This window comes from Budorcas taxicolor, chromosome 10 (genome assembly GCF_023091745.1).
Source record: "Budorcas taxicolor isolate Tak-1 chromosome 10, Takin1.1, whole genome shotgun sequence".
Lineage (NCBI taxonomy): Eukaryota > Metazoa > Chordata > Mammalia > Artiodactyla > Bovidae > Budorcas > Budorcas taxicolor.
In genome coordinates this window covers 66,751,868-67,040,225 of record NC_068919.1, presented here as the reverse complement: position 1 = coordinate 67,040,225, position 288,358 = coordinate 66,751,868, and the positions used below count along the sequence as shown (strand labels likewise).

The 288,358-nt window shown below is 41.1% G+C and overlaps 1 protein-coding gene across 1 annotated transcript; it reads right to left on the bottom strand.

Moving 5' to 3' along the window:
* Nucleotides 1–91,595: 91,595 nt before the first annotated feature.
* PELI2 (pellino E3 ubiquitin protein ligase family member 2) lies at nt 91,596–277,257 on the bottom strand. Its single transcript, XM_052646986.1, has 6 exons — nt 277,153–277,257; nt 224,384–224,513; nt 112,611–112,712; nt 105,471–105,668; nt 103,752–103,940; nt 91,596–92,162 (listed from the first exon to the last, which is right to left on the bottom strand). Exons 1-6 carry the CDS (start codon nt 277,227–277,229, stop codon nt 91,596–91,598), a joined length of 1,263 nt encoding a protein of 420 aa, XP_052502946.1. The 5' UTR covers nt 277,230–277,257.
* Nucleotides 277,258–288,358: the final 11,101 nt, after the last annotated feature.

The window sequence follows — 288,358 nt, the reverse complement described above, 5'->3', positions numbered from 1 at the left end:
TGACAATGTCCAGTGAAAGAAAGCAAACTGTTTATCCATTGTCGTTCTGTCTCTTTTTTTGTTAATTTTATTTAAGAAGACATGAAGAAGATGAATCATTTTCAGGCAACCCTCTGTGTAGCTAAGGATACTATGTTTTTTTAAAATTATTGAAATATAGTTGATTTACAGTGTAGTGGTAGTTCAGGTATACAACAAAGTAATTCACTTATATATATTATATATATTTTTGGATTCATTTCCATTGTAGTTTATTACATGATATTGAGTATAATTCCCTGTGCTATACTGTAGGTCCTTGTTGTTTTTCTATTTTATACATAATACTGTGTATCTGTTAATCCCGAACTCTTAATATATCCTCCCCACCCTGCCTTTCTCCTTTGGTAACCATGGTTTGTTTTCTGTCTGTGAGTCTATTTCTGTTCTATAAATAAGTTTATTTGTATCACTTTTTTTTGGATTCCACATATAAATGATATCATGTGACATTTATCTTTCTCTCTTCACTTAGCATAATAATGTACTAGGTCCATCCATGTTGCTCCAAATAAGAATGAAAAATACCCAGTAAACCTCATATCCCATCTCTTTAGCCAGGACTGGATCATATGCCCACCTCTAGCCCAATCACTGGCAAGAGAAAGGAAATGACATTGGTCCAGACTAATCCTGATTTATCCCCTGAGGAAGCATGAACACTTCAACCAACTAAGGCTCTATCAACAGGGAAAAAGGGAAAGTAGTGGTCCTTGGGCAGGCAACTCATGGTATCTTTTCTGTCTGCGAAGGAGACAGGCCACATACATGGCTCATAGAAGCTGTGGAAAGAAATTTGGCACTATATGCCAAGACTCTTAAAAGTGTCCTTACAATTGGGCATAGTAATTCCATTTCTATGAACAAAGCCCATGGAAAGTGTGCCTAAATACAGATAAAGTATTATGCTCAAAGATTTTCACTGTAGCACCCTTTATAACAGAATAAAGAAAGAAGAACAAAATCAAATGTAAGGGTCCCCAAATAAAGAAACAATTATATCATTACAGTTACAAACCTATGACTGACTACTTCCTAGCATTTAAAAATGATGTTTACAAAGTTTTGAAGAACATGAGAAGATGCTCATATTATGGTGTTAAATGGGAAAAGCAAATAGCAGATTGTATATCTAATATAACTCTATCTATATAAAGTATTCACAGCAACTATCCCCTCAAATCTACTATGTGCTAGTGACCTACACACAACCTCTAATCCCAACAACTCTGAAATGTAAGTGTTCTTACGCTCCTTTGACAACCAAGGTAACCGAGACTCAGAGATGTTTAGCAGGTTTCTCAGAATCACTCAGCTAGTAAAAAGGTAGGACAGGGATTCGAGTCTGAGTCTCTCTGACTGAATCATGGCTTCACAATTTAGGAGCAATTCTCTTTCTTTCACCCTTTTTTCTGTTCTCTCTTCTCCATTGTGGGTGAATAAAGTATTCATGAGTTTAGCTACATAAATAAGCCATGCTTCAGAGGTATAGATAGACACCCCAATATTCAGTGAAGTGGAATAGAATAAGGACAATGGGAAATGGGGGTGGTGCTTGTGGCAGAAAGACAGAAGTAAGACAGTAAGGAGAAAGAGAGGATGGGATGACAGTATTGAGAACCAGGAAGTAGCTGTTTACAAAACCAACCAGCATTCTTTGATTTCCTTTTTAATTGAATTGTTTTCCTACTGCCTCATTCAGTACAGAGGCCTTCGGTCATGGGTGGTGATGGTGGTGTTAGTCACTAAGTCGTGTCTGACTCTTGTGACCCCCATGGACTGTGGCCCAACAGGCGCCTCTGTCCTTAGGATTTCCTACAGAATATTGGAGGGGCTTGCCAGTTTCTTCCCCAAAGGATCTTCCTGACCCAGGGCTCAAACCCTCATCTCCTGCATTGCAGGCAGATTCTTTATTGCTGAGCTACCTGGGAAGTCCTTGTCACGGATGGTTTACACCAACTCACCAAGAGCCTGTTTCAGTCTCCAGATGCTTCTTTAGATGTTGGTTGCTGTTCAGTCTCAGTCATGTCCAACTCTTTGCTACCCCAGGGACTGCAGCATGCCAGACTCCCTTGTCCTTCACCATCTCCTGGAGTTTGCTCAAACGCAAGCCCGTTGAGTTGGTGATGCCATCCAACCATCTCATCCTCTGTCATCCCCTTCTCCTCCTGCCTTCAATCTTTCCTAGCATCAGGGTCTTTTCCAATGAGTCAGTTCTTCGCATCAGGTGGCAATAGTATTGGAGCTTCAGCTTCAGCTTCAGTCCTTCCAATGAATATTCAGGGTTGATTTCCTTTAGGATTGACTGGTTTGATCTCCTTGCAGTCCAAGGGACTCTCAAGTCTTTTCCAACACCACAGTTGGAGTGCCAGCACCACAGTTAGATGTTGGATCCTTGTCTCATTCAGTTAGAAATTCCTCCTACCATGGCTGGCCAAGTCAGGCGGGGATGGTGCACATGTGATCCCAGGGATAAAGGTATTGATAAATCTGTGAAATATGGGGCTGGGGAGTCAATACACTGGAGATCACACATTATTGCCCTTAGAACCACACTCCCAGCCCCAAGCTGGGTGGTACACATACAGCTAATAAATGAAAATTATTGAATTAAGAAGGGGAACAAAAGGAGAGACAATCCTCTGGACATCTGGTTCTGTTGTTTTTCACATCCGTGCTGTCTCTGCTAACCCGTTTCTACATTGGAACCCCATTATGCACATTGGCCAAAGACACAATCTGTTGCAGCAAAATTGATCTAAATGTAGGCCAACTTTTTTTCAGCATTTATCCAATGACCAAGAGGACTCTCAATCAGGCCTCACTGCTGTATTTTTGCTACCACTTCCATATTGGAGTTGAAAGCCCTGTTGTCGCAGTGTGAGGGTTATAGAATGATTAGCATCCCCAGGTCCCTTGGCTCCCTTGTTTGTTTGAAAAACGCAAGAATAAAACAACCATGCAAGAATAATGAGCATCACGTCTGATTTCAGAAAGCCTATTAAGGTAACAAATCAGAAATGTCTCCAATAAAAATTGCTGGCGATAAGAAGCATGCAAAGACTGGCTCTTTTGGAGAGAAGAATGTATGCTGCTGTAGGGTTTTGTTTTGTTTTTAATGCTGAGGTTTCTAATGGTAGATTTTCCCTGTCATTTAATGTTCTCAGAATTATTTAGTATATCTGATGTTTTGCATCAAACAATGCATATAAAATGGAAAGAGAAGAAATTCTTGTGCTGCAGAATCATCCCATTGGACACCTTTACATGATAACGTCATGTGCAGATTTCCCTTCAGTCCTGAGCAGGCAGCATGCCACCCTGAGAGCCTGGGTCCTTTCCTTGAGAGCACTTTATGTCCAAAGCCCTTCACAATCATCAACCCAGACATCATGAGAAGTGGCACAACGGCTTTGGGGCTACCTCCTGTAAGTCCAAGGGCTTCCCAGGTGGCTCAGTGGGTAAAGAATCTGCCTGTAGTGTAGGAGAGGCAGGAGACCCAGGTTCAATCCTTGGGTTGGGAAGATCCCCTGGTGGAGGGCCTGGCAACTCACTCCAGTATTCTTGCCTGTAGAATCCCTCAGACAGAAGAACCTGGTGGGCTACAGCAAATGGGATAGCAGAGTCGGACACAACTGAAACAGCTGAGCACACAGCACCTACAAGTCCAAAGGAACATTCGTTGGCACTGGGCAAAGTGAGATTATTTCTGAGCTCCAAATTCTAGAGATGTCCATATTTTTGATGCAAGGTGGTGACTAGAAGGGCTGGAAGCAGATCAGGGCAGAGAATAAACACAAACCAGGTTTGAGGGACTTGTCAAAGGAGAAAAGGGGAGGTCAGCTCTGCCTTCAGATCCAAGGGCCATGTTTAGGGCCAGGAACAGGATAAAGGGTAAAAGGTAAAGAGTTACTGGGTAATCACTGTGGTGGAGCAGGAGAGGAGGGAAAATGGAAGCAGGAATCCTAGGGTTCAGGGCTAGTGTTCCTAATATCTTTCTTACCATATTCAGCTCAGTGGGAGTGAGTCTTGCTGATTTAAAAGCCCCATATTCTGGAAGGAAACTTTGAAAATTATGTACAAAAGGTCCTGGACTGGATACTCAGCACAGATAGTGTTCCAGAGAAGACTGCAATGGCTACTCTCATTCAGAAGTTGTCATATTTAACTTTATACTTCTAGTCTCCCTGATACCACTCTGAAATAAAAATATGTTAAGTAAATGAGCTTGGGTAATAGAAGAGAGCTTTAAGGAGCATGTTTAGGACTTGAGTTGAATAAATATTCTATCAACTCTTACCTAGGTTAATTGTCCCCATCATTGACATTTTTGATGTTTCTGCTTCAGAAAGTTATGTGAGCATAAATAATCACATCCTTTCTGTGCTATAGACTGAGAGTGAATGGAATTACCAGGTGTGCAATTTGAGAGCCAGGGTCAGTCCTCAACGGGTAGAGGCCAGAGAACCACCCCTTTCCCCCAGTATTTCTATCCCTATGGGATCTGTTAAAAAGGATCACTGAGGGCTGTCTTGACAACACACAGGGTTAAGAGACATGTACAGAGAAGGGAAGAAAGGCTGTAAGTCAGGGAGGAGAGGCTTTATATTCCCATCTTCTACAGTCAGCCCCAAAGAAGCCTGCTATTGTTATTCCAGTTTCCCTCTCTCCACTCTTACCTTTGAGAAGCATTTATCTTTGTCAGCCAAATCTGGCATTTTTGATATTGGATCAGAAGTAATAGGAAAAGCCCAGAGAGTTAGAACTAATCTTAGCCACTTGTATCTTTGGGCCTCGGTTTCCTCACCTGTAAATAGGGAAGCATAGATAGGGCCAATGTTTCTAAATTACATTCTCTAGGAACTTAATTAAAAATATCCAGGAAAAAGTATCACAAGTCAAACATATTCTGGAAACAATGAGTTAAACATATTTAGACCAGCTTGTTATCTCAAGGGCTCCTGAGGGTCTTTGAAATTTAGTCAATGTAACTTGGGAATTTCACATTAGTGTTTCCCAGAGTTGTCTGATTGTCGTTATGGGCTAAATTGTGTCTTTCTTCAAGTTTATGTGTTGAAATCCTAACCCTCAGTACCTCAGAATGTGACTGTATTTTGAGATAAGCTCCTTAAAGAGTTTAAGTTAAAATGAGGTCATTAGGGTGGGCCCTAATCCAATTTGTCTGATATGTTTAAAAGAAGAGGCAATTAGTATTTGTCTTCCTCTGTATGATTTCACTTACATGTGGAATCTAAAAAATAAAACAATGAACAAATGTAACAGAACAGAAACAGGGTTGTAGATACAGAAAAAAAACCAGTGGTTGTCAGAGGATGGGACGGCTGTGGGGAAGGAAAGAAATAGATGAGGGGAGGTTAAGAGGTAGAAACTTCCAGTTGCAAAATAAATGAATCATGGGTATGAAATGTACAGTGTGGGCAATGTAGTCAATAAAAATGTAATATCTTTATATGGTAAGATATTGTAACTTGACTTGTTGTGGTGATCATTTTGAAATGTATAGAAAAATCAAATCACTGTTTCATGTAACAGGAACTAACATACTTTTGAGGGTCAGTTATGCATCAGAAACAAACAAACCCATAGACAAAGAGCTCCAACTTGTGGTTACCAGAGATGGAGGTTAGGGGGTGGGGGGAGAGGAAATTGGATGAAAGTGGTCAAAAGTTACAAACTTCCAGTTATTAAATAAGAAAGTATTACACTAGGGATGTAATGCACAACACTGTTGTACATTATATATGAAAGTTATTAAGAAAGTAAATACTCAGAGTTCTCATAAGGAAATTGTTTTATTTTCCTTTAATTTTGTATCTATATGAGATGATCAGTTCAGTTCAGTCGCTCAGTCATGTCTGACTCTTTGCAACCCCATGAATCGCAGCATGCCAGGCCTCTCTGTCCATCACCAACTCCCGGAGTTCACTCAAACTCACGTCCATCGAGTCGGTGATGCCATCCAGCCATCTCATCCTCTGTTGTCTCCTTCTCCTCCTGCCCCCAATCCCTCCCAGCATCAGAGTCTTTTCCAATGAGTCAACTCTTCTCATGAGGTGGCCAAAGTACTGGAGGTTCAGCTTTAGCATCATTCCTTCCAAAGAAATCCCAGGGTTGATCTCCTTCAGAATGGACTGGTTGGATCTCCTTGCAGTCCAAGGGACTCTCAAGAGTCTTCTCCAACACCACAGTTTGAAAGCATCAATTCTTCAGTGCTCAGCCTTCTTCATGGTCCAACTCTCACATCCATACATGACCACAGGAAAAACCATAGCCTTGACTAGACGGACCTTAGTCGGCAAAGTAATGTCTCTGCTTTTGAATATACTATCTAGGTTGGTCATAACTTCTCTTCCAAGAGGTAAGCGCCTTTTAATTTCATTGCTGCAGTCACCATCTGCAGTGATTTTGGAGCCCAAAAAATAAAGTCTGACACTGTTTCCACTGTTTCCCCATCTATTTCCCATGAAGTGATGGGACCGGATGCCATGATCTTTGTTTTCTGAATGTTGAGCTTTAAGCCAACTTTTTCACTCTCCACTTTCACTTTCATCAAGAGGCTTTTTAGCTCCTCTTCACTTTCTGCCATAAGGGTGGTGTCATCTGCATATCTGAGGTTATTGATATTTCTCCCGGCAATCTTGATTCCAGCTGTGTTTCTTCCAGTCCAGCGTTTCTCATGATGTACTCTGCATAGAAGTTAAATAAGCAGGGTGACAATATACAGCCTTGACGTACTCCTTTTCCTATTTGGAACCAGTCTGTTGTTCCATGTCCAGTCCTAACTGTTGCTTCCTGACCTGCATACAGATTTCTCAAGAGGCAGGTCAGGTGGTCTGGTATTCTCATCTCTTTCAGAATTTTCCACAGTTTATTGTAATCCACACAGTCAAAGGCTCTGGCATAGTCAATAAAGCAGAAATAGATGTTTTTCTGGAACTCTCTTGCTTTTTCCATGATCCAGCAGATGTTGGCAATTTGATCTCTGGTTCCTCTGCCTTTTCTAAAACCAGCTTGAACATCAGGAAGTTTTTGCGGTTCATGTATTGTTGAAGCCTGGCTTGGAGAATTTTGAGCATTACTTTACTAATGTGAGATGAGTGCAGTTGTGCAGTAGTTTGATCATTCTTTGGCATTGCCTTTCTTTGGGATTGGAATGAAAACTGACCTTTTCCAGTCCTGTGGCCACTGCTGAGTTTTCCGAATTTGCTGGCATATTGAGGTCAACACTTTCACAGCATCATCTTTCAGGATTTGAAACAGCTGAACTGGAATTCCATCACCTCCACTAGCTTTGTTCGTAGTGATGCTTTCTAAGGCCCACTTGTCTTCACATTCCAGGATGTCTGGCTCTAGATGAGTGATCACACCATCGTGATCATCTGGGTTGTGAAGATCGTTTTTGTACAGTTCTTCTGTGTGTTCTTGCCACCTCTTCTTAATATGAGATGATAGAAGTTTACTAAATTTATTGTGATCATCATTTCATGATGTATATAAGTCAGATCATTATGCTGAGCACCTTAAACTTGTACAGTATGTGTACAAGACAATTATATAGCAATTAAACTGAAAAAAAAATGGAAGAAGAAAAAGATGAGGCAGTTAGGACACAGACACAGAGAGAGAAGACGATGTGAAAGACATGGGGTGAAGATGGGTGTCCACAAATCCAGGAGAGAGATCTCCTTGACACAAGAATCCAACCCTACTGATACCTTAGTGTTGAATGTCTAGTCTCTAGTGATAAAAATAAATGTTCATCCTTTAGGGCACCCAGTCTACGGTGTTTTGTTTTTGTAGCTCTAAAACCTAATACAGTTGTGGAATCCTTTCTACAGAAGATCTCTCTTCTGAATAGGGTTTCTTAGTTTATACTTTGGGTAAATCCTGAGCTAAATGTTCAGTAAGTTTTTTTTTTTTTCCTCCAGCTCTAAAAGGCCATGATTTATTAAAAAATCATGTCCATCGATGTAGGCCATCATGTAATTGATCTATTAAGAGAATGTATTTTCCGAGAGGTCAGAAAAGTTAGGGATTGGTGTTGCCTGAGTTCGTAGTTGGGCTTCATGAAGCTGGCAGAGAAGAGGGCTTGGAAGGAAAGGTAGGCAGGGAGGGCTACAGGGGATTCTGGCAAGTCAATCCTTCTCCCAGAGAAGTTGAATTCACTTGTCTTTGCAGAGGCCAGAATGCGCATGTGCAATTTGTTGTTGTTGTTGTTGTTGTTAACCCTAGTCATGAGCACCAGAGCTTTTCCTTGGACAGTGGCTATCAGGGAAAGGAGGACTATATCATATATATATATATATATCTTAAAGGCTTGGGAGTTTTGCCACCAAGACCTTCATCTACAGGTGAGCAATGAATGAGACATTTCAGATGCTGCAGAACACAGATGGTTGAATGTTCTTTTTTTTTTTTTTTTTTTAAAAGAGAAACTTGAATTCCCTTACCTTCTCTCTGTGGGAGCTTTCTTCATTCTTTGAAAATTCACTGCAGGAATATGGGAGACTTGGGAACACTGGAATTTCTAGGTCCAGAATCAAACCTTCACAGGATGACTGACGAAAATGGATTACAGTGACTTATTCCCTGTGGTACATCAGAGCTTCGCATCGGCGGATCTAAAGAATGGGAAATATACAAGGAAACAGAACCAAATCAGGGTGGACTTTGACATGTGCTGCTCGATGCACTTCCTACTGGTGTTTCTTTCCCTTTCCTTGAGGCGACACCACAAGGAAAGATAAGCCAGTTTCCAGATGTCTGTCCCAGAGTTAGTTTTCACTTACTGAAATAACTTCTTATCAAAAGGAATTTTTTTAAAAGCATGTTTTATGTAGTTTCTCAGTTGGAAAATCTGGCCAGATAATCAGACAGAGTTACTCTCCTCATTGGCTGTGTGGAAAGATCTTGTTTCCAGCATCCTGAGGGCCTCACTGAGCCTAACAGCACATCATAAACTCTACCGTCCTACGCTGGTTTGTCCTTAAGAAGGACAGAAACTCCATAACAACATTAACACAGAAACTGGGAGCAAAGCCCCGTGGCCGAGACTCACCCAACCAGATTGCACTGCTATTTTTATCCCCCAAGCTGAGTGTATTGACAGAATACAGAATTACTTTTGTGATTAAACGTGGCCAAAAACCTTGTGAGTGTTAATCTCTGGAAATCTGTTACAAACTGGATGGCAAGCACCAGCAAACTGCTATTTTTTACATCTAAAAATAATTCTTGGTGCTCTTGTGTGTAAGTAATGTGGCAGGAAGGAAAAGAAATTTTAATTTAATTGGATTGAGCAGTTCAATTTTTAGCAGTCAATTCCTAAATATAATGGTAGGTATGGTTCTCTGGAAGCCCCCAGATAAAGAGAAGGTCAGGTGCTGAGAGGATGAACGCAGCAGTTCTTTGCATTTGCACATCTTAGTCAGTCTGGCCCAGAGAGCATGGCTCTGAAATCACAAGTCCTCCAGTTCTACTGGTTTTGAGAATTTATGGGATTGTGATGAGAAAAGGATCAGATGTGAGCAAAAAGGTGATGGAGGATTCACTGACCAGGTACCACTGTTGAACTACTGATGAATGTATGAACCATGCAAAGCCAGTATTGGCTCTGTTTCCCCTGATTTCCTTTGGAATCCTTTTGGTTCCTGTTTCCCCTGAATCCTTTTGGTTCTGTCACAGAAGGTTATGGTGTTTCCAATCAGGGTTTATGTGGAGGGGCTGGTGCCAAACCAACTAGGGCATGGTCATCTTCAGACCCAGTGAGACAGCCCAATCCTTCAGCCATCCAAACCCAGGCCCTTCAAAGGCCTTTTAGAACAGTCACTCCAGAGCTCAGTCCTATATCCACTCTTCATTCCCTGTCCACTTCCAGAAGCCCAGCCACATGTGGGCTCAGTTTCCTTCTGGCTTGGGTCAAGACCATAAACACTCGCAGGACTACTTATGTCTTCCTCCTCCCTCTTTTACCATATCCAGTATGCCTGGTCCATAGTCCTGGGTCTCAGTTCTATTCCTATCATACTTCAGTTCTATGCCTGCATTTCCCTTCCAGGTTGGGACCAGAAAATCTGCCTAAATTTTGCTAGCCTTCTCTCTCCAGAGCTGGGAACCATCTTCTCATTCCATCTTGCATCAGGAATCCTGCTCAGTCTGGATAGACTGGATATGTTGGGGTCTAAGGATGAGGACCTCCACGGCCAGAACCTTCTGACGCTAGGCTTTATCTGTCAGATCACACCTGTAGGAAAGCAGTATCCTTCCAGGACAGCACAGTAGTGAAAGCATGGACTTTACAGTTATCCTGCCTTTCATGTATTGAGTGTATTTTAGGGCTTCTAACTACTTGACAAGGGCAAGTTTTCCTTTATAGAGTTCCAGCTAATAATTACATAAAGAATAGTGGGATTAGAAATTATGCTTTGGAACACTCTATGAAACAATGGGTTTCTTCTAGGCAATGATCAATGTTCACTGAAAGCATTAAGTAAAATTTTGATGAAGAGTTTTATAATGGATGGATCAAGTTGACAATACCTGATTTGACTGATCAATCTTAAAGGCATTAATGGAAAGACAGCCAGACATTATCAGCCTTCTGATGCTATTTAGTGGGAAGTTCATAGCCCCACCTATGTGGTGTCCTTTAAGAAAATTGAACCTGAATCTAATCAAACCTTTTGTTGTAAACACCAGTTTACAAAATTACGGGGAGGAGAGGAAAATGTTAAATGATATCATGTGGACTCATCAGATCTAGATTGCGGGGTTCTACCACAGGGTGAATGACCCAGTTCCTTAAAACAAACAGACAATAAAGACAAACAAACAAAAACCCAAGGGTTAACTGTTACAGATTTAAAATGGCTTAAGACCATATCAACCAAATGGAACATATGGGTGAAAATGCTTTGTAAATGGCCAAGTTGTTAAACATTAGATATTAATATTATGACTGTTGCCCTATCTCTCAGCTCCAGATCCTCAAGTCTGGTAAATCCATTATCAAAATAAACTTCAAAACCTGTATACTTTATTTGCCAAAGCTTGTGTCTGGAATATTTGAAGGACTTCAGACAAATGAGGAAAACACAATTTCCTAAATGGGCAAAGAGAAACCATGGCAGACAGGTGATATAATACCTAGCGTGAATCATTAAGCAATGGCAAAACTAATCAGATTGTAAGATCTAAACCTTCCCGTATTTTTAAAAACCTTCTGGTCACAGAAAGATTTAGCTTGAGCATGTATACATACCCATATGTACTCACTTTAAACAGTATGACAATGTTATATGCTTATATATGTACACACATATGTCGACAAAATTTACTAACATATGTTCATATATACACATACCTTGAAGCAATGAATAGATAACAAATCTTTTCATTTTTCTCTCTCCTAACTAAAAGCTCTCATAGTAAAACACTGACTATGGGACACTCACGGGAAATAAATTCATCTGGATACATGAAGAGTTCAAAACAAATCAAGATTTTATCTCTTCAGTTGCCACTTTTAGTCTTTGTCTTTCTGAACAGTAACCTTTCTAAAATATGCTTCATCATTTCCTGCGTCTTGAAAAGAAAATTCCAAATACCTCCTTGGTACCGTAGGGCTGTCATTAGGAACATGATTATGCTAGGAAATAATATATGCACAGGAATATAGGTGCTGGCTGTTTTCCAATATGTGGTATGAGCTCAGTCCCCTGGGCTCTTTAGATTCTTATTTTTACATTTTATAGCATTTATTTCTATTTTTGTGTTTCCACGTGTGTCTGTAGTAGCTACTTTCTAATCCCTTCTGATTGCTGCTTCCAATCTGTTTTACAACCAGCTAATCAAACTCATTGATTTGTGGACAAAATAAGAGTGGAGGGGCTCTGCTGAGTGCCTAAGAGATTCTTCTGTAGGTAAAGTGCATGACCTTGAGCATCTGGACTTTGTGAACATTATTTTACTGCTAAGACGCCTTTTTTTTTTGTTGCCTATCAATTTCTTAACTCTGTTTCACATGAGTGAGAGAGTCTGCCAAAAAAGTGATTGTTCAGAAACACAAGATAAAAATGTATCCTTGGAGTGTACTTGAGTTGGAGGTTTCCATTAACTCCTTTTAGGAAAAACAGGACTTATTTCCACAGAAAGTGAATACCGCTTTTCTTAAGTTCACAATGAACCTCTATCACACCATCATACTGAAACCCAAACTCAGATTATAAATTACCTTTTTTAAAAAGACATATTTATCTTCCTGAGATCTTAATAAATTCATTGTACCTACTAAGACCCCTGACAAATGGAAGTTTATAGTAACTATATTTAGAACTCTTTCACAAACAAATACCTGGCAGTCATATGAGCATTTAATACTCTTGAATGCTTTCCTGATTAAAGAGAATTTTCCGGACCCAGCTGGAGTGATGCTCAGATATAGTTAGGGTAGGCCTGTGAAATTGATTTTTATGAAGTACCAGATTGAAGTGTACTAGTCTAGCCCTCTTGGCCTGTATGAATCTCACTCTCTCATTCTCTCCTTCCTCCAATGTATGAATCAACTTAGGTCCCCAGTGTCATTACCACATAATGTCCTCAATGCCACACACTTTCAATTAGATCTTGGGTGCCCTCCATTCATCCAAACTGGATAAATAGTTTAAGTGCTTGGAAATAACCAGAATTCTTCAGGTCCTCCCCATAATATCCACTAGTGATTTCTGCTTCATCAGACTGCAGTGATCATCCCAATTACAATAGGCTGACCTTGTTTCTTCAAATCTGAAGTGGATTTCAGATTGACTTTCGTGTGTGCATGGAGCAATGGACATCTGGCTTAAGAGCACCGGATAGGTAATCCCAAGGCTTTTCTGAGCTCAGCAGTTCAAATGCACATCGAATCACAACCACACTACTGCAGAAATGAAGTATTTCCCTCTAAAATGAGATGCCCATTAGCACATCCTCATAGCACTCTTACTTCTCCATGAGACTGGAGAGAGCACAGGAGGAAGCTCAGCTGATTTTAATAATACCAATATCCCTTTTTTTAAATGACATTTTTAATTGAAGTATAGTTGATTTAAAATGTTTTGGGTGTATGGCAAAGTGATTAGTTATATATATACACACACATATATATTTTTCAGGCTTCCCTGGTGACTCCGATGGTAAAGAATCTGCCTGCAATGTGGGAGACCTGGATTTGATCCCTCAATTGGGAAGATCCCCTGGAGGAGGGCATGGCAACCCACTCCAGTATTCTGTCCTGGAGAATCCCCATGGACAGGGGAGCCTGGCAGGCTACAGTCCATAGGGTCACAAAGAGTTGGACATGATTGAGTGACTAAGTGCAGCACATTATATATTTTTCAGATTCTTTTCTATTATAGATTATTACAGATGTTGAATATAGTTCCCTGTGCTATACAGTAGGTTCTTGTTTATTTTATGTATCCCCTTCCTCCAAATTCCTTTTAATTATGGTGAAATCTAGCTGCTATGCAGCTTCCCAGCTGGCAGAGTGGTAAAGAATCTGCCTGCCAATGCAGGAGATGCAAGAGATGTAGCTTTGATCCCTGGGTCGTAAAGATTCCCTGGAGGAGAAAATGGCAACCCATTCCAATATTCTTGCTTGGAAAATTCCACAGAAAGAACATGGTGGGCTAAACAGTCCATGGGAGTTGCAAAGTCAAACACAACTTAGTGACTAAACAACAACAACTAGCTGCTATTAATATTTGAGTCAAACTGATGTATAATAGCCGCCATTCACAAGTTCTTTTTCTTAAAAGGACAAATATCTATATGGCAACAAACTGTTTCTGACCTGGGAAAATAAGAATTCTCAAAGCATATATTTTGTATCATTTGCTTGCCTCTAGGATATTTTGCTTTTACTCATATTTTAATGAAGTATCAGTGGGGATGGGTTATGGAAATATGAAAAGCACAAAAGTATCCTGTCTTCAGGATCAAGAGTATTCTCATTATTTCAATTTTAAAAAGAATTTGCAGCCTACTCACCTGTCTGCATATATCATACAAAGTTCATTGAATTTACTTTTTAAGATCTATAGAAAACTCAGATCTGGTAGAGTGATTTTGGGAGGTTTGAGTTACCTCGTTCAGAGCATCTTGGTTAACGAAAAGTTTGACCTCAGAAGAACCAATAGGCATAGTCCTGACCCACTGATTCTGAAAGCATATATTCTTTTATTGACAGACTAGTCTTAGGACTACTTTTGAATATTAAGGACTGAACGGTCTATATTAGTATGATCTGACTTTAGGTCGACAACAAGAAACAATAAAGTGTGGTGAAGTCTAAGGCCTTAGATTCTGATACACCAAGGTTCAGATCCAGCTCTGCCATTCAATGTTGAGTGACCACTGATCACTTTGATACTTAACTTCGTTATTTGCTTCACCTATAAAATGAAGATGATAAATAGTATACATGAGTTTAATGCAGAAAAACACTCCAGCTATTTGAAGAAGAAATGGATCTAATACAGAGAAATAGTGCCCCCCAAATTGTAGGATGGACTGGAGCAGTGGAATCACAGGAGCCACAAATGGGCCATAGACTTTACAAGCATCCACCATTGCTGAGCTCTAGAGGCCACAAAGTTGCTGTTGCTGGGGCCACCGCTGCATCTCACCCAGACAAAACTGGTAACCAGATACTGAAGTGTGGGATTCTCTGGGGCAAACACTCTCAGCCATCCAACTTTACTTGACTAGCATTAACAATAGCAAGCAAATAGTCACCACTTCACTTTCACCTTCCAAATCTGGGGCCATTGCCTCTCACAGGTTCTTGCATTCAGAACCCTAGCTTCGAGGGAGTCTAGGAAAGTAGTTTTTAGATCTCCCAAACGGAGTAGCCATCATAGTCAACAAAAGCATCTGAAATGCAGTACTTGGATGCAATCTCAATGGATGGAATCTCAATGCATGAGTTTGAGTAAACTCTGGGAGTCGGCGATGGACAGGGAGGCCTGGTGTGCCACAGTCCATGGGGTCGCAAAGAGTTGGACATGACTGAACTGAAATGACTGAACTGAACCAGCAATACAGGAAGGTACCTAGAAAGAAATATGAATGATGCTAAATGGCAACAGACCACATCCTAACGTAGGACACCGACCTCCTCAGGCTGTTACCAAGATTACATGAGACCATATGGGTGAAACACTTAGGACAGTGTCTGCAATATAAAGAGTATACAAAACTTATATGGCTGTTTGTATTTATGTGGTTATTTTACTGTTGAAATTGAGATACCAGCTGGGCATTGAATGCCCCTTACTACACAGTTCTTCCCTAAAAGCAGGGACAATTTTCCAGCTCAGTTCATAGGTGTCCAAGGGTCTGTCTCAAATTTTTCTCATTCTCTCCTGGCCCCAACCTTCCTCAGGCTTTCCCCAGTTCCCGGTTTTACCCTATCTTTATCACTCAACATACCCTCACCTGAACAGGTATTGTCTTGTTCTTTACCAACGGAGTTCAAATTATTAGCAACCAACCAGAGAAACAAATGAAAACCAATCCTTCTTTCTTCTGGTCAAGAGAGCTTAATCTTCAAACATTTTCAGGGTAAGGGGAAATATTCACTTTCCATCTATCTAATGCAGAAAAGAAGAGGGAGAAAAATAAAATAGTTACTTATCTGTATTGAAAAAGGCAGAAAGGTTGCATCCTGACAAATCTCAAATTGTTAAGTATTTCCAAGGTTTCAAAATCAGAATTTTAACCATATTTTGCTCTCTTAAGATTGTAAGGCCCCGGGATCATCAAGAGTTCAGATGATATATCCCAATTCAAGACAGTAAATTGTTCATACATGATTTCCTTCTTGCTTGCTCATGATTTGATTGGCATGACAGAAGTGAACAAAAATAAAATTATGATGGTACTAAAAACAGTAAAAGTATCATTAGCAGATCAGAAAATTTTTAAATAAATTTAAATAAATTTCAAAATAAACTTCCTGAAGAGAAAATCAGTGGGGATTGTGTGGACAGATAGATTGGAGCAGCAGAAGTGAAATCTGGGATCTGCACAGAAGAAGGCCTGCCAGGGAGGACAGTCGGAAAGTTGTCCCGGCGGAGTAGGGAGCTGTCGTTTTGTGTTTGTTTCTTTTTGCCAGAGCCAGGCCTTGGCATCTGCCTCCTCCCTTCTCTCCTCTTGGCCAGAACAGAGACCTGCAGGAAGTGATGGGAGGTCCTCTTGGAAAGAGACATGGCAGGAGGCAGAGGGACCCCGAGGGTACTCTAGATCGCCACAACACAGGAAGAAAGAGATGAAAGCTCTGTCTACAGGGAAACACACAGATCTTCTCACATCTCCAGCACAGGCATAAAGTCTGCTTTGTCTTGGTGATTGTGGAGATGTTCTCTATCCATGCTTCCTAAATGGAGGTGGTTTGTTCACATGACCTCTCCATTTTCATGGAATCCATAGTCAGCCCTACCACAGTGTGAGAAGCCAGAGAGCAGACAGTCATACAAAGGGTCCCTGTACACTAACATGGCCCTTCAAAGGTCATCAGACATTAGAGGAAAACCAACAGCATGGATTCAGAGGAAATATTAAAGTTAAAAAAATAAAAAGAAGGAAGTTGAAAAGGAAATAGGGAAGGAGAGGAAGGGGAAGGGGAAACAAAGACCTATTCTGGAGAAGACAGACACAGACACTAAACAAGAATATGCTGCTATGAAAAAGGAGCAATGATAGAACAAAGATATTTTTAGAAATGAAACATTATTACTAAAATAAAATGATTTATTAGAAAGTGTGGAAGGATATCACCTTCCAAATACACAAAGAAATGTAAAATATGAGAGAAAATAATAAACATGGCAGATTAATCTAGGAGCTCCAGCTTTCTATTCATAAGAGTTTTAAGAAATATATGACAGAAAATTAGGGGGATAATTATTTTTGAAAATAATACAAGAAAATTTTCCAGAGCTGAAGGTTTTGGAGAATTTTATTCCATCAGAAACACTGCCACTTGGACCAACTGAGACAGAGAGAGGATGACATGAATGTTGTCAGACACCCATATTGTAACCTTCAGGATCTTGTGATTTTACATTGCTGTTATTTCTGTGATCGCCTTAAATACAGGTTTTATATTTTGCCTTTTAAACTCAAATAAGACAGTTTAGATACACCCAATGTTGTGAGTTTTATTCCTGGGACCCTAAAAATCACCTGCCTTTCTCAGGGATACTATTGACTTAAAGGATGCTTTCCAAAGGCTGATGTCATCTCCACAGTTTACACACCAATCATCTGTGCCTGCCCCATGGTTTACTTCTTTTTCTAGTTGGAGGAAGGGTTCCCTTCAGATCCGTACCTATTTACCTAAATCTAAGTGAAACCAGCTCTTGCCTTCAACATTGGGTGACCTGACCTGTAACCAATTCCAAATCTCTCTAGATCTTCCAAATCTCACTTAATCTTTTGGCTTCCCTGTGTCCCTTCAGAGAAGTATTTCAGGGTTTAGACTGAGAGATAGCTGAGAAAAAACACCCTGCATCCCAGCTGATTCTGAACCTCTGTTCCATCACAGGATTCAGGCATTCTAATCTCTCTACTGAGTTGTAAATTTCCTGCCAACTAGGTTGCTTAATTAATCCTTACCTACTCTCAACCCCCAACTACAAAAATAAATTAAGCCCCAGAGATGCTGAATGAGTATCCAAAATGTGCAACAAATTTCCAAACATAAAAATAAAGCCAGTCCAGCGATGCTGACTCCCAGGCCCACATTCTTCTTAATGGCTGTTACATCACAAGGCCAGTAAAGAGTTTTGGCACTTCGGGAGCCAACGTGCTGGCTTTTCAGCCATCTGAACCTCGCACTTACTGCCGCCTGCAGTTAATGCATCAGGTTCTTTCAGGTCTCAGCCTGGAATAATCTTTTTTTTTTATTTATTTAATATATTTGGCTATGCTGAGTCTTCACCACAGTGCTGGACCCTCCCGTTGTGGCGGCTTCTCTTCCTGTGATGCACAGGCTCCAGGTGCTCAGGGTTCAGCTGTTGTAACTCGTGGACTCTATGTGGGCTCAGTAGGTGTGCACTGGCTTAGTTGCTCCACAGCATGTGGAATCTTCCTGGACCGAGGACTGAACTTGTGTCCCCTGCGTGGGCAGGCGGATTCTTAACCACTGGACCACCAGAGAAGCCCCCAATAATCTTTTTTTAAATCAAAATGTAAAGGGTTACGTTGCAAGAGCCTGAGACCCAGAGCTGCGATACTGATGGCCGGGAGGATGCTATACCCAATGCCCTTTGCTCAGCAGGGCATGCTGGCTAAGGGCTTAGACTCTGGGCAGGCAGCCTTGAGTTAAAATCTTGCCTCCTATTTTTAAGCTGTAAGATTTGGGGCGAATCACCTAGCTTCCATGAGCCTCCTTTTCCCCATCTGTAAAATAGAGGTTAGTAATAGCATCTATTTCATAAATTTTTAAAATGAGCATTAAATGGAATGATGTTTTTGTATGCATATAAAGTAGCTGGCATATATTCAAACTGAATGTCAGCTCTCAATATCAAAATGTTATTTTTGTTGTTATTACAAGCGACATACTGATTAATCAGATTGACTAAATCACCCAGGAGAGAGAAGTGAATGCATAAGCTCCTATTAGAAAGAGGGAGAGTTAAATCCAAAAATTGATCCCTTCAAGGAGGAAAGCACCTCAATGCAGATGGTTTGGAAAGAGCGCTTTGTCATTTGGATCACACCCAACTTTCCTTTCCATAATCACAGTGACTTTGCATGGGTCGTAACAAGGACAAGCCAAATCAAAATTGAGAAATACCAAGTCTAGCAAAAGCCAGGGGAGATAACTCATCGCACTGAACGCCCTCTCAGGGGTTAGCCACCCTGGGGGCAGAGCAAACACCACAGCAGCTCCCCAAGCAGCTATTTTTATTTTGTGTTTTGAGCATCTGACTCAAGCTGGGTTAAAGTGTTCATTTTCTCACTTGGAAAGTTTTCAAAACACCAAAAGGATTAGGTCAAGAGGGAAATATACCCACTCCAGCCAAATCTTTTACAGTGGTCAAAAAAAAAAAAAAAAGAAGCCAGCAAAAAATTTAATCACAAATCTGCTTCAGGCAATACATGGACCCATTCAGGGGAAGTTGTCATTTGTTTATCAGTAGCAAACAGCAGCTTCTAGCAACCAACAGCATCTGCCACCCTGCAAAAGGACATCTTTCCATTTTCATGAAGAGTAATGAAAAATTTTAAGGCAAAGCAAATGACAAAATATTTGCTGCATTTGTCTGCCTTTTGGCTGTTTTTACCGTGCCAGGCACATGCCTTCCAGACTTCCCAGACAACATCTTATTTTTTAGCCAAGTCTTGCTTTGCAGCCAAGGCACAAGTCTTGTCATTTACATTTTATAGACAGAGATGCTGAGACCCTAAAGCTCAAGTCAGGTGAACAGAGTGGGGCTAGGCAGAGCCAGAAGCTGCATCACAGGTGACTTATAACCACCCCAAGTCCCAAGGGAGAGACAGTGGCCAACAAGGAAACAGGAAAGCACATCAATTCAATGAATGCCAACTTGGGGCAGGACAAAGTCGTATATGTGGTGACCTAGAAAAATATAGAGCTTAATGGATGCTTTCTTCCCCAGTGGAAAAACTTGACATATAATGCTCATAGCATGATCTGTACAAATTGTGTTTTCTCAGCTAAAAATAAAGCATGAGAGCCTATGTTTATTGGTGCAGGTTACTCCCCATAAGGGTTTCCCTGGTGGCTCAGATGGTAAAGAATCTGCCTGCAATGCAGGAGACCTGGGTTCAATCCCTGGGTCTGGAAGATCCCCTGGAGAGGGGATGGTAAACCACTCTACTATTCTTGCCTGGAGAATCCTATGTACAGAAAAGCCTGGCAGGCTACAGTCCATAGGGTCACAAAGAGTCAGACACGACTGAGCGACTAACATACACACACTGCCCATAATTCCTTTTTCACATGTTAAGAATCTGGGTAATATTTTCTACACATTTCTGCCAGGATATGGAAGGGTTTGTGTGTTTCTTTTTTCCCCATCTAGAATTACTATAATTATTTTGCTAAAATACCAGAACCTCATTAATTCATTGATCTTATACCAAGTTCCTGCTATAAGGCACAGGCCTGGGAACGTGGGGACACAGATAAATGAATCTTAGTTCCTGCCATCAAGGGATTCAGAGTCTGTAAGGGGAAACAGACATGGAAACAAGTAGGCAGATTTGTAAAGAAATATCCTGGGAGTTGTGGGCCAGGAAAGGCTTTCCTCTCTCTTGGGCACCCTGAGTTGTTTCATTTTGCCCTCTCCTCTCTGTCCTGCCCTCTCTGCCCAGGTCCCCTTTGGTACTGGTATTTCTTTTAACATTTTCTCGTTGCACTTCAGATCAAACCCTCCAATATCCCTTAAGATACTATTTCAGGCACAGAATACAGGTTTGTGCATATAATACAGATTTTTCCAGATGTCTTGCTTATAAGCAGTGCTTTCATAGAGTAAACCATTCCTAATTCTTTAAAGCTAAGCAACATTAAAGTCATTATTTTTCCTGGAACACATTCCAAAGATTATGATCTATGAAGAACACCAAAATGAGAATGGATCCCTAGGTTTGTTTTGTTGCTAATTTTTATTCGTCTGATTTGTGGAGTTGATAGGTAAGCCAATGCCCTCCTCATCTCTGGACTGAAGATGTGCTGACAGCTCCATCCATCAAGCAAGTTGTCAGAGCACAATGCTTCACAGAGGTTGTTAAACAGAGGTCCAGCTGGCTAACACTTCCAGGAGATGAGAAAGAAGAAAGTTAATCTTCTTTCATAACCTGGCAGAGAAATGGATATGGCAGTAAAATCTTTAGTCACAGGTATTAGAATTTAAAGACAAATCTCAAACATATGTCTGTATTTCTGCTTCTTTTATCATCCTGGAATCAATCCCTGCTGGAAACACACTGATAAATAATCAGCCAACAATAGTGATATCACTGAAATATGGATCCATCTTCATTAACAAACTTAAAGACTATTTGTATCTATAACTGTGGGGCAGAGCAGATAAAGGAGATGTAATTCCATTTGCACAGCTTTACTCGTCCACTGAGGAGCTGGACTGCAGCTGGATGCCTTTAACAATTAGGGAAGGACGGTGGCCATTTACACAGTCACATGAACAGTTTGATTGGTGATCATTTTACTGTGCCTTGAAGATGTTTAAGCACAGGAAAAACATCGAGACATATCCTAGCAGCTAGGTTTCATATATGTTTTTCCTTTTTTTCCAACACCTTCAACATCTCTGAACAGTTTTAGACCTTTCTGAGTTTTAAATCATTGAAGTTCCTCAAGGACAAAGAGAAGTTCCATAAGGGCATGAGAGAGACTCACAAAACTCTTCTGAAGTCTAGTTCAGGGAGACAGCTTACCTGAACAGCCTCCTTTGTTTGAAATCTTGGCCCAGAGAACAGCTTCTAGAATGGAGTCAATGCAAGAATAATACTAAATGGCCCCCGGCCGGCAGGTGGAACTGCAGTCCTTGGCAATTTGTGCTTCGCGGGTATTCTCTAATGATGACCTTTGTTCATTGCTCTAACCAAAAGGATTATCATTCCCTTTGTCTTCACTGTCCTCCTTTGACTTTGCTGAGTCATTCCCTGCTGTGTCATGGAACTCTGTGCTGCAGCAGGAGACTAAAATGTAGCTCTGAGTCCTTTGTGGCGGGCTGGCAGGTTACTTCATCTAGGGCAGGCTGTCATACCCCAAACCACAGTAGGAGTGGCGGGGGGGAATCTATTGTCTGTTCACGGGGCTAGTCCAGATCTGAGGGTGGTGTAGTTAAGAGTAGACTTCAGCCTCTCGAAGTGTTTGAGGGCTGTGAACTGCAGCCCCTGCCTTCTCCTGGTCGAGAAAGACTCCAGGTGTCCGTATTCCATCTCCGAGTGCATCCTCCTCCCCAGCAAAGACCCCAAGTCTGCATACTGTATCTTGAAGTGCACCTCCCCACACTCCCCAAGAAAAGCCTCCACATGTTTATATTGCGTCTCCTCCCCTCCCTCCCCAAAGCTCCAGGTGTCCACGTTGCTTCAGAGTGACAGTCGTGGCACCCTTCTGTGATCTACCTGTTAGAGCTCAGAAAGAGAAGAAGGTAACTCTCCATCTCACACCTGCGCCCAGACTAATGATGTGGAGAGGAAGGAACTCCCAAAAGAATGGACCACACTCTCCCCAAAGGCAAGCATCCTCTTCTAAAGAGAACCTCTACTGCAGTCTATGTCAGGGTGAGGTAGTGGTTGAAAAAGTGATACATTTTTACACCTCCCTCCTGCTAAAGAGGAATTATCCTAAAGAGAACTTCTTGTTGCTAAGATGGGGCATTGGGTTGATTCAGGTGGGAGAATGCTACTTGGTAGGGGAGGGCCCCTAAATTATTCTACCCAATAATAGGAGGGAAGAGACTAACAAAAACTGGTGGAGGGGTGGGAGAACAGGGCAGAGAAGGAGATGACTAAGGTGGAGATCTTGATGAAGTTTTGCTGTGCTGTATGTGAGGTAATCTCTCTTCCATCTTGACATGAAACGCCTGTAAAATCAACATTACCAAATACTGCCTTTGCAGTTTTATTGAAGATGGAGGAGTGGAATCTGCAGAAGGGCTCTGTCTTTGAGAAAGTGCCTATGAGTAATCCAGGACCACCAAACAGGCTAAGCCTGAGCTGGACAGAATAGTACAATTAACAAAGGGTGAGGAATGCCACTTGCGTCCCTTGTTGCAGTGGCCAATGGCCAAAGTAATTTTCAGGCGACAGGGACACTGTCAGATGAGAGACACCACAAAGCTCCTGGAGAAATGACCTCTCTCAACCACCTCTGCTACTCTGCCAGTGATCTGAGAGCAGAAGACGCTCTCAGGCTTAAAGCAACGTTTCACAGAAAGTGTTTGTCTTTATCAAGACAGTTTATTAGCTCTAAGAGCTTCTCTGGTGGCTCAGTGGGAAAGAATCCACGTGCAATGCAGGAGGCATGGGTTCGATCCCTGAGGTGGGAAGGTCCCCTGGAGAGGGAAGTGGCAAACCACTCCAGTATTCTTGCCTGGAAAATCCCATGGACAGAGGAGCCTGGCAGCCTATAGTACATGGGGTTGCTAGGAGTCAGACATAACTTAGCAACTAAACAACAAAAATTATTAATAGCTCTAAGTGTGACTCAACTCAGATATTTGCTTAGTGGCTCTCTAAGTGTGGACCCTATATCATAACATCAGAATCACTAGGGAACTTGACAGAAGTTCCAATTCTCAGGCCTCACTCAGATCTACTGATTAGACACTTGGGTGGTAGGTCCCAGTGACTTGGTTAAGCGGGTTCTCTGGGTGATTCCAGTACCCCTGACAAGTGAGAACTCCTTATACAAAGATTCTCAATGTTTGGTCTCACGTGGACCCCCAGTGGAGCTCGTCAAATACAGAATCACAGAGTTGATGGCACAGACACCAGGGATGTGACTGTAGGTCTGAGGACAGCCTGGCACCCTAGGTTTAACAAGCTGTACAGATGGTTTGGATGCCTACCCAAGTCTGAGAACCACTAGCATAATGGGCTCCCGGAGGAGAAAATGGCAATCCACACCAATATTCTTGCCTGGGAAATTCCATGGAGGGAGGAGCCTGGCGGGCTACAGTCCATGGGGTCGCACAGAGTTGGACAGGACTGAGAGGCTGAGCAGCACAATGGGCTAAGAAGGAATTGAGCCCTATAGTCTGAAATCACAAGCCAATGTTGCTGTCAGATCAAACAACTGATAAGTTACTAGGAAACAATCAAGGCCCTCCAGGTTAGGTGCAGGAGCTTAGTTAATGTTTTTTTATTAATATAGGATGCCCCACAGCCCATGGAAGGTGGAAACTTTGGAAATCACACACAGGGAAGAATTCTTCATCCACCAACCCAAAGCTCCACCCAAGAAAGCTTGAGAAGCTTTGGGATGAGGGAGGGCCCCATGAGTGACCCAGAGACTCACTCGTGTTTCTCAGGCAAGAGCTATGGTACAAGTTGTCCCATCCAGATAGGGCCAGACACTGTGTTTCTCCACGCAGGATCCAGAAGTCAATTGCTCAAAGAGGAGTCCTCAGAATCACCTTGGAGCTTTCGTTAAACCAGTGCAGTTTCCCATTCCTGGGCCCCACCCAGTCTGCTGAATCGATTTGTGGAATTGGGGACCAAGAATTTAAATTCTTAATAAGTATTTTGGGTGTCTCTTGTGCACATTCAAGTTTAAGAACCACCGATCCCCTAGTCTAGAAAAATCAGTATAAAAAGTCTGGTTAGCATCAATTATATTTTAGTAAAAGGCATGGAGAAATCAGTAAAGTTCTAGGATCTAAGGTTGTGTGACCTGGGTGGAATAGCAAAGTGGATCCTTGTTTCATGTTCCCACCTTGGGAAGCACAAAGGGTCATTGGCTGCAGGTGAGGTCACTTATGAATTGCTGGTTTCCATGTGTAGGCCATGCACTTAAAGTTTGAGATAGGTACTATACAGTACTCTTAAGTATATTCAACTTAATATAGCTTTGTGGTAAGAGTGCTTGTCTGGTATTTAAAATATTGCCAACAGTGCTGAGAATGGAAGAAATTGTCTAGCCAGCAATATACCATAAAATTTCCTGGGGAATTTGCTCTGATATAGCTCTAAATATAAGATTTCCCATAAGATTAATTTTCTCATTTCTCATTCTTTTTGTTAATTCCATTTTTCTTGTGATGTCTAGTTGAGAAACCTCTTGCATAATTAAAAAGAGGTCAACAATTGCATATTTTGGGAACAGCAAGGAAGAGGTAGAATTAGGGAAGCTGCGAGATCTGCCTTCCATTCTGCAGAGGGTGTGAGAGGAAGAGGACTCAGGAAGGTGAACCTGTCCCAGGGAGGCTGCAGGAGTGGCTAATGGGAGAAACTGACAAAGCATTTCCATGTTATTCCCTCAGGGTCCTTCAATTGTGCTGGGCATTCCACAGTTTAAATTTCTATCATGATTGACACTATCATAACAGGCGGTGTTCTAATATATTGTCTGTCCATATCCAAGGTTTCAGAAGTAACCATACACCTTATATATATTGTTTCCCCTAAATATTTGCATTTCTACTTCTAGAGTGTAGACATGTAATGTCTTTTTAAAAACCTATTCCCCCAAGCGCAGCTTCGTTAGAAGTCAGCTGGCCTTCTGACTAGCATTTCAGACTCTGATTATTACACCAAAATCCATTAAGCACATAAAATCTCTTATTGGAACCTCCAATTAAACCTCAAGTCTCATAAAAGAGAATGGAGTGATTAGAGGAAAGTGATCTAACACTGTGCCAAGTGTCAGGAATACTAATGCTGGGGATTTATGCAGTGCCTTTTGTCCAAAGAACTAAAAGAATTTCCTAACCTCTGTCTAGTGGGGTAGGTTTTGATTCCTATTTTGTTCATTAGTTGACCTTGCCTATGTCTAAGTTTCTCTACTTGTAAAATCTGGGTAAGGAAAACTGCCTACCCCAACACCCAGAGATGATGGAGTAAATATTTTACATAGTGTCAGGGGACAGTCATTGTTGCCCCAGTAGAAACCAAGGTATGGCTGTTCCTTTATCTTTAAGCACCTAGATCTTGTAGTGCATTCAGGGGAACCATTTAGGCCTAATAAGGTATTGGTCAGCAGTTGTGCCCAGCAGGGCAATAGTCCTCACATTTAACTGTGTCTAAGCATTACTTTGCCAACAAAGGTCCGTCTAGTCAAGGCTATGGTTTTTCCTGTGGTCATGTATGGATGTGAGAGTTGGACTGTGAAGAAGGCTGAGTGCTGAAGAATTGATGCTTTTGAACTGTGGTGTTGGAGAAGACTCTTGAGAGTCCCTTGGACTGCAAGGAGATCCAACCAGTCCATTCTGAAGGAGATCAGCCCTGGGATTTCTTTGGAAGGAATGATGCTAAAGCTGAAACTCCAGTACTTTGGCCACCTCATGTGAAGAGTTGACTCATTGGAAAAGACTCTGATGCTGGGAGGGATTGGGAGCAGGAGGTAAAGGGGACGACAGAGGATGAGATGGCTGGATGGCATCATGGACTTGATGGATGTGAGTTTGGGTGAGCTCCAGGAGTTGGTGATGGACAGGGAGGCCTGGCGTGCTGCAATTCATGGGGTTGCAAAGAGTCAGACATGACTGAGCGACTGAACTGACTTACTGAACTGAAGAACCACCTAGAGATCCTGTTTAAAATGCAGATGCTAGGGACCTGCCTTCAGAGATTTTTATTTAATGGTTTTGGATTGGGCTGAAGAAATGAATTCATCCAGAAATTATGTGTGCTGCTGCTGATGCTAAATCACTTCAGTCATGTCCGACTCTGTGCAACCCCATAGACTGCAGCCCACCAGGCTCCCCCGTCCCTTCTCCAGGCAAGAACACTGGAGTGGGTTGCCATTTCCTTCTCCAATGCATGAAAGTGAAAAGTGAAAGTGAAGTCGCTCAGTCATATCCGACCCTCAGCGATCTGATGGACTGCAGCCTTCCAGGCTCCTCCGTCCATGGGATTAATTCATCCAGAAATTATGTGTGCTAGATACTGTTAAACACACAAGGGGAGTGAAGGAACAGACAGACAGAAACCTGCTCTTGGTGGATCTGCGTTTGTGACAGGCCTCCAGATGATGCTGAGATTGACACTCTCCCAAAGGCCACACCTTGAGCAGCAGCACATCTCAACTGGAGACAAGTCTCGTTTCTGCCATACTGATCGAAATTTAACACATTTCCAAACTCTGATTCTTTTTCTCCACTGGTACCTACTCCTTGATCATAATCTTCTAGAATCTTTTTATTTAGGAACAGTAGGCCCTTTTGGACATTCTCAGCAAGCTTGCGAGTTATAAGTTTGTTGCTTAGAACTTAGTATCACACATCATTTGCACTGATTTCTCAAGGGATCACCTTAGAATCAACATCTTTAAGCAGAATCAGGAAACATGATTGTTCCAGGGACTTTGGTGACAGGAATGATCACAGATATGTCTGATTTGACCTCCTAGGGTCAGAAGACAAATTGATTTTGTCTCGTTCCAACCTAACCTAGGGGCTTCCCTGGTGGCTCAGACAGTAAAAATCTGCCCGCAATGCGAGAGACACAGGTTTGATCCCTAGATCAGGAAGATCCCCTGGAGAAGGGACTACCGACTCCAGTATTCTTGTCTGGAGAATCCCAAGGACAGAGGAGCCTAGCGGGCTATGGTTCATGGGGTCGCAAAGAGTTGGACATGACTGAGCTACTGACACTTTCAACACTTTTTTTCAACCTAACCTAAGAGTTTACCTTGAAAAGAAATTAGTCTTGGGCTGGACTTACTCCAAGTCATTTCATTTTCATTTCTATGTTATAGAATTTTGAAATGGGAAAAATTAGCTTTTATTAATGACCCACACTTCCTCTGGAATGAAGGCTCCGTTCTGGAATGCAGTTGATTAATTTCTCTAAGTCCTTTGATGCATCAATACTAAAGATGTATTGGCTTCTTAGCTGACCCAGACCAACAGAGCAAATGAAGCACAGATGGCATGGCACTGCACTTAAAAAAATACTCTTTTTATGTGCAAATCTACCTTTAAAAATATCTGTTAAGAAGCAGAGCTGAAGTATAAAACATTCATTTCACTCTAGCAAACTTCAAGTGCCCAAAGCTGAGAACAAATGATTCAGTGAGTAAACTAAAGATAGACCAAAGCAACAAGGGCAAATAAGACTTAAAGTTAGTGAAGAAAATGAAGAACTGAAAAATATCTAATAGGTTTCAGGTTCACTGAAATGTATCCAGGGAGATTTCTGAAGTAATATTTCATTTAGCTCATATTTTATCTGTTACTTATGTCCTGCTTCCTTCCCCAAAGGATTTGGTCTGCCTTTCTCCCCCCTCCTTACCTGGTGTAAGATAACATTGTAAAGGAAAAGCTGACATGATCGTCTTCATCTTCCCCCTCTTCTTAAGTTGTTCAATCACTTAGGAATTTCAGACAGGATAAGGAAAGCACATTACTTATCCACTAATAAGTTTTCCAACATCTAGTATAATCTCTGTCATTTTAATAGCTAATTTTTGTTCATCTTAGAGGCCTTCCCCAGCTCCCCAAAACTATGAGTCTTTGGGTATATATTATGTTTGTAATTGATGGCACAGGTAAATGCCTTGCTTTATTCCCATTTTTAAAAAATTAACTGCAAAACTTTTAAAAACAAGTCCACAATTGTGGGAAATGATTTTTCTTTTCCAAGTCCTTCAGGTCTCATCTCCTTGCACACATGTTTTACATGTACCTATGCAACTGTTTCACTCATATTATAAATATTTTTTCATTGTTACATATTTTAACTTTAAAAGTTACCATTTTTAATGGTGACATAATAGTCCAGAGAGTTGTTCTTTCCTTATAACACAGGAAAAAGAAGGGAGATGTTTGAGCAGATGGCCATGACATAGTTCGGGAAATGAACTACACCACTGTTATTTATAGCGTCCTACAGTATTAATATTCCAGGGACAGAAGTTTCATATCAAAGAGCTTATTTACTGGGAGGGTTTATTTATCAGACATGCAGAAGACGAGAGCAGTCTTGGTCTCAATTTTGTTTCGAAACCCTTCTTTATTCATTTCCTGTATTAAGATCCTTCAACAGACAAGTTCTGCAAAAAGTAGAGAGAACAGCGGAAATGAAGCAACTCACCCCTGCCTTCTGCACAGTGGCTGGGAGGTGAGGGTTTGGTGCCCTCTGACACCCTAACACAGACACACCCCACTTCAGGGAAGCCACAGTGTAGAGAGCACAGCATGCAAGGCAGCAGAGAGTCGTGATTATGAGTGAGTCCGCTGCAGCCAGACTTTGTTCTTGTGTTTGTGGACGTGAAACATTTTCATCCATAAAAATGAGGACATATTACTAGCGCTTAACTGCCTAGAATTGTTGTGGGGATTATATAAAGAACAGGGCTGGGCACATGGTAAACATCATGTCAGTGTTCATTATTATCATTACTTTTCCACTCACTTTTGAAGGAGAGCAGAGCAGAGATCAAAGTGCCAGGTCACTAACTGGGCAGCCGCCACATCAAGAATAGTAAAGGGCAAACTATCCAGGGCAACCCTGGCACCTTTTTCTTGAATCAAGTTGTTTTACAAGAATTTTAACCCAGAGGTAATAGCTAAGACTTTGTGTGTACATTTTAAACTCAGAATTAAAGAAAAATCCTGGAAATTTAGCCTTAGTTTCAACTTCACACACTTTGTCTGAACAAAGACAGCATTTAGTTGGTTCAAGACTCTCACATCACCTTTACTAGCTGCCATTTATTCATTACCTACTATGTGCCAAGATTCTATCAGCACTTCACATATCTAGTATTCCCAACAATCTTAAGGGATAGTGTTGTTGTTGTCCCATTTTACAGATGTTGGAACTTGTGGCCAGAAAGATAAAGTGATTTGCCTAAAGCCAGTGGACTCAGGCTTCCCTGGTGGCTCAGACGGTAAAGCGTCTGCCTACAATGTGGGAGACCCAGGTTTGATCCCTGGGCCGGGAAGATCCTCTGGAGAAGGAAATGGCAACCCACTCCAGTACTCTCGTCTGGAAAATCCCATGGACAGAGGAGCCTGGTAGGCTACAGTCTATGGGGTCGCAAAGAGTCGGACACGACTGAGTGACTTCACTTCTCTTCAGTGGACTCAGAATTTGGAATTTAAATTCAGTTCTGCATAATTCCATTTATTCTTTTTTCAGTGCACCCAATCCTGTGCATTGTGATATGTACACAAGGCTGACGAGTCCAGGGGGGTGCTGGTGTTGCTGAGTAAGTAAACTGGTTAATGCCCACAGTTGCTCTGCTGAACTTTCAATCTTCCCACACATCCTAGGCTCAATGCCAGCCCTAAAAATCTCCCTCCATCTCCCCACACCCACACTTGCATTTCAGACTCAGCATCTCTGCTCCTGACCCTGGCCTGCAAGGGATCCTCCATCCTGCTAATGAGAAGAGTTCTGTGTAGTTGACATAGAGATAATCAGATCAAGCCTGCTGGCTCTGGTCCTACCTGTCTATCACCCCCCACCTGCCCCGTTCTCACATCTGGTGACCTTCTGTCTCACCTATATCTCGGCAGCCCACTCTTCTCTCTTCTTGTTGAAGAGCAGGCTTTGTGGTAGCAAAAGAGCATGATAGAGAGCCCCTCCTCTCATTTCTCCTTAATCCCTAGCTGGCATTGGGTACACAGATCCCTGATTACACTCACTGAAGTGAGAATACACAGACCAATCACGGGGTGAAAGATAGGAGAAGGTGAAATGAGAGATAGGCAGATGACTCATACTGAGTTGCTTTCTGGAACTTCAGGCATAAGAGGCTCTCACTCAATGCCCATGCTAAGGTCACAGGCTTAGTGTGAACTGCCATTAGGAGCTGAATTGTGTCCTCTCTAAATTCATGAAGTCCTAACCCCCAGGACCTCAGAATGTGACCTTATTTGGATACAGGGTCATCACAGATGTAACTAGTTAAGAGGAGATCACACAGGAGTAGCCTAATTTGATGACTAGTCCCAGGTGGTTCAGGGGTAAAGACTCTGCCTGCTAATATAGGAGACACAGGTTCAATTCCTGGGTCAGAAAGATCCCCTGGAGAAGGAAACGGCAACCCACTCCAGTATTCTTGCCTGGGAAATCCAATGGACAGAGGAGCCTGGTGGGCTACAGTCCATAGGATCGCAAAGAGTCGGACTGAGTGACTGAGCAGGCGGCAACATGCAGCACGACCTCTGAAAAGGGGGAATTTGGACCCAGATGTGCTTTAGATCACCACGTGACAGTGACAGTAGAGATCAGGATGAGGCGGCTACAAGTCAGGGACCAAAGGTCGCCAGCAAACCACAAGAAACTAGGAGAGAGGCCTGGCACGGAGCTGTCCGCATGGCCCTGAGAAGGAGCCAACTGTGCCGACAGCTGGATTTGGACTTCTAGCCTCCAGGACTGTGCGGAAATAAATTTCAGTCATATGAGTCCCCCAGTTTGTAGGACTTGTTATGGCAGCCCTAGGAAACTACTAAGCCAGAGACTGAAGGAGTTATCTGAAAGCTATGCAAACCCCATTGATGGGTCAGGTGGGTGCTCTTGGAGTCAAGGTTGTGGGAGCACTGCCTGAACAGGCTACAGGTGTGGTTCACAGACAGCCCCCGCCCTTCTCTGAGGCTCTCTGGAGACAGTTCTAGGCTAAGACTAACTCACCCTCGCCAGATGCCACAGGCCCTCTCTGGTACCTGCCTGTGGGGATGGAAGATGTTAGATTTTAATTAAGCACAGTGTTATCGCCACTGTAGGGATACTTTACGACTTTCATGCACCTTTGGCACTTTGGTTAGCGTGAGCTCCTTCCTCCATTAAAAAAAAAAAAAAAAAAGATAAAATATTTGTCAGCGTAGGGACTTCCCTGGCAGTCCAGTGGTTAAGACTTCACTCTCCAACACAAGGGGTGTAGGTTCAATCCCTGGCCAAGGAGTTAAGATACCACATGCATCATGGCCAAAAAAATTAAAACATAACACAGAAGCAGTGTTGTAACAAATTCAATAAAGACTTTAAAAAAATATCCACACCAAAAAATCTTTAAAAAATTTTTTGACAACTTCAGTGGTGTAAAGACAATTATAATCTATGCTGGATCCATCATTCTTTATTCCTTCCAACTATATTCATTTGCTTCATATTTTAAAAGAAATTATAATTGAAACATTTATCTTGGCCTAAAACTATTAGGAGCCCCCAACACTTAGTCCCTGTTGGATAACTCAGTTCTTCTCCATGGATAAAATGAATGAGCCATTGGGAAATCAAAACCTCCTTTCATTGGAAGATGCTGCCATCAAGAAATGACCTTGGAGAGATCTGTGGACAAGTGTGTTATGTCTAAGCAATTTCTCCATTCTTTAAAAGTTATGCAGTCACTGCCCAGGCTGCATTTCTGTGTCAATAAGTCCACAGTTTGTCTTACACTTTTCCTTTACCTCCAGATGAACCAAAAAATAAATACTCTCAGGTATAGACAGAGAGCTATGCTACATATTAGCTGCCACCACCTGCAAGTGTGGGACCATAAATCCACAGCCCCCCTCCACCGAGGCAGCCATTGTAGGCTGTCAGAACCATACATAAAACATGCCCTCTGCACTGTTTTATTGGCCTTCCTGATTTACTGTACGTACAGTCTCCAAGTTAAACACCAACAGAAGCACCTGAAAATATATTCTCCTGCAGCCCCTGTCTGAAAACCGCATTGCCCAAATAATGTCTGCCCATTCATCATTTCCTTCCTAATACCTGAGTGTCATTCTGGGAATTCATCCCTACAGCAGAGCCCCATGAAATCTGTGATCACAGAGAAGGGGAGGCAGATCTCCAGAGTGAAGGCCCAAGCATTCTAAAAGTGAGCATGTTTCAAAAATGAGACTAAGCAATTGGAACAGTTGGTATCTGACTCCCCTTCAGTGGGGCTTTTACTGACTTCTCTTAATGTAATATCTGAATCTATCTTTCTTTAATGCATACCTCCTAGCAATAGGAGCAGTGATAACAAATTGAAAAATAAACTCACACTAAATAGTTCTTCCTGGAGACCATTAGGGAATGTCTGTGTTTATGCAGAATTCCAATTAGTCTCTGTGGAGGACCCAGGGGCACTGGCTTCTAGGCAGTGATGATCCACTGGAACATAAGTATCAGGAGGCAGAACGCAATCCCCAGACACAGGTTATCAGTATGAGAACGGGAGGGCCAGAGTGGAAGTGCTGCGGTGTTGCAGGCTGATCTGGGTTTGAACATCAGCTTTGCAACAACTACATGCTGACACCTTGGAGTACCCAATTCCTTATCTACAAAATGAAGATAATGCCAATGGGGTTGCAAAAGAGTTCAACACGACTTAGTGACTAAACAACAACAATTGCCCTACATGGCTCCTTGCAAGGGATATAACCTTGGGGTCCCATCACCCCACAGTCTCCTCTCCTCTCCCTCATCTTTAAATGTTTGGAGCCTGCCATCAGTGATTGAAAACTCTTCTTCCACCTTCCTGGCACCTTCTACAATGCCTTCTGGGCACTGGACTCAGTGTGTCTGTTTCTGCCTCCCTGACATTTAGGTTGGAGAAGGATGCTTGAGAGGCTCTTTGGACCAAGTTCAACAACAGCCAGGCTGTCTTTTGCAACCCCATGGACTATAGCCTGCCAGGCTCCTCTATCCATGGGATTTCCCAGGCAACAATACTGGAGTAAGTTGCCATTTCCTTCTCCAGGCGATCTTCCCCATGCAGGGACTGAACCCATGTCTCCTGCATTGCAGGCAGATTCTTTACCACTGAGTCACCAGGAAAGACCATAGGGCAATTAAAGGAGTATTAATAATAATGATGATCATCCAAGGAACTCTTCCCAAGGGCCAAACACTGGATGACCTCATAATCCTCATAAAAATTCAATTTCCACCCCCTCCTTGATTTTGTTTAGGTAGCTTCCTATCCAGGGCCAGCTTCATGGATGTGACCTGTGCAGTCACACAGGGCTTCATGCTCAGAGGGCTCCATGCTTGGTTACATGCTCTGCTATCACTGTCTGCACATTCTTAGTAGTTGTATTTTGAATTTGTGGCTTGTAAGTGAAGTCTGATGGGACAGTGGGAAGTGGAGCGTGCATGTGAGCAGCGGAGATGCAACATTATACACTACCCTATTCACAACTTCTGTGATTAAGGGTAATTCTGTCCTTCGTGGTGGTGAATGGTTCAGGCTAGGTATGCCACTCAAATCAGATCAATGAGAAGGTTTCTAGGGGCTTCTGGAAAAGTTCTGTCTCCTGCTTCCAGAACTGTCTCTCTCTGTTCCATCTTCTGCAAGAATAAGGATGAAGCCCATGTGCAAAGCAAGGCAGCATTAAGGGAATCACATAAAAACAGAGCTAGATCTTCTGGGCTAACCAACCTCATATTGGCTCTCCCTGTGGACTTCCAGGAATGTGAACCAACAAGTCTATTGATGCTAAATCCAGTTTCAGATGGATTTCCTGTAACTGGATTCTGGAAGCATACCGATAGTTATCTTCTGACTGAGTGGACACATGTGTACAGCAGTGAAGAAGCAGAAGTCACCCCTGGCATTGGACCCGCGGACGAAAACCTCACGGGTCTTAAGGGAGGGGGTGATCTGATGGGTGAAGAGTAGGGAAGAGGCCATCCTGGAAGGAAGGGGCACCAGGGTATATCCAAGGGCATGAGGCAAACACAAGGGAACTGAGAGGGACACAGTTCCCTCAGTTGCAATGATTCATACAGGGACAGTGGGTACCATGGAGTAGCTGCTCTGGATTTTTGAGGGTCCAGGGTTTTATTGAGGTGCTGCAGACCCTGTGGTAGAGAACAGTTCATAAATGCCTGGGTGGTCTGTGCAGTCTATGGTCATGCAATCATGGTAAAATCTTCAGCACTACTTTCCTATCACCTCATTTGGTCAAGCAAAGGCACTTGAACAAAGCATTAATAGCTCAGTTTTGGTATCCAACCATCTGGACTTGAAACCCTACTAATAGTATCTCCTGGACAGGTTATTCTATCATTCTGTGAGAAATGAAGGCAGGTAGTATCTACCTCTCCCTTTTTTATGAGGATTATGAGGTCATCCAGTGTTTGGCACTTGGCAAGAGTTCCTTGTATGATCATCATTATTATTAATACTCCTTTAATTGCCTTATGGTCTTTCCTGGTGTCTCAGTGGTAAAGAATCTGCCTGCAATGCAGGAGACATGGGTTCAGTCCCTGGATGGGGAAGATCGCCTGGAGAAGGAAATGGCAACTTACTCCAGTATTGTTGCCTGGGAAATCCCGTGGATAGAGGAGCCTGGCAGGCTATAGTCCATGGGGTTGCAAAAGAGTTCAACACAACTTAGTGACTATACAACAACAATTGCCCTACATGGCTTCTTGCAAGGGATATAACCTTGGGGTCCCATCACCCCACAGGCTCCTCTCCTCTCCCTCATCTTTAAATGTTTGGAGCCTGCCATCAGTGATTGAAAACTCCTCTTCCACCTTCCTGGCACCTTCTACAATGCCTTCTGGGCACTGGACTCAGTGTGTCTGTTTCTGCCTCCCTGACATTTAGGTTGGAGAAGGATGCTTGAGAGGCTCTTTGGACCAAGTTCAACAACAGCCAGGCAACCTCGCTGGCTATACCCAGTCATCAAGGGAATGTCCTGAGTGACCTGAGTCCTGGCCCACTTTGAATTTAGAGAAGAAAAGCAAAAATTTACACAAGAAATGCCTATTTGACTGACTTTGCTTGATTTATAAGACTTTCTCAAATGAATAAAACATATTTCCCCCATGCTGTAGTCGTTGCTCTGTTGCTGAGTTGTGTCCGACTCTGCTGCCCCATGAGCTACAGCACATCAGGCTTCCCTGTCCTTCACTATCTGCCAGAGTTTATTCAGACTCATGACCATTGAGTCAATGATGCTAACCATCTCATCCTCTGCCACCCCATTATCCTCTTGCCCTTAATTTTTCCCAGCATCAGAGTCTTTTCCAGTGAGTCAGCTCTTTGCATCAGGTGGCTAAAGTCTTGGATCTTCAGCTTGAGCATCAGTCCTTCCAGTGAATATTCAGGGTTGATTTCCTTTAGGATTTACTGGTTAGATCTCCTTGCAGTCTAAGAGATTTTCAAGAGTCTTTTCCAGTACCACAATTCTAAAGCATCATTTCTTCAGTTCTCAGTCTTATCTATGATCCAACTCTCACATCTATCTGTACATGACCACTGGAAAAACCATAGCTTTGACCATATGGACCTTTGTTGGCAAAATGATATCTCTGCTTTTTAATACACTGTCTAGGTTTGTCATTGCTTTTCTTCCAAGGAGCAAGAATCTTTTAATTTCATGGCTGTAGTTACCATCTGCAGTTATTTTGGAGCCCAAGAAAATAAAATCTGTCACTGCTTCCACCTTTTCCCCATCTATTTGCCATGAATTGATGGGACTGGATGCCATGATCTTCGTTTTTTGAATGTTGAGTTTTTTTTTTTTTTAATTTTACTTTATTTTACTTTACAATACTGTATTGGTTTTGCCATACATCAACATGAATCCGCCATGGTTGTACATGAGTTCCCAATTCTGAACCCCCCTCCCACCTCCTTTAAACCAGCTCTTTTGCTCTCCTCATTCACACTCTTTTGTGGAATGCTGCCCAATTTGGTTATCTGCTCTCCTAGAGTGTACCTGGCCAGAATTTTGTGGGTTTTTTTTTCACTGGGTTACAGGAATCAGACATGACCCTATTGGGTACTGCATATTTTCTTTAGTTTATTCATTTATCAGATATTTATTTAATATGAATTACATGTCAGGTACAATTGGTGAACTGCTTTATAGTTATCTTCATTCTATATATTATGTATGATATAACTGATGATGTTACCTGAATCATATATATTCTTTTGTATTTTCAAATACGTAGAATAAAACTTAAGAGGAAATATGCAATTTAAGCCACAAACTACCCTTAAAAATATTCCTTCAAAACTTCAGCCTAGGATAGGACTGTTAGAAATTCAGCTGATTTCTGGCCTCTGGATTACTATAATCCTTCTGAGGTTGATGTAGGAATGTAGTTGCACTCAACACATCATTACTACTAATATTTACAGCTTGCTTTCTAAAAGTAAACAAATCGGGCAAAATCAGAAAAATTCAATGCCACTATGTTCCAAATTTTCCATGAATCTTTTTTATCATGACATGATGATAAAAACAAATAAAAATTCATGGATATAGTTCAATACCAAAAGATGATTTTGAATCTAACATATACATAGTTTTCAAAATTCTTTTTTAATGAATATGCAAAATTAATCATGCTCTATGTCTGGGCACAAAAATCCTGTATGTTATCAATTATTTGAAACACACAGTACACATAGCCAACAAACACACAGAACCTGCCAATGTTTTTGGTAAGATTATGGGGATGGGGAGAGATTGCTTGCCGCTGTTATGTTAATTAAAGGGCAAAATGACTCATCTACCACAGCATCTCTGTCAGGCTACCAGGCCTTTTTCTGCTTGGCTCTGAGTTGATGTGGAGTTAGAAAGCTGATGCCTGGTCTCTGGCTCCAGTCAGTTTCCATGTAGAGCAGATCTTGAAGAGGAAGTTCTGGCAGGCTGAATTGCAGCTTCTCATCTGGCTGATTCTCCACCACGTGTAGGTTTGGATGGGGATGCACGGGATTGCCTTCTCCCACATAGACGTGGGTAAGGTTGGGGGTCAGGACCAGGGTGGACTGGAGTCTGTAGAGGCAGTCCGTTAACAAGAGTGAACAGGGCTGAGCAGGGAGGCAGAGCTGGGGAGGAGGGGGCATTTTGAACTCCCATTGCTGTTGTCTCGCTTCGTTCTGCATAATTTGCTGTAGCATTAACACCATATAAGATGCAGCATAGCCACCAATACTGTCAGGTTTGCTTGCAAGATTTGAGTGGAGTTTGGGCTAAGTATCTGTTTGGTACATTTCTGAGGGCCAAAAATCAGACATGATTTATAAACCCTTTCTGATAATTTCTGAGACATAGATCATAACATAGATTGAACATACGTTACAAAAAGTGATGCTTCTCATGCATCCAGTCTTTACTTATGAGAAAGTGATACCTTTGTCACTTTCCTATGGGCTTATGTTCCCTAATGGTGGTGACAATCATTCTGTCAACTGATGCAACTCAAAGATGAAGATGAACACAAAAATAGAAAAAAATTCTAAATGCATTATGTTTGTTTCCATGATTAAACCATTAATGTGTATCAAAAGTCTTTGATAAAGTAAATATCCCATTGTGTTTCAAAGTCAGTGAAAACCATGTTATCCTTCTTTTTGTTTTTCCTGTTCCACTTTCTGGATGTGCTAAAAGCAATCAATTGCTAGGAAGACAGTTAAACTTAAAGAGGGAAGATTCATCAAGCACCTGTTGTGTTGTGGCCATAGTTCTCTAACCATAGTGCCTCTTGGTCACAAACATTGCCTCCTGACACTGGAGGCCAATAGAGTTATTTTTCCTTCTAGCCCTGATGATGGGATGAATTGACAATCACCTTCTTGCATCCTTCCACTGCCCCCTCCACCATGACTACTCCAAAGGGATATAACAGTTTCTTCTCAAGAGGTACATAGAGAAAGCTCCACTCACCCAGGAATGGATAGATAGAAAAACAACCATGGTCAACTAAATGATTTCTCTAAAAAGAGCAGTTCAGTTCAGTTCAGTCGCTCAGTCATGTCCAACTCTTTGCGACCCCATGGACTGCAGCATGCCAGGCCTCTCTGTTCATCACCAACTCCTGGAGATTACTCAAACTCATGTCCATTGAGTCAGTGATGCCATCCAGTCATCTCATCCCCTGTTGTCCCCTTCTCCTCCCGCCTTCAATCTCTCCCCAGCATCAGGGTCTTTTCAAATGAGTCAGTTCTTCACATCAGGTAGCCAAAGTATTGGAGTTTCAGCTTCAACATCAGTCCTTCCAATGAATATTCAGGACTGATTTCCTTTAGAATGGACTGGTTGGATCTCCTTGCTGAGGTCGAACCAGCCAACTAAAGAGGCTCTTTAGTTCTTCTTTGCTTTCTGCCATAAGGGTGGTGTCATCTGCATATCTGAGGTTATTGATGTTTCTCCCAGCAATCTTTATTCCAGCTTGTGCTTCATCCAGTCCAGAGTTTCTCATGATGGTCTCTGCATATAAGTTAAATAAGCAGGGTGACAACATACAGCCTTGATATACTCCTTTCCTGATGTGGAAGCAGTCTGTTGTTCCATGTCCAGTTCTAACTGTTGCTTCCTGACCTGCATACAGATTTCTCAAGAGGTAGGTCAGATGGTCTGGTATTCCCATCTCTTGAAGAATTTTCCAGTTTGTTGTGGTCCATACAGTCAAAGGCTTTGGCATAGTCAATAAAGCAGAAATAGATGTTTTTCTGGAACTCTGTTGCTTTTTTGATAGTCCAACAGATGTTGGCAACTTGATCTCTGGTTCCTCTGCCTTTTCTAAGTCCAGCTTGGACGTCTGGAAGTTTACGATTCACAGTTTCATGAACTGAAAGAGACATCAGAGCTCGGAGTCAAAAAAGAGTCATGTGGTGGGGCCTAGTCTATCAGAAGGGAAAGACTGCATTCATGTCCATGGAGGAAACTGTCTTTGAGATGAAATTAGGCTGCTCACTTTAAGAAAAAAAGTAATGTTCATTTGTTTTCCTTAGCTGCAACTCCCTTAGGTGGAAAGCTGGTCTAGGATTGGAGTGTCCTATTGCATTGATGTTTTGGACTCATCGCCATTTTCCTTCAGAGCTTGCAAAACCCAAGAAAAGGAAGCACCAACAAAGACTGTTGAGATGCCAAGGCATTGACTCAAGCTGCAAGTCAGAGGAAGGTGTTGAAAGCCTACTCCTCTTTCAGAGGAGGGGTATAGATTTCTCAGGGAAGAGGATAGGCTGCTTGGAGGGGTGATGTCAGGGTTGGAGGAGGTGTTAGGACCAAAGAGCAGAGAGGAGTGAGGGACTCTACCTAGAGAAACAAGAGTCACGAGGGTCTTTGTTTAGGTGGTTCTTCTCATTTGTGCCACAAGAGGACAGCTAAGTGAGTTGCCATTGTTGGTTGTGCCTCCTTCCACCAAAGCATCTCTACCTCCCAGTTATTACCACCCCAACCTATTTTTGGATGTAGACAGTGAAACATATACCAGCATCCTAGAGGTCCCTGGGATAAAATGTCCAGAAAGTAGAGACATGATGATGCAACTTCTTTATTGTTTCTGCAGATTAGTGAAGATTCTTTTAATAGTGACTTATGTGACCAAAAATGTATTCACCTTAACCAGCAAATAACATGGCAACCCAAGATGTTATGAAATTCTTCTTCTTGAATTTCTTTGAAATAAAAATCTTATAAAACAATCCAAACTGAAAGGTGTGAAGGCACATGGAAAACTTGAATCAAGAGCTCACAGTAGAGGACTTCCCTGGTAGTCCAGCGGTTAAGAATCTGCCTGTCAATGCAGGAGACACGGGTTCGATCCCTGGTCTGGGAGGATCCCACATATTGAGGGGCAACTGCCTGTGCACCCCAACTACTGAGCCCACATACTGCAACTACTAAAGGCCTCAAGCTGTAGAGCCCATGCTCTGCAATAAGAGAAGCCACTGCAATGAGAAGCCGATACACTGCAACTAGAGAAAGCCTGCATGCAGCAGTGAAGACCCGGAACAGCCACAATTAAATAAATAATGTTTTTTTAAAAAGAGCTCACAGCAGAGAAAGTTCAAAGTAAGATGTAAGAGTGTGATGAGAACACACAAGCCCAGCACGGTAAGGAGGCCAGGATGCTCAGTCCTTTTATACTAGAATCATCGTAAAGATGTAAACAATGAGGATGAAAATTCACTGAGTGCTTACAAAGTACCAGGCACTATCCTAAGTGCTTTCTGTGTAATAACTCATTTAACGAGCAAATGTTTGCCGATAAAGTCCAAACAGAAGAAGAAAATTCCTAATGTTTCCCTCAAAACACATACTCAAGTTTAAGGTCTTCTTAAAGACCTTATCCCAGGTCTTCTTCCTGATACAGTTCATTATTCATTAAGTATTGATAGCATCCTTAGATGACAAGCAAGCAGACACCAATATGACAAGACCAACTTTACTAGATTTTCCTAATGATGAGTTTCCCATCAGAGGTACCTGGTATTTCAGACTGTTACAGAAGTGGGTACCAGTCTTTTTGTTGTAAAGATTCTGGTTGAAATAAGACCCAGTCTTCTGAGCAACATAAATTGAAGCAGCATTAGCTAAATAAGTAAACTATCTTTTAATCAAAATTAATTTAACTACCATTTTCTGTTTATAATTCATTAATTTTTAAAATGTGTTATTATACAAAACATACAAGTCATTAATCAAAATCCCTATAATCAAATTAGACTCTGTGAGTCTGGAAACTTTAACATAATGTATAGGGGTTGGCATGGTAATGCAGGAAGTTGTAATTATGTACCTTCCAGGGCAAAGACCTAGAAAGGAGAAGACAAACAATTTGTGGGAGGTACTAGCACCAAAAATCAAGTTAATCTGTGACTTAAACCCTCTGTAATTATGTTTGCCAGCAATTCACCATGTGGGGGGAAAATGGATAGCAAGAAGACATAAAGATCATATTTCAAAGCTCCCTATAATTGCCAATTTCACTCTATTCCACTCTTTAAAATTGCCATTTCCTATTCTGGGCAGAGTAGGAAGGGGGAAGAGAACGCAGGGAGATAATGGTGTCATAAAATGATGAGCTTGAAGGAGAAAGTGGAATCACTGCTTCTGAATGGCAGGAAGCAGGTGCTTCCCTCAGGGGAAGGATTCTATCTAATCCGGGCCTTAGAACCTACCCTCCACTCAGTGTAAAGGGCCAATTATCAAGCTAGAACAACACAGAAGTCACAGGCACCAAACCCACAATCTGCATGTATACCTCCCTTCCCGATCATGGAGGACTGGAATTTATCAGGCACTTAGTTCTTACAATCCTCCAGGGCAGCTGATCATATATTGGAGGTCATAGGGCTGACCATCGACTCTCATCCTCCTGGCTTTTGTGAAGCAGGGCATAATTAATGAAAACTTTTTAGTCTGTTTGTATAATTCTTCACTATCTCTCTTGCCTTATTCAAACTCCACTGAATCAGCTTCTCTGAGACAGTCTCTCCCCAGCCCCACCACCACATCAGTCCCACTTTCTCTGTTTAAAATGAAAACTGATGGATTTAAAAATCTAGTTACTGGGCAAATAACTTGCCTGATGTGGACAGGAAATGTAAACAATAACCACAATAACCTCGAGGACATTACCAATGGCAGGGGATGTAAAGTACTTCGCTTTTAAAACTCCAAAAGGTTAGCAACAGTGGAATCAATTGCATGACTGTAGTCAATAGTGCTGGTCCTGTGTTATGTTATTTGCAGCAGAGGCAACTCCTCCCCTCTTTGGGGACATTGGGGAAGGGGCTGTTTCCCAAAGTCAGTGACTTTAGAATTGGGACAAGAATAGGGGCCAAAGAAGCATTCTCTTCTTAGATGATGCTAAGTGTGTGTGTCTAGAACGCAGTTACAGATAACATATTGGTGAATAAAGTAAATGGTTTCTTAGTTACCAAGACAATTCCAGTTTTCACTGGAGTTACACTGGAGGTAATTTCACTTATTAGGAGCTGAATCACAAGAAGAATTCGTTCACATCTTAACTCTGTCCTGGGACGTTGTTTATGAAACAACTAATAGGGACTGGGGAGGGACCTCACTGCTAAGTTAGGTGGCCACACTCGAGTCCAGGGGTTTGGGACAGTCTACTTATCAACACAAACCAGCTGCCATGTGCTAATAAGCCACAGTGGTAATGAAAAGCTGTGCCGTCGTATAAATGGCGTTTGTCAGCTGCTATAATGTTGCATGGAGAGGACATCCAGGCTTCTTTGCTTGTAAGGGATCCCTTTGCATCCTGGTTTCCACGGAGCTACCTCTAGTCCCCTCTTGACCGCATTCACCAGGGGAAAACACTTGACTGAAATTAGCCTGATAATGTGTGATGGCTACACAGCTTTCTGAATGTGCTTAATGCCACTAAATTTCACACTTAAAAACGGCTTTTTAAAGTAGTAAGGAACTAGTTTGCCAGTGCAGGAGACATAAGAGACGCGGGTTCGATCCCTGAGCTGGAAAGATCCTCTGGAAGAGGGCATGGTAACCCACTCCAGTATTCCTGTCTGGAGAATCCTATGGACAGAGGAGCCTGGTGGGCTACAGTCCATAGGGTTGCAAAGAGTCAGGCACAACTGAAGCGACTAAGCACACACACATATATATTTGTGTGTGTGTGTATACTGCATAAGATATATGTATATATGAGTGTGTATGAGAGAGAGAACAAGTTATGTAGTATGGTGGTAGAATTTCCTAAGCAGACGTGAATGTGGGTAGCATTTGCGGTGTTTGGCTTCAGCATCTGAAATCTCCTCTGCTCTGGAGGGATCTCAAGATGGAAGATGAAGGCTGGCAAGGGTTCTCCCCACCTGCTCTCTAGTGGTCAAGGAATAGAACAGGTGTTAAACTATCCAGTAGAATGTTCACACCCAGAACTTTAAGTCTTGAGGGAGGGCCCTAACGATAGTCCCTACATATATATGTGTAAATATTTATGTGTGTATATATATGCGTGCATGCTAAGTTGCTTCAGTTGTGTCTGACTCCTTGCAACCCTACAGACTGCCGCCTGCCAGGCTCCCCTGTCCATAGGATTCTCCAGACCTGGTTCTGCCAGATCTGCCATGGAGTTGAGTGGAGGGCTGGTGAGCGACAGGGTGGCACTGCCAGTGCTGCATCCTAAACCAACTGAGGACCGCTAGATTGTCTCTTGTCTCTTTTGGTTCCTGCCCCTTTTCCTGGTTTCTCCAGCCCTCCTGTTAATACTGCACTAAAATCCTTCTAGTAAATTCCTTTTCTGCTTAAGTTACCTTGTGTTAATTTCTGTAGTTTGCAATTTTTAGTGATAAGACAAGAAGAAAAATTCCATTTCTTTCATATTCTAAAGTAATAGTTGAAGTCAAAGTCAAATGAGAATTCAATTTTTTTAACTGAGAATCTTTTTTAAATTTAATTTTATTTTGGCTATTGAAGTATAATTGATATAAAAATTGTGAGATATTTAAAGTGTATATCCATCAGAGTCATTTGATACACATATTCTATTGTTGAAAGGATTCCCCTCATAAGGTTAATCAACACATCCATACTTCAAATATTTATCTTTGTATTTTTCTATTTTTTGGTGAGAAAGTGCTCATCTGTTAGCAAGTTTCAGTGGCACAGTAGTATTTATCAACTATAGTCACTATATTTTACATTAGATCCTCAGACCTTATTCATCTTAAAGCTGAAAGTCTGTACCCTTGTATCTCTCCCTATTCCCCCATTCCCAGCCTGTGACAACCACTCTTGTACTCTGTTTTTATAAGTTGGACTTTTGTTTTTCAGATTGCACACACAAGCCAGAGAAGGCAATGGCAACCCACTCCAGCGTTCTTGCCTGGAGAATCCCAGGGATGGCGGAGCCTGGTAGGCTGCCGTCTCTGGGGTTGCACAGAGTCGGACATGACTGAAGCGACTTAGCAGCAGCAGCAGCAGCATGAAAGCTCATAGATGTTGTCACAAGTGGCAGGATTCATTTTTGTCAGGGCTGAGTAATATTCCATTATATATATGGGGGGTGTGTGTTAGGGATTTGTTCAGTCCCTAAGTTGTGTCCTTGTGTCTGACTCTTTGTGATCTGATGGACTGCAGCACACAAGGCTTCCCAGTCCTTCACTATCTCCCAGAGTTTGCTCAAATTCATGTCCATTAAGTCATTGATACTATCTAACCATCTCATCATCTGGCACCTCCTTCTCCTCCTTCCCTCAATCTTTCTCAGCATCAGGGTCTTTTCTAATGAGTCATCTCTTTGCATCAGGTGGCCAAAGTATTGGAACTTCAGCTTCAGCATCAATCCTTCCAATGAATATTCAGAGTTGATTTCCTTTAGGATTGACTGGTTTAATCTCCTTGCAGTCCAGTGGACTCTTTAGAGTCTTCTCCAGCACCATAATTCAAAAATGTCAGTTCTTTGGTGCTCAGCCTTCTTTATCATCCAGCTCTTGCATCTGTACATGACTACTGGAAAAACCACAGCTTTGACTATATGGACCTTTGTCAGCAAAGTGATGTCTCTGCTTTTAATTATGCTGTCTAGGCTTGTCATAGCTTTTCTTCCAAGGAGCAAGTGTCTTTTGATTTCATGGCTGCAGTCACTGTCCACAGTGATTCTGGATCCCAAGAAAAGAAAATCTGTCACTGCTTCCACTTTCCCCCCTTCTATTTGCCATGAAGTGATGGGACTGGATGCCATGATCTTTGTTTTTTGAATGTTGTGTTTCAAGAAGCTTTTTCACTCTCCTCTTTCACCCTCAACAAGAGACTCTCTAGTTCCCCTTCACTTTCTGCTATTAGAGTGGTATCATCTGCACATCTGAGGTTGTTGATATTTCTCCTAGAAATCTTGATTCCAGCTTGTGATTCATCCAGCACAGCATTTTGCATGACATATTCTGCACAGAAGTTAAGCAGGGTGACAATAATGAGCCTTGTTGTAGTCTTTTCCCAATTTTGAACCAGTCAGTTGTTGCATGTCTGGTTTTAAGTGTTGCTTCTTGACTTGCATACAAGGTGGTCTGGTGTTCCCATCTCTTGAAGAATTTTTCACAGTTTGTTGTGATCCACACAATCAAAGACTTTAGTGTAGTCAGTGAAGCAGAAGTAGATGTTTTTCTGGAATTCTCTTGCTTTCTCTATGAGCCAATGAATATCAGCAATTTGATCTCTGGTTCCTCTACTTTTTCTAAACCCAGTTTGTACATCTGGAAGTTCTTGGTTCACTTAGTGCTGAAGGCTAGCTTGAAGGATTTTGAGCATAACCTTACTAGAATGTGAAATGAGCATAAATGTACAGTAGTTTGAGCATTCTTCAGCATTGTTCTTCTTTGGAACTAGAATGAAAAATGACCTTTTCCAGTGTGGATAGATAGATATAGATATGCCTACACATAAATATGGGCTTCCCAGTTGGCACTTGTACTAAAGAACCAGTCTGCCAATGCAGGAGACATAACGGACACGTGTTCAATCACTGGGTAGGGAAGATCATCTAGAGGAGGGCATGGCAACCCATTCCAGTATTTTTGCCTGGAGAATCCCATGGACAGAAGAGCCTGGTGGGCTATAGTCCATAGGGTCACAAAGAGTCAGACACAACTATAGCAACTTAGCACGCATGTTCAGTTCAGTTCAGTTCAGTCACTCAGTCATGTCCAACCCTTTGTGACTTCATGAATTGCAGCATGCCAGGCCTCCCTGTCCATCGCCAACTCCCGGAGTTCACTCAAACTCACATCCATCGAGTCCGTGATGCCATCCAGCCATCTCATCCTCTGTCATCCCCTTCTCCTCCTGCCCCCAAATCCCTCCCAGCATCAGAGTCTTTTCCAATGAGTCAACTCTTCACATGAGATGGCCAAAGTACTGGAGTTTCAGCTTTAGCATCATTCCTTTCAAAGAACACCCAGGACTGATCTCCTTTAGGATGGACTGGTTGGATCTCCTTGCAGTCCAAGGGACTCTGAAGAGTCTTCTCCAACACCACAGTTCAAAAGCACCAATTCTTCAGTGCTCAGCTTTCTTCACAGTCCAACTCTCATATCCATACATGACGCATACATAAATATAATGCATATATATATATATATATATATATATATATACAGACAGAGAGAGACATAGATATATCACATCTTTATCCACGCATCTGTTGATACAACACTTCTGTTACTTCCATGTCTTGACTACTGTGAATAATGCTGCCATGAATATGGAAATGCAGATATCTCTTCTAGATCCTGACTTCAGTTGTTTCAGATATATGCCAAGAAATGAAATTGCTGGGTCATATAATTGTTCTATTTTAACTTTTTTAGGAATTTTCATACTGTTTTCCACAGTGGCTACATCAATTTACATTCCCAACAATAGTGCATAAGGATTTCCTTTTCTCCACATTCTCATTAACACATGGTATTTATTGTCTTTTTCATAACAGCCATTTTTAACAGGTATAAGGTGGTATCTTACTGTGGTTTTGATTTGCATTTCTCTATGATAAATGATGTTGAGCATCTTTTTATGTGTCTGTTGGCTATCTGTAAGTCTTCTTGGGAAAAAGTCTATTCAGGTCGTCAGCCCATTTTCAAATTAGATTGTTTGGGTTTTGACTTTTGAGTTGTATGCATTCTCTCTAAATTTTGGATATTAACTCCTTATATATGATTTTCAAATAAATTTTCCAATTCTGTAAGTTGCCTTTTCATTTTGTTGATGGTTTCAGGTGAGAATTTTAGCTAAACCTATGGCCACAAGTCGTCTTCTGTTGTCACAAAACCATTCCACCCAGCCAATTTTCAGTCAAACAGGGGTTCAGATGATTAAGAAATAGTTTTTCTATTCTGTCACAAAGCACAAATTCCCTGGAAGACTGGTAGGATTGATTTCATGTGCTCTGGGTTTTTGTTAGCTGCCTCTAAGGTTGCCGTTGTGCATGTGTGTTCAGTTGTGTCCATCTCTTTGTGGTCCTATGGGCTGCAGCCTGCCAGGCTCCTCTGTCCATGGGATTTCCTAAGCAAGAATATTGGAGTGGGTTGCCACTTCCTTCTCCAGAGGATCTTCCTGACCCAGGGATTAAACCCAGGTTTCCTGCATTGCAGATAATCTCCTGCATTACAGGGAGATTCTTAACTAACTGAGCCACCAGGGAATAGAAAAGAGAAAACAAATGGAAATTAGGAATGTGAATGACTCGAAGGTGAGCCTGTTACTCTCTGAGATGTTTAAAAACATCTACCAAGGTAGAAATAATCATGTCTGTGTGTAACAGGGGTGGTGGTTTTCTTTCCTTTTGGAAAGATTCTGAACATCAGGGTGTTATAACTGGTTTCCTTGCTTTATTTTCTCTCTACCTGACTATTCTACTGAAGAAATTTTGTGGGCTATCGAGAGAAAGGGGAAAAATGTCATACCACTGTGGAGCAGGTTGTTGATGAGCCAAAGCAGAGGACTAGCATTTAGAAAGATACAGTGTTTACCAAAGTAAAACAAATTTTACTGACAAGCCAGTTAGATTCTGGTAAGAGTTGAAACTGTCTTCTGTCACAATGTCACATTTTGGTTTTCAGTGACAATTTTATGGGCTTTCAGAAATTAAAATAACAGAAAAATATCAATAATTATATGAATGCCAAAATAGATGTTAGGGTTGTTTGATATTCTTGTAATAGTTTAAGTCCTTTGGGTAATCGGATTAAATCACATGAAAAGTAACTCCAGAGCTAAAAGCTAGTGTCATTCCAGGAAAGAGACCAGCATAAGCACACAAATTAATTCCTGGGTAAACCGGAGAGACAGGAGGTAAGGCTTTGATCCAAGACGTAAGATTTTCAAATCATCTCCCAGTTCAATTAAAGAGCTATCTCCTGAAGGGAATCACTGGAAACCGGGGTAGACCTTGTGCTCCTTCCATTACCACTAAGTGTCCCAGAGAAGAAAACATGCTCTTGAAGTTGCTAACCTGCCAAGTGAGAAAAAGCTCCCTGTGGGGAGGGTGCGGATAAACTGACACTCACTGCGAAGGAGTTTGCTGTTTTCTCCCCTTCGTGACCTTGGCAAATGACTTCAGCACCTTTGAGCAGGGCACTGCCTTTCTGGATGCTGTGAAAATGGCTGTTGTGTCTGTGGACCATGCAGAGGTGCCACGAGGCTTAGTTTATTAGTTAATGTTTGTGTGGCACTCCGCAGCTCTGGATGAAAGGTGTTACAGAAATGCAAAGCAGCAATATATTACCTAAACATTTGCCTCCTCAAATAGCTCTCTAGAAAGTCTTCATTGCTTCAGCAAAAACGATTCCTCCCAAAATGGATAATTCTGTCCAGGTCTTCCTTGGTCTATAAATTGTTTCCTCCTCCTTTCAGTACACAGACAGCATCTCTGTGCAGGATACACTCTGGTGGCTGCATTTTCCATCCTGTCCTTGGAATGTTCATTGCTGATGCTGCTTCCTTGTGTGTGTGTGTGTGCCCTGCAGTTTCTCACAGGTCCAGCTTTTCCTCACCATGGCTGCCCTCTTCATTCTTTATTCCAAAGAGCCATTATAATTAGGCTTTTATTTTGATGCTTAATTTTACACATGGGCATGTAACCTCTAACCCAAGGGCTGGTGTTTGAAAATTTGGCAGTAAAATCAAGAAAAACTACTTAAAAGCTCTCAAAAATAAAAGAAAATACAAAAAAAGATTGGTCCAAGTTTGAACATGTTTTGGTGAGATTAACTGTTGAATTGTGAAAGATTACATTGGAGATTATTTCTGCTAAAATTAATTCTGTCCATAATTTTAAAACACTGCCAAGTATCCTGCAGCAAATGGATATTTATTTCCATAGAATTCCATAGTTCTTATATATATATATACACTTAGATTTTGTTGTTGTTGTTTAGTCACGAAGTCATGTCTGACTCTTTTGCAACCCCATAGACTGTAGCCCACCAGGCTCCTCTGTCCATGGGATTTCTGAGGCAAAAATACTGGAATGGGTTGCCATTCCCAGGGGATCTTACCAGACCCAGGGATTGAACCCACGTCTCCTGCTTGGAAGTCAGATTCTTTACCACTGAGCCACCTGGGAAGCCCATACTTAGATTTAGGTAACTTCTTTTCAAATGCAACTAGAGATAAAATGAGTAATAAATTATATCAACCTACTGTATTCAAAGGTTTTCCTCTTCCCACATTTTTACTTCAATTTTGAGAGTATTTTTCCTTTTTCACATGCTATTCCTCAGTTCTGTTGTTTGTAGTTATGGGAATGTCCTAAAGTGTTTCTGGGATTTGTTTTAATCAGGTATAAAAAGATGACAGACACAGAGGCAATTGACTTGAAAGAAGAGTTTATTACAGTTCCCAAGAGGAAAGGGAACGCTATGACCACCAGGGGAAGCACCCGAGTCATTCGGGCAGCAGGAGTAACAGAAAAGCACAGCCTGGGCCTCTACTGTGGTCTCTGCAGCAAGGGATGGGCGAGGCAGGGTTGGCAAGGTTGAGCGGGTTAGGACTGGACAGGCTCTGGGCTATGAGGATGCTCTTTAGTTGTCCATTCCCAGGCCCCAGGGTGATATGAAGCAGGGAAAATATTGGCTTGCTGTGTGAGCATTTGATAAAGGAGGTGGTTGGGGACATGCCCTTTGGATTGGTTGATTTGTATATGAAAGTTGTGCTCACAGACAAGGTGTTTGTTATCTCAAAGAATTAGCTAGCTCTGGAAGGGTGGTCTCTCCCCGGGTTCTCAAAGCCCCCAAGATGTCACAACATCATAAAATATAGACAATGAAAAACTTGGTAACACAGGGGGATCTTCTCCGAAATCCTCCAAGAAAATCTTCAAAATAAGTAAGTTTGGCCACACAGATCTCTCACTATTTACTTAGTGATAAAATACACGCATTAGAAAGAAGAAAATTTGTGAAAATAATCATGAAAATAGCTATCACTGATGAAAGCTTACTATGTCTAGCAATTAGTGAAATACTACATACACTGTCATTTGAAGTATTCAACTAAGAATGCTAAAATGAGGAAGAAAAGATTAAGTTACCTTCCTGCTCTTATTTATTTGTTGTACTGTAGTGAAGTATCTCAGTGCCAGGTTTGTGAGAGGCTGCTCCAGGGAGGGCTTTGAAAGAGGCAAATCAGCATTTTCTTCTTAACACAGATGAGTCAGCCTCTCAGCACTCATCTGTGGTGTTGTAAAGCTGCTCACTAAGTGCCTAACCTGCCATGTTGGTCATTTGAATTAATTCTAGCATTGTTTGGGAGCTCAGTTCTGACACATGGCTCTAATTGAAAATTTCTCCATCTATAATGTCCTCGATTTGTGGATAAGTGTTCTTAGAGTGGCATCATAGAGGCAGTTATCACCTGGCGTATGGGCCACTATTCTCTAGACCATACCCATGAGTGGTATTGTTTTGTCTGCTGCTGCTGCTGCTAAGTCGCGTCAGTCGTGTCCTACTCTGTGCGACCCCATAGACAGCAGCCCACCAGGCTCCCCCGTCCCTGGGATTCTCCAGGCAAGAACACTGAAGTGGGTTGCCATTTCCTTCTCCAAAGCATGAAAGTGAAAAGTGAAACTGAAGTCTCTCAGTCATGTCCAACTCTTAGTGATCCCATGGACTGCAGCCTACCAGGCTCCTCCATCCATGGGATTTTCCAGGCAAGAGTACTGGAGTGGGTCACCAGTGCCTTCTCGGTGTTTTGTCTGAACAAGAATGCAACCTTGGAATCTCTCAAGATAACATTCTAGGAATTCATAACCTATTTTCCTAGGTTACATGAGATATAAGGCATATCTAATGTATTTGCCATCTCTATATGAAAGAATGAGGATCTTGTCTCTATCTACAGTTACAATTAAATCTTAGAATTGTTGATTGAAAGATAATCAATAACATTGTTTATGGATTTAAAAGTTAAAGATGTAATTTGATCTTTATGTATTTATAATGGATCTTTATCTTAGGAAATGTGCAATGTTGGCTCCTGTTAACTTAGCCCATTTCCCAGATGGCTTTAGGTGGGCATCTATTACTTGGCTTTGATATCAGGACAACTCTCTCCCACAGGGAATCAATTGATTCCCTGGGTGTGGTAAGGTTTGGCTGGCACTGCAGCGGCCAGTTTTACACTCTGTTGTTCTTCAACCCCAACCTCCCTATGTTTCTCCCCTGGCTTTATAGGGGAAGGCACTTGATTCTGGCTGGACACCACCATCCTGGCATCTATAGTGACTGGTTGTAGGTTGAACCAATCACAGTCCTTCTTCAGACTCTGATGCTTTAGCATCAGGGGAGACTGTCTGCTGGAGTTGATAGGCCAGGAGGGTATAAGTAAGGGGCTGGTGGTGGTCAACTTCCCATCATGTGGAAGACACCTTGTAAGGTCAACCTAGAGGTGGAGAGAGACAGAGGCCTTGAATCTAGCTGTTTCTGAGGTCACTGCTGGGATGCCAGGTATACTGTTTAAACTTCCGAGGTAAGAGCCAATAAATTAATTTTTTGTCCCCTTAGGCTAGTTTGAACTTGCAACCAACAAAACTCTAATTAATACAAAAATGTCTTCAAAATGTTAAAGAGATATTTTTACTTGATAGTGCTATTTTCTAGTGTTCCAACTGTTGAACAATTGCTTAATAGTGAAGAGATAGATGATTTGTATAACTTTTACTGAGCTTACTATGTGTGAGATGTGCACTTTCTACTTAATCATTTAATTCTCATAAAATCATTTGAGGTGGGTATTGCTAGCATTATTACACAGAGACAGAAACTGGGGCACTGAATAGTCCAGAAACTTGGTGAAAATTACTGAGCCTAGAAGTGGAAGCGCTGGGATTTGAACCAGGCAGACTGGTTCTAGTCTGTGTTTTTTAGCCACCGCACTGATACTTAGAGCCTGGATCTGTCCCTTCACTGGGAAGGTTTTTTCGTAACAGAAGAGAACAAGGCACAATTCTTACCTCCTTTCTATGCCTCATATGCTTCTCTGGTCCCTGAGTGCTGTTCTAACCTTCAAAGGTGAACAAGAAACCCTAGTTATTCTTTATATGAGAATCACTGCCCTTTAGACTTGAAAAGAACACTTCAGAAGAAATGCTACTCATGAGCTTCAGTCTAAATTGACACAATACTTCTCCTTAAAAAATGCCCATCTTATCATAAGTATATAAGTCTATTGAAAGATATACCATCTTTAAACCAATGATGGATTAAACTCAAAATACACAGGTGAACCACAGTATACACTATAGGATAAATATATCTAAGAAAGCCAAATATTGTGAGATGAGAAAAGTTAATCCTACTGCTCAGGGATTGGAATCAAAAGCAGGAAAGTCTGCTGTGCTTCAGTGGGTAAAGTCACAAAGTTTTCATTTTCGTTGATAAGTAGGGAAGATTCTCCTTGAAGCTCAAATTCTCTCTGCCCTCTGTCCCAGTCCCCGGTAGAATTGTCAAATCCCTCTTTTGGCTCCTAGTTAGTTGATTACCTGCTGAAATCCTGCAATTGCCACAGCTGTTGCTATTTTAGCTCCTTGAATTTTTGAGCACCAGTGCATCTTCCTCGCATCTGCTTTGGCTGTTGCTTTTGAAATGAGCAGTAGCATGGGGGTGGTGGGGGATGCAGTTCAAACAGCTCTGTGGGGCTCAAGGCAGCTAAGAAAAGGAGCAAATCTTTACTTGGTGATTGGAACAGTAGCAACATTAAATGTGTCTATCTTTTTCTGAGGAATGCCAAGTATTTAATATTTTAAAAAAGAGTCCTGACTCATCACCCAAAAGCATAAGGACATACACTAAAAATAGTGGCATGACTCTGCAGAGGGGGTGACAGTGGGATTTGCTTTTCAAATAGAGGGGTAATCTTTGGAGAGAGGACAATTACCTTCTCTCTAAAGGACCCTGTCAGCCCAGGAAACTCTTCCTTCCAGGTGATTGCTAGGTGAATAGAGGAGCTGGAGGGCAGGGAGGGAGGGGGATATGGATTTGATGGGAGGTGGTACCATTTCTCCTCACTTTTCTTAATGGAAATCAGCATCCACTCTGGTGTCCTTAAGGTCTAGATCCAACTGACTTTAGTCAAGGAGCAAGCCCATCAACTTCTTTACAAGTCCTCAATTCAATGTGGGCTTTGATTTGGGAAAAGCTAGTCTCCATGGACAGAGGAGCCTGGCGGGCTATAGCCTGGTGGGCCGTGGATCACAAAGAGTCAGACATTACTGAGCAACTGAGCATGCACACACACACATATTCTCCATGTTTGCCTGGTTTTGTCTAACCTTCTGCTGCCACAGGCTTAGAGGAAGGCCAACTGCTGAGAAGGTTCACTAAGTACAATAAGATGGCTTCTGCAGAGACAGATGTTTGGGATCTTGACATGCCCCACAGCTGGGCTCACTGGCTCTTTATTCAGAAGAAACCAGCTGAAGCACCTACAGTGAAACTGCATCTCTCCTGCTCTGAGCATCCAAGACCAGACCATCTCTCTGTTTCTATGCATAATGGCTCCTTCAGAAGACAGGGAGAGGATGGTTCTCTCCACCAAATGAATTCTGGTCAACTTCAAGTGAGTCGACACACTCCGTTAAAATAAAGCTGATTTAACAAATCATTGCTGAATGGCATATTTAAAGTAGAATCATCAAAAGTTATGTGTTAACATTTTTATAAGAAACGGTAAAAGGAGGGGAAAAAATGGTTTATTTGGGTTGTGTTGGTCAAATCTTGAGGGGCACTAACTTTCTGAGAAGAGAAGAACTTTCAGAGCCCTGAAACAGAAACTGGATACACAAAAGCTACATGGTTGACCTCGGTTCCTGCCCTGCGGTTTCACATCCAAGTGTGGAACTTCCCCTATGTAAGCTGCTGTGCTCTAACGGAGGATGACTAGAAACGCCACATAAAATAGAACTGATTTAAAATTTGTCTTAAAATACCTAATAGGGCTGCTGATGCCCATGCATCACAATTAGACGGGTCTGTATTTTGGTGGGGCTTCTCTTGGAGAAGGGAATGGCAACCCACTCCAGTATTCTTGCCTGGAGAATCCCATGGACGGAGGAGCCTGGCAGGCTACAGTCCATAGAGTCGCAAACAGTCAGACACAACTGAGCAACTAACTCTCTCTCTCCCTGGTGGCTCAGTGTTATAAGAATCTGCCTGCCTATGCAGGAGATGCAGATCAGATCCCTGGGTTGGGAAAATCCCCTGGAGAAGGGAATGGCAACCCACTCCAGTATTCCTTCCTGGAAAATCCCATGGACAGAGGCGCCTGGCAGGCTACAGTTCATGGAGAACAAAAGAGTCAGACATGACCTAGCAACTAAGCAACAATAACATTTTGAGGAGGGTAGAATCACAGATAGGAGAGCTGTTGATTGGCAGCTCCTGTTAATCTGGGACCTCTCAGATTTCGGATATAGGGTAAAAGCCTGAGAATCTGATCTTTGGACAGAGAACTGCTACTGGAGGTGGAGAAAACAGCTGAGCTCTTAACAGTCTTGCAGGGTTGGAAAGAATATTAACAGGGTAGGAAGTAGCTGCGAGCGTTAGCATGCTATGGGCACCTTTCATTGTGTTTCATAGAAGGAATGGAGAATAGTGGTCAATCCTGTAAGAAGGTTAGATAAGAGCTTTTTAAGAAAGAGTTGTTCAGGATAAGGAACAGCTTTTCTTAGCTAAAGGGGGAGTATTCCAGAGAATTAAAATAAGTGATATTTCAACAATTAGACAAGTTAAACTTGTGAAACTATGGCTGATTATTAGTCAAATCCATCTCACCTGATTTCACTAATCAAAGTTTTAAGACTTGGATGTCTTCCAAGCTGCTTGTAGCCTAAACAATAAGATAGTTGCATGAGTTTTCCAGGAACTTGGCCTCAGCTGTATCTAGTTTGAATTCAGCTGGTTAAGACTGGATAGGACCACCAACCCTCCAAGTGGACATGTGTGAGTGTCCACTTGGTGACCTTTTGACTTCAGAGGGCCAAAAACTCCACCCCCAGATCATGCCAAGTGCCTCCACGTTTGAAGCTACATAGGCGTGTAGGTAGTTACGCCTGCGCAGAACCACAATTACAAACCTTCCAACTCTTTCCCCACACCACTCACGCCCCCGACAGTCCCTCTCACCACTCATACTCACAGGACTCAGAATATTCTGTTGCTCTTTCCCCCAAATTCTCAGAACCCTGGCCTTCAGGAAGGTGAGCCAGAAGCTTGTTCTGTCTTCATGCTTGGTTGCCTTGCAAATTAAAACCTTTTTGCTGCAAACCTCAGCTTCTCAGCATTTTGACTTCGGGCATCAGGCAGAATGAATTCAGTCCAGTCACATTACCTTCAGGTATTGATTAAACTTTTTTCCCAAAGAATGAAAATGAAATATATATAGGTAACACCAGTACATGTACTATAATATATACATGTAATATATCCATAGTAACATAGGATAGTTATATAGGACACATGTAATATATTCATGGTCATAATTTCTTTTAATATATTTAACATAAATGATATTTCTGCTATGCTCAAAACAGGCTTTCTGAAGTTTAAAGTTTTTCTCTACTGTCCTCATTTACGAGTTTAGGAAGAAAAGAAATGGCTTGATAGGTAAAATCTGATCCTGTTTGGATTATTGGAAGCTCCAAATTAATGCATTGCAAGTTGTACTGTACTATGTGGCACGTTAGACCACTTTCAGACTCAGATTTATGAAGAGTGGAGTTAATAATGTGCGTATGATATGCACAGAATGCCACCAATATTCTCATGAATATGGGAGTGGAATTCTTTTAAATTCAGACCTGTGACAAGAATGCAGTTCAGGCCTATCCACTTGGTGTCTGCCTACACTTGGATATTGTGCAAGGCTGTTTCGTTGTTAAGTCGTGGCTGACTCCTTGTGACCTCATGGACTGTAGCCCACCAGGTTCTTCTGTTCATGGGATTTTCCAGGCAAGAGTACTGAAGTGGGTTACCATTTCCTTCTTCAGGGAATCTTCCCAACCCAGGGACTGAACCTGTGTGTGCGGCATTAGCAGGAGGATTCTTTACCACTGAGCCACCTGGGAAGCCCCATCGTGCAAGGTACCATACTATAAATGTTTTTGTATTACTCTAAAAGGTGATTTTTGTCTGGCATGAATATTTAAAAGAATAGATATCGTTGTTAGTGATTTAACTTTGAAAAGATTTTCTATTTCTGTTTCAAGCTGCTGCTTTGTATTGATTAGTATTAAGATTGAAGGTGTGTTGTGACTCTTTTTTCCCCAGCCCAACACACAGTAACTGATAAGGCTGATATAAGATTATAACTACTCTTGATAATCCTAGATTTCAGATTTTTTCTTATTTGTGTAATTTTGTCAATTTAAGCTAACAAAATGTATACCACTAAAATATTGCTTTTGTCTGGAGACTCTTCAGCAAGTAGTGTTGGAAGAAGTTGGACAGCCTCGTGTAACTCAGTGAAGTTAGAACACACTCTCATTCCTTGCACACACCCATCCTGAAAATGCCTTGAAGTCTTAAATATAAGACAGGACACTGTAAAACTTCTAGAAGAGAACATAGGCAAAACGTAACTCTCCAACATAAATCATGCCAATGTTTTCTTAGGTCAGTCTCCCAAGGCAATAGAAATAAAAGCAAAAATAAGCAAATGGGATCTCATCAAGCTTACAAGTTTTTGCACAGCAAAGGAAGCCATACACAGAATGAAAAGATAGCGTACAGACTGGGAGGAAATATTTGCAAATAATGTGACTGACAGGGCTTAATTTCCAAAATATACAAACAACTCATACAACTCAATAACACCATGAACAAAGAATGTAATAAAAAAAATGGGCAGAAGACCTAAATAGACATGTCTACAAAGAAGACACACAGATGGCCAACAGGCATATTAAAAACGCTCAACATCTGTAATTATTGTTATTTAGTCAATGAGTCATGATTGACTTTTTTGCAACCCCATGGACTGTAGCCCACCAGGCTCCTCTGTCCATGGGATTTCCCAGGCAAGAATACTGGAGTGAGTTGCCATTTCCTTCTCCAGGTGATCTTCCCAACTCACATTCTTGCATTGGCAGGTGGATTCTTTAATTAGAGAAATGCAAATCAATGAGATGTCACCCCACACTGGTCAGAATGGCCAACATTAAAGTCTCCAATACCAAATGCTGAAAAGGGTGTGGAGAAAAAGAAACCCTCCTACATGGTTGGTGGCAATATAAATTGGTGCAGGCACTATGGAAAACATTACGGAGGGTTCCTAAACTAAAAGAGTTATATGATCCCCCAATCCCATTCCTGGGCATATATTTGAAAAAAGAAACTCCATTTTGAAAAGATACATGCACCCTGATGTTCAATAGCCAAGACACAGAAGTAAACTAAATGCCCATCGACAGATGAATGGATAAAAATGATGTGGTATATATACACAATGGATACTACTTAGTCATAAAAATTTGGTAGGGTAAATAGTAGAATTTCCTTCTGTTTCAATTTTCAGAATTTCTTTCTATTTTAAGGCTGAATAATATTTCATTGTATGTATATACCACATTTTCTTTATCCAATCATCTGTCAACAGACATTTGGGTTGTTTCCTCACTTAGCTATTGTGAATAGTGCTGCAATGAAGATGTAAGGGCTAATATCTCTTCAAGATCCTGATTTCAATTCTTTGGATATATATTGAGAAGTGGGGTTGCTGAATAATAAAGAAGTTCTATTTTTAACTTTTTTTGAGCAGCTTTCATGCTGCTTTCCATGGAGGCTATACCATTTTGCATTCCCACTAACAGTGCGCAGGGCTCCTACATCTACACATCCATGCTAACACTTGTCTTTGTGGTTTTTATTTTTAAAGCCATTCTAACAAGTATGAGATGATATCTCATTGTGGTTTTTATTTGAATTTCCCTGATGATAAGTGATACAGAGCATTTTTTTCACATACTTGTTGGTCATTTGTGTATCTTCTTTGAAGATGTATCTATTTAAGGCTTCATTCTATTTTAAAAGATTGGGTTATTAGGGTTTTTCGTTTGTTGTATTGTATGAGGTATTTATATACTTTGGAGATTAACACCTCATCAGATATATGGTTTACAAATATTTTCTCTCATTCCATACGTTGCCTTTTCTGGCTGTTAATAGTTTCTTTTGCTATGTAGAAGCTTTTTATTTTTTTTAAATTTATTTTTCTTTAATTTTTATTTTTACTTTATTTTACTTTACAATACTGTATTGGTTTCACCATACATTGACATGAATCCACCACGGGTGTACATGTGATCCCAAACATGAACCTCCCTCCCACCTCCCTCCCCACAACATCCCTCTGGGTCATCCCCATGCACCAGCCCCAAGCATGCTGTATCTGCATCAGACATAGACTGGTGATTCGATTCTTACATGATAGTATACATGTTTCAATGCCTTTCTCCCAAATCATCCCACCCTCTCCCTCTCCCTCTGAGTCCAAAAGTCCGCTATACACATCTGTGTTTTTTTTTTTTTTGCTGTCTTGCATACAGGGTCATCATTGCCATCTTTCTAAATTCCATATATATGTGTTAGTATACTGTTTTGATGTTTTTCTTTCTGGCTTACTTCACTCTGTATAATCGGCTCCAGTTTCATCCATCTCATTAGAACTGATTCAAATGTATTCTTTTTAATGGCTGAGTAATACTCCATTGTGTATATGTACCACAGCTTTCTTATCCATTCATCTGCTGATGGACATCTAGGTTGTTTCCATGTCCTGGCTATTATAAACAGTGCTGCGATGAACATTGGGGTACATGTGTCTCTTTCAATTCTGGTTTCCTCGGTGTGTATGCCCAGCAGTGGGATTGCTGGGTCTTATGGCAATTCTATTTGCAATTTTTAAAGGAATCTCCACACTGTTTTCCATAGTGGTTGCACTAGTTTGCATTCCCACCAACAGTGTAGGAGGGTTCCCTTTTCTCCACACCCTCTCCAGCATTTATTGCTTGCAGATTTTTGGATCGAAGCCATTCTGACTGGTGTGAAGTGGTACCTCATTGTGGTTTCGATTTGCATTTCTCTGATAATGAGTGATGTTGAGCATCTTTTCATGTGTTTGTTAGCCATCCGAATGTCTTCTTTGGAGAAATGTCTATTTAGTTCTTTGGCCCATTTTTTGATTGGGTCATTTATTTTTCTGGAATTGAGTTTCATAAGTTGCTTGTATATTTTTGAGATTAGTTGTTTGTCAGTTGTTTCATTTGCTATTATTTTCTCCCATTCAGAAGGCTGTCTTTTCACCTTGCTTATAGTTTCCTTTGTTGTGCAGAAACTTTTAATTTTAATTAGATCCCATTTGTTTATTTTTGCTTTTATTTCCAGTATTCTGGGAGGTGGATCATAGAGGATCCTGCTGTGATTTATGTCGAAGAGTGTTTTGCCTATGTTCTCCTCTAGAAGTTTTATAGTTTCTGGTCTTACATTTAGATCTTTAATCCATTTTGAGTTTATTTTCGTGTGCAGAGTTAGAAACTGATCTAATTTCATTCTTTTACAAGTGGTTGACCAGTTTTCCCAGCACCACTTGTTAAAGAGATTGTCTTTACTCCATTGTATATTCTTGCCTCCTTTGTCAAGAAGGCAAGAAGCTTTTTAGTTTGATGTAGTCTCACTTGTTTATTTTTGGTTTTGTTCCATGTGCTTTTGGTATCTGTCATATCCATGAAATCATTACCAATACCAATGTCATAAAGATATTCCCCTATGTGTTCTTCTAGGACTATTACCTTTTCAGATTTCTTATCTTTAGCTCATTTAGAGTTGATTTTTACAGACGGTGTGAAATACAGATCCAACTTCATTCTGTAACATGTGGATATCCCATTTTCCCAATACCAAATAGTGGGAGAGACTCTTCTTTCCCTATTGTGTATTCTTGGCACTCTTGGTGAAATTGGTTGATTATACAAGCACAGATTTATTTGTGGGCTCTCTATTCTGTTCTATTTGGTTTATATGTCTGTTTATGCCAGTACCACACTTTTTAAAAATTGCAGTATTGTTGACTGTGCTGTATTGTTTTGATTACTGTTATCTTTGTAATATGTCTTGAAATCAAAGTGTGATACCTTCTAGTTTTGTTCTTTTTAGAATTGATTTGGATATTTGTGATTCTTTGTGATTTCAAATGAATTGTAGAATTGCTTTTTCTATTCTGTTAAAAAAAAATCTTTAGAATTTTGATAGGGGTTATGTTGAATCTGTCTATTGCTTTGGATGGAATGAACATTTTAACAATATTAAGTCTTCCAATTGATGAAAATGGGAAGTTTTTCCATTTGTTTATTTCTAAATTTCTGTTATCAGTATTTTAATTTTCAGTATATAAATATTTTGCCTCAGTTTATCCCTAAGTATTTTCTTTGTTTTAGTGCTACTGTGAATGGCATTGTTTTCCTAAATTCCTTTTCAGATAATTCACTGTTGGTGTATAGAAGTGCAACTGCTTTTTGTATGTTGACTTTTGTATCCTGCAAATTTACTGATTTCATTGATTATAATTATTTTCAATGGAATCTTGGTGTTTTCTACATATAAGACCACATTGTGTATGAACAGGGATGATTTTACTTCTTTGTTTCCAATTTGGATGATTTTTATTTCTTGTCTAATTACTCTGGGTGGAACTTCCAGTACCATGTTAAATAGAAATGGTGCGTGGACACCCTTGACTTGTTCTGACTGTTAGAGGAAACTTGCAGTTATACACCATGGAATGTTAGCTGTATGCTTTTCATTTACAGCCTTTATAATGTTGAGATATTTACCTTTCATTCCTACTTTATTGAGGGTTTTTATTGTGAATGAATGTTAAATTTGATCACATCAGTTTTTTTTGCATCTATTGAGACAATCATGCAATTTAAAATTTTTTAATTGAAGTATAATTTACAATGCTGTCTTTCAAATAAGGGTATAGCAAGTGATTCTGTTATATATGACATATATACATACATATATTTTTCAGATTCTTTCCCATGATAAGTTATTACAAGATATTGAATTCCCTCTGCTATACAGTAGGCCCTTGTGGCTTACCTATTTTATTACAGTAGAATGTATATGTTAATCTAAACTCCTAATTTATCTACCCCTCATCCACTTGGGTAGCCATAAGTTTGTTTTCTATATTTATGAGTCCATTTCTATTCTGTAATTTGATTTGTATTATTTTTTAGATTCCACAATAAGTGATATCATATATTTGTCTTTCTCTCTTACTTCACTTAATATGGTAATCTCTAGGTTTATTCATGTTGCTGTAAATAGCATTATTTCATACTTTTTAATGGTTGGTTGTATTGTGTGTATATATATATCACATCTTTATTCACTCATCTGTCAATGGGCATTTAGGTTGCTTCTATGTCTTAACTATTGCAAATAGTCCTGCTATGAACACTGGGCTGCATGTATCTTTAAACTATAGTTTTGTATATATGCCCAAGAGTGGGATTGTTGCACTATATGAAAAACTCTACTTTTAGTTTTTTAAAGTGCCTCCACACTGTTTTCCATCATGGCTGCATCAATTTACATTGCTACCAACAGTATAGGAGGTTTCCTTTTTCTTCACACCCTCTCCAGCATTTATTGCTTGTAGACTTTTAAATGATTGCCATTCTGAGGAGAAACCTCATTGTAGTATTGATTTTCATTTCTCTAGTCATGTTTGTTTGTTTTGATATTAAAGCTGTGTGAGTTGTTTGTATATTTTGAACGTTAATCACTTGTTGGTGTGTTTTGTTTGCAATTGTTTGCATTGTTTGCAATTATTTTCACCCACTCTGTGCATTGTCTTTTCATTTTGTTTATGATTTCTTTTGCTGTGCCAAAGCTTTTGAGCTTAGTGAAGTCCCATTTGTTTATTTTTTTAATATCCATTATTCTAGGAACAGATGCCAAAAGAGTACTGCTACAATTTATGTCAAAAGTTTTCTGCCTGTTTTCTTCTAGGAGTTTTATAGTATCCCGTCTTATTTTTAGGTCTTTAATCCCATTTTGAGGTTGTTTGTGTGTATGTGTGTGGTGGTAGAGAATGTCTTTATTTCCTTCTTTACATTTAGCTGTCCGGTTTTCTTGGCACCACTTATTGAAGAAACTGTCTTTTCTCCACTGTATATTCTTAACTCCTTGTCATAGATTAATTGACCATGAGTGGGTGAACTTATTTCTGGGTTTTCCATCCTATTCCATTGATCTATTTGTGTGCTTTTGTGCCAGTACCATCCTGTTTTGATTACTCTATTTGTAATATGATCCAAAGTCAGGGAGCATGGTTCCTGCAGCTTCAATCATCTTTCTCAAGATTGTTTTACTTGTTCACGTTTTTGTGTGTGTTTTAATGCAAATATTATATTAAAAATTTTGTGTTACTTCTGTGAAAAATGCCATTGCTAATCTGATAGGGATCGCACTGAATCTGAAGATGGTTTTGGGTAGTGTGATCATTTTAACAATATTGAGTCTTCCAGTCCAAGTATGTGGTATATCATTCCATCTGTTTGTATCATCTTCCATTTCTTTCACCAGTATCTTGCAATTTTTGGAGTATAAGTCTTTTGCCACCTTGGGTATATTCATTGCTAGGTATTTTATTCCTTTTGATGATGGTAAATGGGACTGTACCTTAAATTTATCTTTCTGATCTTTCATTGTTAGTGTATGGAAATACAACAGATTTCTGTATTCTAATTTTATAACCAACAGCTTGGCCAAATTAATCAATGAGCTCTAGTAGTTTTCTGGTTAACATCTTTAGGATTTTCTATGTAGAGACTCATGTCATCAACAATGATGGTTTTACCTCTTCCCAATTTGAATTTCTTATTTTTCTTCTCTGATTACCATGGCTAGGACTGCCAAAACTATGTTGAATAGAAGTGGCCAAAGTAGACATCCCTGTCCTCTTCCTGATCTTAGAGGGAATGCTTTATGCTTTCCTCTTTTCACTGTTGAGTGCGGTTAGCTTTTATTTATTATATATCATCTTTATTATGTTGAGGTATGTTCCTTCTATGCTCACTCTCTGAAGAATTTTTAGCAAAAATGGATGTTGAATTTTATAAAAAGATTTTTCTGTATCTTCTGTGATGATCATAAGGCTTTTTTATTCTTCAATTTGTTGATGTGATACATCACACTGCCTGACTTGAAAATATTGAAAAATCCTTGCATCTCTGGGATAAATTCCACTTGATCATAGTCAATGATCCTTTTAATTTGTTGTTGGAGTAGATTTACTAGTGTTTTGTTCTGAATTTTTCCATCTATATTCATGAATGATATTGGCCTGTAATTTTCTTTTTCTGTGTGTGATATCTTTGGTTTTGTATCAGGGTGATGGTGGCCTCAGAGAATGAGTTCAAAGTGTTTTTTCCTCTGCAATTTTTGGAATAGTTTTAGATGGATAGGTATTAGCTCTTAATTGTTTGGTAGAATTCACCAGTGAAACACCTGTTCCTGGATTTTTGCTTGTTGGAAGTTTTTTAATTACTGACTTGTTTTCTGCACTAGAAATTGGTCTGTTCATTTTTTGTATTTCTTCCTTGTTCAGTCTTGGGAGAGTATACATTTCTAAGAATATGTCCATTTCTCATAAGTTGTCCATTTTGTTGGCATATAGCTACTTGTCTCTTATGATCCTTTTTATTTCTGTGGTGTCAGTTGTAACATCTCCTTTTTCATTTCTAATTGTATTGACCTGGGCCCTCTCCCTTTTTTCTTTTTGATGAGTCTGGCTAAAGGTGTATCAATTTTGTTGATCTTTTCAAAGGACCAGTTTTTAGTTTTATTGATATTTTCTATTATTTTCTTTGTCTCTATTTATTTCTGCTCTGATCTTTATAATTGTAGTGGTTTTGTTGCTAAGTCATGTCTGGCACTTGCGACCCCATGGACTGTAGCCTGCAGCCTGCCAGGCTCCTCTGTCCACGTGATTCTCCAGGTGGGAATACTGGAGTGGGTTGCCATTTCCTTCTCCAGGGGATCTTCCTGACCCAGGAGTCAAACCTGAGTCTTCTGCATTGCAGGCAGATTCTTTACTGACTGAGCTACAAGAGAACTTTCCTTCTAGTGACTTTGGATTTTATTTGTTTTTTTCTCCACTTGCTTTAGATGTAAAGTTAAGTTGGTTATTTGAGTTTTTTAATTTTTTCCTGAGGTAAGATTTTATTGCTATAAACTTCCTTCTTAGAACTGCTTTTGCTGTATCCCATAGTTTTTGGATCATCATGCTTTTGTTGTCATTTGTGTCTAGGTATTTTTTAAATTTCCTCTTTGATTACTTCAGCGATTCTTTGGCTGTTTAGTAGCATATTGTTTAACCTCCACATGTGTGTGTTTTTACAGCTTTTTTTTCCTTGTAGTTGATTTAGAATCTTATTGGTGTTGTGGTCAGAAAAGGTGCTTGATATAATTTTGATTTTGTTAATTGATGTTCCCCCTTTGACCCAGCATGTGATCTGTCCTGGACAGTGTTTCATGTGTACTTAGAAAGAACGTGCATCTTGCTGCTGTTGGATAGAATACTCTATTAATGTTCATTTAGTCCATCTAGTTTAATCTGTTATTTAAAGCCAGTGTTTCCTGACTGATTTTCTGTCTGGATGATCTTGGTGAAAGTAGGGTGTTAAATCTCTCCAATATTAATGGTGTTACTCTTAACTTCTTTTTATGGTTGTTAGTATTTGCCTTATATTGCTATATTGAGGTGCCCCTATGTTGGGTACATATGTATTTACAATTGTTATATCTTCTTCTTGGATTGAACCCTTGATCATTATGTACTGTGCTTCTTTGTCTCCTTTAACAGTCTTTGCTTTAAAGTCTATTTTGTCTTATGTAAGTGTTGGTACTCCAGTTTTCTTTTGATTTCCATTTGCATGGAATATCTTTCTCCATCACTTCAGTTTCAGTCTGTATATGTCCCTAGATCTGAGGTAGATCTATATATATGGATCTTGTTTTTTGTATCCATTCAGGCAATCTGTGTGTTTAGGTTGAAGCATTTATTCCATTTATGTTTAAGGTAATTATCAATATCTATGTTCTTATTGTCATTTTGTTAATTGTTTTGGATTTATTTTTGTAGGCTTTTTTTTTCCCTTCCACTCTTGTTCTCTTTTGTGATTTGATAACTAATTTTACTTTTGTGTTTACTTGCCTTTTTCTTTTTCGTGTGTGTGAATTTTCACTTTGTGGTTACCATGAGGTTTTGATATTGCAGTCTGTATTTCAACAAGACTACTTGTTGCTGGTCTTTTAATTTAAAATGCACTTCTAGTACCCCACATTTGCACTCTCCTGTATTCACATCACAGCTGCTGATTTTGATATCATATTTGTATGTGGACGATTTTCAACCTTTACTTTGTTTGCCTTTAACAGTGAGCTTTTACTTTCATAATTTTCTTGTATAGTTGTGGTCTTTTTTCTTCCACCTTTAGTATTTGTTGCAAAGCTGGTCTGGTGATGGTGAATTTGCTGAGCTTTTGCTTGTCTGTAAAGCTTTTGGTTTCTCCATTGAATCTGAATGAGAGCCTTGCTGGGTAGGCTATTCCTGTTTTAGGTTTCTCCCTTTCATCAGTTTAAATATATCATGCAGACCATTATACTCTGCAGTTTCTGCTGGAAAATCAAATTATAACCTTATGGAAGACTCCTTGTGTGTTATTTGTTGTCTTTGCCTGTTGCTTTTAATATTTTCTCTTTTTAAAAAATTTTTGTCAGTTTGACTACTATGTGTCTAGGCACTTTCCTCCTTAGGTTTATCATGCCTGGGACTCTCTGTTCCTCCTTAACAGGTGACTGTTTCCTTTCCATTGTTAGAGAAGTTTTCAGCGCTGTTTCTTCAAATGTTTTCTCGAGTCTTTTCTCTCTTTTCCATCAGTCAGTCGGTTTAGTTGCTCAGTCATGTCTGACTCTTTGCGACCCCATGGACTGCAAGCATGCCAAGCCTCCCTGTTCATCATCAACTCCCAGAGTTTACTCAAACTCATGTCCATTGAGTCAGTGATGCCATCCAACCATCTCATCCTCTGTTGTCCCCTTCTCCTCCCACCTTCAATCCTTCCCAGCATCAGGGTCTTTTCAAATGAGTCAATTCTTTGCATCAGGTGGCCAAACTATTGGAGTTTCAGCTTCAGCATCAGTCCTTCCAATGAATATTCAAGACTGATTTCCTTTAGGATGGACTGGTTGGATCCCCTTGCTGTCCAAGGGATTCTCAAGAGTCTTCTCCAACACCATAGTTCAAATCATCAATTCTTTGGCACTCAGCTTTCTTTATAGTGCAACTCTCACATCCATACATGACTACTGGAAAAACCATAGCTTTGACTAGACAGACCTTTGTCAGCAAAGTAATGTCTCTGCTTCTTAATATGCTGTCTAGGTTGGTCATAACTCTTCTCCATCTGAGACCCCTATAATGAGAATGTTGGTGTATTTACTTTTGTCCCAGATGTCTCTTAGACTGTTCTCTTTTTTTAAATATTCTGTTCCATGACAGTTATTTCCACCATTCTGTCTTCCAGGTAGCTTATACATTCTTCTGCCTCATTTATTCTGCAACTGATTCATTCTAGTATATTTTTCATTCCAGACATTATATCATTCACCTCTTTTTGTTGTTCTTCAGTTCTTCTGGGTTAAACATTTCTTAAATCTTTTCAGTGTGTGCCTCCATTCTTTTTCTGAGATCTTGGATCATCTTTGCTATTATTACTCTGAATACTTTTTTTGGGTAGCTTGCCTATCTCCACTTTACTTAGTTGTTCTTCTGGGGTTTTATCTTGTTCCTTTGTCTGGGACGTATTCTTTAGGCATCTCATTTTGTGTAATTTTTTTGTGATTGCAGTTTCCATTCCGCAGGCTGCAAGGTTGTAGTTTTTCTTGCTTCTGTTCTCTGCCCCCTGGTGAATGAGGCTGATCTAAGAAGCTTGCACAGGCTTCCTGGTGGGAAAGACTTGTTCCTGACCACTCATGTGTCGAGATGGGTCTTGTACCTCTGGTGGGTAGGACTGTGTCAAAGGGTGTGTTTAGTAGGAAACTGTGGGCTCAGAAAGACTTCAGGCTTCCTAGCTGCTGCTGGGTGGGGTTGTGTTCCCTCCTTGTTGGTTGTTTGGCCTGAGGCATCCCAGCACTGGAGCCTACAGGCTGTTGGGTGGGGCTAGGTCTTGGTGGCTTCTAGGAGGACTCACACCAATGAGTACTCCCCAGAACTGCCACCCCCACTGTCTTTGTCCATGCAGTGAGCCACACCACCCCCCACATCTGCAGGAGACTCTCTAATACCAACAGTTTAGTCTGGTGCAGTCTCCTATGAGGTCACTGCTTCCTCCCCTGAGTCCTGAAGTGCACAAGACCTTGTATGCATCCTCTGACAGTGGAGTTTCTGTTTCCTGCAGTGCTGTGGAATTCCTGAGATCAAACCTTCAAAACCAGGTGTTCTGGGTGCCCCTCCCATTGCCACACCCCTAGGCTGGGGAGCCTGATGTGGGGTTTAGGCTCCTGTGGGAGAACTTCTGTGGTATAAATATTTTCAGTTTGTGAGTTGCCCATCTGGCAGGTATGGGATTTGATTTTATTGCTATTACAACCCTCCTACCATATCACTGTGGCTTCTTTTTCTTTGTCTTTGGATGTAGGATATATTTTTTGGTAGGTTCTGAAATTGTTTACCTCAGATTGGGACTCAAACCCACATAACCAGAACTTGAACCTGGCCAAAACCCTACTTAGGACTTGAACCCACGTGGCTTGGACTCAAAACCCAGTTTGGAACTCAAACCCACCAGGACTCGAACCCAACCAAAATCCAGTTTATGATTCTAAACCCACATGGTTGGGACTCAAACCCAGCCAAAACCCAGTTTGGGCCTCTAACCCACATGGCTGGGACTTGAACCAAGCTAAAACCTACAATACCTGGTTTCAGGATCTAATTAAGCTCAGGCTCTTGATGTCTCATTGTAGAAAGAATTCAGTGAGAGACAAAGTGATAGGTAAGAAGTAAATGTATTCAGACTCGGAGAGAAACACACTCCATAGACAGAGTGTGGGCCATCACAGAGCGTGAGTTCAGGGACCTTGAAAATGTGACGTGGTTAGCTTTTATGGGCTGGGTAATTCATAGGCTAATGAATGGGAAGATTATTCTAACTATTTTGGGGAAAGGGTGGAGATTTCCAGGAATTGGGTCACCAAACACTTTTTGATGGTACCTAGGGACTGTCATGGCACCTCTGGGTGTGTCATTTAGCTTACTGATTGAGGATCAAGGTCTAATCAAAGTTGACTTGTCTGCCATCTTGGACCCATCTGATTCTAATTGGTTTATGTTATATCCTTAGACTATGTCATTCTTTCAAAAGTTGTGCCCTTCTCCCTTCTCTCCTGCTTCAGTTCTAGTATTTTCTCGGGTCCATGGTTGTTCAGCAGTTAGTTGTGATTTTGTTGTTTTCATGAGAAGAGGTGGCTGTCCTTACACTCCTCCATCTTGTCTCCACTCTCTCCATTTTGAATTTGTTTTTATAGATGTCTCTTTCCCTTTTCTTCCTTTATCCTCTTCTCTTGAGATTTGGTGACTATCTTTAGTGTTATATTTGGATTCTTTTTCCTTTTTAGTTTATCTATTAGAGACTTTTGTTTTATGGTTACTATGATATTTTTGTATAGGAGTCACCATTTATTTGTGCTTGGTTTCAGTTGCTTATCTCTCTCTTTTTTGGCTGTTTTGGGTCTTTGTTGCTTTGAGCAGGCTTTCTCTAGCTGTGGTGAGCAGGGGCTGCTCTATATTGCAGTGCACAGGCTTCTTATTGTGGTGGCTTCTTGTTGCAGAACACAGCTCTAGGGCATGTGGGCTTCAGTCATTGCAACACACAGACTTAGTAGTTGCAGCTCACGGGCCCTCGAGCATGAGAGTTTTAGCAGTTTATAGCACATGGACTCTGCAGTTGCTGCTCACAGGCTCTAGAGCTTAGGCTCAGTAGTTATGGGCACACAAGCTTAGTTGCTCCACAGCATGTGGAATCTTCCCAGATCAAAGATCAAACCAGTGTCCCTTGCGCTGGAAGGAGGATTCTTATCCACTGTGCCACCAGGGAAGCCCTTCCGTTGCTTATCTCTTAATTTCAGATACATTTTAGATATGCTGCATGTGTATCTCCCCCCACCATGACTGTTTCTGATCCTATGTTTTACATCTAATTGTTTTATGTATCTCTTAACTGCTTATTGTGACTACAAATGATTTTACTACTTTTTGTCTTTTAACTCCCTACTTGCTGTGCCTGGATGATTTCCCACCTTTACTGTATGTTTGCCTTTACCAATGAGCTTTTTCATTTTGTTATTTTCTTGTTTCCAGTTGTGGTTTTTCCTTTTCCACCTAAAGAGGTTATCTTAGCCTTTGTTGTAAAGCTGGTTTGGTGGTCCTGAAATCTTTTAGCTTTTACTTGTCTGTAAAGCTTTTGATTTCTCCATAAAATCTAAATGAGAGCCTTCTGGGTAGAGTATTCTTGGTTGTAGGTTTTTCTCTTTCATCATTTTAAGTATATCATGCCATTCCCTTTTGGTCTGCAGAGTTTCTGCTGAAAACTCAGCTGATGGACTTATGGGAATTCCTTTGTAGGCTATTTGTTGCATTCCCCCTGTTGCATTTAATATTCTCTTTATCTTTAAAAAAATTTTTATCGGCATATACTTGACTTACAATGTTGGCTTTCAGGTTTACAGCAAAGTGAATCAGATTATACATATGTAATATATGTAGCCTCTAATTCTTTTTCAGATTCTCTTCCCATATCAATTATTACAGAATACTGAGGAAAGTTCCCTCTTCTGTAGTGTGTATATGTTAATCCCAAACTCCTAATTTACCACTTCACCCCATGTTTCTCCTTTGGTAACTGTAAGTTTGATTTTGAGATCTGTGAGTCTGTTTCTGGTTTGTAAATAAGTTCATCTGTATCATTTTTATTAGTTTCTACATACACGTGATATCATACAATATTTGTCTTTCTCAGACTTATTTCATTTACTGTGATAAACTCCATGTCCATCCATGTTGCTGCAAATGGCTTCATTTTGTTCTTTTTAATGACTGAGTGGTATTCCACATCTTCTCTATTCATTTATCTGTTGACGGACATTTAGGTTGCTTCCATGTCTTGGCTATTGTAAATGGTGCTCCAATGAACACTGGATCTTGTGTGTCTTTTCTAATTAGAGTTTTCATCTTTTCTGGACATCTGGCCAGGAGTGCGATTGTTGGATCACATGGTAACTCTATTTTTAGTTTTTTTAGGAACCTTCATACTGTTCTCCATAGTACAATAGTTGTATTAATTTATTATTCCCACCAGCAATGTAGGAGGGTTTCTTTTGCTCCACAACTTTTGTCATTTTGATTACAATGTGTTGTAGTGTATTCCTGTGTAGGACTGTCTGTGCTTCCTGGACTTGGGTGACTATTTCCTTCCCCAGGTTAGGGAAGTTTTCAGCTATTATCTCTTCAAATATTTTCTCAGGCCCAGTCTTTCTGTCTCTTCTCCTTTTGGGATTCCTTTAATGCAATACTCAATTGTATTAGCATACTCAATGTCTCAGTAGTTTCTTAAACTCCCCTCATTTATTTTCATTCTTTCATCCTGTTTGTTTTTTTTTCTGTTTCACAGCGTGATGTCCATTACTGTATCTTCCAGCTCATGATCCTTTCTTCTGCCTCATTTATTCCACTATTCTTTCTAATGTATTTTTCTTTTCAGTTATTGTATTCTTTGTATGGTTTTTCTTTATATTTTCTATTTCTTTGATTAAAAGTTCTCATTTCTAACTCTGTCACCTATTTTCCTCCTTTATTCTTTGATCATCTTTATGATCATTACTCTAAATTCTTTTTAGGGTAGATTGCCTGTCTCCACATCACTTAGTTCTTCCTCTGGGGTTTTATCTTGTTCCTTCACCTGAGACATAGTCCTCTGTCACCTCATTTTGTCTAAATTGCTATTTGTCTTTTTATGTATGTGGTAGGTTGGTTATGTTTCTCAACTTAGGAGCAGTGGCCCTCAATAGGAGCTATCCCATGCATCCCAGCAGTGTACTCCCCACTTGTCACCCAAGGTTAGGGGCCAGCTGGTCCCAGGGTGGTGTCTGGCGTGTATTTGCAGACTTGATCTGTAGGCTGAGGACCTGCTCTTCTTTTCCAGTTGTTCAGTCATGTACAACTCTTTGCAACCCATGGACAGCAGCACACAAGTATTCCCTGTCCTTCACTATCTCAGTGGACATGAGTTTGCTCAAACTCATGTCCACTGAGTCAGTAATACCATCCAAACATCTCATTCTCAGTCTCCCCCTTCTCCTCCTGCCCTTAATCTTTCCCAGCATCAGGGTCTTCACCAATGAGTTGGCTGTTTGCATCAGGTGGCCAAAATATTGGAACTTCAGAATCAGTCCTTCCAATGAATATTCAGGGTTGATTTCCTTTGGGACTGACTGGTTTGATCTTCTTGCAGTCCAAGGGATTCTCAAGAGTCTCTCCAGCAACACAGTTCAAAAGCATCAAATATTCGGTGCTCAGCTTTGTTTACGGTCAAACTGTCAATCCGTACATGACTACTGGAAAAACTGTAGCTTTCACTATACAGACCTTTGTCAGCAAAGTGATGTCTACTGTTTAATACGTTGTCTAAGTTGGTCATAGCTTTTCTTGCAAGCAGCAAGTGTCTTTTAATTTCATGGCTACGGTCACCATCTGCAGTGATTTTGGAGTCCCCATAAATAAAGTCTGTCACTGTTTCCATTGTTCCCCCGTCTATTTTCCATGAAGTGATGGGACCAGATGCCATGATCTTAGCTTTTGGAATGCTGAGCATCACTATGAACAAAGCTAGGGGAAATGATGGAATTCCAGCTGAGGTATTTCAAATCCTAAAAGATGATACTGTTAAAGTGCTACACTCAATATGCCAGCAAATTTGGAAAATTCAGCAGTAGCCACAGGACTGGAAAAGGTCAGTTTTCTTTTCAATGCCAAAGAAGGGAAATGCCAAAGAATGTTCAAACTACCACACAATTCCACACATTTCACATGCTAGCAAAGTTTTAAGCCAAGCTTTTCGCTATCCTCTTTCAACTTCATCAAGAGGCTCTTAGTTTCCTCTTTGCTTTCTGCAATTAGGATGGTGTCATCTGCATATCTGAGGTTATTGAGATTTTTCCCAGTAATCTTGATTCCAGCTTGTGCTTCATCTAGCCTGGCATTTTGCATGATGTACTCTGCATATAAGTTAAATAAGCAAGGTGACAATATACACCCTTGACGAACTCCTTTTCCTGTTTGGAACCAGTCTGTTCTTCCATCTTCAGTTCTAACTGTTGCTTCTTGACCTGCATACAGTTTTCATTGGAGGCAGGTCAGGTGGTCTGGTATTCCCATCTCTCAAAGAATTTTTCACAGTTTGTTGTGATCCACACAGTCAAAGGGTTTAGTATAGTTAATGAAGTAGAAGTAGATATTGTTCTGGAATTCTCTTGCTTTTTTGATGATCCAGTGGATGTTGGCAATTTGATCTCTGGTTCCTCTGCCTTTTCTAAAACCAGCTTGTACATCTGGAAGTTCTCAGTTCACAAACTGTTGTAGCCTAGCTTGGAGGATTTTGAGCATGACTTTACTAGCATGTGAAATGCATGGAATAGTGTGGTAGTTTGAACATTCTTTGGCATTTCCCTTCTTTGGCACTGAAATGAAAACTGACCTTTTCCAGTCCTGTGGCTACTGCTGAATTTTTCAAATTTGCTGGCATATTGAGTGTAGCACTTTAACAGCATCATCTTTCAGGATTTGAAGTAGCTCAACTGGAATTCCATCATCTCCCCTAGCTTTGTTCATAGTGATGCTTCCTAAGGCCCACTTGACTTTAAATTCCAGGATGTCTGGCTCTAGGTGAGTGATCATACCATTATGATTATCCAGGTTATTAAGATCATTTTTGTATAGTTCTGTGTATTCTTGCCACTTCTTCTTAATATCTTCTGCTTCTCTTAGGTCCATACAGTTTCTGTCTTTATTGTGCCCATCTTTGCATGAATTGTTCCCTTGATAGCACTAATTTTCTTGAAGAGATCTCTAGTCTTTTCCATTCTATTGTTTTCCTCTATTTCTTTGCACTGATCACTGAGGAAGGCTTTCTTATCTCTCCTTGCAGCTCTCTCCTTCTCTCTTTTTGGAACTCTGCATTCAAATGGGTATATCTTTCCTTTTCTCATTTGCCTTTTGCTTCTCTTCTTTTCTCAGCTTTTGTAAGGCCTCCTTGGACAACCATTTAACCTTTTTGCATTTGACTGTCTGGTGATGTCCACGTGTAGAGTTGTCTCTTGTGTTCTTGGAAGAGGGTGTTTGCTATGACCAATGGATTGTCTTGGCAAAACTGTTAGCCTTTGCCCCACTTCATTTTGTACTCCAGGGCTAAACTTGCCTGTCATTCCAGGTATTTCTTGACTTCCCACTTTTGCATTTCAGTTCCCTATGATGAAAAGTGTATCTTTTGGAGTGTTAGTTCTAGAGGTCTTGCAGGTCTTCATAGATATTCAACTTCAGCTTCTTCAGCATTAGTGGTTGGGGCACAGACTTGGGTTACTGTCATGTTGAATGGTTTGCCTTGGAAATGAACAGAGACCATTCTGTCGTTTTTGATATTGTACCTACGTACTGTATTTCAGACTCTTTTGTTGACTATGAGGGCTACTTCATTTCTTCGAAGGGATTCTTGCCCACAGTAGTAAATATAATGGTCTTCTGAATTAAATTTGCCCATTTTGGTCCATTTTAGTTTACTGATTTCTAAAATGTCGATGTTCACTCTTGCCATCTCCTGTTTGACCACATCCAATTTGGCCTGATTCATGGACCTAACATTCCAGGTTCCCATGTAATATTGTTCTTTACAGCATTGGACTTTAATTTCACCACCAGACATATCTGCAACTGGGCATCGTTTCTGCTTTGGCTTAGCCTCTTCATTCTTTCTGGAGCTGTTTCTCCACTTTTCACCAATAGCATATTTTACCCCTACTGACCTAGGGGGCTCATGTTTTGTGTCAAATCTTTTTGCCTTTTCATACTCTTTGTGGGGTTCTCAAGGCAATAATGCTGAAGTGGTTTGCCATTCCCTACTCCAGTAGACCACATTCTGTCAGAACTCTCCACTGTGACCCATCCATCTTGGGTGGCACTGCACGGCATGGCTCATAGTTTGAGTTACACAGGGCTGTGATCCATGTTATCATTTTGGTTAGTTTTCTGTAGTTGTCTTGTTGTTGGTACCTGCCCCCTGGTGGGTGAGGCTGGTCTAGAGGTTTGTGCTGGCTTCCTGATGGGAGGTGTCAGTGCCTGCCTATTGGAGATTAGAGCTGGCTGTTGGGCCTTTGGTTAGCAGGGCCATGTCTAGAGGTGGCTGTGGGCTCAGGAAATCTTTAGACAGCCTGTCTAATGATGGATGGGCCTCTGTCCATGCCCACTTTGCTTTTTGTCCCAAGGCATCCCAGTAGTGCAGTCCATAAGCCATTAGGTGCGGCAAGGGCTTAGTGCCAAATTGTCAGCCTCCATGAGAGCTCATATAGATCAATGCTTAATGATATATCTGCCACCCGTGTCTATATCCCCAGTGTGACACCTGTTTCTCACCTCCCCAGGAGACCCTCCAAGACCAGCAGATATGTCTAACCCAGCTCCCTATCAAATTTTCGCTTTTGTTTTTCATCAGGGTGCATGAGATTTTGTGTGCACCATTTAAGAATGAAGCCTTTATTTCCCCCACTCCTATGGCCTCTTTTAATGAAGCCCACTGGCTTTTGAAGCCAAATGCTCTGGGATCTCCTTTTCCAGGTGCCAGGCCTGTAGGCCAGGGAGCCTAACGTGGGGTTCAGTACTCTCACCACTGTGGGAGAATCTCTGTAATACAATTATCCTCTAGTTGGTGGTTGCACACCCTGAGGGTATGGGATTTGATTATATCACAAGTCTGTCTCTCCTACCAGTCTTGTGGTTCTTTCTTTCTTTGTTTAGTTGTAGATGATCTTTTCTGGTAGGTTTCAGTCTTTTTCAATGATTGTTGTTCTGCAGATTATTATTTTGATGTGTTCATTAGAGGAGTTAAGCTTAGGGTTCTACTCTGCCATCTTGGCCATTTCCAATCATGCAATTTTTATCCTTTATTCTCATTGTGATATATCACATTAATCAATTTTCATGTTTTGAGTCATCCTTGTAACTCAGGGATAAATCTCACTTGGTTATGGCATAAGATCCTTTGCTAGTATTGAGAATTTTTGCATCTATATTCATTAGAGATATTGGCTTATAGTTTTTGTTTCTTGTAAAGTCTTCATCTAACTTTGTTGTTAAAGTAATGCTAACTTCATAAAATGAGTTTGAAAGGGTTCCTTCCTCCTTTCCAACCTTGAGCGGAGTTTGAAATGATTGGCACTATTTTTTCTTCACATGTTTGGTAGAATTTACCAGGGAAGCTGTTTGATCCTGAATTTTCTTTGGGAGATTTTCTATTACTGAGTAAATCTCCATAGTGGTTATGGGTCTGTTGGTTTCTGTTTCTTCATGATTTGCTTTTGCTAGGTCCCATATTGTTGTTGTTCAGTTGCTGAGTCATGTCTGACTCTACAACCCCATTGACTGCAGCACACTAGCTCCTCTGTCCCCCAGTATCTCCTAGAGTTATTTCAAATTCATGTCCATTGAGTTGGGAATGCTGTCTAACCATCTCATCCTCTGCCTCCTCTTCTTCTTTTGCCTTCAGTTTTTCCCAGCATCAGAGTTTTTCCCAATAAGTAGGTTCTCTGCGTCAGGTGGCCAAAGTATTGGAGCTTCAGCTTAAGCATCAGTGCTTCCAATGAATATTCAGGGTTGGTTTCCTTTAGGATTGACTGGTTTAATCTCCTTGCAGTCCAGGGGACTCTCAAGAGTCTTCTCCAGCACTACATTCAAAAGCATCACTTTTTTAGTGCTCAGCCTTATTTATGATCCAGCTCTTATATTTGTACATGACTACTGGAAAAACCACAGCTTTGGCTAAATGAACATTTGTGGGCAAAGTGATGTCTCTGGTTTTTAATATGCTGTCTAGGCTTGTCATAGCTTTTCCTCCAAGGAGCAAGCATCTTTTAATTTCATGGCTTCTATCATCGTCTACAATGATTTTGGAACCCAAGAAAATAAATCTGTCATTGTTTCCATTTTCCCCTTCTATTTACCATGAAGTGATTGATGGGACTGGATACCATGATCTTAGTTTTTTGAATGTTGAGTTTCAAGCCAGCTTTTTCTACTCTCCTCTTTCACCTTCATCAAGAGGCTCTTGAGTTCCTCTCCACTTCCTGCCATTAGAGTGGTATTCTCTCCATATCAGAGGTTTGTTGATATTTCTCCTGGCAATCTTGATTCCAGCTTGTGATTCATCCAGAATGGCATTTCACATGGTGTACTCGGCATATGTTAAACAGGGCAACAATATACAGCCTTGTCATACCCCTTTCCCAGTTTTGAACCAGTTAGTTGTTCCATGTCTGGTTCTAATCATTGCTCCTTGACCCACACAGGCTTCTCAGGAGACAGGTAAGGTCCTGTATACTATGAATTTATTCATTTCTTCTAATTTATCCAGTTTGTTAGTGGATAATTGTTCATAGTAGTCTATTGTCCTTTTTATTTCTGTTACATATCTCTTCTTTCATTTCTGATTTTATTTTTTATTTTTTTTAGTCTAGCTTAAGAGTTTGTAAATTGTTTTGTCTTTTCAAAAAGCCAACTTGTTTCCTATTTAAAATTTTTTTAAATTTTATTTCTGCTCTTCCTAATTTTGAGCTCAATTTGTTCTCTGATTCTTTGAGGTATAAAATTAGGTTGTTTATTTGAAATCTTTCTTTTAATGTACGCACTTACTGTTAAGGATTTCATAATATGTAAATGTTGATATGTTGACATTTCATTTTCATTTGCCCCAAGACATTTTCTAATTTATTTTTTAATTTTCCCTTTGACACACTGGTTGCTCAAATGTGTGCTGTTGCACTTCCACTTTTTTTTTTTTGGTGAAGTTTACTGTTTCCCATACATTGTCATTTCCTAGTTTTATTCCATTATAGCAGGAAAAGATACTTAGTTTAATTATCAGTCTCTTAAATTTGTTGAGACTTGTTTTGTGATCTGACATGTGATCAATTTTTATTCTAATTTCATCATCTCTTATGTGAAAACAGGCAGAGATTAAGTCAGTTGCCTGAGATTACACAATTAATTAGAGGTCACACAGTTACCAGGAAGTAATACCTAACTCAATGCTCTTCCCACTGACCACACTGGCTTTTTTTTTTTTTTAGTTGTGTTGATTAGACTCAATTAATCACTGAATCCTTCATTTTCTAAAGCAAACTTCATCCTACAAATTTAGAAATATAAGCAAACTGTGAAATACATTTTAAGAACCTAACTGCTATCATTTGGTTCAGATAAATGAGTTCTCATTCAGTGGAAATGTTGGTGGGCTGGAGGGACTTGAAATTTTGCTAGTTTATTGGATTTAGTAGTATAGTTAGTAGTGTTTTAAATGTTCTTACTCTACAAGAAACTAACAGGAGAACAAATCAAAGATCCTAAGGCAACACAGAGTGGTAATCCATCTTGCTGTCCATTCAATCCATGAGGTACACTATTCCAAGTGAATAAACTAATTCTAATAAACAGACTGAGACTCTGAGACTATCAAATATAAATGCATTTAAAGTTAGGAAACATCTAAAAGAGTGCCACATAATTGTCAATAGTCACAAGTATATATATAGTACATACACACAAGTAAATATGTAGTCACAAGTATATTTGCTAAATAATTCTTTTCGTAAAGTAATATCATTGTGTGGTCACCAGCATAAAAACTATTAAAATATTTAAGTCAGAGCAGTGCATAAGCAACAATAGTGTATTTATTTAAAGATTAGGGTTTAGAACCACATGGATAATAATGGCCAGTATTGGGCTCATGCTCACTTGTTTCATTTAAAATAAGTTATCTTGAGAATGTGTGATAATGGGTCCATAATGGCTAAAGCCTAACAATTAAAGCTTTCCTCAAGAATTTAAAATACATTATAGGAGAAAAAAATGGAGGTCTGTTAAATATGAACTGTACTAGACTGTTTGTCAAGGTTATAGAGCCTTCTTTGGAGAACAATTTCTAAGATTTTTAAGTTCTAAAGATGACACACTAAGAAATATAAACAAATGAGGTTTAGCTGCTCACTGTTTGAAAGCCAGTGCTTGAGAAACCAGTGTTGGTTGGAAAGGAACGGTTGCTTTATTTAGGAGGTTGGCAGCTTGTGAAGAAAGTGGACTTGTGTCCAAAAACCAGTTCCAAAGATTCTGCTTGACCATGACAGTCTTAGAAGAAAGGGAAAGTTAATTTTCATTAACCATTTGAGGGAAGGCATCAGTCTTCATCATCTCCCACCTTGTGCAGATTTTCTTCTTATTAACCAACTGGTGGTGACATAACAGAGCAGTGTTCAAAGAATTTTGTGCTCAGCCTGAAGTTATCAACCTCCACCTAGTTGTAGGGTGGGGAGGGGGTTTGGGGGGGGTGGAGGGGGGAGGTGGGGATGCTTAGTTCCTACAGGACACTTAGTTCCTACAGGAGAACTCAAAGATATTATTATGTATACACCCTGATGCTGAGAAAGATTGAAGGCAGGACAAGGGGATGACAGAGGATGAGATGGTTGGATGGCATCACTGACTCAATGGACGTAAGTTTGAGTAAACTTTAGGAGTTGGCAATGGACAGGGAGGCCTGGTGTACTGCAGTCCATGGGGTCTCAAAGAGTCAGACACGACTGAGCGATTAAACTGAACTGAACTCTACAGTACAGTAGTACCTTGTTATTTTTCCATGTTCTTAGAAATGCAATAGCTTGCATCTTCATCTGCTAATCACAAATTCCCAGTCTTCCCACCCCTACCCTCTTGGCAACCACAAGCCTGCTTTCTATGTCTGTGAGTCGGTATCTGTTTCATAAATAAGTTCATTTGTATCATATTTTAGATTCCACATATAAGTGATATTTATGGATAATCTTCAGGCCCATCCTTGCATTACTGTTTCTTGATTTTTACTCCTTTGTTTCTGCATTCTCTTGCTTCCCTGATTAGCAACAGTGTGAACCTGCCCTTTGGAACTCAGGGAAAGTCAATGAAAGGAATGAAGCCTGTTTCCTACAAAAAATAAACTGGGAGCATGAAAAGTATTCATATCTGGGAGGGTACCGTAGGGTCCTGTCAGGCTTCACTTGCAAGGGAGCAATATATTGTGAACCACTATTGTTTATTGAGCAATTACGTACCATAGTGCCTATACTATGTTACCTTTACATCTCCACGGAGTTGAAACCTATTACCACTTCTGTTTTATAGATGAGGAAATACTTGTCTGTTTAATGCAATGGATCTAAACAGCAGAACATTTACAGAATATATGCAGAAGTCAAACTCTGGGTTAAAACAGGCTCCCTTCCAAGTTTTATTAGAAATATATCACTAAGTGATAGGAACCATAAATCTGTGAAATGTGCTGTGATGATATCCAGTTTACTGATCCAGGCAAGTTTCATCACGTTAAATAACAATTGTGAAAACTCAGCAAGTTCCCAAAATTATTTTTAACTCTTAACTCCCTGAAACTAATTTGAGCATTTTGGGAGCTTTTTTTCCTTGTAACATAGAAATGGTTTAAGTATGTATTAAATCAGTCCTAAAGGAGAAGGAACAAAAGTTTAGAAAAGAAGCAGTGAAGTTGAGTAAGGTCCAGTCATGTGATAGAAAGTGGAAGTTAGAATCACACGGTAGGAAGAACACTTGACTGGTCAGGCCGTTCATTCCCATCTCTATGTGGGTCCATACACCTCAAGTTCCTATGAAACTTGGTTGGGAGAACTGCCGGGGGCCAGCGTGAGGAACTCCGCCCATGGCAAAGGTCATGAGGAAGGAGGCTTGCCATACCCAAAGGTGTGATCAAGCCTCAGGAAACCCCCTGTTCCCGAGCATCTAACCCCAAAACCAGAGTCTGTTTTATGCTCTCACCTACAGCTCTGACTTTACAGGGGGCTCTCCCCCATAACCGTTTCTCTCGGAGGAGTAAACATGCAGCTCCAAGGCAATAAAAATTCCTGGGCGTGACAAGGGTGTTTCAGCTTACGGACTCCTCTGAAGGTTATCTAGCCCGCCTGTATAGGTTCGTCCAGCCACATGTGATTGTTTACAGCCTCCCAACCTGAGAGGCACGAGATGTTTTAGACTTACTAAAGGCAAATTCTCTTGGGGAGTTGGAAATTATTAGTATAGTGGGTTGGTTAGGAATTATATTGGTGAAGGGTTTTTCATTTGTTGTGCCAATAATTGCTGCTAATTCCCTACCCTGGGTGTGACAAGGGTGTTTCAGGTCAAACCTCTCTGCTGACAGACTAGCTTGTGTGACAGGATTATCCATACTCCTGCCACTACGCACATGATTGTTTACTACCTCTCAACCATAAACAGCACAGAGAGTTTTGGAGTATTTTGAGAGTCTTAATTAGCATAGGGCTTTTTCTTCTTGTTGAGTCAATGATTGCCGCCAGGCCTCCATATCCTTAGGCACCTGGGAATATATTAATCAATGTATTTGGACTATAGAAAAGGAAATATAGTAGTTTATAAGGTTAGCAATACTAGACTTTTTGAGTTAATGGATTTTCTCTTTTGTATTAGATCACTGTGCTTTGTTATAAATCACTGTGTCCTTGCTATGTAAAAATGTAACTTTATTACTATCTTAAGACTAAATAGATCTTAAGGGGAACATTGGTGAAAGGATTTTCATTTGTTGGGCTGATGTTTGCTGCTAAATCTCCATATTCCCTGCCCTTATAATGAATATAACTAACATATAGGAGAAATAAGTATTAACCTTTAAGCATATAGGAGAAATAAGTATTAACCTTTAAGATTAATCATGTTAACCTTGGGTTAAATAAGTTCCTTTCTTGATTGTAACTCACTACACCCTCACCCTATAGGAATGTAACTTTATTTGGAGGGTGGTGCCTGGTTTAAGAAAAAACACCCTTGGAAGAAATAAGTTTTTTGGTTATCTGAAAGAAAGGATCATAAAATGTCAGCAGGTCTCACTCATGGCCAGAAGATGATGTAATATCCCTAAGACCTTTTTTTATACATTTATGTGAAGCACCTGATTTTGATAAAGGTCAGGACTGCTGACCCCCACGTGACTCTGTATTCATCCCTATGTGTAACAAAAGGTATATAAGCAAACCCAAAACTAAAGAAATCGGATCAGTTTCTGGAAAGACTGATACCCCCATGTCGTTCTTTCTTGCTCCTCGTTTTTCTGGCTGAATCCCCATCTGGAGCATGGATGCTATTCCACGTAATCCAAGTTATTCAGCCTCTTTTTCTCCACTAATCTTCCTACTACACTATCCGTTTCTAATCTCTCTCTATATCTGTAATTAAATATGTGTTTTTCCAAGGACGCCGACGCCGTCCCCACCTTCGAATTCCCTGGATCCACCAGGGCTGGACCCCGGCAGAGACCCAAATCCACAGAGTGGAATTAGTTATTTTGACCACAGAGGCATACAATCAACACAGTCATTTAGCTGAAGAATTTCTCAAAGCATGGAACGTGGATTACCTGCAGTCTTCTCAGTCACCTAGGTTGTCAAATGTAAATTCCTGGAGAGACTGAGAACTGGAATATCAGCCTCTGTTGATGGAACTAAGGAATCTGCATTATAAGCAACATTTCTTGGCACGCTGATGTTATCTTAAGTTTAAACACGGAATTAGGCAAAAAAGAAAGTCCATGATAGCTTTTTAATAAGAATGGCCTTGAGATTCAACTAGAACATGTTTAAAAGATAAAAGAAGTAAGCAATGCTTAAGACTAGTCTCTTTGGGCATTCCAGTGCAAGTCCCACAATTGGCAATGGGTGTTCAGGGGGCCACAACAGTTTGAACATGGCTTTCTCAGGCTTACAGCTTTGGCAGCCATAACCATTGTGGTCTTATTTTGCCAGTCTTGGGCACATTTTGTGTCTCTGGGAAGGAGAACTTTCTTCTGGAGCTGTTTACTGAGAAACCCACTACAGAACATATGTTTCCCTCTGTTCCCAAAACCTATTTCCTAATTTACATTAAAAAGTTCTTGTAATCAAATAACTAAGAGTAAGACTGAAATTGAAGTCACAATTAAAATTTATCTAAGTTTAGAAAAGATAAGCCTCTAAATATTAAGTGTTTTTCTCTGGGTGGTGGGATTATCAAGTTCATACTTAGTAGGTTTTTTTGTTTGTTTTTTTTTACAGTGGACTCTGTTGGCTTTTATTTTGGTTATAAAAGTTTTTGCTTTGAAAGAAAGTCAATTCTGAGTTCTCAGAATAGCATTCTATTCTTTAAAACAGCATTCTATTCATTCAGAAATAGTGTTCTATTTTTTCATCCTGAGAGCAAAAACAGACAGTCCTTAAGAATATGATGCTCTCTTGTAATCTTTTAAGTAGGCTTATGTGTATATTCTCTTTAGCTAATGACCAGTGGAAGCAAGATAGAAAGAAATGATCTATGTTGTAAGACTTTGGAAAACATCTCAAGATAGGCAAAAATTTGAGGATCTTGAATATTTTTATCTCAATGACTAAGAAAGTATGTGGTACTATATTTTAATTTTATTGACATATAGTTGACTTATAGTGTGTTAATTACTGCTGTACAGCAAAACGGTTGTTACACACACACACACACAGAGTAGGACCTTGTTGTTTATCCATTCTATATGTAATGGTGTCCATCTGCTAATCACAAACTCCCAATCCATCCCTCCCCCTTGGCGACCATAAGTCTGTTCTCTATGTCTGTGAGTCTGTTTTTGTTTCATAGATAAGTTCATCTGTGTCATATTTTAGATTCCCATATGAGTAATATCATATAATATTTGTCTTTCTGACTTACCTCACTTAGTATGATAATATCTAGGTCCATCCTTGTTGCTACAAATGGCATTATTTCATTTTTTTTAATGGCCAAGTGGCATTCCATTGTGTGTATATATACGCATATATATAGCATATCTTCTTTATCCATTCATCTGTTGATGAACATTTAGTTTGCTTTCATGTCTTGGCTGTTGTGGTTATTGTGCTTCTAGGGACATTGGGGTGCATGTATCTTTTTGAATTAGAGTTTGGTCTGGATATATGTCCAGGAGTGGGATTACTGGATTATATGGCAACTCTATAAGAAACCTCTATACTGTTTTCCATAGTGGCTGCACCAATGTACACTCCTACCAGTAGTGCAGGAGGGTTCCCTTTCCTCCACAGCCTCCCCAGCACTTATTTGTACATTTTAAAATTATGGTTATTTTGACTGATGTGAGGTGGTATCTCAATGACTTCCATTTCTCTAATATTTAGTAATTCTGAACAGATGCCTTTTGGACATCTGCATGTCTTTGGAGAAATGTCTATTTAGGTCTTCTGCCCATTTTTTGATTGTTTTTTGTTGTTGTTGTTGTTGAGTTGTAGGAGCTATTTGTATATTTTGGAAATGAACTCCTTGTCATTGCATTATTTACAAATGTTTTCTCCCAGTCTTCAGGTTGTCTTTACCTTTTATTTATGGTTTCCTTTGCTATATGGCTACTATAGTCAATTCTAGGAATCACATTTTTCTAACATCTCTGAATTAAGTATTTATCTTTTAAAAATTAGCTTTGACATATAATTCACATATCATAAGTCATCCCTTAAAAGTATAAAACTCAGTTGCTTTTTGTATATTCAGAGTTGTGCAACTGTGGTCACTACTGTTACCACACACAAGTTCGTGTGCCTGATGCACAGTGAGCCAAACAAACCAAAACATCAGAATCCAGAGCAGAGACAGTTCTGCTGCAGGACCATGCAAGGACAGTGTGGCTCATGATAAAAGAAAACTAAACTCCTGAGTTCTCTGGTGGTTTCTGGGGACAAGATTTTACAGGCATAATTTCAGGTGAGTGCTGCAGGGTGTGATTAGTTGGTAGAGAGGTAACAAGGTGGTGCTCCAGGAATCTGGGCTCAGCCATAAGTTACCATCCTCTATCCAGGTGGGGGATAGAGGATAGTTCCCTTAGTCCCCAGCTAAGTAGTGCGGGCCTTAGTTCCTGCAGAAGAACTCAAAGATATGTTGTTGTGTCTATTCCTTGAGAAGGAACCAGGACCCTGCCATGTTACTGCACTACTGATTCTTGACTGCTCTTTGTTTCTGCATCCCCTCCCTTTTCTGATTAGCAACAGTCCGAATTCACCCTTTGGAACTCAGGGCAGGCTGAACAAAGCCTGTTTCCTACAAACTATAAACTGGGACATGAAAAGAAAGGATCTATACCCCGGATAGCCCACAAGATCCTGGCTTGGTTTCACAATTCTCTTTGGTACACGCTAGGAATGAAAATAGGGCTTCCCTGATAGCTCAGTTGGGAAAAAATCCTCCTGCAATACAGGAGACCCCAGTTCGATTCCTGGGTTGGGAAGATCCGCTGGAGAAGGGATAGGCTACCCACTCCAGTATTCTTGGGCTTCCCTTGTGGTTCAGCTGGTAAATAATCCACCTGCAATGCAGGAAACCTGGGTTTGATCCCTGGGTTGGGAAGATCCCCTGGAGAAGGGAAAGGCTACCCACTCCAGTATTCTGGCCTGGAGTATTCCATGGACTATATAGGGGGATTCCATGGGGGTCACCAAGAGCTGGACACGACTGAGTCACTTTCACTTTTCTGGAGTGAAAATGCTGGGTCACAGGGTAACTGTCTATTTTACATTTTGAGGAGCTATATACTATTAGCTCCAAAGTGGCTGCTGTGTGAGTGCTTAAGTCGCTCATTCATGTTCAACTCTTTGCAAAACCATGGACTATAGCCCGCCAGACTCCTTTGTTCATGGGATTCTCTAGGCCAGAATACTGGAGTGGGTAGCCATTCCCTTCCCCAGGAGATCTTTCCAACCCAGGGATCAAACCCTAGTCTCCTGCATTGCAGGCGGATTCTTTACCATCTGAGCCACCAGGTACCATTTTATAATTCTACCAACAGTGCATGAAAATTCCAATTTTTCAACACATTCTGAACACCTGTTACTGTCTTTCTGATTTTAGCTATTGTTACCAAATCCAAGCTTGGTCTGTTTGCCGCATGACAGGCAAATAATCAGGAGATGAGGTATTGAGGCAACGAACAGAAAGAACAATGACTTTATTTGAAAAGCTGGGCATCTGAGAAGATGGCAGACAAGTGTTTCTAGTCTTATCCGGGTCTGGATGCTAGCATCTTTTGTAGAACAGAGAGAGGGACAAGGTGAGGAAGTAAAAAATGCCATAAGCCTTGCAGAATATCTCCTGGATTAGCCAGCAGCGAGGAGGGGCTGGGATAACTTTTTTCTGCAACCTTTCACAAGTGGGCAGGGTCAGAATGTCTCCCGGTGAGCTGAACAAAGCACTTTAGTTAAACTTTCAGGCTGAGAGGCAGGTCATTATGTATGCTTACAGCTTATAGACAGCAGCCTTTCAGTGGTTATAGTAACAAAAACGATGGAGAGCAAAGGTTAAAGTAAAGCGGATCTAACAAGGAGTCAGATTCTGTTCTTCCCTTGCTACTCTCACAGTGGGTTTGAAGTGGTATTTTTCTGGTTTTTCACTTGCGTTTCTCTGTACCTAATGTTCCTGGTAATCTGTACGTGCTTATTGGTCATTTGTGTATCTTTTTTGGAAAAATACCTATTCAAATCTTTTGACCATTTTTAAACTGGGCCATCTGTCCTTTTCTTGATGAGTTATGAGATCTCCAAGTATTCTGGATACTATTTCCTTATTAGATATGATTTCCAAATATTTTCTTCCATTGTATGGGTTGTCTTTTTACTTTTGACAAAGTATAAAGGACAGTGTCCTTTGAAACACAAAATAGTTTTGAAGTCCAATTTATTTTCTTTTGTTGCTTGGGTTTTGATGTTTAAGAACTCATTGACTAAGGTCACAAAGGTTTACTCTTCTACAGTTTTTGCTCTGTCCATTTTGAGTTAATTTTTGTATACTGTGTGAGGAAGGGGTCCAACTTCATTCTTTTGCATGTGAATATCTAGTTATCCCAGCTCCATCTGTTAAATACTCTTCCTTCCCCACTAAATTGTTCTCATACTCTTGTAAAATGGAATGCATCTCACAACTGTAACTGGCTATGTTTTTCTATAACACATGGCATTTTAGATTTACTAAAGTGTTAGAATACTTAATCCTGAAATAAATGCCTATATAAATGTGTATTTTGGGGAGGGGATGAAAAATCTATTTCCTTCAACAATACTAAGACTCCTTAAATATCAATGTGGTGAGGAAAAAAAAACTGTCATAAAGATGTTTTGTTATGAAAAGACATACTAGTTTCTTGGAGGCTTACACATAATGCTATGCTGTTAAAAAGTAAATGAAGATTATCAAAAAGGTACCAATGTGACTCTAGTGACCATGCAGAAAATCCATTAATTCTACAAGCCAAGTTAAATTCTCCTGAAAGTTAGATTTGACTGTGATGTAATACCACAAATATAAACACCAATGGAATTTTTCAAATAATAAAATTGAGATTTTCAGAATCTAGATTTAAATAGGTATTGTGCAGAATATAAAACAATGATCAGCTCAACTGTTTGGGATCAACCTGAAAGTCTGAAAAACGCAGAAGTCAAGTCTACTTTTCTATCTACTTCCTACTGAACGGTCTGATGAAGACAATGACTCACAAAGATACCGAGATCCATTTAATAGTTTTTGAAGATTTTTTCCTGTAAAATGGCTTGTATTTCCACAGATACAATAGTGAAGAAATAAACTTTTCAATTTGACATGAAATATAAAAGAACAGTTTTACAAATATATCCATAAAATTTAACTGCTCATAACACTATACATGGTAAATATGACCACCCTCTTAGCTTCTAGACTATTTAATACAGAGAAACAATCTGTCATCTCAGCTAAAAAGAAACAACTTCCCTTTCATCGAGCTTTTGTTTGTTTAGAAACAGTTAAGTAGAACTGGAAAAATATTTGCTTTTCCCTACCTTCCTCTAGGGATTCTGCATAAGGGTGAAAACTTGAGAGGATATTAGTTCTACTAAAAAGAAATACTGAACCTTCTGTTTTACTGCTTCAATAATGCTTACATTCTTTTAAAAAGGTTCTGGAGTTGTCTTACTGGTCTTTGACTGGGTCATAAAGAAATGATAAAAGAGCCATGCTCTCCTTCTAGCACTCAAGGAGGAACTTCATACCCTCTGCCCATGAAGGCTAAACCGTGGGGATGTAAGAGCTACAGCCAAAGGAACAGAGCTGGATCCGGCTTAAAATCAAGATTCTGTCGTTTGTCTATCAGGAATTCCACTGTTACAAGGCAGGACTGCATGAAGCTGACAAGCGTTTTTTAGCCAGCATTAACAAAGTTGTGATCACATATCCTTTCAATCCAAAGAACAGAATGGATTTAAAAAGGAACATTGATCAAAATCATAGAACTGCGAGTAACAACTCTGTAACCTATGTTACACTTAAATTAAGAAGGAGAAAACATGCTCCTTTTTAAACTCTCAAAAAGTGCCCAAATAACAATACTGAGCTCCCAAACAGCAGGGGTTGAAAAAAAATTTTTTTTAATGTAAGCAAAAATAAAGCACTGAAGCTTTATGAAGAAAAGAGTTCTCCTCAACTTTGCTAATATAGTAGATGTAATAACTTAAAAATAATTTCCCTACTGATCCTGGAAATAAAATCTACTACAATCATGTGTATGCCAGTTCCTGGCATATTTCTGCATCCAGATTCATTAGTCTCCTTAATGGAGCCCATCATTTTTCCAATGGCTTTCTCCTTTCTTTAAACCCTAACCCTGAAATTCTATAACCAGTTATGTCACGTGGCTTCCCTGAGGCACAAAGGTACCAAACTCTATAATTAACTATCGAGGAATGATAAATATGCTATTTATATTAAAAGATTTTCATTCTTTTGGGCTACAGTTAGAAAAAAAAAACACAGAAAGCATAATACTTATTCTGCCATGTGAACTGTAGCCCTTCTTGCAAAAAGCGAAACCAAATAAGGAAAATGTAGAGTTGCAGCATGCATGACCTGGCAGCACCAATTAGTGATAATAAAAAAAAAATTCCAGGCTAGAAAAATATTCAGGGTTGTATCCCATTAACTCTGAACTCTTTTTTTTCTTTTTCTTCTTCTTTTTTGGTAATAAACTGGCATAAACAATTGGGGGGTGGAAAACTATGGGAATACATCACTGGGTTTTTTCTGGAAATGTAGTCACAAAAGGCATTTTGGTCAGGCTGAGATCAAGATAACTGGTCTGCAATTTCCTATGTATACACCTGGGAAGTGGGATTTGTCCTTGAATGTGATGTCAAGCAAGACATAATAACAGGCATGACCTCTGAGAAGTTACCTTTTCTGAACTATATGACTCTACTCTGAGCTAGAGTTCTTTATTCTCACAAATGAAATTGCTCTCAAATATAGGGGGTAGGGGGAGTCTCATTAATCAACGTTAGAAGATCTTACTGGAAGCGGCCAAGATGAGCCTGGCTTCCTTCTACAGAGGTGCGACCTGGATGTGGTTCCCCAGGCAGGGGAAAGGGAATCTCACTTGGAAGTCAGAAGAAAAACTGTGGCACTAACAGGGTGGGTCACTGTTACCCCTTCCAAGAGCTTGGAATTTCTTACCCAAGCTTACTAAAAGTCAAAGCTTTCAAGTTGGAACATAACTATGGCTGCATGTAGAAGTACTACACTTTAACTACTACAGTCCTTGAAACAGAAAATTATATCTGATGGTAACTTTTTGGAAAAAAGTTTTTGATAGTCTTGCATCTAGAAAGGCTAGATATTACCTATTTATCTTACAAGATGCTTTTTAGGGTATCAAGACTCCTCAAATCACCTTCTTCATATGGCAAGAAAAGGGACTGTGTGCTCCCTGCATCATTTTGTGGAGCCTAAAGCGGCACTGATTGCACTTGTAAAAGCTAACCATGGGAGACTCTGGGTATGTCAAAAGGCATTCGATATTCTGGGCAATTTCATTTTTTTCTTTCGTTCTCTGTCTGCAGGTTGAGCAAGCTATACAGAATACAGGAAGCTATCAATAAGAGGACTGTTGTTGGATTTTCACAGCACTTAAAAATTACCAAAACAAAACCACCTCATCAAACAATAATCTCCACTAGGAAGTAAAGCTATTTGAAAACTTAAAGGCTGAACTTTTTATATATTAAATCAACTTAAGCAGCAGCAATCAAGATGAATAGATCTTATCATGTTAAGGAAAAGGGCTTTCAAAATGGGTTAGAACAAATGAAAATAGGCAAAATATTTGCTAGCAGGCAAACCATGGAAAAATCCAATTAGAACAGGAATACAGTATATTAGAATCATATAAATTATATATCTTTACAAAGGTTAAAAAATTGCGGCACGAATCTGCAATGGTCAATTTAAGATGTTAATTTAAACATAGTTGCTCCATGTGGCAGGAATCTTTCATCCCAGCCAGCTCTGGCAGGGGCATGTCCTGAAGGATCTTTGCTTCATGGGAATGGTGATACACTGGTACGGAGCACAGAGAACGAACATCCAAGAATTATTATTCAAAAATGAAATGAAACTAACAGAGAGGGCTGGTGGAGCTCATATGAAATTCTGATTTAATTATTCCTCAGTAAACACTCATTTGCTCTCTTGAAATCAGGAATTTCAAATGCTCTCTGCAGATGTACCACTTGGTGTTGTGTATCTAATGATTACATTTAAATTTAGTTTGATTTGCAAACATTTTCAAAACTTACAGGGCTCTGTAAGCTGCAGTGGAAGGCGACAGATGGCAGAAGGGGAGTGAACAAAACTGACTGCATCGTTGTAATACATTGTTTTTAAGTTCACAGAATTTTGGCTTTCTTAAGAAAAACTTAGGAAACCCCAACAAGTGGTTTTAAAGAGTAAAACCTTATTTCTAATCACTCTTCAATTATTCAGTAAGCAAATGAACTTGGTATTATATAACCTGGGCCATGTTTCCTGCTGCAGTAATCACCCTCATTTAATGAATGTTTAATAAGAGTTGTTACATTTTAATCAACCAAATAGTTCTACCCATGCAAGATGAGTGTCAGGGACACAGACCACGGCAGATCAAAAATAACAAAAGGCAGACCAAAAAGTTATAGAAAATTCGTTTGAAATGCCAAGGGATTTGATGGATGTGTGTATAAAGTAATTAAATTCCACTGAAGTTAAAAATAATAATAATAATAATGACAACATATTCCCTCGCCTCAAAAGAAAAATTTAAAAAGCCCCAGATTTCAAAACAACCACCTGTACTTAAGGCCTTCTGTCCCCAACATCATCTTACAGAGCCACCCTTTTGGCATCTAGTCAGATTCTAATCTGTATTAAGTATTTCCAGACATGGCATGACTAAAATCTACACCAGGCAGCACCGAAGGTTGCAATTAAGAGCCAACAACTTTTGAATACATTTCTTCTGGAGTTTTAAAACAGGATTTAAACTCCTGTCCCAGTTTACCAAAGAAACCCCAAGGCTGAAATGAAAGCATGGCATTTTAAATCCAATTGTTACAAAGGTATTACGGTTTAATCAAGCACACTTCAATGATGATGCTGCTGTCGTAAGCATGCAACACACCACTGTTACGGTCAATGCCTGGCATGTTTCATCACCGTGCCCCTCTTTCTTCCCAGCTTCAGGACCCCCCTCCCCCTAATAAACGGCATTATAAAAAGGTAAAATCTAGAGTTAGTGGCAAAATCTTCACAGTAACTTGTTAATAAAGTCGTTGATGGCTCTTGAGGGCATCAATCAACTGGACCTTGGAAAATCAATTTGATGCAGTTCTGTTCCCCAAGCAGCTGTGTGGCACAGAAAGGGCAGGCGGCATGAAAGGCGTGAGTTCCGTGAGGCAGCGGGATCTGAGACCAATATTTCGCAGACTTCTCTGAGCACACGTGTCCACAAGGGGTGAAAGCGTGAGTGGGCGGTCCCGCGTCTACGTAAAAGCCCGCCTCGCAGCCAAGCCAGAGCGGCACGTAGGGGCCCACTGTCCTGCACATGGGACACTCCCTCTCGTTGGCCTCCGTGTCGCTGCGATGGCCCCAGTTGTGGTAGCCGTGTACGTGGCCGCAGCTGAGATACGCCCAGGGCTGCTTTTCCTCCACCACCTCTTTTCTGTTGATGCTGGGGAAGGCTAAGGTGTTGAGCCCCACTGGACACTGCGGCCGCGCCGCATTGATCTCCTGCCGCAGGGCTTCGATGTGCTTCTGGGTTGGGGTGTGAAAGAGGCCATCTGCCGTCCTCCAGAGCAGGGTGGCCCCGCACAGGTCGATGAGGGAGCCATCCTGCAGGATGTTGGTCTCAGTTTCCACCTACAAGTTTGACAGACATGTCTTTTTAAAGCAAAAATTGGCAGATCTCGCTAGTGTTCTTTCCTCTTAAAGATCAGCTATGAAATAAAAAATGGGGCAGTTATCCCACGGCCTCCTTGAAAACTAGGGGAGTAACTGGCCCCTCTGAGTCTCCCTTTCCTCATCTGAACATTGACTATAAATCATATATGTGATACACATAAAGGCCCAGGCTTGAATACACTAACTTTTACAAGTTCAATTAATGGAGTGGTTTATTTTTCTTTTTCAAAAAAATTATTTTAATTGGAGGATAATTACTGTGGTTGTAATTGTAATGGTTATTTTAACAAACTTCACAAATCTCCTTAGATTTTTATTTTTCCTCCTCAACAGAACAACACCTCCTTGGTCTCATAAGGCATAGGCGATGTCCAACCAGTTCATCTGGTGAAGACTTATGCTGATTTCGACCATAGTCAATTCAGAAGACCCTTGGTGGGCCTTGCAATAAATACTGCACTGCTGCCAGTGATTCCTGGTGACCTTTAGCTTCACGCGATCTATCATTTATCCTGCAATTCTAAGGTTTGAAGCAGAGACATTTACTGTGAGCTTGAGAACATCATTTAAAAGACTGGCAGTGCTACCAAGTGCTCACAAGACTGATTAACAGTTACACATGGGCCACAGAAACCTCATCCCTGCCTCCGTGTGCCACCTGCGCTCTATGGATGCACTCAGGTGAACTGCCCTCTGGCACGTGCATGAGTCCCCTCTGCCTAGAATTCTCCATCCAGCTAGTCTACCTCAGGGCCTGGCAAACTCCCACTCAACATTCAAGGCTTACTTGGATGGCACTTTGCCTAGAAGTTGTCCTTTAATAATGAAAGCAGTCCTTCTCTAATAAAGTATCAAATACTAGTAGTTAGAAAAAGGTAAAATCCCAACAAAATGATAGATCTTAATATCTTACAGGAAAAACACAGAGACAGGTTTTCAATAGCCTTTAAGTTGCTGAATCTCTCTCCTCACTCCACCGCTCCCCTGAATACCTCCTGATCTCCTCCCTTCTTGCTAGATGTCAGGAGTCTCCCTTCTCTCTTGACAACACATAATTCTCAGGGGAGGTTTCATCTCTGCATCAAACTGGGTAAGAAGAACACTGCTGTGGTAATAAATTGGAGTTTGGGTCACATTTTTTTCCCCCCTTATGATAACTTTTTATTCATTGCTTTTTGTTTATATCAGTGATACATACATATATATCTATTTAAAATTATTTTTAATTGAAGGATAATTGATTTACAGTTTGTATTGGTTTCTGCCAAACATCAACATTAATCAGCCATAGGTATATCTATGTCCCCTCCCTCTTGAGCATCCCTCCCAAAATTCTTTTCCCATTTAGGTTATTACAGAATATTGAGCAGAGTTCCCTGTGCTATACAGTAGGTCCTTCTTGGTTCAGTTCAGTTCAGTCACTCAGTCGTGACCGACTCTTTGCGACCCCATGAATCGCAGCATGCCGGGCCTCCATGTCCATCACCTTGTTGGTTAATCTATTTTAAATATAGTAGTGTGTTTATGTTAATCCCAAATTTCCAATTTGTCCCTCTCCCTAACTTTCCCATTTGGTAACCACAGGCTTGTTTTCCACTTCTGTGAGTTTTTTTGTTTTGTAAGTAAGGGCATTTGTATCACTTTTTAAAAGATTCCTCATGTAATAGAATATCATGATATTTGTCTTTCTCTTCTTACTTCAGTTAGTATGATAATCTCCAGGTCTATACATCTTGCAATGAAATGAGGTTATTTCATTCTTTTTAAGAACTAAGTAATATTTCATGACACTGCTGACAAATCAGCTGTTTCTGCAGAGGTTCAAGGGAAAGGCCTTTTGAGAAGTTTGCAAGTTTCTTTTGTATATCTACAAAAGCTTTATTCACTCTGTTAACTTTTTCATCATTCACAATGTTTATCTTCTTATGATTAGTGGCAACTGGTTTTGCTTTATTTTTAACCTTAAAGCTTTTTTGGCTGGCTATGTGGAATACATTCCTAGACTTCTGCCCTATTAGTTTGTTCTTGGCCATGGTCTCTCACCAGACCTCCAATACCCTTGTGCAGTTGGCTCAAGTTCCAGGCGACACCATCTCAAACCACAGCTTCTTTATCCATTCATCTGTTGACATTTAAATTGTTTCCATGTCTTGGCTATTGTAAACAGTGCTGCAGTGAACACTGGGGTATATGTATCCTTCCAAATCATGAATTTTTCTAGATGTATGCCCAGAAGTAGAATTGTTGAATCACATGGTAACTCTGTTAGATTTTCACCTGGAGAATCCCATGGATGGAAGAGCCTGGTGGGCTACAGTTCATGGTCGCAAAGAGTCAGACATGACTAAGGGACTAACTAACACTTTCATTTTCACATTATCAACACTGTAGGAGAGTTCCTTCCCTTTTCTCTACATCCTCTCCAGCATGTACTGTTTGTAGATTTTTTGATGGCCATTCTGACTGGTCTCAGGTGACATCTCATTTTGGTTTTGATTTTCATTTCTCTAATAATTAGCGATGGTAAACATCTTTTCATGTGCCTTCTTTGGAGCAATGTCTGTTTTTTATTTTTTATTTTTTTGATATTGAGTTGCATGAGCCGTTTGTAAATTTTGAAGATTAATTCCTTGTGGGGTGCATCATTTACAAATATTTTCTCGCATTCTATGGATTGTGTCTTCATTTGTTTATGGTTTTCTTTGCTGTGTAAAAGCTTCTGAGTTTAGTTAGATACCATTTATTTATTTTTGTTTTTATTTTCATTATTCTAGGAGACAGGGCCAAAAAAAATATTGCTATGATTTTTGTCCATGTTCTGCCTATGTTTTCCTGCAAGGGTTTTGTACTTTTAGGTCTTTAACCCATTTTGAATTTATTTTGTGTATGGTATTAAAGAATGTTCTAATTTCATTATTTTACATGTAGCTGTTCAATTCTCCCAAAACAATTTATAAAAGAGAATGTTTTTCCTCCATCATATAGTTTTGTCTCCTTTGATATAGATTAATTGACCATAGGTGCCTAAGATTATTTCTGGACCTTCTATCTTGTTTCATTGATGTATGTTTCTGTTTTTGCACCAGTACCATACTGTTCTGATGACTGTACTTTTGTAGTATAGTCTGAAGATGGGGAAACTGATTCCTCCAGCTCTGTACTTCTTTCTCAAGATTGCTTTGACTATTTAGGGTTTTTTGTGTTTCCATAAAGATTTCTAGTTCTATGACAAATGCCATAGGTAATTTGACAGAGATTGCATTAAATCTGTAGATTGCCTTGGCTAGTATGGCCATTTTCATAATATTGATTCTTTTAATCCAAGAACATGATATATTTTTCCATCTGTCTGCATCATCTTTGTTTTCTTTCATCAGTGTCTTATGGTTTTCAGAATATAGGTTTTTGCTTCCTTAGGTAGATTTATTCTTAGGTATTTTATTCTTTTTGATGTGATGATAAATGGAATTGTTTTAATTTCTATTTCTAATCTTTTGTTGTTAGTGTATAGAAATGCAACAGCTTTCTATGCATCAATTTTGTATCCTACAACTTTACAAATTCACTGATGAGCTCTAGTAGTTTTCTGGTAGCATCTTAGGATGCTAAGGATTTGCTATGTACAGAATCACGTCCTCTTCAAACAGTGACAGTTTTACTTTTTTTACAGTTTGGATTCCATTTATTTATTTATTCTTTGATTGCTGTGGCTAGGACTTCCAAAATTATGCTGAATAGAAGTAGTGAGAGTGGACCTCCTTGTCTTATTCCTGATCTTAGAGGAAATACTTTCAGCTTTTCATTGTTGAGTGTGATGTTAGCTGTGGGTTTGTCATATATCACCTTTATTACGTTGAGATATGTTCCTTCTGTGGTCACTCTCTGAAGCATTTTTATCCAAAATGGATGTTGACTATTATGAAAAGTTTTTTCTGCATCTTTTGAGATGATCATATGATTTATATTCTTCAGTTTGTTGATGTGGTATATCACACTGACTGATTTGTTGATACTGAAAAATTCTTGCATCCCTGATATAAATCCCACTTGATCATAGTGTATGATCCTTTTACTGTATTGTTGGAGTAGGTTTGCTAGTGTTTTGTTCAGGATTTTTGCCTCTGTATTGATTATATTTGCCTATGGTTTTCTTTTTGCATGTATGATATCTATCTGGTTTTGGAATCAGGGTAATAGTGGCCCCAGAGGATGAATTCAGAAGTGTTCCTTCCTCTGCAATTTTTTGGAGTAGTTTCAAAAGGATAAGTATTAACTCATCTCTAAATGCTTGGTAGAATTCACCTGTGAAGCCATCTGGTCCTGGACTTTTGCTTCTTGGAAGTTTTAAAATTACTGACTCAATTTTTGCACTGGTAATTGGTCTGTTCATTTTTTTCTATTTTTCCCTGGTTTAGTTTTTGGGAGAGTGTACCTTTTAAAGAACTTGTCCATTTCTTCTAGGTTATCCATTTTGTTGGCATATAGTTGCATGTAGTAGTCTCTTATGATCCTTTGTATTTCTGTGATATGGTGGTAATTTCTCCGTTTTCATTTGTAATTTTAATAATTTGGGCCCTCTCCCCTTTTTCTCTCTTTTTTTTTAAAAATTGTCTACAATTGCTTTACAATACTGTGTTAGTTTCTGTTGTACAAGGATGTGAATCATTTATATGTGATATATATATATCCTGTCCCCTTGGACCTTCCTTCCACTCCCTCTTATTTCACCCACCTATGTCATCACAGAGCAACAAGCTGAGCTTCCTGTGCTATACAGCAGCTTCCCACTAGCTATCTGTTCTATACATGGTAGTGTATATATGTCATTACTAATCTTTGAATTTGTCAAACCCTCCTCTTCAGCCCCCTGCATCCACATGTGTGTTCTCTACGTCTGTGCCTCTATTCCTGCCCTGCTAATGGGTTCACCTGTACCATTTTTCTAAATTCCACACATATGCATTAATATACAATATTTTTCTGACTTCACTCTGTATGACAGACTCTAGGTCCATCCACATCTCTACAAATGACCCAACTTCATTCCTTTTTATGGCTAAGTAATAATCCATTGCATATATGTACCATGTCTTCTTTATCCATTCATCTGTTGATGGACATTTAGGTTGCTTCCATGTCCTGGCTGTTGTAAACAGTGCTGCAATGAACACTAGGGTACTTGTATCTTTTCGAATTATGGTTTTCTCAGGGTGAATGCCCAGTGGTGGGATTACTGGATCATATGACAAACTATTTTTAGTTTTTTAAGGAACCTCCATATTGTTCTCCATAATGGCTGTATCAATTTACATTCCTACCAACACTGCAAGAGGGTTCTCTTTTCTCCACACTCTCTCTAGTATTTATTATTTGTAGATTTTTTTTGATGGCTATTCTGACCAGTGTGAGGTGATACCTCATTGTAGTTTTGATTTCCATTTCTCTAATAATTAGTGATGTTGAGCATCTTTCCATCAGCCTCCTGGCCATTCGTATGTCATCTTTGAGGAAATGTCGATCTAGGTCTTCCCATTTTTTGATTGGGTTGTTTTTGTTTTGATATTAAGCTGCATGAGCTGTTTATTTTGGAGACTAATCCTCCAAGGCAACTGTCTTTGTCAGTTGCTCCATTTGCAAATATTTTCTCCCATTCTGAGGGTTATCTTTTCATCTTGTTTATCATTTCCTTTGCTGTCCACAAGCTTTAAAGTTTAATTAGGTCCTATTTGTTTATTTTAAATTTTTATTATAGGAGGTAGGTAAAAAAGATCTTTCTGTGATTTATATCAAAGAGTGTTTTTCCTATATTTTCCTCTGTGTTTTTTTATAGTGTCTGATCTAACATTTAGGTCTTTAATTCACTTTGAGTTTATTTTTGAATATGGTGTTAAAGAATGTTCTAATTTCATTATTTTACATGTAGCTGTCTGGTTTTCCCAGGACTAATTTATTGAAGAGATTATTTTCCATTGTATATTCTTACCTCCTTTGTCATAGATTGCGTGACACAAGTTTGTGAGTTTATCTTTGGGTTTCTGTCTTGTACCATTGATCTATATTTGTTTTTGTGCCAGTATCATATTGTCTTGATTACTGTAGCTTTATAGGATAGTCTGAAGTCAGGGAGCTTGATTTTTCCAGTTTCACTTTTCTTTCTCAAGATTACTTTGGCTATTCAGGGTCTTTTGAGTTTCTATGCAAATTGTAAATTTTGGGGGGTTCTAATTCTGTTAAAAATGCCATTGGTAACTTAATAGGGATTGCACTGAATCTGTAGATTGCTTTGGGTGGTAGAGCCATTTTCACAATATTGATTCTTTTAATCCAAGAACATGGTGTATCCCTCCATCGGTTTGTGTCATCTTTGGTTTCTTTCATCAGTGCTTTATTGTTTTCGAGGAGAGTCTTTTGCCTTCTTAGTAGGTTTATTTCTAGGTATTTTATTCTTTTGTTGCAGTGGTTATAGCATTGTTTCCTTAAATTCTTGTTGTGATCTTTCATTGTTAATGTATAGGAATGCAATGTTTCTATGTATTAATTTTGTGCCCTGCAACTTTACCAAATTCACTGATGAGCTCAAGCAGTTTTCAGATGCATCATTAAGATTTTCTGTGTACAGTTATCATGTCATTTGCAAACAGTGACAGTTTTACTTCTTTCCCAATTTGTATTCCTTTTATTTCTATTTCTTCTCTGATTGCTGTGGCTAGGACTTCCAAAACTGTGGAATAACAGTGGTGAGAGTGGATGCCTTGTCTAAGTTCTAGAGCCAGAGGAAATGGTTTCATTTTTCACCATTGAGAATGATGTTTGCTGTGGGTTTGTTGTATATGGGGTTTATTATGTTGAGGTTTGTTGTTGTTCAACCGCTAAGTCATGTCCAACTCTTTATGACCCCATGGACTGTAATATGCTCCATTGAATCAGTGATGCTGTCTACATCTCATCCTCTGCTGCCTTCAATCTTTTCTTTTGCCTTCAATCTTTCCCAGCATCAGTCTTTTCCAATGAGCTGGCTTCTCATGTCAGGTGGCCAAAATATTGGAGTTTTAGCATCAGTCCTTGCAATGAATATTTAGGGTTGATTTCCTTTAGGACTGATTGGTTTGATCTCCTTGCTGTCCAAGAGACTCTCAAGAGTCTCTTGATCTCTTGGTTATTTAGTACTGTTTAACCTCCATGTGTTTGTGTTTTTTACAGTTTTCTTTTTCTTGTGATTGATTTCTAATCTCATAGCATTGTGACTAGAAAAGATGCTTGATATGATTTCAATTTTCTTACATTTACCAAGGCTTGATTTGTGATCAAAGGTGGGATCTCTCTTAGAGAATGTTCCATGTTCATTCTATTACTTGAGAAGAAAGTCTATTCTGCTTTTAGGTGGAATTTCCTATAAATATCTATCTAGTGTGGATTACTGTGTCATTTAAAGTTTTTATTTCTTTATTTTCTGTCTGGATCTGTCCATTGGTATAAATATGGTGTTGATGTCCCCTACTATTATTGTGTTACTGTTGATTTACCCTTTTATGGCTGTTAGCATTTGCTTTATGTATTGTGGTGCTTCTATATTGGGAATATAAATATTTATAATTGTTATATCTTCTTAGATCGATCCCCTGATTATTATGTAGTGATCTTCCTTGTGTCTTATAAAGTCATTATTTTAAAGTCTATTTTATCTGTTGAGTATTGCTCCAGCTTTCTTTTTCTATCTCTTCACTTTAAGTCTGCATGTGTCCTAGGTCTGAGGTGGGTTTCTTGTAGACAACATAACATATATACAGGTCTTGTTTTTGTACCCATTCAGCCAGTCTGTGTCTTTTGGTTAGATACATTTAAATCCATTTACATTCAATGGATATGGTAAATATCAATATTTTGTCTTTAATTTTTGTCAATTTGATTACTATGTATCTTGGCATGTCGCTCTGGGTTTATTCTACCTGGGACTCCTGTCCTTCTTGGACTTAGGTGACTGTTTCCTTTCCCATGATGGGGAAGTTTTCAGCTACTATCTCTTCAAATATTTTCTCAAGTCCTTTCTCTTCTCCATCTGGGACCCCTATGATGTGAATGTTGGTGCATTTAATTTTGTCCTGGAGGTCTCTTAGACTGTCCTCATTTCTTTTTATTCTGTCCCACAGCAGTGATTTCTACCATTCTGTCTTCCTGCTCATTCATTTTTCTGCTTCAGTTATTCTACTGATTCCTTCTATTGTATTGTATTGTTCTTCTGTTTTAGGCAGAAGAACAAACATTTCTTCTTTGTCAAACATTTCTTTTATCTTCTTAGTGTGTGCTTCCATTCTTTTTCTGAGATCCCTGGATCATCTTTACTATCATTACTCTGAACTGTTTCTGGGTAGATCTCCACTTCACTTAGTTGTTCTTCTAGGGTTTTATCTGTTCCTTTGTCTGGGGTATATTCCTCCCTCTGGCATCTCATTTTGTGTAGCTTTCTGTGTTTGCAGTGTCTATTCTGAAAGATGCAAGGTTGTAGTTCTTGTTTCTGCTATCTACCCCCTGGTGAATAAGGCTGGTCTTAGAGGCTTATGCAGGCTTCCTAGTGAGAGGGACTGCTTCCTGGCCACTGCTGGGTGGAGCTGGATTTTATCCCTCTGGTGGACAGGGTCATGTCAAGGGATATGTTGAGCAGGCAGCTTTGTGTTCAGGAGACTTTAAGCAGCCTGTCTCCTACTGAGGAGGGCTGTGATCCTACCCTGCTGGTTGTTTGGCATCCCAGCAATGGAGACTACAGGTTGTTGGGTGGGGCTAGGTTTTCATGAAAAAATGGTGGCCTCCAGGAGGGCTCATGCCAATGAGTACTCCTCAGAATACCACTGCCAGTGTCGTTGTCCCCACAGTGAGCCACAGCTGCTCCCTACACAGGAAATCTTTTGATACCAGCAGGTAGGTCTAGTCAGGCCCCTAAGTGGTCATTGTTCCCCACCCCCGGCCCACTGCTCCCAGGGGCCTGACATGCACAAGACCTTGTGTATGCCCTCCAAGAATGGACATTCTGTTCCCCCAGTCCTGTGATCAAAGCCCACTGGCCTTCAAAGCCAGATGCTCTGGGGACTCCTCCTCCTGTTGCCAGAACCCCAGGCTGGGGAGCCTAATGTGTGGCTCAGAAGTCTCACTCTTATGGGAGAACCTGTGCAATATAATTATTTTTCTAGTTTGTGGGACATCTACCCAGTGGGTATTGGATTTGATTTTATTACTACTGTGTCCCTTCTACCACTCCACTGGGGCTTCTTCCCTTTTCACTGGATGTAGGATATCTTTTGTGGTAGGTTCTGGTGGGTTGTTTTTGTTATTGTTGTTGATGACTGTTTGTTTAACAGTTCATTGTGATTTTCACTTTTCATACAAAGAGATGAGCTCATATTCTTCTACTCTATCATCTTGTCTCAACCCCCTCAGCCAGGTTGAACAACCTTTTTTCTTCCTGCATGGCAGTTCTTGGTAAATAATGTAACTTTTGAGTCTATGGTCTCTTATTTTCCACATATTCTTGACTCCTATGTCTGGGATAGGTGTCCCTCTGAGAGACTCCTGTGCCTTCCAGTACTTTCTTATGACTGTGCTGATCACAAAATATGCTAATGATTTGTGGCCTCACCTGTAATGTTTTCCAGACTCCACAATTTGAGGGCAGAGCCCGGGGCATCCTGGTCATTATCAGATTCCCAGCCCTTAGCTCCTGCTTAGTCATGGCAACCAATTAGGGACTGGGTATAGCACTGCTCCATTCTTACTCAGTTCTCATAGTGATTCTAAAGGGTATGTACCGGTATTATTCCAGTTACATGGATATGAGGCCAAGTATAAAGAGGTCAAGTCACCACTTCACAACTGTAGAGCTAAGTGGTAGATCAGGACCTGGAACTATGGCTTGACTTCAGAACTATTAATATGCAGTAACTGCTCAAACAGCAGCATGCTTTCCCTCTTAGTCATTATTTTTACATGCTCTTTCTATCTTTGAACAAAATACATGAATGAGAATTGGCAAGAAACTTATCCTGTGATGATGTGCCCTCCTGGACACCAGTGTATGCTTTCTATCTGCCCAGGGTGGTGCCAATCAAGTGTGATTCTCTACAAGATGGTACTGAGTAGAAGCCAGGAGTTCAAACTTAAACTCAGGCCCTCCTTGATTTAAAATCCCATTTGCTGCCACCTCCTAACTCTGTGACTGGGCAATATTCAACCTCTCTATGCTACACCTTCCTCATCCATAAAACGGGGATAATTCCACTTCCCTGACAAGGCTGGTGTGCAGATTAACATTTCTGAGACATTAGCTCATTTAATGCAGTGTCTGCACCCAGCAAACATACACTGCTTACTTACTGTTGCTGTTATAATGATCAGTAACTCATTTGACCATCCTAACCCAGTTTTGTGTAGAATTATCCTATGATCAAAACTTTTTTTGAAAAACAGATTTTACATCCTCTTTCCTATTTACAATCTCTTGAAACATATTTCAGCAAAGTTTATTGAATTTGTTTAGCTTTCATAGAAAGTGTTTTTCATTTTTAGTCATAATGCTCCAAGATTGGGATTTTATCACAAAAGGCAGAAGCTATACCTGCAGCTGAATAATGGTGTAAGCAAGTAATAAAAATAACTATCCCCTAAAAACAAACATCCAGTAGAGAATAGCAAACCAGCTTTGTAAAATCCCCCATCTTCTTTTTTCTATCTTAAAAATATCATCTTTCTCTGTGAACTAGATCACATCCTCTATTATTTATATTATTATTTCCCAGGTAGTTTGAAAGAAAACACTTGTTCTCTCTTGCTCTAGTTTCTACCCAACAATTAATTAAAAGTACTGGAGTAGAAAATTTACTAAGAAACTTTTAGTGCTGTACCACACAGCCATGGCAGTATGAGAAACCCCAAACTTACTATTTAAGGTATTAAAATGATTCTCCATAGAAGAAAGGGTTAAAAACCCAACAGATTTAGGATAAGCAGTAATATTTATAGAAAAAATATTAACATGCCAAGTCAATGTACTATATGAACTATTTCAAGTAAAACAGTAACTATGACTTTGAACTATATAAGGAACTATAATTTCTTATGAACAAGAAAAAAAAAGCTAACTTAATTATCTTTTTTGTCTGCAAAAAGCCTAGTAAATAATTCTGTAATTCATAATTTTCACTAATTAGTTTTTAGACTGCTCAGGATTTTTCCAAATTAGTGAAGTTTTACACTAAAAATAAGTTCATTTTCTTAAAGTGAATTTAAACAGAATTCTATGGTGAAGTAAAGCGATAGAATTATGCTTTTAATGTTGTTAGGAACAAAAGGTAATTTTCTTCCACTATTGGAAAAGCTTAATCATGACAGTGAATAAGGCCATTTCCTTCTTATTTTCGGAGAAAATTCCGATTCTCCTGGGTCAATGGAACACAACCCTAAGACCTAGACAAAGATTCTGAATTTCAGGGGAGAAAAATGACAGTGTTCAACTTATGTGTTTGTAGTTTCATGCATTTTTTTTGTGTGAAGTGCACTTACCAGCTTTCCCCTTTGCTGAGCAGACCTGGTCTCCCTCAAGGTATACACGTCTCCACAGACAGAGATCTCACGCCAGACACCGGGCTGGGACTCCTCAGTGAAGCCACCTCTCGGATGCATCACCAGGACGCCATTGGTCGTGAGCCCATCCATGTGGCCGTCGGGGTTTTTCCACTTTGCTGCCTTTTCCTGGAAAGCATCCCACAGAAAAGATGATGTTCAACACAAAAAGGTTATAGAATCTCTCCAAAATATTGGGTAAGGGCAGAGGGGAGGAAAGTGAGCAATTTTCATTCTCTGTTTAAAGCTAATAATCAGAAGGATAAAATACGCAATTAGTCTGAGAAAATGAAAGAAGTGTAAGAATAGATGAATGATTTATCACTGGAGACAGATATTTATCTTGGGCTTTTACAAAAGAAAATCTGATGTCTGGGCCTCTACCTCAGAGATTCTTTTTCAAACCACATTCCTCCCACCCCCACAACCCCACCAACCCCAGGTGATTTCAGGAATCCAGTACGTATTCTTCAGTTCTGTTTGTGCAGTGCTTTCATCCTATTATCTAATAATCTTTTGTATGAACTCATTATCACGTAAGTACTAGAAGGAAGTGAAAATTTTTCATTCAACAAAATTTCAAAATACATCAGGCCAACAGGTTGTGGCCACTATGTTTTGTTTTCATAAGGATCAGTGTTTATATCATCAAAGGTGGAAGGTGCAAGCAACTGGAAATAATGGAAGACTGGACACCCGGCCATTCTTTCTTGGGGACAGAGCCAGCTACTGTTCACAGGACTCGGGTAAATCTGATTAAGGCAAGCCACTTATGACTGGTTTAGGGGTGCACATGTGACTGAGTTCTGACCAATGAGACCTGAGTGAGTCTTCTGGGAAGCTTCCTGTAAAGATTTCTTTGCTCTTTAAAGAGACCAGGAAGAAATACGGCCCTTCTTCAGCGAGTTGTCATGCTGCAGGGAGGGTGTGGAAGTACGGGAGCCATCTCACCCACACCAGGACCTCGTCTGAGGAAAGCAGTGTGACCAGAGGGCAAGATGGAATAAATCTGGCTCCCCTGACATTACACTGGATCAACCAATCTTGCAGCTGGCCTTCCTGGGCATTTCTTGTAATATGGGATGACCCTTTTTTATTACCATTTAGGTCATTTTAAGAGAGCTTTTTCTCCCCTGAAAAAATACCTTGATTCAAAAAGGGACTATATTAAAACTAGATATTCACTACAACTGTGGGTTTTTTATTTACATGGACAGTCTATGAAGAGAGATATTTTTAGTCTTGTTTTAGTTTTGTTCTTTGTGATATCACGTCTGTAACTCCCAATATGGAACAAAGTAAACACTAACAAATTTTTGAATGAATAAATGAACAACATTTTTTTTGAACCCCAATTATCTAGATCTGATCATTTGTTTTTCTTTCTGAAATAAATCCCCTTAAATCTACCATAAATACATTATATGTGGTAATATACATACTTTTAAGAAGTCACTCTACATTTTATAGTTAATGGTCATTACTTGTTATATTTGCCATATTTTCAGATTTTTAGTAAGTTTTTCACGAAAACAAAAATTTCAAAATCTAAAACCAGAAGCATTTTGTAAGGCAAATATTCTGGCCACAATTAAATGTTACATATGTGATGATAATGGGTGTTTTTCTAGAAACAATGTACTGATTAATAGTACTTACTCCAAGAAATATGTTTTTGGAAGAGTCGAATCCAGCTGCAAATATTCGTGCTGTGTAAGGTTCGTTCCTGTCACAGACTATCCTGCAGGCAAACCTAGATATGGTGCTCTGTGTAATCTGCGCTTCATCATTGTTCTGACTGCCAGAAATTGTGTCTGTAACGACGAAGTCGATAGGGCTTTCTGTTGATCTGCCCACCTAAATAAATCAAATTATACTCATGATCCACTCATATCCAAAAATATGTCACCATATTCATTACATGAAATAAGTGTTCAGGATCCTTTAATATTCATTATCTCTACTAGGAAGGTTAGAATAAAAAATCTCAAGTCTGTTCCTTCTCTTGTTTAAGGGAGATGTTATGGTAACCAACCACCAGATTTTAAATGTTAAGAAAAAAGCTCCATTTTCTATTCTGGAAGAAAATACATCTCACCCCAAACAGGTGTATGATCAGGTAGAAACATAATTTATTACTGTCATAGAAAATCATTCCTTTTTCCCCTCTTGTATTTTCAAGTGAAAAAAAACAAAAAACAAAAAAACAAGATTTTAAAGGCAGCCAGGAAACTAAAGCCCTATTTCCCCTATTCTTGCCAGGCTCCAGACTCCAGGGCCTGGTTTTTTATGCTAAGTGAATCCACCTGTGACTCATGGCCCAGTGCAGAGCCCTACCCCAGACTTAAGAGACCCAGCGCCTATTTCCCTTCCTCAGTGTGAGTGAGAATGGTGTAAAACGCTATACAAGTCAGCCCAAAGCTTGAGATAGTCATATGAAAGGTTTAAAAATGCTGGTCATAACAGTTCAATTTTGAATTTTTAAAGAATTATCCTGGCAAAAATATCCTGGTAAAAAGCTGACAATAATATTTTATTGGCTTACTTCCTTGGTAAGTTTAAATGCTGCCAGAAAGAATATATTTCATTAGCATGATCTTAAGAGTTCCAACAAAGCTTTTTCATATTCACTAAATCCAAATAAGACAGGTACTGCTGTGTCCTGGGAAATATTTGTTACAGGTAAGGAAGTCCTCATGACAAAATACTAAATTGTTTGTGTAATGATGTTCTATGACTCTCTAACTAGGAAACAGTAATAAATGTTATATATGCCAAAGATATGTCTTAAAATAATTAATATGTAAACAATATCTTGTTAAACATGATATTAATGTTCTCTCCTAACAGCAGTGACTCTGATTCTGAAGCTGTCAGTGGAAGGAACACACAGAGCTCCAAGGTACATATGTATATAAGGCCCCCAAATTCAATTTCCTAGGTATCTTTATCCTGATCTCAAAATTCTACCTAAAGCATAAGCATTGTGAAGAAGAGGCAACAGACATCTATTTTCTCTTATTATTTTTTTAAACATGCTTAATTTCTTGTCCTATTAAAATGTTCCTGGAATAAACTAAACCACCAGGTTCACTGAAACTTAAATAGATGCATGTATCCTAAACATATGGATTTCAGGTTTAGAAAACATACACCTTTTTACAAAGTGCAACATAAAATTTAGGTTATAAGCGTTACGATTCATCTTTCTAAAGCTGCAGAATCTTCCCTCTGCTAGGTTCACTGAAAAGCTGGATGTGTAACTCAGAAGCTCTACTGATTCAAGACTGCTCTGATTTTTTTCAGGCTTTTTTTTTTTAAACTACCCTCCTTAGCTACTTTCAAGTATATAATACAGTATTATTAACTATGATTATCATGCTGTATATTATATACCCAGAACTTACCCATCTCACAGCTGGAAGCCTGCAGTATTTGACCAGCATCTCCCAATTCTGCACCCCCTGTAACTACCATTCTAATTTCCGTTTTTATAATTCTGAATTTTTTTTTGTATTTTACATATAAGTGATATTAAACAACATTTGTCTTGCTGTTTAATTTCACTTTAGTTTTTTTAATTAGAAAAGTAACAGATACACTGCAAAATATTTAACAAATATAGGGAAAGTACACAGGAGACTATGCCAAACTCAGGAACAAATCGGTCCTGAACCTCTATTCCATTGAAGCTCAGGAGTAAAATGTGAAAAGTTCTAAAATTGCCATCACACAAACCCCTGAGCTCTCACAAAGATACAGGCCATGACCTAATTTCTGTCACCTCCGTGGAAGAGGGCAAAGATTTCTCACGCTCTGTTAAAAGCTCAAAGCTAAAACCACACTCCAGCAGAATGTCACACAACTGTTCCTTGTCTACAGAGATTACTCTCTTCAAGAAAGGCCACCCCCCATGTATTAAATTAATGTCTTGATGAATTAACTGAAATTGCCTCTAAAACATGACATTTTATTCCAACTGGAACATACTGCTAGGATCAATTATTTCAAGTCAGAATACTTACTCAAGTGGTCATTTAATATTTGTTTATCAGTTTCCTTCCACTTAAATCTAACTTGTAGAGTGTTAGTATATTTCTATACTTTAGGACACAAACCTCATGTTGCCAGAGGTGGGGGGACGAGGTCACTTTCCTAATGAAAACTCACCCAATGTGGAAGACTTGGAGCCTGTCCTTTCTCTGACTGTTGGAGCAATTCTACATTATTTTAAGGTTAGTCATGTGGACCAGCCATGATGTATTTGAATTCCGTCTGATATTCATATAGTAGGCACAGGGAGAATTTTTCTCCCTGCTGCTGACTGCCAGACACACACAGAATCATATGGCACTTTCAATTGTGTATGCATATGAGAAAAGTTTGTTTGCCTGGTTGTCAAAGTCAGTATGGGTAGAACGGTATAGAAACACCTGAAAGGGCCTCCTTCATCTTCTCTAAACAAATCAGTCCTACCTGTGCCCCTGCATCTGTTAACCTTATTTTGTCACTTCCCTTCTATTACTAGGATGAGCTATTGCTGCTCCTATCCAGTCAGCCGTCAAACATTCTGGAGCTTCTCAAATTACAGGGACTGTGAGGCAAAGGACTAGTTTTTTTGGGTTTGCTTTTAAAATTTCAAGCTGTCGCTTAATATCTTTTCAAAATATAACAAAAATCAGTATTAGAAAAATGATCATCTGCTTCGATGTTTCAGGAATGTCAAACCGCTATTACAAGTTTCCAAATGCATTCCTTCTCTACTTCCTCACTCACCTCATCCTGGATGTTTTGCTGCTTGGCTAAGCAGCCTGAATATCACTGTTCTAGACTAGTCTCTCATCTTTAAAAATGCTTTCCTTTGTCAGAAAGCAATTCTCAAACTAGAGCTCCATTTCTCTGATTCATTCTACTGGTGATACTCCTGAAAAACTTGTCACTAGTTACTACCTCTGTTTCCCTCCTCCTCCTGTAACCCACTCCTGAGCCTCTCCATCATCATGCTCTCAGCAGGCCTGGCTCCACTGAAACCCTGCTTGCTGACGTTTCCAGGACTTACACTCAGCATGTCCTGGTACATCTGTACCTAGTATTAAGTTGATGAAACCCTTCCAGGCTAGCTGGTAAACAGTCCCTTTCTCTTTCTGTTCTCTCCCCAGGTTATCTCATCAAATTCCATTTACTAGCCCCAAAGTCCTGGTATCTCTCTTTGCTTCAGACTAGCACATATGATCTCCATGTGGATGTCTAATAAGCATCTCAAATATGACATGTTTCCAGCAGAACCTGGATCCTCTTCAAGCCCTAGTCTCTCATCTTTTAAAATGCTTTCCTTTGTTGGAAAGCAATTCTCAAACTAGAGCTCCATTTCTCTGATTCATTCTACTGGTGATACTTCCTGAAAAACTTGTTCCCCATGTCAGTGACTGGCACCTAGTTTGCTCAAGCTAAAAATCAATACCCACGAGCCACCCTTGATTCTTCAATTTCTCCACACTCACGTTAAACCTCGTGTAAATTCTATCAACTCTTCCTCCAAACACATCATCAGTCCTCCCACATTTCCCCACCCTAGCTCTAGCTGCCATCAGCTCGTTGTTGGTTTGCATCACCTCAGCCTCCAATCTTTCTCCCTGTTTTCACACTTGCCTCCTACATTCTTCTCTGGACAGTCCTTGGAGATATCTTAACCAAGTGGAAGTAGAATTTTATCTCTTCCTTGTTAAAAAAAAATCCTCCAACAGTTTCCCCAAAACTTCTAGAATAAAACCCAAACTCTTTACTTGGCCTAAAAGCCCCTTACCCTCTTGGCCTCTGCCTACCTCTCTGAGTTCATCTCACACCACTTTCTTCCTCCTCCACTCTGCTGTGGGGCCTTGGCACTGCTATAGTGCTTGCTTCTCTGTGTCTGTTTTTCTACTCCAGAATGTAGGTTCCAGGAGAGGGGAGCCTTAGCTGTCTACCTCCAGTGACTAGATGAGGAGCTGACACATAGTAGGTGCTCAAGAAATAAAACTCATCAATGGAAGGTTATGACAGCTTGAACCTGGTGAGCCACATACACAAACATGCACACACATGTACAACGTTTTAGGAGATAATTTTGAAACAGTCCAACATTTTTTTCAACTACATAGATGCTAATGAAATGTGACCATCTAGAACTACTATAAACCAACTAAAAAACAAAAAACCCCATCAGAACACAAGCCTTGCAGCACTTAGGTGTGAAGCATATGAAACTTAGAAACCAGAGGGGGAAATGACCGTTAACACTGGTTTCAGGACCTGGTCAGTTTCCTTATCGCCAGGATCAGAATGAATATGGCATCACTGCTTTCCCTTTCAGGGGCTCTGTCAGACACTTCATCACTGCCTTTGATTCCTTTTCTAAACTGTATTCTTTATATTCTACTTTCTCAATACCTATGCTCACTTCTTGTTCCCTTTACTTACCCTTATTCTAGAAAATAATGACTAAGATCTTATTCTGACTATATTAACATATTTTATCAGTCTTACCTAATTTCTTAAATTTAGATCTAGGTTTGACTTTTTCAGACAATAATATTTCTGACTTCTGAGCCTATTATCTGACTCCACTATTGGAAATGAAGCAAAAGGCCCTTTCTTGATTCATTCTGATGTTCTGCTTTTAAATGCTCAGTTAACCTACAAATCATTCCAATGGGTAGTGGCTAAAATCAGCAGCCCTCAGCAACAAGGTCCATACTTGAGAAATATGAATGCCGCAGTGCTTTTGCTCAGTGATTTCTTTCAATGGTAGAATTTAGACACATAAACTTGTTAAAAGGGGGAAAAAATTAAAAACAAGCTTGATTTTTTTAGGGCCTTCTAAGAGCTGCTTAATTCTACTCAGGTTAATCTGACATTAATCTCCAGTATGTCCAGTTAGTCTGCAAAAGGTATGAGATTATTTCAGTAAAAAGAAATGAGTTATGTTTTCTTAATAAATCTATAATTTTTTGCTGAATTACCATGCCTTATTTAAAGCGGTTGAGTAGGTATTATGTAGAGACTGGAGAACTGAGGAGACTTAAATCTGGGTTCTGCCACCAATGCCATTTTTGCCCAATTAAGGTTAAGTTCTTTCTTTTCAAAGACACAAATTTCTCAGTTATAAAATTAAAAGGGTAGTATAGTAAAATTTGGTATTTTTCAGTTGGACCAACCCAGTTGGTCCATGAACCTCTGACGGTCTTCAAGACCTTTTCAATGGCCCAGGTCCTTGAAGCCAAAATTGGTTTTATAATAATATGAAGATGCTGACATTTGCTCTTTTGGTGACAAAGCAATGATGTGCTTTAGTAGGAATCAATGAACAATCCACTCAAAAAGCAGGCAGAGGACCTAAATAGACATGTCTCCAAATAAGTCATACAGATGGCCAAGAGGCACATGAAAAGATGTTCAACATTGCTAATTATTAGGTAAATATAAATCATTTATCTACCCCGAGATATCTCACGCCAGTCAAAATAGCTATCATCAAAAAATCCATGAACAATAAATGCTGGAGAGGGCAAGGAGAAAAGGGAAACCTCCAATATTGTTGGTGGGAATGCAAATTGTATAGCCACTATGGAGAAGAGTATGGGAGTTCCTTAAAAAACTAAAAACAGAGCTACTATGTGACCCTGCAGTCCCACTCCTGGGTGTATATCCAGAGGAAAACGTGGTCTGAAAGGATACATGCACCCCAATGTTCACTGCAGCACTGATTACAACAGATATGGAAGGAACTTAAATGTCTAGCAACAAAGAACTGGATAAAGAAGATGTAGTACATATATACAATGGAATATTGCTCAGCCATTAAGAAGAATGAAATAATGCCATTTGCAGCAACAGGGATGGACCTGGAGATTGTCATACTGAGTGAAGTAAGCCAGGCAGAGAAATAAAAATACCGTATGATATTGGTTATATGTGGAATCTAAAAAAAATGATACAAATGAACTTGTTAACAAATAAGACTTAAAGAACAAACTTATGGTTACTAAGGGGGAAGGATGGGAGGGGAATGGATAGTTAACAGAGTTTGGGATCAACATGTACACACTGCTCTATTTAAAATGGATAACCAACAAGGACCCACTGTATAGCACAGGGAACTGTCTTCAATGTTATGAGGCAGCCTGGATGGGAGGGGAATTTGGGGGAGAAAAGATGTATATATATACAAATGTGCTTAGTTGCTCAACTGTGTCTGACTCTTTGCAACCCCATGGACTGTAGCCCACCAGGCTCCTCTGTCCATGGGGATTCTCCAGGAAAGAATACTGGAGTGGGTTGCCATGCCCTCCTCCAGGGAATCTTCCCAACCCAGGAATCAAACCCAGGTTTCCTGCATTGCAGGTGGATTCCTTACCATCTGAGCCACCAGGGAAGCCCATGTATATGTATATGTATATGTATATGTATATGTATATGTATATGTATGAATGAGTCCCTTTGCTGTCCACATGAAACTATCACAACATTGTTAATTGGCTATAATTCAATACAGCTGGTTCTAAAAGTCTCTGTTCTTGTTTTTAGAGTCTCTCTTTATTGCACTGAGATCTGAGAATGTAGTCTTTATAATTTCTTTTTGCAATTTTAGAACTGTTTTCTTAGTCTTTTGAAAACCAAACAGGAATAATTTTAATATTATCTTCACCTTTTCCCCTTGGACATCACCAAACACTACTGTGCCAGGAGTTCTGACTATGTTTCAAAATGAAGGATTGAAGGAAAAATGTGGTAAAAATTTCCATGAAAAAAGAAAGATGTTACCTGAAACATATCCGTATCTTTATCATGTGTGTACTCAACCACCACAGTCTGATTTCTTGACAGAGTGTACGATATACTGTGTTGACCTTTGCAGCTGATAGCCTGATAGTGAAAGAAAAATATATAAAAATTCATTAAAATTTCAACAACTTATCAAATTCTGCTTAGAGTTTAAGAGACATCACTCTATCAGCAAAACCCAGCACAAGCTAGTGGTTTCCTAAAGACCAGAGCCTGATCCTGCTATGCCCTGAATTACAGAAGAGTCCACATTGACAAGACTGGATTTACCAAATATTCATCCCTAATAGGAACAATATTTTACTTAAGTCAAATCAAAGTAAACTTACTAGTTTCCAAGCCCTGATTTAATCACAGCCCTAGAAAAACATACACTTTCTCCATGTCACCTTAACTCAGTAATAGAATTTTTCAGACTAACATGATTTAAAATTTCTTAATTTCACAATGAAACAGGTAACTCAATAACATTTTGTAATGGTACTTTTCCTACATGATAGGGATTATAATGAGAGTAAAACAATTGCTGGAAAAAAGTAAATATTCTATTAAAACTTCCATATAATAATGTACTATTTTAGCCAATGATAATTATACTCTGATCTACATCTTACTTCAATCTTGTATAAGCAGTTGCTTAATCCAGATAGTTTTTGAGTTAATAAAAAACATAGCTAAGTTAGTTTCATATAAGTTTCATCACCTCTATTTTCAGACTAGACTAAACATAATAGTCTTTGGTTTAGTGAATCTAGAAACCAATAATACAATATTATTCTTTTTTCCTCCATAATGATATATTTTACTATATCTTAAGTTGTGGTCACATAGTTTTAAATTTCCAAATTAACAAAAGAAGTTTATTTAAATTCTACTCCAGATTATTTCAAATACACTGTCCATTCCACTTTAACCTAATTTATCTTCATTTCTAATGTTTTACATTAAATATAATAAATAAAACTTTAATAAGCCTATCTAGTAAACATTAACTGAATGATCACTGTATGAAGGCCAAGAAAGACTAAACATTTGGAAGTAGCTAGACATATATAGAGCACATTAATGATAATATACTCTGAACATTTACATTTAACTAATACAATTGCTTATAGTAATAAATAGTATAAGATTACAAATCAGCTTTGAAGTTAGCCTGGTTAACCTCATGGTTATTTAATCAGCTGCCCTCAAGAACGTCATCATTGAATTGATGTTTTGTTGTACATGCGTCATAAAGATAATGCAAGTATTAGAAATAATAATTTATACATTTAATATTATTAGGGATCTAAAAAAATACTTTTTAGATTACTCAACTCCAGTAATAAATCTTAAATTTTCATTGCTCAAAGTCACATGAAATCAGTGGTTATTGATATGTGACATTTTTTCAAAATCAAATTAATAAAGAACTATTTCCAATTAAGATAAATGGATGTTTATAGTTAATTGAAAAAACCCACTTAAAATATTTTACTAAGCTCAGAGTTACAAAACTGATAACCAGGGAGTGATTATTTATACACTTATTATAACTTATTTTAGGATTCCTTAAAAAGTATCTATTCATTTAAGTTTTCCATTTATAAGTACATCAACTCAACTTTTTTGGCACATATGTTACACAAAATAACTGTAGTTTGCAAATTATCTGCAAAAGAAGGAGTTTACAAATGCCAGAACAGAACGCCTTTTAAAAAGTTGGACGTTTTTGTACGAGTAGCCTGGAAGTGAAGCTTCTCATGCTTGAAACATCTTGCCTTGAAATCGGTCTGAAGTTTGTATTCTATTCCTTAAAATGCTGTAGTTTTAACATTTAAACATTTCTTACAAGTTTGCTGGGAAATCAATGCCCAGGAAGACCTGCTGTGCTCACCCCATGACTTAGTGCAGCTTCTGGGCTACTCTGGGAAGTCCTGAAAATAGGCATTTTATAGGCCCTAAGTTGCTTCTGGGCCCAGTTCTTCTAGAGTGTTTTATTCTAAAACTACTCTTGCGACCCAGACTATCATAAGAGAGAATAAGGCTATTTATAGGGAGCTTGAGCCCAGTGCCACTCCTGGAAACAGACCAAAACCAGGGGAACCAAAGATCTGGACCAGCCCCTGCCCGAGGAGACCCTGAGGCTTTAAATGCTGATTCAGGACACCTTGAATGATGAGTCCATTTAAAGACAAACTACAATTTCAGACTTCCTCCAGTTTCCCAAATGTGGCTATCAATGTGGATCACCAGTCTTAGGAAAGGGGAATGCTTTGAGCATAGCAAAACACATTTTCTGAGACTATTTAATTAAGAAAGTTTTAAACAAGAGCTCCATTTTGGGAGTCTCTGGATTTAGGGAAGATGGAGAAGTGGGAAAAGGGATCCTACAAGCAGAACAAGTCCCAGAAGGTGATGAACTCCCCACTGTGGAGGAGATGGCTGAGGAACTTCAGATCCCTGTGACCTACCTAAATCATTTCCTGTCTGGCAGGGGTCTCCTTCTGTGAGTGATAAGTGGGGAGGGGAGGCCTTTCCTGCAAAGAGCCCCACCCAATAGGCTGCACCTATAGTGGGGAGAAGCATGGAGATACGTTAGCCAGGACTTAAGTCCTGGAGAAATAAGTTGGAGATTTAAGCCAGGACTGAGGTTTGGAGCAAAAGGGGGCAGTCAAAACCCAGGCCACCTCTGGGCACCAGTGGGCCCCCCAGAAATAATGGAGAGCGTCCACTTGCCTTTGATGCCATGAATCAGGGCTCACATGATTTGGTCTGTGCATTTAAGTCTAGAGTTGGGCCAGACTTGGGGGTTTAAGGGAAGGCAAGAGCAGAGTTTAATAAACCTGGCATTAGTTTTTGCTTTCTCTCTGCATATGAGGCATTAAACTTTTCTGGGGTTAGAAAAGTATCATTTTCTCAGCAGTAATTTTAAGATATGGCTCTCAGAAAGACAGTTTCTAGAAAGTTACAGATTCACTGACTTGAATCAATCATTTCCGGTAATTTGGAAATAAACATTTTCCCCAAGACACTGAATTGCTTTGAGATCTATTTTTGAAATATCAGAAAGGAGAGTAGGTAAGGCTGGCCTTCTCTTGGCACTCAACAGAATTCAGTACAAACACAGTTATTGTAATAGAAATTGATTTCACTATACTCATTCAAATACAGGGACCAAGATCTTTAAAATGGTAAGGGGAACCAGCCTAACCAACCTGCCTGGCAGACAATACTGATCTGCCATAGTCACTTTTCTATTGTGATGGGGAAGCAAGGTGGCTGACACCGTGTCGGGTTACTATCAGTACCTCAAAGACAGGTCTGGTGGCCTGTGGTCTCCAGCCCCAGCACTGTGAGCATGGGAGGCATTCAAGGAAGGTCAGATGAGTGAATGAACTGCTACAGATTCAAGATGGCACTTGCAGTGTCTTTCCTTGGGTCTTCTCCACCTCTCCTTTACCTTTCACTGACGGTAAAGTGTCTGCCTGCAGTGCAGGAGACCTGGGTTCGATCCCTGGGTAGGGAAGATCCCCTGGAGAAGGAAATGGCAACCCACTCCAGTACTCTTGCCTGGAAAATTCCATGGACTGAGGAGCCTGGTAGGCTACAGTCCATGGGATCGCAAAGAGTCTGACACTACTGAGCGACTTCAGTTTTCAGCAAAGGTACTGACACTCTTAGCTCAAATTTATTATGTGAGAATTTTTTCAGGTTAAAAAATATCACAATTTGACAATTAAAGATTGGACAATTACAGATCCAGAGAATAAAGGATTCCAACTTTATCCAGCTTAGGAAGCTATACACTGCTCAGATGCCCAAACCATGGCCCTTCCTGAGTCAGAACTCTTTCCTCCCAGCTGAAGACCTTTACTTCTTGGGTTTGCTCTACTAGTGTCACAGGCTTGGCTCAGCTGAGTTATCCACTGACTTCCAGGCAACAGCTACAGTTGGTTTTCCTGGTTCAACCCCAACTAAATGACAGAGTCCTCCAAGCCTCCAGACTTTACAAAAAAGTTAAAAAAAAAAACAAAAAACAAAAAACAAACACCAAGGTTCACAATGTCTACAGGACTGTCTTCCTCTTATAAGCCCCTATACACATATATGGTGGTTTAGTCACTATGTCATGTCTGACTCTTGCAACCCCACAGACTGTAGCCCGCCAGGCTCCTCCGTCCATGGGGTTCTCCAGGCAAGAATACTGGAGTGGGTTGCCATTTCCTTCTACTGGGGATCTTCCTGACCTGGGGATTGAACCCAGGTCTCCTGCACTGCAGGCGGTTTCTTTACTGACTGAGCTACCAGGGAAGCCCCATATACAAGCCTTTATAAGGCACTTATAAAGATAAGTGGTGTTGGAGAAGACTCTTGAGAGTCCGTGGACTGCAAGGAGATCCAACAAGTCCATCCTAAAGGAGATCAGTCCTGGGTGTTCACTGGAAGGACTGATATTGAAACTGAAACTTCAATACTTTGGCCACCTGATGCGAAGAGCTGACTCATTGGAAAAGACCCTGATGCTGGGAAGGATTGAGGGCAGGAGGAGAAGGGGACGGCAGAGGATGAGATGGTTGCATGGTATCACCGACTCAATGGAGATGAGTTTGAGTAGACTCCGGGAATTGGTGATGGACAGGGAGGCCTGGTGTGTTGCAGTCCATGGGGTCACGAAGAGTCGGGCACGACTGAATGACTAAACTGAACTGAATAAAGATATGTAATATGTAATAATATCAGAAAGGCAGTTCTACAAGATGCCTGACGAGATGGATTCATGTATTCATGAAAGCTAAAAAGCTTTCAATTTTTTAAAGTATAAGGGAAATAATCTAATCTTTAATAAGAAGCAGTGGGACTGGTGTTCAATCACAAAGGAAAAGGGAGAAAGCCCAAAGAGAAACTAACTGGTTTCTAGAAAATACTAATTTATTAGCGTTACAATTTAGCCCATTTAATTCAAGCCTTATAAAGCTTCTAAGTGAGACTTTATCAACTGTGTAGGGAGAGAAAAGGATATTCATCACGGAGGCAGACATTGTTGGTTACCTACCTAATGCCTTTCACCCTGCTAGCTGAGCTGGCTGCTTACAAAAAAGCCTGAAAATGAAAAGACCAGCTCTTCCAGTCTCCTCTAAAGCTAGCACATGGAAAGGTGACCCAATCCTGACCAATGGGACTTGTGAGAAATCTGGTGTGGAGTTCCTGGGTTGGGAGACATCAAGAGAGAATTCTTTCCTTTTTCTGATAATAGAAGAAATGAACAATGATTAAGGGATGGCTGGAGCTGAGATGGCCATCACTCAACATGAAACGAAGTCCAAAAGACTCAGAGAAGCAAGCTGAGCCTTGACATCTTTGAGCTGAGCCAAATCTGAAACGTATCTGCCCCAGACTACTGCTGTGAGAAAAATGAAGGGCTTTAGGGTGCTTTCGGTTGGGTATTTTGTTACTTGTAGTGTAAAGCATCATTATATTGTTTAGCCCAAACTTTGTCTCCTCCTGGGTTTCCTAATTCAGTCAATAGAGTAACCATATTCCAACCAATCATGCTTAAAACCTTCATGTTGGGACTTCCCTAGTGGTTCAGTGGTTAAGAATCTGCCTTGCAATGTAGGGAATGCAGTTTCGATCTCTGGCTGGGGAACTAAGATCCCATGTGCTGTGGAACAACTAAGCCCACGTGCCACAAGAGTCCCTGTACCACAATGAAAGATCCTGTGCGTTGCACCTAAGACTCGACGCAACTAATAAATAATAAAAAAATAAAAGTCTTTTATGTCACCTCTCAGCCCTCTCTTGCCACTGTTGTCCATATTATTACTGTCACTGGAGAAGGAAACGGCAACCCACTTCAGTGTTCTTGCCTGGGAAATCCCATGGACAGAGGAGCCTGGCAGGCTACAGTCCACAGGGTCACAAAGAGTCAGACATGACTTAGAGACTAAACAATAACAAATTACCCTCATACTTAAAATTTAACTGTGAGTCAAAGGCAAGCTCACTGATTTTACTGCATGAAGGCACAGATCAAATACAAAGCAGAACAAACAACGTGCAACATTTCACTTTTTCTCCTCAAATACAAAGTAGCTGTTGGGCAACCAGTAATTACAAAACTGATTTATTCCCCAAAGGAGTTTTACAACCATCTCCTTTATAGCCCATAACTTTCTGCTTTGGAGATTGGTGGTATAATCTAATCCATTTTCCCTTGAATCTGGGCTGCCCGTAGTAACTTACTTGACCAATGTAATGCAGCAGAAATGACAGATGACACTTGGAGGCTTGTAGCTTCCCCTTGCTGCCCTCTAACACTTGCTCTTGGCATTCTAAGCCACCATAGAAGACACCTAACTCCCCGGAGGCCACCACACTAGAGGAAGTCCAAGCTATGAGGAGAGTCCTGGAGACTGAAATGCCACATGATGGGAGAGAGGCCATGGAGAAGCAAGACCCAGACATGTGAGTGAAGGACCCACCCTAGAAATGGACCCTCCAGTACCAGTTGTCCCAGCACTTGCCTCGATCAGACACTGCTCACAGGAGCCCTTCCTAAATTCCTGACCCACAAAATTAGGAACAAAATCAAATGGTTTTCGCTAAGCCACCAAGTGTTGCAGTAGTTAGCTATACAACTAATGACAGCTGAGCCAATCCGTTTTCATGGCCTGCTGGGACAAGAGCATCTTTTCTGTCTTATGTGACTTCTCACATAAGGCATCAAGGTGATTTGTGTGTCCCAGCGCATGGGGCAGGTATAGATAAGCACAGTGCCTTTACAGAGAACAGGGGTTGTGTTTCTGATGGCACCTTCAAAGGCTCCTGAATGCATATTAAGAGGTTGTTTGTGGCTATAACAAATATATATTTTTACTGTGATAATCTTCAGTTATCAGGTTAAAAGAAAGTGAGAGTCACACTGCACACAACACCATCACCCAGACGTCTGCGGGTGTCACTGTGGAAGTTATGATGTCCAACTCTGGCAAATCACACGTATTATGTACACAATGGGGCATGTTTTACTCAACCAGAGTCAGCCTTATTCAAGGGAATGTGATGTGATTTGTGTGTATGTGTGTGTGTGAATCTGGGTTTCCAGTGAAGTGAAATTCTCTTTCTTCAAATCCACAGCATACTTCTATTGCTGTATCTCAGAACCAAACGACCCAAGGGTTCGACAATCCCCCTTGTTGAGACGTCCAGGATGCCGACTACTACAGAACTGATTACTGCTCTTTCGCCACACAGCATCAGACTAAATCCAATGAGTGTGTTTTCGAAAGCAGCAGCCGCCTCTATAGTTTCTCTTCTTGTGAACAGATAGAATTAGTGTTGTTCTTGCCTGCCAAAGTAGAGGACCAGACACCAGGTGTGGCTTAGGCATTAAAGGAACCTTTTCCAGATAAATCTCAAGTTTTCCTAGAGCTGCTCTGAAGAGGTCTGCACCATGTGTCTGAACTTGGTGACATTCTGTGATGCTGTTCACCACACCCTGTCTTTCAGTTTCTAGAGAAACATCTCGCAAAGAAGTTAGAGATGCTCTAACAACCCATCAGATGGGGACGAGCCTAAAAATGTCCTGAACAGTCTACTCATGGAGCCAGAGACCCGTTGGTCTTCTGGGTCCCACCAAGAAACGTAACAAGAGCTTGTGTTCTCTACAGCCTTCTAGACGATGTCCATGACTCGGCACTCTTTAATAAGGTGCAGTAGATTGAGTACAGGCTCCCCAGCCATGTTTTAGGCAAGTTTATTTTAAGCTACTTTAACTGTTCATTCTAATTTGTACATTAATATTTCAGCCCATTGTACAATTCAAATACATAACTATGCAAAACTATTATTGCAGAAAGGAGCTGATAAAATGGGAAATGACTACATTGACCTTTCTCAGCCATTCTGGTTATAAACACAAACCTTCTGTGATAGGGTGGACTGCTATAGAAACAACATTTTAATTGACATGGAAAAACTTAATAATGGAATCTGTTATGGGGTAGGACTGAACTGGGCCAATGAATGTAACCTTCTTTGTTCAAAAACACCTTCTGATATTTAGAGCAGAAAAGCGCACATTTATGAGCAGATGAATGAGTCTGCTGTGAGCTCTGTAGCATATTGGAAATAACTGATGAATGACTGTACTACCCAGAGCATCGTGTCCACTGTGCGATGCTGGGGCAGTATAGGCGGGGGGTGGGTACTAGAGGGTACCAGCACATATGGGCACAGTGTAGCTGCCCTATAGGTCTCTGGCATTGCTTTGCCTCATTGCAACATCCACTGATAATCCAGCACATGCCTGAACATGGGGCAAAAGGGAATATTTACGCCAGATGGCTGTCTCAATATGACTACTTGGTTTATCCTGCTGAGCTTCCAAGTTTACATGTACTTTGAAAAGTGAGAGCGTTAGTCGCTTAGTCATGTCCGACTCTTTGCAACCCAACCCCATGGACCGTAGCCCATCAGGCTCCTCTGTCCATGGGATTTTCTAGGCAAGAACAGTGGCGTGGGTAGCCATTCCCTTCTCTAGGGAATCTTTAGGAAAGAACAATAAGACCATCTGTGGACACTGCAGAGATCAGTGGCCAGTGGATTCGGATGTTGAGGAAAAAGCCACACTCTGGGCCCCAGATCTAGATCCTACTTTTGTCACTCACCCACTGTAACCATTTCACAGAAGTCATCTGTTATTACCTTTATAATTTATCAACAGAATGGGTCAATGTCAGCAGCATTCACAACACTGTATTCAAAGCAGAGGGAATGATGTACAGCATGGCACTGTCTCTCCTCAAATACAAACCTGTACTCGGAGCCATCACTTCCCTGTGGTCCGTAACACAAGCTTTAGAGATTACTGTTCTGTTTAGCTTAGCTTTAAATATATGTTAGCTATTGACTGTATTAATTAGAGATAATCCTGGTTTGAAAAACATGTTTTTCCAGAACTAATGACTTTTATGTCAAGCTGACAAGTATAATTAGGCAATAAATCGTCAATCAGTCTGGTTCAGATTGCTGCGGGGAAGATGAGATCTCTGCCATCCTTGTCAATTTATGTATAAAATATGCATGAGTACTATTTCTAAAGAGAGGAGGTGGCTAAAGGGAATTCATAATTTATTTCTGCATAAATACACTCTTTAAAATGTTCTATCTTTTCAAGGAGCCATATTTCAAATGAGTGCCCAAACCACGGCTACAATTAGAAAGTCACAAAATGCCTACTTGGATTTCATCAAAATCAACAGTGTTTCATAAAATCAATCAATCAAAATGATAAGCCTAGTTGTTAGAGGCAATGGCGTTGAACTTGGCAGTGGGCCACACCCACGCCCATCTGGGATTGGCTCACTGAGCTATTCCACAAACCTTGGCAGAGAACCTAGTGCATGCACAGGGCTGGGGCAGACGCGGTCAATCAATCCAGCAAACACAGATGCCAGAGAGGATGTCTGAGCGGAAACGTGTTTCTAACTTGGAGTCACTCCTAATTACACTGAAGCTGGATTTGCTCACGGGACCAATCACAGGAGATGACCTGATACAGTTCAGAGAGTATGACACACTGAGGGCTGTGGTTGGAGAGCTGGGCAGGAACACGCTGATGTGCCTTGTAGCGATCTGTTCCCAGGAACTCGTACACCGCTTACACTGATGGAAAGAAAACCTCCTTGAGGGCAGGAACTCCTGTCTTTTTGAATCAGTCTTTGATTCAGGCAGAATACTGCATGGCTAAAAAGTACAGATCAGGAGGCTTTCCTACTTCACTGATGACCGGCTGTGGGACCCTAGGCAGGTTACTTAAATGCTCCGTGCCTCAGTTTTGTCATCTTACAAGTGCTGGCCCTGGGTCCAGGAAGGTTAGAGCTATCTCAGGGCAAAAATGCTTTAGCGACTTTTGTATCTTCCTGGTTTACCACCAAGTGCTGAACGAGGGACAGGTTCAGATCCGAGCCTGTATAAACCTATTAGGCTATCCTAATGTGCAGTCCCCTGTTTCCATTATTCTTTCTCCTGTCTTTTGGAAAATAGTGATGATGTGTCATTTTCCCACAGAGGACACACATCTAGACACATGAACAGGTTACATTACCAATCACAGGTGTGCACTAGTCACCATTAGTGACGGTCTGTTTCTAACGGTGACTTTGAAAAGGCAGACTTTTCAAAGACATCACCCCACACTGGCTGCATGGCAGCACCCACAAAGCAGGAGAGGACGAGGGAGGGGTACAGTCCTGATAGCGCAAGGCAGAACTCTGGAGCTTCCCCCATCTCAAGGCCCACACAACAGATGTCAGAGCCGCTGACTACTTAGGTAGTGACGACCACTGTGGTCCCTGGAGAAGGATGGAGGGGGTGGGGGTCACACCCATCTGGTAGGAGACAGAGAAACTGACTTCTAACAAATACATTCACCAGAACAGCAGTTTGTTTTCTCTGAAACGTTACATGTGAGTAAGAAGGGATATAGGAAGAAAAGATGAAGATGCAATGGATTTTAAATGCCATGTATTTCAGTGAAAATGAAAACACCAATGAGATACCTCTTTGTTGTACACCTTAAAACTAGAAGAAGAGAGAAACCTAACCGTGGTCTCTCATAACAGGAGATGGTAAACTTTATGGAGACATATTTAGTCAGTCAATGGACAATGCATTAAAAGATGGGTGTGAATTTGTCTACTGCAACACCTAATTTACTTATCTGACTATTTAAGTATCTGCATACATAAGAGCTACCTGTCACAGGAGACAAAGCTAATTGAAAGAATGAACTCTAATAAATATGAATTATAAATAACTGTAAAACGACTAGGCTGAAAAAGTGAAATTCATTGTTCAATAATTCCATTTATATACTTTTCATAAATGATGCATTTACTGGGTAAAACAAAGTATATCTTTTGTTTCCAAAGATATACAGGTATCTACCATAAACTATGTGTTACAGGGAGCCACCAGTAAATGCAAGGTCTAATTTGTTGCCATAAGCAGGCAAACTTCCCAGTGCTATAAATTGAATATGACATAAATTGATTTTATACTAAGATATCCAAAGACCTACCATAAAATTATTTTAATATGTAGGCCAGTTTATCAGTTGTCAAAATGATCCCTTGAGTACTGAAGAATAAAAAGACTAAAATTTACCCTTGCCTCAAAATAAAATATAAAACTCTATTGATTATCTATAGTGAAAAAAGCAAAAGCTCTCATTTAAAAGACATTAAAAAAAAATGAAAAGTTGGGGGGGCGGTAGTTCAATTTTTTCCTTCATTTTACTTGGGATTTTATTTTTAAGGCCTGGCCTTGAAAATTTGGCCTTAAAATTTGTCCATCTGCTGAAGAATCTCATTTTCTTCACAGAATAAAACCAGTTGAATAAGGCCACATCACAGTTATGTAGAAATATGAAAATATTTACTCTCAAAAGACAACATTTATCTTGGCAGCTGATATTTTCAATATGTTCAGCCTGCTGGAATGATGCAGGTTGTGATCCTATTACACAAAACTTTGAGCAAGACAATGACTTAAGTACAAGGAAACATACATGTACCTAACATGTATACCTGCCCCCACGCAAGCCATTCATACATGCTTTGGATGTTCCTCCTCAAGCCTCAATCAACTGAACTTCTTAGAAGGGCCTCTGTTATCTATGTGTCCTTGGGCCACATTCTGAATCTATTTCTTAACCTGTAAAGTACAATATCTGCATTGAAGAGTTGTTGGAAAACCTCAAATGATGTTTTTAAAGGGCACAGAATCTAGTTCCCAATAAATAATAATTATTATTCTAGTCAGCTATTTTTATGACTAAAACACTCATAATCTCTATCAGGTCATTTAATACTTAATTATATAGGGTCCTCCAGATTCCTGATTGTTTCGGAAGGCAAAGAATCTTGTTACATATCATTGCCTAATATGTGTGTGTGTGTTAAGCTGCTTCAGTCGTGTTCGACTCTTTGTGACCCCACAGACTATAGCCTACCAGGCTCCTCTGTCCATGGGATTCTCCAGGCAAGAATACTGGAGTGAGTTGCCATGCTCTCCTCCAGTGGATCTTCCCAACCCAGAGATCGAACCCACATCTCTTACGGCTCCTGCATTGGCAGCTGGGTTCTTTACCACTAGCGCTACCTGGGAAGCCCCAAAGCTAATATGTATGCAGAGTACCAAATGTTACCAGGGAACAATACGCTCCTTCCCGATGCAGCCCTCCAGAGAGAGCACCTCTAGTACTAGTTTCCTGTGCATCCTTCTAGGGAAAATCTATGTCTATGCTAACACAGCACAGATGTCAGAAATGACAGCACACTGTCCACAGTGTTCTGTACCCTGCTTCTCTCACCTAACAATACAACTCGTACAATGATCTGTATCACCTGGCTATTAGTGCTACCTCATTCTTTTTGATGTGCAGATGTAGCCCGATTTATCAATTTTTAAAGTTCATTTAAACATTTTTCTCTTTTGCAAGCAATGTTGCAATGAAGATCCATGCATTCAATTTGCATACAGGGAAATATATCTAAAAGACAAATTCCTAGAGAAAATTGCTGGATCAAATGTGTACTTTTAATATTGACAGTTACTGTCAAACTACTTTGCCTAGAAGTTATACCAATTTAAATTCTCATCAGATGTATTTGGGAGCATATTTTCCCCACCTTCACCAACACAGAGAGTTTAAGTGTCATGGTCTGTATTGTATGATATGTGAAAAGTGGCCTTTAAGCATTTCTATTATCATTACTGAAGCTGAACATGTTTTAAAGTGCTTAAAAGTCATCTCTTTTTCTTTACTATGAACTGTTTATATCTTCTGTTCATTATTTTGGGTTATTGGTCTTTTTCTTTTTGATTTGTAGGTACTCTTTACATTATTACCCCCACTGTCTGTGATAAGAGTTGCCAGTTACCCCACTCAATTGGATTCTGACTTTAAAGAACTTCCCTAGGGGCTCAGACTGTAAAGAATCTACCTACAATGCAGGAGACCCGGGTTCAATCCCTGGGCTGGGAAGATCTCTGGAGAAGGAAATGGCAACCCATTTCAGTATTCTTGCCTGTATAATTCCATGGACAGAGGAGCCTAGCAGGCCACACCCCATGGGGTCACAAAGAGTCAGACACATCTAAGTGACTAACTGAACAACATGCTTTATAGAAGTTTATCAAGTGATACATCAATAATTTTTTAATGGTTTCCAGATTTTTACCTCATAATTAGTAAGGCTTTCCTCAATCCCAAATAAAGTGAACAATTTTCCATTTTTTAGTACATTTATGATTTTACTTATGATTAAAAATATTACTTGAACACTTGTTTGAACAGTAGTAAGTGGTTGTAAAGATAAGTTTTCCATTGTTAGCACATAAAAGTCACAATACATGCATACCATGCAAAATGTTTTTTTCCTTGTATTTTCTGCACATTTTGTTTAGAGAAAGTGATTCTGTTATTTGATACATAATGATCATAACTCTTAGGCCTTCATTGGGTTGCATCCCTTTTCATTATTAATACTTTTTTTTACTCTAAATTCAATCCTTTTTAATATTAAGATGACAACTTCAACTCTTTTTGTTTGCATTTCTTTGATATGCTCCATAATCTTACCTCTAATCTAAATAATTTTGTTTTAGATGTGTTTTATATACAGCCTATAACTGGATCACATTTTTCTATGTGATCCAATTCTGTTAATATGTAAGTTTAGAATATTAACACTTATCGATAGATACAAGATATATCTATACTCTGCTTTATTACTGTTGTTGCCTTTTATTACAGAAACAGCTTTCAGTTCAGTTCAGTCGCTCAGTTGTGTCCGACTCTTTACTAAGGTCTCATTAAGACAGTAAATTGCATCTATTTAAAATGTACAGGGACTTCCCTGGTGGTCCAGTGGTGGAGAATCTGCCTTCCAATGCAGGGGATCCAAGTTTGATCCCTGGTCAAGAAACTAAGATTCCACATGCTGCGGGGAATGCCCATTCGCCACTGCTAGAGAGCCTGTGTGCCACACCCAGAAAACTTGGCACACTGCAGTGACTGAGCCCGCATATTCTAGAGCCTGGGCTCCACAACTAGAGAAGCCCCCATGCAACTAGAGAAAGCCCACCCATCCCAGTGAGGAGCTCAGGTGCCACAACGGAGATCCAGCTCAGCCATGATAAATAAATGCACAAATCGATGTTTTGACACGTTTTGTTGCTCAGTTGCTCAATCGTGTCCAACTCTTTGCGACTCCATGGACCGCAGCACACCAGGCTTCCCTGTCCTTCACCATCTCCCAGAGCTTGCTCAAACTTACATCCACTGAGTCAGTGATGCCATCCAACCATCTTGTCATCTGTTGTCCCCCTTATCCTACTGCTTTCAGTCTTTCCCAGCCTCAGGGTCTTTTCCAATGAGTCATTTCTCCACATCATAAAACCATCATCATCATCAAAATTATGCACCTATCAACAACCTACCGAAACTTCCTCACCATGCACCTCTGCAATTCATCTTTCCCTTCCAACCACTTCCTCATGCCCAGGCAGCCAAGGATTGGTTTTCTATCACTATAGACATTAGATTGCATTTTCTATCATTTTATAGAACTGAAATCTTACATTATGTACTATTTTTTAAATCTGGCTTCTTTTATTTAGCATCATTCTTTTTAGATTGATCCGTGTTGTTGCATGTATCAACAGTTCATTACTTCTTTGCTGAGCAGTATTCTCTTATAGGAATATACTATAATTTTGTTCATCCATTCATCTGTTGATGGATATCAGGTTACTAGTTTCTGGCTATTGCAAATAAAGCTGTTATGAATATTTATGTCCAAGTGTTTGTATAAACATATCCTTTCACTTCTCTTGGTCAAATATCTAGAAGTGAAATAGCTGGACATATGGTAGGTGTTGTTAAACTTTTAAATAATCTGCCAAACTGTTTTCCAAATTGGTTGTCCATTTTGTATTCCCATCAGCAAGGAATTGCTCCACATTCTGCCAACCCTTGGTATTGTCATCTTCTCATTTCATTCGTCCTTATGAGTGCAAAGTGGTATCTCATTGTGGTTTTAATTTGCATTTCTCTAATGAGTAATGACACTGAGAATCTTTTCATGTGCTAATTTGCCATCTATATTTTATCTTTTTTGGTAAAATGTTCAATCTTTTGCCTATTAAAAAATTAGGTTATTTTCTTAATATTGAATTCTGTAACTCTATATATTCTGAATACAAATCCTTTATCATAAGTATGATTTGCAAATTTTTCTGTCTGGTGTATCCTTTTCATTTTATGAACAATTTCTTTCAAAGAGCAGAAGTTCTCAATTTTTATCAATTTGTTCTTTTACAAATCTAGTTTGGTCTAAGAAATCTTTGCCTAATCCAAAATTACAAATAGTTTTTTCTCTATGCATCCTTTTCAGTTCAGTTGCTCAGTCGTGTCTGACTCTGCAACCCCATGAACCACAGCATGCCAGGCCTCCCTGTCCATCACCAACTCCCAGAGTTCACTCAAACTCATGTCCATTGAGTCAGTGATACCATCCAACCATTTCATCTTCTGTTGTCCCCTTCTCCTCCTGCCTTCAATCTTTCCCAGCATCAGGGTCTTTTCAAATGAGTCTGCTCTTCGCATCAGGTAGACTAAGTTATTGGAGCTTCAGCTTCAACATCAGTCCTTCCAATGAACACCCAGGACTGATCTCCTTTAGGATGGACTGGTTGGATCTCCTTGTAGTCCAAGGGACTCTCAAGAGTCTTTGCCAACACCACAGTTCAAAAGTATCGATTCTTCGGCACTCAGCTTTCTTTACAGCCCAACTCTCACATCCATACATGACTACTGGAAAAACCATAGCCTTGACTAGATGGACCTTTGTTGGCAAAGTAATGTCTCGGCTTTTGAATATGCTATCTAGGTTGGCCATAACTTTTCTTCCAAGGAGTAAGCGTCTTTTAATTTCATGGCTGCAATCACCATCTACAGTGATTTTGGAGCCCAAAAAAATAAAGTCTGACACTGTTTCCACTGTTTCCCCATCTATTGGCCATAAAGTGATGGGACAGGACGCCATGATCTTCGTTTTCTGAATGTTGAGCTTTAAGCCAACTTTTTCACTCTCCTCTTTCACTTTCATCAAGAGGTTTTTTAGTTCCTCTTCACTCTCTGCCATAAGGGTGGTGTCATCTGCATATCTGAGGTTACTGATATTTCTCCCGGCAATCTTGCTTCATCCAGCCCATTGTTTCTCAAGATGTACTCTGCGTACAAGTTAAATAAGCAGGGTGACAATATACAGGCTTGACATACTCCTTTCCCAGTTTGGAACCAATCTGTTGTTCCATGTCCGGTTCTAACTGTTGCTTCCTGACCTGCATATAGGTTTCTCAAGAGGAAGGTCAGGTGGTCTGGTATTCCCATCTCTTTCAGAATTTTCCACAGTTTATTGTGATCCACACAGACAAAGGTTTTGGCATAATAAAAAAGCAGAAATAGATGTTTTCTGGAACTCTCTTGCTTTTTCGATGATCTGGCAGATGTCAGCAATTTGATCTCTGGTTCCTCTGCTTTTTCTAAAACCAGCTTGAACATCTGGAAGTTCATGGTACACCTTTTAGAAGTTTCATATTTAGGTCTATGATTCATCCTAAGCTAATTTTTTTACATGATAAAAGGAATGAATCGAAGTTTGTATTTCTGCATATGGTCCAAAATCACCTGTATAAAAGGGTATCTTTTTCAATTAAGTTGCCTTTGCACCTGTATTGAGAATCAGTTGCCCATATACGTGCAGGCCTATTTTTGGACCCTATTCTGTTGGTCTATTTATATATGTTTATGTTAATACCACACTATCTTAATTATTATAGCTTAAAAAAAATCTTGAAAGGGACTCCCCTGGCAGTCCAGTGGTTAAGAGCAGATATGATCCCTGGTTGGGGAACTAAGATCCCACATGCCGTGTGGCATGGCCAAAAAAAAGTCTTGAAGTCACTTAGTGTGAGTATTCCAATTCTGTTCTTATTCAAAACTGTTTCGGTGTTTTTAGGTTTTTGCATTTTCAAGTAAATATTAGTTTCTTTTTTTAAAGGTCTGCTGGAATTTTGATAAGAAATGTGTTGAATTTACAAATCAAGTTGGGAAGAACTGAAATCAATACTGGATTTTCTGATCTACGAACACAGACTTGCCCTTTATATGTTTGGAGATGTGGTTTATAGCAATGTTTTGTAGTTTTTAGTGTGCAAGTCTTGCATATCTTTTGTTAGCCTCATCCTTAAGTACAGTTAATTCCTGTTTTCACCAGAGTTATAATCTATAAAGTTGTTACAAACATGGAATTTGTGAATACCTAGGAGAAATAAGGCTCCCGTGAGTCTTGGGTCACAACATTTTGTCAGTTGATCAACATATAACCTTGTTTTATTTGGGTTTCTGTTTAAAGATGCCTGGTTTAATATATACTTCTCACAAATAATTAATTGTCCAATAGGCAGAGTGTCACCTTGTTCAACCTCAAGTGGCAACTCAAATTTTTCACCATATGCTGCGCATGCCTACAAATGGCTGTGAATGTGCCATTAAGTATTGGTTTGGGATTACCAATAAATTCTAGTAAGTGAAGGTGCAAATATGGCACCTGCAAATAATGAAGGTCAACTGTATTTTACATTTTTGATGCTATTTTAAGTGGTATTTTTTTAAAAAAATTCAACTTCTGAGCTTCTGTAGTGTCTTAAATCTTGCACATTATGGTCTATGCTTTCTTTGCCTTACGTTCTGTATTTTATATGATTGCTTAGAAAGGGTTATATTTCTTTCCTGTGTTACTTTTATGTATGCTGCTGCTGCTAAGTCGCTTCAGTCGTGTCCGACTCTGTGTGACCCCATAGATGGCAGCCCACCAGGCTCCTCCGTCCCTGGGATTCTCCAGGCAAGAACACTGGAGTGGGTTGCCATTTTCTTCTCCAATGCATGAAAGTGAAAAGTGAAAGTGAAGTTGCTCAGTCATGTCTGACTCAGCGACCTCATGGACTGCAGCCTCCCAGGCTCCTCCGTCCATGGGATTTTCCACGCAATAGTACTGGAGTGGGTTGCCATTGCCTTCTCCACTTTTATGTATACAACTATATAAATATGGTTGCACTCATTAACTCTCTAATAAGGGCAATGATAAATGAGAATATTTTCATTTCCTCTCTACCATCTGCCCCCACACACTTTTAATTGATTTTACAATGTCTACTGCTGTTTGCTTTTGAAAAAACCATTGAATATATTTATATTTTTCTGTTTTAAATGATAGTTTTTATCTCCCAGCTATAAAATCTGAGGATATTAGCATGCATAATACACTTTCCACCTTTTCTCCTCTGCCTCTCTCATCTGTTATTATTTGTTATTTCTACACTGTAGAATTTATAACATTTACATTCTGTTCTGCGACAAGTCACTTTTACTTTATTCTGGATGGATGTGAGTTTGAGTGAACTCCGCGAGTTGGTGATGGACAGAGAGGCCTGGCGTGCTGCAATTCATGGGGTTGCAAAGAGTCGGACACGACTGAGCGACTGAACTGAACTGAGTCCTACAGAGAGTGTTTAATTCAACATTTAGGTGTTAGTCTCTTTGCCAACAATTCTCCACTCACTTCCTATTTGGCTGAAATTTGTCTTCTAGTAATTTCTTCAGTGAGGGGTTATAAAAGTTCTACATCTTGAGTTCAAGCATGTTCAACAATATTTGTATAAAATAAATTTGGAGGAAGTAAAGAAATTTTGGGTTACTAGATTATGAAGCCCTTGGGCAAAAAACTCTAAGCATCTAGCATAGTGCAATAACCTTTCAGACAACCCCCAGATGAAATGTGTCATTGATAAAAATGGATGAAAGATCTTGTATACGAAAATGTTTTCCTCTGTGCATATTCTATCTTAAGACTTTTACAATCTGGCTATATTTGGTAAGAATATCATCCAAAGAAATCAGGGATATTATATAATACAAGAATCAAGTGGGGACAACAGCACTGGGACATAATGTGACAGTGGAAAGAATGTCAGGTCAGGAGCAAGTCAGTTTGACGGTCAGTCCCAACACCAACTAATGGAGTCCTTCTGCATATTACAAAAACCTTACAAATCTGGTAAAAGAGGAAAAGCAGTGGCACAGAATGCCGCTTTCCATTCTAAGGACACATTCCATGGAGTCGTGTACGGACATGAGAGTTGGATCATAAAGAAGGCTGAGTGCTGAAAAACTGATGCTTTTGAATTGTAGTTCTGGAGAAGACTCTTCAGAGTCCCTTGGACAGCAAGGAGATCAAACCAGTCAGTCCTAAAGGAAATCAACCCTGAATATTCATCAGAATGACTGATGGTGAATCTCCAATACTTTGGCCATCTGATGCAAAGAGCTGATGTACTGGAAAAGACCCTGATGCTGGGAAAGATTTGAGGGCAAGAGGAGAAGAGGACAACAGAGGATGAGATAGTTGGATGGCATCATCGAATCAATGAATATGAATTTCAGCAAACTCCAGGAGACAGTGGAGGGGGAGCCTGGAGTGCTGGCAAAGAGTCAGATGACTCAGTGACTAGAAAACAATAATAATAGGGAGAAGTATCATTATCATCCTCTACCCAACCTCAGCTATTATTAAAATTGTTTACATTCCTTCAGAAATTAAGGGCTAAAGGACAAGAATAGGGGGTAAGGGACATCACAGAGGAAACAGTTTGATGTGAAAAATCTGTAGATACTCCATTTATACATAAGAAATCAATGGGAAAGTAAAATGGCTTGGTATTGAATGCACTGGGGAATCAGATCTGATTTGATTATTAAGTCAATAAGATTACTACCACTGATGAAAAGATCTATCCATGCAGCAGATAACACAATGTGTATTCCTTGGGTAACGCTGTGGAAGGAAACTCTGAGAACTGCAGCTAAAAATGAGCAGGGTCAATGCTGTGTTATTATACTTGCTGTCCAGCTAAAGGAAGACAGATGAAGGGACATATCTGCCTAAGGACTTTGCCTGCAGACTGCTGCTTAAAATAAACCAGCTTTCATTCAATGATCTGTGGTGACACAAATGGGAAAGAAATCTAAAAAAGAGTAGATACATGCATAACTGATTCACCTTGCTGTATAGCAGAAATTAACACAACATTGTGAAACAACTACACTCTAATTAAAAGACAAAACACAGCCCTGTCTCTAATACTTTTGGGGAAGAGAGAGGATATAAATATATTCAACAAACAAATGCATTGCTATCTAGTGGATGAAGCCTATGCTGAGTGGGAAACCCTACAGATTGCTGTTGTTTAGTGACAAGTTGTACCTGACTCTTTGTGACTCTATGGACTGAAGCCTGCCAGACTCCTCTGTCCATGGGATTTCCCAGGCAAGAATATGGGAGTGGGTTGCCATTTCCTTCTCCAGGGGATCTTCCCGACAGAGATCAAACCCAAGTCTCCTGCTAGGCAGACAGATTCTGAGCCAAGAGAGTCTACCACTGAGCCACTTGGGAAACCCAGCCCTACAGATGCTACCTATCAAAGAAACTTTTCAAGAATAACCTATGTGACCAGAGCAAGTCTCATTTATGGTACTAGGAAAGTCAACACCCTTCAGCCATATATTTACATGTTAAATTTAATTAGGTTAGCAATCAACATGCATAAAATTCTCTGCTTGAGTACAACTCTAAGAAAAGAAATTCAAAATAGATTTGTAAAATAAGAAACATCTGCACCTTAGTAACCAACCTAGTAATGATTTCTGCATATACAGTGCTTTTTCAAGGTAGAGCATTCTTGTGCATATTATTTTATTTGATCATCTGGCACACACAACCACTATAATGTAAACATAACTATCCCCATTTTGTGAAATAAGAAAACTGACTTGGGGAGAGTAAGTTATTTCCTTAGTGAATGAGTGAGCCTACACTGTATTGCAAACTCCCTTCATTATACTTTATTGCTTTATAGAAAAACAATTTCCAACTTTGGGGGAGGGCATTTATATCAACTTTGATAATCATATATGATTTATGAGGTCATAGTCTGGCAAATCACTTTGAAAGCAATGCAGTTCAGTGACCTATCAAATCTTCTTTCCATTATTAGGAATGAAGAACCATAAGTGACAATGAGATGAGAACCAGAAAAGTATGGCATCATGCAAATAAAATGTTAAGAATGAGTTACAAAGACAAGAGATGATTGAAACTGGGGCAGAGAGATTAAGAAGCAGAAATCAGGGAGGACAATGCATATAAATTATTTGTGCAATCACAGTGTTATAGGTTAAAATTATTAACACAAGTTGAAAGAAAGGCATATTGTTCAGAAGTTTCTAGAATCTCCTTGACGGCATACCACTCTTATCAATACCATCTAGTCCAAATAAGTATTGAACTTGAATAGCCTGGAAAGCTTTGTGGTGTATAAAAATCTATTTCCCTGTAGTCAGGACATTCAGGTAAAAAACAAACAAAAATAGCCAATCCCCATACAAAAGACCCTCAAATATGTAGAGACAGGCAATTTGCACCTCACCTTCCGTATTCCTTCACTTGGTGACACATCTTTCATTACTTCTGTTTTTCCTTCAAAACACATGACTTCAAATCCCTTTCCTCTCCTGGCTATCCCAATTTGAACACAGACCTGTCTCTTTACATTCATTTTGAAATATCCATAACAGAACATAACAATCTACATATGGGCTGATGAGAACAAGCAGGCAACCCTGCTTGTATAGCTTCAGCGTAAGACTGTGTTGGCTTCTTGAGGTACTCATCATACTATTTACTCACACTAGGAGTATCATCAAACCCTCAAATTTCGTTTATGAAAATCTGTTTCACATACTTTAAAAAATCAGCTCTGAGTATAATTTACATTTTAAAAAGTTTACCAATTTTAAGTGCACAATTTGATGCGTTTTGACAAATAAATACAGTCATGTAACCATCTCTTCAATCAAGATACAGAACAGTTCTAGCACGCCAAATAGTTCCCTCCTTACTCTTTGCAGCCAATTCTCTTTCCCCCTGCCCCAGTAAGCGCTGATCTGCTTTCTGTCATGATAGTTACGTCTTTTCTAAAGTATCATATAAATGAAAACAATGTGTTTTCACTTAATCTGTAGTCCTTTGTATCTGGCTTAATTCCAGGGATAGAAACCGCATCTCTTCCATCTCCTGCACTGGCAGGCGGGTTCCTTGCCACTAGTGCTGCCTGAGAAGCCCACACCTCTGGGCTGGGCTGGGATCTGAACCCGGGGCCTGTCGCACCCAAAGTGAGAATCACACCCCTAGACCAACAGCCCACTTCTTTAAATTACCAAAGCCTTTTTGATATTTATCTACATTGTGCGTTCAAGTAACCTGTTCATTTTTATTAGTGATCTTCCACAGTATGGGTAGACAATGATTTGCTTATCCATTCGTCAGTTAGTGGGTATTCACATTATTTACAGTTTTGGGCTATCACAAACAAGGCTGTGGATATTGTTTTCATTTCTCCTGGGTAAATACCTAGGAAAGGACTGCTGGATCAGAAGACGAGCAGGGGAAAAAAATCTTTTCTGCTATTTTTCTAATTCATTCTCACAACATGCCCGATGCCAAAAGTGTGAATTTTCTACACCATGCAATTTTGACACTAACTGTCTGGAGTTAGCACAGACCCCAGAGGTTAAGGGCTCAGTTCCATAAGAGTGCTCCCCACTTTTAGATATTACAAATAGTAAGCCTCCAGGTTCCTCACAAGTTCTGTCCAATTGGACTATAAATTGAGGTTTGCATGACCTCTATCTTGGATTTGATAATTTGTTGGAGTGGCTCATGGAACCCATGAAGAATTTACTCACTACTGCTGATTTATTACAAAGGGTGTTTTAAAGGATACAAATGAACAGCCAGATGAAAATACACAGGGAGAGGTCTGGACGGGTTCCATACCCAGGAGGGTCTGTCCCCGTGGAGCTAGGGTGTGTCATCCTCCCAATACACAGATGTGTTCACCAACCCAGAAACTCTCCAAACCTCACATTTTTTTATGACGGCTTCATTAGGTAGGCGTGATTATTAACCCAGTTTCCAGCTCCTCTCACTTCTCTGGAGAATGGGGATTTGGGGTTGAAAGTTCCAAATTTCTAATCATGGTTTGGTCACTCTGGTGACCACGCTCCATCCAGGAGCCCACCAAGAGTTGCCTTTGCTTTGCTAGAACAAAAGATACTCTTATCACCCAGGACTTTCCAAGGGATTTACAATACAAGCTCTGCAGCAAACACTATTGCTCAGGAGCACTATACCAGAAAATGAGGTCAAGATAAAATAATTAGCAGGAACTGGGGGGCAGAGAATGACATGCATTCCTTATTTTACATATGGTAAGTTTGCATTTTAATTTTTTTCCACAAAAAAAGCAATCTGAAATTTTGACTGAAATTGTGTTGAATTTATAGATCAATTTTTTGGGGAGAAAACTGACATGTCAATAATACCTTCCAATTCATGAATATGGCAGGAGACATAAAGAAATATATTGATTTTTGAATAACAAGCCAACCCTGAACTCCTGGGATAAACAATTCAGAAATCTTACAATTCCTCCCTCCTGCCCTTGATGTCACTGTCGTATATTTGACTTCTCCATATATTATAAGCCCTGCTATTGTTGTTTTTTAGTTACTAAGTTGTGTCTGACTCTTTTGCAACCTCATGGACTGTAGTATGACAGGCTCCTCTGTTCATGGGACTTCCCAGGCAAGAATAATAGTGTTTGGGGAGGAAAGTTAAAGTTGCTCAGTCGTGTCTGACTCTCTGCGACCCCATGGGCTATACAGTCCATGGAATTCTCCAGGTCAGAATATTGGAGTGCATAACCTTTCCCTTCTCCAGGGGATCTTCCCAACCCAGGGATGGAACCCAGGTCTTCTGCATTGCTGGCGGATTCTTTACCAGCTGAGCCACAAGGAGTAGATTGCCATTTCCTTCTCCAGGGGATCTTCCTGACTCAGGGATTAAACCCATATCTTCTGCACTGGCAGATGAATTCTTTATCACTGAGCCACCAGGGAAGCCTTATAAACCCTGGGTATTATCATTAATTTTGCTTTAACCTGTGAATTATTTTCTGAAGAGATTATAAAAATGTCTTTTATATTTACCCTTTTTTTTACTGTGTTCAGAGTACTCTGTGTAAATCCAAATTTCCCTCTGGTAACTTTACTGTGGCCTAAAAATCTAACATTTATTGTTGTGCTATTGATAATATTTTAGTTCTGTTTGTTTGAAATAGGTCTTTCTTTTCATTTTTGAAAGATATTTGTGCTAGGTATAGAATTCTATGTTGAGAGTCTCCTCTTTTCGTTCCCTCCTCCTTTTTCCTTTCCAGTACTTTGAAGACGTCAACCCACTGTGTTTTGGTTTTGCAACATTTCTGGTAAGTTTTTTTGTTTAGTTTTTCCATTCTTATTTTTGTTCCCCTGAACATATTGCCTCTTCTTCCTCTGGGTGCCTTCAAGATTTTATTATATCAGTTCAGTTCAGTTGCTTGGTCGTGTCTGACTCTTTGCGACCCCATGAATCGCAGCACTCCAGGCCTCTTTGTCCATCACCAACTCCCAGAGTTCACTCAAACTCACATCCATTGTGTCTGTGATGCCATCCAGCCATCTCATCCTCTGTCATCCCCTTTTCCTCCTGCCCCCAATCCCTCCCAGCATCAGAGTCTTTTCCAATGAGTCAATTCTTCACATGAGGTAGCCAAAGTACATGAGCTTTAGCTTTAGCATCATTTCTTCCAAAGAACACCCAGGACTGATCTCCTTTAGAATGGACTGGTTGGATCTCCTTGCAGTCCATGGGATTCTCAAGAGTCTTCTCCAACACCACAGTTCAAAAGCATCAATTCTCCGGCGCTCAGCTTTCTTCACAGTCCAACTCTCACATCCATACATGACCACTGGAAAAACCATAGCCTTTATTATATCAGTCTTTAGCAATTTGACTGTGATAAGTCTTACTATAGTATTCCTTGTGTTTCTTCTCTTTGGGGTTCACTGAGCATTTTGGATCTTGGGTTTTTCATTTTCATTAAATTTGGGGGAAAAATGACCATATAAAAAATTTATTGCAGTGATTTATGACATTATGTTAGTTTCAAATATGCAGCACAGTGAATATATATACATATATCCACTCTTTTTCAGATTATTTTCCCATATATGCTATTACAGAGTATGGAGCAGAGTTCCCTATGCTATACGGTAGCTCCTTAATCTATTACTATATATAGTAGTGTGTCTGATCATTCTTTTCTTTCTTTCTCTACTCTCATATTTCTAAAACACCAATTAAGCATATTTAAGTCCACTTGATATTTTTCTACATTTTAACTGTGGCTCTCTTCATTGTTTTTTCAGCTGTTTTCCTTATATTGAATATTTTATATTGCTATGTTTTCCAGCTCAGTGACCTTTTCTTCAGTTTCTAAAATGCTGTTAACCTCAACCAGTGTGTATTTCACTTCAAACACTTCATTTTTTACTTTGTAAGTTTCAGTTGGGTCCTTTTCTGTACTTCCATTCCTCTTCTCAACGTGTCTTTGTTTTCCTCTACACTCTTGATCACAGGGAATAGAACTGTTGCAGTTGTTTTACCATTCCTATCTGTTAATTCTATCATTTCTGGATTTGTTTCTATTGGTTGATTCTCACCACTCTTGTCTCAGTAAAGGTCATAATTTTGCTACTTTTCTGCCTTTCTGATCATTTTGGATTGGATGCCAGACACTGTTATTTTCATGTTCTGGGGTACTGAATTTTGTTAAAAAGTGTTGAACTTGTTCTGGCAAGCAGTCATGCTAACTTTGGATCAGTTTTCTCTCCCAGGGCTTGCTTGTAAGCTTTGTTAGGGCAAGTTCAGGGGAAGACTTTGACCTAGGGATCCTTTAGCCTCATTATCTCCTATTCTTCTATAGACTCTATCCTATTTCCCCTGTATTATGAAATCTTTCTACTCTGTAAGTGGGAACATGAACTGATCTCCAGTCCTTTGTGAGCTATAGAAGTGGTTTAACCCACCGATTTCCAATGGCTCTTTTCCCACACTGTGGACTTTTACCCCACAGGTGAGCAAAGCAGTGCTTCCCCAAGGGCTCATGGGCATCATCCTCTGCAGCTATCAGGAGCTCTTCCTCCCTATGAAGCCCCCATCTCTGGATTCTCTTTCTCCAAATCTAGCTGCCTCACCTGTAATACGCGGTTCTTCAGTGAGCTCACAGAGCTGTGTGGTTCTTCATCTCTGCGGTTGGGCTTGGAAACTGCCTTCGGGCCATCAGGATGGGAGTGGGAGTTATCTCATTCATTTCCCTTCTTTTGGAGATCACAGCACTGAGCTGCCTATGGTCCAACGTTTGCAAACAGTTATTTAATATATTTTGCCCAATGTTTCATTGTGTACAACAAGGGGAGAGAGAAAGTTTCTGTAGGAGATAATTCTTGATGGGTAGAAACAAAACTTTTTTATATACAGTTAGAAATCTGGGGACCAGGGGTAGAATCTGGTACACTTGAAGTGATGACAATTTTAAACTTAAGCAATTCATTTTCTTGAATTATAATACTCCTCAGTCAGTCAGTTCAGTCACTCAGTCGTGTCCAACTCTTTGCAACCCCATGAATTGCAGCACCCCAGGCCTCCCTGTCCATCACCAACTCCCAGAGTTCACTCAGACTCACGTCCATCGAGTCCATGATGCCATCCAGCCATCTCATCCTCAGTCGCCCCATTCTCCTCCTGCCCTCAATCCCTCCCAGCATCAGAGTCTTTTCCAATGAGTCAACTCTTCTCATGAGGTGGCCAAAGTGCTGGAGTTTCAGCTTTAGCATCATTTCTTCCAAAGAAATCCCAGGGTTAATCTCCTTTAGAATGGACTGGTTGGATCTCCTTGTAGTCCAAGGGACGCTCAAGAATCTTCTCCAACACCACAGTTCAAAAGCATCAATTCTTCGGCGCTCAGCCTTCTTCACAGTCCAACTCTCACATCCATACGTGACCACAGGAAAAACCATAGCCTTGACTAGACGGACCTTAGTCAGCAAAGTAATGTCTCTGCTTTTGAATATGCTCTCTAGGTTGGTCATAACTTTTCTTCCAAGGAGTAAGCGTCTTTTAATTTCATGGCTGCAGTCACCATCTGCAGTGATTCTGGAGCCCCCAAAAATAAAGTCTGACACTGTTTTCACTGTTTCCCCATTATTTCCCATGAAATGATGGGACGGATGCCATGATCTTTGTTTTCTGAATGTCGAGCTTTAGGCCAACTTTCTCCCTCTCCTCTTTCACTTTCATCAAGAGGCTTTTTAGTTCCTCTTCACTTTCTGCCATAAGGGTGGTGTCCTCTGCATCTGAGGTGATTGATATTTCTCCCGGCAATCTTGATGCCAGCTTGTGCCTCTTCCAGTCCAGCGTTTCTCATGATGTACTCTGCATAGAAGTTAAATAAGCAGGGTGACAATATACAGCCTTGACGTACTCCTATTTGGAACCAGTCTGTTGTTCCATGTCCAGTTCTAACTGCTGCTTCCTGACCTGCATACAGATTTCTCAAGAGGCAGGTCAGGTGGTCTGGAATTCCCATCTCTTTCAGAATTTTCCACAGTTGATTGTGATCCACACAATCAAAGGCTTTGGCATAGTCAATAAAGCAGAAATAGATGTTTTTCTGGAGCTCTCTTGCTTTTTCCATGATCCAGCAGATGTTGGCAATTTGATCTCTGGTTCCTCTGCCTTTTCTAAAACTAGCTTGACCATCAGGAAGTTCACGGTTCACGCATTGCTGAAGCCTGGCTTGGAGAATTTTGAGCATTACTCCTAGTAACATTAAACATGAGTTGTACTCCAATTCAGTTCCTGAAAATCTTATTTATTTTTCTTGAACATTCAATAGTTAAATTTTATTTTATTTGTATACTGTCTTCCTCCTAGCTCATATCACAAAGTAATTTCTAAAAGGTAAGAACTTTTTCTATGCTGTTCTCATTGATTTATCTCTAGTACCTAGAGTACACAAATAACTTATAAGTACACATCATCTTATAAAGTAGCTGTGAATTGTGTGTATTTCTGGGACACAAAGAACACAGCTACTTTATAAGACAATGTATCATCTAGTCATTAATTTGGTAGGTATCTCTGCTATAAAGAAGAAAACACGCATATTTGTAATATAGTTGATTTAGATTAAATCATATCCTATTTGCCCTTGATGTTCATCAGATAATATTAAAATAGGGCTCTATGTATATCCCAGAGAAGGCACTGGAACCCCACTCGAGTACTCTTGCCTGGAAAATCCCATGGACAGAAGAGCCTGGTAGGCTGCAGTCCATAGGGTCGCTAGGAGTCAGACATGACTGAGCGACTTCACTCTCACTTTTCACTTTCATGCATTGGAGAAGGAAATGGCAACCCACTCCAGTGTTCTTGCCTGGAAAATCCCAGGGATTGGGGAGCCTGGTGGGCTGCTGTCTCTGGGGTCACACAGAGTCGGACACGACTGAAGCAACTTAACAGCAGCAGCAGCTATGTATAGCCAAGCAATTATTAAAAAAGAAATGCTCAAATTCATATTCTGAAAGAAAAAACAACACTATATATTCTAATGCTTGCCAAAGTAAACAGTATTGAAGAACACAGAGCATCCTATAGAAATATTCAGGCACCTGGCACCTTCTAGCAGTATGCACTATTATGAACATAAGGATGAAAGCTACATACACCTGAAACCTGTACTTTAAAAGGCATGACCTATATTAATGAGAGCATATGAGATTAAGGAGGTGAGACCTATCTAAAACCTACCTGTGACAAAATCTTTTTGTTATTTAAGAATTTACAGATTATGTTAAAGAGTGATTTCATTCAATCTATATATTAGTTACTGCCCAAGATGTTTTAAAGTTTTTGCTTTCTAACTACAATTTGTGTTAAATTAAAACAAAAAAAGGAGTCAGCCTCAAAAGAAAGTGTTTGCTAAAAGATACAGGGACAACTTGAAGTTTACCTGTATTTTCAATTGGATCTCAATCAATGTTTTCTGGATACCCCCTTTCTCCAGAATCAGCCTGCTTCTGAATTTCTGATTAGTTTTATTCTGAAGTGATGGTACTTTCTGTCTTGTGTAGCCCCAGGTGACTTCATCATGACACCAATACACATAATATGTTACAAGCTAGATGTGTTGTCACATGAATACCATTACCATCCTGTTTTCTAAGACCTCTTTCAAAGCCTGTTGACTTGGCAAGTGAAGGGACTGCATTATAGAAATTTAGGTCCAACAGATGTTTCAGTAAAGACTTGGCTGTGTTAATGAACATGGGGTAGGAACATTTTTGCTCTGGGAAATCTTACTTTAAAACAGTGGTATGCAACCCATTCACTATGAAACTAATTTTAAAGGCCAAACCATCATTTTTTCAAGTCTGGCGACTTGACCCGCCCTGTGCCAGGGTGATGATTTACTTGTCTATAAAGTGTCAGCTCCTTACTGTTTAGCTACATGATGTCTGGCACAGAGGGTACTCAGTCTTTGCCAAATGAGTCAATTCTTGAACCAGAATACCCAATCCTCTCAAGCATTCTAGAAGCCTGAGACATTATTTCCCTGTGTTATTCTTAAATTTAATTAAAAATTCTGGAAGTTCTACCTCCTCACCCGTGTATGCCTCACTATGAACAAAACCAAGAGAATTACAGTACACAATGTGTGGAAGCCCAGGCCGTCATGTCCATCTAGGCAGGAGCACAAGAGGAATATAAGCCAAACAGCTGAAGTATCATGTCCGCAGGTACTCTTGATGTGGCAACTCCAGACCTTTGTCAGCCTATCCTGATACTCCATGCTAGCTTTAAACAATTAACACTTAGAACGCCACATCCAATAGTTCCCATCATTTACGCTTAGAGACCTCTTTTCAGGAAATGTAGGTGTCAAAAACTTAGGTCTTGGACTTGGTTTTGCCTAAATAGCAGAGGCTGCAGGGTATGGTGGGACTGAAGCAGGGTGTGGAGTTAAAACAGGTGGTCTACACAAGAGAGATCACAACAAACTGTGGAAAATTCTTAAAGAGATGGGACTACCAAACCACCTGACCTGCCTCCTGAGAAATCTGTATGCAGGTCAAGAAGCAACAGGTAAAACTGGACATGGAACAACAGACTGGTTCCAAATCGGGAAAGGAGTACATTAAGGCTGTATATTGTCACCCTGTTTATTTAACTTATACGCAGAGAATATCATGAGAAACACTGGGCTGGAAGAATCACAAGCTGGAATTGCCAGGAGAAATATCAATAACCTCAGATATGCAGATGACACCACCCTTATGGCAGAAAGTGAAGAGGAACTAAAAAGCCTCTTGATGAAAGTGAAAGAGGAGAGCGAAAAAGTTGGCTTAAAGCTCAACATTCAGAAAACAAAGATCATGACATCTGGTCCCATCACTTCATGGCAAATAGATGGGGAAACAATGGAAACAGGGATAGACTTTATTTTGGGGGGCTTCAAAATCACTGCAGATGGTGACTGCAGCCCTGAAATTAAAAGACTCTTGCTCCTTGGAAGAAAACCTATGACCAACCCAGACAGCATATTAAAAAGCAGACACTGTTTTGCCAACAAAGGTTTGTCTAGTCAAAGCTATGATTTTTCCAATCGTCAGGTATGGATGTGAGAGTTGGACTATAAAGAAAGCTGAGTGCTGAAGAACTAATGCTTTTGAACTGTAGGGTTGGAGAAGACTCTTGAGAGTTCCTTTGACAGCAAGGAGATCCAACCAGTCCCTCCTGAAGGAAATCAGTCCTAACTATTCACTGGAAGGACTGATGCTGAAGCTGAAACTCCAATACTGTGGCCACCTGATGTGAAGAACTGACTTGTTGGAAAAGACCCTGACGCTGGGAAAGATTGAAGGCAGGAGGAGAAGGCGATGACAGAGGATGAAATGGTTGGATGGCATCACCAACTCAATGGACTTGAGTTTAAGTAAACTCTGGGAACTGGTGATGGACAGGGAGGCCTGATGTGCTGTAGTCCATCTGGTTGTAAAAAGTAGGACATGAATGAGCAACTGAACTCCACTCACTCACACAGGACAGTCCACTGCACAGCAGCTGAGAACACGTCACACAACCTCCCTGTGTTGTAACTCCTGGGGATAACAACAGCCACCTTAGAGAACTCCTGCAAGGCTGAAACAGTACCCTATGAAAATACTGCTACTTGACCTTAAATCACTACCAAATTACAATGCTCTCAACTGTAAAGCATCAATAACTATCCTACTTACCAGGGTAGTGCAAAGTAAGAAAATGAACTTGATTTTTTTATTTCAAAGCTCTGTACAAAGATTATGCCACTATCTTGCTAGGAGGGTAATTCCAAGTGTGATAGAAATAGGCACAGAAAGGTTAAGAAGTACACGTGTCAACTTCTGCCTAAGAAGCAGGCCTGTCAGTGACTTCACAGGGCCAGCACACTATCTCCCTCTCCCCCCGTGGGGATTGTGGGTAGCTGAGTGTGGGCCACTGAAGGTTCCCAACTGAACCCTTTTCTGGGGAAGGTCCCCCTTTGAGCACTAGTTCAGAAATGCCTGGAAGAGGATGCTCTTTCTTCAAGAGCAGCCTGCAGCCTATAACTAACAAAAAAGTTGGTGACTGTGGACCCATCCTTCAGGGCTCTACAGGGACCAGGCTGAGGCTAGACCTTGGATAACAGCACCTTTTCTCAGGTTCTTCTCTGGCTCTCCTGCTCCCCTCGCTTCCTTATATTTTCTTCTGACAGCAATTCCTTGAAAAACCATTATCCAGCCTTTGCATTTAAAGAACCTAATCTAGAGACCACTAATAACTTCCAGGATTGACTTGTCTGGCAGTGTGCTTGCAATGTTACCGGGATGGCCCAGGCTTTCCTTAAGGCCCACAGCACAACGGACAGCACTCCCCAAGTCCAGCGCAGTGGCTGGACTACTGGAAACAAGGATGGTGGCTACTGGAAACAAGTCAGAAGCCGAGGTCTGGGCAGAGCACGTGATACTACAGCTGGGGTGGGATAAACCCTACTTAGAGCATCCTCGGAAAGGAAGACAGGCTGCTCCAAGTCCTGCAAGTGAAGGGGCCTTGTGTCCCCTGGAGAACATGAGACCTACCCCACGGCCCTGTGTAAAACATCCCTCTAATCTAGTCTGTTCACAGGAGTCAAACAAACCTCCCAGAAATGCTTCACCCACCCTAAAAGCATCTGAATGACATCAAGGTTCACATATCTACATGGCTCAGAACAGCTGGGGACCACAGCAGGCACTCAGCGACCTGTGACTGAATGAGTCACTTACACACACGCTAATGGACAGAGCAGTGGGGATGCGCTCTCTGCCCTCTTTCCAGTCTCGACCCTCTGAATTCCCACAGAACTGAATACAGGCCATGCGCATGCTGCAAATGCCCCTGTGTGGTTTTGGGCATGTGTCTACAGATTGCCTCCTCAAGGGAACAGGGGCCCCTTACTTCCTTGCAAGACAACCCTGGAGCCCTGATTATATGTTTAGCACCAAAATTAGTGCTGAGGTTATAAAAACTGAGTTAGACACAGTTCTTGTCCCCGTGTTAATCACATAGGACTATGCACCTAATAGATTGCTCCGAAAGAATTTCTTGAATTAAATTCACTGTGGGCTGGAAAGAGCTGGATGAGGATTCTGGGAGGAAGTGGTCTCTGAGAGGGATGCTGAAATGGCAGGATGTAGACAGAATGAGGGAAAAAGGTATGTTGGGGGAGGGGAAGGCGCACAAAGTGATAGAGACAAGACTTGCAAACAAGAAAAACCAAGCAGTGCCACAGACAAATGTATAATAACCTAAGTAAATGATATCAACAACTGGGGACAGTGAACTGGCCAGGGTTGTGGACTTTTCTTTCTCCCCACACCCCCAGGGGCCTGGGACAGAGTAAATGCTCCCTATTGTTTGGATTCTAGTAGATGTTGATTTCTTAAGCTTAGACTTCTCATATAGGAATTTCTGGAAAGTCAAAGATGCCCATATCCATCTTCTGAAACCAGGAAACACTTTTGAGCATCAAGTAATCCATCTCTCATGGCCACGTCACAGAACAACCAGAGGGATGAACTGATAAAAGTACTCAAGCCTTCCCGTGAATGGCCCCATAAAGCACGGACACGGAACTCAAGGCAACAGCTGGGAGAGAAAAGTGAGCATTTCATTTTTGAATTGGCAATTAGCCACGCTTAGGAGGTATTTGCTTAGAGGAAGACTCTCTTACAAAGGGGTCCTGTGATCACAGACCACTAGCAGTGACCAGCCCTCCTGTGGGCACCTAACCAACTGTTGTGAGTTTCAAACAACTAAGCCTCAGAATAGTAGGTGGCAGCAACAGCTCTCTCGGGTCTTCACTCTGTTCCTAATCCTCTCATCCTTTCAGCCAGCTTCCACTGTGATGGATGCAGGTCCAAATTCCTGAGCCAGGCATTCAGGATGGTCCAGGGTTTGACCTTGCATCACCCTTTCGGGCCAACCTCCTGGTATGTGCCAGTCACTGGCCTTCCCTCTATTTTCCAGACCCTTCTGCTTCTTCCACACCTCCTCACCTTGGCTGCTTGGCCTGGACACCCCTTTGCACAAATCACCCGTTAACAGAATAAGCCCTGGTTAAAGGCCATTTCTTGTGTGAAGCTTTCCAAGTCTCTCTTGATGATCAGAATAAACTGCTCCTTCTGCTGGGCAGTTATTTTATTTCTCTGTGCTTCACTTCCTTCGACTAAAGAAAATGGGAAGAATGATCTGTATTCTGTCACTTCAGAGCTTGTGAAAGGTTCAAATGAGGTTCTGTATGTGGTTCTAACCTCTAAAATCTTAAAGAGCTGAAGGATGAATAAAAATGTGCACAGAACTTCATGTTCTCATTGTTTACTATGTTCAATGCAGCCTCATTTTTAGTTGGCTCATATGACATGTTTGCTGCATACTAATAGTTAGTGTAGAAGAGACTCAAAATTATTTTTGTACTCTATTTCACATTCATGGAACTGCTTTTAATGGTCTAAATCAACCCAATATTCTGAAAATACATCTTAACTGATTATATTAAATTTGATCTTGCAAAGTTTCCAAATGGAGCATCAACACTGATGTCAGTTCTGTGGCAGCTAGCCTAAGTGAATCAAAATAGCATTCATACTTGCTGTGTGTGTGCAATGAAACTGTGGGCATTTTTAGACGTTTTTCAGACATTTCCCAAATTACAGACATCTGTTGTTTATATTTCAAGTTTCCCCAAATAGAGAGTAAAGTAGCATCCTTCCAGACTGGGTAGCAAAGACGACTCACTAAATGACTACTTTCTTAACAAGATTTCATAAAGGCATCTGATAAGGTCTGTAATGACATTTTTATGCATACAGTGGAGAAATAAGTTAGAAAATATAACTGGGTGAGTGACTATGCTTAGAAGATCCGTTTCAACCTAATAGAAGCCCTCTGGTGGCAACTATAGAATTCTGTCCTAATCTCTGCTGAATTCAATCTTTTTTTTTAATCCAAAATTTTCAGAAGTGGTTGACCACAAAAATGAAAATGAACCAAAACAAAAGTCAGTGAAGCCACCGAAAGTGTCAAAATCTATCCAATAACAAGACATTATAAAAACCGGTCAAATCTTAACAAGATAAAAAATTCTGAAAAAGACAAATGTAAATTTCTATGTGTAGGTTCAGACAATCAAGTCTCATGAATAAGGATATGTATACTACTGCCCTCTACACTGTTACCTGTAATAGCAAGAAGACAACATAAATATTCATCAACAAGGGAATAGTTAAATATATTAACTGAATATAGTATACTGTGCAGCTCTAAGAAGAAAAAACTATAGGAAGCCTATGGAAGAATGTCTGGATAAATCTGGGTGTGAAAAAAACAGGTTGAGGATATTATACACAGATTGTTGGTTCATATTTCTTTTTTGATAGTTGAGTATTTCCTTGCATATTCACACACACACACACACACACACACACACACACACACCATACTTTCTTTACCCATTCTTCTATCAATGGACACCAACGCTGTTTCCATGTCTTGGTTATTGGAAATTATGCTGAGTGAACATAGGGGTGTAGATTTCTCTTCAGAAAAGTGATTTCTTTACCTTTCGATAAATATCCAGAAGCTAGGATTGTTAAGTCATATGTTACTTAAACTTTTAATTTTTTGAGGATCTTCCATACTGTTTCCCATAGGGGCTGCACCAGTTCACATTTCCACCAACAGTACACAAGGGGTCCTTTCTCTTCAGCCTTGCCCACACTTGTTACCTCTTGTTTTTTTGATGACAGTCATTCAAACAGGTGTGAAGTGATATCTCATTGTGGTTTTGACTTGCATTTCCATGGTGATTAGTGATGTTCAGCATCTTTTCATGTACCCATTGGCCAAGTGTACATCTTTGGAAAAATGTCCATTCAGGTCCTCTGCCTATCTATTAATTGGGGTATTAGTCTTCCTGCTTTTGAGTTGTATGAATTCCTGATATATTTTTGAGATTAACCCCTTCTCTGATATATGGTTTGCAAACATTCTCCCCCATTTTGTAGACTGCCTCTTCATTCTGTTGACTGTTTCTCTTGCCTTGCACAAACTTTTTAGTCTGATATAGTCCCATGCGTTTACTCTTGTTGCTTGTGCTTTTGGCATCATTTTCAAAAATTGTTGCCAAGACAAGGTAAGGAGGTTTTCCCTTATGTCTTCTCCTAAGAGTTTTATGGTTTCAGGTCTTATGTTTAAGTCTTTAATCTATTTTGAGATAAACTGTATGGGTTATGATTGAATCTAGTTTTTCTCTTTTATTCCTGCATGTTGCTATCCATTTTTCCCAAACCATTTATCTTTTCTCAGTTAAGTACTCTTGACTTTCTTGTCAAACATTAGTTGACTGTACGTATGTTATATATGTTTATTTTCATATATAAGAATTTGCTTGTATTTGTGTCTTTGTCTAAATAAGAGCAACTAACACTTGAGCTCTTACTATATTCCAGACACTATTCTATATGTCCTTTATATACATTGTCTTGTTCAATCCTTATAATGGAACAGGTACATACTCATATTTAGGTACTAAAGTTAAGCAGTAGATCAACAATGTAAAAAGGCAATCAGATTTCACACTACCAGCAGAATTCCTGGGGTGGGGAAAGATTCAAACATTTATATATAGCTTAAATGTTTTCAGAAAGGCAGTAGTACTTCTTTAATTCACAAGGCGGCATGTGGCTGAGGCAGTAAGCATGAGAGAGGTTGTGTAATGTAAGTTAATGGTGCAATGAAATAATAAAAAGAAACAGGACATGCATCTCTGCTACTTCCTGGGGGTTACCTTGAGTAACTTACTTAACATCTGGTCTGTTTCTTATCAGTCTGCTGTTGATAATCAAGCCTACTTGCAAAGTTCTATGGGTTAAATAACAGGACCATGCCAAGCCCATATTTCCTGGTATGCAGTTGACCTCCCTCAGTAAACACTGTATGCTTCTTACACAACACAGAAACTAGTCTAAACAATGCAGGTGGACCACAACTGTCCTGAAGAACATCCAAATGCAAAGACACAGAAGGGCTAAAACACAGACGGTAATGGGAAGCAAACAGAAAGAATTCCAAGGACTGGAGCAACCAGCCCTAGAAGTGATGTCTTGGTGGAAGAGTCATCGTTGACTTTAAATAATTAATGGGCTACACATATCAACAATCTCATACATGCAGATGACACCACCCTAATGGCAGAAAGTGAAGAGGAACTAAAGAGCCTGTTCATGAGCGTGAAAGAGGAGAGTGAAAAAAGCTGGCTTAAAACTCCACATTCAAAAAACTAAATCATGGCATCCAGTCCTATCACTTCATGGCAAATAGAAGGGGAAAAAGTGGAAACAGTGACAGACTTTATTTTCTTGGGCTCCAAAACCACTGCAGATGGTAACTGCAGCTATGAAATTAAAAGACACTTGCTCTTTGAAAGGAAAAGATCTATACAGTCAAAGCTATGGTTTTTCTACTATTCATGTACAGATATGAGAGTTGGACCATAAAGTAGGCTGACCACCAAAGAATTGATGCTTTCAAATTGAGAGTCTCTTGGACCCTAAGGAAATCAAACCGTTCAATCCTAAAGGAAATCAACCCTGAATATTCACTGGAAGGACTGATGATGAAGCTCCAATACTTTGGCCACCTGATGCAAAGAGTCAACTCACTGGAAAAGACCTTGATGCTGGAAAGACTGATCAGAGAAGGGGACAGCAGAGGATGAGAAGTTAGATAACATCACTGACTCAAAGGACATGAATTTGAGCAAATTCTGAGAGATAACAGAGGACAGGGAAAACAGGAGTGCTGCAGTCCAAGATGGTCTCAAAGAGTCGGACATGACTTAGTGACTGAACCACAAATTTTCCTTGCCTTTTTGATGAAAATCAGCATATGCTAGTAAAGAGTCAAATTCCTGCTGATCAAATTGTCAAGGCCATCATCCAGTTTCTAAAATCGTCAGTATCTTATTTCTGTCATTGATCAGGAAGAGACTGACTAAATTAGGAAAGAAAAAATAATTGTATGATATGCCACCACATCCAAATGAAGTCATAGAAACAGTGTTTGCTCACAATAGGATTACGAACAAAGACTTTTTTTCATATCTTATCTCATAAAAGATAAGCTAGCAACAGCTAGCAAAATTCAACATAAAAAAGCTGAGATATTGCTGAATGTTTCTTTGTAGAGCCCAGTGGGAAAGACACATTCAATGACAAAGCTTTCATCACTCTTTTGGTGGAAAAGGGAAATGAGGGCCAGCATCCACATAGCCACATCTTCCCAGTTGCTTACTCAGCTGGTGCTCTGCCATTAGGAATGTTAAGGGACCCCCCGACTGACATCAGAGTTCACAAAGTAAGCATCCAAAAAACTCTGTCTGAAAAGTCCTGAACCCTTCTCCCTGATATGCGTTATCAGATACATGCTAAGGACTGACTTGTACCCTGCATATCAATGATTTCAACAAACTATAAAGTAAAATATTCACCCACACACACAAGATGACTTTCCCGTACCACTGACGTTATGTGACAGGCAACAGCAGCAGTTGATACAGTGATTTCGCCAAAAGCTTGTCCCTCTTTCTCGAGTATATCTGCCATCAGCTTCCAGGCTGATGTTGCAGTCTTCTCGGCAAATCTGCCTGGCTATGACGAATGGAATTCTGAACGATGCCTCCGAGGTATTCTATTCTGGACCCTTAGCGACAACATTCATCAATTTCACCCTGGAAAACATTATTGTATACTTGATCTGGGAAGACACAACTGGCTTACTAGGAAAGGCCACTGTACTTTGCCTGAAAATGACTCAAAAGTGTTGAGGGTTTCATGTCACTATTTGACAAAGTTTCATAACAGAGAAAGCACTGGAGACTGTGGACCGAAAAAATGACCTGCCAAGTAAAATTCAATTTTCAGACAGTCATTGTGCTCCTTTCTGTTCACAATTTTTCTTTTTCTGTCACTTGAGTAAAACAATCAGCCTGGCAGATTCACTGGTCTCTGCCCATCAAGACTCGCATTCTATAATTACACTGGGTTTCTGGTCGCTACTGATGTTTATGACGTTATTCTGAGCTGTGGTATTTCATTCCTATTTCTGTCACTCCTTTCATTTTTCAATGAATTGCTTCTAAATTACTGATCCATTTTTGTGAACTGAATAAAGAAGACAACAGTGTAATAGCAGAAAATAAAAAAGTTAACTAAATAAAAAACTATTAATATAAAATAATGTACAACTGTATGCTATGTGCCATACATTAGTTGAAAGATTTTACCTATTTAGTATATTAACTGATTTACTCTTCACAATCACTTTAGGAAGGAGGCAGTATTATTATCACTGTTTTATAGATGGGGAAACTTAGGTGTGACTTCACTTGCCCCAGGTCATAAAGAACCAGGATGTGGGACCAGGCAGTCCAACTCCAGAGCCTGTATTTTTCCTATAATATGTTCCTTTTCAAATAGGAGAAAAGAAACTCGCAGAGATCAGGGCTTATCAGAATAAGATGAATGCACTGATGCAGTCCTTGTAACCCAAGAGTATTCCTTAGAAAGGGTATGTTAAACAAGCCTGCCCTAAGAAGCTTGCATAGCTCCTTGAGGAATCTCACTGAGATAAAGCCACCCCACCTACCCCAGAGACAAAATCCGGTCATCAAAGTCATCAGCAAAGGGTTGAAAGATTACTTTTCCATCCTGTCTCAAGTCACACCAGGGTGGAAATTCCACAGACGTTCTTGACAAGTCGGTTCAGTGTGACATGACCTACCGAGGTACTCTCTCTCGGTTTTCAGTTACATGTTAGTTCTGACTTCCTATTTTGCAAGATGAGCCTGTAACTTTCTCAGCCAGATTTCCCTCATTCATCTTGTTAATATAATTTTTTATTAAATATTCCCTGTTGTCATGGTTACAACTATCTACCTAATATCCACAGCTGGGTCTATAGTATATGAGTATAAATATTTATAGACTTCAAATATATATATACACACACACAATGAGTATATTTCTTTTCTTCCATACTTCTGTCATAGAGTGGTTGCTCAACAAATCCAACTGGGACGGAAGAACGAGGTTTGTCTGTGCCTGCTGGGCCCGTTTAATCTGGAGGCACACACTTTTTCCTGAATCATTTCTTTGTAGTTTTCTCCCCACGACTGTTTTCTGGAACTCACATTAGTTAGGGGTTGGACTCCTGAGTTGACTGATTCCCAAGTGTTTTTTTCTTTTCCTCCTCACTGTCCTACCTTCACCTTGATCTTCCTATCACTGAAAGCTGCTTTAGCCTCTGGTTACCAAATACTTAGTTATCAGTTCTTTCCTTCTTATAGGCCCAGCTCTGAGTAATCAAGAGTCTCATCTGTTTTGCTGAAGGGGACAGAATTCTGAAACTTGGCAGCTGGTAGGTCTTTTTCTCTGAGTCTGGTGGGTTTCCTCAGAGATGAATCCTCAGATTTCCTGGCCGATGTTACTGGTCTCACTTCCACTGTTTTAGGAACCAAGAGAAGGAAGACAACAGAAGAGCTTACTATTCACCATGTGGGCATTCACTTGATCCCCAATTTTCAATAAGGTACCATTTTCCTGCTCTTAGCAAACACTTCCAAAAGACCAGGGGCCTTTCCTCTAGCCAGATACATTCCTCCCCATAATGATTAGGGGCCATGATCACTACCCAAGTGGACCCTGACGACAGGCCGTGGTCACCATCACATCCTGACATACTTCTGTGACTTTGAGTGTCAGGGGGCAAAGGATGGACTTAGTCCCTCTTCTCCAAAGAGGCCTCTAGACTCTCTACAAGCAATCCTTCTCCAGCAACCCTTTAACTCCAAATATCAGTATTTCCTCCCTAAAAAAAAAAGGTTCACCAGACACTCTGAGATACCCCTGACTGTACACATCCCACAACCCAAATCTTGTGCCCAGAAATGGCTCACTGTGCTGTGGGATGGAAGACTTCTTACCACCCTGTCCTTGTGCCCTGCTCTGTCCTGGAATAAAGAGATTTTTCCTGCTGGTACAGAATAGGCACATGTTTTACATTACTTAAAAAAAATTTAAACTATAAATACATGGTTTTAAGAAAAATAACTACAGGGACTTCAGCAGTCTTCTTGCAGTCCAGCGGTTAGGACTCCACACTTTCACTGTCAGGGACTCAAGTTTGATCCCTGGCTGGGGAACTAAGATCCCACAAGCTACATGGCATGACCAAAAAATAAAGAGAGCTTAAAATAGAGAAAAGAACTACAAAACCATCTACCATCTAGGATATGTTATGATCTAGAGAAGAATTTCACAGGACAGATGCATAGTATAAACGATGCTACTACACATGTTCAGAGATCATCCATAGGAAGCCCAACCACAAAGGTCAATAATGAAAATTTGCCTGGCATGCCCCAATCTGTAGCTTCTCCCTTTCTCCTTGACTGCCTTCTTAAGTTGGCATTCAAACACACGCTTAGGACTTGCATGGCTTAAAAACTTTATCTTGACCCTCATCTCCATCTGCTTATCACTCTATATTAACATCTTGAAGGCCAACCATAAAGAGTAATCTTCTTGCATTCTCTCTAAGACTGCATTAACCCCTCACTCATCAGTTCTCTAAAATGTGGCAGCCACTCCCATAATGCCAAGGAAACTCTTCTTGCCAATACCAGTAACAACCTTGTCCACCTTTTTAGCACCACCCTTGGCTCCAACTCCCCCGTACCCGAACATATCTGCAAAATTGCTGAGCTGGTCAATTTCACCTCCGTTACATTTCTGTGACCCATCCACTTCTCTCCATTATTTCACCACTGGATTACTCTTAACAGATCTCCCCAGTTCGAGTCTTGCCCTCTGCACAGCACTTAGAATGACATTCCTAAAATGCAAATCTGAGCACGTCAAATCCCTGCTTAAACTACTTTTGTGGCATCTCACTGCCCTTGAAATAATTTTCCAAATCATTATCATAGCTTATAAAAAGCCTTCATGATCTGGTCCAAAGGTAAGGATAAGAAATTGGTCATTCAGAGGGGTCAGGAGACTTGCTGCCACTGCCAGTTCCCCAGCCCTGGGACTAGAGTCTGAATCTAGGTCTTCATCTCTAAACCACACCTTGTTCTGCTCCTGGTGGATTAGCTCTTACATTGTCTATTCCGCATGATCCATCCTCCTTGTCATTTCTATTAAGAAATGGGACCAAGAGTTGATGACAGATAAAGAAACGTGGTGTTGGGGACTTGCTCAATGTCACCCATTTCCTCAGGAGCCCAGCATGACTCAGCCTGAGCTCTGTGCTCCATCTGCTCTTCTATGCTGCTGCTGCTGCTAAGTCGCTTCAGTCGTGTCCGACTCTGTGCGACCCCATAGACAGCAGCCCACCAGGCTCCCCCATCCCTGGGATTCTCCAGGCAAGAACACTGGAGTGGGTTGCCATTTCCTTCTCCAATGCATGAAAGTGAAAAGTGAAAGTGAAGTTGCTCAGGTGTGTCCGACTTAGCGACTCCATGGACTGCAGCCTACCAGGCTCCTCCGTCCATGCTCTTCTATTGGGCTTCCCAAATCCCAGGTGCTAACCAGGGTAGTTTCTCTCCACAGGTACGTATAGAGTTGGGGGGTACATACAGAGTTGGGGGGGCACAGCGGGGGCGCGGTAGCAGCATCTACAGAGCACTGAACTCAGAAGACCTGGGCTCCAGTCTACAAACTCTGTAGAACTATTTAAGCCTTTCACTTAGCTGAATCTCGGTTTCTTCATTTGTTAAAAGGAGCTGCAATACAGGCACGTGTGCACGGGTGTGTATGTACACACAGGGTAAATGTAATGCTTACTCTGCCTCTCAGAGCTCTTGTGGAAATCAAGTGAGAAGAGAAACACGAAAGGACTCTACGAATATGCTTTTAGGATAACAAAGGCAGGTTTAAAAGTAAGAGTCTATAGCATGCTTAACCAAAAAGGGCATTACTACATTCCTGTTTGCTCTTTAAAAAGTCAGTTCTCACCTGTCACGTAGGAGTGAGACCCAAGTCAGGCTTTCTCCTGTAAGGTGATCAAGAATTCTAAAATGGCAGATATTCTAAGATACTCTCTTCTTGAAGACGATTTTCCTATTCTCAATTCCAAAGAAAGAACATATGAATATTGCTTCTTTTCTAGATTATCTAAAACTGATTAAGGCAACTGTTGTGCAATTCTGCAACTACACAGACCAAAGTGAGCAGTAACTATCACTTGTGGTTTAATAATGTTTCCAAGTTTTCATTATTTTAGCCCTTTTATTAAGAGGATTTTCTACTTTAAGATAAAATCCCCAGGTCACTAACACATGATAGGATAAAAAGTCCTCTTCAAAAAATAGGTTATAGGATTTAGAGTTAATTCATGCTTCCCACCAAAATCAACGAAAAAACATTTTTCACCATTAACAATGAAGCAAGCTTAATTTATTGCTTGAGTTGCTTTAATCACTTGGAAGGAAGCTTTCAGCTACCTTCCTAAATAGTTACCTTTCTAATCTCTCATCTCTAGGCAAGGATTTTCTCTTCCTAGTTCACTGAACAAATCCTTTCCTCACGAAGTTATTTCCTTAAAATAACTTTAACCCACAAATCCTCCTGGTTAACATCTTTGTCAAACATGTTCACAGGCACTGAAACTGCCACGGCTGGCTTTCAGACACAGGCTGCATATTCCTGTATAATTAGTTTCATGAATCATCTTAATAACTGATTAATTAGACACCAAATTGATTGTCTGAAATTTAGAACGTATCTTGTCAGACATTTAACCATGGTCAATCTACACAAAACTAACGAGCCTCACCGTCAAAAGTCGGGAAATCACAACAGGAAAAAGATGGATCAAGGTTTTATTTTGAGAAGAGCAAAATAACTGTAGAGATGGATTAAAAACTGGAACATCTTTAACGGCTACCACCCCTGCTGGAACAGTGTTCTAAAAATATTTATGATGAGAACCTAAATTATAACTAATAGATTTTTTGTTATATTATGTACTAGAAGGCCAAAATCAGCAGGAAATCTAATTAATTAATGCAGTCACTATAAAATAGTAATTGATATCAAACGTTGGATAAAATGAAATTTTAAGAACTTTAATCTCTTCCCTTAAAGATAGTAAATGAAACTCCTCTGTATCTTTTAAGAGTCACTGTAACTGCCAGAGGCATATTATTAATTCAATAGATTTAGTTATTAATTTTAAGTGAATAACTTTACAGACAGAATTGACTGGCAACCTATCAAGTCAATGTGCTAGGGTTTTAAACCAACAACTGAGGAATTTTTGTTTCCTAGATTATTTTCCATTCAAGGAAATTATTCTTAAATAAAATATTATCAGGGATTATTTAATATGCCCATTCCAAAAGGAATTACCTTTTAAAAGTGCACATTATTCAATCTTTCAGGATAAGTAAGATCTGGCTGAAAACAGTTTGCATGAAAAAGATCAGGGTGAGGAGGAGGAGGAAGAGAGAGTGGGGAGGGAAGAACTGATCATTAGCTCAGTGAATCGGAATGAACCTGGTGATAGAGCTACTACAGAAAGCCACAGAGAGTGGCTGGGGAGTCCACACACTATGACATGATCAGGCCATGCTGAGACTACTATCTGATACAGTTCTGAATACGCAATGCCTGAGGAGCTGACAAACTAGATACCAGGTAGAGATATCCACAATCCTGACGTTTGCGGATGGAGATCTCAGATCATGCCACATGTAAAAGGGAGATTTACCTTGTCCTGCTTCAAGGAGCAGAATATTAAGCAACGGGAGAAATAAAGAGAGCTAGAATTTAGTTTCGTGGAATCATACTTGTCTGAACGGAATGGGATTCTAAACAAGCGGTGAGCAACGAATGAGCAATGAATGTTAAAGTGGGGTCTGGATGCCTGTCTGACAAGATTCTATAAAACAAATGTCAGGTCCTGCAGTGGCAAATACACTGGTGAAACTGAGAAACGTTCAAAGCAGTATTAAGAAATAACTGAGAACTTTATCCATTTCCAGCAGTTTGTCCAAGTCATTGCTCTGAGTGATTTTCACACTGAAACCTAAAAATACTGGGGAAAGCATTGAAACAGACAGCTAGATATGACCCGATTGGTTAGGAAGGCACACTGGAAGCCAAAGAGTAAGCGACAGCAGGACACTCAAGGGCCGCCGGTTCAGTCCCTGAGTCAGAAAGATCTCCTGGAAGAGGAAATGACACTCCACTCCAGGGTTCTTGCCTGGAAAATTCCACAGGCTGCAAAGATTTGGACTCGACTAAGCAACTGAGCACACACACAAACACAAGGAAGAGACTCGAAGTGGTTTCTATCTCGGGCACAGTTGCTGGTCTGGGTGGACTTCCGCTTTTGTTTGCAGTCTCACAGTGGTGCTAGAGGCAGGGGAAAACACAACAAAATCCTCCCAAAAGGAACATCTTTGGGGACAAATCAGAGGACCACACCCTCAGTGTTTGATAGAAGTAAACGGATACTTCAGAACTACAAAGACAATTGCTGACCTCAAATCTTGGTGCTAGGTGAAGAGAGGAGATTCCTGTACCTCCAAGGATTCAGAACCACAAATCAGGCTTTATACAAATTTGTGGCAGAAATAACTTGAGCTCCAAAACACCTCAAGTTGAGAGCTGAGTTTCCAGGGATTCTGAGGGTTGGAGAGGACTCCATTCATCTGAGAGAAGCAAAGGCAATTCCTCTCTTGGGAAATCCACCCTCAACTCTGATGGCAGAAAATTCCCACAGATAGAATCTAAGGATTATGAACTCACAGTAGAAACTCAAAAAACAAAACAAACAAACTCCAACACAGAAACGTAAGACACCATGAATTAAGAGCTAGCAAAGACAACAGAGAATCAGAATTACAAAAGCTTTAGCTACTGCATTTGTCAAAAACAGAATTGAGGCAGAAGACGTGTATAAACATGTACCATACACACGATTCTCTAAGTTGGCCAGGATTCTGCATAAGCTAAGTCTCATTCATTATTTAAAAGCATCTTACTATTAGAACCGCTGTAAGAGTTAATACTTACAGCATAATCAAAACCTGAGCATCAAAGTCTCTTCCTGGTAATCATTAGACTAGCTTATTTCTGTACAAAGAGTTGTAGCTAGAACAAGGCTGTGTAAGTTCTTGTCTATACATGCCTGTGTATACGTGTTTTACCTTTTTTAAGTGGACCGGTTTTAGTCTTTATTGAATTTGTTACAATATTGCATCTGTTTTATGGTTTGGTTTTTTTTCGGCCACAAGGCATGTAGGCTCTTAGCTCCCTGACCATGGATCGAACCCACACCCCCTGCATTGGAAGGCAAGGTCTCAGTCACTGGACTACCAGTGAAATCCTGGACATGTATTTTAAATCAACAAGTATGCTTATTTTGAAACATCCTAGCATAGGTAGACGTGGTCAAACATACAAACTGATTCTATCAAATGCACAAAAGAGTTGTTTAAGAAAAAATTACAACAAATACAAAACATGTTAGAGTGATACCTGAATTCTGCAGCAGCTGTTGCCACTTGGAAATTCTCATCCTCATGCTAAACTCATTTGCCACTTTTACTGTCAAAGGCAATCGAGGAAAAAGTGGGAAATGGTCACTGGTATGGGTTCCAAGTCAGAGTCTTCAGCTAATGGAGTGTGGAACTAAAACAAAACCAAACATTGGGAAATTTCACTACAAGACAGAGAGGTTAACTCAAGTTTAAAGTGGACTCTCCATTACCCAATGCTCTTTCCTTAGCTCTTGACTTTAATGCTATGTGCATCTATAGAACGTGTGTCAGGCAAAGTCACCCAAGGACAGCAGCATTCTCGTTCCACCAGTTTCAATGACCCCATAAAAAGATACCTGGTGCTGCTAGAAGTTCAGGACCCTGGCGGTGCCTCATATGGTTCCTTCTCTGGGAAGGTCTGCCACGGTCCAAACACTACTAACCCTCAAAAGTGGATGGTGATGAGTCAGAGGGATGAACAGGTTTATTAGACTGATGCAATACACCTGGGAACAGATGTTAAACTGGAGCTTTGAACCTGTCGAATGTTCAGTCGTGTTAAAACAAGGTTATGCAGCTAGAAGCTCCTAATGCAACCTTTCCAATATCCCACCAAATATCTAGGAAAATGCAGACAAAGAGGCATGAGGGAGTGGAGTCCCACTAGCACCAAAACAAATGCAAAAGCAAATTCCAAAAGTTAAACTACTTCAGAATTTGATTCCTGTAGTCATAAAACTAATCCAAGTGAATTAAAAGCAGCACACACATACACGTGCACGCATGCACACACAGAGACCTAACTCCAGCATCCAGAAACAGGATATGCCCCTTGCACCTGGAAGTATGCATAAATGCGTCTCCCTTCAGCGTCTCCTCTGTGGTTTAAAAGCAGGATGGGATAAGCCAACTAGAAAACTGGGCAGGTAGCTCTCTTCTGCAGGGGAGATGCTCATGCATTAGAAATGGAAATATTCATCCTCCAACCTTTCATAAAACTGCTAGATCTGCCGTGACTCTCCATGAACAGGTCCTGCTTCTCTCACTGCATCCTGAGTGGTGAGGCTCAGGCTGCACGACTCTGACATGGCCAGGCCCTGTACACAAGTGACCACGGCAGGGCCGGCAGTCTGAGTCTGGGGCAGTCAGTTCATAGGTTGCCCAGTGGCTCTAGGCCTGGCTCTGAAAAGGCATCGAAGTGACACACAGACATACCACCCCTCAGCACAGAGAGAAGATGAGAGCTGGCAAGGTGAACCGAGGTTTCAGAAGACAACAGGGACCACCTCCAGGCTGAAGGCACAAGAGTGGAGAACCTACATAGCAGAGAGATGGAGGGAGAAAGGAGACCAGAATAGATTCACAAAGACAATAAGCAAGAACAGGAGAGGCCCAGCTGCCCTAAACTCCCCCAAGAACTCAGTGCTGACTTTACAGCTCCTTGTCCCCAGTCATCCCCACCTGACCTAGCTCTAGGATGTTTCTTGCGAGCTCAGTCGCTTCACTCATGTCCGACTCTTTGTGACCCTGTGGACCGTAGCCCGCCAGGCTCCTCTGTCCATGGGATTCTCCAGGCAAGAATACTGTAGTGGGTTGCCCTGCCCTTCTCCAGGGGATCTTCCTGACCCGGGGATCAAATCCACATCACTGAGCCACCTGGGAAGCCCTGGGATGTTTCTTCTGGCATCAAAAAAGTCCCAACCACAACACAGCAACCATCCCTGGAATCTTGACCTGTTTTTGGCCACCACAAAGGCCAAGATCATCGTCAACGGATGTACTGATGCTCTACAGAGGATTCTGTACAAGAAAGGAGACAGAAAGGTCAGAACAAACATTTAAGAACTCTCTAGTATTTCATTCAGTGAACACAGGAAATGATCCATGGCTGGGAAACAAAAACAAAAGCAGCCACATTATCTCTCAGCTCATATAGGATGGTTTATTTTGGGAAAAGTCCCCTTAGAACAGAATATGACTGTGTAACAAATCCTAAAGCAGTAAGGTCCTATCAAAGTTACCAAAGCACTGCCGAGGAGACTGGACCACATATACTGAGTGACCACAATAAGATTTCGGTCTCCCTCTAAGAAAAATGTGCGTTTTTAAAGATTTCGGTGAAAAGTATCCGAATGTGGAGAGAGATGTTCTGACACTATATTTGTCGCGGTTACTCTTTTTTCCTAACGTTGTGGTCTTATTAACTATTTCTGGAGCAGTTAACGACTCATTTGCTACAGCATCAACTGTCGAGAGGTGATATGAAAGCAATAACTCCTAAGTCCCTCTGACATGTCTTCATTATGTTTTGAGCCCTTCCTTCCTTTTTCACACAACATAACGTTGGGGCTCATCTTGTACCTGCCCTCCTCAGGCCCTGGACTTGGACCATTTCCCCAAGTCCTGGCTCCTTTCAAAGAAGAGTGGCATTTAGCAACTAAGATCTATATCCTAGGGGCGCTCATCACCACTGGAATGCTGCTTCCCTCGGGCTGCCAGTGAACGTACCTAGGGACTGCACTAGGGAGAGAGACAGTTCCTCTGCGTTTCTGTACGTCCAAGTTTACAGAAATCCATCCAATTTCAACCTGGCACCACACATTTATTCTAGTTTTCTCCCTTCCCGTAATTGTAATTCCCTTCTCAGAAGTAAGAAATCTGGCTTCCATTTTCCTTGATGTACTTAACGTATCTGGTCCAACTTCTTACACGTATTTCATCTCACTGCTGACACTGATCCCAGTGGGGAACACTCCTCATTCTATCTGGGCATCAAACAGGTCAATATGCCATACGCCACATCACCCAGGTCCCATCTCACCCCTCAGGATGGAACACCCCACACCAGGCTGCCCTCCTCACCCCAAACTAGGTCGCAGCCGTGCCCCTCCCCGCATGGGGCTGCCTTCCTCAGGTTCTGACAGCAGTGCTGGGCTGCCCCGCTCAGATGACACGCTCTTCACCCCAGCTGTATCACCATGGTCCACACCCCTTCTTTCCCACACAAACCGCTACCTTGCCTGGTCCCACCTAATGGCTTCTGGGCTGAACTGCTGAGGAAGTAGAAGGAGAAGAATTTGATAATAATTTTAATATAGAAGAAGAAAGGTGTAAGAAAAATGCCAGACTGGTACATCTCTGAAATCTCTGCAAGACTAATTAAAAAAATAAAATATAACTAATGGCAAGTGGTACATTTTCATTTCATATAACAGTCACAGTCCTGAAAATTTCCACAGACATTTAAGTTTTTGTACAGAAAATTCATTTTAGAGTCCTAGGGGCCTTCTACTTAAGATAACATTATGGCAAGTTATTTCATAATAACTAGTAGCAAAAAGTTGTTTTGTAGTGTGAATAATCCCTCCTAAAGTGTCTGTTCTGCAAAAGTTGATTTTCACGAAACATGGTCATTTAAGTGCTGGTTAAAGATATAAAGTTCACTAAATACTAGTCAATGTACCCTAGAATTTTACAACTTATGCCTAAGCAAACAAAACAGAACAACATTCCATTGTAACATAGAAGCCCCAAACCATGATTTTTTTCTCCAATAAAATGAATGAAAAGGTCCATTCAGGAAGTTTTAATAGCTCACAAATAACTGTCACCTTAACCCAAGTGTCAATACATCTATGTCTGGAAGGGGGAGTAAGCCAGGAATTCAAGTAATTTCAGTACAAGGCATGTGAAATCAACAGAATTGTAGGGATATTTAATTATCTGTATATTTATTTAGAAATTTGGTCTGAAATCCATCCAGGGTTAATCACTTCAGTTATGTCTGCCTCTTTGCGACCTCTTTGTAGCCTGCCAGGCTCCTCTGTCCATGAATTCTCCAGGCAAGAATATTGAAGTGGGTTGCCATTCCCTTCTCCAGGGGGTCTTCCAGACCCAGGGATTAAACTTGGGTCTCCAGCACTGCAGGCAGATTCTTTACCATCTGAGCCACCAGGAAAGCCTCGAAATCCATCCAAGTGGCTTAGGAAAAAAAGCACAATGAGGAATTAACAGGGCACCTCTTTACCCCTGATAACTGGAATCCAAAGAGGCTTGTGGACAGAGGGGACCCATCACACAGATGGAGAGCAGCAATCCTGGGCTGCATTTCCACATGACACGTGGATCCTAAACACCGGAATGGGGATCAGTAGAGTAAGGAGTGCCCCCTCCTCACCCTGGGGAAGTGGGCAACCATGGAAGGGCGGTTGTGGGGAAGCAGATTTGGGGGCTGCCCTGAGTCAGAAGGCTTCTCTGGCCAGGTTTCCCCCCATGCTCCTCTGCTAGCTTCTGCTCCTCTAGGACAGGAAAAATAGAACGGAGAAGACCCACAGCAGACTAGGGCTCCCCTGCAGAGAGAATACTCACTGCGGCTCCCCTGCACGTCCGCAGGAGCACAGCCCAGGACACGATGCCTTACACAGCAGCACGGGCCCCCGCCTGAAAGCACGTCCAGTCCAGGTCAACGGTGGCACCCTCCCCCATCACCCATGGAATTCCAGGAAGGGCTCAGCACAAGAGGCCTCCTGTGGGGCTTCTTTCTAATCTCCACTTGCTCCTCTAGCTCTTAAGAGCCTTGGGTCACTGTCACTTTTTTTCTTTTTTTCTTTTACCTTCCTTTCTCACTCAGCGCTCAGTTGGAATTCTCAGATACCCGGATTTCTGGAGAAACCAGCCCCTCTGCCTTGCTTCAAAACTGCTCTCCTAACACTGGCCTGATGCCCAACTCAGCCTGGCTCTCCAGAGCCCAACTTCATATAGCTGCTCAGAACCCTTCCCCCGTTTCCCAGGTCAGACTCTGTTCTCTTTGATCGTCTTTACCAAGGACTGATCACACACGCGTGGGTCCGTGTTCTTACCCACTTTCTGCGTACAAAGCACCCTGCATTATGGTAGGCTCTGGGGACACATACACCGAAGACACACAGGCATCTCACGCCCTGAGACCTCCAAATTAGGCAGAGCACCAAGGAGAAACAATGAACAGATGGGCAGCATGGCTCCTCTGCGGCAGGACTGTGTACAGAACATGAGGGGACCCAGAGGAGCAGAGGAAAAGACACGGAACCAGGTCTTTACCTTCTGATCCAACTATAGCTGTACATTTGATCTTTTCCAAGTCTCCCAAGTCCAGTGAGGAAAAGCTAACCTTCTTAAAACAGAAGATGAGAAACCCTGCACAAAGGTAGCAAAACCTTCTGTTACACATAAAATATACCACGAAGGTTTTGACTTGTGTTCAAGGGTTAATAATGAAAACAAAATTCTGACAAACTAGAGTGAGTGGAACTCATCCATGAGCTCAGTTTCTGAAAGGAAAGACAGAAAACATATCATATTCCGTTGTGGGAATTCTGTCCTTAATGAACTAAGATGACCCTTTTCTCAAGAGCCACAATTTTACCAGCTAAGTTTCAGAGTGAACTATTAAGGAGCTTTTAAAAAGCCACTAGAAGGCAAGATAGCAGTGGACTTGCCTAGTAAGGAAACCCAAGCTTAAATACTGCAGAGCACACCAGCCACGGCCACCCCTTGCTGGGATATGAGATTTGGGACAGAGTAAGTAAATAGGTGCCCAAGCAAAGACCATGTTTTTCCCTGAGTCTAACTCACAAGTCTCCATGTCTGAGAGCAATATTAAATCACTTTACCGAAGCCAACTACTATTCCTACAACCGAACATGGAGCTCTCTGCGTGAAACCAGCCCATTCAAATGGATATCCAAACCATCCAGGTATTATTTCGGATACTTCTGAACCTGGCCTGCGTTCTAAACCAGAACTTCCTCAGACTTCTTCTCTCCTTTTAAAAGCCATGTTCATCCATATTTCCACATAAGACCAATTTGTATTGCCCCATTACTTTTCAGACCACGAAGTCATTTATTTTCCTTCAGAAATGCGCTGTAAAGTATGTTGATCTCAGCATCCTTACACATCTCCATTTGCCAAAATGGGGGTTGGGAGGAGGAAAACAGGTATTATATGATACATACACAAATTAATCTTCTAGAAGTGCAGCAAACATCACCGATTTGTGTGAAATTTGAGTTTATTTCTGAACGTGAAAAATGAAAAAAGAAAAAAAACAACCCTGTGATTTCTGGCACCTTCTGCAATTTTAGAAAGTTACTACGTGTGGTATTAAAATCTGCATCTGGCTCTCAGTGAAGCTAAGAATAAATGATCGAATATTTTCTAGTACGAAAAGAAATAATCAAGATGTGTATCCTTTTACACATCGGCTCTCTTACAACTCGATTTTCCTTTCTCCACATTCAACCCATATTTGCTTCCGTATTTTGCTTTCCTGTTATTAGGACTGCATCCAACCCACAACTGTGGCCTTTCTCCGAACATCTGCAATCCACAGGGGGAAGAGAATAATATGCGGGGGTCTTGCAGGGATAGACCGGGCTGTTTTTCAAAGACCAAGGACAGCTCTCAGGACCTCTGGGCTGAGGAAAATTCAGTAGCAGGGAATCCGTTTGTTCAAGAGAACCTACCTATGACGAAGGGAGAGAATGTCAAACAGCCACCACATTTCATCCCAGCGCTCCAATCTCTCTATTTCCATGCTCCCTGAAAGCCCTGGGAGTTGAGGAATAAGCTCTGCCCCCTCGGACTAAACTCTGTGTTTAAATGCTGCAGTTAAGAGAAATGACCAGGAAAGGAAGTTAAGCTAAAGAAAGAAAAACTGTTCTGGAGGCAGGAGGTGGTTAAGAGCGGCCTAACTTTCCTGGGGTCTGCAGAGCCCCCCTGGTGGGTTCTGCCCATAGCCTCTGGAGATGAATGAGGTCACGGCATCAAGGGTCACTTCAGGGACAAAACTGCCTTACATGCCTTGAGCAGAAGTGTGCGCAGCCATTCTTCCCTGCTCCCATTCTGAAAGTCCTTGGACCTGGAACCAGCAAACAATGTATCATTTTGTCCATCTTGTCCTAGATTCACTCCCTGCCTTCTCCATGGACAACTTTGCAGCCTTCTCCCTGCATGCCACCCAGCCCCCCCCACACCATCCACTCTCTATACACACATCCATCCCCCAGAGCTGCCCTGTAAAGCCAAGCTGTGTCTCACACACAAGGGGTCAAAAGCCAGCCTGCACTTGGTTCTCTGGTCGCACACCCTGGTGATGGACTGTGTCTGCCAGAGAAAAGGAGGCCTTTTCCTACTTTGCACCAAAGCACCATCCAGTAACCACGCCTGGCAGCCCAGGGGCAGCATCTGCCCAGGGAGCACCCGACTTTCTCCTCTACAGGACCAAGGCTAGCTCTGTTCCCTGCCCCTGTATATCAGCATTATGAACTAAAAAGAGTGGTCTTCACTCAAAACAAAATCTTTTTACGTCCTCTTTGATAAAAACATTTTTCATTTTAAGGCATAGTATGACATTAGCACATCTTTTCCTGGGGACCAAATTCATCTTTAAGTCAAATAGAGCTGTTTTAATTGAAATAAACAAAAAAATAATGAGTTTTGAACAGCACCTGGCATGTGGTAGCCACCTACTAAATATATGAGATCTTGTTACTCTTACCTTCTAAAGTGCCATTCAATGCTGGTGTTACCTAGCACGTCCAATACTTTCAACAATGATGTGAGAGAGATCTACCTTGGAGGAATTAGGAGAACTAAGTCTTGGCTGTTTCCAATCTTTATCAGGCAAAACGACTGCTGGAACTGGAAAAATGTATTGCATCTACAAAATGTATTTAATTATAAGCCATATATATGAAAACCAAAGAGGGGGATATCTTTACATGAAAATTAAATGAGTTGACACAGATAAAAGCTCCTAGCATAACACAGCAGGAGCTCAGTTAACTTTTATTTTTTAAAAAGCTTAAGGAAAGGAGGCAGAAAAATTCAAAAGCAGTCCTAAACTAAAAAAGGACAGTGGCCTACAGCCATTATGCCTAGAGGGAATATACCCTCACACAAATAACTGTTACTGTAGTCAGCCCCGAGTGCTCTGTGCTCTGTTTGCGGGAGGGATGAGGCAGAGTTAAACTTCACCGTGTTCTTCCTCTGGCAGCCACGCACTATTGGGATGTGTACGTTGAGCTTGTCACAATTCTATTCACTGGGCACGGTCACCCCTCTTTCATAAAAGGGAAGTAAGAACAACAAATATGAACAACGTGTTGAGAGAGAACATAACAACCCAAAAGAAGATTAAAATAAAATGGGAATCTTACACCACCAACTTATAAAACACATCTGTACAGAATCACTCATCACTGATGTCTGAACAGCCGAAGATGTCCTTGCGTAACATTTTCCTTTGCTCATCTACAGAAAAGAAAAAGGTGGGAGACTTCGCAACGCCAGTGTCTCGTCCCTGGGTTTGCAGTTCAGTGTCACTGAACCTGCTATCCTGGCAGCTAGAGATACTTTTAGACCCCAGGTTAGGCACACAGAAGGCTTCTACTGTTTGTTTTACAAGATGAAATGATTATTCCTGAGCATCGTGGGTAGGTGGAGGCTGGGACACTGAAGAAAAGTGTGCTTATTTCTGATTTTTGCTTCAATAGTTACCAGGCAAACCTTTAGCATCTGCTGCCAACAGCTCAGGGTTAGGCCCAGGAACCCACCTCTCCATATTCTTCAGTGACCCTCTCTGGTCACTTTACCTCCACCTGCTCGTCATTCCTTCAGCTAGTCACCTGAGCTATTCCTTTCAGAATCTGAGAGGGGCTGAGCTCCTTAAATAGCTTTCCTCCTCAGCTGCCTAAATGAAGTCTCCCGCACGCTGTGTGTTTGCTTTAGGGGCAGGCAATCAGTCTCAGGTGTGCTCTGCCAAACAGCTCAGCTCCCAAAGTGAGGGTGGCTGGGTCTGGTCCGCCCTGATCGCACAGAGCCGCACGGGGCTTAGCTGTTTGTGCATCTCATCAACCGGGTGACGTGTCTCTCATCACCTTCACAGCACTCACGTGTTTCTGAAAACTGTGAGTAAGGGTAATATCTGTGTTAAGTTCAACTGTGCAGCTGTGTGTCCTTATAGGGTTCTGGGTTTCGGTCACTGAGGTTGGCACTACTTGGGGATGTCTCTCCTTCCTAGCTCCTACTTCTCGCCCCTCCGTTAGCGCTTGGTGGTGGCTCTCTACCAATTATTCATGCACAGAGCTGGATTTTCAAGTGATGCTCCCACCAAGCTGTGACTGCCCCCTTCAGTCACAGGGCAGGTTTCACCCTCCCCCACCCCTACTTTACACTGAGATACTCTTAACATTTTCAAATCAAAAAGAGCAAACATACTAATTGTTTCATCTCATGGTTTTGGCAGAATTAACCAACCATACTAGAATCACTTTATACAACAGTGTCCTTCTATACAAACTGCTACATAAATGCTAAAACACAGGGAGGGCACTGCTTGGTTTCTAGGTGCTTTTTCCATGGTGACAGTTTTGATTTTCAGAAGAAAATGATAAATACATACTGGGTCTTGTAACTATGTTGCCTTCAAAACTATCATTTTGTTTTCAGCTATTTTCCCCCCAATTGCTAGCTTCCAGCCAGACTGTCATCTGTGTGTCAAACCTTAGAACACTTCCCTGCCTGTGTGCATGTGCACAAATGAAATTAATCTGCCTTCCGAGCTGCAGAGAATGAAACCATCATTGCAGGCACGCGGCCCACTGCCGTTGCCCCAGTGCTGGTGACGCTGCTCCATCACAGGCGGCCAGCATCAGGAACACATTTGCAGGTACCCCTCATCCGCTGCCTTGTGAAGAGATCAGATGCGAGGAACAGGCTGCTGTTGAGTGTCTGCAGCCTGCAGGTCAGAAACACGCTTGGTGAAATAGACAAGTTCTCCATCTCTGCGTTGGTTCACCATTTACCTGGACTGCTTACAATCGGATTCCCGATTGATATCCCAATTGATATCCCAATTGATAGAGCATTGATAGAGCAATGAAAAGCATTAGTAGAACCCTTACGTAATATTTTATGCAGCAGGTTTTTCAACCCAAGCTTTTTTAAAGAGCCTGTGTCCCTTAAAGACACAACAAGGGGCACTTTCTGTGAGGATGTCACTGGTCTCACACCTGAAGAGGAAGAGGGCAGGGTACTAGGACACAGAAATAGACAAATAAATGCAGCTGGATTAAACGAAGGTGAGTTGGGTCACTCTTTAGTTCGCCAATCGCAGTATAATTTTCCCCATCTATTGGAATAATCAGTCAGCTAAGAAGAGTCTAAAAACAACAAATGAGCCCTGGGAGTAGGGCTAAGGATCCCCGTGTAGCATCTGGCAGCTCCCAGACCCCTGGGTGGCTTCCTTGCTGATCCTGACTGCTGCAGGCTGCTTCCAGCTGATGGAGAGGTGGCTGCAGAAGGTGAGAGCTGAGCGCTAAGGGGCAAAACAGATCGTCTAGTAGCTACTGGAGGAGGAAAAGGACGATACAAGGGGCCTGGACACTGGAAACAGCTAGAATGCTGAACTAGAGTTGAACACAGTTTCCAACTTTGGGCAAAGTTAACATTCATGAAAAAAATCTGCAAAGAATTAAGAGACAAGGATACGCCAAATGGCTTGTGTCTGAATACACCTTCACTGCTTAGGAATCTGCTTACTATTAGTAAAGAAGGTAAAGGGCAAAGAGGATCATCAACCTGGTCGTGCTCAAGAAAGTGTTAAGAACCAGGCATCCTGTAAGTCCAGGCAAAAGCAGCACAAGAATGTTGTCAGCTGCTTTAATACGCTCACAGCATGACATAACCACCCTCTTCATATACGTCATCCTTGAGAACTAAACTCTCATCACATTTAATTGTGACCACATTTTCTGTGTGTGAATCACACTGACCACTACAGATACGGCTTCAGACCAACAGCTTTTGGTAGCTGAGTGTATAATCTTGCAAATCAAATCCTGTCTGCTTCCCTCTCTCCCTAACTCTTCTTCCTCTTTCTCTTCTCCTTCTTCCTCCTCCTCTTTCTTCTTTTCTCTCCCTGCCCTCTCTTCCCTCTCTCTCTCTCTCACATACACAAACCAACACACACACACACACACACACACACACACACACACACACACACACACACGGATCTGATTTTCTGAATGTATTACCCACAAAGCAGAATAACATTTCCATCTCTGGGGAGAAAAATAAAGGAAAACTTCTAGGAGGTACAAGAGTAGGCAGCAGTAAATTAGCCTTAAAATTTGTCACAAAACACAAACTTCTATACAACAGAAGGTTTCTATGCAGTCCTCAAATACGTCCAAATGGGCAACAATTAAGAAAGCAGCAATGTGGATTCCAACAACCAATTATTTTTGTCACACAAGATCCTCCTAAGCAAACTTCTCTGCTCTGCAACCAGAAAGGTATAAGTAAGAAGAAAATGAGATTCTTGGCTTATGTTTTAAACACTAGACTAATTTTGAGAATCCGAATAGGGGAAAATCTTTAAGTGCAAAATCAGGCAGCTATTAAGCCAGCAACAACAAAAAACTCAAATGCAAAATCAGCTAGCTATTAAAACAGACAGCCCAGATTACATTCTGTGAAAGGAGATGTCCCACAAAATAATAAGAGCACACAGCTGCTGAACCGGCCACAGGCAGGGACACCATCAGTCTGTCTGTGTTATCAGACCACTGGCTCTGGTGGCAGACAGAACAGGTGAATCCCAGCTTTGTCACTTACTAGCTGTGTGATACTGAGCAGGTTTCTTGACAACACACTTTTTGGGGGCGGGGGATGGGGTTGGGGATACAAAATGGGGATGTGTTAGAACACCAAGTGATGGGGTGGCTAGAAGGAATTATATGAGATGCCCTCTGAGACCTGCTCAGCCAAGTGCTTGCTGGACAAATGATCCTTAATAAGCAGGAGCTCTTTATTAGCTAACTGAGCCAAGGGCTTGAGAACACCAATAGTGTTCCCTGAAAGACATGCAAGACGGGGATGTAAAGGGCATACCAAGAGGAGAGGGAAGCCTACCACGAGGAAATGCCTCCACATTAGACCAAAACAGCACAATAAAAGAGAACAGAGAGATGGCTGCCAGAATGTTCAAGCCTCAAAGGTTAGGCGATGACAAAATGTATAAACTGCCTTTTTTCTATTATATGCTTTTCGTTTTGTTTTTCCTGTAGTGAAATATATGTCTAGCTTTCAGCGTGGAGCAGAATCAAAGAGTATCAAGTGTTTTCTTTAATACAAATGTCAGAAATGGCATGTGTGAAAGGCTTTCCTGAGGCAGCAGGGCTGGGGGGTGGGGCAAGGAGGAATGGTCCAGGCCTCAGCTGTCACTCAAAGTGGTAGCAGCTAGTGGAGCCCTGGCCAGGCTAGACACATTCTCTCCAAAGCCAGGAATATCCTCCTCTTCCCGTAACGACACAGCACGAATCTAATCTGGTCAGCTTACTGGTGTAGAAGGACTTGCTGGGTTGCAGGCTGACCTACAGCACATACATGCTCTGTGGATCCGGTCAAACCCATTACCCTCTCCAGGCCTCATTTGCCTCATCTGCGAAAAGGGAAGATACACTGCTTATATTTCTTTATCGCCATCAAGTGAGGTGTATGCGAAACTATAAAGCAGCAAAAGAATGGAAAGAGTTCTATTACTAGAAATAACCACCTATTTGGAACACTTTTCTTAATGTATTAACACGCTATTACACCTACAGCAGATGCTTAAAAAAAAAAAAAAAACCAAGCTGAAATGAGATGCTGACAAAGGACTGAATAACTTAGGACATGTTTGGAAATGATTAAACCCTTAAATTATTATATAGGTAAGCAAAATGATTCTTCAGGACATTGTAACACTGCATGCTAATCAGCCTCGGAAGAAGCAATAACTGTCAACAGCTCATGGCAGGGAGCCAACTGTCTGCTGGGTAAGTCGATGCCTAAAGAAACTGAATTAGCTTTTCAGAGGAGCCACAACACTGAGCCTCAATGTCATGAATTCTGATAGCAGTGGAGTCTGAACATGGCCCCTCCCTGCAGAGTTTTATTCCTTTCTTCCCTCTAAATTAGATGAAAATGAATGCAATTTACAATTGGTTTATAACTGCCTAACTGTATTCATTGAAAACCTATCATCAAATGTATGCAGACTCAAGCACTGCAGCTAAGACAGGGAATTAAACATTTGACAAAAATTTTACAAATTACATGAAATATCCACACTTAGAAGCTACTATGCTTTGCGGCATGAAAACAGCCTATGCCTTGTTGGGTATGATTATGTGTATTTTACAAATAACCGTCCTGAATATTCAACTATGCGAGTTCATCCTCTGCTGAACAAGTAGTTTAATACACTGTTAAAACAAACTTGGGAATGCATCGAGAGAAGGAGATTGAGCACAGGGTAATCCATAACTGCCTTATAAAGCAGGAAACGAAACAGAAAAGAACCTTAGCAAGTAACACCACAACCAAACAAAGGCAATCCAGTGCGACTCGAAGACTTTGAACAGCCCCGCTGTACCACCACGGCTTCCCTGGTGGCCCAGCTGGTAAGAATCCGCTGGCAATGCAGGAGACCCCGGTTCGATTCCTGGGAGAAGGGATAGGCTACCCATTCCAGTATTCAGGGGCTTCCCTGGTGGCTCAGATGGTAAAGAATCCGCCTGCAATGCAGGAGACCTGGGTTCGATCCCTGGGTTGGGAAGATGCCCTGGAGGAGGGCATGGCAACCCATTCCAGGATTCTTGGCTTGAGAATCTCCATGTACCGAGGAGCCTGGCGGGCTACAGTCCATGAGGTCACAAAGAGCTGAACATGACTGAGCAACTAAGCACAGCACACAGCACCCCACCGCCAGTCAAGAACCGACCCATCCACACCCACACACATAGTCTGAACCAAATAAAAGATGAATGATTTCATGGCTGCATAAAACACAAATGCACCAGCCACTGTATACTAGGTTTCTGTTTGGTTGCTTTTAATTTTTCTACAATGCTATTAAGCAGGAAGTATAAAATTCATTGCTACTTTGGAAGTTGAGAGGCGACACCTCTGCAAAACATAAGCCAGATGAAGCAAGTTCCTGAGTAGTGTTGACATGTATTTCCCATGTAAAAATAAAATTATCAGAAACCAACACAATATTGTAAAGCAACTGTCCTTCAATTAAGAATACACTTAAAAAATAAAATTTAACATTAGGACAAATATGACATGTATTCCACAGCATCACAACAACGTGAAATGTGACTACAAAATAAAACGGCATGATTTCCATAAGCCACTGCAATGCTATTACTTTGCAGTCACACTATGCAGGCTTTAAGTTACTTACTGAAGCTCGCTAACATTGGGTACCTAAACTCCACACCACGAGTGACAGTGACCAGACCTGACAGGTATAATTAAAGAGGAGCCATGAATTCAATTACAAATTGCATTTGTAAAACTGGGCTACATTTCAAGACTGATTCTTTAAGATCCAGTTAATTTTGAAAATAAAGTGCTCCTTAATTCATGTGTTCTACTACCAAAATGTAGACTTCATTTCAAATAATAGTATAGTTAACACCTAATGTGAACTTTCAACAATTGATCTATTTTTTTCCTGATCAAACCCTTTAGTCTTGATTCATGAACTAATAATGCTTTTTTTAAAAAATTATCCATCCATCCATCCATCCATCCATCCATCCTCCATCTCTGGCTACGCTGGGTCTTCATCGCTGCACGCAGGCTTTCCCTGGTTCTGGTGAGCAGGGGCTGCTCTTCCTGTGGCGCTTGGGCCTCTCCTGCTGTGGAGCAGGGGCTCCGGGCACACAGGCTTCAGTAGTTGCCTTGCATGGGCTTAGCTGCTCTGCAGCATGTGGGATCTTCCCAGACCAAGGATTAAACCTGTATCCCCTGTATTGGCAGGTGGATCGTTGAGCACTGTACCATCAGGGAAGCCCACTAATGATGCTTTTAAAAAGCTTTAAATGCTCTAAATGAGTCTTAAATCTAGGAAACAAGTATTGCTTCCTTCTGCCCAGCTATTTGAACCCAAAGCTGTGTGAAAAGAGCACCAGAGTAAATTCACTCATGAGCCAATCAGCATTTCCCTTCATTTGGCTATTCTGTGTGTGCTTTGCTTCAGCATCAGTATGGGAGCGTATCTACCCCTGAATGCCCTCTCGCGAAGCCCTCAGTGCTCCATGAAAAGGGTTTAGCCTGCAAGACACATTATTAATAGTCTACAGAGTTATTTCCTATTCAGCAACTTCTAAGCACGAGAAAGAGAACAATTTCAAGCGCTGAGTTTTCATAAATCAAACTGATACAGCGCTGTCTTGACGTCACATATAATACCACGTGAAACTATTCCATAGATGGTCACAGTGTGAGATTCATGAATGAGATGTGTCAGCATTTTAAAGCTAAGCAAAAGGCAGATATTAATTACTGATAGCTCCTTTTCTCAGGTTACTGATCAACTGTGTGTGTGACTGTTACTTCAAAATTTTCAAGATATGACTTCAAGTGAAAGAAGTTAATAAAACCTCCAGCATCTCTAAGTAAAAAAAAAAAAAAAAAAAAATTAGGTAGACTACTGACCCCATGCAGTCAACTCCATCCATGAGCTCCCCTCTCAAAGTGAGGAGATAAACTCAGAGCTTCAACCTAGATGTCCATCAGCAGATGAATGGATAAGAAAGCTGTGGTACATATACACAATGGAGTATTAGTCAGCCATTAAAAAGAATACATTTGAATCAGTTTTAATGAGGTGGATGAAACTGGAGCCTATTATACAGAGTGAAGTAAGCCAGAAAGAAAAATACCAATACAGTATACTAATGCATATATACGGAATTTAGAAAGATAGTAATGATAACCTCGTATGCAAGACCTCAAAAGAGACACAGATGTATAGAACAGTCTTTTGGACTCTGTGGGAGAGGGAGAGGGTGGGATGATTTGGAAGAATGGCATTGAAACATGTATAATATCATATATGAAACAAATCGCCAGTCCAGGTTTGACGCATGATACAGGATGCTTGGGGCTGGTGCACTGGGATGACCCAGAGGGATGGTACAGGGAGGTAGGTGGGAGGGGGGTTCAGGCTGGGGAACATGTGTACACCCGTGGCGGATTCATGTTGATGAATGGCAAAACCAATACAATATTGTAAAGTAATTAGCCTCCAATTAAAATAAATAAATTAAAAAAAGAACAAACAAACTCAGAGCTTCACTGTTTATCTCCTTGGCCATTTCTCCCCAGGCTGGGAAATCCCTGAGGGGAAGACCTGTCTTCTTAGCCCATCCATCCCCAGCATCGTGCTGAGCTCCCCGATACTCCCAGGTGGGAGCCAGTGTCTGAAAAGACACTCTCTGTGTGACATTCAACACATTCTCAAGGTCTCCTTTCAAAGTATTCCCTTCCAAATAACCTTCTCTCCTGCTGACCAAGCATAGTACCTCAAAATGCTGTTTTGGGGTCCTTCAATATCTAAATATCTTACAGATGCAAAATATATATTAAGTGTTCCACTTTTTTAAAAAGGTGAATATCCATCCTCCAAACTCCAAAGGTGGCCCCCTCCAAGGCTACCCTTGATGCAGCTGGGCTCTAAGTTCAGTTCCCTCTGGGACATATAGGTCTGAACCTCCACCTACCAAGAGAACAAACCAAGAAGCAACTGTTTGACAAAATCCACCTCACTGGACATACTCAGGAGGAAGACTGGGAAGAGGAAGAAAGACTATGAATGAGGATATTCTACAAGAGCAATGACCATGGGCATGTTATCATCTATGGATATTCCAAATACTTTCCAAGCCCAGCCAGTCCAATGAGTGAGTGTCATTAACATTCAAAAAAGAATTCAAGGAAAAACTAGCATCATTTTCTAATCCAAACTCACCTGGCAAAGTCACAGCACAGGGCTCACAGCCCCCTAGCCACTGTCCTCCCAACCCCTGCCCCACCCCCACCCCGCCCAAGTTCCAAGCCTCACAGCAGCAGACTCCCAGTTCTGCTGGCTTCCCTGGTTCCGGAGCCTGGATGAGAGTGCAAGACAGATTTTCTGGTTCTGCATCCCAATTAATTTAAGACTACAGACATCCCTGTGGATCTCAGTTTGGAATCTATGAGTTTTAATCATAATGACATTAAAGCAAGCCTTACAGAAGACTGGTATAACCCTCAGGAGAAAACCACCAAAATATTAAAATAAAGCTAAGCTTTTTGCGGGCATCTTCCTACCCATTATCAATAATGTTCACCCCGAGCCTCATTCATGCTACGTTGATAACCCCCAACAACTGACTTATTAACCTCACTAACAAACTCATTTTTTGCCCCCTCTGTCCAAAAACCACCACCAGTCTTTCCTTCATCATCAAACCACCAAACTCTCAGGGACAAGAGTCCACCCACGGCTTCGATCCCAGATTATCTTCCACTTATGCCTCTCGCACTTTGGAAACTGCACTCAACTGCACAGTGGGTCTGCCCCTGCCCTCCCCTGCTAACTCTGACCATGCCTTCTATGCCCTTGAAGGACACTGCTCCCTGGACTTCTAAAGGGTTAATTCTTTTCTGGATTTCCTTCTGCCTCTGCAGTACAAAACTTCTGCTTGAGCCCAAAAGGCAGGATGCAAAGCAGATAAAAAGCAAACTCATAATGATACAAACTGTAACTTCATCCCCACATGTTGGAGGAGAATAGATAACATTATCCAGGCAGTGTCTCTAATTCCTGAGGAAGCGATAATGATGTCTCCCAAGGCCAGAGTTTGTGTTCTTTCTCATCTGATAGGCTAGGCAGTCTGCCTGTGCAGTCACTTGGTAATTTTAGAGGCCATAAGATTTGTGAAGAGCAATGACTGGCAGGCTGCAGGTCTAGAAAGAGACCCTGGCCACTCCCTTCAGAGCCAGGGCTCCCAAAGGGGCACAAGTGGCCTGTGCAGCCAAGCCCCCTCCTCTAGACCACTGTCTTTCACACCCAGCGCCTCTGGTGCCTCTGACCACTGGCCTCAGTTTGATTTCTTAGCCATGGCTTATGCCTCCCCTTCTCCTGGAGGGTACACACCCAGGCTGACCCCTGGAAGTGTGTATCCCTGGCCTTGGAGCTCTCACCTGCACGACTGTGACAGAACCCCAAGTCACAATCTTCTTCCTCCAAAAGCATCTGTAAGGCAGCAGAGAGGAACTTCAGATGTCCTCAGGAAGTCCACCCCACACTCCTTCCTTCCTCACCCCATATATCATGTCTTCCAATTCCCTGGCAGGAGCTCAGCTAACCTGTGGGGCTCAGGGTCCCAGGAGAGAGCCTCACCCAGGGAGCCAGGACCAGTCTGCCAGGGATAGCAGTCGTCCAGAGCTGGGATTCTTCAGGAGCAGGGACTCAGCGTCTGTGACCTACGGAAAGTCAGTCTTGGCTGGAGTTCAGGGGGAAAGAGTGAAAATTTCTCAGTGGGGGGAAAAAAAATACAGCACGGTAATACTTCTGAAAGGCAGAGCTATGTAGAATTTGAAAAAGGAAGCTCTGCCCAGGCCCTGACAAAGTGAAAGAATGGACTGTTTCAGGGACTTCAGACATGGGCCCCTAGTTGGTTCTGGACACAATGTCCAAGGAAACTGTCTCCATCCTCCGGCTGGTTTTAGCGCCTTGCTCTTTTTTGGTGACATCTACAACTAGTTCTCACAGTGTTAGCTTTTGCTTTTCTTTTCTTTTTTTTTTTTGCCTCAAACAATGACCACCATAGCTGTTCTGAGCGTAACAAGCTCTTCTAAATACACTGCTCCCTGACTGAATGAAGGTTCTAGTCAGCTATTTGACTTTGGGTTTTTGATTTCAGTGTTCCACAGAATTTTACTTGTACCACCATGGGAAAGCCAACATGGATGCATTCATATCAATTTTGAGTTTTGAAACCAGGGATCCTTTTTCCCTCTTAAAAAAAAGGAAAAGAAGTGACTTAGCTATATGTACGAAAAAAAGTCAACCTAGAGTCTTTAACTAGTATCCCCCACACACGCTTCTGACTTGGAATTCAACTGTCTGGCAAACTTACCAGCTGGAAATAACAAATAGAATATTTAATACTTCTATAGGAAAATTTCTCTAAAACATTGATATAAGTTAAATGCCTCTTATTTATAGTCACCCATCCATCTAACCAAAAATGCACATTTTTCACTAGATGCTGAGTAATCTAATTAGAGTGGATGATACACATACCAATAAAACATGTTCTCTACCCTAACAAGGCTGAAAAACAATGCAAACACTTACAGAGCTACTCTATAAGATGTTCTCATGAATACACAGCTTCAGGGTCTTTTCCAGTGAGTCGGCTCTTTCGACCCCAACGCTAGGCAAGATTGAGGGCAGGAGAAGGGGCTGACAGAGGATGAGATGGTTGGATGGCATCACTGATACCATAGACATGAGTCTGAGCGAACTCCAAAGAGACAGTGAAGGACAGGGAAGCCTGGCGTGCTGCAGTCCATTGGGTTGCAGAGTCGGACACGACTGAGCAACCCGAACAACGAAGGCATGCATACTACAGGAGCATTTAACCCTGTGGATTCCAGGGGAGGGGTGGTGACTGGAGGACAGGCTTCACAGGAGGTGACCACAACAAAGCTGTGACATCTCAACTCAGAAGCCCACCTACCAACCAAAAAAAAAAAAAAAAAACACCTTATAACTCTGCGATGACCTTTCTGGTGGCCAGAGTGAGTCAGCCAGCAACTGTGGAATCAGCAGCACTCACAGTGACCAGCAGGATTTCCTTCAGAGCTGGGAGCCACCTCCACCATCGCTAGGAAGGAGATGAGAAGGTGAGGGAGCAAATGCCCAAAGACCTGAGACTTTTATCTTCCCTTATGATGGCTTCTCAGTTGTGCTGCAGGATAAAGAACCACAGACAGGCTTAAAAGCATTATTCTAGCTGCTTAGAAATCTTGCACACACGATATGCTCAGACTGTATGAGCCGCACCAAACACTCTTAGTGGTTGTTTAAGACCAAGGAAATGAGCAATAGGTACCACCAAAAGTAACAATAGTCTATTCAAGTTATTTTTAATTATTTAAAGAGAAACACTCATTTTTAATTTATGTGAAGGAAAATTCAAGACATCCAGCTGCAGGTCAGACAGAAGTAGCTGAGTCCCAGCATCTCTACTCACTGACCATGAGGCTCCACACTGAAGACTGTGACCCCAGGCACTATTTGTCTGGCACCTCAAATCCTGTCATTTTTGTGGGCGATTTCAACACACCTAGGGGTCAGAACGGAGAAGGCAATGGCACCCCACTCCAGTACTTTTGCCTTGAAAATCCCATGGTTGGAGGAGCCTGGTAGGCTGCACTCTATGGGGGTCGCTAGGAGTCAGACACAACTGAGCGACTTCACTTTCACTTTTATGCACTGGAAAGGAAATGGCAGCCCACTCCAGTCTTCTTGCCTGGAGAATCCCAGGGACGGGGGAGCCTGGTGGGCTGCCATCTGTGGAGCTGCAGAGAGTCGGACACGACTGAAGCAACTTAGCAGCAGCAGCAGGGGGTCAGGAGGAACCTTAGTCTTTCAACTCTCTGACCTCATTTGTGGTCATTCACCATTCACCACTCCGAAGGCCATTCTCTGGGTCTTACCGTTTCTTTGTGCCTGGAAATCCTAAATTTGAACTGATTTTACCACAAACTCCTGCTTTTGTTTAAAAAACACATGTATACACAGTCTAAAGTTAAAAAAAAAACCTCAAGTCCTTCTGTAAGGTTTAAAATGAAACAGAATCCTCAGCTCTGTCGTTCCTTCAATATTGACTTTCCATCCTGGAGAAAACCAGTCAACTCTTGTGAATTTCATAATGCTGTGCCTTGATGTGGCTTTCTCCTTCCATCACTGTGTTGTGCACTTAGTATCCATTTTTCAGTCTGGAGATTCGTTAGTTCTGGGTTACTTTATCCCATTTTATTCCATTATTCCTTTGATTCCTTCCAGTTTGCTTTCTAAGATCTACAATTACTCAATGTTAGAATTCCTAGACTGAGCCTTTTTTTCCTCCCTCACTTTATTTTTAGTTTCCATCATTTTTATCTTTCTGTTTTACATTGTAGGAGATATTTTTTCCAAGCCTCTGATAGATTTATTTTTATCCTGGTTATTATATTTTTCATCAACATTTTATTTTGAAAAAAAAAAAAAAACTTCTAAAAAGTAAATGTTTAAAACAAGGTTTTTAAAAAATAGTACAGTGAATATCTCTATATGTATACCCTTTACCTAAATTTACCAATGATTGTTTGGGTGGACTCCGGGAGTTGGTGATGGACAGGGAGGCCTGGCGTGCTGCGATTCATGGGGTTGCAAAGAGTCGGACATGACTGAGCGACTGAACTGAACTGAATAATACATCACATGTGCCCTCTCATTTTACATATACATATTTCTCTTCTGCTAAACTATCTGAAATGTGACATTTCACCCCGTCTACTTCAGAATCCTTTTATGAAGAGGGACATTTACTCTACGTAACTGCAATACTATTATCACACTCTTGTGATACAATACCCAAACTGGACAACTCATCATTTCTTAAAGATTTGTTGCAATGAGGAATCTGAAGTCACATCATTGAGCCTTTCTTACTGTGGCATATTAAAATCTTTTGGCCTATTTAAGAGGAAAAAAACAGTCTGTTCAACCAATGGTTTGAACAACTGGCTATCTATATGTAACGAGTGCAGCTGAACCCTTCTGTTATACCATACACACAAAAATCAGTCAAAATGGATTAAAGACCTAAATGTAAGAGTAAAAGCTACAAAATTTTAGAAGAAAACAGAGAAGGGAAGTTTCATGACACTGGATTTGGCAATACTTTTTTGGACATGAAAACAAAAGCACAGGAAGCAAAAAAAAAAAACAAAAACAGAAGCTGGATCGTATCGAAACTTAAGACTTCTGTGCATCCAAGTACACAATCAACAGCGTAAAAAGGCAGCCTAGGTAATGGGAGAAAATACTAGCATATCATATATCTGACAAGCGGTTAAAGTCCAGAATAATTAAAAACTCCTCTTATGCAACAATAAAAATCAGACAACCTGGTGAAAGAAAATGAGCAGAAGACTTGAATAGACATTTCTTCAAGGAAGACAAATGACCGATACGTATGTGAAAAGATGCTCAACATAATAAATCATTAGAGAAATGCAAACCGAAAAGACAGTGAGATACTACCTCACAACCAGTAGGATGTTTATTACCAAAATATATATATATATATTTTGTCAAGGATGTAAAGAAATTGGAACATCTATGCACTGCTAGTGGGGATATAAAATGGTACAACCATCATGGTTGGCATTGTGTATGTATATATTGATTCCTCAAAAAATTAAAAACAGAATTACCATATAAAAATTCATTGATTTAACTATACTTTGAATGGATCTTTTAACCATGTACATACATATGTGCGTGTGCTAAGCAGCTTCAGTTGTGTCCAACTCTTTGCAACCATATGGACTGTAGCCCGCCAGGCTCCTCTGTCCATGGGATTCTCCGGGCAAGGATACTGGAGTGGATTGCCATGCCCTCCTTTAGGGGTTCTTCCCAATCCAGGGATTGAACCTACATCTCTTATGTCTCCTGCATTGGCAGGTGGGTTCTTGATCACTAGTGCCACCTGAGAAGACTGAGTTATGTAGCTCTTCCAAATGTGTTCTTCCACATCTTATTGTTATGTATCAAAATCTGTATTTATTAATATCACCCCTACGCATCAGAAAAGTCTTAAGTATTAGGAACTATCAAGACTTGATAGCAGATACGAGTTTTCTCGAATCCTAATTTTTACTTGAAAGCTTGATTTTTAACACAGGCAACAAAAGCTCTCTATGGCTTTTGTTTAGGATATTGGTGGCAAATACTCAAATCTGAGTAACCACATGTATATGTTATTCTCTTAAGTGCAAATGCTGTTCCCTTAGAGTGGCGAGGCCAGCATGCAAACCCACACTGCACCAGTGCTTCTTCTCAAGATGACTTTCATCCTGCAGTAGGTGAAGCAAGTTCTTCATCTGCACTTCCCATTGCCTCACGCATGAGACAAAGTCGATACTGAAGGGTCAAGATTTAATCAAAATCATGTTCACTGCTTCAACTAGTGAAAGCACATTTAAAACAAAACAAAACAAAACTGCAGGTGCTTTTATGGCTGTGAATAAAATAACTATTTTGGAGCCAGTCTCTTGATTCAGGCTAAGGTGCTAGTAGTTTTACCCATCACTGCTTTTTTTTTTTTTTGGACTATTTTTAGTCCTTTTATTGAACTCGTTACAATACTGACTCCGCTTTATGTTTTGGTTTTTTGGCCAAGAGGCATATGGGATCTTAGCTCTCAGACCAGGGATGGTTCCCACATTCTCTGCATTGGAAGGTGAGGTCTTAGCCACTGGACCACCAGCAAAGTCCCAACCCACCATTGCTTCTGTCCTCTAAGTGCACATGTCAACACAGAGAAAGACAAATACAAAGACACATACAACAGTTTCCTAACAGTCTCCTCTCTCTCCACTCCTTCTAGGCAAATGGAAATACTTCTGATTCTTGGAGCAGGCTGTGCTGTGCCTACCTCAGCGGTCATGTCCCCGTCTCTGCCCTGGTTTATTTTTCAGGTCTGGAGCCATGTTGCTTAGAACAGGTCAGGTTACCCTGCTTGGCACTCCCATGGTGCCTGTCTGCTACGGTCAGGGAGTTTGGGAAGGTGCTCCTGAGAACCCCCTCCCCACTGGCGCCCTCCTTCATCCTGGCAGGTACACAAGAGTGATTTTTTCTTTGCTCATCAGGCTGACTCTTATACCCAAATTAAAGCTCTCTCTATAAAGCTGTCTGACGCAACCTGAAAACACAGACAGCACTTTGAATGTAGGCACCAAGGCCAGGCCTGACACGCAAGAGGTGTCTGGTTTCTACCGCCTCCAAGTCTGAAACAGATGAGAGTTTCAGGTCTGCCCGGTTAGCCCCAGTCCTGAATCCCTGAAGATCCAATGTGTCTGTCATCTAGGTAAGGATCCAGGCTCCTTCTGGAGAACAAGCATGATGGCCATCTCCCCAGGACAGCAAAGCCAACGGGGGCCACACCGGGGCAGGATTCTGCTCTGTGCCAGCGGACTCTGCCACTGCAGGTGCCCTCTGACCTCTGACCAGGTAAGACAGGCCTCAACTGTCCTGGCAGCTGTGCCCCTTTCAGCCATCAGCTGCTGTGAAAGCCCACGGAAGTGATGCCATGCACGCCTTTGTCAGCCGTCTTTGGCTACCAGTCCCCCATCCCTTTCCTCCCACTGGGTCAAAGTGACAATAAAGCCTCATTGTGCTTTATCCACTGTGTGATACTATGTTTCTATGGAAATACAGTCTCGTGGAGGAAGATGAACCTGCTAGAGGAATCAGTCCTTGTGCCTAATGCACCTCAGCCGTATACTGCTCTAGTGGGTCTTCTAATTTTCTTGCACAGACCTCCTAACTAAACTATAAATTCCTAGAGGTCATGGAGCATTATATCCCCAGGCAGATTCATTACCATCTGAGCCACCAGGGAAGCCCTATAATACCCCCAGGACTTACCATAGTACCTGGAATACAGCAGATGCTCAAAATGTGTCTGCTGAGGCAATTATACGAGATAACGTGTGGAAAGTTCTTAATGCAGTGACGGGACGCAGTCAGGAGCCAACAGGGCAAAGATGTTCTGTGTGACATGTTAACAGTGACAACAATATTAGGGTTTATACATACCATTCAGTAATTTTTTGCTCTACTGGCCTCGCTGGCAATGTGCAAAGAATATTATTTATTAGGATCTCATCATCTTAGCATGTGTCTAAATGCCATGAGAAACGAAGCACTTCTGGAATCTTAAAACCCCATGTTCGCTCTGCTCTTGAGTGGTAGGTAATTCCCGTTATTAATCTCCGCCGTCTTCCCAGGATTTCACTGCAGACTCACAATCCAATAGTCATGTAATCACTGAAAACCAAGGGCCCTTATTTGATAACTGGTCAAATGCATCTTGATTCTACACAGGCAGCCCGCTTTCGGGCACGGCCAGCCATTCTCACAGAGCACGTGGTGAACCCTGCTGAGGATAGGGCCGACAACTTCAATAAAAGGAGCAGCAGTGATCTCAGAATTCAGAAAACACTTGACAAAGTCCCACATCAAAGGCTACCAGCCAGTGTCTGAGAGCCGTACACCGAGAGGGAAATTGCTATTAGACTGATAAAACACTGAACAGCAGGAAATGAAGAAAATGCTCAAGGAGGAACGGGAAAAGCCACAGAATCTGACGTGGCTGGTGGTGAATTCCATGATTTTTATGTTATTTTAAAACATCTGGAGGAAAACCACTCTGTGTATTCTAGGAATGTAGAGCCGTCAGAAAAACAAGTGGCCTTTAATGGAATTCTGGAAATAGAAATATCACAGCCAGGCTTGCACATGAAGAAAGGCATTTACTGAACTCTGAGATGACAACTTACTGGCGGACCTGCTGCGAGCAGAACAGTGACGTCAGCTGGAGGGAAGCTCTTAAAAGGTTTACCAAGCATAATCCACTTCGTGGAGGAGAGTGTTGTAAGATGAGGACAAAGCAGAAGAGATTTTTTTCAACCAAGAATAACTTAAAATTTTTTTTTCCTTAGAAAGGAAGTGGAAGGGTGATATGCAAACCCGCATTTTAATATAAACATTGTTTTTTTTTTCCCCTGATTAACTCTAGTCACAAGTCACAACGAATCCCTTTCAAGTCAAGTAAAGCGAAGTAATTTGAGGCACCGACCCTGTAACCAGAAGACTAGAAAGTTCCTGGCATTTCCATTTGTTCTAATTAGGTCACCTTCCTAGCGCAAACACCCTGGTAAATGAGGAGCGCCACGTCAGTCCTCAGCTTCTGCCAGAGAGAGTAAGCCCTCTGAATGCCTGTCAAGCTCCCTGCTGGGGAACTCTTGCATACAGGTTTAACTGTGCCTTGCTGGGTTATCTGTGGTCTTCTCTTGCATCAAAAGAATGGTTACTGACTACTTCACAAGAAAAAACAAAAGTCTGAATCTCCAGTTACCTCCTTAAACACCTGTGATACTTAGAATAGCTTTTAAAAGAAAAAATTGAAGCATAGTTGATTTACAATGTCATGTTAGTTACAGATATACAACACAGTGACTCAGTTATACATACATACGTATGCATGAGTGTGTATACACACATATATACTCTTTTGCAGATTCCCTCCCTTACAGGTTATTACAAGATATTAAGGAGAGTTCCCTGTGCTGTACAGCGGTTCCTTGTTTTTCACCTATTTTATACACAGTAGTCTGTATGTATTAATCTGGATCTCCTAATTTATCCCTCTCCCCTCCCTTGCCCCTTTGGTAACAACTGCTATGTCTGTGGGTCTATTTCTGTTTTATAAAAAAGTTCATATGTATCCTTTTTTTAATTCAACATATAAGCAATATCATATGGTATTTGTCTTTCTCTAACTTCACTTAATAATCTCCAGGTCCATCCATTCGCTGCAAACAGCATTATTCCATTCCTTTTTATGGTTGAGTAATGTTCAGAGACATTACTTTGCCAACAAAGGTCCATCTAGTCAAGGCTATGGTTTTTCCTGTGGTCATGTATGGATGTGAGAGTTGGACTGTGAAGAAAGCTGAGCACTGACGAATTGATGCTTTTGAACTGTGGTGTTGGAGAAGACTCTTGAGAGTCCCTTGGACTGCAAGGAGATCCAACCAGTCCATTCTGAAGGAGATCAGCCCTGGGATTTCTTTGGAAGGAATGATGCTGAAGCTGAAGCTCCGGTACTTTGGCCACCTCATGTGAAGAGTTGACTCATTGGAAAAGTCTCTGATGCTGGGAGGGATTGGGGGCAGGAGGAGAAGTGGACGACAGAGGACAAGATGGCTGGATGGCATCACTGACTTGATGGACGTGAGTCTGAGTGAACTCCGGGAGTTGGTGATGGACAGGGAGGCCTGGCGTGCTGTGATTCATGGGGTCGCAAAGAGTCAGACACGACTGAGCGACTGAACTGAACTGACTGTTCCATTACATATCTATCTCACATTTTCTTTATCCATCCCTCTGTCAATGGACATTTAAGCTGCTTCCTAATGCTCGACATTGCTAACTATGAGAGAAATGCAAATAAAAACCACAATGAGGTATTACTTCACTCTGGTCAAAATGGCCATCATCAAAGTCTACAAATAATAAATGCTGGAGAGGATGTGGAGAAAAAGGAACCCTCCTACATTACTGGTAGAAATGTAAATTGGCACAACCACAATAGCAAACAGTATGAAGTTTCCTTGAAAAACCAAAAATATAACTACCATGTGATCCAGCAATTCCATATAACCAGAGAAAACTATAATTTGAAGAGATATATGCACCCCACTGTTCACTGCAGCACTGTTTACAATACCCAGGCCATGGAGGCAGCCTGGAATAGCCTTTTATTTCAACTGCATTTAATTAACCACTCCCTTGCCTTCCCCAGCTCCTTCCTAACCCCAAGATCCAGCACCCTGCACAGGGAGGGTGTCCCAGAGCACATGTCCCCCAACAACCATCAGCGGTCCTTGCTGTACTCGACAGGGCCATCTGCTGTATCTTTGGCCCCACAGGAATACTATTTGAAGGTACAAAACCGTGTTTACTTCCCAAACCAATGAATGGCTTTACTTTTTACATATTCATTTTAATCTTTCATTGAGTCATTATCTAGATCTATGCTCCCAAGCTTTCCTTCTTCCTCCAGCTCCCTCCAGGGGCACATGTTCTCTCTAAAGCCATCTTTCTAACTCTCTCACCATATCCCAATCTCACTTCTGAGCCCCCGACCCATTCATCTTAGAGCCTTTAGAAAACCAGCACTTGTAAGTCTCACAAACTTCTCAAATTCAGCACATCCAAAACAGAAATCATCTCTTCTTAGGCCCTCAGCCCTTCTCCAGGATTCACACCATCCTTCTGTGTCCTCAAGCCAGAAGCTCAGATGTCATTCTAGTCTTGCTCTTTCACCTGCCACATGCAACGAGTCTAAGGACGGATTCAAGCATCCAGGTCATCCACTCTGTGCATCAGTCACTCTAATGTGCCTACTTCTCTCTATTCCCATTGCCACCGGCCCAGTCTACGACATCACAACCTCCTACCTGGGCTGCTGCAACCGCTCCTAACTGACCTCCAGGTATTCACCAGCCTCTGAAATCCCTGCCCGTGTCTATAATGCTAAGGAGATCACCACTGTGGCTATTCCAGAATGGGACTTTCATGCCTTGGTTCCCTGCTGAAAGCCCTCATCAGTTCAGTTCATTTTGCAACCTCGTGAATTGCAGCATGCCAGGCCTCCCTGTCCATCACCAACTCCCGGAGTTCACCCAAACTCTTGTCCATCAAATCGGTGATGCCTGCCTGATATTGGGGCTGACAAGCCTTTGGGGAGCTGAGCCCTGCTTACAACTTGGGTCTCTGTACCTACCCCGCCCCCCACCACCACCCCCAAGCAAAAGCAGGAAGCCTCATCATCTTTTCCAGCCACAAGGCCTTTGTTCTGGTTTTTCCTTCATCCTATACTTTCTCTCCATCCTTCTATCCAGTTCCCCATTTACCACAGTTAACTCTCATCTTTCTTCAGAAAACTCAGCAGAAAAGTTGCCTTCTGTAGAAGCTGATTCTCTTTACCCTTCAGGGTAGGTGGGAGCTCCTGTTGTATATATATATATGAGATAGGGGTTATAAAGAAAGTGACCCTATAACCATCATGTTTCAACTGATTCACTGAATTCTGAATCATTTTTTGTCCTTCACTGTCCAACTCTGACAAGTAAACACTAATGTTTTCGAGTAAATAAAATAATCCCAAGAAGTTTACAGATATAGAGGATGTCAACATATATACATCTCACACGCACACTATACAAATACATGTAAGCATACAGACGGGCATTCATACACACACACATCAAAGTGTTAATGATCAGCAATCTGACACCCTCTCAGCATGCCCATTTTCTCTCAATTAGAGAAAAAAAATACACTCATCTTTTCCTTGATCTTCAGTTTGATGCCAGAACTCCCTTTAGTACCCATTTCACTATCTAGAAAATCAAATTATTTATTCACTGGAATGACCCAAAACTCAGGAAAGCCAGAACTACTGAAAGGTACATCAAAAACTGATACCAGAGGTTTCAATTTAACAAGACTCTATCAGTTACAAATGGATGTAAAAAATGAAGTTTTACCAACAATTTTAGCTTAATAAGTTTCACAACAAATTTGGACTAAGTCCAATACTCATGAAATCATCATTAATCAACAATGTCACTCATTATTTTATGGTAAAAAGTTGCAAAAATCAAATAACACATTTGAAATCAACACACCCCATTCACTTACTTTTGGCTCAGATGGTAAATAATCTGTCTGCAATACAGGAGACCCAGGTTCAATCCCTGGCAAAGGGAATGGCAACCCACTCCAGTATTCTTGCCTGGAAAATTCCACAGACAGAGGAGCCTGGAGGGCTACAGTCCATGGGGTCGAAAAGAGTCGGACATGACTGAGTGACTAACACTTTCACACACAAGCATCTTTTGGGTACCAGCCTCTGCTATCAGGATTCAGCATTAAAAGAAGAGCCAAAAATACAATGTTCCCATCTTTAAGTTCTGTTATGTCCAGATATCAGGTTTTCTGCTAAATACTATATTCCAAGAACACTGTTGATTATAAGACATCACATCACAATTCAACGTGCCACTAAAACACAAGTAAAAAAGAAATGTTAATTAAACTACAACACAGCACTAAGGTGTGAAATTTTGTAAAATCATATTCTGATTTCAGTTATTAAAATGTGAAAATGTATTTTTTTGAATCAGTATCTCATCTTCTAACTCTTCCATTTTAGTGTATTTGTTGCCAAAGCGAGCACTAACTTAACTCTTCTACACTTTAAAGAGCAAGCTGTGCTTTGATTTCCTTCATAAATGTGTTTTACCGCAAGTTAGAAACAGTTTTAATCTCAGAATTGATCTTGAGGGGAAGAGCCATATGACTCACCATAACAAAAATGCTAGGTCAAGTCTCCACCCCGACTTCATTCGGACATACCCTAATCTACAGAAAACTTCAGATATTCTTCATCTGGATTCAAAATTGTTAACATTTTTGCCACATTTGCTCATGTGCACCCATTCTCTCAACCAACAGGTGGGTAGGTAGGTGGTGTGGCATCTATGTTTATAGAGAAAGTGAGCTACAGATACAGTGCGTATGTTTTGTGTGGTGAGAAAAAGAGGCATGTATGCACAAATAAACTTTTTTTTTCTGGCTGAACTACTTCAGAGTAAGTTGCAGACATCATACCTCACTCCTAGATATTGCAGCAATTTCCTACCTATTCATCACACCATTACCACATCCAAACAATTAACCTTCATACAATGATTATCTATTTCATCTCATATTCAAAGTCCCCCAAGTAGTTAAAAATTGCACTTTAGTAGCATTTTTTTTACAAGTCCAGGATCGGAAGAACGATCACACACTGTGTGTGGCTTCCTGCCTATGTAATCTCCTCTAATAAGGAACAGCTCCACTGTCTGTTCTAAAAAGTTTTTGGTCTTCCACAACAGATGTTTTTGAAGAATCCAGGTATCTTGTAAAATGCCCCCTGATCTGGATTTGTCTGGCTGTTTCTTAAGGATCAGATGCAGGTCAAAGATGTCAAGAGTATGTCCCAGGTCCCTGCAGTCTCCTTGTTGCATCTGGAGACGCAACCCCGAGAAGATATGGCCCTGCCCCAACTCCATCTTCTGCCATGCGGTCCACTCCCACAGGAGCCTGCCCCCTCTCCACACCCAGACCCCAGCCTCACATGAGAACTGACAACTGGATACCATTAGGTTTTAGGGAAACCTTCAGAGACAGCAAGCAGGCTGCTGGCAGGGAGTAAGCAGGCCTGGAGAGCAACAAGTTTGAGTGAAGTCAATGAGTGGAGGGTCCGGGAGGAACGTCTCCACTAAGAAAGACAGCTGACAGGTAACAGATGAGACAGATGCTCTGAGGGGAGACTGACACTTCTAGGGGAGAGAGGCAGTAGGAAGCTATTCTAGAAAAACCAAAAGCTAAGCAACAACAACGACAAAAAGCAATTCCTAACTGGAGGACGGTTTTTACATTTCAGGCAAACTTTCTTAAAATAATTCTTTTGCTAAAGGGATGATCTTCTATCTACTTTACAGAGGAGCTTGGCAGGCTACAGTCCAGGGGATTGCAAAGAGTTGAAAACGACTCAGTGATTGAGCGCATGCACACACACTCTTCCATTTTTACTGTCATCCTCCTTGTTATTCGGTGACAAGAGAGCCTTTCTTTATAAAAATACCTTACACGGTTGCAGTTGGGCAATTTGCAGATGGTCAGGAGTGTGGGCTTTGGCGACCTGGCACTGTCACCTACCAGCTGTGTGGCACTGGCAAGACACCCCACGTGTGTCTCCGTGCTTCACTTTCCTCATCTGTGAAATGGGGCAACAGAACTTACTTCACTGGGTTGCGAAAATAAGAGGAGTTAATGCATCAAGTGCACAGAATAACTTGGTACATAATGAATGTTCAACACACTTTTGCAATCATAGTGAATATTATATTGTAACGTCAAGAAGCCTGTTTTAACTTTAAAATATGTGCTGATTGACCATGGGTTCATGAAATTACTGTCAGTAATTAGCTAGTCAAATTCTTGGTAAACATTCCTTACTGCATCTTGGTAAACCACAGTGCAACTGAACCGCCCACTAAAAAGAGCAAAAAAGACGTTCAGCAGCTCAAAAGCATCACTTCCCTTCATATTACTCTGCAGTTTACATGGATTAGCGCCTATGAGAACAAAATGGTTTCAGGTGGAGTCTGACAATACAATTCAACCAAAGTATACAGGGAGAAATACAGTTTTCTTGAAAAATAACATTTATATGGTAAGCCCTTAGTAAATGCTGAGTGAATACATACAAAATTCACTGTACACAGGAACATGAACTTAGAAGCAGAGTACCCCATTACACTTTTTAAAATCCTTAAATCATTCCTGGATAACTGTCACCATTGGATACATTATTGTCTAAAACCCCAGGATGAAAAGCTATCTTACACTAAGTAGAAGGCACCTTGCAAGCCTACTTAAAGAAAAACGAGAAAACTCTGTTGTAGGTTCCAGCTTATCTTTCTCTATATTTTCTACATTTCTCCTAAGTAACATCCTTATGGAAAAACAGCCAGCCAATCCAGAATCATACTTTGATGGAATAATGAATCATGAAGAACTGCAGGAAACAGGACATATTTACAGTGTCACTTTACAGCTTCCTCACTGAGGCTCAGACAGTAAATCATTTCTTTGGAGTTCCTAGCAGAGAGAAAGTTCTTGAGCTCCAAGTTCACAGGCCAGTACTCTGCCTTGGGAATACATTTAAGGCCAAAGCTTGATATTCTTTTATGTAGTGTTTTATGTCCAGATCACATGTATTTCAACATTAAAGATGACTCTGTGTGCCTTTCTGATGCAAAAATGGTGGCCTGTGAAATCCAAACATACTTGTGAGATCCTGTGACAGTTTCCTTTAATAACGATCACTAATGGCCTCTATGGGCTTCTCAGATGGTTCGGTGGTAAAGAATCTGACTGCCAATGCCGGAGACACAAGAGACGGGAGTTTGATCCTCCCTGGGTTGGGAAGATGCCCTGGAGTAGGATATGGCAACCCACTCCAGTATTCCTGCCTGGGAAATCCCACGGATAGAGGAGCCTGGTAGGCTGCAGCCCACAGTGTCGCAAAGAGTTGGACACAATTGAGCAAGTGAGCACACACTGGGCTCTAGACAGGGCAAAATCTGTGAGTCAAACAATCAGAATGTTTGAAATGTAAATGTAAGATAATAAAAATGCCAATAGTTCTTCTGCTGAAGCCTGCTTCAATATTCAAAACTAGTCTAACAGGACTGGAGGATGCTCACTTACATCAACATTCCAAAAACCTAATATCCAAGATTTCAACACACAGGATTATATTTTTGGCTGAATGGTAGTTATATTGGTTCTTTTGCCATCTTTTCGTAAGATTTCTTTCCTTCTTAGGCATCACTTCAAGTTCCAGATTGTACCCTAAACTGTAAGCTAACAGTGTGGTCGTTAATGAACGCAGGCTTGGGCATCAGGCAGACGTGCTGCTGTAAGAGTAAGCTGTAGTGGGGAGGTTACTTGATTTCTCGGTGCCTCAGATTCCTCAATCTGAAAACGGAGATGATAAAGTCTGACCTCATATGACCACTGAGAGGGAAAAAAGGGAAAGACAGGAAAAGTTCTCAGCACAGGATCTGGCATACAGCAAGCAGCCTTGAGTTCTCACTGTGATTATGGTGTGATTATGATTACGGCAGAAGCAAAGCAAAGTAGCTAGAAGCACATTCTGTTTTCCTCCAGTAACAAATATAACAACAACAAATACTTGAAAAATGAATTACAAACTAGACTGCAAAGAGTATAAACATTCATTTTAAGGCCTTGAATTCTGGCTTTAAATCACTGCTCCCTGTTTTATATAAATTCTTCATTAAACACTTAAAACTGCTGACTGCTAAGACATCCAGACTTGCTACAGACTTGCTATCTACCAGGTGAATACACCGAGTGTTGCCATGCCTGTAAGGTGGATTCTACAGGGAAGGTAAACTGCAGGTACAATCCGTCAACATAACCTTTATGGAGTACCACCTGTATACATGGCATGACCATATACAAGACCTGTAGTGGAGCAGAATGCAATCCTGCGTCCCAGGAAACTGAGTGCAAATTATACATAAATATAGTTTGGACAAAAAGCTGAGAGATTGGTTTATTATGTATATTCACATATTTTATCAAAATAACTTTTTCTGTCTATGTGACTAGTAGGGTTTGAGGTTAATCAGAATAAATACAATGAAAATGTTCTAAACTATTAAACCTAATTGGTTATAACAGGGCTTTTTCACTCATACCTGCCAGTTACAAACCTAGGGTCATTGCTAACCACACTCTGAAAAATCAATAGAACCGTGAAGCATTGGGTAGATTAATTAATTTTTCCATTCTATTATCAAGGATATTAATTCTTGATAATAAAAAAATGGTTTTAAGTTAAATTTGGGAATCTGCCATCTTAGATGATTAGCTGGACCTGTCATTCTCAAAGGTCTTATTTCTTTAACTAGATTCTCAGCAGCGACCTATGAGAAGAAACGACCCAGACTAAACACAGTATAAACACACAAATGGAACAGAAGGAGATGGCTTCTGAGCCCACACAGAACTAAGACATTCAGTTTCCAAACATGGATAAGCGGGGACATTCAGAACAGTCACTAAAGATGATTCAGAAATGTCATGTGACCATTCTCGTGAGACAGGCCTTGAGCAGTAAGACAGCAACTTCTGGCTCATACATGACAGTAAAGAAAGTGTTTTTGTTTAAAGAATTACACTGTAAGAAGGGAAAGATATGAGCTAAAACTAGTGAAATTTAAGAAAAAAGCAGCAGAAAAATAAGTGAAGTAAAAATATGGCTCTTTGAAAAATCTAAGTAAAAAATACTTCAGCAAAAAAGAGAGGAAAAAAGAAACAAAAGTCTATAACATTAGCAAGAGAAAAGGATATTATTACAGATGTGAATGATTAAAAGAAATATAAAGTGTGCATTATGGATAACTTTGTCTGTAAATCCAGAGCAAAGGAGTAATATTTAAAGAAAATATAAAATTGATCCAAAAATAGGCAGAAAACAGGACCCAAAAAACTATATGTCTGGATATATAAAAAATCAATAGCACTCCATTTTACAAATGAACATAATTTAAAAACTAGATTTATTTATGATAACAATTATAACTAAAAGTTATATAGGACCAAATTTTTAAAAAGAAAAAATCCCCGTGGAAACAAACTTCATTAAAAGTCATAAAAAAAGTAACCTAAATAAAGAGAAATCATATTAATGGATAGGAATGTTCAATACTGTAAAGCTTTTACCCCAAACTGATCAATAAATTACATGCTGTGTGCTGTGCTTAGTGGCTCATGCCTGACTCTTTGCAGCCCCATGGACTGTAGCCCACCAGGTTCTGTCCACGGAGATTCTCCAGGCAAGAATACTGGAGTGGGTTGCCATGCCCTTCTCCAGGGAATCTTCCTAACCCAGGGATCAAACCCAGGTATCCTGTGTTGCAGGAAGATTCTTTACAGTCTGAGCCACTAGGGAAGCCCCTGAATACTGGAATAGGTAGCCTATCCCTTCTCCAGGTGATCCTCCTGACCCAGGAATCAAACTGGGGTCTCTGCATTGCAGGCGATTCTTTACCAGCTGAGCTACCAGGGAAGCCCGTAAATTACATGCACATCCCATCAAAATCCTAACAAAATTTCTTTTGGTAGGACCTGGCAATCTGATCCTAGAACTCATTTGGAAGAGGAAAAAGCCAAGAATAGTCAAGACATTCCTAAAGAACAAGGTGTGTGGGACTTACCAACATTTGGATTTATCATAAAGGTCCAGTAATTAAAATAATATGATGTTGGTACATATCTGTTTTATTTTGCTTTGCAGATAACTGCATTTTTTGATCATTTTTTACAAATTGAAAGTTTTTGGCAGCCTTACATTAAACAGGTCAATTGGTGCCATTTTTCCAACAACATTTGCTCACTTCATGTCTCTGTTACATTTTGGTAATTTCTGCAATATTTCAAGCTTTTTCAAATTATTGTATCTGTTATGGCGATCTGTGATGAATGATCTTTGATGTTACTACTGCAAAGATTACAGTTCCCTGAAGGCTTAGATGATGACAAGCATTTCTTTTTTTAGCAATGAAGTATTTTTAAATTAAAGTATTGGGGGTTTTTTTCTTTTTTTTTTTTTTTTAAAGATATAATGCTACTTCAGACTTAACAGACTACAGTATAATGTAAGTATATCTTTTACATGCACTAGGAAACCAATGAATCTGTATGGCTTGCTTTATTTCAATACTTGCTTTACTTTGGTGGTTTGGAACCAAATCCACAATATCTCTGGGGTATGCTTGTACAGGGATAAACAGACCAATGGGAGAGAATAGAGAGCTATATATGTGGGTCCACATGAAAGTGCAGAGAAAACTAGTTGTCAACATGGAAAAACAAAATTCAATCTTTACTTAGCTCACAACTTACACAAAAATAAATTCCAGATGGCTTAAAGTCCTAACTATGGAAAGCAAAACCTTAAAACATATTAAAAGACAGTATCAGAAACAATGCCTATGGCATCAGCACTGGGAAAGATTACTTAAAGATGAGACACAAAAGCAAAAGCCAGAAAAGTGGAGAAGAAACAGATTCATCTGACTACATTAAAATATGAAATCTTCTGACTTCCAGCATGATGGAGTGAGATGGTCAGCAAAACCCACTCCCCAAAATGCAAGTCTGATAATATCACATATTTGTAGAAATGTGGAGAAACAGAAACTTGCCTATTGCTGGTAGGGGTGTAAAATTCTACAAACTTCTTGTAGCCAAATTAGCCATAGCTCAGCAGTAAAGAATTTGCCTGCAATGCAGGAGACTCAGGTTCAATCCCTGGGTTGGGACAATCCCATGGAGAAGGGAATGGCAACCCACTCCAGTATTCTTGCTTGGGAAACCCCATGGACAGAGGAGCCTGGCATGCTATAGTCCATGGCGGGGGCGGGGGGGGGGGGGGGGGTAGGGGGGAAGAGTCAGACACCACTGAGCAACTGAGCACACAATGGCAAAAGATGAACTTACCTCTTACCAAGCAACTCCATTCCAGGCGGTGGGTCTGGAAAACTATTTCACATGTGCCTGAAGGAAACCACTTTGCCCCAGAGTAAAAGAGTATGTGCCCACAGAGCAAGAGGCAAAGAGATCCAGGAGCAGATTGGGGGGAGGCCAAGAGGGCTCCATGCCATTATATGGACAGTTAATATAGAGCAATAGTAGCAAGTAAAGCCAGTGAAGAAAGGATGGACTGTTCAGTAAAGGAGTGGGGCACAACTGCTTCTCCTGAAAATACTACTGGACCTCTTACCTCACACCATATACATAAAACCTCTCATCAAATTCCTTCACCACAGTTGCTAGATGTTTCTAATTACCCATGAGTACTCTTTTCATCACACTGAAATTCCATCCATCACTTTAATCTCTCCTGTAAGAACTTTTCTCTCTGTCCTGCCTGTCAGACTCTAACCCAATTTTCTTCTTTTTCCATAGCCACAGCCAAGCAGCAAAATATTTACACTGGAAAAACTCAGATAGATTAGTGTCACTTTAAATCAGTCTCAACCCCTCAAGCAGGCTCTCAACACTAACCAGCAATTCTGTTTCTTGAATTAACTTTCTTCCCCAATCTACCTCTTCGTCTCTTTCTTCAAACTTCCTTCCTACTATCCCATTCCCTTTGAAAACCCATGGGAGTCCCTCATCCCGACCCCTCTCCCACCCTCCCCATGCACATCTGCCTGCAGCCAGGTTCTTCCCTCCCCTTCTGTCTCCAGACTCCTGTTCACAGGCAGTTAGTTACATGTGCTCTGAGACGCATCTTTCCTTGACCCAAGAATTGTTCCTTCAGTTACACACTCTCTTCTCTCCTCCTCATCAAACTTCCACTTTACTAAATCATCTCCATCAGCAAGTGAACATGCTCTCCAATCACCCATCAATAAAAAGTAAAAAAAGAGGTACCTTTCCTGACCTGTCCAGACCCTCAATTACTGGTCTCTTGGGTTTGCTATTTCCCATCACCACACTTCTCCAAAGAGCTGCCACAGCTGTGCTCATCACTCCTCCTCTCCCGTTCACTCCACAGACCACTCCATCCTCCGCTTTGCTCCCACTGCTCCATCAACTGTGTTTTAGCCAGTATAACCACCAACCTGCAAGCTGTCAAAGCTAACAGTTGTTTTTCTTTGGCCTTCCTCTTCTATACCACTCAGTAACATCAGATGTTGTCAGAGCCCCCCTTCTGCTCGAGAGACACTCTGCTCTCATCTTCCAGCATAAGAAGCCCTCTTGGTTTCTCCTCCTTGTCTTTTTCTAAAGGCTGGGTTCTCCAGTGTTCAGTTCTAAATCTTCCGCCCTCTCTACACTGCTGCCTTTCAGCATCACATCACCAACTCGTACCCTCAGCCCCTCCACTCATACCTCACTGGCACCTCAAACTAAGCAGGTCCCAAACAAAACTCTCAAGTTTTTCCCCACACTGGCTTCTCTCTACTGCCTTCACTTCAGTGACTGGCATCACTCTCTGTTCAATTACAATTTATTCTTTTTAGTGAGTCCTGCTGTTTCTTCCTCCAATGTATGTTCACTTCTCTGTATTTTCACTGTGACTACCTGTTGTATTAGTTAGAATTGTCCAGAAAAACAGAATCTCTGTGGTGGGGGTGGTGGGGGGGTGGGGGGTGGGGTGTGTGTGTGTGTCTGTGTGTGTACAGAGTGTTTTTGTTTATTTGAAAGAACTGACTCATGTGATTATAGAGGCTGCCAAGTCCAAAGTCTGCAAGGTAGGCTGATGCTACAGTTCAAGTCTGAAGGCTGCTGCAGAATTCCCTCTTGCTTAGGGAGGTCAGTCTTTGCTCTATTAAGGCTTTCAATCTATTTAGATGAGGTCCACTAGCATTATGAAGGACAATCTGTTCTTCATACTCCACTGATCAGATTTTAATCTCATCCAAAAACACCCTCAAATAAACATCAAGAATAATGTTTGACCACATATCTAGGCCCAGTAGCTCAGTCAACTTAACACGTAAAATTAACCGTCACTTGAATCTAAGCCACTGCAGCTCTGGTCTAACCTATTACAGTAGCCTCATAAGTTCTCTTTGCTTCCATCTTCACCCTCCATATTAAAGCCAAAAACCTCTCTTCCTTCATGGATCTCTCTTTAAACCCAAGAGCTTCTTACTACGCCTAGATTAAAACCAAGGTCCCTTACCAAGACCCAAAGGATCCGTCACCTCTGAACCTTCATCTCATCCCTAGCTTCAACTCTCCACTAACCAACCCTCACATCTGCCTCAAGGTCTTGGAATCTGCTGCTGGTTATAGTCCACCTCCCTCTCTCTTTGCAAACCTAACGTCTATGGATTCGTCCATAGACATGTTGTATTCCTCAGCATCACTTAGGTTGTGTCCCTGGACCACACAGTATTCTCTATCACTGTTTCCTTGATGGCACCAAGCAGGATGAAAACTGCATATCTGCTGATTATTTACTGCCTGTCTCTGCCACTTCAGCCTCCACTAGTATAGGGACCATGTTTGTTTAACTCATCACTGCCAGAGCCCCAGGCCTGGCACAGAGATGTTCAATCAATAATTAATTGGCAAAGTTAATTAATTAAATTAATATTAATAAATATTAATATCAAGACAGTTTTAAAACAGCAAAAATTTTAAACAGAAGAAAAACCTAAATATAAAAAACAAAATCAAAATAGTAATTGGGGGAAAAAAGATATGTAAGCTTTGAGATAGACTATTTCTTAAACAAAACAAGAAACTTACAAATTGTAACTGGAAAAAAAAATCCACATATGGTTACACCAAGTTTAAAAATCTCAAATATGTGATTAGATGCTATGTACAAAGTTAAAAGACAACTAAAGTATATGCAATATGTATATATACGTAACACACAGGTCTTACACATTTAAAAAAGTCAAACGATACAATTCAAAAACAGGGAAGGAATTTGAACGTTAGATATGTAATAAATGTCAGGAATTTAGCAGAAATTCCAGTCTTAGCCCATCAGATTGGCAAAAATTAACTGACATTTAAAAAATAAAAATACAAAACATTTGTTAAAGACAGAAGATAATGATTTTAAAAATGGTTCTCTTGGTCACTTTTCAAGTGGGCAGCTGCGTACAGTCTCCGTGCAGTGAGCCAGACAGCTTCAGAGAGAGAAAGGAATGTGGGAAAGGAGGGGCTAGAGATTTCTTCCTTACAGCTACATCTGCGATGAATCCGCACAGACTTTGTTTGAAGTAGAGGATTACTCATTTTGCAAAACAAAGATCACCAACCATGAAACAGGGGCATAATTACAGTCTCCTCACCAGATAGCAAAACAGCAAGGACTAAATTTTTTTTCAGTGACTTGAATTCCTCAGTAAACACAGACTCAGAAGTACCTTCCTCAAAAATGAATGCCAAACACATTAGTTTCAAAATTCACAACATGCATCCCCTCACCAAAAAAAAAAAAAAAGCTTTAGAAACAGATACAGTTATTTTTAAGGAGGGAAATTACTCCTCAGGAATCTCTTGTGTCTCTCTAGCTTTCAGATTCACTTGGTATCAGTTCTGTTCATATAATACAACTCCCACAATCTGGGAAATTGCATTTAAAAATCACAGCTGCTATTTTAAGCGTTTCTGTACTCTATCTCACTCATCTCTTAAGATGAGTAAATGTCTAATTCTATCAGAATCTCCCCATATCCCTACCGTGGTATTCCTAAATTAACATCTTGTAACTGAATGAAAAATACAACCTGCCAACCGGGAATACACTCTTAGAAACAGCGCTCTGCTGTCGGAGCACCATTCACCTTCTGCCTGACAACTACACGTGCAAACAGCAGCTTGCGACAGCCCTCAGCCTCTAGCAACGGTGTCCAAAACTGCCAGCTGAACCCATTAAGCTTTTTGACAGCCAATCCACTGAGAGATGACTGGCACTGTGTAAGTTAAAGGTATGCAACCTGTTGATTTGTTCATATATGTGTATATTTGATATTATAAAATGCTTATTACCACAGTTTTCACTAACTCCTCCATCATGTTCAAATCATTTGTGTGTGTGTGTGTGTGTGTGTGTGTGTGTGTGTGTGTGTGTGGTGAGAATATTTAAGATTTACTCTCTTAGCAACTTTCAAGTATGTAATACAGTATTATTTCCTATAATCACACTGGATCCCCAGAACTTATAACTGAAAATCTGTACCTCTGACCAACATCTCCCCATTTCCTCCACCCTCCAGCCCTTGGTGACTACCATTCTAGCACAGACATACCTGTGAGGTACTATAGGTTCATTCCAGACCTCCACAATTAAGAGAGTATCACAACAGGATAAGTCACACAGATTTTTTGGTTTCCTAGTGCATATACTACACTGTAGTCTATCAAGTGTAATAGTACGATATTTTAAATAAACAATATACATACCTTGGGTTTCCCTTGTGGCTCAGCTGGTAAAGAATCCACCCGCAATGCGGAAGACCTGGATTCGATCCCTGGGTTCTGAAGATCCTCTGGAGATGGGAAAGGCTACCCACTCCAGTATTCTGGCCTGGAGAATTCCACGGACTATTATAGTCCATGGGGTCACAAAGAGTCGGATACAACTGAGCAACTTCCACTTTCATACATACAAAAATACTTCACTGCTAAAAAAATGCTAACCACAATCTAAGCCTTCAGGGAGTCACAGTAGTAACATCAAAGACCACCAATTACAGATCACCATAACAAACGTAACAATGAAAATTTCTTAAATGTTGCAAGGATGATAAAAGTGTGACAGAGACATGAAGCAAGCAGGTGCTGTTGGGAAAACGAAACCAACACAACTTCTGGCTGCTGGGTCGCCATAAACCTGCAATTCGTTAATAAAACACAGTATCTGCAAAGCACAATAAAGCAAGGTGCAGTAAAACAAGATATGCCTGTATTCTTTTCTATGAGTTCAGCTTTTTTAGATTCCACATCTAAGTGATATGCAGCATTTGTCTTTCTGCATCTGACTTATTTCAATCAGAATAATGCTTTCGAGGTCCATCCATGTTGTTGCAAATGGCAGGATATCCTTCTTCCTTCTGGCTGAATAATATTCACACACACACCACTCCCTCACCCTCCTCTTTACTGACTCATCTACTGACAAACACTTCCATTGTTTCCACATGGGTCTGACCCCTGGTCAAGGAACTAAGATCCCATATGCTGTGCAGCCAAAAAAAGAGAAACAAACATTTAAATAACCAAAAGATCTCCATGGCACCACTCCAAAATCTAAGAAATTGTTTAATCATAAAATCTACAACAGCAAAGGCGGGGAAGTTGCTTCTGATGGGTGGTGTGCATGATTTTCACAAAGAACGTGGTGGCATTTAGAGGAAAGGTATCCCCACATGTTTCATTAGTGCCAATTTTCATAAGTGAAAATATCTCCACTGCCTCTAAAGCCTTTAGCTAAATTGCTGAAAGGTCTCTCACACAGTAATTCTGTTTTATGGCCATTAAAATGCCCAACCAGCTTCAGAACTGCCTTAGTGAACAGATGCTGTTGAAAATGGCTTCAGCCTCAAACCAGCTGCGAGGTGAGAATGCATGATGCCACTGGAGCACCATCTAAAAAAAGAGCAAGGGCATCTCAAGAGTGGATCTGTGTGTGGGAGGGTGTAGCCCAGCTCTGTTGTCCTGGGATGGGCAGGGTCTGTCTCTCTGCACCCTACTAAGAAAACCAGGCAATGGTGAAATGGTATGAAGCAGACATAAAGACATAACATTGTAAGTAAACAGTGTGAATGCTGAGCCACAAGAGATATTTAGAAATAAAGCTTTTTTATGGTGGTGGGGGGAGTGGTTTTTACAGGGCTGATTATAGGGAATGCCAAACAGCAATTACATTCATTTCTAGACTATTTACCTCTGACTTGCATGTATTCTTCCATGTGCATAAAAGCCTGAAAATGCTTTTATGGAAAGCTGTAGAAACATGTGTCAAGAAAAAACATTAATCAGCACCGAGTTTGGAGCTTTATATTTAATTCTCATCAGTGAGACATGAATGCTCCAGGGTTCATTAGGGCCATCACCATACACGGGGAGCACAGGAACACTTGGACTCCACATGGCTGGCCCTTAACTCTAACAAACAGGACCACACTCAGTCCTTATTTTCACACAGGTAAAGAACAAGATCTTAAAAGTACTAACCCCTTACGATCTCTAACTGAATTACGGAAGAGAGTAAAGGAGATCAGAAAGGCATGGGAGCCATTCTCTGAAAGACCTCCAGTGCCATTCTCTGCATGGGGGAACTTATCTTGTGTGTGACCGAGAAGGATTCAATGTTTCAACTGGGTGAAGAGATGTCGCTCAGCAGACCCAGAGGTCTGAAGTGGAGAGAGAGCTTCACATGACCTTAAAAGCATTTTAGCACCTCAGTGGCACCTAGCATGCTGAAGCAACTACAGCCTGGGGAGAAAGGAAAATGATCAGGACTTCATCCGTCTTTCCATTCAAGAAACGCTGCAAATGGCAAAGCAGGGGTTGCCAGTGAAGATGGGGAGAGGGAGTTCAGGGTCAGCGTAGACATCAGCTCTTCAGGATCTGCAGGCTCACTGGTAGGGGTGGTATCGGGGTTATTCAGGGAAAGGAAAGGTCAAGCATGAGACCGTGTTAACACTTAAACTACACGGTAGGTGGTGACGGGACCAGAACCAAAACCAGGACGTTCAGATGAGTCAGAGGAGAGAAGTGGGTTTAGGAGCAGATGCCAGGACAGCAACGGTGGGAAGAGATGCTGGGAGCTCTTGGTCTGTGCTCCACATCCTGCAATAAGAGAGGTCTTACACCCAGCTGTGTTTTCCAAAGTGCTTTTACTACATAAGCATCTATGGAGTTCAGCAACAATAACGACTTTAATAAAAAAGAACAAAGTGGTAAAAAGACTTTTATCAGCTTCTCAAAAACCGAATCTAACAACAAAGCACCTAATCGAATTTAAAGCCTTTAGTTCAACTTGTGAAGCAATATCAGAAAGGTCCTGTAACTCTAGGTTTCAGTTTTCATCCTGGAAAATGTGCCCAGAAGGAACCAGAATCTTCCCAGTGCAATACTACAGAAAAATGGTATCATAACCAGGGACAAATTATATATTCCTTTATTTTGTCAAAAAAGGAAGCTGACTCACCTTTTAAAATCTCATGTTTACTTAAATAATTTTCCAAACTGAAAATTTCTATTCTTTATCAAAAGTGTGTTTGAAGAGTCAGAAACTCAATAAAATGTTAAACATATTTGTCATGAACATATCTGGGGTTAACTCATATGGATTTTTTTAACCTATAAAATGTGTGCAATTCAATTACACAAATCATCAGAGGAGACACTGTTCTGACAAGTGATCTCAAGGCTCTTTTCATATGCATGACTACACGCTTGTCTTAACTCCTCCTCTTCCGTTTCCATGCTCAGATTTTAGAGAACTTTTTTCCTTTCACAAAAATCTCTGCTGTCCCTTCTCCATGTCCCCCATTCAAGCTCCTGACCCACCCCACCCCTTCCCCAATACTGCTTGTTTTATTCTATGAAATCAGCAACCACAGCCATAATCAAAGCTCTGGCAAAATGTATTTGTGTTTGTCAAATTAGATAATGGATGAAATTTAAGAAAGAGGGAGCTTCGACTGACTGGGGTAATAGGGGAAAATAGTGTTCCTTCCAGCCCATACTCCCTTTCAGAATCCCCTCTCAATCCAGGCCAAAGCCAGACTAACCCCAGAGGCAAAGTCAATTTGTAAAACATCCCCTCTCTATCTCCACAAAGCCTGATTTTGAGCAATGGTTTCTGCTACACAGCCCACAAATCGCTGAAGAGTCTGATATCAATTCACTTTGCCACACTGTCTGCCAAAATACTAGGTGATACAGCTTTTAAAAATGAAGATTAATGTGCGGAAAAACTTTCTCAATTAGGCTTTCCCTTTAGGTCTCCAATCTGTGACACGGTGCAAAAATAAATAGCTATGGAAGGAAGGAAAGAAGTACTATGATACCCAATATTCTTAAAGCAGAAATAATAATCATGGTTAACATTTATCTAGCATTTATAATGTCCCAGATGCCACTCTAAAAGCTAACAACTTTACATGTATTGACTCACGTATTTCAACCTAGGGGCTGAAAAGTATTAGTATTTTTTGTCACTTGAGAGATGAGTAAACTGAGGTTCCACGTGGTTATCACTTGTCCAAAGAACAGTTGGGGCTTAAACATGGGGAATGTGACTCCAAAGCGTACACTTTGAATCACATTCCATACTGATCAGAGTCTAATCAGTGGTCCTCAACTAGGGTCATTCCGCCCCCAGAGGGGACATTCAGCAATGTCTGGAGATAGTATGAGTTGTCACAAGTGGGGGCAACTATTGGCACTGAGTAGCTAGAGGCCAGGGATGCTTCTAAACATCCAACAATGTACAGCACTGCCTCAAACTGATCCAGACAAACTGTCTATAGTGCCAAGGCTCAGAAACTCCGATCTAAATACTCCTAAACTTCTTAATCATCCTTCCCTCTTCTACCATGTTCAATATGACTCAGTGCAGGGAATAAGAAACAAGAATCACACGACACTAGAAACACATCAGTGATTTAAAACACTAAGTGGAAGAAAAGTTAGTAAATTGGTGCTAAACGCTTTATTCAATTAAAAAACAAAACCCCCCAAAAGCTTCCTATTAAAAAAACTGAAAGTGTTCTGTTCTGAAGAACAAAACAAAAGTGGCAATCAGAGTCCAAACTTCTTGGACAAATTGATTCTATATCACAGCTCAAGTGAAATAAAAAGTTCCCAAAATTACAGTTTTAGTCGCCAAATTTTAAAGATTATAGTGGAGCAGTGACTCCACTAGAGAAACTCGTGTTGTCTCTGTCTAATCTCTCAGGCCCAGAAGGGGGCAAAGCAGACAGGGGCTTCTCCTGGGTACCAGCAACACCCTGCAGGTAAGGGTCTTCCACCGAGGACTGCATCCACCTATCTGGATGGTAACATTTCAGGATGTCTGAGGCTTTCGTCACTGTACGCCCACCCCAGACAACACTTCTACTGGAGTTTGGCCTTTGTTGCTGGAAGATTCTCCCACATGACTCATCAGCTACCAATCAGCCATACTTCATTTTCCCCCTTGAGGATTCCATTTGGGTGTCAGGTAAAGATTAATTCTCACCAATAAGAAAACGCTTCAACCAGTTCAACTATCTGTAAAGCTAAAAACATGTATTGTCTGAAAAAAGCTTTCATCTGTCTCTGGGCAGAATTACCAAACTTCCTGGCACTTTCATGAAACTACATACATTAACTGAGAAGCAATGTACTCTAAAAATCATGGATGCCTCCTGTGCATTTCATCAGCAACTGCACACACTCCTCGGGGGCCCTGTCTGTAAAGGTAGGACCTGATCCCTGGAGCTTACAGTCTGCGGGAGTGGAGGGAGACTTGCTGGGGCAGGTCTAATGCAAGGCAGGGTTTGCACTGTCAAGGTTTCACAGGGAGGGACCATCCAGGGATGGTCAAACTTCTAACTTTCTTTAACATAAAGTTTTATCTTATATTACCATATGTAAAATGGAGAGCCAACTGGGAATTTGCTGTATGGCTCAGGAAACTCAAACAGGGGCTCTGTATTAACCTAGATGGGTGGGATGGGGAAGGAGATGCAAAAGGGAGGAGATTTATGTATACCTATGACTGATTCATGTTGAGGTTTGACAGAAAACAACAAAATTGTATAAAGCAATTATCCTTCAATTAAAAATTAATTAATTTAAAAAATAAAGTTTTAAAGATGCTATTTTTGGTGTCAAGTGAATAATTAAGTTTGAAAGATTTGTTTACATTCATAAACTCAAACTCCAACTACACAATGAGAATGAGCGGCTATGGCATTTGACGAGGGAGTCACTCTAAAGTCTTTTCAAGTCACTGATTATGTTAAGAAAATTGCCTCAGCTCAGGCTGAACAAAAAAACCCACACTGGAGGGGTTGTTGCGTTGTTGATGTTTAGCTGCTAAGTCGTGTCATGTCTGACTCTTTCATAACCCCATGGACTATAGCCCACTAGGCTCCCCTGTCCATGGGATTTCCCAGACAAGAATACTGGAGTAGGCTGTCATTTCCTTCTCCAGGGGATCTTCCTGCCCCAGGGACTGAACCTGAATCTCCTGCATTGGCAGGCAGATTCTTCATCCCTGAGCCACCTGGGAAGCCCTATACTGGCGGCGCATAGAGTGGCTTTCAAAAGATCATATGATTCCATCACGTGTTTACAACTTCCGTGCTAAGTTACTAAAAGAACAGCTACTAACTCCCAAGAGCCTACCCTAGCCAGCAGGTGTGTGCACTGCCATTCTCTAAGTGGAAAAAACTAAGAATTCAAGGAGTTAAAACTCCAAAGCACACACTTGTCATTCAAGGCTGTTACAAAATACTTTTGTAAGTATTTTACAAAACTTAATAGCAACTTTAAAAGCAGCTATTACATCTGAGGGGCTCTGTCCATGCAGCCATGCCCTGGCTGTATGACTTGCAAAGAGAAGAGCCAAGACTCAGTTAGGTTCATTTTGCATCAAAGTCTGTGTGCTTTCTGCCTCCTATGTCAGGGTGGATCCCTACTTCACAAAAAGTGAGAAAAGTGAGAAAAACTTGGTATGCAGGCCCTGAGCTGTCACACAGATAGTTTCTTAAGGAGAGGAAAACAAGACACCATAAAATTCAAGATTCTATATAAACTTAGAGTTCTTCCCCCAGATATTCAATTCTGTAAAATCATAGCTGTTTTAGCAAAATCACCAGTTTTCTAAGCGAGGAAACATTTTCACATGTTCAACAAGTAGCAAGGTTTTAAACTGCTGCAGGCTATACATGTGAATGCCACTGGCTATGACTGACTTCTGTTTATTTTGATCAGAAATAAAAATGTACTTGTTCACAGAGAACAGACTTGTCGACAAAGTGGGGGAAGGAGAGGTTGGGACAAATTGAGAGGCCAGTAGCATGGAAACATAAATTACCATAGGTAAAATAGATAGCCAGTGGGAAAATAGATAAAATAGATAGCTGTGTGGCACAGGGAGCTCAATCTAGTGCTTTGTGACAACCTAGAGGGGTGGGATGGGGTGGGAGATGGGAGGCAGATTCGGGAGGTGACATATGATACTTGTAGCTGATTCATGTTGAGTACGGTAGAAACCAGCACAATACTGTAAAGCAAATAACCGCCAACAAATTTTTTTTAAATGTGCTTGAAAAATGAAGTGAAACTGTTAGCTATTCAATTGTGTCTGACTCTTTGCGACCCCATGGATTGTAGCCCACCAGGCTCCTCTGTCCATGGGATTTTTCAGGCAAGAATACTGTAATGGGTAGCCATTCCCTTCTCAAGGGGATCTTCCTGAGCCAGGGATTAAACCCAGGTCTCCTGCATTGCAGGCAGATTCTCTACTGTCTTATGCCAAAGCCACCAGGGAGGCCCTAAAAATGTGCTTACTAGACCCAATGTATATAAAGTACAAAAACAGGACAACTAGTCTATGGTGTTAGGTCACGAGAACGGTTACCTGTTCCTTTCTTAGGGTTGGGGGCAACGACTGGAAGGATGAGCCCGGGAGTCTTCTAGGGTGCTGGCAGTGTGGTTTCTTGCCCTGGATACTTCTTAAATGGTCTGTTCACCTTATGAAAATCCACTGAATATCTTAACATTTTTAAAATGCTAGGTGAGATCTCTGGACCCAATTTCCCATTTTTAAGCATTTTTTTAACCTTGTTTGGATCCTAATTTATTTTTAACTTTTTATTTTGTACCAGAGTATAGCCGACTGACAATGTTGTGGTAGTTTAACGTGGCCAGCAAAGGGACACAGCCATATATAAGGACTAAATTTCATAACATTCATTCTAGCTTGCTCATAAAATGTCTATCAATGGGATTTAGAAATTTAAAAAATTATATTCTTGGATCTATGATACTAAGTTGCAGAATAAAATAATAAACATGACTTCCTAAAATGCAGGTTGGGGGTGGTGGAAATCACTAAAATTCATATTTATTTCAACTAGGCACTATGGAAAGACAAACTGTTATGACTTAACTATTTATGTGAAACAAAGGTTTAATTCTACACTGAAAAAATACAGAACTACTTCTCTGTTCAAAAGGCAAGGGATGAAGCTAATGTTAGCAGTCTGTGGAATACCTGAAGAACCAAATGACTTAGGCCAGAAGCATTTTCACCTAAGAATATCTTTCTAAAATGTTATAATTGGTAAGTAGCTTTTCCAATGAGGCAATACTCTGAATTTCTATGTTAGCGGGTTCAATAATTCAGAAACTATTCATTATTAAACATTAATTGCTGTGATCTAAAGAAAATGATATATTTACATTCTAACGTCTAGAGGAAACATATCTTCAAACCATGAGGCTGCAGTTTTAATTTTAAATCTATCAGTGTATTTTAAACACAACTTTTTAACCCAATACAACCAAACTGCCAATAATTCATTATGGATACTAGGTTTCTTTGTATCCTGAGCCCATTTATAACTTCTTATAACATATAATACTTTGCAGAGAAACCAATCACTAATAATATTAGCTTCCATTAATCACTATCACATACTAGTCACATGATATGTTCCAAGTGTTTTCCTTCATAAGTCACTACCTGGAGGCAGACTGCACTAATATTTGCAAATATCTGATGTTTTCCCACAAAAGGATATGTGTCCCTAACTTTTGAACTCAGTTAGCCAGGACACTGGAGAAGGCAACTGCACCCCACTCCAATACTCTTGCCTGGAAAATCCCATGGATGGAGGAGCCTGGTAGGCTGCAGTCCATGGGGTCGCTAAGAGTTGGACACGACTGAATGACTTCACTTTCACTTTTTACTTTCATGCATTCGCGAAGGAAATGGCAACCCACTCCAGTGTTCTTGCCTGGAGAATCCCAGGGACGGGGAAGCCTGGTGGGCTGCTGTCTCTAGGGTCACAGAGAGTCAGACACGACTGAAGCGACTTAGCAGCAGCAGCGGCAGCAGCCAGAACATTTGCTTAAGCCAGTGCAATTCAAGTACGTCGCTTCCAGGCAGAACCTCTAAGAGCTGTGTTGTCTCTCTTACCTCCCTCCATGATCTTTAAATCTGTTAAGTCAAGGTGTACCTTCCAACTGGGTTCCTGAATGTCCGTGATAAACATAGTCTCCATGCTAATCCATGACAAAGTGTTAGTAATCAACATGCTGTGTTGCTGTAAAACCCCTGAGATTTGGGAGTTCCTTGTTACTTCAGGTTAAACAGGCCAGTAATGCCTGAGACAAATCTCTGTTGTATGAAAGTGGAATGTGAGCCACTGAAAAGTATTTTACCCAAGAGTCTACAGCAAGTAAACAGAGGAAACTAAGAATTCAGGAAGTCAAAACGCCAATGCCCATACTCGTCATTCAATTCTCGTCTTCATATTTTACAAAACAAATATAACTTCTTAAAACTCTCAGTAACAAATATGTGATTCCTGAGATCAAAAGGAAAAAAGATGAGAGATGGACACACGATTTCGTACAAAGCTGCTTATCTTTATTACAAACTATTATTTTTTATTAATATAAGTAAATAATAAAGAAAACGTGGGGCCTTCCTGGTGGCTCAGTGGTACAGAATCTGCCTGCCAGTGCAGGAGACATGGGTTCGAATCCTGATCCAGGAAGATTCCACACGTCATGGAGCAACTAAGCCCATGCCGCACAACTATTGAGCCTGTGCTCCAGAGCCCAAGAGCTGCCACTGCAAAGCCTATGCGCTGCAACTACTGAAGCCGCAGGGTCTTAACAAAGAGGTCACCGCAAAAAGAAACCAGGTACCGCAACTTAGAGACAAGTTCCTGCTCACTGAAACTACAGAAAAGCTTGTGCAGCCACAAAGACCCAGCACAGCCAAAAATTTAAAAATAACTGTAAAAGAAAAAAAAAGGAGGAGGAAACTGGGAAACAATAGGAAAAGGATTATTTCAATTTTAATTTACCAAATATGCCTGAAATATCAGCTGACCTGTGCATTTGCCTATGGGTCTGCAGAATCCCAAGACATCAGTCACCGACCCATGAGAACAACCAGCTGTCCCAGCACATGCCCAAGGCAGGTCATGCCATCTGGTTACTAACCCCACAAACTATGCTGGGCAGTGGGAACACAGACAGGAAAGACTGCTCCTGCCTTCAAGGAGCTTGCTGCCCGATATGACGAGACAGCAAACCAATAACTCTAACACAGCATCAGAGCACTGAGAGAGACTTACACATGTATTCTGAACTTCAGGAGTCCACAGAAGGACTTCTCTAAGGCAGGGAGTGAGGAGTGTCAGAGTTCCTGGGGGGTATGACATCTAGGCTGGGTTTTAAAGGATGGGAGAGCACAGGGCTCGAAGACATCCTAAAAAATGAGAACGTGGAAGGTGTGGAGGCAAGAGAAAACAAGGCCACCTCGGGAATTTAAGTTGAACCTCAGGCTGAAACACAAAGGTGAGAGGGCTGATCCTGCAGGGCTCACCTGCTGGCAGAATAAGGGACGAGCAGGAGCCATCATGCCCCTGACAGCTCCTGTGCCCAGGCTCCTCCAAGCTCCCATTAACTCTAATCTGGTAGCACAAAGCCAGAGGTTCCCAAAGCCACTCTTTCACACTCACCCGTGACAAGAGTGTGATCAATAAAGAGCTTGTAAGCAGGTATCCCTGTGAAACTGTCAGCAGCACAGGACTTCAAACAGGCTGAAGCACTTTCTCACAAAAGATAAGTTCAACCATGCACTGCAATGAGAAAGACAGAGGGGCAACAGAACAGGCCACAGCAAGTTCAAGTCAGTCAATGAATGGTCCCTCAGAGGCTGCGACTTCTGTTCAGCTGCACATAATTCACTTTGCGGTACCTTGAACCAGACATGGAACAATGGACTGGTTCAAAACTGGGAAGGGAATATGTCAAGGCTGTATATGGTCACCTTGCTTATTTAACTTATATGCAGAGTACATCATAAGAAATGCCAGGCTGGAAGAAGCACAAGCTAGAATCAAGATTGCCAGGAGAAATATCAATAACCTCAGATATGCAGGTGACACCAACCCTTATGGCAGAAAGCGAAGAGGAACTAAAGAGCTTCTTGATGAAAGTGAAAGAGGAGAGTGAAATAGCTGGCTTAAGACTCAACATTCAAAAAATGAAGATCATGGCATCCGGTCCCATCACATCATGGCATCCAGTCCCTCACTTCATGGCAAACAGATGGGGAAACAGTGGAAATAGTGACAGACTTCATTTTCTTAGGCTCCAGTATCACTGCAGATGGTGACTGCAGCCATGAAATTAAGACACTTACTCCTTGGAAGAAAAACTATGACCAACCTAGACAGCATGTTAAGAAGCAGAGACATCACTTTACTGACAAAGGTCCCCATAGTCAAGGCTATGGTTTTTCCAGTATTCATGTATGGATGTGAGAGTTGGACCATAAAGAAAGCAGAGCACTGATGAATTGATGCGTTTGAACCGTGGTGTTGGAGAAGACTCTTGAGAGTCTGCAAGGGGATCAAACCAGTCACTTCTAAAGGAAATCAGTCCTGAATATTCATTGGAAGGATCGATGCTGAAGTTTCGATGCTTTGGTCACCTGATGCAAAGAACTGACTCATTAGAAAAGACCCTGATGCTGGGAAAGATTGAAGGCAGGAGAAGGGGATGACAGAGGACGAGATGGTTGGATGGCATCACTGACTCCACGGACATGAGTCTGAGCAAGCTCCAGGAGGTGGTGAAGGACAGGGAAGCCTGGTGTGCTGCAGACCATGGGGTCACAAAGAGTTGGACATGGTGAGCAACTGAACTGAACCGAACTGAACCTGTTACCACTTGTTGCCATTTGTAACTACCACCATAAACAACCCAGCTGCTTCAATCCAAGTCTCCATAATTGTTCCTTTTGTAGCAAAGGCTCTCTCTGCCAAGCACCTGATTTCCAACTGGACAACTTATCCTAAGGATGCTAATGATCCTTAAGTTCACAAAGTAACTTCCATTTCTACTAACTAATACCACATTCATCTCTTTCATCATCACAGGAGTCCCAGTTTGGAAAGAATGGATTTTCCAAGTCACACTTCTGGGAGGTAAGAATCTAAGAGCAGAATCCAGCTTGGTTCCTGTCCTGCATGGCACTTTCCACTTGCTGCTGCTGCTAAGTCGCTTCAGTCGTGTCCGACTCTGTGCGACCCCATAGACGGCAGCCCACCAGGCTCCCCCGTCCCTGGGATTCTCCAGGCAAGAACATTGGAGTGGGTTGCCATTTCCTTCTCCAATGCATGAAAGTGAAAAGTGAAAGTGAAGTCGCTCAGTCATGTCTGACTCTTCGCGACCCCATGGATTACAGCCCACCAGGCTCCTCCATCCATGGGATTTTCCAGGCAAGAGTACTGGAGTGGGTTGCCATTACCTTTCACTTGCTACTTACACCTAAAGACTGATACTCCTAGGTCCTGGGCAACACACTTGGCCCAGTGACCTGAGACTGCTTATTGGGCTTCTTTGCACTTAAGGTCCCTCATGTGTAAAATGAAAAGTAAGTCTGAATACAGATCCTTCCAACTTTCATGTTCCATGTTTTTATTAAAGAAAGTTATAGCAATAGATTCTCTTCCTCCATGAAAAGACAGGATGGGTTGAAGTGACTGAATCAGTCATAATTCAAATAGGTTTGGGCAAAGGCTTAATTATAAATATAAATACAAATATTAACCCACACTGACATGTTAAAAGCAACTTTTTAATAAAATGGTGCTTTCAGGACAACACAAATTAAATATGATTTTTCCAACTAATACATGAATCAAGTCAATCATATAATTATAACCTATCAGTAATGCAGATAATTACACTGATGATTTACTACGTGCTAGAGTCAAGCTCTCCAGCTCCAATACTCTGGATCTGAGAGAAAAGAACCGAAAACCACCTTCCCTGCCTGCCAATTATTTGATGGCTTCCCTATCCTTTTCAAACTTAAGAACTACTCAGAATTCAAGGAACTTTGTACTTCATGTCCCATGAAATACTATATATAAGTTTTCTCTTGCTGCTGTAAAAAGTTACCACCAAGCTTAGCAGCTACAAACACCACACCTCTATTATCGCACAGGTCTGGTGTTGGTAGGCTTAACTGGTTTCTCTACCCAAGTCTCATATGGCAGAAATCCAGGGGTCAGGAGGGCTGTGGGCCTTTATGAGGTTCTAGGAGGAATCTGTTTCCAGGGACACTGAGGTTGTTGGCAGAACTGAGTTCCCTGTGACGGCAGGGCTGAGGTCCCTGTTACCTTGCTGCTGTCTGCCACAGTTGTTCTCAGCTCCCAGAGGCTGCCCACATTTCTAGGCCCATAGCCCCCTTCCTCTGTCTTCAAATCCAGGAGCAGCAAGTTGAGTCCTGCTCACGCTTCAAACCCTCCTGCTGCTCCTTCCCTCACATCTGAGTCTTCCACATCCCTCTTCCACTTGTAAGGACCTCTGCAATTACATTAGGCCACCCCAACAATCCAAGGTAAAATCCTTATTTTAAACTCCACGACCTTCACTGGCAAAGTCTTCTCTGCCATGCAAGATACTCACAAGGTTTCACAGACCAGGCATGAGCATCTTGATTGGGGTAGGGGCGTGGGGGGAGGGGGGCGGGTGGGCACTAGTCTGCCAACCACATGTTAAATACAAAAAACAAAAATATCTCTTTTGCTAGGAACCAATGAATAATTTTGCCCACACCACACAGCAAAGCATAAGTTTAGATTAAATATCAATGAACAGAAAGGAAGGCAGCAATTATTCTACATACACACACACAAAACCCCTCACAATTAGACGTTAGTGCTTGAAACGATGAAACTGTGTATGCTGGAAGAAGGGCTAGAGCAAACAAAAATGTTAGTGCCAAACTGTATTTATTTTAGAGACTAAGAAAAATGGAATAGTCCTCAACTTTGTGGAATTCTCAGTAAGCAGTGAATCACATTTCAAACTTTAATTTTAAAAGTACTATACAACACCTTGAAATCTACCATAAAGGCTCTCACACAAATCTGAATGGGGAAATGGTACTCATTATGCTGTCCCAGTACAAGTCAAATACAAGTACCAAAACAAGTCAAGCTGCCTCACTTGAACACAGCAGTAAAAATTCTCAACACTACTTTGGTGATTTCAAAGAAAATTCACTTTAACAAGAAAGCCTACTGTTGCTTACTCTGTGAACAATAGAAGTCAAAGCTAAACCAAAACAGTAGGGGGGGAAGAGAACTTGCAAATCGCTACATGTAACGCTATTTGTAGCAACTATCAAAAACTTCAGAAAAACATCAATAAATGTACTGGGTTACAATTTACTGAAATGTACTAGTTAATAATAACCAATTATTGATGTTAAACTCACGCTACATAAAACAAAAATTGAGATAATCACCTAATCTCAGATATATTAAAATTATTCATGGCAGGAGTGACAATATTTAACAATCAGAATTATAATGAAAATGAATAAGCATATAAACCAAAAAAGTTTTAGCCATCCATTTATTCTTTAAGAATGAACTACACACAGTTTAAAACTGCAAGTCAGAACACCAAACATTCATCAAATAGTGTTAATAATTTCCAAGTCATCTGTTAATTGTTAAAAATACTGGTGTAATCCTTTATTTGATGGGCATCTTCACAAGTAAGCAATGTCTGAGATATGATTCAGTACAATAAACCAAGCTCCTTCAGGAACACCCCCTAGTTACTGAAAGACAACAGGTGAATTGAGTCTTGATAATACAGGTTTTCTCCATAACACAGTACTGTTCTTGGTAAATACTGTACTATCTTACGGTGAACTAATGTCAATTAAATTCAACTTCTTTTCTAACCTTAATATTATTCACTATTTCTATCACCACTATGAAAATCATTTACTGAACTGTCGTATTCAATTATCTAGCTTATTTTTACAAAATATTGTTTACCTTCAATCTATGGTACTTTGATAACAATCAACTAGCTAAATTCTAAGAACCAATATACTAAAAAGAACCAATATATTAAATACATATAACTTCTTTGAACAATTCCTCAGATTTATCATCAAATAAGTGTATTTTCATGTAACTTGCTGGATAATTTAATAATTTTTCTCTTGGAATACTTCATTTGAAATGTTTCTCTAATATTCTCTGCTTCTCTATCAGTTTCCTGTATTTTGTTTTATATGTTCTATTACCTATTATTTGTCAAGGAACTTTATCCATTTTAATAGTTAGAAATTTTCTTTCTTCTAAAATTAAGAAATAAGAATAGTTAGATAGCATATAATAAAGTTAAATCTGTAAAAAAAAAAAAAAAAACTAATTATTCAAATGCTATCTACTAAAGTAAGCAGTCGTCTTTATATGTTTTCCAAACAGAGTCTATCCAAAGGCAACTACAACTGACCCTTGAAGTTCATATCATGGGGGCTTTGGGCAAACACCTTCCATGCAGTCAAAAATCTTAGTATAACTTATAGTCAGCCCTCCATACCCATGGTTCCTCTGCATCTAGGGATTCAATCAACTGCAGACCAGGCAGTACTGCAGCATTTACTACTGAAAAAAGAATATAAGTGGGCCCATACAGTTCAAGCCTGTGTTGTTCAGAGGTCAACTGTACTTATTTCAATTCCAAGTTCTGACGTATACCAAACAGCAGAAAGTTAAATAACACAAGACCAAATAAATCATAAGTTTATTTGACCTCTATCTTTTTATGCCATGATACAGAAATAAGTAAACATCACATAAAAATATCCAGAAGTTTTCCTATAATTTCAGATTTTTTTCTCCCTAGCACTATACTTGAACCACCTGAACAAAATTCATAAAGTTTTCATGTAAATATTTCTCATTAAGACCATTGTTCTTGAGTATGACATAAAGTTTAATACATTTCAGATGTTCCTTTTAGCTCTGTGAAATCAACAAAATCCTGAATATTGCATTTTAAGTAAATTATTAAACCACTTCTATGTGAAATGGTAAGGAGCTTTGTCTGTAACTAAAATTTTACTGCCTAATTCTTGTTTTCCAAAAAGTTATTTCCTTACCTCAATAGATGTGTTTTACAACAATCAGGACGATAACTCTGCCATGATATACTCATATAAGAACTATTTTTTGAAGTGTTGATAAATACTTCAAGTCAGAAGGTTACTTTATATAGTATATTGTGTCAGTAATTCATAAATACTTTTTCCTTTGCTTTAGCAATACCCTTTGATAAAATATTTTGGGAAGTCATTTTCTCATTTTTTTGAAAACTGACTTCTGTTTATTTTTTCCAGGTATAATGAGATATGTTGTCAAAGTACACAACATATACCTTGTTGTCAAGGTATGTTGTCAAGATTGATTTGATATTTTCATGCAATATTTCATGACGCTTCCATCATGTCACAAAATTACTATTTCTTTCGTATGGTGAGAACATTCGAGATTTACTCTTAGCAGTTCTCAAATATATAAAACAGTATAATTAACTATAACCAGCATGCTATATATTAGATCTCCAGAACTTATTCAAATTGTAACTGGGGGGTTATACACTGACTAACATCTCCACATTTCCCCCACCCCTTGGTAGCCATCATTCTAGTTTGTTTCTAGTAAGTTCAGCTCTTTAGATTCCATGTATATGTGATATACAGTATCTGTGTCTCCCTGACTTAACTCACTTATACAATGCCCCTAAGGTCCATCCATGCTGTTGCGAATGGCAAGATGTCCTCCTTTCTCATGGCTAAACGATACTCCATTGTATATACATATATGTCACAACTTTATGCATTCAACTGTTGATGAACACAGGTTGTTCCCATACCTTGGCTAATGCAAATAACACAGCAATGAACATGGGATATTCATTCAAGCAGATACTTCATCAAGATTTTTTTTTCATTTCCTTTACACGTGTAGGAGTTACATTGCTGGATCACATGGTCACTGTCATTTCAGTTATTTGAAAAAATCTCCAGTCTTTTTCACAGTGGCTACACCAACTTGCAATCCCACCAACAGTATACAAGTGTTCCCTCCAATGCTTGTTATTTCTTGTCTTTATGATTGCACCCATCCTAATAGGCATGAGGTGATACCAGTCTGGTTCTAATTTGCATTTCCCTGATGATTAGTAACATTGAACACTTTTTCATGTATCTGTTGGTCGTCTGGATGCCTTCTTTGGAAAAAATGTCTTTTAAGATCTTTTGCCCATTTTTAAAGCATATCGTTACGGTTTCTTTACTTTGCTATTGAGTTATATGAGTTATTTATATATTTTGGATATTAACCCCTATCAGACACAGATTTACAAATATTTTCTCCCATTCAGTAGGTTGCCTCTTCATTTTGTGGATAGTTTCCTTTGCTGTGCCGGAAGTCTTTTAGTTTAGTATAGACACACTTGTTTATTTTTGCTTTTGTTGCCTTTACTTTTGGTGTCAAATCCAAGAAATCATCAGTAAGACCAATGTCAAAAAGCTATATTTTCTTCTAGGAACTGTATGGTTTCAAACCTTACATTCAAATCCTTAATCCATTTTGAGTTGATTTTTGTGTAAGTGGTCCAGTTTCATTCTTTTGTATGTGGATGTCTGATTTTTCCAACAGCATTTATCTTTTCCCCATTGAGTATTCTTGGCTCCATCATAAATTGACCATATATGTGTGGGTTTATTTCTGGGTTCTCTATTCTGTTACATTGCTCTATATATCTGTTATTGTGCCAATACCATATTGCTCTGATTATGATGCAATTACTTTGAAATATAGAATGAAGGCAGGAGTATGACATCTCCAGCTTTGTTCTTCATCCTTATGGTTGCATGGGCTATTTAGAGTCTTGTGTGGTTCCATGAGGATTTCAGGATGATCTGTTCTATTTCTGTGAAAAATGCTACTGGAATTTTGATAGAAATTACACTGAATCTGTAGATTGCTTTGAGTACTATGGACATTTTAACAGTATTAATTCTTCTAATCCATGAACAGAGGATAGCCTTCCATTTATTTGTGTCTTTTTCAATTCCTTTCATCAATGACTTTTGTTTTCAGTGTACAGATCTTTCACCTCCTTGATTAAATTTATTCTGAGCAATTTTATTCTTTTTGATACAACTGTAAGTGGAATTATTGTCATTATTCTTATAATTCATTACTGAATTCTGTACTCTACAGCACTAATGAATTTATTAGTTCTAAAAGTTTTTTGGTGGAATCTCTAGGGTTTCCGATATGCAATTTCAAGTTATCAGCAAACAGACAATCCTACTTCTTCCCTTACAATTTGGATACTTTTTCATTCTTTCCTTGCCTAATTGCTTTGGCTAGGGCTTCAGTACTATGTTGAATACAAGTGGCCATAATGGGCATCCTTGTCTTATTCCTGATCTTAAAGAAAAAGCTTTTGGTTTTTCACTGCTGATTACGATGTTAGCTGTGGGCTATCATATATGGTCTTCATTACGTTGAGGTACATTCCCTCTGTGCTCAGTGTGCTGAGGTCTTTTTTTAATCATAAATGGATTTTTTTGTCAAACGCTTTTTTGCACTTAGTGAGATGAACACATGGTTTTTATCCTTCATATTGTTTATGTGCATATCACACTGATTGATCTACAATTGTTGAATAACTCTTGCTTTCCTGGAATAAATCCCTCTTGATCAAAGTGTATGATGTACACTTTTAATGTACTATTAAATTTGTTTTGTTAAAATTTTACTCAGGATTTTTCCTTCTATGTTCATCAGGAATACTGGCATGTACTTTTTCTTTTCTTGTAGTGTCCTTGTCTGGTTTTGGTATTAGGCTAACACTGGCCTTATAAAAATTAGTTTAAAACTGTTCCCTCATCTTCAACTTTTTGGAAGAATTTGAAAAGGATTAGTATTGGTATTAATTCTTCATTAAACACTTGGTAGAATTCACCAAAGTCTGGGCCTGGACCTTTGTCTGTAGGGAGGTTTTTGATTATTGATCCAATCTCCTTACTAGTAATTGATCTGTTCAGATTTTCTGTTTCTCCATGATTCAGTCTTGGTAGAGTTTATGTTTTTAGGAATTTATTTCTTCTATGTTAACCAATTTATTGGTATATAGTTGTTCATATCAGTCTCCTGTGATCTTTTGACTTCTACAATATAGTTATAACATCTATTTCATTTCGAATTTTGAGTCCTCTTTTATTCTTGCTGAATCCAGCTAAAGACTTGTCTGTTTTGTTTATATTTTATAAAAACCCAGCTCTTAGTTTCACTAATCTTTTCTATAATCTCCTTGGGCTCATTCATTTATTTCTGCTCTTACCTTTATTATTATTATTTCCTTCCTTCTACTAATTTTGGGCTTAAGTTTGTTCTTTTGCTAGTCCCTTGAGGTATAAAGATAGGTTGTTCATTTGCTGTACAGCAGTGATTAACACAACACTGTATTTCAACTATACTTCAATAAAAATAAATTTTCAAAAAGATAGGCTGTTCATGTTTATGTTTTTTGTTAAAATAATCAAACTGTGTTTCATCCTAGACATACAAATCATTTGTTTTAGGTTTGTATTCCTGTGGAGTATCAAGAGATATTCTGGATTTCAGCTTACTACTACTATTTCTTTTTTATCGCCTCTGACAGATTCAGAATATTCATGTTTATGATGTCTAAGACAATAAAATTTTGCTGCCTCTTCATTTATAATAATATAATAAAATTAGTTCTTACACTTATAAATATCAAAACAACAGACACTACTAACTCAAGAATTATGGTGCAGTAACAATGAAAGGAACCAAAATAAAAACTATTTAAAACTCAACTATTTAAAAAGCTGTAGCAATTTAAAAAATCTGAGGATAATGATAAACAGATGATTCTTTGAAAGCGCAGAAGGCTCCAGCTTCACAAGGAATGTGCAGTGGAGATATGCCACTACTGCCACTAAGACCCAGGCTGGAGAGACCTTGAGTGCTGCAAAAACAGACCCCACTAAAGCCCAGAAAATTAGCTGAACTAATGAGTTCCCATTCAAATGTGTATTATTAGCTTTTACCACTTCTCACATTTACTATTACATCATTCACTGACTGATAAGGAGTTTAAATATCTTAGCAACCAGTAGAGCCATCCCAATGTAAATAGCTTAAAAGCAGTCCTGGTTGTGACAGTCACACTAAATAGCCCTAATTTTTCTCTAAACTGTCACTCTTAGGACCACTGATACTTTCCATTCTGAAATAATGCCAACTGGAACACAGTGCTACTCAACTTCTTTTTTAAAGTAAAAATTTCCAAAAAAGGAGATTTCAATAAAACACAATCTAAGAAGGGGAAACCATGATGAAGAGTTTTCCACAGTAATGCTGTTAAATTTAAACCACATTGCCAGCAAAATATTTACCCATCAGGGATCATCACCAACCCCACCACAACCATCTACTACTTACAGGTTAAGCAAGAGTAGAATCATTGCCCACCCCCATCACTGAAAAGTAAATGAACAAACAAATCGACCTAAATTCTAAGTCATACTATGCCACGCTCTTTGCTGAACACCCTTCAGTGTTTCTCCTTGGGGAAAAAAAAAATTTCCAACCAGAACCCTAAGAGTTCCAGACCTCTCTGCTCGCCTGACTAACTCCTCTTTATTCTTCAGCTCGAGGCTCACAGGACACTTCCTTAGAGATCCTTCCCCATCCACCCAGACTAAACTCTGCACCTCCTCTTCTCACAGCCCCTTATTCTTTTTCTGCACCATGCTCTTCAAAATGTGCAGTTAAATATGTATCCACATGATAACTTATTGTTTGCCTACTCACAAGACAAATAGCTCCATGCAGACATGTTTTGGTCCCTATAGTACATCTAATACCTAGCATGATGCCTGGCCACAGAAAAGGGCTAGATAAATGTCCGTTGAACACAAATGGAAATAAATTGCGAAATGCCCTATATCTATGTAACAGACCTGCTAAAAGTAAAACAGGGCTTCAGGTTTTGTTTCATTTTTTTAAAACACATTATATAACAGGAGAAATATCTTTGAGTATTACTATTTCAAGAGCAAATGTGTACACAAATGAAGATTATAAAAATAGTGATTATACAAATAGCAATTACACAACAGTGGCACACACTTGCCACCCTCACCTGACTTAGCTTGGATACTGGGATGCATAGAAGATTAAGAGGGCCCATTTTCCAGCTGCCACCACCATCAGCAAAGGGGTCTCCCTGGTCTCTCCCCAAACTGTGGGGCAGAAGGAATGATTGTGGCAGAGGGAAGAAACAACCTAGTCAAGAGGCCAAGCCCTCACGTTCTAAGAACAGTAACCACCCCCACCCTAATAGACCTCAGCTGTGCAATTCCACTCAAAGATGATCCTTTCATTACCAATACTGCAGCATTAGAAATTTCACAGCAAAGCATGTGCTGGTTCAGGTCAAATGGCTTTTGCCAAGACCACCACCTACCCAGGCCTTCTGATGGGAAACAGGATGAGTGAGAAGGCAGACTAGAAACACACTAACAATCATGGCAAGTAAGGACAGGCTAAAGGACTGTAAGCCCGGATGAAAGCAGATAAGCAAAGTACACGCAGGCACGAGCAGAATGAACTCGGGGTCATGGTAACAGTAGAGGTTAAGCGACGGTGGGCTCTCAAGTCCATCATATCAGTCGGGAAAGTGGAACAGAAGTGACGGCCTCTAAAACTGAAAAGTTACAATTTTTCAATTTATACCATGGGTGTGTTTTTTTTAAAAAAAAAAAAAAAAAAAGGTTACACCATGGATGCTCCTATATGGCTGAATGGGGCCTGGAGAGTCAGGGAGACTGAGCTTGGGCCAGGGTCATGGAAACATGCCGAAGAGTGGGCTATAGATCAGTGAGGTCCGAAGGAGGAGGGGAAGAGGGAACTTAGAGGAAAAACATAGGGTTACAAAAGAAGAGACTGAAATGGAAGCAAAATGAAATCATTTCTAGTGTCATGAACTAAAGAGATGGAAAAAGGGACTCAGTTAAGGTGAGGTAGAGGAGCAGCATTTGAGAAAAAGGTTTAACACATAAGAGACTTTGTCTAGGGCCAACAGAGCAGGCGGCAACAGAAGCAGCCGGGCAATGCCAACTGGGGGTGGGAGTTCAAAAGGGAACAGAAAAACAGAGGGATTTGTGACTCAGGAAGGTACCAGTTCAGGTACCTTCGTCAGTTACCAGGATGAAGTACTGTGCATGAGGTCCTGGACATACAGGTCCCAAGATGAATAAGGGAAAGGCAATATGGGCAGGTGATCAGCTCATGATAAATATGTCGGGTCCACTCATCTCCCTTGGTCGTGCTTGACTGACCCTGTGCACACCTATCGGATTCTCTTTCCTGAAAATTAAAAAAAGTGGAGCCACTTTATAACACCCTGGAGAGAATATCTATGTTAACTCCTGTGGACACTCGGCTTCACTTCTCTCACAAAACCTGGTTACTCTAATTTCCCGCAATTCAGAGAGCTATCTGTATCCTAACCTTCAATAATGTCTCCACATTTGCTTTTTTTGGCATGATATAGCCAGAATCATTTCTGCTGCTTGTAACCAAAGTACCTTCCCTGAATCCACATGGCTCCTGACCATCACAAACTCATTTTATAAATAAGAAACTGAGGCTCTGAGAATGCATTTTTTCCCAGGTTGGAACACCAAAACACAATTTCCCCTACTATTAGTATTCTCAATGATATTTTTAAACAGATTTAGGCAGCTTCCAAAAGATTTATACTCTAAATATCATCAGATAAAATCTAGATACAAAGGTAAAATAGAAAAAGCTAAAACTGGAGCAGATGGAGGTGGGTAAGGGTTAAGGAAGACCCATGATATTCTAAGAGTAGCTATTGGAAGGTATATTTTATATCCTACCATAACATGAAGCCTAAGTAACCAAAGATTTCTATAATTTTTTAAAATATCTGAAGCCACTGTATCAATGTAAAATCTGAGAGTAAAAAAAGGAGACATAAAAAGGTACAGAACCAAAAGAAGAAAAGATAAATATCGACACATAGACAAAATTATAAAGACCATGTCTATAATATCAGAGTATTTTTGGCACTCATCACATGCTTAAAAACATTTGTCTTGGTATCCTTCCCCTCCAAATATTTTTGGACTATAAAATATTTCTCATAATTTTTTGACTTTCCAAGATTCTGTTTCCATTTCACTTCCTCCTTTTCTTGGAATCAGTAAGGCTGATTTCCTCTGTTTACCCTAGCAAGTGCCCTTCCCTTCCTAAAACTTGCATCTTATTTCCCTTTCTCTAGCCAAAAATATGGCCACTATGTATTATTTTCCTGTTTCCTTGTTATTTGATATATTCTGATCTAACCATTCCCTCCCTAATACAAGAGATTCTTAATTGGCACAATCTTGCAAACTTCTTCCATAGCACTGCTTCAGAAACAACAAGAACTTTTAAATAAAAAGGTTAACAGAGGTGACCTGTTTCTGAGTATAAACACCACATATGCTTCCATGAAGCTGTTCATTTCTCTTTGAACCACTGGTTTTCAGCAAAAAAAAAAAAAAAAAAAAAAAAAAAATCGAAAGAAAGTCTCTTATTTATTCCAGATGGTTCAAACCCATTATGATAAATATATACAGCCAGTGCCCCCATATAAAATAACTTCATGTAGATATAATTATTTTCTAAAAAGTAAACTATACACATTAAGTAACATGTTTAATTAAAAGAAAAATTGTTATAAAATCTAATAGGTAGACTATATAAACCAGAATGGAAATTCAGGTTTCCTCTATACTTACAGATCAGAAAACAAATGAAATATTCATAAAAAATGAACATTTTATAAACTTCACACTTCCAAGAAGTATGTATCATAGACTTCTTATTGCACTTAGTTCTGTTTACTTCCAATCTAATAATTACACAAATTCAATTCCATGTACATGCAAATTATGTGAAAACACCCACTACTCAAGTAACAGAGGAAAACAGCAAATCTTAATGAGGTTTATGCCAAAATTTAATACAGAATACTCTTCAGGAAAAGGAACATCATTTCTCTCTCAACCACAACTATCCTCAATTGATATATGCTGACGCCACGACATCCTAAAGCAGTGGCTCATTATGGGATGGGGGTAGGGGTGCCCACCCTCCTAGCCCCCAGAGGACATGTTCCAAGTTTGGGAGACAGTTTTGGTTGTCCCAAAAGTGGTTGGGGGCATGGGGACGGATGTGCTCCTGGCCTCTAGTGGGTAGAGGTCAGGGATGCTGTGAAACACACAATGGGCTGTGTACACGACAGCCTTCCGCAACCAAGATTACCCAGCTTAAATGGCTGAGACACTGGCCCACAGAGAAATGAGGCTGAGAGGAAAGAGCCGCTGACAAGGACACCCATGATTCACTGTCGGCCCTCCCCATTCCCAGGAGTCCCCTACCTTGGACGCCTGTGGAGTGGATATCACATGGACTGTGCTGGGTTTGACTCCATTAGCCTTTGGCCGCTTGTAGAGAGCAAATCTGCTTTTCCTCCGGCCTCTGTCTCCATTAGGTAAAGCACCATTGTACCTATAAACAGAGATGAAAGAGTTCATTTATTTGCAGATTTTTAAAGGCATTCAGAATAAAAGTCTGATGGAATTAAGGGAAAAGACAGGAATGCTCATAAAGACTTGTCCACTAACCACCCTACAAAAGGGATACAAAACAGACTTAGAGACTTTGGCTGTAATGAAATTCAAATCACTTCCAGAAACTTAATTTAAGAGTGATATACAAAGTAATTATAGGTTCCTTATTCTATAAAGTCAGACTCTTCAAATCTTTTCAGAAGAGACCAAGTATAAATAAGCAAATGAGAATTCTGCAGAGGCTCTATTAGCGCCAGCTCAATTCAACAAACGTCATCCTAATGGACCCTGCAGAAACACTCAAGAAATATTTTTAAATGAATTGGTTAGAAAAGAGCATACTAATTAAACCTCATCTCTCACTCTCAAATCATCTTAATGTCTGCAGGATCTTTATTTGTAAGAAGATCAAATTTAGTTGCTTGCATTCTTAAAAGTTCTGAATTCTCTACCTCCATTCTAATTGCTATCTGAACCTGACAGTATACTGTCAGGTTAGTGAAAGCTAGCCTTCAAAAATTAAACAAAGTATGCCTCTATAAGGTTGCCCATTAAAAAGCCTGAAGGTATAAAAGAAGAGTTTTAGTCCACAAACTATCAAATATCTTAAAAAGTCACCTGGGAAATAGTACTTGTCCTTAAGCAGATTCCCCTAAATTAATACTTTAAGCCAGTGGTCCCCAACCTTTTAGGCACCCAGGATAGATTTTGTAGAAAACAATTTCTCCACAGACCAGGGGTAGGTTGGGGGGATGGTTTGGGGATGATTGTCATCAGGAGCACACAACCTAGACCCCTGGCATGAGCAGCTCACAGTAGGGTTCACTCTCTCATGAGAATCTAAGAAAGAAAGTGAAGTTGCTCCGCCGTGTCCGACTCTTTGCAACCCCATGGACTGTAGCCTACCAGGTTCCTCTGTCCATGGGATTTTCCAGGCAAGAATACTGGAGAATACTCCTTCTCCAGGAGATCTTCCTGACCCAGGGATTAAACCCGGGTCTCCCGCATTGCAGGCAGATGCTCTACCTTCTGAGCCACAAGGGAGGAATCTAATGCCATCTCAAATCTGACGGGAGGTGGAGCTCAGGCTGTAATATGAGCAATGGGGAGCTTTACCTGCTCACCTCCTGCTGTGCAGTCCCCCGGTTTTTTTTTTGGGGGGGGGGTCACTGGGGATCCCTGCCTGAAAGCCAATACCAGTGTTTAAAAAGAATGCAGGCTTGCCAGAGCGTTTCCATTTTCACCTGTATTTTCTAATCTAGATTACAGGTCGCTGTACATTCTGATTTCTGTCTCATGCCATGTTTACTCTCCAGCTCCCTCTTGGCAGAAGTTCTTTTGAAGAGAACCAAAAGAGGAATTGTTTCAAATTTGTGTGGATAAACACGACAACTCTGAGGCTCCTTCCAAGCACCAAAGTAAGGGGTGACGTGGGTGGCAGCTCCTGGAAGTCCTGCCTTTGCCACTCGCCCATCTCACCCAGTGAGCACAGTGGGCCGTACGGCAAAGGGGACACGAGGCCCAAGGGGAACAGCAAAAGTCGGAACAAGGGTTTGTGGTGTTTGTTTTACTATTCTGTAGCTGCAGTATGATAATGGATTTAAATTAACAGGAGTTATTCCTGCGGTGTTTTTAATCTGTTTCCATCTCCATCATAAAGGAACATCAGCTACAGAAAATGTCTCCAGAGTACAGAAATCATTTGTTTCAAGTCTTCCTCCTCTCTCCTTTTTTGGAGGCAAGATCAGAATAATGGGCATGATTTTCTTAAACATACCTGTGATGGCTACTCTAATGAACATATCCCTGATTAAACAACCATTATAAATCAACTGTGTCTTAATATATTTGCACATCACTTACACCAGGATGAGCACCCTGTATTAAGAGAAACATATGTGAATCAAAGGCAGGGCCTAAACAATTTAAAGGGACGTTTTCATCACTGTGGCCTAGAACAACTGGTACAAGATCTGGCAAGGGGTCCTGTGCCCCTCACATTTGCCCAGCTCTCTACTGCACCTTTCTCTCAACTACACACTGCTAGTCAATGAAACTAGTCAAAGATTGTGGCAGGTGCTTTTTAAGAGATCTGCTCACTATGACATCCCTTCCAGGGAATCCAGCCCTGAACACCCTAAGGTAAGCCCAATACTACATCTGAATGACATGGCCAGGCCAGCACCCTCCCCACTGAGTGCTGGTGGCAGACGTTTGGTCCAAATTGGCCAATGACAGTTTGATCTCAGAAAACACAGAGCCGGGACCCAGAGACAACCCACCAGTCTGTGTGGATGGCCAGAGCTGCAAACTGTAGGCATGGGAGCTGTGGGGATGTCAGAGTCTGTTCTGTGATGAAGCAGCAGAGAAGTGAGGAGCAAAGCAGATGAACAAGGACAAGCAATAAAAAGAGATGGAAAGAGGATCCTTAAGGGCATCTCTTGGCCCAGATGTACTCTGACCCCTGTTCTTGAAATCCTTTCTGGTTTTAGCTAACTCAGATTGCTTTCTTCTACTCGCAACCCCAAAGCCATATCTAATATAAAGATGAAAACACAAAAACCAGCAATGTCAACTTAACATATACGGAAACATTTTAATTTCAATCAGTGGAGCAAAGACGCACAGATATGGCAGGAAATACCTTTTATATCTTCAAATAAATAAGTAAACCCTTCTTAGTCACAGGCCAAAGAATCAGGACCAGGAGAAAGTTGTATCACCGAAGATAGAAGAGAGACTTTCAATGACTTGTCATCAATTAAGAGGCCAGTGTGATTTGGAAAAGAATGGGTCTTTGATGACCTCACCCATCTTCAGAGCAAACCGCCAAGTAAAAACAAGCCTCTCCAACACGGAGCCTCACTCAGCGCTTCCTCTCTCTTTCTAATCTCCTCACAACCAAGAACCTTGAATCAGGACTCCACCCGCACCACCCCAATTCCAACCTTGAGCACACATCATCTGCCTCCAAATCTAAAAGTACATTTGATGATGTCATCTACCCATCATCCAACTTGCCACCTTACGTCTCTCAATGGCTCTCCTATCAAGGTACACAACATGGTCAATTAAAAATTGCCAGAAGTTCCCATTACTTCTCCCAGGGACCATGAGTCTAACTCCATCTCCCCACACCTGGGCTGGCTTTAGTGGCTTATTTGCCAACAGGATGGGAAGGAAGTGACATGCTGAGACTTGCAAAGCCAAGTCTTGTAAAAGCCTTAGAACTTCTGTCTCTTGGGAGCTCAGAGCTGAATTGTAAGGAAGCTGGGACACCCCCCCCCCCCCGCCCACCAGCCACGCCAAGGAGGCTACATGGAGGTGGCTCCAGTCAGCAGTCCCAGCTGAGCCCAGCCTTCCGACAGCCTGCTAGGTTACCACACGTGTGACTGAAGCTGCTGTGGACCCTCCAGGCCAGCCCATCCATCAGCTGACTACACCAGGTGACCTAGGTTGATCCCACACGGGACAGAAGAACTGCCTGGTTGAGTACTACCCGGATTCCTGCCTCACAGAAATGTTGCAGGAAGGGGGACCCCTTCCAGGGTCCGAGAGTGGGCTCTTGTCTAACACTCGGAAATGAATTGTCCGAGGAGACATGCGTGCTGACAAAGTAAGAGATTTTTATGGGGAAGGGGCACCCAGGAGAAGAGCAGCAGGGTGAGGGAAGCTTACCTCTCCAGGACAGGAGAACTGCTCTGCCACCTGGCTTGCAGTCTCAGGCTTTATGGTGATGGAATGCCTTTCCCGGTTGTCTCTGACCATTCATTCTGACTCAAAGTCCTTCCTGGTGGTGCATCCACTGCTTAGCCAAGAAGGATTCTGGAAGGTGGTCGGACACATGGTGTCTCCTTTTGACCTTTCCCGAATTCTTCTGGTTGGTGGTAGCTTATTAGTTCTGTGTTCCTTACCAGGACCTCTTGACATAAAACAACTCATGCAAATGGTTACTATGGCGCCTGGCCAGGGTGGGCGGTTTCAGTCAGTGTGCTTCGCCTACGAGAATCATGTGGTAAGTACGATGGTGGATGTGTTCATCCCCTAGGTCTGGCATAGACGACGACCTGTAACAGACGCCTGGGACAAGCCCCACCCTTCGGCATGGTCTCCCTCTCCTGCTTTCACAGCCTCCCCTTTGACCTCTGATCTAATGCAAGGCAAGCACTGTCACCAGATCTTCCCCATGCCCTTCTCACCTCCCTGCCTGGTCCCTTCCCCACGCCACCCTCCCGCCCCCGGAATGTGAATCCATCCTGGGCACGCAACATCCTGGGCACGCAACATCCTGGGCACGCAACAGGCACTAACACCTGCCAAGCCAACTGCATGACAGACGGTCTGTCTTTTGTGCAGCAGAGCAGAGCCCAGACAGACAGATGAGATCCTGCTCATAAAGGCAAAAAATGACTAGTCTATGAAAGAAAGTTAGAATGCTCTCTGGCTTAGCAAGGTTTCCAGCCAGCGACTTTGTAAAAACAAGACTTCCAAGCGCTGCGCGCACATCTGTTTTGGCTGCTAAACAGGGCTATTCTTATTCAAACCCACAAGTTGCCTTTCAAGCTTCACATTAAAAAAAAAAAAAAAAATCTGGAGACTTAAAAAAAATGCCACTTATTGAATAAACATGTGATGAAAATGTAGCTCATCATATATGCAGGGCAAATAATTAGTATTTATTTAGAAGCTGCAGGGGACAACAAAAAACACTTGTAAGAAACCTCGCAAAGTAATGTATGGCTTCTTTTGGTTTAAAATCCAGAGTTCACACATTAATTCTTTTTAATGGCATTTGCTGTGCACTTCCTATGTGCCAAGAAGCCTTGTGAGGGAGGCTCCTAGAGGGCCGGTAAGAGGCTCGAATGACTGGACCACACGTGAATCACATGGCTGGAAACGGGCAGTACATGAATATGTGCTCAGCCATGTCTGACTCTGTGCCCCTATGGACTGTAGCCCGCCAGGCTCCTCTGTCCATGGGATTTTCCTGGTAAGAATACTGGAGTGGGTTGCCACTGTCTGCTCCAGGGGATCTTTCTGACCCAGGCATCGAATCCGTATCTCTTTAGTCTCCTGCATTGGCAGGCAGCTTCTTTACCACTGCGTTACCTGAGAAGTCGAGAAGCGGCAGGCAGCACGCAAATCTATAGCCAGTTTTGCCTGACTCCAAACTGTGCAGTTTCCAGTAGCCAATACTGACAACTTTTAAATTCAAGTCATCTCCTGGCAAATAACAGAAAGATACATTCTTGAGAAGACACCTGCCACCTAAAAAAATGCATTTGTCAAAAAGACTTTTCTATAGGCAATAACAGCAAGAGAGGGCATGCCACAGGCTTCCAGAACACTGCAGAGGCATCACATTGGATCTTAACCAGCCTGAACTCACAGAGCACTACTTGTGAGGACAGGAATGAGAATGTACGCTACAGGAGAGGAGGCACCGTCAGCACCAAATGGCCACATTCCAGAGGCAGCCTCGCTTCCTGTTACAGACTGAAGGCGCTGCCCTCCCTCGAAAGCAACATCTCTGTCACGAGCACAGATAAACCACAAGCAACTACTGTAACTGAGACGCTGCGGATGAACAGGCCAGGGACACTAGTGACAACAGATGTGAAAACGAAGCGTGGAGTCTCATAAACCCCACACCTTGATCCCTGTCTCCAGGCGTGCATGTCAATTCACAACAGTGAACACACTAACACGCTGCTGCAACTGTGCATAAGAAGGTACACGTAAACCAGTAAGTAAGTGCCTGACACTGGCTTTACATCATTCAGTTCAGTCCATCGCTCAGTCATGTCCGACTCTTTGTGACCCCATGAACCACAGTATGCCAGGTCTCCCTGTCCATGACCAATCCCAGGGCTCACCCAAACTCATGTCCATTGAGTCGGTGATGCCACCCAACCATCTCATCTTCTATCATCCCCTTCTCCTCCTGCCTTCAATCTTTCCCAGCATCAGGGTCTTTTCAAATGAGTCAGCTCTGTACATCAGGTGGCCAAAGTACTGGAGTTTCAGCTTCATCAGTCCTTCCAGTGAACACCCAGGACTGATCTCCTTTAGGATGGACTGGTCGGATCTCCTTGCAGACCAAGGGACTCTTAAGAGTCTCCTCCAACACCACAGTTCAAAAGCATCAATTTTTTGGTGCTCAGCTTTCTTTATAGTCCAACTCTCACATCCATATACGACTACTGGAAAAACCATAGTCTTGCCTAGACAGACCTTTGTTGGCAAAGTAATGTCTCTGCTTTTTAATGTGCAGTCTAGGTTGGTCATAACTTTCCTTCCAAGGAGTAAGTGTCTTTTATTTTCGTGGCTGCAGTCACCATCTGCAGTGATTTTGGAGCCCAGAAAAATAAGTCAGCCACTGTTTCCCCATCTATTTCCCATGAAGTGATGGGACCAGATGCCGTGATCTTCGTTTTCTGAATGTTGAGCTTTAAGCCAACTTTTTCACTCTCCTCTTTCACTTTCATCAAGAGGCTTTTTAGCTCCTCTTCACTTTCTGCCATAAGGGTGGTGTCATCTGCATATCTGAGGTTATTGATATTTCTCCCACCAATCTTGATTCCAGCTTGTGCTTCTTCCAGCCCAGCGTTTCTCATGATGTACTCTGCATATACGTTAAATAAGCAGGGTGACAATATACACCCTTGACATACTCCTTTTCCTATTTGAAACCAGTCTGTTGTTCCATGTCCAGTTCTAATTGTTGCTTCTGATCTACATAGAGATTTCTCAAGGGGCAGGTCAGGTGGTCTGGTAGTCCCATCTCTTTCAGAATTTTCCACAGTTTATTGTGATCCACACAGTCAAAGGCTTTGGCATAGTCAATAAAGCATCATTACAGCCTCATTATTTGAGCTATCATATGTACCTGTTGGCTTCCCAGGTGGCACTAGTGGTAAAGAATCTGCCACCAATGCGGGAGACATAAGAGATCCAGGTTCGATCCCTGGCTTGGGAAGATCCCCTGGAGGAGGGCATGGCAACCCACTCCAGTATTCTTGCCTGGAGAATCCCATGGACAGAGGAGCCTGGTGGGCTACAGTCCATGGGGTCACAAAGAGTCAGACACAAGTACAGAGGCTATGCACACACACATTTGGATTGGACGCTCTTTGAGGAGTTCCTGTGTCTTTGTGTACCTCACCTTCACCTCTACATGGTATCTTAAAACCAAGGAAAGTCTCAGTGAAACAGTCACCATGTTGGTATGGAAATAATGATAGCTGTTTAAGGGATCAAGAGAGGATTTCTAGCTCCAATTCTTTTCCAAGCTCATGCTGTGAACTTACCTAAGATGAGACTGTTTTCTCAGCTACAAAGACAGCAACACAGAGTTACAATTTCAATATTAAAAAGAGATTCCCAAACCTCTTTCAAACATTTCAATTCAATATGGAGAAGGCATTTCCTCCAATTCAAATACCAGGATCCTGTCTCAGAAGGGTGAGGCCGTGGCTATCCAAAGACCCCTCAAGTCTTTACGGCAGTTGAAGTGCAGCTGTTCATATGCTTGCACGTTGCTTTTTATCTTGAGGTTTTCCAGCTTCCCTGTACCACAGTGTTTCCCAAGGCGAAACATTAAAACATTCTGTGTTATCGGGAACACAGAACTGCTCCCACACAGTAGATTTTCAGCCCTTCTTCCGGGATGTATACACCCACACATCCTCACTCAGCCTCTCTGCAGCAAAAGGTACAGCAGGAAGGCAAGACAGAGGCCCCACTCTGGCCCTGCAAGGAGGTCCACATTCACACAAGTCCCTGAACATCTCAGAACCTCACTTTCCCTTCCCATAAAGTAGGAAGAAGGTCTAACATCCTACAGCTTGGATTTGGGAGCCATTTAGGGGTAGGAGATGAGGGTAAAGCTGTCCCGAGAGGCCCTAACTCCAGCCTCATCAGCAGCACACCCCTCACTGCCCCCTGTTCTCTCTGTTCTCTCCACACTCATTCAACTCCTGCAACTAAAGAAGGTTGCACGCCCCCACCTGCTGCTTCTTTCAACCAGGTCACAGGAAAGAAAAGAGCATGCAAAGCAAATCCAGTCCACAGAACTATTCGCGAAAAGAAAAATATTTATTATCCAATACTCAGCCATGTGCATATTATCTGAAGTCTTTCTCCTCCCTTTTTCACTTTAAACTGGTACTGCCACTAAAAAAACACCAGATAATGGTTTTGTCTTTGTTTTTATACTGTACTGAATCTTTGATTTTTTAGCATCACTGGAGGGTCAACAATAGAGTTTTTTTTTACTGAATATCGGCCAGTACACAAAGCATGAGGCATAGAGAAGGCTGTTTATATTATTTTTAAAACACTGAGGACTACATCTTTTATTCTGCCATTGGCTTCAACAGTCCAAAATAGCTCTGATTAAAGACATTAATATTAGTGTTTTATATCAAACAACCTATTTTTTTTTTACCCTAGGGGTGAAAATTATTGTTTAAGTATTACCCTGCAATAATTTTTTATTCTTAGAAGAGAAAATGAGCCACTTGGATCAGTGGTAAAGAACCCGCCTGCAATGCAGGAGATGCAGAGCTTTGCTCCCTGGTCTGGGAAGATCCCCTAGAGAAGGAAATGGCACCCCACTTCAGTATGCTTGCCTGGGAAATCCCATGGACAGAGGAACCTGCTGGGCTACAGTACATGGGGTTGCCAGAGTTGGACACGACTTAGTGACTAAAGCAACAACAAAAAGAGAAAATATGACACAAAGGGAAAAAACTAAAGTATAACAAGAAATGAATTTAATACAGTAAAAGATTTGTACAATTCAAGACCAGGTAAAAACTTATCACTTTATCTTATTCTTGAATTAGCACCATCTTTTCTGGGCGAGAGGACAGTTTGAGTCACAGCTCTGCCATTAGTAATCATGTGTTCTTTTTAACCATTTTTAAAACTTGAAGTATTGTTGATTTACAATGTTGTGTTAGTTTGAAGTGTACAGCAAAGTGATTCAGTTATACGTATAAATACACATACATGATGATATCATGATACTTATGATATCATATGATACTTATCTCTCTGATTTACTTCATTTAATATGGAAATCTCTAGAATTATTACCATCTTACACTCCACACTGGTCACCAATTAATAATCTTGAAAACCAAATTAAAGCCCACGCATTCATTTTTTATCACTCCAATATTTCTTTATTTTAATCTCATCACCTCAATAAAGACAGGTGCATAAACTGTATGTGGTAGACTGAAATACTGGTCCCAGTTCTTCACTGCCCCCTGAAAACATGCCCTTTGACATGACTTTATACTTCCAGTTAACCTCCTTGCCCTGGATTTTGGGTTGGACCAAATGAGCTGCTTTAGCCAACTGGATGTGAACGTACGATGCAAGCAGGGGCCTGAGTTGTGCTTGGCAGTTGGGATCATCCTCTGTCATGGCCACAGGAGAGTATGTCCCAGCCAGCCTGCCAAAGAGGACAAGTGGCACCTGGAGGAAATCCAGACCCCACAAACACGGAGTAAGCAGAGCCACTCCATCACACCTTAGAGCAGAGCCATCTCAGCCAGAGCCACTCCATCACACCTCAGAGCAGAGCCATCTCAGCCAGCACATACTCCTGAGAACGAATGGCTTTTTTTCAAGTCACTGAGTTTGGGTATGATTTGTTACACAGCATTACACAGCAAAAAGTAAATGAATTTCAAAAGCAATTAACATAAATAGTTTCTTCAGTATCTAAAAACTTTGGGCTAAAAAAGCAAAAATATAAAATATATACCAAATGAAAGTTTTATATAAAAATTCTCTTTCACTATGAAGAAAAAAGTCCAAAATTAGAGATAATTAGAAATAATTCCAAATGTGTAACTTTCTAAGACTGTATTAAATGGGATTTTTAAAAAATGCATACTTAATACAGACACTGAAAATGCATTTGATAGAAGTCTTCATCTGTTTCAGATCAATGTCATTAAGAGCTGAGAATAAAACAATATTTTCTTCTCATAATTATTTAAAGGTAAAAGAGTAAAATAAAAAGCATTTATATTAAAAATCAGGGACAAAACAAGAATGCTTACCATTACCATTTTTATTAAACACCATTCTAAAATAACTCCTAGTCTAACCAAGAACACTAAATTAGAAATAAGGGGTATTAACTGGAGGGAAAGAAGATATAAAACTAGTATTACTGCTGTAAGAATTAAAACAATGTATTACTTGAGAACAAAAACCACATGCCAACGGAGAAGAAACACCTCAGAAACAGACCCTTGGCTACATAAAGTAATGTAAGATGATGTAAGGGCCACTAGACAATGCAAAAGAAACTGGATTATTCAATCGTGTACAGAAACCAACCCTCTACTTTGAAAGAAAAATATTTCTTAGAGCTGCATGTTACATTCTACACAAAAATTCCAAAGTTGACTATTTATAAGTGCTCAGTCATGTCCAACTCTTTGTGGCCCCATGGACTGTAGCCCACAGGCTCCTCTGCCCATGGGACTCTCCAGGCAAGAATACTGGAGTGGGGCACCATTTCCTACTCCAGGGGATCTTCCAGATCCAGGGATCAAACCGGCATCTCTTGCGTCTCCTGCACTGGTAGGTGGATTCTCTACCACTGAGCCACCAGGCAGCCCTGCTGCTGCTGCTGCTGCTAAGTCGCTTCAGTCGTGTCTGATTCTGTGCGACCCCATAGACGGCAGCCCACCAGGCTTCCCCATCCCTAGGATTCTCCAGGCAAGAACCCTGGAGTGGGCTGCCATTTCCTTCTCCAATGTGTGAAAGTGAAAAGTGAAAGTGAAGTCACTCAGTCGTGTCCGATTCCTAGCGACCCCATGGACTGCAGCCCACCAGGCTCCTCCGTCCATGGGTTTTGCCAGGCAAGAGTACTGGAGTGGGTTGCCATTGCCTTCTCCATGGAAAGCCCTACTTAAGTCAATAATAATGTTCTAAACATAAACACAGTTAAAAAAAAAAACCTACAAACATAAATATTGGTACATTTATATATGTAAAAATGTGAAACTTTTGCATATCAAGAACTCTAAAATTATATGTCCAACAAAACTAGAAAAACCACTGGTAATAATATGAAAAAGCTTAATAACATTAATAGGTAAATGCTGCTACAAGTAAAAGGAAAAACAGACATCCTCACAGATATACAGAAAAATAAGCAAAGAACATGAATAGAAAATTCACAGAGAAGAAACAATGGCTAATGGACATTTCTTTTTAATGTTCAATCTCATCAGTAATCAGAAAATGAAATTAAAGCAAGATCGTTATTTGCCAATAAAATTATGAAACTGTTGAAATGACACAGAACTCAAGTATATCACTGGTAAGACTGAATTGGCACAACCTCATTGTAAAATAATTAGTAACATGTATCAACAGCCTTAATAAATGTACTTATGTTCTTTGAGTTAGTAATTCTGATTTGAAGGAATCTATCCTCACAACATAGTTTTGAAATATAAGTAGAGTTTTATGCACAAAAATGTTAACTACATCATTAATTATAATGGCAAAAGACTGTAAATAACCTAAATGTTCAATAATAATGGATTAAGTTGATAACTGTAATTCTATGATGAAATTATATTTACTGCAAATTTTTAATAGCAATGAAAAAGGATTTTGAAAACCAGAGAATAAAAAAATATGCATATGGTATCACCTCTAACATGTTCAAAATACTTAATAGGGAAGACTGAAATAAGCACACTAAAATATTAAGGGATTATAGTTAGAAACTACTATATGATTTAGTTCTTATATTTTCAGTATCTTTTAAAAAACCTATGTTGAGTGTATTTTTCAAACGAATTAAATGTTTTAAAAGTACATATTTCATTAAATAAAGGTGGACCTCTAAGAGTACAGTATTAATCAATTTAGATCTGAAACAAGACCTAGAAACAAAATCAACCCTGAGGACTGGAAGAAGATTTAAATTTATACTCAAAATAAGGCCACAATGTGTCTAAATTGTTAAATGGCCACATTGAAAAGACCATCCACGCATCGATTTTCTCAGGCACACAAGGAGAACTTGGTTTTTCACAGCTGTGAAAGCTGTTACTCTACAAAAACCTCTTCGCACCTATCATTCTTGAACTTTTAAAACTTGTACAAATTCCCAAGTTTTCCATTTCTACTATAGATGTTCTTGACACAGATATACTTATTTTATGTACAATCAAACTTCTAACCCCTGTAATTTATCATTAGAGTAGGAAAATGATTTCTAGGGTCTAAAGACAGAGACTGTTGAAAATTTTAAGTCTGAAATTCCTGTTACCTAAAAGAAGAGATTAATTCCTTAAAAAAGAGAATTCTCAGCACCACTAATCAGGCAGTGTCACACTTCCAATGGTGGTTTCCCTCCAGATGAATAGGGTATTAGGCCTTATGTTCACACTTTGACTTGAATGCAGTTAAGATCAGGAACTGCAGGCAACTCATACAATTAGCAGCCTGATCTGCATTAAACTTGGGAGGCAGACTGGCAGTTTTCATACTGTCCAAGCCAGTATATATAGAATCCTGTTCACCAGAAACAGTTATAGCATCACTGCTGCTGCTACTGCTAAGTCACTTCAGTCGTATCCGACTCTGTGCGACCCCATAGACGGCAGCCTACCAGGCTCCCCTATCCCTGGGATTCTCCAGGCAAGAACACTGGAGTGGGTTGCCCTTTCCTTTTCCAATGCGTGAAAGTGAAGTCGCTCAGTCGTGTCCAACCCCCAGCGACCCCATGGACTGCAGCCTACCAGGCTCCTCCGTCCATGGGAGTTTCCAGGCAAGAATACTGGAGTGGGGTGCCACTGCCTTACTACTCAAATCAATAAACCAAAAAATTCATTTTGAAGTCAGTCTGTCAAGTGAATTAAAGAAAATTAAGCAGGTTTACCTGCTCACATCCATAGTATGCTACTATGTCCCGTGAATCACCAAGCGGAAGACATGGCAGACAGTATTTCCCACTGACTTGGTCTAACATCCCACTCTCACGGCACATGCAGAGTCAACAATTTCCTGGACCAAGCAGTCAAGTTTGGGAACTGCGAAGGGAAGTATGCACTTACACCATGCAGCCCATTGTTACTACAAACGCAGGGGATAATGTCTTGGGGGGGAAAAGCAGAAGTTAGAAACAGCTGGATTGCATATTACAATTCCATTTTCCATTTATACACATTTTCTGATTAACACCAACTGGAAATGGACTTCACTTTACAGTCATCTTTTTACTACTATAACTACTATAATGAAGAATGAATGTTATAAACTAATATAGTTGTAAATAGAATGTTTCCTTTAATTTACTTCCTTGGTATATTAATGACAAGCCATAGTGAAGGAGGAGCTGGAAATGAGAAACTAAGAGGTCAAAGCTGTAAACACAGCTCATAGACCTTTCTCGTACCGACCCAAGGGAGGCCTAAACAAGACCTGTGCAAGACAGGAGTGTAAAAGTTCCTGGGACCCGCAGTGATTATAACAAAGTTGCAGCCACCCAGAAACCTCAGCTAATGAGGCAGGCTGGGAGTCCAGTCTCTGGGTGTCCTCTCATGGAAGAGACTGTTCACTGTTCCCCAATAATCATATTCCTTTCTATCTTTTGGTAAAATAATCATGGTCACTGACACATACATAATGCTTCCTTTGTGCTAGGCGCTGTCCTGAATGATTCTTACGTCTTAATTAACTTAATGGAATCCTCATGGTAACTCCATGCTTTAAGTTAACTGAAGCATGGTAGGTGCTTCACTTTGGAGAAGGAAATGGCAATCCACTCCAGTATTCTTGCCTGATGAATTCCGTGAACAGAGGAGCTTGGCAGGCTATAGTCCACACGGTCGCAAAGAGTCGGACATGACTGAGTGACTAAATTTCACTTTTCAGGTGCTTCACTTACCTCCACTTTAAAAACAAGAAAATAGGCACAGAGAGGTGAAGCAACTTCCCCAAAGTCTCACAGCCATTCAGTGGCAGAGCTGGCATTCTAACCAGTCCAACTGGGGGAAACCCTCTCAGCTTCCCCTGCAGGTAACTGTGGTCATGTGACTGTCTGGGACACAGGAATAGGACCATAAATGATATAGGCAACTTCTGGCTCCTCTCCTTCAGGCTAAGAGCACTTCTCCTGACTTTTCTCTTCCCTGAGGTCTGCAATACAGATGGGAGACAGGACCCTTGTACTCTGTGAGACCAGCTCCCTGAGAGTAGTAACATGAGTGGCAATGGGTTTTCGAAGGACCCTGTGGACTGTAGCAACGATGGACTGCTCCATGCTAGGCTTTTTCATGAGAGTGGGAACATCTTCTACAATTCAGCTCTATTATTTAGGTGTATTTTGGGAGTATCTTTATTAAGAGAAACTTAGCCTCCTTTTTGTTTTAGCTCAGAACATTTTTTTTTGTTTAAAAAAAAAAAAAAAAAACTTAGTAATGCATTTAATAACCTGGTTCTCAGTTTTGGTCCAGATAATAACTAGAACTTATTAAATGCTTACTTGACACTATTCTAAACACACATATTAACTCCTTTATTTTTTTTAACAAACCTATATGGCAGTGGGTGGAGGGGGGTGCTATTAACATCCTCAACCAATAGATGATAAATTGAGGCACCATGAAGCAATCAGTTGACAATTACAGAGCTGGAGTGAAAACCCAAACACTCTGATTAAGTCCCAGCAGAACAGGTATGTTTCAATGGTTGAAGCATTATCAAGTTCATGGTTAGCAAGTTCAGTCCCCTGAGAAATATACACCACTACAACACAGTTGTTCTAAAGTGGATCTGGTTAAAGTCCAAAGGGAGCACCAAGAATGGCGCACCTGGGCCAGTCAGTGAAGTGGGTGAAGGCCACTCAGTCGTGCCTGTAGCCTGCCAGGCCCCTCTGTCCATGGAATTCTCCAGGCCAGAACACTGCAGGGTTAGGGTTAGGGCAGTGGGTAGCCGTTCCCTCCTCCAGGGGATCTTCCCGACCCAGGGATTGAACCCACGTCTCCTGCATTGCGGGTGGATTCTTTACCATCTAAGCCACCAGGGAGGTCCAAGAATACTGGAATGGGTAGCCTATCACTTTCTGATCCAGGAATTGAACCGGGGTCTCCTGCATTGCAGGCGGATTCTTTACCAGCTGAGCCACCAGGGAAGCCTGGGTCAGTCAAGTATGGGCTAAAGAGACACAGGGGTAGAGAGAGAGGTCACAGGGGAGAAACATAATATACTGTAAGATTATACATACTATGCATACTTATAGCTGATTAATCAGATGAAGTTTTACTTCCCACCTGTGCATCAGTCCACAACTTTCTTCTCTAACACAACAATGTAGAGCAACTATACTGCAATAAAAATTAATTTTAAAAAATTTAATTCAGAAAAATAAGTAAAAACAAAAAGAATGATTTAAAAAATTCACCAGATGGATGGGCGAAGTGGGCAGGGAACAGGGAGAAACAGAAGGGACTCTATATGCAACAGCTCTGTGGCATTAAACCCCTAAAATTGCTCCTAGAGTGAACAGCAATGCTTCAGAGTAACACAGGGTACCGGGTGGATGAGGGCAGATGTCACTGCCAGATACTGGTCAGTAACACACTCAATTTATCCTCATTTTCACTTTTTTTTCCCTAAGCTCTGGCTGTAAACATGACAAAGGTGCTTGAAGGTCTTGTTTCCTTAAGTTTTTAACCTCCAAAAGGCAAAATCACTTAATCTCCCTAAGACTTCAGCCTTATCTGTAAAGTTCTGTCAGATTTCTCAGGATCTAGGGTTGAAGAATTGATGATTTTGAACTATGGTGTTGGAGAAGACTCTTGAGAGTCCCTTGGACTGCAAGAAGATCAAACCAGTCCACCTTAAAGGAAATCAGTCATGAATATTCATTAGAAGGACTGATGCTGAAGCTGAAACTCCAATATGCTGGCCACCTGACGTGAAGAACTGATTCACTGGAAAAGACCCTGATACTGGGAAAGGTTGAAAGTGGGAGGAGAAGGGGACGACAGAAGATGAGATGGTTGGATGGCATCACCGACTTGATGGACATGAGTTTGAGTAAGTCCAGGAGTTGGTGATGGACAGGGAAGCCTGGCGTGCTGCAGTCCACGGGGTCACAAACTGAAGGATGAAGAAAACTCGGTCTAGCCTTCCCACTGCCACCAACAGCCAACTCTTCTGTGTCTGAGACAGACTGCCACCCAGCCGCCCACTACCGGGACACAGCCATGGGGCAGCCAGCTTGTGCTGGGGCCCATACAGGTCTTCTCTACGTTACGTTACATTTAGTTTCTTTGTCGAGCTCTCCATGTCAGGTCTTCTTAAGCAACACAACTAAACCTGTCCCTTTCCTACCAGCTAGGCTTTCAGATATTTATAACTGTAGAAATAAAAGATTCTAAGGTATCTTCCAGTTCAAAATACATGTAAACAGATAGTTAAACACTTATGTATGTAAAGTATCTACTCCCAAAATTCATCAATAAATATTGCACCACTAAGTACTATGTCAGATCTACAGGCTAACCTGAAAAAATTATTTTGTGACTACTCAAAGTATTTACCAAAATGGTAAAAGAAAAAAAAACAAAAAACTAAACATAAGAGAAACAGATAATGGAATCAATGACAAGGTTATATTGGATCAATCAACACACACGGCATTTATTAAAATACATCTTGATTCTTAAACTCTGTTCAAATGAGTTTCTTTACTTTGGCTACCTGTGGAGAAATGGTTTCCCTCAAGTTGGCATTTTGGCAGTCAACGCTGAATCCTAATGCTAACTACCAGACGCCCTTGACAGTTACACAGTACTTTTTTTGCCAGGGACATAATCCCCATTATAATTCCTTCTCAAACTGTTTTGCTTTTGAGGAGATCAAAGCACTTTACCTTATTTATTCTTACACCTGCCTCGAGAAGGAAAGTAACAAGCATAACTATAGAGGTCTAAGTTATTAAAATTTCTTCTCAACAATATTGGTAATGTCTATGCCATGGATTTCTAGAAAAAGCCATCAATCTTGTCCACAATGTCACCAGGGCCAGCACAGGAAGTTATAGGAAAGCAGGAGCTGTTAAGTCTCTCCCCAACTCATCACCAAAAAAGGAAGAAGGCAGGAAAAAGAATGTATGCTTTGAACATAAAGGACATTAAATCTCCCTTAAAAATTATAAAAGTAAAACACAAAATATCTGCATTATCCTCTGAAAGATGTGTGTGTGTGTGTTCAGTTGCATCCAACTCTTTGCAACCCCATGGACTGTAGCCCACCAGGTTCCTCTGTCCATGAGATTCTCCAGGCAAGAATACTGGAGTGGGTTGCCATTCCCTCCTCCAGGGGATCTTCCCGACCCAGGGATTGAACCGTGTCTCTTGTGCCTCCTGCACTGGCAGGCAGATTCTTTACCACTAGTGCCACTTGGGAAGCAACGCCCCCTCCCCCGCCACCACCACCAAAAGATACCTGCTCTTAAACCAAGAACAAAAATAATAAAGCATCCAATATTTCAAATAGAGATCTGAACACCTTAGCCACACATGCTGCAAAGTATGAGAAGTGATAAAATCTGGAAATGAATTAAGAATACAACTCCTGGTGATCAGGTAAAAATTAATGTAGTAGAATGACTTTAAAAGATCCTTCACAACTGTATTATAGTTTTTTAAAAATGTAAAAGGTAGGCTCCCACCTCCAAGGAAACTGGAACCACTGAAACCAAATACTTGGTGATGGGATAGATTCTCTTTCCATTTCCTCACAGCAGTGTCCTCACAGACGGCTCAAGCTCCTGCAGGCAGGCAGGCGCTATTTTATAAAGCATAATCCCATGTGGCATCACACTGGGCAAGTTGTAGAAATAAAAAGGGATAAAGAATGAATTGCTACATCCAGAATATATACCCAAAGCAACGCAGAACTGTGCATAAAGAGAAAGTTAAACAGGAAAAGGCGCATTGTATACAAAGCCCTCACTTTTCAATACTTGGGGATATATACGGTTTAAAGCCTATCTAATAAGTTCACACATCTTGGCATCTAACTTCCCAGCTCTTGTTTCAGTGCTATGAATTATTACAATTCTGACTTATATGTTTTTTTCACTTTCACAGAAGGATCCGGATATACTGAGGCTAGAAAAGAAGGCGTAAGCCCTAGTATAAAGGATCTGGGTAAAATACAAGTTTCCATTTTCTGAGCGTGAGGGTGTTCACTACTAAAACAGTATGAAGAGGAGGCACTTCTCATGAAGTCCTTTCAACAGCGGGTGGGTTTGGATCTAAAGCTGCATGAAGATGCAGTGACCGAGCAGTTGCTGCTCCCACCACCTTCAGCCCAGACCCCTCGGCTCTCTCACCTGCAAATCCTTACTGAGTGCACACTTGGTACCACGTGCTGCACTAGACGCCAAGGTCACAAACATATAAGAAAAGCATTTCCACCAGGGGGTACACAGCCCAGAGAGGGACAGAGCAGCCCAGCGTGACAGTACTCTGGGACAAGATCAAATAAACAGAGGGGTCTGTGAAAAGCCCTGCAAGGCAAGAGGACCAGAGGGCACAGTATGGCATCTGGGAAAGTTTCAGGCAGCCTGGGCACCCATGCTAACTCGCAGAAGGCTGAAGTTATGTGTTAAGAATGGACACGGGCGGGGAAGGACAGGGTCTCCCAGACACCAGAGCAGGACCTGAAGAGGGGGGAAGCCCCAGAGAAGGGCAGGAGGCTGAGATCGGTACACTCAGACTGGAGGTAGCCTAGGAGGGCAGGCTGCCCGTGTGAAGGTCTCTACCCCACGCAGAGTTTACACTTCATCCTGTAGTCAGTCACACATGCACACACACGGTTTTACACAAACCCTAACAGGGTCACACAAATTGCTTTCCATTGAGAACAGACCTCTCCAGTAGATCAGCGAAGGGTGAACTAGAATAGCGGAGAAGATGAAAAAGAATCAGGAGGCAACAGACATGGCGGGGATGGGAAAGAGGAGGCAGGTGGGATGTAAGGAAGAAAATGTTTTAAAACACCCTGATGTGAGACGTGAAAGAAGGATCTAGGCTGACTTCCAGGTAAGGTCTGCATAGCCCGCAGGGCCAATTACACAGGGACTTCAGGAAAGGAGGCAGGTTGAAGAGACAGTGATCTGGGTGCTGGACTCCACATCATGACCAAAAGGTAGGACATCATCTGTACGTCCCACCTGATGCTCTTAACACTTTAAACCTCAGCCAGTCTGTCCCTGGGCTAGTTACAAACAGAATATTCAGTCTTGTACCAAATCTGATTCAGAGACAATGCCAGAAGAATGACGCTGTGGTCAACATACCGTATGGGTAATGATATTCGAGATACTCCAGCGTTCCTTCTCAACACACACCCAAACCATACACTTAAAAATACTTGCTCATCCTCCTACAACATTGCTGGCTTCTCCCTTACTTCCTAAAAGCTGGGCCAGAGTAGTTTATTAAAGGATAAGACAGCTATGAGGGTACTGTTTTAATCCAGTTGGAGATTACTATTGGGGTATTTTTGCTGATTCTAATGTCTGACAAACAGTTCACATAAAACCAGAGTTCATAAAGAGAAAAAGTAATCAACATCAAACAGAAAGTGGACATGGCATGGAAAGAGTGGGAGAGACAAATTGGGAGAGTAGCACTGAGATATATACAATACCACGTGTAAAACAAATACTAGTGGGAGGCTGCTGTATAGCATGGGCAGCTTGGCTCAATGCTCTGTGATGACCTCGGTGGGTGGGATGGGGGAGGGAGGGAGGCCTAAGAGGGAGACACCATATGCATACACATAGCTGATCCACTTTGCTGTACAGCAGAAACTAATACAACACGGTAAAGCAATTATCCTCCAATAAAAGAAAAAAAGAAAGCAACACCGTCAGCATGCCATCCTGTGCAATTTGGTGCTGGTGTAGGAATCCAGGACATCGAGTGGGAGTCAAAGAAGTAACCCGGCCCACGACAGTGACTTTGATCTCTTCTCCTTCCCTCTGCCCCAGATACAAAATGACGTGTTGCCAATAAGACTATACACTCAGTGAGATGGTACACTGTCTTTAGAAAAGTTTGGCAGTTTCTTAAAAAGTTAAACAGATACTTATCATGAGACCCAGTAATTCTACAACCCCCAAAAAACTGAAACATATGTCCATACAAAGACTTGCCAACAGCAAATGACTACAACAGCATTATTCACAATGGCCAAAAACTGGAAACAGTCCAAGGGGTCTGTCCATCAGCTGATGAATGAGCACAATGTGGTGCATCCACATAATGGGATAGCATGTGGTCATCAAAAGGAATGATATACTGATACATGCTATAACATGGATGAAGCTCAAAAGCATTATGCTGAATGAAGTAAGCCAGACACGAAGACTACATATAGTGTGATCCGATGATATCACTGCTGCTGCTGCTAAGTCACTTCAGTCGTGTCCGACTCTGTGTGACCCCATAGACGGCAGCCCACCAGGCTACCCTGTCCCTGGGATTCTCCAGGCAAGAACACTGGAGTGGGTTGCCATTTCCTTCTCCGATGCATGAAAGTGAAAAGTGAAAGTGAAGTCACTCAGTCGTATCTGACTCTTCACAACCCCATGGACCGCAGCCCACCAGGCTCCTCCATCCATGGGATTTTCCAGGCAAGAGTACTGGGTGGGGTGCCATTGCCTTCTCCAATGATATCACTAGAAAAGGCAAAATTATAGGGACAGAAAGCAGATCAGTGGTTGTTTAGAGCCAAGGGAGAGAACAGGAATTCACTACAGACTGGCATGAGGGAACACTATGGGCTAATGAAAGTGTTCTAAAACTGCACTGGGGTGATGAATGCATAGATGAGTATATAAATTACTGAACCAATGAAATACATGCTGAAACAGGTAAATGGAATGGTATATAAATTGTATATCAATAAGGCTGTAAAAAAGAAAAACAGACTGCTTGTCAACAGAAAAAAAAATATGAAGACTCTTAAGATGAATGTTCTAGCACAAGCAAAATTTATGTCAGCAGGTAAACACCAGAATTTCACAATGAGAATATGTTAGAATACTACCATCAACTTCAAAAGTTCTCCTTTGTAGTATGCATACTCCAACAACACTACTGAACTCCCCATGTTACAAGGCCCCACAACCTTCTACATGCTGTTAGTTCTCCAACGCCTCCTTCTCATCCTTCAAGCTTCCCCTGCAAACACTAACATTTTCGCCTACCATCCCAATGCACCTTACATATAACTCCAGCCCAGCACTGGGTTCACGTGGGAACTGTTTGCACATCTCTATCCTGAACAAACGTTTCTCCAGGCGGGATTCATGGACGTACTCTTGGGTGCTCTATAACATATCAAGAAGCATATTTTCTGTCTTCTTTTTCAGCAGCCCAGTTTGTTCTGCATTTAGAATCGAGACAATGCAAACTATTCCCACGTTCATCATCTAGCTCTAACAAGAAACCAGTGGGGGCAGACCTACTATGCCAATGAAGCACCTGGGTCAAGAGAAGGCCCAGTGAAATTACACTGCACCGAACGAGAACAAAGACTTCAGTCCCCGAAGGGAACTGACAGTGAGAAATAGAAGCATTAACACTTCAACCCAGAGGGATGGTGTGGGGAGGGAGGTGGGAGGGGGGTTCAGGATGGGGAACACGTGTACACCTGTGGCGGATTCATGTTGAAAATACAGTATTGTAATTAGCCTCTAATTAAAATAAATAAATTTATATTAAAAAAAACTTCAACCCTTATGAGTCAATGCAAAATTCTGTATCAAAAATGTTTGATACAAACATTTTTGCTTTTGATTTAGCAAAACAACATCATCTGTCACATTAATTTTGGTTAATTTGGATTTACACGACTTGCAAATTGGCTTTGGTCTCTAGTGGTAGAAGAGATATAAGCATAATGTCTTCATTCCTAGTAACGTGGTTGTACATACCTAAGTCAACACAGGATGCAAGATACGTTTTTCCCTTTGAAATAGAACTATGTATTACCGAAGTTAGAAACAGTGCACGAAAATATACATACGTTAATAGCAGAGTCCGCATCTTTTCCTCTCTGTAGCCCAAATGCACAGCATAGGAGAAATACTCATAAAATATGGTTCAATAAATGACAGTCTACATCATGCTACTACTCCTAAACTGCAAAAATGGGAATTGCTACTGTCTGGTAATGCCCGCAACTAATCTATTCTGAAGCTTTAAACCATGGAAGTTATTCTTTTCTCAAAGACAAAAAACTCACAGTTGTAGGAGTGGGGGTAGAGTGGGAGGAGCAGGGAGGGACAGGATGGACCTCTGCCTTCTAGTGACTATTCCGCTCTTAACCCAATGTAGAGAACACCTGTAAAACACTTCCCTGGAAACCAGGATTTATTAACCTATCACCCATCTTTTAGTCTCTTTTTAATCCCCTTCCAAGCTGCGTCCTCTATTTCATTCACTATTCTCTCTTGAACACTGGGAAAGGAGAAAGTCGGCAGAAAAGAAAGACTAGGATACGGGTGGTCTTACTCATTTTGCTCACTCAACACTCGGTCACTGTGCGGGGCACCAGACCCAGTCTTGGGGATACAGGGCAAAAATTAACAGGGGTTCAGTGAAGAACACAAACAATAAACAAGATTACAAACAGCAGGGGTAACTGGATGACAAATGTCATTCTATATTCGCCACTGTGTCTATAAATTTTACACAGAAAACAGAATGCTTAAAAGCCAAGCTGCACTACTCTATCCGCTTCTCATAGAGTTACGGGTTAGCAATTCTGTCACCATTTCGTTCACATGCAAGGTGTGATGGTCAGTATCATAAGCCAATGTGGTTAGACTATAGTTTCCACCTGTTCAATAAAATACTAACCTAGGGGTTGCTGTGAAGGTATCTTGTAAATGTAATGAAAGCCCATAACCAGGTGATTATGGTTATCCCAGCTAATCTGCATGGGACTGACTCAATGAGTTGAAAGGCCTTAACAGCAAAGCCAAGGCTTCCTTAGAAATCCTGCTTGTGACATAAAGAACAGACTTTTGGACTCCGTGGGAAAAGGAGAGGGTGGGATGATTTGAGAAAATAGCATTGAAACATATACATTATCATCTGTAAAACAGATGACCAGTGCAAGTTCAATGCATGAGGCAGGGCATGCAAGCTGGTACTCTGACAACATAGAGGGATAGGGTGGGGAGGGAGGTGGGAGCGGGGTTCAGGATGGGAGGGACACATGAATACCTACGGCCAATTCATGTTGGTGCATGGCAAAAACCATCACAATATTGTAAAGTAATTACCTTCCAACTAAAACTAATTAATTTAAAAAATCCCACCTATGGACGCAGCGTCAGCTCACCCCCCGAGAGTCCTATTCTGCCCTTTCTGATGGCCTGCTCTATGATTTCAGCCTTGCTGAGCCAGCCCACACAATCACGTAAGACAATTCCTTGCAATAAGTCTTTTAATATATCTTCTAATAGTTCTATTTCTCTAGCTGAAACCTCAGTGATACAGTAGGATTGAACTGAAAACGAAATACACTATAGATCATGAGAATCAGATTTCTCCTTGCCTAAGAAATAAGTTAGAAATAAGAGAGAAGGCTAGAATGAAATGTGTGATGTTGGACTGGAATGAGAGGGATCAGTATAGACCTATGGCTCTTAATAAACCAATGGCTCTTAATAAATATATTGTTACAGATACAAAGATACAGAAAAAATATAGATGTACATGGAAGCACAGGTTAGTGTGTATACACAGACACATGTATAAACAGGCTTCCCAAGCAGCGCTATTGGCAAAGAAACTATCTACTGATGCAGGAGACCCAAGTTCGATCCCTGGGTCTGGAAGGGGGCATGGCAGGCAACCCACTCCAGTATTCTTGCCTGGAGAATCCCATGGACAGAGGAGCCTGGTGGGCTACAGTCCACAGGGTCGCACGGAGTCAGTCGAGTGACACAGCACATACATAAATGGGTATATGTGTGTGTATATGTTTTCCTACCTCTGTCCACTGAGAGAGCAAAGAACCAATAATACCCCAGTAGCAATGAGCTCACTTAACACAGAGACCTTGGTTTCGAAATATCATTCTCCAATAGAAGGAACCAAGGCTCCTTGGAAAAATGGTTGATTCCAGCGCTGGGGCAGGAAAAACACAAGATAAGCCTGAAACATCTTGTGGTGCCAGAAAACAAAGAAGCATTTGACAAAGGCTGGGGTATATGACAAAAGGACAAGGAAGACAACCCGAAGGAGCTGCCAGTGGAGACGGAACAACTGGAGCAATAAAATGAACAGTGATACTTTCAGAGATAACCCACAAAATGCCATATCCATAACTTCATCTCGCTATGAATCATAAATACATAAAAGAAGAAGGGACAACCTTCCACAGAAGGATTCCGATTAATAAATGTAAGCAGAATGAAGAAAACACAAAATCACCACCAGGCAGACATCACAGTGCCAGTTGCTACAGGCAACACGGATGCGGGATGTTTACAGAAAACACGAAAATCAGTTTCAAAGTGTCTCCCCCCAACAAGATACTGATCCAAAAGAAAAACAGTATCAGTGCAGAGGAAAAATTATGCAGCTATCACCTTAGCCAAACGCTCAAGGTGAGACATTTCACCTTCACATACTCCTGAGAGGCTATTCTGAGTAGAGCATGTTACTTCTCGAGATAACTGCCTAGCCTCCATCTACTCATGAGAACACATTAGACCAACCCACTGAGAGTCCACAAACAGCTGACCAGTACTCATCAGAAGAGTCATGGTCATAAACACTGATGAACTGTCACACATTGGAGGAGACTAAGGAGACAGGACACCGAATGCAATGTGAGATCCTGGACTGGGTCCCAAAACGGGAGATAGGCAGCGGGGGACCATCTAGCGAAATGCACGTCCGTAACGCTGGTAGTTTAGCTTCTAGGACTGTACCAGTGTCAATTTCCTGATCTTAATTGTTGCTCCATGGTTATAAAAGTTTATAAACATTAGAGGAGGGGCAAAGAGTATTCATGAACTCTGCGCCATTTTTGTGATTTTTATGTAAGATTAAAATTATTCAAAAGAAAAAAAAAGAAGTACAGGTTAAAAAAAGAGATATAAATCCAGCCTAAATTTTTTTTTTAAGTTTTAAATATAGTGCAGTAGTCTGGATCTTTTTAATTTTAAATAGAAAGACTACATACTCCTATTTTTTTTTTTTACTAAAAATACTAATCTTTAGTGTCTTTAAAAAAAAAAGTATGCCATTGTAATCTCATGTTCTTCACTTAAAATGAAAAGAAACTACTAATATGGGGGGGAAAAAAACAAACAGAATTTTGTAAAGGACAAATGTGTATATATAATTGTGTATATTCATTCATTCACTCATTGCATCGCAAACTTCTAAGCCCCCACAATATTCCAGGCACTTGCCAGCCCTAGGGATACTACGGTGACATGGCCCTCGTGCTTCGCAGAGCTCACGTTCCACTGTGAGAGACAGACCAAAGCCAAATAAACAAATATAAAATACAAAATAGGAAGTGGTCCATAAAGATGGTCTATAAAGGACACAAATGCTGTGACAGAGACTGAGGGGGAGGAAAGGAGAAGACAGAAGCATAAGCCAGACCACCAGGGCCTTGGGAGCCACTGAGAAGTGTAGGCAGACCTAGGACAAGATCCAATTCTAGCTGGTTCTGCACGTGCTGGGTGAGTGTGCCGGGCAAAGGAGCAGGTGGGACCTGCGGATGGCCAGGAGACACGGCAGCAGCTGTCTCCTCCCGTGCTGGGACCTGTGAGCACTTGATGTCCCCCTTCACATGTTTCTGTATTTTCCCTATCTTCAATGACAAACACGTGACAGCTTCCTTAAGAAAAGGCAATTATTTGTTAAAAAGAAAAAAGAAATGAGAAGCTATGTCAATTTGCCACTGCTGAGACTGCAGATTTCTAGTAACCTTGAGATTTCCTCTAGTAACCCTTTCTTCCAAGAATAGCATTCAGGGAAATGACAGGACAGGAGATGATTTCCTTTTCGCATTTGGGAAGAAATGGCTCTAAATGAAACAGACTCCAAGAGTTAGTGGAAAAGCTCTCACTTCTAAGCACAAAGCCCCTAACTCTGACACTGGGCTGTGAGCACTGAAGGACAGTCACTGATCAGTGGAACAGATTCCGAGCGTGAGCCCCACAGGGTCTCAGCTCAGTAGGGACACAAAGACCCATCAGAGGTTATCACATTCAAGATGTGGCATGTCCCAAATTTATACCACAGATTTTTTAATGGATATTTATTGTTTATTTACTTCAAGAAAACTTCAGTTTACGAGGATGAGCAACAATGTAAAAGGCTGAACACTCAGTATGTGAAATTCTGCTCATGGGCTCACAGCTGCGTTTTATTTCAAAGGTCACTAAAGAGGGATGGGTGGGTTCAAGTCACAGTAAATTAGAGATCACTGTTCATGAAAGAACTCTCTAGAACTGGAAAAGATCAGAACACGCTGATACCGCACTGAATGGCTGCAAACAATACATTGCTCATTTGCTTAAGCCCGTGCCTTTGTACAATGCTACAAGGCACTTTCCTTGTAATAAAATACCTCAAATCCATGAATATGGCCCATGAAACAAATCACCTCCTAAGAGCTGGGAGACAAATTCCACCTCAAAACAATCTTAGCAGACAAGAGAGGAGTAGGTATGTATTTGCCAGCCCGTTCTTCATAGAAGGTCCCGAGGCAAGGGTCCTGAAGGTTCATGCGAGATTCTGGTCTAACAACATCTATGCTGCATTTAATTCTCCAGAGCTAGACACACAGGAGACATAATAACACCTGAAGAGTCTTAAACATTTTAGTTTTTGAATCATATCACTTTGTCTTAAATCGACTAAAACAAGTTACATTTTTATACAAACAATGGATGGTAACTAAACTCACTGTAGTAATCATTTTGCAAGGAATATAAGACAAGGGACTATGCTATACACCTTAAGCATACACAGTGTTGTACACCAACTATCTCAAAACTAAAAGAAAACAAAATAAACAAAAAAATAATTATACTTTTATCTCATCCATGGGAACCCCAGGTTTACAAGGAAACAGTTCAGAACTAGGCACCAGCCATCACAGCCTAACGGTCCAAGCTTTGCCGCCAGCCTCTTGGGTTCCAACCAACCAGACAAGACTACTGTTCTTTTATCACTGAATGAACACTCTCTTTGGGTGACAGGACAACTAGACAAACTACGAGAGTAATGAGGATAGAAATAAACACTCAGCTGCTGTGTCAACTTCCACGAGCTCTGGCCAGCAATCTTCCAAGCTCCCTGCATCTGCATATTCTACTGGCCTTCCTCCTTCGCCCACGGAAAAACCAGCATCTCCTGAAAAGCCAGCCCCTAACTCGTCCACAGACCCTATCAGTTCTAGCGCATGTCTATCATCAATTTTTCCCTGTCTTACGGTTGAACCAAAATTTCAAACTGAAAACACTGAGTCCTCAGCATAAAGTTAAAAACTAAAAATAATTTTAAGCCTTCAACATTCTCTTTTCCTGCTTATTCCATGGGATGGGCTTGACAAAGACCCTCCTAAAGAGTAAAGAGGGTTGGCTTCTCCTTTGTCATTGGCATCCGAGAGTGTGAAGTGGGCCTTAGGAAGCATCACTACGAACAAAGCTAGTAAAGGTGATGGAATTCCAGATGAGCTATTTCAAATCCTAAAAGATGATGCCGTTAAAGTGCTGCACTCAATATGCCAGTAAATATGGAAAACTCAGCAGTGGCCACAGGACTGGAAAAGATCAGTTTCCATTTCAATATCAAAGAAGGGCAAAGCCAAAGAATGTTCAAACTACCACACAATTGTGTGCTCATTTCACATGCTAACAAGGTAATGCTCAAAACCCTTCAAGCTAGGCTTTTTGAAGTACATGAACCGAGAACTTCCAGATGTACAAGCTAGATTTAGAAAAGGCAAAGGAACCAGAGATCAAATTCCCAACATTTGTTGGAACACAAAAAAAGCAAGAGAGTTCCAGGAAAAAAAATCTGCTTCACTGACTACGCTAAAAGTCTTTTACTGTGTGGGTCACAACAAACTGTGGAAAATATTTAAAGAGAGGGAAATACCAGATCACCTGGCCTGGCCTGCCTCCTGAGAAATCTGTACACAGGTCAAGAAGCTACAGTCAGAACTGGACATGGAACAACAGACTGGTTCCAAATGGGTAAGGAGTACGTCAAGGCTGTTTATTGTCACCCTACTTATTTAAGTTATATGCAGAGTACATCATGCGAAATGCTGGGCTGAATGAATTCCAAACTGGAATCAAGATTGCTGGGAGAAATATCAACAACCTCAGATATGCAGATGACACCACTCTTACCACAGAAAGCAAAGAGGAATTAAAGAGCCTCTTGATTAAAGTGAAAGAGGAGAGTGAAAAAGCTGGCTTAAAACTCAACATTCAAAAAACTAAGATCATGGCATCCAGTCCCATCACTTCATGGCAAATAGATGGGGGAAAAAAATGAAAACAATGACAGACTTTATTTTCTTGGAATCCAAAATCACTGCAGACAGTGACTGCAGACATGAAATTAAAAGACATTTGCTTCTTGGAAAAAAAGTTATTACCAATTAGATAGCATATTAAAAAGCAGAGACATCACTTTGCTGACAAAGGTCCGTATAGCCAAAGCTATACTGGTTTTTCCAGCAGTCATGTACAGATGTGAGAGTTGGACTATGGAGGCTGAGCACCAAAGAATTCATGCTTTTGAACTGTTGTGCTGGAGAAGATGCTTGAGAGTCCCTTGGACGGCAAGAAGATCAAACCAGTCAATCCTAAAGGAAATCAACCCTGAATATTCATTGGAAGGACTGATGCTGAAGCTCCAATACTTTTCCCACCTGATGCTGGGAAAGACTGAAGACGGGAGGAGAAGGGGACAACAGAGGATGAGATGGTTGGATAACATCACTGACTCAATGGACATGGGTTTGAGCAGACTCCAGGAGATGGTGAAGGACAGGGAAGCCTGGTGTCCTGCAGTTCACGGGGTCACAGAGTCAGACACAATTTAGCAACCGAACAAAAACAAAGAAGGTTGGGATCTCGCTGAGGGCTGTGTGGCCTCTGCACATAACCCTTTAAAGTAACATTTTACCCAGAAACTCAAAAGTAGCTTCTTCCCAAAGAAAGAGTCATTTTTAAAGATTTGCTTAAAATTAATATCCTTTTCTTTTTAGCCTTCACAGTAAAAGTTAAATACAAATTAAGGATCCATTACTGTTGTATTGACTCTAGCTTTTGCTACTTTAAAAAAGTTCAAATAATTTGCACCTAACAAGAATATATTCAAATGATTCATTTTAAGCAACCACTAGTACCATGGGGTCGTGAAGAGTCAGACACAACCGAGCGACTTCACTTTTGACTTTTCACTTTCATGCACTGCAGAAGGAAACGGCAACCCACTCCAGTGTTCTTGCCTGGAGAATCCCAGGGATGGCAGAGCCTTGGTGGGCTGCCGTCTATGGGGTCGCACAGAGTCGGACATGACTGAAAGCGACTTAGCAGCAGCAGCAGTACCATTTAAAATCATTTCAAATAGGTATCTGGGATTGGAAAGAGTTTGTTTTTATTTGGGGGGAAGAGGTTGTTATTACCTATTCTTTACAAATCCTAAAGATATTAATGGGAAAGATGCATCGGTTCTGTAAAATTACAAACTTTTCAGATATAAGTACAATCAACTTAGATCTGTAGGTGGAAGAGACACCTGCTCTGAACGACACGCTTGACGCGCAACTCAGTCATAACCAACAGGGCTGCATCTTTGTTTCACAGATGTGCACTGAGATTTCAACAAGGAAGAAATGAGAGAAGGGGGAAGGAAGAAAAGATTCTTTTTCAGACAATTACTCATTTCTGATGAAAGCAAATTTAAGCAGCAGTGATATGCCTCACCAATAACAAGCTTCAAATACTGAAATCCTACCTCTCCTTTTTAATAGGGAAGCTGGTGGGCACCACCCTCTCCAAAGACAGGAGCTTGATTTACCAACTAGAAAGCTGGCTAATCAAATGGGAGGAGTGCGTGATGTGATTATTGCCAGGGCTTCTCCTGGCTCCAGCTTTTCTGTTTTTCATCTGTGCTAGGGGAGTCTCCCTGGTTACCAGAATTATATTTTTAGAAACTTAACTTTAAATTTAAAAAAAAAAAAAAAAACTTGCAACATGGAAGAACCACGACAACAAGGCAAGCAGAAACCCAAAAACAGGCATAAGTGTAAAAGGCCCTTGGGCACTTGACCCAGAAGTCAATCTAAGATTTAAAACACAGATCAAAATACAAAGGAACTCCAAGGAAAGGAAAAGCAGGAAAGTAAACAATGGGAAGAGGAGGAACAGAGCTGGAAAAAGGAATTGGTTTAAGAAACGATAATACAGCGATAAACCAAAAACTACATTTTACTCTGCTTAAACTCAACTGCATACACAAAACACAGACTACTAGTTTTCATTACAGTTTCATAACCAGTCTAAGACAATTAAATCTTGAAACCACCAGATACAGAGGAAACCCAGCATTTTTCAGTCCCACTCTGTTCAACCTCACAAGCCCTGCCTCGCTCTCTGCCCCTCCCCCGGCCAGCACCACACCACGGCCAAGGACTGGGTAGGTTATGCCCCGTGATGCAGGGTATCTGAGAAGCCAGGCCTACAGTTAGGTAATTAAGGACTCTGTGGCTTATCCAATGAGTCCACCTTCACCCAGCTGTCCCTGCAACTGTGTTGCCTACATCCTGAAAATCCCTTCAGCTCCCGGCGGCCGGACCAGCTTGAATCCCTTGTAACCCCCATCCTTTCCCACAGCCTCCCTACATGTTTATCAATTTTGTCAGCAGGAAAGAAGAGAAAGCCAGGCTGGGAAAAGGCACCTGAGAAAACAAACACAGCAACAACACAGGAGAAATAATTGTTTCAACATGAACTGAGTATTTCCATAATCACGCTATCGAGAATTCAAACAAGTTGTGTGCATGTACAATAGACATAACTAGATTGACAAGATATTGAAAACAATTCACTCCCCGTATCTTTTTGTTATGCCACAAATCAAGTACAGTTGGGAACAAAATGAATACTGTTTTAACTTGATGGATCAAATCTTTACAACTTTAATACTTCATCATTGTTCACAGATCTCTGACAATGACTCCACTTTTTCTTAAATGTGCCAAATAGATCATTTTATGACGTTTCCAAAGTCAGAACTTTACAAATTCTAATTTGTAAATACCCTATTATACAATATTTCTGTAAAATAGTTGCCATTTCCGTCTTTTTCTGTAGACAAATAATAATTCATGAATATTTTTCAGTCTTTGAAAGACAAAAAAAAAAAAAAACCCTCAGAACCACCTGTACTTTGATTTGATTTTAAAGTTATAGGGAATTTCAAAGAGAAGATAAGCTCAAATTCTGAAAGTTGCTTTGCTAATTCCACGGTAGAACTAAAACTCTGAACAGAAGATGCTTTGTGTAAAATACACAGTTTGTTTGGGCTTTCAGTACTTTCCGCTAACTATGTGTACAATTTCCAAAGAACGCTCCTGAACTTACTTTTACCTACTCATGAAAAATGACTACTCTAAACAAAAACAGCCAGTTCATGGAGAAAGTAATTTTCTGAGCATTGTGATGCTCTGATGAGCCCAGAACAGACACAGGCTGCTGGGTCAGAGGGGCAGGCGGTATCCTTTGGAAGCCTTGAGAGCAGAGAGCAGAGCTCAGGGAGCACCCTCCCCCAGCAGACACTGCCCAAGGGAAGCAAACATCCTGGGGCCCCCCAGAATCCAGAGAGGTAAGGAAGTGATGGTCAGAGAGGAACTGCGGCCCAGAGCAGATCCGCTGGCCCTCACTTCAAATTGAAATGTCTGTAATCGGGTAACATTGCTACAAGAATAATCCAATCATCCCTCTAACAGGTTTCTGAACTCTTCTGCAAAAATGAATCTGTGTTTACTTCCCTAAATAAAGCATCTTGGCAACTTAAACTCGGAACAGTTTAAGATCTTAAATCCAAACCACCAGCCTCAAATCTGATCACATGGACAACTGTGATTTTTAAACAACTGATGGAAAAGTTAAAGGAAGGTGAGTAGCGGTTTTTCACACACAAACAATCCTGCTAAATACATACCCCGGGAAGGTAAACAAGCACAAAACCATCTTTTCTACATGTGTACATCATCTTCAGTGGAAGAATCAATCCTAACATGCCAAGATCACAATATTCTGGAGGTGACAAGGAGACGGCGGACCTGGGGAAAAGTGTGCTATCTTGGCCACAGAACAGGATCCAGTGGTTCCCTAAGTTTCAGGCAGCTTAGGTTTTCATTCTTTTCCTCCACGTTAATCCAGGTACAAAGCAATTACTTGTTACACAGCTCAAACTGCTCTTTTTTCCCTTATTACTAAGTCCAATGACTGAAAAGAAATTTCTCAAACTTCATCTGAGAAAACCATCTTATTATGCACAGTCAACAGCCTCTCCCAAGGAAAGAAAAGTTACGGTAGGATTCTTTGGCTAATGAAAGCCATAAATCACCTTCTGGAAGAGGTTATAGCCCCCATCTTAGGCTCCCGGCTATAAACCTGATGCCTGCATCTCCCCTGCAGTAAGTAGTAGATGAAAATTAGTTTTCACTGGGTGGGGGAAATTCTCTTTGTTATCACCCAACCAAACCTTCCCAGCAGATGTAGGACCAGCCCCACAAAACCATCTTCACCTTTATTCACAGGGTAGGGAAGCGCAAATGGGCTTTTCAAGGGGGAGCTGGAACACAGACTAACTACACTGGCGGGCTCTTCACAGGAGACTCCTAGAGGAAGTTGCCAAAGGCAAACTGCCAAGGTCTCCCTGGAAAGGAATGATCTCAGAGGGCACACCTATGAAAAGAGGGGGAGGAGGGGAGGAAAGGGAAGAGAAAAAGAAAGAGTAGAAGAAAGACGGGCATTCAACTTCAGAGTGAGACCACTGGCAGGCATCCCATACAAATGCCACGCTTTATCCATCAATTAAAAACACTTAGCACTCAATAAGTTACATCAGAGGATGTCACAATCACCAAGGTCAGTGAGCTGGAGTACTCAATTATTATTTTTATTCTTGTTTCAACAAAAGGCATCCCTCTAACTGAACAGCCCTGGAGAATGATCTATCACATATGATATCTCGAGCTTTCCTTGCTGGTCCCAGTCCTTCTCAGTTGAAACCTAGATTTAATCTCATCTTCAACAACCCAACAGATTAAGTGAAACCACCAGTTTAAAAGGTTAAAAATATAATCCGGCAGTTAGTAATGATGCTTCTAAATTATATGCTCTACAGAAGCAAATGTGTTTATTTTGTTGCCACATGATCTAAATCCAGAACCTAAGGGTTCTGATCAAAGAAGCTGAGGACCTCAACACTCCACCCCACCTCCTGGGAGATGCTGGAAAACCCAAATATGCAGAATGTAAGAGCACCCATGAAGCCCTTGGCCAACAGAAATGCCGTCCCTATAGTCAGGTCTTTATAGAGAGCTCAGTTACCTTTAACATTTTTTTATTTCAAAAATCTAACTTACAAAATGTTTGAGAAGCACTGCAGAGGACTCCCTTGAGTTCCAGTTTTCTGCCTTTTAAATTTACAGTGTATTCAATGATTGCTAATGTTAAGAAGGATCAACAAGGCAAGCCTAACTCATCAAAGACAGACTCAAGCAGACTCATTGGATTTGGAATAGCATCATCATGAACTGGTTTTTTTTTTTCATCTTCTACAAATCTTAAATGTCCTCATCACAAGGAAAAAAAATGTAACTATGTATAGTGATGAACGTGAACTAGATTTACCACAGTGATCATTTCACAGTATATACAAATATCAAATCATCCTGTTGTACAACAGAAACGACTAATGTTATACAGGTCAGTTAGATATCACTTTTTAAAAATTTCCTCTACAGGGACTTCTGCTTAATCATCAGTTAATGTAAAACTTCAATGGTCCTTAAGTATGCCACTCCTGAAGCATTCTATTTCACTGAGCTCTGTACTGTATAAGACTGAGGTTACACGGTTAAAATTACTTAATAAGCAGAAAATGCAGCATATTGTTAGTCGTTTTTTAACCCAGTTACTTCTGGTACAGAAGTGACAAGAGTTCCAGCCTTTGAAATATATCCTATCAGAAAAATAAAGGCTGTTTTCAACTTAATAATAGTGACCATGTATAGCTAATATATTTATAACACAAAGCCAAAAATGTCAGCTCTTGGAGAAACTGCACTTGAAACAGACCTTCAGTAATAAACTGACTCATCAACCAGCATTTCACCAAAAACCACTGAGCTACCGTCTGTAAACATCATTTCTCATTCTGAGAAAACATGTGCAATTTTTAGATCATAGTTTTATTGAGAGCAGGTGCCAAATAATAGAGCAGAAAGAAAATAAACAAGGCAAAAATAATAAGCCAAATACCATAAAACAGTCTCTTGTTCTAACCCAATCAAAACTAAATGAACACATTCATTAAGCCACTTTATAGAACCACAATTCACAAATCATACGGACTGCAGCTTACTGCCAAAGATGTGTGCACACGCTGAGCAGCAGACCATTTCCTTTCTCCTTGCTAGGAAGTCATGAGTCAGCACACTGCTCACAGAGCCAGGCTTGTGTACGTTTGATACTTAGAATATAGCTCAGGGGTTGCAGAGGTACCACAAAAAAGGTTCTTCATACAGATAATAATAATAATGTATACCGCCAAGCTGCTCTCCAATGGGTAGGTAATTTTTAAAAAATATCACCGCATTTCCCTTTTTATTTGTTATAAATCTCACGAATAACCTGAATTTTAGACATTTCATTATCTATTATGGTCCTGCTAAGAACTGGAGTTGGAATGGAGAAAGCAGACAAATATTCATTGGAGAATTGTAACTTCTAAACAGCAGGCAGGATGGGAAACTGGAGTGGGACAGGGGCAGAATAAAAGAAAACCAGGGAAGAAAGATGGCTTGTACCCCCTGCTATACACAACTCTCCCAGCAAAAGAAACGGAGTTTAATGACAAGATTGCTGGTTCCTCGTGATAATGATTTTTTTTTTAATAAACAAAGGAAAGGAATGAAAAAATAAACTCAAGTTGATTTCCAGAGCACCCCAGCTGTCTTGCTTCAAATATATAACGAGCTGTAACCAGCGTGGCAGAATGGAGGAAAAGTCAACAAACAGCAAGGATGTTTGCAGGCACATGAAAAAAGAATACACTGGGCAATTGGCTGGACAGCAAACACTATACATGTAAGTATAAAGCTCTCTAAAAATCAAAAGAAAGGAGTTGGAATGGAGGAGATACAGAGTGAGAAAACACACCAATCCAACCAGCATGCAAACACAAAAACCAGCTGTGATAAATATCAGTAAAGAAATAATGGAAAGAATATTTATCTGTGACTTCAGAGTGGAAAGATAAGAAACCAGAGCAACTAATTTTAAGTGAAAAAAAAAAAAAGATTTATCACCATCGAAATGTGTTTGGTTGGATCTGTTGACTTTTCTCAGGAGATTTTTAATACTACATTTAAAACTGAAAGCTGAAATTCCTGTCAGCTTCAGACCATATCTGTGCACTCAGTGACTTTAACCCCTTATCTTTACGTGTAAAAGGAAAATTTTAAACCCACCATCATTTCAGGGCTAAACAATTGCTAACAAGTGCTCACCATGTTCATGTACTGAAGAACGCTTCAATTTACCTTGGAAGATGCAAACAGGAGAATACTTTTAGAAAGCTAATTAAAGAAACATAAATGCATGAAATACCTACTGAAAAGTAAATAATCATCCTTAAAAGCTGGATCAGGGAGCGAAGAAATGGGAAAGGAGACCATCCACGTTAAAGCTCACATTTCCAGAGCCACACTTTCTCACCCATATGCTTGACTGATCCACCAAGTGCCAGGTTGTAGCACAACGCTGGAACTGAGTGCAGAAAAGGGAGCCTCCAGCCCTACCCTGTCCAGGATTCATAAGGAAGGACATTTACAAGCCACAGAGAGCTCTTGAGAAATAACTGCTCTAGCCTGGAGGAAAAGGGAGGAGGAGTCAGGAAGGGCCTCTTGCTGGAGATAACAGCTGAGTTCAGTCTTAGCAGGTGAGCAGGATGCAGCAAGGAGAGAGAACCATGTGTGTGAAAGCAATTGAGAAAAGAGGAGAAAGAAAGTTCTACGAACATATAGTTAGTTAGAAGTTAGTGTTAGTCACTCAGTCGTGTCTGACTTTGCAATCCGATGGACTGCAGCCCGCCAGGCTCCTCTGTCCATGAATTTCTCCAGGCAAGAACACTGGAGTGGGTTGCCATTTCCTTCTCCATGAACACATAATGGGGGGCAAAATGGGGCTCAGAGAGTAGGCCCCAAGGCAAAGAAGTATGTTATCTTGGGTTTGACTGGATGTTTCTCGTGTAGAATTCAGTATTCTTCAAAGGGTCCTTTTCTCTAAGTACCTAAAAAAAGTATTTTCAGAAATCATGCCTTTAGCATACACAGTAACCTTTCAGAGATCTTTTAAAGTCTTCAAACAGTGGCTAGAATAACCCTGAATAATTCTCCTCCTCCCACATATTCTGTTAGAACAGAGACCTTAGAAATCACATGGCAATTCTGATTCTGCAAACCGCCCCCCCCACAAAAAAGCAGAATTTGTGTTAGATAATCTTTAAAAATGTATATACATTTGGCTTACTTTAAATGTCTTTCTAACATTAATTAAATTCTCTTAAAATCAGGGTCAGTTAACTAACATTTCAAAAAACAGCCTATAAACCATGTATAAAATGAAGTACATAAAAGATTTTTGTGCAGAGACAATTTTACAAGTGAATGTGCAAAAAGTGAAAATAACATTAGCATCATGGATGATTTGTCTTCCTTCTTCCAAAACTGTCATTAATATTCTCTATACAATATTTTTAACATACAGCTTTCTAAAACTAATTCCATATTACCTGAATATAAATGGTCTGCCTCAAAAAAAAAATCCATTTACAAATTTATCAGTGGAGAAAAACTAAATGATTAGTAGTAATGATTAGTGTTAACCTCTAAAAGTTACAAGAATTGGACACAAACTTAAAACTGGTTTAACCCCTGGAGAAATTGGGGTGAAATAAGTACACAGGCAAAATCGAACAGTATGTGATTTATGGTAACCTAACATGGTGAGTGGTCAAGTGGATTTTTAAAAAACACAATTAGATCAGAGAAAGATGCATTTCAGCTGAGAGTAAAGGGCCACAGGAGAACCTATCTGCTGAGGGAGGGCAAGCTCTATTGTCTGAATCTAATCTGAACAGAGGCAACAGGAAAAACAGGGGCAGGCATCCTCTGACCCTTTCATGGCCCTGAAGGAGAGGAACACAAAGGGAGTGTAAGAGGACAAGCCGTCATACTGTGAGGAGGGGCCGGCTCCCCGCAGAGCTGTCGCGCATACCATTGTGTACCCCAGCCTGGCTGGTCCAGAGGGGAATTGCCCGCCTTTCTACTGTCATAATCACAACTTCAGAATCTAATGCCAAACATGAAGCATTCCACCCTTCAGATCGTAAACAAAAGGTATTACCAATAATGACATAAGATGTACAGGTTTTGAGAAGCCCAATATGGGCAAGCCTTAGAATCTGAGACCCGGATTCAACTTCCTGAGCTTCCAATCCTTTACTGTTAATAACTGTGCAGGATCCTAGGTGAAGCTCAATCTCCAGGCATCTCTGCTTCCCCATTTCTCCAATAGAGGTGGTGACATCACCTCCTCTGAGGGCCCAGGAAACTCAGCACCACCTGGCTGGCGGCAGGGATTGGGGCTCCCTAACAGGCATCACACACTGTGCAAGGGACCTGGAGTGCTGCCTCCTGCAGTCAGTAGATGGTACAGCAGCTGAGAGACGGCAGGAAAGGGAAAGCCCTGCTGGGACCCCCATGCTCCCTACAGAAAGAAAAGCCACTCCACGCAGCCGCCCCTGAAGATAGGGTGAAGGGGAGAACTTCTCCTCCTCCAGAGGATCCCGTCGGAGCTCAAGAAGCCAGCAGGCTCACCACCCTGGCTGCACTTTCCCAGCATACTCAGAGGAGCAGTGCTATTTCTTATCCAACATGGAGGCTGTATGCTTAATCATCAGGGACAGCATTTCTCAACTAGTAAACCCAAAACAGGAGCTTTGACAGTCATGGGAGGTGAAGGTGGTGGGTAGAAGGAGGGCACACAAATTATTAAGGTAATGAAGATTTGTGTCTTTTCTCTCCCCTCTGGGGAAAACATGAGTTGTGCTATTGTTTAATATTTAAAACAGTAGTACCTGGGCAGACAACTGTTGTAAGACAATAATTCAATCGAAGGGCATTCTAGTGTGTCAACCACTCAAGTTTCGCCCTTGTGTAGTTTATTACATTATCAGAACCTCCTGATTTAATTACTTCCCTGCAGAGCGTCCAAGTCTCTGCTTTTCACCCATACAACATCTAACATTGCTTATCAAGAGGCTATATTTGTCCTTCAGTATTTTACCATCTGATATCTTAGGATGTCTATTTGTTAAGGGTATTTTTTTAGAAATCCTGGGTCATGTGCACCTCACATCTGTAACGGAAAAGGCTTAACTGCCCTCACAGGAAGGTTGAAACTGAACAGCATAAAGCCACACCAGCTACCAGAAGGGTCTAAGTCAATAGTTTCATCAAAGTCTTCACTGGCATCTGGTCTAAGTTAACACACTTAGAATAAGCAATTAAAAGGCACCACCCCTTTCCTGGCCTACTGTTGGCCCTGTGCTTTTCAGATTAGCTAAACCAGTGTTAGGAGAAGGCAATGGCAACCCACTCCAGTACTCTTGCCTGGAAAATCCCATGGACGGAGGAGCCTGGTAGGCTGCAGTCCATGGGGTCGCACAGAGTCGGACACGACTCAAGCAACTTTGCAGCAAACCAGTGCTGCTGCTGTAACAAGTTGTACTGAGGACCGTCAGGTAGGCAATGGAGGGAGTGGGGAGGTTCTTCCCCTTAATCAATACTAACAGGAAGATCAAGAGACAGAAAAGGAAAAAAAAATCAATACACAGGGACGTGAGAATCCAGGCAAATGCAGAGAGGAGAAGGGCTTGAAGCTCCCTTTCCAAGCTGTAAACAAAATACGCATGTGAGCCTAAGTCATCACAGACAACGGCAAAGACAACGGCAAAAGAAGAAAGATTTCACCAGCCCAGGCTTAATCTGCTTAAAGCCCCTCTTTCCTGATGGACGATAAGCTCCAAGAAGGCAGGGACCACTCTGTTATCACCCCCTGTATCCCCAGCGTGAGAAGATGCCAACCAACTGATAATGCTCCAACTCTTATTTCCTTCCCCAAGGACTTCAATCTCCAGCCAAATCCTTCAAGGTTCCTAAACCCCACACCATTACTATTACTGCTTTATAAAAATCCAGGCCAATTTTCAAAACTCTGCTCAAAGGCTGCCTTTTCCAGGATTTTTTCCCCAGTTCGCAGCAATTCACATGCCTTTAACCTTCACTCTGTGGAGAGAATCAGGCCTCACAGTAATCCAAACCTACCTTCCAGTCATGCCCTGCCACTGATAAGGTGAGTTACCTGAGCAGAAGCCTCACTTTCCAAATAATGCAATCTAACTCCTGGGACTGATTAAGAAAAACACAAAAGAATCTGGCACACAGCACACCTGAAATAACGGCTCCCGCCATCCATCTCTCCTCGACACCACGTATAATTCGTTGCTTAGTTATTTGTCTTGCCCTTAGATTGTAGGCCCCTGGAGGGCATTTCCTTATGTGGGTTCCTAGACGTTAGATCATCAGCATCACCAAAACAGCAACCATAACAGCATCACCTCACACAGACTGAGTGGGTAATGTTTACTGCATACGCTTAGATACTGCCCAATTCCTAATATGTTCAGTGAATTCCACATTTAATTCAATAAATCCATACATGTGCAATAAAATATAAAATATATCTACCTATACATTTGTATAGGTTTTAGTGTAGTTTTAGTATAGTTTTTTTCCTTCTTTTTTTAGTATTCATTTGGCCGCGTCAGGTCCGAGCTGTGGCATTAGGGGTCTTCCTTGCTTCGTGCGGACTCTTTCACTGCAGTCCACAGATTCTCTAGTTGCGGTGCTTGGGCTTAGCTGCTTGGCCATATGTGGGATCTTAGTTCCTCTACCAGGGATTGAACCCATGTCCCCTACATGGGGCATATCCTTAACCACTGGACCATTAGGGAAGTCCCTTTAGTGTAGTTTTAAGCTTTACAATCTACAAAATTATAAAAGCTACAAAATACACCATTTGGGCATTTATTTAAACTTTTACACTTAGTTGATAAATTTTAAATGCAAAAGTTTTCATTTTATATGTATCAGTACTTCTGATTACAAATGACAAATGTTAAAACTTTTTAAACAGAATTTGGGGGAATTTTAAGATATTCCATTCATTTCAGCTACTACACAAATCCTTTTTCCTCTTTTTATGTCAAGCTGCTTGCTCACTTGGAAGGCAGTCACTTGCAGAATCTGTGCCTGGAGCTCTTTCTCTCCATCCTGAGGACTATGTTCACGGCTGGCAGCTCGGCTGTCACACTGTCCGCTTCTGAAGGGAGAACACTAGCCCAGCCCACCCCGCACCATGCCAGGCCACCTTCTGACGTTGCTTGCCCCCAAGCCAGCACACAGCCCATGGGAAAAATGAGACCCAGGAACTATACTTCCTTCGTATCACTGACAGTCACAGGTACAACTCATACAAATGAGCTCTTCATTGCCCTGTACCTGCAGGATGCTAGTATAGATGACCTCCCCACCTCCTCAAATCTCTGTTAGTTCTGTTATTCCGTTTGGGTGGCCTTTAAAAGCCTGAAAGTCCATCATCCACTAGCTGTCCTGGGGTTAAAGCTGCTTACGCTCTAGTCTTCCAGAAGCATGGTTTTCAGCTCTGCTGGGTCATTCTTCAACTGCCTGCTCTCAAAGAATATCAGGAGATAATACTGATTACGGAGATTAATGAACGCAGAGAGACTCACAGATGACTTACACATAATAAACTTTTTCCACAAATGCTTTTGTTAGCTAAGCTTTTCAGGCCATACAGTACTTAATGTTTGGAATAACTCATCTAAAAGGCTGAAATTGTGCTTATTAAAATAATCAATAACCTGAAAGAAACAAAAACTCAGTGAATTAATTCCCATTAGTCCATCCGATGTGACAGCTGAATCACATGCCAGTGTAATACCGGTGTTTCAGGTTGTCTACTGCTGTGTAACAAACCACCCCCAAACACAACAGCTTCTAAGGACAACCAGCACTCAGAACTCATTGATTTGGCAGAATGAGAAGGAAATTGCTCATCTTTGCTCCATGTGGTGTGGCCTGGGCAGCGTGATGGGCCCAAGGAGCCAAGATGGCTTTACTCAAGGTCAGTTGCCTCAGCAGAGTGGTTGCAGTGGCTGGGGGCTGGCCAGGCCTCTCTCCTTTTGTAATCCTGCCAGGGCCACCCTCTCTAGCAGGGCAGTCAAGACTTCTTTACATGGCAACTGCCTTCTAAGAAGGTGCTGTAGACTGAATTTATATGTTGAAGTCCTCAGCCTCAGTACACTTCAGAATGTGAATGTATTAGGAGACAAGGTCTTTAAAGAGGTGTGTGCATGCGTGCTAAGTTGCTTCAGTCATGTCCAACTTTTTGTGACCCTGGACTGGAGTCCACCAGGCTCTGCTGTCCATGGGATTCTCTGGGCAAGAATATTGGAATGGGTTGCCATGCCCTTTTCCAGGGGATCTTCCCAACCCAGGGATCGAACCTATGTCTCCTGTATTGCAGGCAGATTTTTTACCACTGAGGCACTGGGGAAGCCCCTTTAAAGAGTTTAAAATCAAAGTTAAGTTAGGTCACATAAGTGGGCCCTAATCCAACATGACTGGTGTCCTCATATGAGGGGCAGGGCCACCAAGGATGGGCACCTACACAAGAAAAAGCCACATGAGGACACAGCAAGAGACAGCCACCTGCAAGCCAAGGAGGGAGGCCTCGGGAGAAACCCAACTTGCTGACACCTTATCTCAGGCTTCCAGCTTGCAAAACTATGAGCAAGTTTCTGCTGTGTAAGCCACCCAGCCTATGGTGTTTTGTTATAGAGCAGCCTGGCAGATTAGTATAGAGAACAAAAACGGAAGCTAGAACACCCCTTAAGGCAGCATCCAAAAGTCACAGACCTCCGTCACAAAGATGGTTCAGAGCAAATTACAAAACCAGCCCACATGCAGGGGGAGGGGAGTTGCCACCTCAGAGAGGTCCAGCACGCAGGCCTGATTTGAAGATACTTGGGGAAAAACATGGGTCTAAGTTAAAGCCCCAGATTCTCTTATCTGATCTCCAACTGGTTGCAAGTCCTACTGGGAAAGTCGGGTAATGTCCACCTCAACACACAGCCTTTAAATACAGTTCTTTCACTGAATGGTTTACAGAGTCAAACAACTGAATGCTTATTATGTGGAAATAGTTCAAGAATGCAAAAACCCTGTTGAGAAGCATACACAGTACAGTCCTCTGTTCTCTCCAGTAGCTCTCCTGCATACCTTAGACAAACAGCTATGCAGCAAAACGACAGATTCCATTCTGCATTCTATCTGAGAGCACGTTATAATAAAAGCACCGAAACTCTAATGCAGTCTCATGTACCACAGCAAGGACCCAGTCTGTACGTTTCTGGGGATCTGGCAAGAAGCACACTTCTTTGTGTTTGCGGTCCTTGAGCAAAAAGGGCCGGATTTCCTCAAGGTAATCAGTTCATCAATCAAGCGCTCCAGAAACCCCTCCTTGCTCACCCATCACAAGTTCTGAAGATAGATAGAGGCCCCACAACCCTGCAGCAGGAGGCACAAGAAGGCCAGGTACAAACTGAAGGAGGCGGGGGGAGGCAGGCTTTGAAGGCGCCTGGAAGGTGAAATACTAAACAGCCGTTCCATACCAACAGCCTGGAAGCCAAACACACAACTGCTCACTTGCGTTGGATTTTGCTAAACTAATTTTGGATTTTGCTAGTACTAATTAGAATGGGAGCACAAGGCTAGAGATTCTTATCCTAAACACAGAGCGAAAAAGCAGGGTATGAATGGAGTTAAGTGTTTGCCAGTGAGAAGCATTATGCAGATGGCTGGACATAAAACCTCAATCAAGAATGACTTGCAGTAGTCTTAAATCTGCTGCTGAAAATACCCCCAATGCATACTTATTAGGTCTATCATCCAGGAGGAGGCTTGCACCCCAGCCATCATTAGCCAGCACTAATGACCGCAGCCTTTCGGCACCACCCCTGTGCACCGCAGTGCAGCTCCGGCAGCTGGTGGAATGGGAACAGATGGCCTGCTTCCCTTCAAGGCAGAACGTTCTGCAGGTGACAAAATGACTGTTAGGTGACTGACAAAAAGAAAAACAAACAAAAGTTGAAACAAGAGTATCTGATGTCAGTGAAGTACATGTTTAGTATCGCAGGAAGCCTTTAACTTGGGCTCTTCAGGTGGGGAGGGCTGTTTACAAAACTGCAGCTGTGTTCGGGAATCCGCGTTCCTTCCCAAGAGAGGAAACAGTCCCTGAGCCCCAGAGATGAGGCTGAGTTGAGCAGGGCGCTGCAGTGTGCCAGAGAAATCCCACCTCCTGAGCACCTGAAAAGGTGTACCCCGTACCCTAAGGAAGGAACCCTGTCCTCTAGGAGGGAAGAGCAAATCGTCTCAAGGAGCCCTGATGCTGCTGCTACTGCTAAGTCGCTTCAGTCATGTCCAACTCTGTGCGACCCCATAGATGGCAGCCCACCAGGCTCCCCCGTCCCTGGGATTCTCCTGGCAAGAACCCTGGAGTAGCTTGCCATTTCCTTCTCCAATGCGTGAAAGTGAAGCCGCTCAGTCGTGTCCGACTCTTTTAGCGACCCCATGGACTGCAGCCGACCAGGCTCCTCTGCCCACGGGATTTTCCAGGCAAGAGTACTAGAGTGGGGTGCCACTGCCTTCTCCATCAAAGAGCCCTAGAGAATGCAATTACCACCCTGAGCATGTGACACGGATAGACTACTCAGAATCCTTTGGCCCATAAGAGTGGAATCCACCCAGCGTGGCTTAGACAGGATTGAAAGTAAAGAAAGAACTGGAAAAAGGTGGGAGCTCTCGGAGGATACAGAGTTAATTTCTGAGAAATGTTGCCCCTGATTTTTGTATCTCCCAGGGCCCCACTACCTTATCCCTTGCACTTGACCCAACTAGTCCCCCCGCCCTGCCACCCAAGCACTCTCTTGCCCCATGTCCTGCGTGAGATTTCCCGGGGCCCTCTGAACTAAAGCTGTATCTACCAAGGTGCTGACTTGTCTGCACCGTCCACCTCTTGCACTGGAAGGTGAGCTCTCTGCTGGGCTGTCTACCTCACTCCTACTGTATGCAGCCCAGTGCCCAGGGCAGCGCTGCTCCTCAGTCAGTATTTCTGAGTCAGTGAACGAGTGGCAGCCCACTCACAACCTGGGACAGTGGTGTGATTGGACGTCTTGAGGGACAGGAATCAGATCCTGGCTCCCACACGCCTCGGCCTGAGCATCTCCTTGCACCCGCCGCTGCTGCAGCCCGCTCTGCAGAAGTGCTTTCTCTGCTACCAGTTTCCGAGCTGACAGTTCAGCTACAGTCTCCCAGGCCCGTAGGATAAAGTCCCCAGTCCTGCGGGGCTTGCCCTCCCACCCTCCTGGCTCACGATTCATTTCAACCCTCCAGCCATTTGGGACTTTTCTCCACTCCTCAAAGGAGCATGTGTGCTCATCTTTGGATCTTAGAATACTGTGGGCCGTCCTCCTAGAGCAATTGTTCCCTCTAACCTCTGCCTGGCTAGCCTCTTCTTGTCCCGGCACAGGGGCTAGGTGACCCATTGTGCTCCCCCATCACAGCCTATGCTCTAGACTGCTTTCTCTGTAGGCTCCACGGCAGCAGAGATGATACCTGTCTTGTTCACTGCATCCCTTAGTGCCAAGGACAGCATCTGACGGGTAGCAGATGCTCAAATATTGGTGGAATAAATAAATGAACTGAATATTTGTAATAGCCATTCCCTAAAGGGTTGTGACAAGAATAAGGCAGTAATTCACATGTCTGCCTTGCCTAGCTATATCCCCCGTGCCTGGAAGAGTACAATCCCATTAAATATTTGTTGAATGAATAAATTCCTGGCTTGCCTGATGTAACCCCACCCCTTTCTCTCCCACTTGGGAGAACACAGCAGAATGCAAGTGGATAAAGTCACATTATTACCGAGACATCTTGGAATCATTTGAAAGATCCATACTTTATTACATGTCATAAATTACTGGCCACATACCTCAAAACTGATCATCACATGTAAGGTGGCTGAGACAGTGGTTGAGAACAGCTGATTTAGACAAAGCTAAGAACTATGAAGCACTTTTCGCTCTCCTTATTTTTATTCTCCAGAAGATGAAGGTAACAGTAAGCTCAATAAGAACCATTAACAGAATCATTCTTACCTTCCATTTTCTTCTTATGAAATAGATTCTGCTCACCCTAGGAGAAACCCTTAGTTAAATCAGATGATGTTAGAAATTCCTGTTCAGTTATTTTACTCCCACACCAAGGAGCTCCACCAAGGGCTACACTGTCTCTGTTTCAAAGCCAATCCATGTCTCCATGTTGCTGATTCCTGCATAGCAGACACAAAACCATTGCCTCAACATGACAAGGGTGGTCTCCTTCAAATACGGCAACTGGTATGCTTTCGGTTTTTTGGTCTTTTCTGTATATACGTTTCATCCTTTTGCCAATTTTACTGATATGTTTTGGTAAAGCTGCTGGAGGGCTTCCCAGGTGGTAAAGAATCCAACTGCCAATGCAGGAGACTTAAGAGACGTGGGTTTGATACCTGGGTGGGAAAGATTCCCTGGAAAAGGGCATGGCAACCCACTTCAGTATTCTTGCCTGGAGAATCTCATAGAGGAGTCTGGCGGGCTACAGTCCATTAGGTCACACAGAATCAGACAGGACTGAAGCGACTTAGCATGCACACATGCAAAGTTACTAAAATCTGAAGCAAGCTGGTTTTGCTTTTGTTTACCTAAAGCATCCATATGGATCACCTGATGAAATGCAACTGAAAATGAAAAGTCCTAATGAAGGTTTCAGGCTTGGTGTGTTAAAGAGAGAAACAAATAAATCTGAGAGACCCAGACAAGAAACCACACAGACAGCCACATACTCCAAACAAGGCTAAAGTTAGTAAAGGAAAATATAGCAACCCAAAGCCAGTCGCATCACAACCCTTTATAGCCTACGGAAGTAGACACTCCATCCACACAAACAGATCTGTGCTCTTCAGATCACCACAAACGCTGAGAGATAGCAAAGATTTTGTTTTGTTTTGCTTTAAGTTCAAAGACCTTTCAGTCTATAAAGGATACTAGCGTTTGATGTTTGGGCCCAAATTAAAGAGGAGGACAAGAAAAGGAAAAGTGTTAGGATATATTTTAAGGTTTCTCATTACTACCAAGGGGAGGGGCCAAGGCACAGTGCCAAGGTTAAGACAAAACTGGCATCTAGAAATTGGAGCTGCTTGTTTCAAAAAATAAAGACCATAAACTCTCCTAGCAACAGCCCTCTTTGTCTTACCTGATAAAATGCTGCACAGTCTAAAGGGAAAACCACACGTACCCCCTGATTTCCCCCTTTTGTAGATCTTGAGCAGTTTCAACTACAACATGTTATTTTTAAGGCATATCTACAGAAATTCTTAACCATGTTTTGTGTGCAAAGGATCTTTCTGGCAGTCTTTAAAGTATACTGAGCCCTTTGCAGAAAAATAATTTTACATGTATAAAATACAATACAAAGGCTTAAAAATGAAGTCAGTCATTATCAAAGATAAGTTGTGATAAAATAATGTATGCATTTCTGGATTAATGCATTAAATAGCAAATCCAGCAGCAGGTCTATTTGTTGCCTATACACATAATGGAGTAAAATATTAAATCTCAGTTTGAATCCAGTAAAAGCAAAGATATATTTTCCCGCCATCCCAGTTCAAGGGTGCCCTGGATTCCATCTGTGAACTCTAGGTTAAAAACCTTTGGTTGAGATATCCAATAAAAATACATTTTGTGAAGCATCAAATGAAAAAGAAAGCTTTGCAAAAGGCATTATCCATTCAGCAGTGAGGTGAAGGGAACCAAGAGTAAAGCAATATGTTTCCAAAAATCATGACGGGCCATTAGTCAGAGAGAGAGCTGCATGCTTCAAATTGAATCCAGAAAGAGATTCAGCTTCCCTCATGCAAGTTACAAAAAACCTGCAGCTTTGGGGAACTGACAGCACTGCTGGAATCTGCCCTGAAGTGGGGAACCTGTGACCTGGCAGTGCAGTGATCCAGCTCAACTATGAACTTGGACAAACCTCCTTCCTTCTGGGAGTCTCGCGTTCCTCATCAGTAAAATTAAAGAGTGAAGTATGTACCATGGCCTCTTAGGGCCCTTTCAGTTCTAAAATTTCATCATCAGATTATCTCTTCCTTGTACTGGTTATTTTAGCCTACTGAGCTTAATTTTGAAACATCACTGCCCTCCTAAAACCTGGAACAGAAAGTTTTATCAAATTTTGAACACCCTCATGTACAATCTAACACCAACGTGTCAGATATATGTATACCATTACAACTTTAAAAAATGCCTATTTTGCACATACCAACTTCCAAAAAAGTAATCACAGCATCAATCTTTTCCACTATTAAACCACAGTTCCCATTCAAATTCTAGCACCACCACCTTCAGTTCAGTTCGGTCGCTCAGTCGTGTCCGACTCTTTGTGACCCCATGAATCACTGCACGCCAGGCCTCCCTGTCCATCACCAACTCCCGGAGTTCACTCAAACTCACGTCCATCGAGTCGGTGATGCCATCCAGCCATCTCATCCTCTGTCGTCCCCTTTTCCTCCTGGCCCTAATCTCTCCCAGCATCAGAGTCTTTTCCAATGAGTCAGCTCTTCGCATGAGGTGGCCAAAGTGCTGGAGTTTCAGCTTCAGCATCAGTCCTTCCAATGAACACACAGGACAGATCTCCTTTAGCATGGACTGGTTGGATCTCCTTGCAGTCCAAGGGACTCTCAAGAGTCTTCTCCAACACCACAGTTCAAAAGCATCAATTCTTCAGTGCTCAGCTTTCTTCACAGTCCAACTCTCACATCCATACATGACCACTGGAAAAACCATAGCCTTGACTAGACGGACCTTTGTTGGCAGAGTAATGTCTCTGCTTTTGAATATGCTATCTAGGTTGGTCATAACTTTCCTTCCAAGGAGTAAGGGTCTTTTAATTTCATGGCTGCAATCACCATCTGCAGTGATTTTGGAGCCCCCAAAAATAAAGTCTGACACTGTTTCCACTGTTTCCCCATCTATTTCCCATGAAGTGATGGGACCGGATGCCATGATCTTCATTTTCTGAATGTTGAGCTTTAAGCCAACTTTTTCACTCCCCTCTTCCACTTTCATCAAGAGGCTTTTTAGTTCCTCTTCACTTTCTGCCATAAGGGTGGTGTCATCTGCATATCTGAGGTTATTAATGTTTCTCCCAGCAAGGAATACACAAAATCAATGCATGCAGAATTACTGAGATTATGTTAACTACATTTTCCACATTTGAGCCACTGACCAACATTACAAGGTATAAACCAGAAAGGTTCTTGACAACTACACAATCCAATCATATTTCATTATTGCTAAAGAAACAGGAAGAAAGTGAGGGCTGGGTGCATGTACTCAGTCATGTCCGATTCTTTGCGATCCCATGGACTGTAGCCCACCAGGCTCCTCTGTCCGTGGAACTTTCCAGGCAAGAATACTGGAGCAGGTTTCCTACTCCAGGGGATCCCCCTGACCCAAACAGCCTCTGCAGCATCTCCTGTATTGGCAGGCGGATTCTTTACCACTGGGATACCTGGGAAGCCAGAGACTGAAGGACTAAGCCACTACCACAAAGCCAGTGGGCAAGAAAGCAGAAATTCAGTCCAGGTCTTCTGAATGCTGATTCATACTCTTACCAACAAACTACATCGAACTACCTCTCAAATCCGGACACGCTTCCCCAAGTTTAACATTTTAGTCAGGTTTAAAATGAACAGCAAAAAAGACCTGACAGGTAGATAGTCATTTCTCTATCTTTCATTATGTAATGGATGCAGCAAAAAGTAGTGGCTCTGATGCATTCACTGGCTGGAATCATGAAAAAATTAAATTCTACCAAGCTGCTAAGAAAATGATGACCCTACTAAAATCCTAACTGGGATTCTCTTAACATTGTGTAATGCATGAAAAGACGCAGAAGTATTTGCGTATGAATATAGACATATACGTATATAGCTCCTCAATCTGCACTCCAGGATTTCTGAGCAACATTTTGCTACAAAATTTAGAAGAGAAAAAAAAGGGCAATCACACAACAGTTTTGTTTTTAATGAAAAAATGCACTGTATTTTATAAGCAAAAAGCTTTTTATGAATACTAATATGGGGCATTTTTAGATTTCAAGATTAATTTCATCAATAAAAAAATCTAATAGAAATTTTTACATTATGTTATAGATGATCAGACGTGTAACATTGATAATAATTTTTATTTGATCATCACTGGTGATTTAAGAGGGAGGGCGCTACCTCAAGTCCAAAGGGTACGATAATGATTAATAAGGGTTGTCTTAGAGTCTACCTACCTTTTCACTATTTCCCCACATTCTTCAGTGTGGTCAATATTGTTAGAGAGTCAGAGAACTACTCTCAAAAACAGAAAATGGCCCCAATTCTTCTCAAGTATTGAAAAACCAAACTTAGCATCTTCTCAGAGCCTGGTCTCAACTCACCTTTCACCTCCTCAGAGAAACCTTCCCTGCCTTCCCAGCTACAGAAGGCAAGACCTGCCTATTGCAAACGTCTCCTAAGCTAACCCATTTCTGTTGAAAATCTGGCAGTGCCCCAAACTGCCATTTATTATTCATTTGTTTACATGTTTCCTTCTGTTTATATCTGCCACTCCACACTACAATGAAATAGCTCCCTGTGCACTTCTGGATCTTCCATGCCTAAACAGTGCTGGCACATAGTAGGTGCCCACAAACCGCTGAGTGGCCTAAAATATTAATATAAGTGCTAATTCCATCATGGACTTCCCTTATAGCTCAGTTTCTAAAGAATCTGCCTGCAGTGCAGGAGACCCGGGTTTGATCCCCAGGTTGGGAAGATCGCCTGGAGAAGGAAATGGCAACCCACTCCAGTATCCTTGCCTGGAAAATCTCATGGACACGGGAGCCTGGTGGGCTGCAGTCCATGGGGTTGCAAAGAGTCCGGCACGACTGAGCAACTAACACTTAATTCCATCATACTAAGTGTCTCCTGGAAAAACATCGGTAAATAACAGCACATGCAACTGGAGAAGTATTTACATAGCCTGCTTTAGTATAAGCCTGATCGGAGGACAATTCAATCCTTTTTGGGGCTTTGGAATGTCCTGCACTTCCAGCTATGAACACAAACCCTCTCCAGACCCACTCACACCCTGCTTTCATGAAACATCTCAACGACTATTTCCTCAAAAGGAAATAATGAAATAAAGTCCTGGCCTAAGTTAATCTTTCGTGTCAGGTTCACAATGTTAAACATACTTTGAAGCCAGCCACACAAACAAAACCAAACTGCACAAAATTAGGCTGGGCTGAGGTTACATAATACACGCTAAACTCTAGCTTTTTGCCTGCCAGTCCTCTCTCCTTCCACTGAATCTTGATGTTTGTCTTTTAAGTTCAATTAGATGCAGGTGAGAAAAATGCTTATCTGAAACAGCTTCCAAATAGGTAAATGAGCTTTCCAATGATACTCCACCTAACACTGTAGCTACAAAGTACGCCAAACTGGACAACTTTGAGCTGGGCTGTGTCTGGAAGCTTCTCTTAAAAATTCCTCGCTTTAAAATTATCTTTAAGCCGGCACTTACTTCAAGGTATTCAGTTATCAAAACACATTTTTCAGAGTGCCCTGAGTTCTTCCATACCCATGACTCTTCACACGTGCGCTAAGCCTACCTTTCAGCACCCCTAATGTTCAGAACACAAGTCTTTCAAGAGAGGAGGACAAAAGCGCGGGTTTCCGAGAGTGACAGATCCAAAGGGAAAAATAATCCTTTCTCTTTTCTCCTTCAAGGCTAAACCCAAGCTGCTCCTTCTCCCGAATCTACCGCACTTCCCCACCCCATTCCGCTCCCCTTTCACTGCCCACTTTATCCTGCTTTAATCCCAGCGAAGCCTCTCTCCAGGCTTATTAAGGGTAAACAATAGAAATGTCACAAGGAAACTCAGGAAGTAGATGAAGTCCCTAATTGCTGCCGTTTAAAGATGGTAGATAATTACTATCTTCAGAATGTGGTTTTCACAAGCCGAGAGGGAGCAGAGGCAAGCGAGGATGGCGAGCTCCCCGCCGCTGGGAGGACATCTGCGAGGCCGAATCCCAGGACCGAGGGACAGAGAGGATGCAGCCCCGCGCGCCCCGGAGCCCGGGCGGGTGCAGCGGCTTTCCTGCCCGCTCCCCGACACTCCCGGCGGAGAGAGCCGAGGGCCGGCCCGGCCGCCCGGGTCGCAGACAGTTCACCGCCCTGGGGCTGCGGCTGCTGCGGCGGTCACCATAACAATATGCAAGGCGCTGACCGCGGACGCCCCTCGCTCGGATCCCACTGCCCGCAGCGCCGAGACGCCGGTGCCGCGCCTGGAGTTCCGGGCCCGGGGCTCACAATAAGAGGGAGCAGAGGGACCCTGGGGCCCTCTCAGTTTCGCCAAGGTGGAGGGGTAGTCCTCGGACACCGCGAGGTGCCCACGACGGCTGTGCTTCAACCCTGGTCCCTATCCCCGACACCCGGCCCGGGGCACGCGGGGAAGTCGAGCCTCTGCCCCCACGGTAATGCCAAGGACTTAGTCCCCGAACGCTACGCCCCGAACGCTTAGTCCCCGAACGCTACGCCCCGCGGGGCTCCGAGGTCGCCCCGCCGCTGCCTTCGCCCCGGGCTGACCGCGCTCCGCCACTTCCCTCGCCACCGTCCGCGGCGCGGATAGCGCATCCCTGTGCCTGCAGCGACCCGCGCGCGCGGATCGGGGCATCCCACCCCCACTCCCGCCGTCCCAGCCCTCCGAGACGCTCTACCGGCCCAAGCGCCCTACCGATGGCCAGAGAACCCCCAAACCACCCCGATGGCCCTGCTCCGGGATGTGGGTGCGCGGCGGCCACCCAACCCGGAGCGCTTGCTGCCCGCCCCCATGCTCCCCTGGTCGGGGATCCCCGGACTCACCCCAGTACCACCAGCTCCCCGTATTTCACGGGCTCCTTATTGGGGGCGCAGTGCTCCTCCTGGCCGGGGGAAAACATGGAGCCCTGCTCGGCCGCCGCCGCCGCCGCCGCCTCCGCCGCGATCCCCGCTGAGTCCGCGCCGCCGCTACAATCCCATCCCGAGAAGGGAGTGAGCGCGCCGGGGAAGGGCACGGCGGCGAAGGGGGCGCGGGGCGGCCAGTCCCGCGGCTGCTCCGTCGTGGCTGCGTGGCTGCCCTGCCGGGCTCTCTAAGAGCTCCGCGCGCCGCGGCTGCCCCGAGCTGGACTCGGCAACAAATGGGACCGGGCAGCAGGGAGACCCACCGCGCGAAGCGCCGCCGCCGCCGCCGCCGAAGCCCCGCGGGAGGGAGGAAAGGAGCGAGCGAGCCCGGGAGGGGCGGGGGCAGCGGGCGGGGGAGGGGCGGGGGCCGGCCGCAGAGGCGCCCCGCCCGCGCGCGGGCAGGTGGGAGCCGCCCCGCCCTCCGCGAGCCGCCCGCAGCCCTCCGCCCACCCGGCGCCCCCTCCCCCGGCGCGTGGGGCCGCCCAGGTCCACTCCCCGCCCCCCCAGGGCCCAGCGGCGGCTCGCCCCCGTGTTATGTAAACATAGAGTAAAAGGGAAAGGAAGTTCTTAAAGGAGCAGCTCTATTTTTTTTTTTCCTCTCTCTCGCTTCCTTCCCCAAACTTAACGGCGCGGGCACCTCAGCCCTGGTCGCCGAGTTCTCCAGCGGCCGAAGGCTGCGCAGGATCCCCGGAAGCACGGCGGTTTAGGTTCCCAAGCCTAACTTAGTTTCCTCGGGTTAACTAGCTGTAAATAAAGAACCTGCTCTCCGGATATGGGAGCATTAGCTTTCCCGGTGTCACCGTGTCGCGGCACACTTTCGGAGGTGTTCCACACGCGCACCAGGAGCCTCCTCTTCCGAAACCCAGTCCTTTAAAGCTTGAAGAAGTCTAGAAATTTGGAGGGCTTTGCCAGTTGGCACGGAATTAGAGGGAGTTTTGAAGACGCTTGGAGCACCCCTCCATTGTGCAGGATGTAACATCCCGGTCTGTCGTCAGCAGACTTCCACGTGGTTCAAAAAAAAGTTGTGTGTGTGTGTGATTTTAATCCATACGCTCTCCCCTTTCCCATACCTTCTCTCAATCCCCTAAGCAATTGAAAAGAAAATTATTTGAGTAAACTTTTTAGTGAATATAAAGTTTCCTTTATTATCATAATTTAGCCAACGCATTATGTTTGCTTTTTTATGCGTTTCTAAATAGTTACCAGGCTTTGAAATATTTTAGAGTATAATAGATTTACTGACTGCTGTTTCTCATCATGCAGTATTTTGTTTTACCACTTATTAAGCACTCATACTGGACACTGCATATTATTGTCAGTCACTGCCTCTCAAGATTGTTAAATATTTAAATACATATTGCAAACCCTATGTATAAACACTGACTGGTTGGCTATCACCCTAAGTAAAGGACTAGGGAAAAAAAATTTCATCACAATTGCAATAACCTTCCATTGTGCTGTTCAGTAGGCTTTGTCTAACATTCTCTGATAGGTTATTGCTACATTAACATGATCTGCAGGAAATTTTACTTCAGTTAGTGACTAATTTTTTTTAATTGGGGCTTTGGAATTATATTGTTTCAAAGTAACTAAAGCCACACCATTGGTAAAAAAAAAAAAAAAATTTAAACAACTTCACCTAAGTATAAAATTTCTTTACTTCAACTGCACACAGCTATCCTGCATAGTTTACATATCCTCTGTAACACATGTGTGTGTGTATTATTAGTTTTAACCAACAATCCTTCACTAAAGAGTTGAATGCTTTCTCATCACTAGAGTCTTGGTGTGAATTTCTGGCTGAATTTCTCTGCCTAATTAATGTAGTCTTCATCTATCTACTCTATGCTCCTACTTACCATATAGATGTGTGACTAGCAAAGATCTATCAGAATCATGCTGTGGTGATGAAGTCTCCGGTTATTATAGTACCTGGCTTTGTCATTCTAACTTCTCTAGGCTTGTTCTGTTGCTGCTACTGCTCTCTAGGCTACAATTACCCCCTCTCTCCTTCTCTCTTGGCATGCTGTGCTTTTGTGCGTTGCATTACACTGTTCTGGATCCATTTCCTCCTTGCTGTGCTCTGCATCTGCTCTTAGGAAGATGGAAACAAACATTTATTAACCTCCTACTAAGCTTCAAACACTAGGCTGAGAGTTTCCCAGAAAGTGCCCAGTCTTTGCAGGACCTCCGTTCTAGCTGTCTGCCAAAATGGAGAGTTTCCAATAGAGCGTCTCTGACTTCCAGAAGGCCATCTCTCTCTTTTTGCTCTCCCTGCATTTCTTTGAGCTTGTTTAAAAGTTCTTCATCAGGTCTATCTTTATCAGAGTTACTTAAAGGAAATGTTGCTTTGAATCTAGTTTTTGTAGCAGTGGAAGCTTTTTATCCTAAGCAACTCAGGGCTGGCAAACCAGTTCGGGGAATCATACACTGGAAAACCTCAGGAATGCATACAGGGACCAGGAAAGGAAATCCAAATGAGCAAAAGGGCCGAGTGAGGACTGTGGCAAATTGGTGCCATCTCAGAGGGGCACCAGTCATTCTTCTCCAGTTACTTGTTGCCATGTGACAATAATAGCTTACTTATTAAAGTTGCTATATTTGACTTTCTTTTAAAGTGCAAATCCTGTGTTTTATGCCAAATCTCCTAACTTTTAACTTTTGTAGGCAACTCATACAAGTTCTGTTGTTAGGTTTTAAATACAGCATAGACCCACCAAGACCATATCTGTTTTCTAGATTGGGCCCAAGTTCCCCAAATTTGCTTTTGTCTGGTTTAAAGAAAATATATAAGTGAAAGTTTTAAAAAATAAAACAAAAAAACAGAAAAACAAAACAAAAACACCTCTCAAGGGGAATCAAATGGCAAGGCTGCGAGGGGAAAAGAGTGGTGGGGCACAAACTTAATCTTTTTCAGCATCCGTGGCTGTGTCCCCACAAAAACCAGTTTGCACCTTTCCCTGTCTATTCCTCATTACAGTTTTCTGTTCACAACTTAAACCAATTAGAGCATTACCCTCACCATTCCCTGCTAACATTAGGAATCTGATTGTAGCATAAATTTTTCTCTTTCTGAATGTAATTGTTTTAGTTAGTAGCTCTAGGCTGGTGGGACAATCTGGCTGTGCCATCTGCCAACCCACTGAAAGCCAGGGTGGGCTTGACTGACCTGGCTGCCAGGGCAGACCCCCACCCCTTCCCTCCCTGCTTGCCATTCCATTTGTGTCTCTCCTAAACCACTCTCCTGAAGAGAATGACCCACCCACAGTGTCCTACAGGGGGCTGATTCTGCTTCTTGGGCTACCTAAGGCCATATGTTAACCTCAAAATAAAAAATGTTATGCTTCCTCTTACATTACCCCTGCCTCAGTTATACCTATCTCTTTTAAGTTAGAATGAAAGGTTTACTGAAGAAGTTTATGTTTGCCTTAGCCATACCTTAAATAAAATCAATCCAATAACTTCCAGTATTTCTAGAATAGTCTAATTTTTAGTCATTCTCCATTCTACCTTAGATGTTTATGTTTGCAAAGACTAAGGAGTAAGAAGATACATTCAAAAATATATTTTATGATAAACATCATTATTTCATGAAAACTTAGATCACATTTTTGTTATTAAATTTTATGTATACATATATATATATATTTTTTTTTCCTGATTGGGAAAGTAACTTGAGCTCCTTGTCAGAAATTTGGAAAGCATTAAAAAGGGGATATGTTTGTATCTTATTTTATTTAAACTATCCATAGGCTAATTACCCAGAAACAACCCTGGGTGACATTTTTATGTATTTCCTTCACCTTTTTAAAGTTTTTATGTGGTGTGATAATACTGTGTCTAGTCACCTCTCACACAGTTTACCCCCTTTTTTCAACTTATTATTACATTGTGAGCAGCTTTTTTCTTGTCACTAAAACTTCATTTTTGTTGTTTTCTCATGTGTATCAACATCTATTACCCTCCCTTCCTCTTATGAAACATTGGGAAGATTTCTAACTTTTGGTCTTCTAAATAATAAACATATTTATATTAGTTATTACTGCAAGAGAACAGTTTCCTACAAGTAAAATTATTACATCAAAGGGCATGAACATTTTTAAGACCCTTTGATGCATATTTCCAAACCATTTTTCAAAATGATTATGCCTGCCAAGTTATACTGCAGCCAGCAGTAAATGAGACAGCCTGCCTCAGGGAACTCACACTAGCATTTTTAAACCCTCACTAATATGACAGGTGATAATTTTTATTTGCCTTTCTTTGATTGCTAGTGTGAGGTACACTCACTTTTTTAAAAAATTGGGATCTACCAATTTTTTAATGAGATCTACCCTCAACAAAACTTTTAGAGTCCAGAGGAGGCAGTAATCAGACCATCCCCAAGAAAAAGAAATACAAACAGGCAAAATGGCTGTCTGAGGAGGCCTTACAAATAGCTATGAAAACAAGAGAAGTGAAAGGTAAAGGAGAAAAGGAAAGATATACCGATTTGAATGCAGAGTTCCAAAGAATAGCAAGGAGAGATAGGAAAGTCTTCCTCAGTGATCAGTGCAAAGAAATAGAGGAAAACAATAGAATGGAAAAGACTAGAGATCTCTTTGAGAAAATTAGAGGTACCAAGGGAAATTTTTGTGCAAAGATGGATACAATAAAGGACAGAAATGGTGTGGACCTAACAGAAGCAGAAGTTATTAAAAAGAGGTGGCAAGAATACACGGAAGAACTATGTTAAAAAGATCTTCACAACCTGGACAATCACGATGGTGTGATCACTGACCTAGAGCCAGACATCCTGGAATGTGAAGTCAAGTGGGCCTTAGGAAGCAACACGACGAACAAAGCTAGTGGAGGTGACGGAATTCCAGTTGAGCTATTTCAAATCCTAAAAGATAATGCTGTGAAAGTGCTGCACTCAATATGCCAGCAAATTTGGAAAACTCAGCAGTGGCCACAGGACTAGAAAAGGTCCGTTTTCATTCCAATCCCAAAGAAAGGCAATGCCAAAGAATGCTCAAACTACTGCACAATTGCACTCATCTCACATGCTAGTAAAGTAATGCTCAAAATTGTTCAAGTCAGGCTTCAGTTGTACGTGAACCATGAACTTCCAGATGTTCAAACTGGATTTAAAAAAGGCAGAGGAAACAGAGATCAAACAGAGATCCAAACATCCGTTGGATCATCAAAAAAGCACAGGAGTTCCAAAAAAACATCTATTTCTGCTTTATTGACTATGCCAAAGCCCTTGACTATGTGGATCACAACAAACTGGAAAATTCTTAAAGAGATGGGAATACCAGACTACCTGACCTGCCTCCTGAGAAATCTGCATGCAGGTTAAGAAGCAACAGTTAGAACTGGACGTGGAACCACAGATTGGTTCCAAATTGGGAAAGGCGTATGTCAAGGCTGGCTGTATATTGTCACCCTCCTTATTTAACTTATACGCAGAATACATCACTAGAAATGCTAGACTGGATGAAGCATAAGTTGGAATCAAAATTGCTGGGAGAAATATCAATAAGCTCAGGTATGCAGATGATACCACACTTATGGCAGAAAGTGAAGAACTAAGGAATCTCTTAATGAAAATGAAAGAGGAGAGTGAAAAGTTTGGCTTAAAACTCAAGATTCAGAAAACTAAGATCATGGCATCTAGTCCCATCGCTTAATGGCAAATAGATGGGGAAACAATGGAAGCAGTGACAGACTTTATTTTGGGGGGCTGCAAAATCACTGCAGATGGTGACTGCAGCCATGAAATTAAGATATTTGCTCCCTGGGAAAAAGTTATGACCAACCTAAACAACATATTAAAAAGCAGAGACATAACTTTACCAACAAAGGTCTGTCTAGTCAAAGCTATGGTTTTTCCAGTAGTCATGTATGGATGTTGAGAGTTGGACTATAAAGAAAGCTGAGCACCAAAGAATTGACGCTTTTGAACTGTGGTGTTGGAGAAGACTCTTGAGAATCCCTTGGACAGCAAGGAGATCCAATCAGTCCATCCTAAAGGAAATCAGTCCTGAATATTCATTGGAAGGACTGATGCTGAAGTTGAAACTCCAATACTTTGGCCACCTGATGCAAAGAGCTGACTCATTAGAAAAGACCCTGATGCTGGGAAAGATTGAAAGTGGGAGGAGAAGGGGACAACAGAGGATGAGATGGTTGGATGGCATCACTGACTCAATGGACACGAGTTTGAGTAAGCTCCCAGAGTTGGTTATGGACAAGGAGGCCTTGTGTGCTGCAGTCCATGGGGTCACCAACTGTCCGACACAACTGAGGAACTAAACTGAACTGAACTGATAGTACTGTTAACCATAAGCACAATACTGTACAACAGATATCTAGAGCTTTTTCACCTGGCCTGACTGAAACTTCATACCCATTGAACAGCAAATCCCATTTCTCCCTCCCTGCCTCTCCTAGAAATTGCACTTTTTACTTGTAGAAGTTTAACAATTTTAGATATATGTTTAATCATTCAGTATTTATCCTTCTGTGACTGGCTTATTTTTTAGCAAATTGCCCTCAGGTTTCACACATGGCATATAACGGTATTCCTTTTTATGGCTGAATAATATTCCATTGTATGTATATATAACTTTTTAATTTTTTATCAAGTCATTCTTTAGTGGATATTTAGGTTCTTTAACCTCTTGGCTATTGTGAATAATGTTGCAATGAAAATGAGAATGCAACTGTCTTTGAGATCCTGATTCTAACTATTTGAATAAGTATCCAGAAGTAGGATTGCTGGACTATATGGTAGTTCTATTTTAATTTTTTGAGGAAGTGCCATTCTACTTCAGTACACCATTTCACATCAACAGGACACAAAGGTTCCAGTGTCTCTCCATCCTTGTCAACATTTGCTATTTTCTGTTTTTTTGATAATGAACATCTTAACAAGTGTGAAGTGGTATCATATTGTGATTTTGATTTACATTTCCCTGATGAAAATGATGTTCAATATCTTTCCAGATATCTGTTGTATTTGCTTATCTTCTTTGGAAGCAAGGAGGCTGGCGTGCTCCCTGCACTGGGAGGGCAACTGCAAGGCCAAGGAAGACATCTGTACTGTCTGTTCATTACCTCTGCCCATTTTGAAATTGGGTTATTTAGTGTTTTTCTATGAGTTATATGAGTCTTCTATATGTTTTGAATATTAACCCTTTATCAGATATATGGTTTGCAAATATTTTCTCCCTTTCTGTAGCCTGCCTGTTTCCTTTGCTGTGCTGTGCCTACTTTTACTTAATATAGTTCCATTTGTCTACTTTTGCTTTTGTTGCTGATGCTTTTTTGGCATCATATCCAAGAAATCATTTCCAAAATTGATATCACAAAGATTTCCTTCTTAGCTTTCTTCTAAGAGTTTACAGTTTCACGTTTTCTGCTTAAGTCTTTAATCCATTGTGAGTTGATGTTTGTGTATGGTGTAGGTAAGGGTCCAATTTCATTCTTTTGCATGTGGTTATCCAATTTTCCCCACACCATGTACTGAAGAAACCCTCGTTTCCCATTGTGTATTCGTAGAAATGTTTCAGTTTTTCATTGAGTATGATGTTAGCTTTGATATTTTTGTATAAGGCCATTATTATTTTGAGATAATTTCCTTTTATTCCTAGTTTGTTAAGTCTTTTTTTTTGGTCAAGAAAGGGTACTGGGTTTTATCTATTGCTTCTTCTGCATCTGTTGAGATCATCATGAGATTTTTATCCTTTGTTCTGTTAATATGCTATCTTACATTGGTTGATTTTCATATGTTCAACCATCCTTGCATCACAGGGATGAATTTCACTTGTTCATAGAATATGAAACTTTTTATGTGCTGCTGGATTCAGTTTTCTAGTATTTTGTTGAGGACTTTTTCATCCATATTCATCAGTAAAAATGACTTGTAATCTTCTTTTATTTTCTTGCAACATCTTCTGGCTGTGAAATCAGGGTGATACTGACCTCATCTTCTTTAATTCTGTGGAAGAGTTTGAAAAGGATTGGTATTAATTCTTCTTTAAATGTTGAGTAGACTTCACCAGTGAAGACATCCGATCCTGGAATTTCCTTAGTTGGGAGGTTAATTACTGATTCAATATCCTTACTAAGTAATTGGCCTTTTCAGATTTTCTATTTTCCCATGATTCAATCTTGGTATGTTATATGTTTCTAGAGATTTATCCATTGCTTTTAGGTTATCCAATTTGTTGGTGTACAATTATTCACAGTACTCTTGTAATTTTTTTATTTCTATGGAAGTGGTAATAAGGTCCTCTTTCATTTCTGATTTTTTTATTTGAGTCTTTCTCTTTTTTCTTAGTCTTGTTAAAGACTTGTTGATTTTGCCAATCTTTCCAAAAAGCCAACTCTTAGTTTCACTGATTATTTTTTCTACTATTTTTCTATTTTGTTTCTTTTCTAATGTTTATTGCTTTCCCTCTGCTAACGTCAGCCTTATGCTCTTCTTTATCTAATTCCTTGATATATAGCAATACGTTTCATATTTGAGATCCTACTTCATTTTTAATATAGGCATTTATCACTATAAAGTTGCCCCTTAGTACTGCTTTTGCTGCATCTCATAAGTTTTGGTATTTGTATTTTTTTAAATAAATGTGTTTATTTACTTTTGGCTACACTGGATCTTTGTTGCTGCACACAGGCTTTCTCTAGGTGTGGCGAGCAGGGGATACTCTTCATTGTGGTACACAGGCTTCTCATTGCAGTGGCTTCTCTCATTGCAGAGTATGAGCTCTAGGCATGTGTGCTCAGTAATCGTGGCACACAGGCTTAGCTATCCCTTGACATGTGGGATCCTCCCTGACCAGGAATTGAACCTGTGTCCCCTATATTGGCTGGTAGATTCTTTCTTTTTTTTTTAATAAATACTTTGAAAACTTTATTAAGAAATGAGTTTGAGAAAATGTTTGAAGATTGCTACACTGCAAATTGTAAAACAAAACTGAGAAAAATGTTAAAATGCAGATCAAGGAAGAAGTAGATAACAAACCTGGATTAGAACATTGAGTATCATAAAGATGTCAATTTTCCCCAGTTAATTAATTTTTTAATTAATTAATTTATTTTACTTGGAGGCTAATTACTTTACAATATTGTAGTGGTTTTTGCCATACATTGACGTGAATCAGCCATGGGTGTATATGTGTCCCCCCATCCTAAACCTCCTCCCACATCCCTCCACATCCCATCCCTCAGGGTCGTCCCAGTGCACCAACCCTGAGCACCGTGTCTCACACAACGAAGCTGGACTGGTGATCTATTTCACATGTGGTAATACACATGTTTCAATGGCAGGTAGATTCTTAACCACTGAACCACCAGGGAGGTCCCAGTATTTGTATATTTGTTTTCATTTGTTTCAAGATATTTTCTAATTTCCTTTTTGATTTCTTCTTTGTTCCTTGGATGTTCAAGAGTGTGTTGTTTAATTTCCAAATATTTGTGAACTTTCCGACTTTATTTGCTATTGATTTTTAGTTTTAGCCCATTGTGATCAGAAAAGATACTAGATATAAATTCAATCACTTTTAATTCGTTAAGACTTGTTTGGTGCTCTAATATGTAATCTATACTGGAGAATGTTCCATGTGCACTTGAGAAGAATCTATATTCTGCCGCTGTTGGGTGGTGGCATTCAATCCTTTAACAGCCGTGTGGTTGGGTCCTGTTGAGCTTGTGATCAACAAAATCTTAGGTCTCTGTCAGATAAACTGCTTTTAAGCAGAATCCAACTCACCAGGATCTGTACACTTGAATTATTAAGTAAAATATTAAATATTTATTCCTGTTTTATTTCCAATTCGTTAGGTTTAGACAATCAACTGGGCTCTTTTTTTCTCATTCTTTTAAAGAGGCTTTAATTATTTCAAAAAGTAACAGATACAGATAGTAAATAATTCAAATTATAGAAAAGAGTAAAAAATGTTTTCATCTTAGTTTTATCCAGCGGTTCTCCTCCCTAGTGGAAACCAGTTCTCATTTTTTTGTGTGTGTATCTTCCCAGCACTATGCTCTGTGTATGTTTGTATAATCTTTTAAAAAAAAAACACAGAAATGGCAGTGCACTATGTGTACTATTATATACCTAACTTTTTTCGCTTAACAGGGAGACCAGTAAAGTCCTCTTTCAGGAGCCTTTGAGCAGTTGACTGAATGGTAGAACAAAGTCACCTGTGCAAGATTTGAGGAAACAATATTCCATCCACAAAGTGCAGCAAGTGCAAATGCCCTAAGGTAGGACTGTGCTCAGCATATATTAGGAAGAGAAAGAACTTCATGTTGCCAGAACTTACTGTGTGAGCTGGAGAGGAGTATCAGATAAAGCTGGGGACTTCCATGGAAGTACAGTGGATAAGAATCCACCTGCCAAGGCAGCGGACATGGGTTCAATCTCTGGTCCTGGAGGATTCCACATGCCATGGGACAACTAGGCTCATGAGCTGTACCTCCTGAGCCCTTGCACCTAGCGCCTGTGTGCCACAAGAGAAGGCAGCTCAATGAGAAGTCCACACACCACAACTAGAGAATACCCCTGCTGCTGCCAAGTCGCTTCAGTTGTGTCCAACTCCGTGTGACCCCAGAGATGGAAGCCCACCAGGCTCCCCCGTCCCTGGGATTCTCCAGGCAAGAACACTGGAGTGGGTTGCCATTGCCTTCTCCAATGCATGAAAGTGAAACGTGAAAGTGAAGTCGCTCAGTCGTGTCCGACTCTTAGCGACCCCATGGACTGCAGTGCACCAGGCTCCTCCATCCATGGGATTTTCCAGGCAAGATTACTGGAGTAGCGTGCCATTGCCTTCTCCACTCCCCTACTCTCTTCGACTAGAGAAAGCCTGCACACAATAACAAAGACCCAGTGCAGCCCAAAATAAACAGATAGATAGATAAATAAAGAAAAGATAAAGCTGGAGAGGTAGGTAGGAGCCAGATCATACAGGACATCGGGATCATGACTGCTTCTCTTTGACACTGGAAATCACTGGAGAGTTGAGCAGGATTGTTGAAACAATAAATAATAAAATCTTGTAACAATTTTACCTACATAGACATCACGAGACCATAAAAATGCAAAATCAATATACACATTTTGGAAGATACA

What these genes read in the sequence shown, in the direction of transcription:
- PELI2 (XM_052646986.1), bottom strand. Translation starts at nt 277,229, where the DNA reads ATGTTTTCCCCCGGCCAGGAGGAGCACTGCGCCCCCAATAAGGAGCCC. An exon ending in GGGGAGCTGGTGGTACTGGG is followed by an intron (nt 224,514 to 277,152) that starts GTGAGTCCGGGG and finishes CTCTGTTTATAG; the next exon opens with GTACAATGGTGCTTTACCTA. An exon ending in CCACTCCACAGGCGTCCAAG is followed by an intron (nt 112,713 to 224,383) that starts GTAGGGGACTCC and finishes TTTCACTATCAG; the next exon opens with GCTATCAGCTGCAAAGGTCA.